General features: G+C 46.9%; 3 protein-coding genes across 3 annotated transcripts in view; 2 read left to right on the plus strand and 1 right to left on the minus strand.

Annotated features, from left to right (window-relative positions):
* Positions 1–9,565: 9,565 nt before the first annotated feature.
* On the minus strand, positions 9,566–10,773 carry XRCC4 (X-ray repair cross complementing 4). Its single transcript, XM_078683252.1, has one exon. It carries the CDS (start codon positions 10,634–10,636, stop codon positions 9,623–9,625), a length of 1,014 nt encoding a protein of 337 aa, XP_078539378.1. The 5' UTR covers positions 10,637–10,773; the 3' UTR covers positions 9,566–9,622.
* Positions 10,774–10,824: 51 nt separating this feature from the next.
* Positions 10,825–138,160, plus strand: HDDC3 (HD domain containing 3). The gene is made up of 4 exons (XM_078683254.1): positions 10,825–11,062; positions 67,400–67,455; positions 136,748–136,988; positions 137,522–138,160. The coding sequence occupies exons 1-4, from the start codon at positions 10,951–10,953 to the stop codon at positions 137,650–137,652; spliced, it is 540 nt and encodes a 179-aa protein (XP_078539380.1). The 5' UTR covers positions 10,825–10,950; the 3' UTR covers positions 137,653–138,160.
* Positions 138,161–236,793: 98,633 nt separating this feature from the next.
* VPS33B (VPS33B late endosome and lysosome associated) overlaps positions 236,794–288,358 on the plus strand; it is an 806,019-nt gene continuing 754,454 nt past the window's right edge. The window contains exons 1-2 of the mRNA XM_078683255.1: positions 236,794–236,938; positions 274,416–274,525. Of these exons, the coding sequence (XP_078539381.1) occupies positions 274,430–274,525 (96 nt within the window). The 5' untranslated portion in view covers positions 236,794–236,938; positions 274,416–274,429. The remainder of the gene's footprint in view (positions 236,939–274,415; positions 274,526–288,358) is intronic.

Here is a 288,358-nt window from a genome sequence, read left to right on the forward strand (position 1 = left end):
CGTGTCCGCTGTCGCACAGCAGGCCGGCGGGGGTAATAGTAGAAACGCTTCCAGAGTTCTGGGGTTGTACTCCTGGATCTCAGGTCCACTGGAGGTCCCCGCAGGTCAACAGCATCCCCACTCCCTCATAACGCTTGGCGTAGGACTCTCTTCTGCGAGTATAGGGGGCTGTGCCAGCTCCTGGGCATCGTCTTCAGGCGCCCTCCTCAGGCTATCAGTGGGCCACGTTTTCTCTCACGTAATGTCCTGGTAGGAAGGGCGGCCTCACCAATGGGCCCTCCGTCTTCACCGCTCCTCCCCCGTCCGCCGCAGCTCAGCGCCACATCATGGAGCTTATCGGCACGTAATCAGTGCTGCCAGGGGCCCAGGGGTGTCCCGCAATGCTCACAGCTGGTTTGCCAACGCCACTCGGCGAGCTCCTGGTCAGGCGGTCACGCTTCCGCCGCCGGCAGTAGTCCGAACCTCCTCCCGGTCGCGGTCGGGTCGCGCCGCCCCTCCCCCGCGCCTCCGCCTCTCACCCGGTCCTAGCCTCAGGCCCCCGGCATGGGGATCTTCGGGGTAGCAGGCGACGGTCTGTCCTAGCGGGGGTGGGTAACGCTCGACGCGGCAGGGCTACCTCGTATCTCGGGGTCCCGGTCTTGGGCTTTCCTTCGCCGCTGTCTTCTCTCGGCTTTTTACTCCGTCCAGGGGTCCCCGCGGGCCACCAAGGTCGTGGGAGGGCAAGCGGGTCTCCTGAAGTGTGCCGGAGGGGTAATGGTGTCTTCAAGGATCCCCTACAACAGGATAAATAGGAGCTCGGCCGTGGAGCTAAGACGCTAGGCGACCTCCGCCATCGGCGTCCAAGCCACGCCCCGATATTTATTCCAGTCATTGCTGATATTTATTCCAGTCATTGCTGATATTTATTCCAGTCATTGCTGATATTTATTCTAATGTATTGAATCCTGATATTTATCCAGTATATTTATTTATTAGAGTCCAACTATTTATTCCTGAGAAACCAGTACACAGCTAATCAAACCCATGTAAGAAATGTGAATGTGATTACCTAAGTGAACTTCCTTCAAACCCAGAGAACTTTTACATAAACGAAACGTATTTTTCTATAACAGTGGTGTGGTGTCCTTCTTTTTGTGTGGTGTGCAGGGAGTTATTATTGGGTCAGAGCCGGCTTAACACTACAGCCTTCACTTGCCTCGTCACTTGAGCCAAGCTACCCCCTTTGTGCTGGGCTTGCCCATCGCAGGTCCAACAATGCTCCTTATGGGTTCTTCACAAATAGTCACCAAAATAAAGTAATGATAACACTTAGGCATAAGTGTTCAATTCCAGTCTTTATTGGACCATCCACCAACCAGCTAGATTGGTAACCAACTGAATAAGAACCTCCATCCTAGAATGTGGAATGTCATCAGTAAGATGAAGCTCAACCAATGCACATATACAATAACAATAAGGTAAGTAATGACTGCAGTAAAGAAACTTGGTTAGGAACATGGAATAAAGGAATACTTACATGGAATGAAGAATACTTTGAATGCTAATTGTAAAATAGCAAACATTAGCTACCACACACTTTTGGCAATGGTACCAATGACTGTGTTTTTTTTTACCACTGCATTAAATGCACAAGTTGTATAATTTAAGGATGTTGAAAATTGCTATTAAAGGTTTTCATCCCTAACTCAGCCAATTACATTTTGCAAACAATTTTTAAAAATGATTGCCAGGATTTGAGTCAAGACTTGCACGTTAAAATGGCAGAGATTTAAAATCCTAGTTGCCAAGTTTTATAAACGATAATATCTCAAAAATAACTTAACTGATTTATACTAGCAACATTCCTTATGGGAGTTAAAATGGGAAAACCCTTTTTTTCCCCACCCCTCTCCCGTAACTTTTTTTTCCTGCACAAATATTTACAACATTTGCCCTACTCAAATTTAGCTGACTTTGACAATCTATTAACTCATTTACTGCAAATCGTTCCATGGGCTCAAAAGTTCTAGGCAAATCAAGAAATGCATTTTCAATGGAAACCCATTTGAGCCACAGGTTCATGATATAGCAATAAATTGGTTCACTTCAATTAATTGATATGTTATAACTACCCTGTTTCTTAGGGTTATTGAGTTGACCCCGTTGATTACTACATACACAGGTGGATGGTGGCACTGGCAATGTGGTATATAGTTATATGTGTGGTGCTGTTGTCTTATAAACATACATATATTTTACATTCATGGTACTGCCCTCTTTACTCTTAGCTTCACGTATATCTTTAACTAGATTTTGTGAAATAAAAGCAACAGAACAGGTGTAGGACAAATGCAGATGCGCAGGGTGTAATATTCTATGAATAATCCTTGTTGAGTATGGTGAGGGGCCGGGATTCACAAAAAGCGAAGGCTAGAAAAAACATACCATACTGCACTCAGCAGAGCTGCATGTATGGTTTACACCATGCTGTTATTTTCATTTGGTATTTATAAACAAAGGAGTTGACTATAACCAGAAAACAAGGAGCTTAATTTGGGCAGTGAGATAAAATCACTAATACTAGGTCTTGTGACTTAAGCCCTAGTTGGTTTCTCTTGTAAAGTGATTCTAGTATAGAATATGTGATTCATTAGAGTTCTCTGAAGACACTTAGACTCTATTGTGTTAATATCACGTTTGCACTGTATTAATGAATGTGTAAATCTTTGTTTATTAGTACACTTGTCCCAAATTGTGTCACATACTTTCAATGCACATTCACACATTACTATAGAACAAAGACCAATTTCCAGCTTATTACTACGGTACAGTTGAAGTCATGAGAAAAATACTATTTTCCGCCTCACAGATTGTATGCTGCAATTACTTTACAAAGGGAAACACTCTCCTAATGGTTATGAGGCATTTTCAACGTGATTTTACCTCAATGCACAAATGTATGCCTTTGTATCCTAGTTTTGGTAACATACTTTTTAAAAAAAAAAAATATACAAGTCGTCACATAAACCACATAGGCAGATGTGCAGGAGTTATATGCTATTAGTTAGTTTAGGGAGGGTAGTGGCATCATGATCCACAAGGCTGCCTCGCACGAGTCCGTGCCCCTCCCAACACTCAACAATGGTAATAAATAGCATATTACACTCTGCACATCTCTATATATACTATATATGAAATATGCGATTGGTACCGAGCTGTAAAAGTACCAAGCATTGTCAAAGCCAACAGGTCTCGCCTATGGGCAAGCTATTGGCTCATGGAGGAGGATGGTGAACAGAAGGGCTGTTGATTGGTGGAAAGCAGGACACCATATCGCTTTTTATTTTTTTCGGGGGGGGGGGGGGGGGAGAAGAAACTGGTGGAGAAATGAAATGGAGATGGGGAGGAGAAACAGATGGGGCAGGTGGGATGGATAAAAGGACGGAGGGTGGGACAGAAGCAAAATTGAGAGAGCGAGTAGGGTGACCAACCGTCCGTAAATTTCACGGACTGTCCGTCATTTTAGTATGATGTCTGTAAGGCGTCCGTAATTTGGGGATCTCAAATTACGGACGCCTTACAGACATCATACTAAAATCGAAATAGGAATATTCAGTAAGGAATGCTGTTTTCCATGCGAGAGGCCCCGTGAGTTTAAAAGATTTCACTCGGGCCTCTAGCTCTTCTTTTAATCTGTAGAGCAGGGGTACTCAAAGTACAGCCCGTGGGCCAGTAGAGGCCAGGCAAGCCTTCAGTGGCGGCCCGCGGAGCTTGAGACATCGCACCTGTGTGTGTGTTTTTTTTTACTTCAGTAAACACCTCTGTAGCAGCAGTGCGTCAGAGACACTGCTCTGTGGGGGCCTGGGCGATTCCAGCCACAGTCAAGAGTGGAGCTGCAGGGGCGCTAAGAGGTGAACAAAGCCTCATCAACAAACAAATGGTCGATTAAAGACGTGTGAAGTACTGGGGTGCCCGGGAGGCTGTGTCAGCCCAGGCTGTATTAATTGTCAGTGCTCCGCTGCGTAAATTTAAATCCGCCTTCGGCCTCTGTAGACGCTCTTTACCCTTTGTCACACTCTTGGAGATTCCTGCTTTTTCACTTCGACATTTTTTTCAGCCTTTCTTTTCCTCCTCCTTTCCCCTTTGTGTGTTTTCCCTCATTTGATTTTGGAACTGTCTGAAGAGGAAAAATAGGTGCCTGTCCCAAAAAACACTCCCGCTCCCCCCCCCCCGCCCACCCAGAAAGAAACTACATGCTCAAACTAAGCACTACTGCTGCCCTTGTTATTTTAGTTATTATGTCTGTAATGGAAACTGGTGCTGTATGTGCAGGGACACTGGAATTATGCGGCAGGGAAGAAACAAATTATACTTCTTGGTTTACGATCTTACGTGGCAAGAAAAGGCAAATCATGCGGTATAACGGAGCACATTTGGTGCTAGTGTTACTCATTATTTTGTCATTTTTACACATGAACAATATCGAGGAAAAGATTTCACCTCATAAGTCCCAAGGCTGACACACAGGGGAGAGGGGGGAGAGGGGGGAAAGGGGGAAGGGGGGAGGACAGCAGGAACTGAGAGCTGGGTGAGGTGGTAGGGCAGAGCAGGGAGTGAGAGCCCGGGTGAGGGAGGTGGGAGGGCAGAGCAGGGAGTGAGAGCCCGGGTGAGGGAGGTGGGAGGGCAGAGCAGGGAGTGAGAGCTGGGTGAGGTGGGAGGGCAGAGCAGGGAGTGAGAGCCCGGGTGAGGGAGGTGGGAGGGCAGAGCAGGGAGTGAGAGCCCGGGTGGGAGGGCAGAGTAGGGAGTGAGATCCCGGGTGAGGGAGGTGGGAGGGCAGAGCAGGGAGTGAGAGCCCGGGTGAGGGAGGTAGGGGGGCAGAGCAGGGAGTGAATGCCCAGGTGAGGGAGGTAGGAGGGCAGAGCAGGGAGTGAGAGCCCGGGTGAAGGAGGTGGGAGGGCAGAGCAGGGAGTGAGAGCCCGGGTGAGGGAGGTGGGAGGGCAGAGCAGGGAGTGAGAGCCCTGGTGAGGTGGGAGGGCAGAGCAGGGAGTGAGAGCCCTGGTGAGGTGGGAGGGCAGAGTAGGGAGTGAGATCCCGGGTGAGGGAGGTGGGAGGGCAGAGCAGGGAGTGAGAGCCCGGGTGAGGGAGGTGGGAGGGCAGAGCAGCAGGTAGTGAGAGCTGGGTGAGGTGGGAGGGCAGAGCAGGGAGTGAGAGCCCGGGTGAGGGAGGTGGGAGGGCAGAGCGGGGAGTGAGAGCCCGGGTGAGGGAGGTGGGAGGGCAAAGCAGGGAGTGAGAGCCCGGGTGAGGGAGGTGGGAGGGCAGAGCAGGGAGTGAGAGCCCGGGTGAGGGAGGTGGGAGGGCAGAGCAGGGAGTGAGAGCCCGGGTGAGGGAGGTGGGAGGGCAGAGCAGGGAGTGAGAGCCCTGGTGAGGTGGGAGGGCAAAGTAGGGAGTGAGATCCCGGGTGAGGGAGGTGGGAGGGCAGAGCAGGGAGTGAGAGCCGGGTGAGGGAGGTGGGAGGGCAGAGCAGGGAGTGAGAGCTGGGTGAGGTGGGAGGGCAGAGCAGGGAGTGAGAGCCCGGGTGAGGGAGGTGGGAGGGCAGAGCAGGGAGTGAGAACCTGGGTGAGGGAGGTGGGAGGGCAGAGCAGGGAGTGAGAGCCCGGGTGAGGGAGGTGGGAGGGCAGAGCAGGGAGTGAGAGCCCGGGTGAGGGAGGTGGGAGGGCAGAGCAGGGAGTGAGAGCCCGGGTGAGGGAGGTGGGAGGGCAGAGCAGGGAGTGAGAGTCCGGGTGAGGGAGGTGGGAGGGCAGAGCAGGGAGTGAGAGCCCGGGTGAGGTGGGAGGGCAGAGCAGGGAGTGAGAGCCCGGGTGAGGTAGGAGGGCAGAGCAGGGAGTGAGAGCCCGGGTGAGGGAGGTGGGAGGGCAGAGCAGGGAGTGAGAGCCCGGGTGAGGGAGGTGGGAGGGCAGAGCAGGGAGTGAGAGCCCTGGTGAGGTGGGAGGGCAGAGCAGGGAGTGAGAGCCCTGGTGAGGTGGGAGGGCAGAGTAGGGAGTGAGATCCCGGGTGAGGGAGGTGGGAGGGCAGAGCAGGGAGTGAGAGCCCGGGTGAGGGAGGTGGGAGGGCAGAGCAGGTAGTGAGAGCTGGGTGAGGTGGGAGGGCAGAGCAGGGAGTGAGAGCCCGGGTGAGGGAGGTGGGAGGGCAGAGCGGGGAGTGAGAGCCCGGGTGAGGGAGGTGGGAGGGCAAAGCAGGGAGTGAGAGCCCGGGTGAGGGAGGTGGGAGGGCAGAGCAGGGAGTGAGAGCCCGGGTGAGGGAGGTGGGAGGGCAGAGCAGGGAGTGAGAGACCGGGTGAGGGAGGTGGGAGGGCAGAGCAGGGAGTGAGAGCCCTGGTGAGGTGGGAGGGCAGAGTAGGGAGTGAGATCCCGGGTGAGGGAGGTGGGAGGGCAGAGCAGGGAGTGAGAGCCGGGTGAGGGAGGTGGGAGGGCAGAGCAGGGAGTGAGAGCTGGGTGAGGTGGGAGGGCAGAGCAGGGAGTGAGAGCCCGGGTGAGGGAGGTGGGAGGGCAGAGCAGGGAGTGAGAGCCCGGGTGAGGGAGGTGGGAGGGCAGAGCAGGGAGTGAGAGCCCGGGTGAGGGAGGTGGGAGGGCAGAGCAGGGAGTGAGAGCCCAGGTGAGGGAGGTGGGAGGGCAGAGCAGGGAGTGAGAGCCCGGGTGAGGGAGGTGGGAGGGCAGAGCAGGGAGTGAGAGTCCGGGTGAGGGAGGTGGGAGGGCAGAGCAGGGAGTGAGAGCCCGGGTGAGGTGGGAGGGCAGAGCAGGGAGTGAGAGCCCGGGTGAGGTGGGAGGGCAGAGCAGGGAGTGAGAGCCCGGGTGAGGGAGGTGGGAGGGCAGAGCAGGGAGTGAGAGCTGGGTGAGGTGGGAGGGCAGAGCAGGGAGTGAGAGCCCGGGTGAGGGAGGTAGGAGGGCAGAGCAGGGAGTGAAAGCCCGGGTGAGGGAGGTAGGAGGGCAGAGCAGGGAGTGAGAGCCCGGGTGAGGGAGGTAGGAGGGCAGAGCAGGGAGTGAAAGCCCGGGTGAGGGAGGTAGGAGGGCAGAGCAGGGAGTGAGAGCCCGGGTGAGGGAGGTGGGAGGGCAGAGCAGGGAGTGAGAGCCCGGGTGAGGGAGGTGGGAGGGCAGAGCAGGGAGTGAGAGCCCGGGTGAAGGAGGTGGGAGGGCAGCAGGGAGTTAGAGCCGGGTGAGGTGACTGAGGGCAGGAGTGAGAGACGGGTGAGGTGACAAGGGCAGCAGGGAGTGAGAGCCGGGTGAGGTGAGACAGATAGAGATAGAGACAGATAAAGACATATAGAGACAGATAGAGGCAGAGACAGGGACAGACAGAGCTAGATAGGGTCAAAGACAGGGACAGACAGACAGATAGAGGCAGAGACAGATAGAGGTAGAGACATACAGCGATAGAGACAGACAGAAAGAGAGACAGACAGAGGGAGAAAGGAGACAGATAGAGGGAGACAGACAAAGGGAGGGAGACAGACAGACAGACGGAGGGTGACAGATAGAGGGAGGGAGACAGACAGAGGGAGGGAGACAGACAGAGGGAGATAGGCGGAGGGAGGGAGACAGACAGAGGGAGGGAGGGAGATGGAAAGTGGGACACAGATAGAGGGAGACAGACGGAGGGAGACAGAGAGGGAAGGAAAGAGAGGGAGGGAGACAGAGAGAAAAGACAGAGAGAGACAGAGGGAGACAGAGAGAGAGGGAAGGAGGGAGCGAGAGAGAGAGATAGAAGGAGGGAGGGAGAGAGATGTGTGTGTATGCTGGTCTGTTGGCTCAGTGGATGAACGCGTCAGTTGCAGGGGCCTGTGTTCAACTTCATGGTCACAGTTTTTTTCTTTCTAGCCCCTTCCCCCTCCCCCACTGACCCCGCCTCCACATGTGCGGCCCTCGGCCACAAACCACACTGTAAATTTGGCCCCTGAGAGAAAGTTTGTGAGTACCCATGCTGTAGAGGCTGCCTGCAGCCGCCCCTCCCGGACCTTGCGCAGACTGTGGACTGGCCTATTGTCATTCTGAGACTGCAGCTGATTAGCACTTTAGAATGACAGTGGGCCCAATTGTAGTGACAGCATGTGGTGTGCCTTCTCCTGCATGGGACTAGTGCAAAGCATTCTGCTTTTGTCTTGGTGCCATGCTGGAGAAAATAAAAAATAAAATAACTAACAGCGTTTTCACTGTACATTTAAAAGACAGATTTCAACATACAAATAAAAAAAAATACTATTTATTAATGTTTATTGTTACTAGCACAAATCTTGATTGCAGAAAGGGCCCGATGTACTGAAAAACTGTGAAGTGCACGATTCGCTCAACCTTATATGAACTTATTTTGACTTGAATTTATTTTGGTTGTCTATTTACTTATATATTATTGAGCCACCTCCTCTGATATGTCTGTAAAACTTATGTTTTGTCCCAAATTTTTGTCCTGAATTTTGACCTTCTGTTCTGAATTTTTGTCCTAAATTTTGACCCTTTGTCCTGAATTTTTACACTAACCGTCCTGAATTTGCACCCATGCCAGTTGGTAACCCTAAGAGCGAGGTATAAAACCAAAATACAAGGATTGTGCGAGGGAGGGCTTTAAGCAAAACAGACGACGAGTGGGAGGGACACAACAAATAGTACCTGAATCACAGCACGAGCAGTGGATGGACAGAGGAAAGACGTCTGTCAAATGCTGCCCAATTAGAAGGCAGCAAAGAAAAGTGACAAGAAAACCAACGAATTGTAAGCAATGAACGGGCTTCAAGTCCATCACTCAATGCAAAAGACTTGTGTGGTATCTCCCACTCACCGTGCTCCCCCCCCTTTCACGGCGCTGCGCGTAGTGGGACATCCCGTGGTGACATCATTTAGAATGTAACCACACTCAAGGTTCCAAGGCGAGCGCCGCTGTGTGTGTTCAGGCTGTCACCTGGGCATAGTCAGAGCTGTGGCTGAGGTCGTGTTGTTCTTTATTCTTACGGACCAAATAAAGTCATGTTTCAACCCTTCTCCGTCTCAATCATCATTGGAGTACATGTCACAACTTGCAAGCGAGAACGCATGCTCAAGCAGGCAAGACCTAAAAAAGCAGAAAACTGGTTTGGTCTGACTCCTGGAAGGATCTTTCCATTTAACAATATACCACCTTTTCAATTTCAACACACAAATATTATGGCCAGGTGAATTGTGCTTTAGCCTGCCAAATTTTAACTTGCATCAGTATTGTATTTCTGCACGTTTACAGTACTTCAAGGAGCTCAGAGGGTCACCAATTCCATATACTGAAGCCATACGTATCAAAACTGATAGTGGTTTCATCAAAATCTTTCGCCGAAGACCATTTTGTCTGCTCTTTCTGCCTTGATTTCCAGACATTCCTCTGTCTCCTCTCCCTGACCTTATATATTCTTCACTCTATACTCCTTAATAGCAATGTTTATATCTGCTTCTTTCCCACTCCTACCCAAATTTCGCTATCTTGGTGTGCGTTCTTCTCATAATCTCAAAGCATTCATGAGGCTGAACGGCAGTATTCTGATTCCAGACAAAAAACTCCAAAAATAAATGTGTCTTGCTTTTTACTAATCACGATTCAATTTATTATCAAAATATACACAATCAACAAATTACATGTCATTGAACAGATCATCTGGATCTTCAGTGCTTTCCATTACCTCCAACGACCTTTTCCTTGAGGAGGGTTTTTTGACGGCTTTCTCTGGCGGAACTGGATTACTCCTTTGCTTCTGTTGAACCACCGTTTTTTGTGTCGCACATGAAGCTTCTTGGCCAAGATTTTTTTGGACCCGATGTCTCCGCTTTCTGGTTGGAGCAACATCCGGAACATCATCTGTGCTGCTGAGAAGTGAATGACGTCTTGACAAAGTATTCGGTGCCACAGTTTCTACTGTGGAGCGTGGAGTCTCGTTCTTGTTTTCCTCATCGGTGCTCATGTCATAGTCTTCGTTATTTCCTTTTGTGGGTAGAGGAGCTTCTGAAACATTCCTATCAAGCTTTTCTTGCGCATCTTTCAATTTATCCTGTAAGGTTCTGATCTTGGCCTTTTTCTCATTAAGAACCAGGGTGAACCTTGTGTAGATATCCTGCTCCAGTTCTTCTTTTGAACGTACCCATGCTTCCAATTGCCCTTGCATGTCGTTCCAGTCACTGAGGAGCCGGTTGTTTTCTCTTTGCAAGTGCTCATTTTGCTCGCGCAGGGCTGCAGAGTCATTGAGGCAGTAGCTGATCAAGTCAGTTACAAATCGAACTGGGTTAGGGACATTTCTTAATTTTAGTGATCCAAGTCTGAACACAACGTCTTTCAGGTTTTTATCATATGAAAAAATGTAGCAATCGTCTTCCACGTCATATTTAGAGAAATCAAAAACATACTTGCTAGTCTGTGCTGTTCCCTTAATCAGCGCTTTCTTCAGTTCGTCAACATACTTTTCCCGTTCCATTTCCATGTCGGCAGCATCTTTCGACACCTCCTCGTTAGACACTTTCCCAGACCATGCTGATAGGCCATCGCTGAGAATCACAGCGAATCCGAAGCCTATGTCTTTTTCCCATGAAATTTGCAAGAAATGCGGTTTGTCCGGTTGAGAAAGCACACAAATCTGTCTCACATTCTTCGCCATATCGGAGATTTTCAGTTACACTTGTTAGTGAGTCCAATTATTGAAGTAGTCCCCAGTCTACTGAAAAAGCTATAGCACAATTTCAGCAAGTCTCTTGTTAGCGTCCATGGTGTTTTATGAAATTCACTTCCGTGTTATAGGACAGGGAGATGCAGCGCATGCGCAAATAATCGCCCAGTCACCGTGAGCAGCCACTTGGATCAAAAGCGAAAGTAACACGCAACATTGGCAGCCATGATGACGCATTTTGTTGCTACATGGACGTTGCTCGGCTGTAAGCGCACTACATCTGCCAGGTCGTCTAAGAAGGAAGTATGATCTCGGATGTTGGATCGTTGTTAGAAGCAGTGGATTTCGCTGCCCGAAAACACAAACGCCAGCGCCGCAAGGATCCGGAGAAGACGCCCTATATTAATCACCCTATAGGTGAGCAAACGAACCCTGCTACTTGTTCGTACCACACCCTTTCTCAGTCTGTCTTCCATTTCGTGTTCATGTGACCTTGTGTTTTCTGGGGTACATTTACAGTTGGTACTACAAATGCAAACAAGCAGGATTGATTTCGTAACATGTAACCGGTTACCATAGCTGCCAAGGTTTCAGATTGTTGATGTGTGACATGTTCATAGTTACAGTGTACCTATGAGTGACATTCACGACTAAATGTGTGACACTTCGAGTGGCACTTTTTCACGACCAAAATCATGCACTGAAGTACATGGAAACAAACAAATATCAGGTATTGCAGCCATTTGAGCAAAGAGGAACTCTAACTCTGCAGCAGGCACTTTTAAACCTATTATGTTAAAATAATCAGCTCCCTCCACCCTAACCTCAGCACCAGGTGTTGCTGAACCACAAGTAACAAAGGGATCTCTGTGACAAAAGCAGCAACCCACTGAGCTATCCACATAGTAACCAGTGAAACTAGTCAAGGACATGGAAATGGAAAACCTTGCACGAGCAACTCCTCAGCGCGTCCCAGATGGCAAGATATAATGAAGGCAAACATGTGCCCCAACATTTGCTGTACCAGAAAAAAACCTTCTCGTATAATGCCCTTAGGTTACATAACTTAATCACCAGAAAAACCCAGAAGTTCGTCGCACACTGAAAAAACGAAAGGGTCCGTTCTGCTAACATTATGATGTGTCTACTAACCAATCCCGGATACATGGAATGGCGCAGAAATTATCAAAATTTTTAAAAAGGGGGACAGAAGCGATCCAGCTAACTATCGCCCCATAAGTTTTTTAGATATAACCCCAAAAATATATGCCAGGCATATATTAAACCGTATTAATACATGGTTGGAACAAGAATCAGTTTTAACAAAATATCAAGCGGGCTTCAGAGAAAAAACAGGAACCATGGATCAGGTATTAAGGCTATGCTGCTTGTACTGGAAATATGTCATCATTCGCAAAGGCCACTTGTATGTGGCATTTGTTGACCTACGAGCAGCATTTGACCTTATCCCCCGAGATCTACTATGGGAATCCTTGAAATGCCAGGGACTCCCAGGGGATTTGTTAAATTTGGTGAAAGGTCTGCACAAGGAGAATTACGCTAAGGTTAGGTGGGGCCCAAATGGGGAAATCTCACAATCCATCCCTATAAAAAGGGGAGTACGCCAGGGATGCGTGCTGGCTCCTACACTCTTCTCCCTTTTTGTTAATGACATCCCGTCCTATATGGAGAAGTGTGATAATGATTCACCTAGATTGGGGGGTGAACGGGTTCCCTCATTCCTTTTTGCGGACGACACCATCCTCATTTCACAAACACCGCGGGGTCTCCAGAATCTATTAGAAAGGTTCCAGTCATATTGCAATCTTAAGGGGTTAGAAATTAACATAAAAAAAACAAAATATATGGCACTGAGCCCGCAAAAAAGTTTTAGAAAAAACCTAATGCTAAATGGTCACAAATTAGATCATGAGCAGAATTTTACATATTTAGTTGTATTAATTGATTCAGTACTAGCATGGAGACCGCAGCTAGAAAAAACGAAAATAGTGTTCAAACAAAACTGCCTCCCAATTTTAAAAAGACATAATAAATGTCTGAATAAGGCAGTTACCCCAGCTTTAGAGATCTTTAGGTATAAGGTCCAATCAGCAGTACTATATGGAGCAGAATTATGGGGACCAGCATGTAGGAAAACCTTTGAAACTCTTGAGAACAAGTTTTTTAGGGGATTATTAAAAGTGCCCATTAACACCCCACTGATACCACTATTTTTGGATCTGAATATTAAACGTACTGACCAACATGCAATGCTGAGACCATTATTGCTGTGGGTCAGATTATGGACAACCCCCGAACTGAAGGAATATAAAAACGGGTTGAAAGAAGTCATGGATCTAGATAGTGGCAGCAAAATTTACTGGTTAAAGCATGTAAGATCCTGGCTAGTTAAACTAGGACTAGCCCATTTTTGGAGCGAGCCAGAATCGATGAGTGTGGGTTCAAGAAAAATTGTTAAAATGTCTTTTTGGTCCTATATAAGTTATGATTCAGCATACATAAAAATCCATGGCCCCTTAACTGAAATTTTTTTACTGGTTAAAGATGTGGCACACTTTGAGACATTTTTGGATGAGGTACAGCCGCCACTAGCTAAAACCTTGTATATAAAATACAGGTATGGAACATTGAGAACTAAAGCCCTTGAGAAAAGTTGGGTGAAGACAAACAGTGATCTCTGCACTCTATGCTCTAACAGCGCACGGGAAGATGTCTTACATATATTATTTTTCTGCCCCAGTTATGCGAAGTCAAGGAAAAAGTGGATAGTGCTGCTATGTCGCATTATTGGTTTGAATTCCTATAAGGAGGCTGGTAGAATCTTAAAAACAGACACCAATCAAGTAGTTGTGTTTGGCATCAGTAGATTTCTTCTTGCTGCTAATTTTATTAGATTAAAAATGGGTCTTCATTTCTAACTATATAAACTCATGAGGCCCTCTTAAAACTAATATTATCTTGATCATTATATATGCCATAATCAAAGGATGACCGAGTACCCAACTTTATGGTTGGGTATACCAAACATGTATTATTTTTTACCACTTCATTGTAATTTTTAATTATTATGCCATGGTGGTTACAAATTTAATTGTTCTTTTAGCTTGTAAATATGTTGATTACTTTTAATTCTATATTTATTCAAAATGTGTGATGACTTTTTTGGCCTTAATACCATGATTCAAATAAGATGATGTATACCGGGATGAATTGAACTGATAATGTAATGTAATTCTGAGCAGGCACCCCATATCCCACCTGTGTTTTTGATTATTACAAAATTGTATTTAATGAATTTTAATTGTATATCTTTTATGATGCAATTGCAACGAAATAAAGATTATTGAATTGAATTGTCTACTCTGGTGGACGCTTACGCTAGCTACACTACATGATTGCACACGCATGCCTGCCAACTATCACGCATCAGGTGTGACGCTCACGCATTTCAGTGTGGTGTTTCTCATCACCGCACTGAAATGCATTGTTCAAGTTCAAGTTCAGGCATTTGTATAGCGCACTACTCACCCGTGGGGTTTCAAGGCGCTTGGGGAAGGGGTTCATTATTTGTCGAATAGCCAGGTTTTAAGTTCTTTTCTGAAGGAGATGTGGTTTTGAGTAAGGCGGAGCTGAGTGGGGAGTGAGTTCCAGGTCTTGGCAGCAAGGAAGGAGAAGGATCTGCCACCCATGGTGGATTTTCGGATGCGCGGGACTGCAGCGAGGGCTAGATTGGATGATCTTAGTTGGCGGGTGGGTTTGTAGAAGGACAGACGGGTGTTGAGGCATTCGGGTCCTAGATTGTAGAGGGCCTTGTGTGCGTGGGTGAGAAGGCGGAATGTAATTCTTTTGTTGACGGGAAGCCAGTGGAGGTCTTTTAGGTGTCCGGTGATGTGATCTTGGCGGGGGATGTCTAATATGAGTCTCGCTGATGCGTTTTGGATGCGTTGGAGTTTTTTCTGTGATTTTGCTGTGATTCCGGCGTAAAGTGTGTTACCATAATCCAGTCGACTCGTGACTAGTGCGTGGGTGACAGTCTTTCTTGTCTCAAGGGGGATCCAGCGGAAGATTTTTTTGAGAGTGCGAAGTACGTTGAAGCAGGAGGATGAGACTGCTTTGACTTGTCTGGACATCGACAGAGAGGAGTCTAGGATGAAACCGAGGTTACGTGCATGGTCCGTGGGTGTGGGTGCTGCGCCCAGAGCGGAAGGCCACCAAGAGTTGTCCCATGCAGAGGGGGAGGATCCTATGATGAGCACCTCCGTTTTGTCTGAGTTGAGTTTTAGTCGGCTATGTTTCATCCATTCGGCTACTTCTTTCATGCCTGCGTGAAGATTGGTTTTGGCGGTGTTAGGGTCTTTAGTGAGGGAGAGGATTAACTGGGTGTCGTCGGCGTAAGAGATGATGTTGAGGTTGTGTTGACGCGCGATGGAGGCGAGTGGACTCATGTAAACGTTGAAGAGGGTGGGACTGAGTGAAGATCCTTGTGGTACGCCACAGATGACTTCAGTGGCCTCTGAGTTGAATGGGGGAAGTCGGACTCTTTGAGTTCTCCCAGCGAGGAATGAGATGATCCAGTCCAAGGCTTTTCCTTGAATGCCGATGTTGCTGAGGCGTTGTAAAAGGGTGCTGTGGCAGACTGTGTCGAAAGCGGCGGAGAGGTCGAGTAGAATGAGGGCTACAGTTTCTCCGTTGTCCAGAAGTGTTCGGATGTCGTCAGTCGCTGCAATGAGGGCGGTTTCGGTGCTGTGTTTGGCTCGAAATCCGGATTGAGATGGATCGAGGGAGTTGTTGGATTCAAGGAAGGCGGCGAGCTGGCAGTTGACGGCTTTCTCAATGACTTTGGCCGGGAATGGGAGGAGGGATATAGGTCGATAGTTTTTAAGTTCGGAGGGGTCTGCTGTGGGTTTCTTCAAGAGGGCGCTGAGTTCGGCGTGTTTCCAGCTTTCTGGAAAGGTGGCAGAGTTGAACGAGCAGTTGATGACATCACGGAGATGGGGTGCGATGATGGAGTCAGCTTTGTTGAAGATGTGGTGGGGGCAGGGGTCGGTTGGTGAGCCAGAGTGGATGAAGTTCATTAGGCGGATGGTGTCTTCAGTGGTGATTGGGTTCCAGGCGCTACGGTTGTTAATTGGCGGAGAAGGATCTGAGGGGGGTGGGGAGGGTTGATCATTGGGAGTATTCTCGAAGCTGTTGTGGATGTCGGCAATTTTGTTGTAGAAGAAGGAGGATAATGCATCGCAGAGGTCTTGGGAGGGAGTGATGTCGTTAGATGCTGCGGTGGGGTTGGTGAATTCTTTGATGATGTTAAAAAGTTCCTTGCTGTTGTGGGTGTTGTTGTTGAGACGATCCTTGAATGCTGATTTATTGGCGGAACGAATCAGTTGGTGGTGTTTGCGGGTGGCTTCCTTAAGGGTGGTCATGTTGTCGGTGGTTGGGTTTTTTCTCCATGTTTTCTCCAGGGTGCGGCACAGCTTCTTGGATTTTTTGAGGTCATCATTGAACCAGGGAGCCTTTTTGCTGGCTGATTTGATCTGGTGCTTTTTCAGGGGTGCTAATTCGTCAGCGCTGTGGGTGATCCATTGTTTGAGATTGGTGGCCGCTTGGTTTGGGTCCAAAGAGAGGGTGGGAGGATTTTGGTTGAGTGATGTGAGGAGTTGGTCGGAGGTGATTTTGTTCCAGTTTCTCCGAGGAATGGGTTGTGGGCGGTTGTGGGTCAGGGTGATTTTGTAGCTGAAGTGAACACAGCTGTGGTCCGTCCAGTGGAGAGTTGTGGTGCGATCGAAGGAGATGTGTTTGCTGGAGGTGAAGATAGGGTCGAGCGTGTGTCCGGCTACATGGGTGGGGGAGTCAACAAGTTGTTTAAGTCCGAGATTGGCCAGGTTGTCCAGGAGGGTGGTGGAGTTCCTGTCGTGTTTGTTTTCAAGGTGGTAGTTGAGGTCTCCTAAAAGAATGTAGTTCTCGGAGGCGAGGGTATGTGGGCTGACGAAGTCCGTGATGTCATCGCTGAATTGAGTGCGGGTGCCTGGGGGCCTGTAGATGAGGGTGCCTCTAAGTGTGGTCCTAGGGTCGGTGTGGATCTGAAAGTGTAGATGATCGGCGTTTGCAAGATTATCGTCGGAGCTGGTCGAGATTTTGATGGTGTTCCTGTGGATGATGACGATGCCTCCTCCTGTTTGATTGGTGCGGTCTTTTCGGATAATCTTGTAAGCGTCCGGTATGGCTATGGCGATGTCGGGTGCTGATGATGTGTTCATCCATGTTTCTGTAAGGAAGGCGATGTCCGGTGATGCAGTGTCGAGTAGGTCCCAGAGTTCAATTGCGTGTTTGTGGACCGAGCGGGTGTTAAGCAGGATGCACTTCAGGCGGTTGGAGTCGGAGCTGTGTATGGAGGAGGTGGATTTGGTGAGGGTCCTGAAGCAGTTGAACTTGCAGGAGAGGCAGGCGAATGGGCCGTGGGTATATCCTGGAGTGGCTACGCAGCATTGTGGTGTGCGTCCGGGGTTGAGGGCGAGGAGAGTGGCGGCATCATATGTGATTCTAGAGGGTTGGGTATTGCGGGGACCAGGGGGTCTGGCGCTGGGCGCGGTCCAGGCGCGGACGGGCGTAGACAGGCTTACCTTTGGCGCACCTTCGGCGCGCATTGGGGCGCGATCACTGCGCGTGAACGCTGCGCGTTGGAGCATCTGTCATAAATGGAAAGTGGAGGGGGCGGAGCGTGGGAGGGTCAGCTGGGAGGCGGGCGCTGGGAGGAGACACGGGCTCACGCAGGTAAACACAAGCCTAAAATGGCAGCCCGGTCCCTGAAACGAAACTGGGTCACAGCCGGAGTGGTGTACAATTTAAAACACTCTCCGCACAATTTTCTCTTCCCCCCAAACAATGCCAATAGTGCGCAGCTACTATAAACAAAACTAATGCAAGCAAATGAATCCAGGCGCCGAGTGTGCTATTAATTAAATAATTAGTTAAAATATCAGCAGAACGATACCGGGCGCTGAATGCGCTCTTTCAGGGCAGGCAGGCAGCAGCGCAATGTTCTTATCTGTGCAATTCAGCGTCTGAAGGGAGGCAGAGGGCGAGGGGAGCAACCGCTAAGGAAAGCGTCCACACGGTCACAAATGGTAGTGGGACGGGGCGCCGTAGCTGTACTCGTGGGTGGGAGGGTCAGCTGGGAGGCGAGCGCTGGGAGGAGACACGGGCTCACGCAGGTAAACACAAGCCTAAAATGGCAGCCCGGTCCCTGAAACGAAACTGGGTCACAGCCGGTGTGGTGTACAATTTAAAACACTCTCCGCACAATTTTCTCTTCCCCCCCCAAACAATGCCAATAGTGCGCAGCTACTATAAACAAAACTAATGCAGGCAAATGAATCCAGGCGCCGAGTGTGCTATTAATTAAATAATTAGTTAAAATATCAGCAGAACGATACCGGGCGCTGAATGAGCTCTTTCAGGGCAGGCAGGCAGCAGCGCGATGTTCTTATCTGTGCAATTCAGCGTCTGAAGGGAGGCAGAGGGCGAGGGGAGCGACCGCTAAGGAAAGCGTCCACACGGTGTCACGCATTTAATGCCACTCGCCAGCTGCGCCACCGGCTGCACATGTGCACCTGTGTGCCGGCTCCGCTCTGAGACAAGCTGCCAGCAGCTGCTTGCTGGGCTCAGTAAGTTCATAACTAGTTAAAGATGATCTGCTCTCAGCTGAGAGTGCATTGTAAAAAATCTGCCCAGCCAGGCTGCTGCATATTAATTCCTGAAGCACCGCGTGGTGACACACTGCTACAATGTTTCATTAAAATTTTTGCGGTTTCCCCGCGGTGCGGCTCTAGAGATCAGCCTGATTTCACGGGGCCCTGTCAGGTTGTGTGCTAGTACGCGACGGCAGCGCGGTGGACAGTCGTCACATCCTGTCTGTCTGAGCGGGGAGTTCAGTTTCTTGAGGGAGGGAGATGGCTGGTTGCTAAATTTGCCACGCAGCCCGCAAACCTTTAATGGCTCTCGCAGCTTCCTGCTGCAGCTCGCACCAGCCCAAGCCTGGCCGCAGTGTGTTGTCAGCTGCTGCACCCTGCCAAATTCAAGTCATGCTACAGTCGAGGGACACAAAGGAAGGAGTCAGTGAACCGCGTTGCACCAGCCGCCAGGACAGTCTGTCACTGGACAGTCCTGCTCAGGACTCACTGAACAGCCTGGACGGCTCGCATCTCAATTAGGGAACGTGAGTGATAAAAAAAATCAACGCTTGCATTAACTTTCATTTGTGATAACAGAACATTGAATGAGTAGTGCTGCACCACGTGTCGCCCGTTTTGTTTGCTAAATGTCAATTGAGGACTTTAAAAACTTCCTACCAGCTTCATGTGTAGTCATAGTATGCTACGTTCACAGTCGGAGTAGACAGCTGTTCAAGCGAGGAAAGAATAATCTACTCTGGACAATCCCCACGGAGACCTGGCAGAGAAGGCCAGGGGTCATAGCGAGAGCTGTTTGCACTGCTCTCGCCCCCCCCTACTACTGAAACCAGCTTGCCAGTCGGATTAACTCTGTAAGGCTCCCACAACAGCAACTACACGTTCCTCCTCCTCGTGTGCATAGCTGCCAAGGTTTCAGATTGCTATGTGTGACATTTTCATAATTTCAGTGTAATTATGAGTGACATTTCACCGACTATGAGTGACAATTCCTTGCGCGCAAAATCAAGCAATGAAAATGAGGGAATCATAAATATCAGAAATGACACCTATTTGAGCAATGAGATGGTCTTTAGGATAATGTGTTCAAGCACACGTAGTTAAGCTAAAAGGGTGTGGACCAGACAGGTGACCAAAAACTCTAAAAAGTGATAAAACAGGCAATTGACTTTCTCCATCTATGCATGAAGGATCTGGAAAAACATCCCTGTATCCATCAGAACTGCCTCAACACTGCTCTAACTGAGGACAGAATTGTAGATGCACCTTTTTAAAGATCAAGACAGCACAATGCAGTAATATTACGTCCTCTCCCATCGCTTGCTGACTGTACTCGTGCCTTTGACCCTGTCCAGCACTCCACTTGTCTTGGTTTGTGCTATTAAAATAGCACATACTTAGAATAATCTCCCTTCACAGACATAGAACTTCGAAGTACTCTACATGCACAGGTGCAAAAAAGCAAACATGTTGCTTAGTCATATATGGCAACTACTAACTAGAATATTATAAGCAGAGAAGCAATGTTAAATACAATAATCAAATAAAACAATATTTTTATTTAAAAAGTAGCACTACAGATCTGGATAACAATGTTGGAGTTATTTTAAAATAGTAATGTATTATCAATGCACGCTTAAAGAAATGAAAAAAGTTAAAGTGCTCTTGTACCTCAAGGAATGTGAGCCACTCTACAGGCGAGAATCAGACCGGCTGCAGTTACAGCCCTGCCTGTGGTTGTTTCTCTTATATTTTTCTATTTATTTGCTATCATTCTTGTACCCGAACTCGGTTCTAACAGTGCGCCTTTTCGGAAGCCCTCGCTGCCCATGCCCTTACTTAGCTCCAGCAGTTCCTAGAGGCCCTTGTTGCCTTAACCATGGCTCAGGTGTAAATGTCCGAAAATCCACCTATGCTCTGCAGACAGAACACGACTGATATGGTGAAAGGCTTCAGGCTTCCCCTGCGGTACTCTAGCCATCCTCCAGCAGAGATAACGCCTCTAATACAGGAGATGGGCTGACGACACAGAAACGGAGGCTTGGGTACGGGGGTGGGGGAAGAAGGAGGGAATACATGTTTTATTTATTTATGTGTATTTTTATATAGCACGCACATTTATATAATTTTTTAGTATGGTTATAAACAATCACAATGCTAGAATAAAAAAATTAACAAAAGAAGTAGGTTATAGAGAAGGACTGTCCATTAGTGAAACAATCGCTAAGTACAACAGTGAGCTAGTGATATATGTGAGCAGCACGCACCTGGTGATATGGAGCTGGTATCTTTCAATGCCACACGGCGAGTACGAGTGAGACCGAAATACAAGCAACAATTGTCAGAAACAACCGACTGATAAGGTAGTCAGTGTGCACACTTACTTGTGGCTTGGGGAACACTGCAGTGCTGTCACGAGCCAGCCAGCCGCAACGATGACTTCCACCTGCACCGTGAGCAGAGGCCACAGTCCAGGCAGCCTCGAGTCAAGGACTGGCGCAGGCCCTGCATTTTTATCATGGCCTTAGTTCTGTTGCACTCACTGCAGCGCTACGGCTCCAGTGCCTGTTGAGGCACCATCACTTTGGGGACGGACGGGTCGTGGGTGAAAGGGTCGTCAGATCACCGCAGTAATTCAGGGCACAAGTCAACGCGCGTTGAGAGCAGAAACTGACTGTGCAGACGCACTGCCCGCACGTGCTGCGCCCTATGTGTATCTGGGTGAATTAGCAACACTCTAACCTGCCTGAGCCCAGAGGGACCTGGGCCAACCCCAAGGCAGCTGCCAGTGCCGATTGCGCTGCCAGCTTTCTGTCACTGTGCTAGTAATTTAGCAGCGCTCTGGCTTGTTGACAGCCCAGGAGGCACTATAATAAATGCGTGACTTTCCATTTCAGAGCAGTGATGCGGACCACCACACCCACACTGAAATGCGTCAGTCTAACGCATGATGCGTGATATTTGGCAGGGCTGTATGCGTGATGTGCTATTCAAGTCCTGTTTTTTCCTCTTGAATTCTGGGGCTTGTAGTCATGTTTTATAATAGAATAAACTATACCTCAAGTCCCTGAATCCAAAGGAAAAACGTTGACTGGAGCAGCACGCCACATGGACCTGGTAAACTTGGCATGATCTGCAAGTCTGGTTTTTAGTTCTCACCAGAGACAGTAAGATATTTTGTTAGCTTGCGGGTGGCTTAGAGCCTTCCCATTTCTTACCACTGCTTGATCGTCACGCATTTCCTTGCTTCTCTTGTGTGTTGGCTTCACTTCCTCTTTGTATGTTTGCTTCATTTTGGCTCTCAGGGACCTTCCACGGTTCACGCACTTTTGTAGGTACTTTTTAAAAAACGTTGGAGCAACTTTGGTTGTGGCTCTTCATAAGAGTACATGTGTTTGCGGGTCTTCCCCCCCTCCTGTTCCACGTTTTTGCTTGCCACATCGTCGTTTCTTGCCCCGTTGTTTCTTGTACAGTTGTTGCTTGCCCTATTGTCAGACCGTCATTGTTTGCCCCGTTCTCACCATCTCCTGCAATGGTGCTCACACCATAACCCTTGCTCCCCACCTTCTTGCTTGCTCCACCTCTCGTATACATACCCTGCCTCCTCCAACTTTGTCAATTGCCCAGCCCCCACCTGCCAGAAAAAACATGGCTTAATAAAAATGGGCAAAGTCAAATGGTAGGGCTATTTGGATTTGTCAATGTTTTTGCCATGCTGCACTGCATTATGCATCCTGTGCCACATGGTTGAAAGTAAAAAAAACAAAAAAAGAAAGCAATATGACATAGGCAGTATTGACCACATGATAGCGCTTTTTTTCTCCCCTTTAATCCCTGCTGCTGTACAACATCAATCGATAAATCACGCGTTTGTTAAGCGCTCCTACTCACCCGTGAGGGTCTCGAGGCGCTCGGGGAGAGTGGTTTTTGCAGGTTCCTGTCCATCAAGGAGGGGGTCTGTCGAAGAGCCATTTTTTGAGGTTTCTTGTGATGATGGGGAGAGATGTCTGAGGTGGAGAGGGAGGGCCTTCCAGGCTCTGGCCGTGAGGAAGGAGAAGAAGAGGCCTCCTGATCTGGTCTTTCTGGTACGGGGGACCACGGCGTCGGAGAGATAGACTGATCGTAAAGTCCTTTGGGGTGCATGGAATTTGAGTCTGCTAAAAAGCCATTGAAAAAGCCAATAGCTTGGTCAGTGTTTGTTTCTTTGCATTCTGGCACGCATAATTCTGATATCCCATCACTCATTTAGAACGGCAAACATAAGAATTCTAACTAAAATCTAAAATCCTGGACTAGCAAAACTATGAACGCATGGAATATGGAAGGTCTTAAAAAATGTGCGCTCAAAGAAAACAAACTGTTCTGACTGCTAAAGAATACCTTTGTAAACTTCTATTCATGGCCACTGGAATTATGCGATTGTGCAGCCGCAGCGATTTACGGATAGTTATAGATTTGCTGCATTTGCCACACAATTGATTATCAGCCACATAATCTTGATATTTTAACAAAAAAATATTTTGTTTCTAACTCAAATGGATGAAAAGTTGCTAAAAATGCAGTGATGTTTTGCCACGCATTGGAACACACTTTTTGTTTAGGTATCGCATTACTGTGCTTTGGTTATACACAGCAGCTGGTTATGCCCTTTACATTGGTGCTCAATGAGTTAATTCTAGTCCCCGCCCGCTTTTGTATCGTGCAGGATGCACTAGCAGGGTATGACATGCTTTACAAAGCCAACACACTGAAGTAAATAGGCAAAACATATATTGTGTGTGTTTATAAAGTAAAAATACCAAAAGATAACCCTGTCATAGTGGGAAATTCCAAAATAACTACAATCCTCCGATACATAACACAACAGACACTGTCAGCGTCCCATGCCCACACTAATCCCATGGGCAAACCCTTTAGTGATATAAGTGCTGTATAGTAGTAGGCCTTGTGCTAAGAACAGATGACATTTTAGAAACGAGGTGTTGGCTGGTGAAGGAAATTCAAACAGGAACGAGGTAAGGTGTGGTGTGCAAAGAACCAGATTACCTTGCACCTGGAAAGAAGAGGAGAGGAGTTGGCCTAACAGCTAGGGCGGTCGACCTCCAATCTGGGGAACCGGGTTCAAGTCTCGGCAAGGACTCGCAACATCCTGTGATTCTGGGCAAATCACTTAATCTCCCTGTGCCTAACAAAAATGAATGCGTCCACATGTAACGCAACTGGTGCTCGTGTACAGCGCTCTGATACCCGATATCTTCGCGTAAAGTTCATGCTATATAAAACTCTGTTAAAAAAAAAAAGAACCTCCTTCATGGAGTTCCACTGAAGTTATACTGCTGGAGAACAACCACACGTTCCCGTCAGCCTTCATGAAGGGCCACCCCCACTCCTATAAATGCATTAGGAGACTCCCTAACATTTGTTGCGTGCTTTAATACCAAATGTTTTCACGAGTTGCTCACCCACTCCTTCGGATCCTCGGCATGCAGGGGTGAGTTTTAACAGCACAGAGGAGATGGCGGTGAAGAAACAGCAGGGAAAGACCTGTCAGCCCGATAATACCAGTGAAGTTACCGACCTAGGGGCACACACATGCATTGCTGTACCGTAAAGAAGAGAAAAATACAGGCTTCCATTTCTAATCACCATGTACTCTGAAAGACAAAAATAAATACAGTCCTAAAACAGAAGACAAGGAGTGAAAAACAAGCTGCAGAGCACTCGTAGCCCTCCCTTAAAGTTCCCGGGATGATGTCAGTTTTTAACGAGGTAAAAAAAAGCAGAATGCGGGATAAAACAAGCGAAAGGGGAAGTATTTAAAGAAAGAGGCACGTCCGCAGAGACGTAAGTGGTTGATGGGTTGGCATGCCTGTAATGAAGCTCAGGGTTTCACAATTCTATGTCAGGACAGGAGGCTCCGATTATGCTTTCTCATTTCTTTAATGAAATGCTCAGCAGCCAATAAAAGTAACCAAAAAACTACATTTCCCATGAACATTAGGGAATGACCATAGAGACTTCAGTATAAAAGGTCCCAACATTAGTCCTTCTTCCTCTTTCTTTGCTGCTCCGCAGCCAGTTAAGTGTTTTTCTGATGTTTCCTTATCTATGCATTGTAATTGTGGTGTTTTTGCTTACTTGTATGCTGTACATTTACTGCTGACTGTACGCTGTGTGTAGCGTCTTCCTAGAGCGCTTCGGCTTGCTCGTTGCCATTTGTTTCTTTGTTCCTCTGTTCCGCTCGTTCGGCGTTACTGGGAGCGTGTGGTCACCTCCCTTTAAACCGGGCGCTCCTTTGCGCCTTAGTTTTTTCCTCCGTGGAGCGGGAGCAGGGGTTGCCGGCTCCTGCGAGAGCGCGAGCGCTCTCGAGCCGGGTTTGTCCGTGCAGGCAGCCGTGTCGCGCATGCGCACTGGCTTTTGTTCCGGTTTTGTTTATCGGCCGGTTTGAGGAGAAGTCGCTTCTGCGTCAACGCCCACAGCCTGCTCGAACATTAACCCCGTCTTGACGCTGGAGCTCTATTAAGGCTTCGGTTGTTATCCTGAGCATAGGCTTTGCCTAGAGTGTGTTGCTTATTGTCAGCAAGCCTTACTCCCTCCACTTTTGAACTGTTTTGAGCCTGGTTTGTACCTGCTCTTTGGGCTTGCTGTGGGGTTTATTACACTCCCCCTGATTTGTGTCATTGGCACTCCATATTTTTTCCTGTCAGTCATCTTGTGGGATTTACTGGTACACTTTGTGTATCATGGCAGAGTACTATGGTGAGGATGATGTCTGTTATTATGATGAGGATGACTTCGGTTCTCTGGAACATGATTTAGTCGAAGAATTGGACAAAGGTGTCCAACAATCAGTTAATAGAGCGCTGGTGCGTGCCATTACTCCACTTAAGAGGCACTTGAATAAATATGCGCAGCAACAGGGTTGGTTACCGGCTGCGAAGAAGTCTGCAAAGTCTCCCGCCAATCCTCACAAGTCCGATTTCCAAAGGCTGGCGAAATCTTTGGCGACTGAGGCCTCCAGGTCATCTGCGCCTCACGGCACGGATGAGTCTGATCAGGTGCATGCCTCGGCATCGTCCGATCATGATGAGGCTCCTCCGCGGAAGCGAGTCCGCAAAGAACATTTTGTTGATGCTCCTGAGCGTCCCCCTGTTTTGAACTTTGAGCCTGCTGATATTCTTCACCCCCATTCTACCTCTTGGATGCCGTCTCCGGCTGTTGCAGCATATGTTCAGGCTCATATACGTCAACCCTTTGACTCTGCTGTTCGGGCTCGGCTCCGTTCGGAATGCCCGAGGCCTGATCTCGCTGACCATCTGGCGGACACGCCTGAGGTCGATCCTATGATGGTGACCTACTTGAAAAAGTACGCGAAGGACCCCAAGAAGGGCCTTGACAGATCTTGGCGATCTTGCCAAGATAAGTTACTTGATATGCTTGGTCCCTTGACCAAGATTCTAGATCTGGGTTTACAAGCCAAGGAGGCTTCGGCTCTTGTGGACCCGGATGAACTAATTGAATGGGCGCAGCGGGCTGTGTGCCAATTGGGTAATACCAATTGTGCCATATCTTGTGAGAGACGCCGTTCTATTCTCCTAAAATTGGACACTAAACTGGCGGAACTCTCCTCATCTGAATCTGGTCCGGAGGCGCAAGGCCTTCTGTTCGGTCAACCTTTCTTGAAGGAACTGACAAAATTTGTTTCCACCTTCAGTGGCATTGATAAGGCACAGGCTTCCTTAAGACGCGCTATGCGTCCGGTTTTTACAAAGGCCGGACGAAATTGTGGACGCTCGTTCGGCCGAGGTTCGCACCAACAGTCCACCAGAGGACAACACTCTCAACGTGGAGGAGGCCAGGACTCCGGTTACTCCACCAGATCGAATTTCTATCCCTCCCGCAAGGGTAGAGGGCATTATGGAAAAGGCCGTTCCGGGGGACTACAAGGCCATTATCAGGACTCCAATGCTTCAGGTGAGCCTAATTCATGCTTGCGAAGTGACTTTGGGGGGCAGGATACAGTTTTTTCTCGAAAACTGGCGCATGATCTCAAGCGATGCATGGGTGCTGGAAACGGTGCAAGGGTTCAAAATAGAGTTTTACCAGCCCCCACATCAGACCCATCCTCCCCCTCCTTTAAATTTTTCCCTTCACGATCAAGCTTGCCTCTCCGAGGAAATAGATGTTCTCCTCCGAAAGGGGGCGATTCTTCCAACCGTCCGTCATCCGACGGGGTTTGCCAGCTCAGTCTTTCTGGTCGAGAAGAAGGGAGGCGGATCTCGCCTGGTTCTCAACCTGAAAGGCTTCAACGGAGGGGTGGTATACCGGCACTTCAAGATGGAGGGCACCCATCTCTTGCGGGATCTCCTGCGCGAAGGGGACTGGATGGTCCGGCTGGATCTCAAAGACGCGTATCTGTCGGTCCCGATTTTTCTGCCCCATCGTCGGTTTCTCCAGTTTCAGTGGCAAGGAGTTTGGTACGAGTACCAAGTTCTCCCATTCGGTCTTTCGTCAGCACCTTGGTGCTTCACGAAGCTACTGAGACCGGTTGTAGAACATCTTCGGGCTCAGGGTGTCCGACTGATTATTTATTTGGACGACATTCTCCTTATGGCGGATTGTCCGCTCAGGCTTCTGACGCATCTGGAGTGGTCCATCGGTCTTTTGCAATCTCTCGGTTTTCTAATCAACATTCCGAAATCGGTTTTGACACCGACTCAATCCATAGATTTTCTGGGTTTCAAGATAGACTCACTTACTTGCCAGCTTCTCTTGCCCGGCCAAAAGATTCGTTACATCAAGAGGGAATTGACCTCTGTTATTTCCAGACAGACTGTGTCATTGAGGTCGTTGGCACGTGTAGTCGGTCTGTTGGCGTCTTCCATTCAGGCGATCTTTCCGGGGCCTCTACACTACAGAGCAATGCAGCGTCTAAAGATCCAGCATCTCCGGAAAGGCCTCAGGTACTCAGACCAGATTCCTCTGACGGAAGATGTGAGGTGGGAGATGCAGTGGTGGCTGGACCACATGGAGGCCTGGAATGGTCGAGCTCTCTTCGGTGTGTCACCGGAGCTAGTGATAGAATCCGATGCCAGTCGCTGGGGTTGGGGAGCCCGGTGCGGTCCTGTCTCGACGGGGGGTCGTTGGTCCCCCCAGGAGTTATCTCTCCACATAAACTGTCTGGAACTCCTGGCGGGTTCTTTTGCGATCAAATGCTTCTCTCCCCTTCAATCCAGTTGCTGCATTCTTCTCCGGATGGACAACGTGTCCGCAGTCCGCTATGTCAACAAACTGGGCGGGACTCGGTCCAAGGTGCTGGCGGAGATAGCCAAGGACTTTTGGCATTTTTGTCTGCAGCAGAGGATCACTGTTATTGCGGAGTATCTTCCGGGTCGCCACAATCAAATTGCGGATTGGCACTCCAGACATCTTCGGGATTTCAGCGACTGGAGGCTTCACCCACGAGTGTTCCGTTCCATTCTTCGGCGTTGGGGCCAGTATCACATAGACCTGTTTGCTTCTCGCCTGAACACGCAACTTCCGCTATTTTACAGTTGGAGACCGGATCCTCTGGCCCTAGCCACGGATGCCTTTCTTCAAGCTTGGCCGTCGACTCTGTGCTATGCGTTTCCCCCATTCATGATGATCCCCAGAGTTCTGGCTTGCGTCAAACGGTTTCGAGCGGATCTGATTCTGATTGTTCCGCTCTGGAGGGCTCAAGCGTGGTTCCCGGTTCTCCTGGAAATGTGTTGTGAGACTCCTCTCCTTCTTCCCCAGAAGTGGAATCTTTTGCTGGATCCTCTCGAAGATCCCCATCCCCTGATTCTGTCCGGCTCTCTGCAGCTGCTAGCGTGTCGGATCTCGGGGATCGCTGGACGATCCCAGGCATTTCTAGAGACGCTTCCAAATTCCTTAGTGAGGCATGGTCTCCCAATGCTCACAAGCGATACAGAGGTGCTTGGAAGCGGTGGTGTGATTGGTGTGTTCAACGGGAAGTTGATCCGGTTTCAGCTGATGTCTCTTTAATCCTCAACTTTTTGGCGTCCCTAGCCTCTTCAGGTCTGGCTTATAGGACAGTCAATAGTTTTCGTTCCGCAATTTCGGCTGGCCACATCCAGATTGATGGCAAGCCTGTTGGTGAACACCCCTTCGTTTCCAAATTGCTTAAGGGTATTCGTCTCTCGAAGCCGCCCACTCCTAAATATGTCTCTTTATGGGATGTTTCCATAGTCCTGCGGTTCTTGGAGGCTTGGCCTTCCAATCAGTTGTTGTCCCGTAAGCAGTTGTCTGCTAAGTTGACCATGTTGTTGTGCCTTGTCTCTTGTAAACGTGTGTCGGATGTCCGCGCATTAGATCTTGCGGGTCGCAGTTTCACGCCTGATGGTGTTACCTTTCATCTTTCTAGACGCACTAAGTCTAATACTACTTTGATTACGTATCCCTCTTTTCCCACTCATCCCAACCTTTGTGTTGTGCAGTGCCTTAAGGATTACAAGGTGAGTACTGCTTCTTTGCGTACCGATATGCAGGGTCAATTGTTAATTGCCTTACAGAAACCATTTCGCCCTGTCACTCCAGCTACTCTGGCACGCTGGGTGCGTTGGCTCATGTCTGAAGCGGGCATTGATGTTTCTGTGTTTGGGGCACATTCTGCACGTGGAGCGATGGCTTCTAAAGCCTTCTCTGTGGGTGTCACACTTTTTGACATTATGAAGGCCGCAGATTAGTCTTCTGATTCAGTTTTCAAAACATTTTATTACAAACCAATTGATAGTATTGCGTCTGTGGTGGTGGACAAGCTTTAAACAAGCATAATCGGAGCCTCCTGTCCTGACATAGAATTCAAAATTTGCAAACATACGTGACAAGAATTTTCAATTCTATTAAGGACAAGGAGGCGAGGATTATCCCACCCATTGTATTTGATTTGCATTGTTATATTCGGTAATCTGTTTGATGTTATTGCAAATCTATTGATCCTTGTTTCCCCCCCCCCGGATTGCTTTTGACTCTCTTGAAATTTTTGGATGTTACGGCTCTGTGTCTCTTTCAGGTTCAGACCCGAAATAGAGTTTGCCGACTTCCTCCTGAGTTTCATCTTTCTCCTGGTTCACGGACCCAGAGTTCTTCTACTGCCTGCTTCCAGATCCTTTGGATTTCTAAGGCGTGTTTGGAGTTGTTCTTGTTATTCTACATTGGATTGTATTTTGACCTTGAACTGTTTACCCAACAAAGAAAGAGGAAGAAGGACTAATGTTGGGACCGTTTATACTGTAGTCTCTATGGTCATTCCCTAATGTTCATGGGAAATGTAGTTTTTTGGTTACTTTTATTGGCTGCTGAGCATTTCATTAAAGAAATGAGAAAGCATAATCCTCGCCTCCTTGTCCTTAATAGAATTGAAAACTCTTGTCACGTATGTTTGCAAATTTTGAATTAGCCGCTCTAATTAACTTAGTTTCGAAACTAATATGAAAATCAAGAATCAGAACAAATGAATCCTGTTAAACACAATACAAGGATTTCCATAAATACACAGAGTTAATCGCATGTGCCACTCCGATGCTTCTTCATAGTGAACTGGTAAATTCAAAGCTCTTGTATGTGAACCAGTCTCGCACTTCACTGAACTGTCAACTAATAAAGTTTCTCTTAGTTCATGCACAAGCACTAAAAACTAACCCTGTGCCCTGCTCGCAAAAAGCAAAGGAGACAGCCAACTCAGAAACAGTCCGTACTCCCAAACATAACGCGGAATAACACCAGAACGTTGGAAGGTACACCGTACAGGGACTAGTTAATGCTCCAGAATTACTAAACTTTACACCATACTTGTTAATATGTTTTATTCTTTTAAGAAACAAAAAAGAAAAAAAGGGGGAAAATAATAACTTCTTTTAATCACAGCATCTGTTTTAGTAAATGTATTGTTATGGTTTTAATTAACTGAAACAATAAACCTTTGTGATTAATTGACAGTTTCACATTGTTTTACAGAGATTGTCAGCTGCCATTACTCACCACAAATAGATGCTGGAGTTCTGTGAGACTCTGCTCGTTATCATTTTGAAATCTGCTGACAATAAGCATGCCATGAATCAATGTGTTTAATTACGTGCCTAGAAACTTCAGGGTTTGCATATCTATTCTCCCTGAATTCAAATTAAAAAATCTGCTTGATACCATTATTTTAAAATAGAGGTATTTTTCAGGGGATGATGTAGTTGTCTGAAATATTTCACTTATCACTATTCAGGGGGGTCTCACTTTGCTGAGTTTAATAGTCCAAGACCTGCGCCATTATACTTCAGGGCTAGCTGGTAACACCGTCCATGCTCACTAATCACAGAGCGATAATAAACAAGAAACAAAAAACTCAGCAGAGGGCGTGGGGACCTTCAGCAGAAGTGAATGAGCCCAAGAAGGTTTGGAGAGTGGGGTCCAGCGGCACTGAGAGGACCTGAGCACAGCAGTCTGCCAGAGGGAGATATAAAAACAAAAACACAATTGGGGAAAGGGCATTGTAAATGTGACACACAGCATGATTTTCAGCCCTGTTTACAGAAGCAGCCTTGCAGTGAAGCTAAGCTAAGAGCAATAATGTTCTGCAACAGAAAAGAAAACCATCACTAAACACAAGTAGGAAACCAAGGTAAAAAGTCCCTACGCAACAGATAAACAGGACAAAGGGTAACGATACAGTAGTTAGTCCCTGCTGCTAGGAGGAACACAAGAGAAAAGGAGGGACAATTAGGCAGGTGTGACCACTAGCAAGCAAGGAGTTTTAAAGGACACTGCAACAAACCAGTCAAAAGCAGGGGTGTGGCTTTAAGCCCACAAGAGAAGTATACTAAAGTATACATGAGGTCGTACGCTTACGCTCGATCTAAAAATGACGAACTAATCAAGTAACACTGTTATGCAATGTGGCAATATTTGCTGCATACTTTGGCTTTTCTTGCCACAGAATTTACCCAACCCTGCCGCATAAGTTGGCCTCCTCATGCCGCATAATACCAGAGGCCCTGCTTATATTGTAACGAAGAATGCTATCAAGTGTGATCGCTTTTTAACTGGCTAACAAATACTTGGAGGCGGATAAGGAGACATATAGGTACTTATATGGTGTGACAATAAGACGGCACCACTCTCCAGGACCGCATTAATTATGAGAACGCAAAATTGAGGGAAATTCCCAAAAACAGAAGACCGAGACATGTGAGAGCCTCAGACCTCACTAGTGTGATTGGTGTGCATGCGTTGTCAAGCAGGTATACACACAGCAAGCTCTGACGAAGGCCCCAGACCTGAGCGTGCTCTAAGCGGGGTCCAAAACATGTTGGCAAAAACACAGTAGGTTTAGTTGAACAATTGCTTTCAACAAAAACTTTCTAACCATATCCCAGGTACCCGGTGAATAAAATAAATTGATGGGTATATCTGTAGATATTTTTAATAATATACTTTTCATCTGGATCCCTGCTTATCCAGTTTTGATTTATGTAAGAACTCGCATTTCATCTTTGAGTGAGTCCGCCCTAGTGATATTATCTTACCAGGGTGTGTGTATAGGCGCTGATGAAGAAGCGTGTCACGATTAAGTGAGTGAGACGTCAAATCCAATATCTTTGGATATCTAAGAGGTTCAATGAAAGGATCGATTCAGTCATCATCAATCAATCTATGGAAACATTCCAGTTTCTTTTTATGTGTGACTGAAACACATACCTAACAACACCACAACTTTCGAAAATCATTAGATCAGGTTATGTTCAGTCTATTCTATTAGGTGACTGAAACTGTAAATATGCTGGTTTATTCTCAGTTTGACCTGGTAATTATTGTTGCCTACCTATTAACTGCTTCTTATGTTCTGCAAAGTGTAGAGAAAATGCTAGAGTTTTCCTCTGTACCCTCCTTTGATAGAGTAGCCATGTTTTTAATAGTCTATATGAGACATTTGCATGTTGTAGTGTGTTTATATTTGACATTTGTACATTTCGTATGTGGCTCTTTATCTACAGATGATCAAAGCATTTATGTCCATGTTATACTGCTAAGACCAGCAATGAGCCTCTTTTCATACTATGCCTAGAAAGTGTCTTAGAACAGCATTGAGTCCCCAAAAGGCTTAAGTAGGCAGTCTTCAAAGTACTCCTCTTTCTAAAATCTCTCTTGGCAGCTTAAAAAAATATATATTTACTGAAAGATTCACTCATATGCAAAAAAGGTTAAAAATTAACCAAAAAGGAAATAACATAAGCATCACAACTTAGACATAGACTATACTCCAGAGTTTGGTAAACTGATCGATACAGAAATCTTCAAATATGACCTGTTGTATACTCCAATGATGGCACATGACATGTATATATGGCATCAATTAATAATATGCTCCCTTGCCCATATATAACAAACTTACGCATCAGTCCACGCTCCGAATGAGCAGTTCTGGTGCAGGCCCAAGCCCAAGGCCCATCAAATGGCCCATGATTGCCTACTAGTTTGCTTTGTTGGTCATGAAGAAGGGAGTAGTAATGTAAAGTACAGTGAATCCCTTTCCACTTCACAGTGGCACCATAAGCATATAGTTATGCCTGGTGATATTAATTGAGAACAGATGTTTTTGCAACTACAACAAGATGCTTTACATTTTGCTGTATAATGCCATGTTCCATCATATGCAGTCTCACAACCCGCCCATACCAAAATAACTCCCAATCCAGCAGTTAAATCAAGATGTTCCTGGTCTCGAGGCCCATGTCTATCTCTACTTCCTGGGGCACATATCTCATCCTGATAGCTATTCCATTTTCCCCATATTTTATTCCACTTATTAGGGCAACCTCTACTTTCATATCACTATCTCCGCCAGCATGCACCAGTCCACATCATGTTTCCAGTCTCTGAGCCAGGGCGCTAGTTCAGCTTTCCACATTCTTTTTTTAAACTCGTTTTATTAATGCGTGCTTAGTGTACAATACAGTTGAAAAGTGGTGAGGCATGGAGATTTCGGCCACACATTTTTAGTTGGAACAAATCAGCATTGCTCAAGTATATGGTTTTCTCAGCTAATCTACACCAATCCAGATTGGACCTCCATTCCGCTACTCGTGGAGGGGCGGCCACACCCCAACATTTTGCAATGTTTCGGTTTGCCACCACTGCCGTCATTTCGGTTCAATTGGGACCTCTCATCCCACCACCCTGGCCATGTCCCTCCCAGTCCTTTGCCAGTATTCCTGTATTATCGGACAATCCCACAATAAATGGTAGAAGGTCCCCTCTTGGCCACATTCCCTCTGGCACTGGTCTGCCTCCGCACGGCCCATCCGGTGCAGTACCGTTCTGGTATAATAGGTCCGATGTAAAATTTTCAGTTGGATCACTCTGAACCTGGATTGTATCACTACTTCCTTGGGCTTTGTATCACTCCTACCCAGTCATCATCGTCGTATTTTTCAAGGTCGCCCTTCCACATTGTCCTCAGTGGTCCTAGCAGATCTGGAGAGTTATTCATTATATTTTTAGGTCTTGCTGAGTCAGAGCGCATGCGCTGCTCGGAGAGACATTTAGTAGCGGCTTTGGGAAGTGCTCCCAAAGCGGCCACCAGCTTGCTAGAACGCGCAACAAGCACGCGCGCTGCTGCACATGCATCCCTTGCGTTGTATCCTTGTCATTCCCATTATGTGGGCTCGACTTGCTTCAGCGTTTTTTTCACGTTTTGTCCTTGTTCACTCTTCGTTGTTTGTCTTTGTCCCCTACCGCTTTCCACTTCCCTCTGTCTCCCATGTTGTGTTGTTTTCCAGTTGTGCTTCTCCTTTCGCCTATCCTTCCAGCTTTTTCCCTCGCCACTCTCCCGTTTTGTGGACTGTACATCACATGGTAGGCATTAAGTTTGTAAATTGCAGGCATTCAGATCCCGCACAATCTAAGTGGGTCAAGGGTATTTTTGCCTCTCTTCTCTCCCGTCTCTTTCTCGCCCATCACCTGCCCCCTTCATCCCCCCCTCTTATCGCTTATCCCCTTTTTGTTTGAGCCTGTTCCTTCTGCGGGCTTTTGTGCCAGGCAGCTCTTATCATATTGTCTTTTTCTCTGTGCCCTCACCTCTCCAGCCCCTCCCTGCTCACCGTGCTCCTTCTTCCAGCCCATGCCAAACTCATGCCGTTGATTTGTGATGTACCTAATGTCAAAATGTGGGACTTAATTTGTGTTTGTCCGAACTGTTATCGGATTGTTCCAACCCAGTTGGCCATCTTTCCACTGCTTTTCAGCTGAAACTCTTATTTATATAGCAGCTTTTCCAAGTGAAAATCATATTCACTTCTGAGTTTTTAGGAGTACACCGTAACACATTTAGTATGTTAATATGCTCAAAAACTGTACCACTGAGTCAGCATTTTTATAGAACCAACACTTGTTTCTTTTTTTATTCCTTGTGGTTCTTTTTAGTACTCTGTGCAGTGTCCAATCCTTTCAAAAGCTGTTCTTGGTGATCTCTCACAAAGGTTGAATTGCTCTTCTTTTGCTTTCCAGCCTCCCACACGTTTCCCCCTTACTTAAATGCCTGTATTGTTTTTGCAACTGGGAAATTTCATTTCAAGAATTTTATGACTTCCTCTTCCATCAAGTGGCAAAACATGAATCTCACTTTAATGAGCAAAGCCAGCGAATGCAGAAGCCCATAGAACGTTTATGCAAAGCTAGTGCGTAAGGTTTTTTCCTTTTTTCAAGTTACTAATACTTCCACAAATATCTTTTTCTTTTATGCCCAAAAAAAAATCTGTCTCTAATGCTGAATGCAGAGGACGAGCCTAGCGCACTTTTACCTGCGTAGTGTTTAAGGGCTACTGGTTTCAGCCCCTGTCTGATTTTATGGCTTAAATATTTTTATTAGTTTCTCAGACAAATGAGACAACAAAGAGCATGACCCCCAGCTCTCAAACGTATCTTAATACAGACAATAAGTGTCCTAGGTAGCTGTGATACTATACTGTAAACTCTGCTTAGAGCAGGTCTGGTAAAGCTGATGCATAAGGCGCTGCAAGAAGCAAACAACTAAAAAAAAACCCGGTCCCACCTCCACCCCACCCCTCGTCCACCAAAGGAATACAAAAAGGGGGGAAGAAGCTAAAAGAAAGAAAGAGGGAAGGAAAGTGCCAGGTGCCGCATGATTCATCTCGGTCTGCGAGACTCTCGAGTGGAATACGCCTGCGTCAATGGTGTATCCGCTAGACGCAAGAGTCGCAGATATCTGGGGCACTTCAATTCCCGGAATTCCGATGTGAGCAGTGCTAGGAAAGGACGCCATAGCTCAGGGAACTAAGAACTCCTTCCCGCTAGAGTGAGAGACATCTTCTCCATCCCCATCACCATCCAGAGTCTCTGTAGCCATTCGGAGTGTGGGGGCGGCTGGGGGGAGCGCCAGTGTGCTAGTATTTTCTGGGTAGCCGCTCCTAGTGCAATAGCAACCAGGCGCCCTTTCCGTGACTTAGCCAGGTACATGAGCGGGTTGGGTAGACCCAGAATGATATAGGCAGGGAAACGTGGAAGTTGCGTGTCCAGATGCGAGTCTACCTCGTCTAAAATGTGGGACCAGTACGATTGAATTTGGGTGCAACCCCAAAGAAGGTGTTCCAGTGTGCCCACTTCTCCACATTCTCTCCAACACAGGGCGCTCTGGCGGGGGTCAAACTGAAGGAGGCGCTCTGGGGTGTAGTACCAGTAGGTCACTACTTTAGTCAGTGTCTCGGTTAGGCCTGCGTGATACGCTGAGTGCCTAGCCCTGTAATAAATACTGTCCCATTCCTTGGGGGTGAGCGTGCGGCCTAAGTCCCTCTCCCAACGCACTCTCCCTGCATAATATGTATGTACAGTGGTGAGTAGTAGGTGCTTGTAAAGATCTGAGATGAGTTTCTTGTCTCCAGTGTGAGTGATAAGCCACTTCTCATAGTTGGTTAGGAATCGCTGGGCCCCTGGTCTGACCTGGGGCTGGAGAGCCCAGTGTCTGAGTTGTAGAGAGGACAACCTCTCCGTTTCCGGGATACCGTAGTCTGTCCGGAGACGCGTGAATGGGATAATTCCTTCTTGGTCAAATAATTGACCCGACGCTCTTCAAGGGGTATGGCACCAGTGTGTAAAGGCCTTGGCAATGGTACCCGGGTGGAACTCTCCATTATTAAATAGTGGAGTGAGCGGGGAGGGGAACGATGCCAGCCCATGGGTTATGGCAGTGCGATCCCAAGCTTCCATCATGGTGCCCGTGATGTAAGAGGCATAAAGATTAGGTGGTCTTTGTGCTCTGTTAAGGAAGGGGATACCCTGTAGGGGCGTGCCGGGGAATGCTTGATCCTGAAACAGCCAATGTTTCTCATATTCGAGACGGCTCCACTCCACTAAATAGCGGAGTTGGGAGGCGTAAAAGTAGAGCTTCAGGTCCGGGACCCCAACACCTCCTTCTTCCAGAGGCAGAATTGCTATGGCGTGCTTAAACCTGGGCTTGCGGCCCGTCCAGATGAATCGCGCCAAGTCGGATTGGATTTGTTGGATCCAGCCCATAGGGGGATGGAGAGGGAGCGTCTGGAAAAGATAAAGAATCTGTGGAAGTACGCTCATCTTGGTGGCTGCTATTCTGCCCAGCCAGGAGAGGGTATGGTGTTTCCAACTATCAAGCTCCTGGCGGATGTGGGTACGGAGCTTCCCATAGTTGGCAGCAGCGGTAGCAGGGATGGTGGCCCCCAGCTGCACGCCTAAATATGGAATGGTGGAAGCGGACCGTTGTATCGGGCGTTCGTCGCGAATGTGAGCTAGGGTGTCTGGAGCGAGCGATATGTCAAGGGAAGTGGATTTCTCCATGTTAATCTTGAACCCGGAGGCTCTTGCAAAGCTGTGTAGTTCGACGAAGAGCGCCCTCAGGGTCTGGATTGGGTTAGAGAGGGAAAGCAGGATATCGTCCGCATATAGGCTGGTAGTGTGGGTATCACCACCAAATTCAATCCCGGCAATGAGAGGGATGCTGTCGGATTTGCCGCGCCAGTGGCTCCATGTAGAGCATGAAAAGGAGGGGAGAGAGGGGACACCCCTGCCTTGTTCCACTGCTTATGGGGAATCAGGAGGATGTCTGGCCGTTCACATGGACCGTCGCCTCAGGTAAGCGGTAACACTTAAGTATTCGCGTGCCTAGTTTGTCCTCAAAGCCGAAGGATGACAGTACCCGCTCCAGGTTGGGCCAGTGCACCCTATCAAAGGCCTTCTCTGCGTCAAGAGCCAAGAGCATATACTCCCCTTGGGTGCGGGAGGCCTTCTCAATAAGGTGCAGGACCCTTTTAGTGTTATCGCTGGTCTGCCTCTGCGATATGAACCCTGCCTGATCCGGTTCAATAAGCTGGGGCATATAGGGCGTTAGAGCGTCGCTAATATGCTTGTGTAGAGCTTTATATCAATATTTAGTAGGGAGATGGGCCTATAGGCGCTACATAGCGTCTTGTCTTTTCCAGGCTTAGGGATTACAACTACGGAGGCCTCTAACATTTCACCGGGAATTGCCCCGGTTTGTGCAAAGGTATTAAAAATATCCCGCAACAGGGGGGCAATTTGACCAAACATTTTTTTATAAAAGGATGCTGAGTAGCCATCGGGTACCTGGGATTTACCGAGTTTGAGGCGGGAGATGGACCGCGATTACTTCCTCTGTCCCTATATCCCTGTCTAGATGTTCTGCCTGAGCCTGAGAAAGCGAGGGTATCTGCGCGGTCTCTAGATACTCAAGCCCATGAAGGGCGTCAAGAGAGTCGCTCAAATATGAATCCGTGTAGAAGTCACGAAAAATTTCCGCTATGTCTACGTCTTTCGATGTAAGCTCACCCCCTGCGTCTCTGATGGCCTTCACCCCTTGGCGTTGTCGCGCTTCCCGCAGTTTGTGAGGCAGGAGGCAGCCATATCTATTGCCCGCCGTGTAATAGGAATGGCGGAGACGAAGAGCCGAATATTCAGCCTTATCCTGGTCTGGTGCTGCCAGTTGGTTCCGTTCTATACAGAGCTGGCGCCAGGCCCGTGCGGCACCTGTGCGTTGATGCATTTGCTCTAGTTCTGTTACCCGCTGGGTCAGTTCGGCCCTTTTCTTGCTGCGTTCCACATTATTGGCCGCCGAAATGGCGATAAACTCCCCACGCAGAACCGCTTTAAGTGCAGTCCATTGCGTCGCCAAAGTCATGTCTGGATTCGCGTTGAGGGTCAAGAAATTTGTGATGGCTGTCTTGATTTGAGTGACTGTGGATGTGTGGTGTAGCAATGTGTCGCGCAGGCACCTGTGTCGCTGCGGCTGCCGGACATGAGGGAAGTGAAAGGTGGCCGCAACCGGGGAGTGGTCAGAGAGGGATGTCGTGAGGATCTCAGTGTCTATTGCGAGCGCCCGTAGGGGGTAGAGCTAAGGAGATAATCCAATCTGGCATATGTTTTATGTGCACCTGAGTAGTACGTGTAGGCCGGAGTACGAGGGTGAAAGTGGCGCCACATGTCTGAGATCCCAAGATCGTGAAGCCGATCCAGGTCAGTTTGGAAGAGAGCTCCGACTTGGGTTGTGCGCTGACAAGAGCGTTCCATGACGTTGTCGAAGACCATGTTTAAGTCTCCCCTCTAATAGGAAGTATCTTTCAGAATGAGCTGTCGCCTCAGTGAGTGCTGTATGAAGAAATCTCCCTTGACCTTCGTTGGGGGCATAAATAGAACCCATTATGAGGGGAGTCCCTGCTACCTGGAACCGGTACGTAAGCAGGCGGCCTTTAATCTCCGCCTCCTTCTGGAGGACATTACCTTGGAAAGAGCAGGAAACAAGTATACCAACCCCGGCTGATTTAGTGGAATTAGAATAAAACAGTTGCGTGGGGAATTCCCGGGACCTCAATCTGTGATGATCTGTAGGAACAAGGTGGGTCTCTTGTAAGAGGCAAATATCAGCCTGGGAGTGCTCCAGGCAGTGAAGGACCGCTCTGCGTTTAATCTGGTTGTTGAGGCCACGGACATTGAGGGTGAGAATTTTGAAGCGGTGTCGGGCCATGTGATATATATAGGGGAGACTGGCTAGGATAAGGTCTGAAGGGGCCTCTCAAGAGCTCCAGGCTACAGAGGGGAAGACAGGTTTCGGTAGCGCTGCAATCTGGAACCTGAAAGGGAATGGAAGATGGACGAGGGGAACTACACCCAAAAAGAAACCCAACAAAACCCACACCAAGGAACCCCACCCACCCCCCCACCCCGAAAACAACTTGAGCAACAACTGTATGTAAGAATGGTCCATCGTCCCAAGACGACTGGGGCATCATCCAGTTGGGGTCCATGGTGCGATCAATGGGAACGTAAGCTCACCCCAACCCCCACCCCGAACCAGCAAGGAAGCATTAGAATGGTTCAAAAGTAGCATAATAGGTCCAAGCCCATCACTGGTCCTCGGAGCCCTCCCCTGCGAGGGCCTCGGTAGCTGCCGCCAGCCCTTCTTGTTGGCTACGGGCAATCTCCGAGGCGAGCGGTCTTCTAGGGCACCGTTTTCTGCCCTGACGTTGCCATCCTGAAGCGGAGGTCCCGGCCCGTCAGTCTCCTCCTCCTCACTCAGTGGGGCCAACCCCAGCAGTCGGCATGCGTCCATTAAAGAGCGCAGTTGGTGGAGATTATTATTGTATCTGAAAATGAGGCGATAGGGATTCCCCCCCCAGGAATACGAGATCCCTTGTTGCCGCAAGTGGTCAGTCACTGGGCGGAACTGTCGTCGTCGCTGAAGGGTAATCAGTGCTAGGTCTTGATATAGGTCCGGGGAATGACCTTGAAATGAAATAGGGTGAAGGGTTCCTGCTTTAGAAAGAATAGGTTCTTTGGTCTTGATATCGTGAACGCACACTAGGATATCCGCTGGTGGGGCATTGGGACTGTGGGGCGGACACACTCTGTGTGCTGTGTCCAAGACGACGTCAGCCTCGTGGGAGTCACCGAGTATGTGCCGGAAGAGGCCAACTTTGAAGGCAAAGAGGTCCCTGGTGTCGTCTGTCGGCCTCACTCCCCGAACTCGAATGTTGTGTCTGCGGTAGCGATTTTCTAATTCCTCCAAATGCATTTGCAATGTCTACATTCTGGTCTTGCAACCGCAGGAATTCTTGTTGAAGTCTGTGACTGTGGAATCGCTCTTCTCTTCGAGTGACGCCACCCGCTTTCCTATCCCAACGCATATCTTTGATTTCTGTGGCGAATTCGGCTTTGACTGACTGGATATCCTCCCTGAGAGTGCGGAAGAGTGATTCAAGGAAGGCCTTCGTGATGGGTTCATCCCTGGCCGCCGCGGGGCGCTTCGCTGTCTCAGTTGCCGGCGCTACGGTAGCCATTACAGTATTGGGCTGTGGGTGACCAAAGATGTCTTTCTGGGGCTTCGGTTTGTTGGTCCTGGCTTTGGACATGCTCACTCAACCTCCCAGGCACCCAGAGGAGCAGTGGCTGAGGGTCGAGGGACTCCTGGGGGAGCTCCGGTCCTCCAGCCGGCGGCCGCCGTCTCGCTGGCAGCGTTAGTGCTGACATGGACAAATATATGTGGGCCCTGCCTATCACGGCAGCGCTGATGGCCGGGTCCAGCGAAAGGGCGAGTCCCAGAGCTGCTTGTGTTTGTGCTCTCCCGTCTCCGAGGGCCACCGGGAGAAGTCCAGGCCCACACGTGGAGGCATAAGCCAAACCCTCCACGTATATGAGCTGCAATCTAGAATGTTCCCGTGGAGCGCCCTGTGATTGGAGTGTAGGGGCCGCTTTCTGAGGGCGTCAGGTCTCCCCCAAAACAACCCCTCTGTCGAGCAATATGCCCAGCAAAGCTACGTGGTCAGGGGAGAGATAAGAGGCCAATTGTAAAGGAGTGCTGCTCCTGGCGGGTCAACCCGATCCCACCTCAACTCCCAGTTCCAGACACCAGCAGCAGCAGGGTCCAGCGGTCCTCTCCAACGTGACCGCAGACCAGCAAGGGTGCAATCCGGGTCCCTTCCCGCCCCCTCGGTCCACTACTGGCCCGGGACACAGGCACGACGCTAGGCCCCGTTGAGCACCCAGCTGGATGTCGCATTATCTCTCCTACACCCGCCCGCCGGCGGGTCCCTAGGCGCGATCCCAGGCGGGCCCCCAGCTGCTCTGATCTGGCGGGCGAGTGAACTAAACCCAGTCCGCTGTCTCTCGGCTGCAGGCCCACCTCACTCCCTAGGTCTCAGAAGGTCGTCCCCGCTGGCTCTGTTGCTCTGAAGCAGCCTCTCATAGGCCCAGGAGCAGGACATGGTCCGCTAATATTCCCCTCAGCAAGCGTGTGGCGTCAGGAGGGGCTGTGTTGGCTCATTGGACCAGCGCGGGGGGACCGTAACAACTGCAGGCCCACCCCCCCCGGGTGCCGCGGCCTCACCTGCTGCGCCGTCGTGTGGTGTTGTGTCAGGCGCATCGCCTACCGTGGGCCTGGGATCTGCGTGGCCCAGTCGGGTGCTGGAATCTGGGCCGCCGCAGCACTCGACCCGTGCCCCGAGGCGAGCCCGGCGGGGCCTCCGCAGCAGGGCACCCGGATGCTCTTCCGATGGTTCGTCTTCGCAGCGGTCCCGGAGGGCGGCGCAATGTCCCTTGGGGTCCGGTCCGCGATCGGCACGGGCGTCACCGCCGGGGCCGGATGCCTGTCTGGTGTCACAGAAATAAAAACACACAACACACACATACAAAGGCACACGGCACAAACGCATACACACCACAGGACATATACACACAGCAGACATTCCCATTATTTGTTCTTGGCTAGGAGTTGATTATTCCCATTTTCGTTCTCAATCTCTTGCCTGCTTCAGAGGCACTGGAGAACAGCCCTTGGCCTGATTATATGGGCCTCTTTCAATCGGAGGCAGTCTTCAGGAGCGAAAGATAATCCCTGTTAATGTTGACAAAGTTTTCATTTCTTGTCTTCCAATTAACTGCAATTATACAGTGCGCAAGAGCAGAAGAGCTGGGAAGAATGGCCTCGGAATGAGGAGCTGTGCCTCCCGTAGAGCCTTTATGCAGCGCACATTAGCCCTGATTTGTTTTTCTCTGACAATAAAGTGCGAGTTTCAGCACTTGGCCTCACACAACAAGGGACAGGCCAGCTGTAGTCTTTAACTCGGAGTTAAAAGCCATTCAAAGATCTTTTAGGTCGAGCCTAGACAGACCTGGAGTAAGCAGTATACTGGGGTGTAACCCTGCCTGCTGCTTGCCGTTGGCTAACTTCTCACTTGCTCTTCTTTCTTGGCTCTGTATTGGTTAGTGAAAGTTAGCTGCATGAGCCAATGGTTTGAGATATGAGGCGGTGGAGGGAACATTTAGGAATAAATGACTGGCGGGCTTCCTTTACCAGTGTATAGCTAACAACCCCCACCAACAGCCCCCCATCTTTATTGTGCTTTAAAAAGGTGGAACATTCCAAAACCTCAATATAGGAAACATACTGTAGGTTTATATATCTGTGAATGCCTGTAAGACTAGCTGGCATGGCATGATTGTTGTTTTCCAATAAAAGGTTGGTTCTACTACGCAGTAAGAAAACAAGCATTTGCTATGCAATAGGTCTCGCATTAGCTAGAGTTTGAGCTATTGGCATTGTAAATACCAATGCCTTTTATTTCTTTATTTTAAAATCCTGCAAGCGCTGCGTAAACATGCACTTTGTACTTGCAGTCGTTGCTTACGAGAAGCAACGTTCGCAGTAACTATGCCTCTTTTACTGCCAGCCTTCCTTTTCGTAAGCAAGGACTATAAGTACAAAGGGGGTATTTGTGCACCTCATACAGCTTACCTAAACACATAAATAAAAGGCATTCTCGTTTACAATGGCAATAGCTCAAACTCCTGCAAATGCGAGACCTATTGCATTGCAAATGCTTGTTTAGACCTGGCATTAGCCAAGACCTTTTGATTTTACTAAAACTATTACAGCTCGGGGCAATGGTTCAAGTTTGAGCTATTGGTATTGTAAATGACAATTTTTTTATTTATGTGTTGGTTTTGAAAATACCGAAATTAATAGCTTTGTCATTTACAATGCCAATAGTTTTAACTTTCGCAAATGTGACACCTATAGCATTTGTAATGCAATATGTGTTGTATTTACGTGACTTAGATGTATTGATATTACAAATAACATTGGCTTTTACATTTTTTTATAATTAATAAAGTTATTGTAATTTATAATGGCAACAGCCTAAACTTTTGTAAATAATTGTTGTGAAGATTATGTTAATTGTATTTTATTGTGACGAAAATCCATGCACAGAAGTGAAATATTAACATCTTTTTGTGACATTTGTAATAAAGCTTGAAACATTGAGAGAACATATTTGAACCAGTTGTTGTTGAATGGTTGCACAGGTTGATGTTGTGGTGGCGCTGAGTGATGTTGTGGTGGCAACGAGTGATGCTGTGGTGTTCAATGATTCTGTGGTGGTGCTGAGTGATGCTGTGGTGAAGCGATAGATAGAGTGAGTGCGATAGATAGAGGGAGGGCGATAGAGGGAGCGCGATAGATAGATAGAGGGAGGGCGATAGATAGAGGGAGGGCGATAGGTAGAGGGAGGGCGATAGAGAGATATATAGATAGAGTGAGGGCAAAAGATTGAGAGACATAGATAGAGTGGGGGCGATCGATAGAGTGTTTTTATGTTGCATTGAGTAGTGTAAGTATGAGGTGTGTATTTATATGGCACTGAATGGTATTATGTGGAGTGTATTTAAGTTGCATCGAGAAGATTGTAATTATGTGGCGTGTAATTATGTGGCACTGAGTGGTATTTGGAGTGTATGTTGCATTGAGTGCAGTGTAATTATGTAGCATATAATTATATGTCAATGAGTGGTATTGTTTGGAGTGTATGTTGCATTGAGTGCAGTGTAAAATGTTTAAAATAGGGACGTACACCTTGGATACAGTAAATACTTTTCCCTATCTGGGCCTTTTGTTTGATGGTGAAATTCAATTTAACCCACTGGTCGAGGAACACTGCACAAAGCTGGTCTCTTCAAACGGTGCAATATTAAGCTTTGCTCGATGGCTAGGGCGAATGTGCCCCGAACAAGTAATGACTCTATATGGCTCAATTAGTATGGCAAAGGCCCTGTACGGTGCTGAGGTGTGGGGCTTCAGGGACTCTAAACAACTACAATTAGAGGAAGATAAATTTCTCCGCAGAATCCTGAAAATCCCACACTCCACCTCTGCCGAAATTGCTCACACAGAACTCGGGATCCCGTATATTTAAGACCATGTCAAGATGAGGCCAATTATAGCATGGATCAGAATATGGACCAACCCAGAGGCAGCATTGAGCAGGGAAATTGTCACAGATTGTCTGCAAAGGGATAAGGGGTTACAAATTCCCTGGCTAAAATACGTTAAAAGCACTTTAGAGAATATAGACCAGCATCTCCTTTTTAGCGACCCTTCCTCAATTTCTATCAGCTGTATATCAAGGGTCAAAAAGTTGCTTATAGAAAAATTTGAAAGTGATAGACTTGGTTTTGGACCTTTAAAGAGATCAATAGCAGCTCACGGTCTATTCAATAACGGGGAGGGCATGGAACCCTATCTGTTCTTGATGTATAACCAGCATGATAGATTTTTAATGTGCCGTTTTAGGCTCAATCTGTTACCTAATATTTTAGCTTATCCCTCTGGATTTACTGTAACGATTGAGCAGAAGGGTGCCTGCGGCTGCGACAATAGGTCTCCGCAGGACACCCTTCATTTTGTACTTTTATGTTCATTTTACCGAAACCCTAGGCGTAGATTTTTTTTTTTTTTTAAACATATTTTATTGGCTTTTACATGTTACACACAGCATTCGACATTTCGGTTGAAATACAGGATACAGTTATATATTCTTTACTATGCACATTTCTGTTACATACAAGAGGCATACTGCAGTTGACCTCAGATCATAGCTATTGACCGTTCAACATATCAGATCATGGGTGTTTTTGAAAAACAGGCTTCAAAGGTGGGAGGGGAGGGACGTCTTCACATCATGTACATACGCTCTTTCCCCAGTATTCCAGATACTAGCTATATAGTGTCCACATCCCCCCCTTCGGTAAACACCCTCTGAGTCAGCGTATGTTAAGCTCTTCAGTGCATCCCTTTCACGGGCTACTTTCAAGATCAAAATGAATGAGGTGGTATGCACACCAAGTTTTTCACTATTTCTTCTTGATCGATGCTTCACAAACTTAACTTGTCGCGTGCTGAATGAGCTGTGCTATGCCCTGAATGCACCAATTAAATACAAACATATGGGGAGAGCCTCATCGACTCTCCACACCCAGACGCACTGCGAGGTGTGGAAAACGACTGGATCTGGTATCCACACCTCGCAGTGCGTCTGGGTGTGGAGAGTCGATGAGGCTCTCCCCATATGTTTGTACTTTCAAGATCAGACATTTCTTGTGGTGGGTCGCACAGCTGGCCCCTGTATTCGTTCCATTTCCCCCATATCCTAGTCCATTTTTTGGGGCATCCTCGATGCACATATACCGCCTTTTCAGCCAACATCGCTATGTCCATATCTTTCCCCCATTGTGTACATGTGGGTGTCACACCCGAGCCCCAGTTCCTGGCAATGTTCCGTTTCGCAAGGGCTAAACCCAAAGTTGCCCATGTCTGCATTCCTCGATTCATGTCAGTGGGCGACCAAATATTTAATAAACAACATCTAGGTTCTCTTAGTAGTTCAATTCCACTGGCTTCCGATATCTCGGAAAGTATTCGGCCCCAGTATGATTGGATCCTGGGACAGTCCCACACAATGTGAAAGAATGTGCCCGGGAGACCGCAGCCGCGCAGGCAGATAGGTTCCGGGATGCGGCCCAGCCGGTGTAGGAGTGTGCGGGAATAGTATATTCTATGTAATATTTTCAGTTGCACCAGCTTGAGTCGTGATGGGATGGAGGCCTCCCTGGCAGATGCTAGAGCGTAGAGCCATTCCTCATCCCCTATGTCCCCTAGTTCTATTTCCCATTTGCTCCGAAGGACAGCAGTGGAGTCGGGCATGTTATTGATAAGTTTGCGATATGTGAGGGAGATCGCCTTTTTGTCCAGGCATTCAGTAAGGAGCCTGTCCTCTAGGGGGGAGGATTCAGTCAGTTGTGTACCTGCCGGGTTAGTCGCTTGTAGTGCATGTTTTATTTGTGCATAGCGATAGCGTTCGGTGTCTGCCATTCCATATTTTTCTTGAAGGGCTGGGAATGAGATTATTTCACCTCCTTTCCATAAGTCCCCTATTTTGGATACACCAATTAGGTCCCATTGCCGAAAGCCCTTTGTGTTTGCCAGGGTACCCAGACGCCACGTGTCCCAAAGTGGCGTGGCGAGCGTGAGCACTCCCTCACATCCCAAGGCTCTCTGTGCTACGTGCCAGATTTTGATCGTGTGGGCTGTTGGGCCTGTAAAGGTGTGGCGTCGTTTGTTCGTGTATAGTGCCCGCAGGAGTTGGTCAGGCGGCAGCACAGTGCGGTCAAGTCGAAAGGCTGGGTCCAGTTGCGGGGCATGTAACCATTGGTTAACCACTATTAATTGCGCTGCCCAGTAATACAATTTAACACTAGGTAAGGCAATTCCGCCGTCATACCAGGACCTGATTAATTTAGAGTGTGCTATACGGGCCGGCTTCCCATCCCATAGGAGTGCCGAGATTTCTGTGTCTACGGATTTGAAATAGTTGAGAGGGACTGGGAAAGGTGTGTTTGCAATGCATAAAGAAATCTAGGGAGTGAAAGCATCTTAAATAATGCGGCCCTCCCCAGCAAAGTAAGCGGTAAAGAGCGCCAGTGTGTGACATCGGATTTTAGTCTTAGCAGGGGTTTCCTCAAGTTTTCTTCCATGAATAAGGACTCCTGTGGCGTGACATAGATTCCCAGGTATTTGAATCCCCTGGCGACCGTCTGTAGGGTGCAGTCAGGGGGCAGCTGTGGTGTGTGACCTCTTAAGCGATTTGGTCCAATTAATGGTGTAACCTGACACCGCACCGTAGGCTCTGAGGAGGTCCATCAAGGCCGCCAGGGACTGGGTGGGGGACATAAAATAGATCAATACATCGTCCGCGTAGAGGGAGATGCGATCTTCCCATCCGGTCCCCCATGTGATTCCTCTAATTACGGGGTCTACTCTCACCTGCACCGCCAGGGGCTCTAGAATAAGTGCGAAGAGAAGCGGGGATAGAGGGCATCCCTGCCTCGTTCCCCGTCCCAGTGTGAATGTGCGGGAGGTGTGGCCATTGGCTACCACCTGTGCCGTCGGCACGGTGTAGAGAAGTTTGACCCAACTGCAAAATTTAGGGCCAAAGCCCATTTTTCTGAGGACCGCGAATAAGAATGGCCACTCTACCAGGTCGAATGCCATTGTGGCGTCAAGAGAGAGGATGGCCGCGTCTTCCCGCAGCATGGGAACACGATGCAGGACTCCATTAATGCGCCGCAGATTAGGTGAGGTATTCCTACCAGGCATAAAGCCCGATTGGTCCGGGTGTATGAGGTCTGTGAGGTGGGGCTGCAGTCTCAGCGCCAGAATTTTTGCCAGAACTTTAGCATCCACATTCATAAGGGAGATCGGCCTATAAGAGGATGCCCGTTCAGGTGGTTTACCGGGTTTGTGTACCACGACTACTGTGGCCAGTCGTTGGTCAGCTGCGAACTCACCTCTCGACAGGCAGTCATTATACATCGGGAGCATGTAGGGAATTAATTGCCGTGCCAGTGTTTTGTAGAGTTCAACTGGTAGGCCGTTAGGCCCCATCGCTTTCCCAGTGTGCAGCGCAGCCAGCCTAGGCGTAGATTTTTGGTTGATATCCTCAGGAAGCAGAAATTTCGTCATGCAAGAGCTGCACTTCTTTTTTTACAGAGAGCTAGTGATATGCACACCTTATGCTCTATTGTAAGTTTTTTTTAAAGTAGCAGTAAGACTGAGAAATACAAGAAATTAACCAACTTTTGTACATAATAATTATTTCCCTCTATGAATTGTACCCTCTACTCCTTGTAGTTTTAATTTGTCAAAAGTTCAGAAAGGTAATTTAATGAAATTTTTATTGTATAATGTATTTTTATGATGGTTTTTAATCGTTGAAATAAAGATTTACTGAACTGAACTGAGTGCAGTGTAATTATGTAGCATATAATTATGTGGCACTGAGTGGTATTTGGAGTGTATGTTGTATTGAGTGCAGTGTAAATATGTGGCGTGTAATTATGTGGTACTGAGTGGTATTTGGAGTGTATGTTGTGTTGAGCGCAGTGTAAATATGTAGCATATAATTATGTGCCAATGAGTGGTATTGTGTGGAGTGTATGTTGTATTCAGTAGAGTGTAATTGTGTGGCGTGTAATTATGTAACACTGAGTGGTATTGTTTGGAGTGTATGTTGCATTGAGTGCAGTCTAATTATGTAGCATATAATTATGTGGCATGAGTGGTATTGTATGGAGTGTGTGTTGCATTCAGTAGAGTGTAATTATGTGGTGTGTAATTATGTGGCACTGAGCGGTATTTGTAGTGTATGTTGCATTGAGTGCAGTGTAATTATGTTGCATATAACTATGTGGCACTGAGTGGTATTTGGAGTGTATGTTGCATTGAGAGCTGTGTAGTTATGTGGCGTGTAATTATGTGGCAGTGAGTGGGATTTGGAGTGTATGTTGCATTGAGTGCAGTGTAGTTATGTGGCGTGTAACTATGTGGCACTGAGTGGTATTTGGAGTGTATGTTGCATTGAGTGCAGTGTAATTATGTTGCGTTTAATTATGTGGCACTGAGTGGTATTTGGAGTGTATGTTGCATTGAGTGCAGTGTAATTATGTAGCATATAATTATGTGGCACTGAGGGATATTGTGTGGAGTGTATGTTGTATTCAGTAGAGTTTAGTTGTGTGGCGTGTAATTATGTGGCACTGTGTGGTATTGTTTGGAGTGTATGTTGCATTGAGTGCAGTGTAATTATGTAGCATACAATTATGTGGCACTGAGTGGTATTGTGTGGAGTGTATGTTGTATTCAGTAGAGTGTAATTGTGTGGTGTGTAATTATGTGGTGTGTATGTTGCGTTGAGCGCAGTGTAATTATGTAGCATATAATTATGTGGCACTGAGGGGTATTGTGTGGAGTGTATGTTGTATTCAGTAGAGTGTACTTGTGTGGTGTGTAATTATGTGGCACTGTATGGTATTGTTTGGAGTGTATGTTGCATTGAGTGCAGTGTAATTATGTAGCATATAATTATGTGGCGCTGAGTGGTATTTGGAGTGTATGTTGCATTGAGTGCAGTGTAATTGTGTGGCGTGTAATAATGTGGCACTGAGTGGTATTGTGTGGAGTGTATGTTGTATTCAGTAGAGTGTAATTATGTGGTGTGTAATTATGTGGCACTGAGTGGTATTTGGAGTGTATGTTGCGTTGAGCGCAGTGTAATTATGTAGCATATCATTATGTGGCACTGAGTGGTATTGTGTGGAGTGTATGTTGTATTCAGTAGAGTTTAATTGTGTAGTGTGTAATTATGTGGCACTGTATGGTATTGTTTGGAGTGTATGTTGCATTGAGTGCAGTGTAATTATGTAGCATATAATTATGTGGCGCTGAGTGGTATTGTGTGGAGTGTGTGCTGCATTCAGTAGAGTAATAATGTGGCGTGTAATTATGTGGCACTGAGTGGTATTTGGAGTGTATGTTGCATTGAGTGCAGTGTAATTGTGTGGCGTGTAATTATGTGGCACTGAGTGGTATTTGGAGTGTATGTTGCATTGAGTGCAGTGTAATTGTGTGGTGTGTAATAATGTGGCACTGAGTGGTATTGTGTGGAGTGTATGTTTTATTCAGTAGAGTGTAATTATGTGGTGTGTAATTATGTGGCACTGAGTGGTATTTGGAGTGTATGTTGCGTTGAGCGCAGTGTAATTATGTAGCATATAATTATGTGGCACTGAGTGGTATTGTGTGGAGTGTGTGCTGCATTCAGTAGAGTAATAATGTGGCGTATAATTATGTGGCACTGAGTGGTATTTGGAGTGTATGTTGCATTGAGTGCAGTGTAATTATGTGGCGTGTAATTATGTGGCACTGAGTGGTATTTGGAGTGTATGTTACATTGAGTGCAGTGTAATTGTGTGGTGTGTAATAATGTGGCACTGAGTGGTATTGTGTGGAGTGTATGTTTTATTCAGTAGAGTGTAATTATGTGGTGTGTAATTATGTGGCACTGAGTGGTATTTGGAGTGTATGTTGCGTTGAGCGCAGTGTAATTATGTAGCATATAATTATGTGGCACTGAGTGGTATTGTGTGGAGTGTGCGTTGAATTCAGGAGAGTGTAAATATGTGGTGTGTATTTATGTGGCACTGAGTGGTATTTGGAGTGTATGTTGCATTGAGTGTGTGAGGGTGCAGAGTGTGTGAGGGTGCAGAGTGTGTGAGGGTGCAGAGTGTGAGGGTGCAGTGTGTGTGTGAGGGTGCAGTTTGTGTGAGGGTGCAGTGTGTGTGTGTGGGTGCAGAGTGTGTGTGGTGCAGCAATGGTAGTTGTACAAAGTAGGAAACCTTTGAAATTGCATAGGAAAAGCTCAGCGTGAATGTAAAATGTTTTTTAACGTAATGCGTGCGAGCCAGGAAGTCTGTGGCTGAGATGCAACCACTTTGTGAGGCTGCTATGTTTTGTTATGCTATGCTATGTTTTGTTTTGCTATCCTATGCTTTGTTTTGTTATGCTATGCTATGTTTAGTTTTGCTATCCTATGCTTTGTTTTGTTATGCTATGTTTTGTTGTGTTTTGTTATGCTATGCTATGTTTTGCTATGCTATGCTATGTTTTGTTATGCTATGCTATGTTTTGTTGTGTTTTGCTGTTTTGTTATGCTATGTTTTGTTATGCTATGCTATGCTTTGTTATGCTATGTTTTGTTATGTTATGCTATGGTTTGTTCTGCTATGTTTCGTTGTGTTTTGTTATGCTATGTTTTGTTATACTATGCTATGTTTTGTTTTGCTATGCTTTGTTATGTTATGCTATGTTTTGTTATGCTATGTTTTGTTGTGTTTTGTTATGCTATGCTATGTTTTGTTATGTTATGGTTTCTTTTGTTCTGCTATGTTTTGTTGTGTTTTGTTATGCTATGCTGTTTTGTTATACTATGCTATGTTTTCTTTAGCTATGCTTTGTTATGTTATGCTATGCTTTGTTTTGTTATGTTATGTTTTGTTATGCTATGTTTTGTTGTGTTTTGTTATGCTATGCTATGCGTTGTGTTTTGCTATGTTTTGTTTTGCTATGCTATGTTTTGTTTTGCTATCCTATGCTTTGTTTTGTTATGCTATGCTATGTTTTACTATCCTATGTTTTGTTTTGTTATGCTATGCTGTGTTTTGTTATGCTATGCTGTGTTTTGTTATGCTGTGTTTTGTTATGCAATGCTATGTTTTGGTGTGTTTTGCTATGCTATGCTTTGTTATGCTATGCTATGTTTTGTTATGCTATGCTATGTTTTTTTGTGTTTTATTATGCTATGCTTTGTTTTGCTAAGCTATGTTTTGTTATGCTATGCTTTGTTATGCTATGCTATGTTTTGTTATGCAATGCTATGTTTTGTTGTGTTTTATTATGCTATGCTTTGTTTTGCTATGTTTTATTATGCTATGCTTTCTTATGCTATGTTTTGTTATGCTTTGCTTTGTTTTGTTATGCTATGTTTGGTGATGCTTGCTATGTTTTGTTGTGTTTTGTTATACTATGCTATGTTTTGTCATGCTATGCTATGTTTTGTTATGCCATGTTTTGTTGTGCTATGCTATGTTTTGTTGTGCTATGCTATGTTTTGTTGTGCTATGCTATGTTTTGTTGTGTTTTGTTATGCTATGTTTTGTTGTGTTTTGTTATGCTATGCTATGTTTTGTTATGCTGTTTTGTTATGCTATTTTTTGTTTTTCTAGGCTATGTTTTGCTATCCTGGTGTGTGTGTGTGTGTGTGTGTGGTTGTGTGTGTGTGTGGTTGGTTGTGTGTGTGGTTGTGTGTGTGTGGGGTTGTGTGTGGGGGTTGTGTGTGTGTGGGATTGTGTGTGTTGTGTTGCGTGTTTGTGTGGGGGGGGCTGTGTGTGTGGGGTGGTTGTGTGTGTGGGGGGGTGAGGGGGCAGTGTGTGAGTGGTCTGTGTGTGAGTGGTCTGTGTGTGAGTGGGCAGTGTGTGAGTGGGTTGTGTGGGTGTGTGTGTGGGGGGGTTGTGTGTATGTGGGGTTGTGTGTGTGTGGGGTTGTGTGTGGGGGGTTTGCGTGTGTGCAGTTTTGTGTGCGTGTGGTTTGTGTGTGGGGGGTTGTGAGGGGGCAGTGTGTGGGTGTGTGTGTGTGTGGGTATGTGTGTGTGGCGTGTGTGTTTTGAGGAGGTTGTGTGTGTTGGGGGTTGTGTGTGTGTGTGGGGGGTTTTGCGTGTGTGTGTGGTTGTGTGTGTGTGTCCTGTTGAGTGTCACTCACAAGGCTGGGAAGCACCGCATATACTATTGATGTCACCTTTGACGCAGTTAGAGGTGTCTGGTGACATGTAAAGCGCTAGATGCAGTATCGCCATGCAATGTGACGCAATTGCAATAGGCTAACAGGGTGGCATGAACTGGATGTAAATATTTATTTACATAGTGCCTTACTATTCCTGTCGATGTGTTGACTTGTGCTGTAACGCACAGGTGGCTAAAAAAGCACCAAATATGCCTCTCGGGGGACTGAGATGCGAAGCGCTTGATGGAGGAGTGTCCCCTGGTGTGATTATGTTATATAGTTGTAAGACTGTGAGGCATGGGACGGCAATGCTGTGACACAAGGGCGAGAGCCTGTTGGGGCGGGGGCTGAGGCACAAGAATGAGAAGCTGCTTCTAATATGGCCGTTGCGGGAGGCTTAGGAACGAGAGGTGAGCTGTGACGCAGTTATCAATGCTGAGGGATGAGGTGCTGTAATGCCCCGTGATGGGGTGCCCTGGTAGGAAAAAACTGAGGGAGCTGGCAGCATTAAGTACACTGTTGGTCTTTTAACGTAATGCGTGCGAGCCAGGAAGTCTGTGGCTGAGATGCAACCACTTTGTGAGGCTCAGCAGGAGCAAGTGGGAGGTGGGAGTGGGAGAGGGGAGTGATATAGATCAAAGCGCTTCCTTGCTGTCAGTGGCCGCAGGCTGCCAAATGGCGAGAGCGCGCCCGTCACATGCACTGTGTCTGATCCGCTTTTTCGGAGCATTTCTGAAGTGCCCACATAAGCTCTCGCTTCGCGCTAGCGCATGCGCTAGCAGAGACGAGACCTAAAAACCATGTCAAAACAAGAATTGGCAAAGTTAAAAGCTGTTAGCCAATGAAGGTCTGTTGGCCTATCCAGTGCTTGTTTGTATATTGTTAGCAGTTTTTTTTCCTTCTTATATAAAAGCAAGACTACCAGTACAAGGATACAAAACAAAGAGACCATGCATTTCTTCCCTTCTTGAAGTATCATTGTTGTATTATGTTGAAACATACAGTTGCATGTCCCACGTGCATTTGTGGTTAAACGTTTTATGTACAAGATGTATGTAAGGAGTTCAGGCGAACCACGTGAAGTCTCTTCTCTATTTTTAGTATAGCATCATGCTTAAAGTCGTGGACAACAATATTCAAGAATTAACTTAATGGTGTGAAGCATACAGCCGTGCTGTGCTGGAAAGAACTGGGGCATGTCTCTCGTGGCTCATAAAGTGCAGTATTGTCTACCTGACAATAGAATTGCCTTATGACGTGTTACTTTATAACTTGGCTGGTTGTGAAGCTGATATGTGCATCTGGATCAATGTACTAGATTTCTGTCTTTGTGTTAGGTCATACCTGTAAAAAAAATTCTCACATGTTTGGATTGACAACTATTCATTTTATCGCGCTCCCTGACTCCTGCACTACATGCGTGCAGCGCTACCTGTGAATTTAAAACTTTTAGTCGCATCTGCGCTTCTGTGGCTTTTATTATAATTTGCTGTATTTCTACCTGTGTTCACTGCCCGCAGACTTGCATTTTAAATTGTGCCCCTTCACCGCTTGTAGAGCGGAGTCCCCTCGTGGCTCTCCTCCCATACCGGCGACGCTTGGCCGCCATCTTGGGGGTGTAGGCTCTCAGCGCGCCACTTCAAGCAGCGCTCTAGTCTCCGGTTGGAGTACAGGTGAGGCTGTATTTAAAGCTCACCTTAGTCGTGCAGCGGTGACGCCTGACTCGCGCCTGAGTCGAGCCAGAGTCTGCCCGTCTGCGCCCGTCAGCGTCCCGGAGGCGTACGAGGCGACGGGCAGGACTGGGCGATTTTATTTCATATGTAGCTTGTGTATGTGAGCATTATGCTTCACTACTCGGGTTTGGAATTGCGTTCTTGGCAACACATTAATGGCTCCTGCCGTACGGTGTTTCCTGCCCGCCACAAGGGCAAGCATTGCTGCCCTGAGTGTGGCTGGCGCCCGCATAAACATCTTGGCGGGGCTCCGCAGAAGGCGGAGATTAGCGCTAAACATCTGGGCCTGCTGCTCAACACTAGATCCCTGGGCCGGCATGCTCTGGACATATTTGATCTGCTGGAGTCAGAAAAACCCCTGTTTCTGATGCTCACCGAGACGTGGCTCGGCGAGGCGTCCAACCCAGATATCGCTACTGCTCTCCCACCCGAGTATAACATCTTCAGGCAGGACAGGCTGAAGGGGCGTGGAGGGGGGGTTGCACTAATAGTAAAGAAGTCAGCCACCTGTACCATCATCCCCTCGGACGCGATCAAGGATTGTGAATCCCTTGCCTTTGCCATTTCCCTTTCACCACACCAATCGATGAAGGGTCTCCTAGTCTATCGGCCGCCAGGGCCCTTGGGCTCTTTTTTTGAAGAGTTCCAGTCGGTGACTTCTTCTGTGTTACTCACGTCAGAGCATTGTATTGTCGCCGGGGACTTTAACGTCCACATGGACGTGGAAACGGATGCCGATGCAATTAAAATGCTGGAGGTCACAGCCCCTCTTGGACTGGTTCCCTATTATGTTGGACCGACCCATGAGAAGGGACATACCCTAGATTTGACCTTCTCTACGTCCCCTATAGAGATGCTGGCTCCTATCCAGGTGCTTTGGTCTGACCATAGGCTGGTGAAATTTTATTTCGCGGAAGTTAGGAAGCCTTCCGGTGCCCCCCGGCAGACTTCCGTGGGATTCAGGGCACTTCACCGGATTACTCCGGAACTGTTGGCACAGGCTTGTGCGGACCACCCCTGCGTGTTAACGGGGAACTTAGAGGAGGATGTGGAGCGATTGCAGGTCTGGCTCTCAGAGAGACTTAATGATCTTGCTCCTCTGAGACCGCTCCGCAAACCTGGAAAAGGTGCATCTGCCCCTTGGTTTACGGAAGCATTAGCGGCTTCACGGCGGCAATGCAAGGTAGCGGAAAGAGCATGGCGCGTGAAATACGACGCGACGGCGAAACTCGCCTACAGGTCTATGGCGAAAGCTTATCATCGGAACATCCTCGCGGAGAAGAAGGCCTATTTCGCGAGAAAAATTGAAGCAGCCTCCAATTCCTGTAAGGAGCTTTTCGCCATTGTGCGGGAGTTTACAACGTCTCGCGCAGCACCAACCCAGACCCCCCCTCCTGCGCCTTGGGTCAGGGCGATTGCGGACTTTTTCACCTCTAAGATCCAGCGGATCCAGGACTCCTTCCATGTGCTGGAGCCTGAGATGCCAGGTCGGGCGGAGAATGCCGCTGTTACCCGACCTAACGCGGGTGTGGCCCTGGCAGCTTTCCCTCCTCTCTCGCTGACTGCTTCGCTCGACCTGATGGCTGGGCTTAAATCAGGTTCCCCCCGGGACGCCTGCCCCGCAAAATTTTTGGCTAAAATGGCAGCTGTCATTAATCCACTCGTGAACCCCCTGTTGAACTGTTCTCTTGCACAGGGTGTGGTTCCCCAGTCCTGGAAGCAGGCAATGATCATTCCCCTGCTAAAAAAGCCTGGCCTGGATGCGGAGGTGTTGGCGAATTATAGACCTATCTCGCTTCTGCCGGCTTTTGCGAAGGTCATTGAAAAGCATGTCCATAAGGTGCTTGCCGATTACCTGGAGTCCCACGACCTACTGCACCCCACCCAGTCGGGTTTCCGCGCCAATCTTAGCACCGAAACAGCTCTCCTGGAAGTCTCGGAGGCGATAAAGGAGGTGCTGGATTCGGACGGGAGAGCGATGCTGGTGATGTTAGATCTGTCGGCGGCCTTTGACACCGTCCCTCATGAGGGTCTTCTTGCAAGACTCTCAGAGATTGGTCTCCAAGGGACGGTGCTCCAGTGGTTTCGATCATTCCTGGCAGGCCGTCGACAAACGGTCTGGGCTTCTGCTTGCTCCGCCGAGATGTCGCCATTGGGTGTCGGAGTTCCTCAGGGCTCTGTCCTGAGCCCAACTTTATTTAACATCTTCATGACCCCTCTGGCGGCACTGGCGGAGTCTTTCGGGGCCCAGATCGTTTCTTACGCCGATGACACCCAGCTCCTCTTCACCTGTGAGAGGGGTGCGGACTTCGATGGAGGTAGGATCCAGGGTTGCCTTGAGGCTGTGTTTCAATGGTTCCATCATAACAGCCTCAAGTGCAACTCGGATAAATCCGAGGTCCTCTTTTTCGGGTGCAGTGCGGATCCGGACTGGAAAGTGTGGTGGCCTGAGAACATGTTTCCACCAGCAAGTTCGTCCCAGGTAGCTAAAAACCTTGGGATTAAGATCGACAATGGCCTCACACTACGCTCACAGGTAATCGGTCTCACTGGCACCTGTTTTGGCCTACTCCGGATGCTACGCAAGTTCCTTCCCCTGCTATCGGAGGAACATAGGAAGATCACGGTGCAGGCGATTATAGGCTCGAGAATTGACTATTCCAACGTCCTTTATCTCGGCCTGCCAGAATACCTGCTCCAACGGTTACAGGTTGTCCAGAATTCGGCAGCACGTGCCATCTTTGGACTATCTCGCCGTGCTAGAGCCTCGGGCCTCCTGGAGGCTCTGCACTGGCTCCCTGTCCGGAAGCGGATAATTTTTAAGACTCTCACCATGGCACATAAAGCCTTGCACGCCTCCGGAGCAAAATACCTTCAGAAAAGGTTGACCTTTTACCTTCCTGCCAGGTCGCTTAGGTCTGAAGCCCTGTCCCTTGCGGCGGTTCCTCGTGTGAAGAGAGCTCGCATCGGTGGCCGCTCTTTTAAACTACTAGCGCCTCAGTTGTGGAATAAACTGCCTGTGTCCCTGCGCAGCATTCCTAATTTGTTGGCCTTTAGGAAAGGGCTCAAAACCTGGCTTTTTACCTCTTAGTTCTGGCCCCTATTAGGTTTTCTTTTTCTCTGGTTTCTCTTTTATTTACTTTCCCTGTTGTGTTATGTGATTAGTGTGCAATTCAAAGCGTCGGGACACTCCTTCGAGTAGCCGCACGCTATATAAAACCCCTGTATAACATAACATAACATAACATAAATGCTGGTCAATGAAATGCAGGTCTCTTTGTTTGGCCTCTCTGCTTGCCCCAAGTAGTGTCCTCTTGAAATTCTATATTTCTTGAGTAGTTAAAGGCCAGCTGTCTTTGACATGATTGTGACCTCTTATATTAGTTGTAATTTTATATGTCTAGATAGGGTGTCAAATCTGACTGGAAATGGAACTCTAAGTTGTAATTTCTCTATGATTTTAGTAATCTTAGCGTTTACTTACCTGTCTGACTTTCTGGTTAGAAGACAACTCACATTTATTTGCATGTGTTTATGCCCCTCTCTTACCTGTCTCTGAAAGGAGGGTAGGAGCAGTCACGGTTGTTCTTCATGCCACAAGCTTTTAGTTTCACTTTTAACATTTTAAGTATGGACTCAAAAATCTAAGCATGGAGGGTCCTGTTGAATATCAACCCAAGTCACACATGACATGGGCCTGCTTAGCAGGCTCGACTTTCATGCCAGGGATCTCTCCGAAAGAAGGGTAGAGCTGTAGCAGCTTGAGTGTCCGCATTGCCTTTCAATTGAAAGGCTGTCTTAGCTAAGAGAATTACTAGAGAATGGCCAGTTGGGCTGGTTAATGGTCAGTGAACTTTATATATATCAAAAAAGCTTGCACAGAGTATTGCGATGGTTCCGGATAATTCTTCCATTTTGCTGATAGATTAAGTGCCAGTACCACATACCTTGTGCCATCTGGGACTGTCAACTCACAGTCATGCAGGTATAGCCATTCTGCTGGACTCCGCTACATAGTGTTTAACAAACATTAGTCAGTAATTTTCAGACAGACCTATATCTTTACACCACTCTGTTATATCTTTTTTCCATATATAGTTGTTTCTAATACGTGATCACTGTTTACATAATGCATGGATTTCTTGAAACATGAACTCTTTTAGTGGTTAACTTTATAATAATTTAGAGAACAAGACACAAGTACAAAACTAGAACACTAACTTCATAAAGGATGACTGATATATCCTTATAATTTATAATATTCCAGCTCCTCTCTTCTTGTATTGCGCAAGAAGCTGAATACCTGGTTTTTCATTTAGGCAACCTACCATAGGCAGGGCTAAACACACCGCTCCTACACACAGTATCCTGACACCTGCTCAGTGTCAGGATACCGTCGATGGTGACAGTGTCCTTTACAAATAAACTTAATATGACAATATAACGTTATTAACATTATTTCGTAAGCTTGCCTACCACAGAGGAAAGTTTGTGTTTTTTATTTCTTTTTTTCATATCTGATGATGTTCGTAGACTGTTACGAATTGTTATACTGTAATGAAGATGAAGACTTAACTGAAGGGTTTTGGCACACTCTCTCCTCCGCCAACCTGGATAAGAAGATACAGTAGTTAACTGGGAGGAAGGACAAGCAAACAAGGAGAAGCTAGGAATGGAGGAAGAGTTCTGTTACTTGTCCCTCAGGATACAAATCCAGAGGAGTGTGAAGTGGACTGAGATGAGGGACATCATGAAGAAGATACTAAATTCAGTGACGCAAGCGAGGAAGAAGCAACACATTCCTGGAGAAGAGGATGTGAATGGGAAACCACCACACAGCCCTGTGAGAATGTCACGTAGGAAAGAGAGCCGTGTTCTACCACCGCTGTGAGCAAAGAGGGGAAAGCTTACCTAAGCCACTGTACCTCCAGAATCCTGACAGTGAAAGCCGCCGACAATCTATAGTGGAGGGGCGGTGTGGGTGGAGGGTGGGGTAAGGGGTTAGGGGAATATTAAAAAAAATAATATTAATTACCGGCCACTGCCAGCCACCTAGGTGCTCTTCTCCAGCTCTCCTTCGGTCAGTCCCTGGGCCACAGCACATGCTCCCCACCCAATCGAGACGCTACTTTCATGCTATACCTAGTGTGATTGAAGCGCCTGGATCGGCCTGTGCAGGCTTGTCTCACGCTCACTCAGGCACAGGGAGCCTCTGGCTTTTCTCCAACTCGGCTGTGCAACACAGCTGGGATGGAGAAATATAAGTGTGCATGTCTGTTTGGCCGGCCTAAGACAGCCACCCAATCTGACATGCGCACTTATAAGTGCTCACCACTCCCCCTGCCATGACCCGCTCCATGGCTCAGTCAGGCTGCTCAGGCAGTGATAAATAAAATTATAAGTAAATTGTTGTATTATTTTATTTTTCATCTGCTGGCAGTGGGGCAATGCTCCTCCGCTATTACAAATGGAATAGAGATGCTGCTGGCCCCTGCCATGCTCCTGGAGGAGCGTTGTATTCCAAGATGGGTGATTGTTTAAAAACTTGGAAGTGTGGATTGGTTAGGAGAACGAATCACCCACACACTTAAGCAACAGCAAGGAAGAGAGATGGAAATGAAGAGTCCTCAAATGTTAGCGAAAATGTAAATGCTGAATCCCAAGAAGAACATACAAAGCGAGGCTTCTTAAGTATACACTACTTTTCCTTTTCTTAAGTTTATCACCTTTCCATGTCAGTTTTAACAGCTTGTTTCTTTTTGTATCATTGAGATAAGCTATAAAACTATGGAACCCAACCAATAAAAGAAGCTAATTTTGATTTAAAGATTATGCAAAAGAAGGTTTTTGACCAAATCCCACTCAGGGGGAAGTAAACCTACCATAAGAGGCTGGGCTTTAATTTTTTAATGTCCTGACAGTAAGACAAGTGTCTATAGCAGAACAGAAAAAAAAAATTTCCCCCTCATACTTACCAATATTATTTGGCTCTTCTGAGACCTCCCCCGCTCCGCCATACCAGGCGGAAGAGAAAAACGGAACAGGAGCTCGTTAGAAGTAAACCCAATTAACTGTTGTCAAAGAACTGTATATCTACAAAGAAAATAATTATGTTTTGACACTAGGCGACTTTGTTTTCTGCACAACTTCCTCAATCACAAAACCTCTTTACAACATATACCTTCCCATCAGATAATAATAATTTGACAAGTATGTATCTTTTTCATTTCTAGTGCATTAATCACAAAGCAAGCCATCATAGCATTTTTTTCAGACAGTGAGATAATCGGTAATATCATTGCTGAAGTCATAAGGGTTGTCATGGTTGATGCCCCGTACAATGTCATCAGCGATGTTGTGATGTGAAGGGGTTGGTGCAAGTTGTGGTTCAGGCAGTGGTGTAAATGATCGTGCCAAATGATGTAGAGAATATTATTGCTTATGATGTTATCATTGATGTCATGTGTGATGTAATTTGTATGGGGAAAGTTTAAATTAGGGTTTGCCCTGCAACCCATAACAGACAAAGTCGGTCGTTTTATACACTGTAGCACGATCCATAACTCAGTTTTAATTTTGTTTTCAGTGAATTTCTATTTTATTTATTAGTTTTGAGTTTAAAATATGTATTTACAAAACCTGTCTGAGTTCTCATAGTATACATTGTAGAATCATTCATTGTTTACTCCTTTCACAGTATTTTCACCTTTCTGAGTGGCAGTGTGTGTCAGAGCTTGTACCTGTGATAGACACCCACTCCCTCACTGCGCCTTAGCCGCTACAGGAGTATATATATCCCTGAATGCATATCTGAGTTAGTGGCAGGATGAGTACATTTGTGCCTGCAGTGGGCACCAAGTGCTTCACTGTACCTTTGCCTCCAACAGCATGTTCATATCCCTGAGTTTGAAGTGAGTGCTAGTGTGCATAAACTTGTGCCTGCTTAGGATGCCCATTGCCTCACTGTAGCTTGGCCTCCAATGGAGTGCTCATTACCCCAAGTGTAGCACTGATTGTGTATCGAAGTGGGTGAAGGTGTGCGTAAACCTGCACCTACGTTGGATGCCCACTGCCTCACTGTAGCTTTGCCTCCATAGGCGTCTTCATATCCCTGAGTGTGAGTATGTATCTGAGTTTATAGTGGTGCACACAGATTTTTTGTTTGATAATCAACTTTGAGTATATAAAACAGAAAAAGAAATTCATTGGTTGCAGCTCATGAATCAACATATACAGCAGATCTGAATCAATAAGACATATAGGCAAGATCAGTCCATTCCAGTCAAGCAGCCCATCCTGCATTACAAAACCAGCGGAACATAAAACATTCGATACATCAAGAATCATGGCGGAATCATGTTGAACCATTTCCCCCATAATTTGTGGAATAATTCTGAAGAGCCTCGGGCTTCGAACAGGGCCTTCTCCTGGGTGCCGCCCCAATCAACCCCCCTCCTTCACCCCTTCACAGTGGGTGCTGCGGTATGCGACCAGTGCATCGCTATGTCTCTTTTGGCCACAGCCACCGCCGTCCCCAATAGGCGCTTGTCCATTCTGGAACCATCCAGGCCGTCAAAGACCCCCAGCAGCATTTGCAGTGGATCATGGGGAAACTCCCATCCCAGGGCGTGTGTGAGTTCCCGCTCCATCCCCTTCCAGAACCTCACTACCACCGGGCAAAGCCACACCATGTGGTAAAAATCAGCGGGGGTTGAGCCGCATTTCGGGCAGTCAGGGGAGGGTCGCAAGCGGGCATGGAAGAGTCGCTCTGGGGTGAGGTTGACCGCATGTAGGTAGTATATCTGCACCACGCGTAGCCTGGAGGACGTGGTCAGGGTTCTGGGCGCCATAAGGGCATCTCTCCAATCCGCCCCCTCCAGGGGACCCACCCAGTCCTCCCATCGAGCGCGTAATTTATCTAAAGACGCGGGGCTATTATTCACTAGGGAGCGATAGATGCGGGACACTCCTCCCCTGCCCAGGTTCTCCATCATCACCTGGGCCTCCAGTGGGCTGAACTCTGGAAGGGAGACCGGCGAGGGGAGATGTGCGTGAATAACATGGCACAGCTGCAGATATCAGAAGTGTTGGGCATGGGGAAGGGCATGGCGCTGCTGTAGGTCTGCAAAGGCACGGATATGGTCCCCCACCCAGACATCTCCGAGGACCGAGATGCCAATCAGATCCCAACGGCGGAATCCATTCAGGGACCAAACCAAGCCAGGTGCCATGCCAAAGTGCCATTTGACGAGTGAGTTTACAGTTCCACCCCACGTGGCGCAGGGCGGCACGCCAGGCCAGGAGGACCGTTCTAGTGATTGGCACTATGGTCTTTGGCACCGGGCTGCCGTATAGGAACGTTTGAATCTGTGGAAAGTTCGTAGCCTCAAGCTCTACACGGTATGCTGGGTCGGACCAGCCGCCCGCATACCAGTCGTGGATGACTATTAGTTTAGTGGCAAGGTAGTAGAGGTAGAGGTGGGTCACCTCTAAACCCCCATCAAAGGGAGGGATGCGGCTGTGCGCCAGGGATATACGTGGGCGTCCGCCTCCCCAGAGGAATCGGGACAGGGTCCCATCAAGTTCGCGGAACCAAGTGCGGGAGAGGGGGATGGAGATGTTTTGTAGAATGTAAAGGAAGCGGGGGAGGACCATCATTTTAAAAAGTGCGCTTCTCCCTAGGGGGTTGAGGGGAAGGGTTTGCCATTTTTTAAGATCAGCCTTCATCCGGACAACCAGGGGCGTTATATTCAACGCCCACTCGAGTTCCGGCAGGAGGGCCACCCATATCCCAAGATACTTAACCGAGTGGTGCCTGAGGGGAATAGTCGACTGCCAGTCATAGCACTCCCTGGAAGGATGCAGCGGGACCAATGTGGATTTGGCCGCATTGAGTCGGAGTCCGGAGACCCTTTCGAAGGCCGCGAGGATATGCAAGCACCTGGGGCCCGAACTCGCTGGGTCCGCCAGATATAGAAGTGCACACAGATTTGAATCTGTGTTGGTCTAAGTGTAAAATCACCAATCATATCTGAATCAAGACTTTTCATACAATTGTCGGGTTTTCTCCTGCATAAAATGGTGGCTCCTCCAGCTAATCACATTAAAAGAAATATTCAAATGTGATTGACAGAAGACTAAACAGCCAAGTTACACAAAAGTGTTAACACTTTTAAGCCCACCCTGCAACTTTAAAAAAATGCTTATAGCTTAGAAATGATAGAACTTATTCACACCGAAAGAAGCACTCTTCCTGGGTAAGGTTCTTTATTCATGCCATATTTTGGTGTAAATCCTTTTAGCCCTTTTTGCTATATTCAAAGGGTCAAAAGTTATTAACACATAGCATTTTTTTCCAATAGGGATTAGGGGTTTGTTATCCCACCCAAAAAATTAATAATAACTTATAATAAAAATATACCATCATCCATCTATACAGGAAGTGGGTCAGTAGTTCGAGGCCCTCCTCCACCTGCAGGCAACCGCCTGCGCCTCACCCCTGGTGGTCTAGTGGAAGAGCACCACTGCTCTGCTGGTGGACTGCCCCCTGTCTTATAGACAAAAATGAGCTAACCAGACATGGCCTATGCACGATTCTGTATGTTTATTTGCTCGCAGGTGAGGTATAACCTCACTGTTTTAGGTCTCCAGGCAAAAAACAGCACTATTGTTTCATTGGGAATTTTTATGGGGTCCTCACCCAGTCTCTGAAGTTGGGGGGTCACCAGGGACTTTAGTAGTATTCTTAGCATCAAGTTCTATGTATTTCATCCTCGCCACAGGAGAGGGGCAGTTTTGATTTGGTTGACAGCCTATTTGGTTTTTACTTGCTGAAAGTGGAAATCAAAACATAAATTCCTATTTTTACTTTGCTATTATTATTATAATACATATCCTATACTTGTGCCTATATTTCTACCCTTATGCATATTTAAATATTTAGCTTTCTCCCTTTTATTATGGACTTTTTTTGGTCGTTTTCTTTCTCATTCTTTTTCCAATGTGAATCCAAAAGCACTGCTATGAAGTTATGTTTAATATGTGGAAGCCAGGATCGTAACTTGGGTGTCCTGGTTTTGCAGCTAAAATTTTAGCAACCAGGCCACATCCTCTGCAAGGAGGGAGGAAGCTGCATATCACATGCCTATGACAGAGTATCTGTATGCACCAGCCAGAGACTGAATTGCCTCTACGTACATCTGATACCCAGCTCCCGACAGTGTGCCGTGTTACTTACTGATTTTAACCACCCTCATAAATCAGCTTTCAGGGAGATAAACAGAACGTTAGAGCTATGAGGCAGATTAACCTCTCTAGGAGGTGGGAAGCTGCATATCACATGCCTGTGACAGAGCATCTGTAGGCACCAGCCAGAGACTGAATTGCCTCTACGTACATCTGCTACCCAGCTCCAGACAGTGTGCCGTGTTACTTACTGATTTTAACCCTCATAAATCGGCTTTCAGGGAGGTAAACAGAACGTGAGCGCTATGAGGCAGATTAACCTCTATAGCCCAGCCCGGCGTTCTGCAAAAGCGTTTATTTTTGCATACACTCCGTAATAGGCATATCTATGTAATAAGATCCCAAGAGTCCGAATTTTTATCTGAACATTTTTGTCACATTAAAATGAAAGATATTAGGCCTTAGAGTCTTCACAATTTTTAATAAGCGTTGCGTGTCTCCTAGAAAGTTTTTCGAGACTATTAGATGAGAGACCCTGTGCAGTATTTCTCTTAAACTACCATATAACAAGCATTGGCATAGCCAATCGCACTCACTCTATCTATCGCCCTCACTCTATTTATCTATCTATCTATGTATGTATCTATCTATCTCCCTTACTCTATCTATCGCCCTCACTATCTATCTTTGGCCCTCAATCTATCTATCACCCTCACTCTATCTAGCTATCACCCTCACTCTATCTATCTATCGCCCTCCCTCTATCTATTTATCTATTGCCCTCACTCTATCTATCTATCGCCCTCACTCTATCTATCTATCTATCTATCTATCTATCTATCTCCTTCACTCTATCTATCTATCTATCTATCTATCTATCTATCTATCTATCTATCCATCTATCTATCACCCTCACTGTATTTATCGCCCTCCCTCTATCTATCTATCGTCCTCCCTCTATCTATCTATCGCACCACCACAGCATCACTCAGGGGCACCACAACATCACTATGCGCTACCACAGCATCACTGAACGCCACAGCATCACTCGTCACCACCACAACATCACTCAGCGCCACCACAGCATCAATCTGGGCAACCATTCAACAACAACTGGCTCAAATATGTTCTCTCAATGTTTCAAGCTTTATTACAAATGTCACAAAAAGATGTTACTATTTCACGGATTTTCGTCACAATAAAATACGCTGAACATAATCTTCACAAAAGTTATTTACAAAAGTTTAAGCTTTTGCCATTATAAATTACAATAACTTTTATTTAAGTATTAATTATTAAAAAAAATTAAAAGCCATTGTTATTTGTAATATCAATACATCTAAGTCACGTAAATACAACACATATTGCATTACAAATGCTATAGGTGTCACATTTGCGAAAGTTAAAACTATTGGCATTGTAAATGACCACGCTAATAATTTAGCTATTTTCAAAACCAACACATAAATAAAAAAATGGTCATTTACAATACCAATAGCTCAAACTTTCCTAATTCGGGACCTATTGCATTGCAAATGCTTGTTAAATCCTGATGCTTTTTGAAAATCCAGCTGTGTGCAGCCACTGAGCAATCAATCTTGTTCTACCTGAGGAAGTCGGAATCTGAAACGTTGGAATGAAAATATATTTTTGTTCTTTCATTTGTTTGAGTCACTTATTGTGTGTGTGTGTTATTATTGTAAAATATATTTGGGAGAATTTTTGCAGAAACAAAAGAAGTTTTGGAAAACCATAGTATCATATGGAACCAATGTGGAGACCGTGTGGATTGGGTATCTTTCGTAAGTTACTCAACCTATTGGTTTAGTGGCAATTTGTTGAAAATTACAGAGATGTAGTGTTTTTTTGGGTCATATGCTATAAAGATATGGATGTAGTTTCCTGCTCTATAAGGTAAGGGTGGGTAGTGTGCAAGTGCTGTCAATCATATTGGATTGTGGTCTGTTTGGTGACTGGGTGGAAAAGCGTTTTGTGTGATGAGGTTGAGGTCCAACCTGTGTAAGTGGTGGATGGCATATGTGTTGTATTATAGTATTATGACCATTTTCTGTGGAGTTGTGTCTTTCTAGTGTTTTACACTGACTCTTGTGTTGTAATATAGCTAGTGGTGAAATGTAATTCGCATCTAGGGGTCAGGGTGTGTGTGTGTGTATGTGTGTGAGAAAGAGGTATTTTACCGAGTGTCCTTAGGTCAGTGTGCAGACAGTGGCTGTTATGCAGGCTAAGCACAGCAGATGCAACCCCTCTTGGTGTATCATTCGTCCCACTGATATGTAATGTATAGCCCAATTTTGTGTACTAAACTGGTGATGCGTCCTCTGCTCATTTGCACTGTCATAAGCTACCTGTCCAATAAGTGGTCATTAGGTACCCCCACCACTATTGTATGTAAGTTAATTGGTTCTCCATACCCCTACTAACCCTGTGATAGAGTGCCAAAAAAGGTTCATTTTTATATTTGTTGGTGAATTCGGCTTGATTAAAGAAATATGGATATGTTGTGTTATGTGCTAATAGGGATCTGATGTATAAATATTTAAATACTTTCTAAGTTGTTTTGTATGCTGTCTTTTAGGTGTTGCTAGAATTTTAACTCACGAAGCTGGAATAACAGACATAGCAATTCTACAGGTACATTTTTATATTTTAGGTGTCTTTGGATGATACATAACATGCATTTATTTGAGCAATTAAGTTCAGTATGACTGGTCTCGGATCTCTAACCGCACATGTACCTTAGTGATTTGATTATTTTTGTATTGTCCATAACCAACCTAGATCTGTGACTGAAAGATGTTTGTTTAAGATTTCAAACTGCTTCTGGTTATTTAAGCCCTCATCAGCTCAATGACATTAAAAACCCAAATTGTAATGCCATTACATGTCTGCATCCATATTAAGAGCTTCTTAGTATCACATAGCATTATTGCCCACATTTAATTTGCTGTGATTGAGGCAGTTATCTATTTTGTAACGCACATCTGCCTTGAAGGTAAAGTCTAAATGGTTTCGGTTTTGATAACATCGAATGAAACTCACCATATAATTTAGGTAGCGACCACAGTGATATTCGCAGCAGAAGTAGTTGATGTATGCTACATCAAGCCTTTCTAGCCAGTTGATGTTCAGCATTCTTGATTCATTCAATACCCAATTGAGTTGTGCGATTTCAGCTTATTACTGAGGACTTGAGCAAAACAAAAGTTTCATGTGAAGAATGCAGAAAGTGGGGTGATTGATATTTCCAAAACCACAGAAATATTGACTGCTCATCTCTGGCAGTGTGAAGGCTAATCAGTTTAAATAACTTTATTTCAGCCACAGGGCAATACAAATAGGAATGCATAAAAATAAGTAAAACAGTACAATTCAGCATAATAAAAGTTAATAAATCATGTAAAGTGGACACCAGAATTGATTTAATTAAACAATAAAATATCAACTACCATGTACAAAGTACAAATAAAATACATAGCAGGCAATTAGTTATGCTGACATACAAAATATGAGAACTAGGATATCTCACAAAAGCAGGGGTGTGGAATTTATTAAAATATCTACTTGTCCATGGGGCAGTTTGCTTCATAAATCTACTTGTCCTGTAACAAAACCCACTTGTCCCTTTGGTGCCATGTAGTGCAGCGACAAATTATGTCAGCAATCTCTTTATATAAGAGCTCTGATATAGCATCTCTGATTATGCCAGGGCTCATACCATAGTAGTGTTTGAATACTTGCAATGCCCTTGTGTTGCCATGTTTCCACAGATCTACATACTGGGGCTGAAGGTAGTGGTAAGCAATAGTTCTAGGTTTAGAATGCCCTTTTGAGTCTGTGCAAACCTTCTCACTTGTATGTTTTAATGGTTTACAACAACTCTTCTCTAATCTTTTCCCATACTGAGAAATGTTGGAAATTTACTCCAGATAAAGGCAGACGTAAGCCTTCTTCCAGAGTTGGGAGATAGTAGTTGGATGGAAAGTAAATTTGCAAATACTCGCATGAGCAAATCTACACATGCATATCAGCTCATGCTAAAATGCAGTTCACAAATATTTTCTAGGAGTACTATTTTTTGTCCTACTTTTGTATATTGCTGGGAATTCACAAAAGCCGTATAGCTGCACTTAATGCAAGGACATATACCATGGGTGCACTTTTGAGACTTTCTTTAAAATTGGGCCCTAATATAGTTTGGCCATGACCTTTTACGTTCATTAAAATTCTGTCTCTCTCTCTGTATCAGCTGGCTTCACTGTGAGTGACAGCATTCCGCTCTTTCGCAAAGAGCATATCAGCGCACAAAGTAGTTTTGATCAGTGCCAGTAACTAGTGTGGCAGTGTGTGCTTTTTGACACCAAAAACAATTTTTGCTTTTTGCCAATTTTTGTTAGGGCCCAGCAGCTTCCACAACAATAACATTTCACAAAATCCATGGCAAAACAAGTCACACATTGACAAAACTAAAAAGCTGACTACCAATTTCAGACCTACTGATTTTGCCAATGCTTGTTTATTTTTCTTTCCCATAATCCTATTGAAAGTGGTTACACTGACTTCCATTATGTATGTTTTTGGGAAATACTAGCATGCACCAACACATGCTACTAAATGATGCTGCAAAGAAATGGTACCTGAAATTTTACAGTAGTTTAGCTAAATGTTTTTTTCTGCTTTCATTTTTTTGTCAACATTTTATTTTGAAAGCAAAGAATCATCAATCTTGCTTTCAAGCTTCAGCAAATATTTGCATCAGATCAGAGAGCATTCTGGGAGCATTAGATATAGCCTCAAATATTGATAAACTTTGAACATGTGTGTACACATTTTTATATTGGAACCATTGTCGGTAGTGCAGTCAGAGCTTACAACATTTATGTAGAGCGCTCACCCTAATAAAGGCTTTCAATTAATGAACCATAAATACAAGTTTGAACAGCATTCACATATGGACAAACATATTACAGTAACTGCAGGCAGTGTCCTTCCCTGATGCATAATGTGATACTGCACACTGGCATCCAAAGGATTTGTGCTGCAGGGGGCTGGGCCTACTTGTCCCAAGGACAAGATCCACATAAAAACTTGTTGTCCTTGACCCCAAACAATATGTCCCGGGCATCGGGCTATAGAAATTCCATATCCCTGGCACAAAAGCCAGAATAGTGTTAAGAAAGGGGGAGTACCTTTCTTCGAAGTACCCACAGGCACCCAATAGCTAGGCATAATTTAGACTACAGTCTGTTCTCAAAACGCGAAGGATGGCCGAGTGATTGCGCACGCCTAAAAGCCTACAGGTAGATGCTAGCCATGTTCTATGGGAACAGGCATAAGCTAGGCAAGGAAATAGAACATGCAAGACACTCAACTGTGAAATTACAGGCAGACAAACATCAGTGCCCTCAGTAGTCCAATTTGAGGTGAAGGCTCTCAGTGGGAGAACACCCACTCTGTAGCTTACTGTCAGTGGAGACAGTCACCTGATTCCAGTATGACTCATACTCACAAAGAGACATAAAATCAAGAAACTTGCTAGACAGTTTAGAGAAAGCAGCCTTCCTGGAGTTATTAGCCACTGTGTCTGCCCTGTAATGTTGCTTCAGTGGGTTCTTAGACTGGAAGCTGGTGGCAGCTGGATGTACCCACAGTTCAGACAGTCCAAGGGCATAAAGCAACTCTTTGATGTTCGTGAGCCAGGGGGCTTTAGAGAATTGGTCAGCTTCCATTGCATCCTGTAGGGTTTTAACATTTTGGGCAAGTTAATGGGTGTTCCATAGGCGCCTCCAATGTAAAAGTGGATGTAGCCTAGCTTTACCTGCAAAACCTCTGACTCCCATGTCCAGAAATAGCAAATACAAGGGGGTTCTGGGAAGGAGAAAGGCAAGGTTTTGCAGAAATTTATTTTCCTCTCTGGTTAACACCTCATTGTTGGATAACCCCCACACCTCCGAAAGGAGGTCAAGGGACCAGTCGCGGGCCGGAGTCACCACAGTTCCGGGAGTCGTCATCGGTCTTTGGGCTCGAAGTCCTCAGGTAAGAGGCACAAGAAGTCGAAGAGGCACCATCGCTCTTCTGACTCCCCCTGACGCTCGCGCGACGCGGCCGGGGGTTCGGGCGACACCGCCCGCGCGGCTCCGCCGGAGCCGCAGGTGTTGCGGCCTCCTTCATACCCGCCGGTCCCTGGGCAGAACGCGACGGTGGGGGAGATTGATGACTTCCTCGTGGCCATGAGGTTGCTCGCTCCTCCGTCGGGTTCCACGGCGCCTTCGGGCCAAGCGGTCCCGACTGGGTCCCCACGCGGGGGCCGGGTGCTTCGGCCCCGGCGTCGTCGGGTGCTTTGGCCCCGACGCCGTCGGCGACTTCGGTCCCTACGCCGCAGGGCCCCACTGGATCCGACTCCGGATCCGGGTCGCCGCATTTGACGCCGATGGGAGATTTTTACTTCTACGACCCGGCCCCATCCTTTGAGCCTGAGTACCAGGCGATGGGTGACGAGGGGGATTGGGAGGGGTCTGAGGACCCTCTGGCACGTGAGTGTCAGTCTTCTGCAGACTGGACAGGAGAGCTTGGGGAGGCCAGTGGTCTGGACACTTCGCCCAACACTGGTTTTGTCTCTCCTCCTAGTGTGGCTACGGAGGAGGGGGCTGCCTATAGCGTGGTGCTGATGAGGTTGGCCAAGGCCTTGGGCCTTAAGCTCCCCGTCGCGGCAGTGAGGACTAACCTCCTCACTGAGGTCCTTAAACCGCAGTCAAGCTCGGCCGAACCTCTGCTACCGTTTAATGAGGCCTTATCAGACGTTCTTCTGGGCACTTGGTCCAAGCCCGCTACAGGTCAGCCTGTGGATAGGAACGTGGCCAGGCGCCACCCCCGGGCGACCCTTGCTTTCTGTCTACCCACCCTACTCCCGAGAGCCTGGTCATCCAGGCCTCTAATTTCCAGACCGCATTCCCGTTGGCTCCCCCCCGAGCGGGAATCCAAGAGGTACGAGCAATACGGAAAGAAAGTATTCTCCTCCCTGAGTTTAGGATTACGGTCAGTCAACACCGCATGCCTCTTGAGCCGCTACACCCATTCTCTGTGGGATACGGTCGCGGACGTGCTGCCAGAATGCCCGGTGGAGGTCCTGGCTAAACTCGGCCAAGCCCTTGTGGAGGGTCGAGATGCGGCGCGTTATTCCATCCGCTGTGGGAACGACGGTGGCGATTCGTCGCCACGCCTGGTTGAGATCTGCCAACATCTCGGCTGATGTCCAAAACACACTTATGGACATGCCGTTCGATGGCCGTCGCCTGTTCGGCGACAAAGCAGACCATGCGCTCGAGCGCTTTAAGGACTCCAGGGCTACGGCCAAGTCCTTGGGCCTCTCGGCTTGCACCAGCAAACGGCTGCTTTTTGCCCCTTACGTGGCCAAGGAAGGGGCGCCCCCACACGTTCTGCCAGCCACGGGCCGCAAACTACCATTCAGCGCGGTGGCGGATGTGGAAACCGCCGTGGTGGCGGTCGGGGACAACGGCGAGGCCAGTCCACACCAGCCCCTGCAGCATCCGCCTCAAAACCTTCCTAGTCCGAGTTTTCAGGCCCTTGTGACGCCAGCGGGGAGCAGGGTCCGCCATCACCACCACCACTGGCGCACTGTCACATCGGACAGGTGGGTGCTGCAAATCGTCCGAAGGGGCTACTCCCTCCCCTTCGAGGTGTCCCCTCCAGCCATGCCACCTCAGTACCACCGCGTGTCGGGGGATCACTTGAAACTTCTGCAAGAGGAAGTTACGGCCCTCTTGGCCAAGGGGGCCATTGAGCGCGTTCCTGGGCCAGAAGTAGGGTGTGGTTGTTACTCCCACTACTTTCTGGTACCCAAGATGGGCAAAGGGGGCCTACGCCCTATCTTGGACCTACGGAACGTCAACGGCTTCCTCCGGAAGGAGAAGTTCAAGATGCTGACTTTGGCTCAGGTCTTAGCTGCCCTAGACCCAGGAAACTGGATGGTAGCGTTGGACTTGCAGAACGCCTATTTCCACATCCCCGTCCTGCCGACCCACCGGCGTTACCTGCGGTTCACGGTAGGCCACGTGCACTTTCAGTTTACCGTGCTCCCCTTCGGCCTTACCAGCGCCCCACAGGTGTTCACGAAAGTGATGGCTGTGGTCGCAGCTCATCTGCGCAGGTTGGGGGTTTCAGTCTTCCCCTACCTGGACGACTGGTTGTTGAAGGCGGTCTCGCCCCAGACAGTCGTCAGCCACCTCCAGACTACAGCCGACCTCCTGCACCTGCTGGGGTTCTCATCAATGTGCCGAAGTCACACCTGTGTCCCTCTCAGAAGCTCCTCTTCATCGGAGCGGTTCTTGACTCGGCGCAGTTTCGGGTTTATCCTCCCGAACAGCGGGTTCGGGATATTCAGGCTCTGATTCCGATCTTTCAGCCTTTATCCCGAGTCTCGGTCAGGTTGACGCTGCGGCTTCTGGGGCTGATGGCCTGGTGCATCCATCTGGTGCATCACGCTCGGTGGCAGATGCGGGCTCTGCAGTGGGACCTGAAGTGTCAGTGGGCTCAGCATCAGGGCAACTTGTCCGACCATGTCTTGATCTCGGAGGGCACTGCAAGACAGTTGCAGTGGTGGCTCACGGACCGCGATTGGGTCAGCGGCAGATCCCTCTCCCTACCCCAACCGGAGCACGTAGTTGTGACGGACGTGTCCCTCCAGGGCTGGGGGGCCACATGGGAGAGGCGGAGATCAGAGGCCTCTGGTCTCTGGCGGAGTGCCGGCTCCACATCAACCTTCTGGAGCTGCGGGCGATCCGGCTTGCACTGAAGGCATTCCTCCCTTCTGTCCGAGGGAGTGTAGTGCAGTTGTTCACGGACAACACCACCACCATGTGGTACTGCAACAAACAGGGCGGGTGGGGTTGTGGACCCTATGCCAGGAGGCTCTGCGCCTCTGGCAGTGGCTGGAACATCAGGGCGTGACCCTGGTGGTTCAACACCTGGCAGGTTCCCTGAACGCCAGGGCAGACGAACTCAGCAGTCGGTGCATGATGGATCACGAATGGCGTCTGAACTCGGACGTGGCGCAAGGCCTCTTTCTGCAGTGGGGAGAGCCTTGGTTAGATCTATTCGCCACAGAAGAGAACACGCAATGTCATCAGTTCTGCCCGTTGGAATTTCCAAGGCGGCACTCGCTCAGAGACGCTTTTCGTCGCGAGTGGAGTTGCGGTCTATTGTACGCCTTTCCGCCTATACCACTTCTGCCCAGAGTGCTGAAGAAGATCAGGTGCGACCGGGCCCAGGTTATCCTTGTGGCTCCGGCCTGGGCACGAAGATATTGGTATCCAGAGCTACTCAGAATGTCTGTCGATCACCCGATTCGTCTGCCTCTTCAGGAGGACCTTCTGTCGCAGCAGCAGGGGACGGTCCTCCACCCGAACCTGTCCAGTCTCCACCTCCATGTTTGGAGATTGAGCGGCGACAGTTGAGGCCATTTGACTTGCCTCCTGAAGTTTGTAATGTGATTCTGGCAGCCAGGCGTCCCTCCACAAAGTCGGTATACGCCTGCAGGTGGAACAGATTTGTGGCATGGTGCACAGCAAAGGCTGTGGGTCCACTCTCTGCCCCCCTTTCTGAGGTTCTCCTCTTCCTTCTTTCTCTTGCCCAGAAGGGCTCTGCTCTGGGCACTATCAAGGGCTACCTTTCTGCCTTTTCCACCTTCTTGAGGCTTCCTGATCAACCTTCTTTGTTCAAGTCACCGATTGTTAACAGATTCTTGAAGGACATCACTCATATGTTCCCCCCTGTTCCTTTCGTGATGCCCCAGTGGGACTTGAACCTGGTTCTAACTTACTTGATATGCGCTCCTTTTGAGCCGCTTCATAACTGTCCTCTCCGTCTTCTTACACTTAAGACTGCTTTCCTGGTTGCCATCACCTCTGCCAGGAGAGTGAGTGAGCTCCAGGGTCTTTCCTCTAAACCTCCTTTCCTTTCTGTCCATCCGGACAAGGTTGTGTTGCGGACAAGACCCTCTTTCCTGCCCAAGGTAGTCACAGCCTTCCACATCGGGCAGTCCATCACCTTGCCCACCTTCTTTCCGCCTCTGCATCCCTCGAAAGAGGAAGAGAGGCTCCACCGTCTGAACCCAAAACGTGCGCTCTCTTACTATCTGGATTGCACACGCCAGTTCCGGGTGGATGACCAACTCTTTGTTGGTTACGTGGGCGCTAAGAAGGGACGGGCGGTTCACAAACGGACCATCTCTCGGTGGATCGTGTTGTGCATCCAGGCGTGCTACTCTTTGGCTAAAAAGGAACCTCCTGTTGGGCTGAGGGCCCATTCCACTCGGGCCACGGCGACTACTACTGCCGTGGGCCGGGGAGTCCCCTTGCAGGACATATGTCAGGCAGCTACGTGGGCCTCGCTGCACACGTTCGCAAGACACTACTGCCTGGACAGCCAAGTCCGGAGGGATGGCTTCTTTGGCCGTTCCGTCCTCCAGGACTTTCTGGTGTGATTATTGGTTCGCAGACCCACCACCGGGGTTGGTATTCCTGGGGTATCTCTTCTAAGGTAAGGAATCTATCACTAACGTGTCTCTTTCAGATGCACAAGTTACTACTTGTGTAACGATATATCTGTCAGAGACATTAGTTAGTGATAGATTCCTTACCAACCCACCCATCCTCCCCGTTCTGCGAACTGATATCTAGGATTAAGGTCATCCCCTTTCAGGGCCCTAGTTTCATGGCAACAGTGTTGGTTTTTATCATGGCTCTGCGTTTCTGGCGCGGAAAAGCTGTGTATAAGAACTGATGTCAGCGCGCGGAGGCGGCGTCTAAATACTCCGACGACGTCATCACGGCGCCCACGACGCCGATGATGGACGCGGAGCCACGGACGACGCCTACCGATGCGCATGGGTACTGCTATGCAAAAAATTTCCGGATCCAGTCTGACGCCTGGGGATATTCTAAGGTAAGGAATCTATCACTAACTAATGTCTCTTACAGATATATTGTTACACAAGTAGTAACTTGTGCGTTTTGTTTCATAGTTTTGATCTCCAGACCACGAGTGAGACAAAACTCATCTAAACTAGTCTGGAGTTTCTGTAACCCGCTCGGGGTCTTGGAAATCAGCAACATGTCAGCGGCAATTAAGAAAATTGGGGTTTTGACTCTGGCCAGCATGGGAGCATTCTTTTCAACCTGAGATAAAATAGGAAAAATTGTCGTTGAGGTATGACGTAAAGAGTATGGTAGCTGGTACGCAGCCCTAGCGAACACCTCTGAGAAGGTAAATGTTATCGGTCAACTGGCCCTGCACCCACCCACCTAATGTGTGCAAAGTTGCCCTCATGGGGACGTATCACCAATGATAAGATTTTCAGGGGCATTTTCATGTCAATAAGAGCCTGCCAGAGGGTTGGACGTGGGACCAAATCCAAAGCGTATCTTAGATCGACAAAGGTAACTTAAAGGTTGCCCTTGCTGATAATGACAGTTAACCAGTAGATCATTAAAAAGCAGAAGGCCTGATCTATGGTGGAAACTTTTGACCGGAAGCCCGCTTGGAAGGGGCTAAGGATGTCTTTCTCTAGAATCCAATCCTGGAGTTTGGAATGCACACAGCGACAAAAGACTTTTTGAAGACAGTCAATTATACTAATAGTTCTATAATTGTATGGTTAAGACCTGCTTCTTTTTTCCGGATGGGTAGTATAGTAGCACCTTTCCAAGACTCAGGGATGAGAGCCCCTGCAGCAATAGCTTTAGCAATGGTTAAAATGTAGCAGGCTAAAAAAAGTCATCCAGGACGACATCAGGCCCTGCTGCCCTTCCCCTAGTAACGGCTCATAGAGATTGAACAACATCATCGATGGCAAAGGAGGGATAGAGCAAGATAGAGCCAGAGTGGTGACATTGGAGGCACTTAGCGGGGCATCAGAGTACAAATTAATAAAATAATAAACCCAGACAGAAGGAGCGATGTTATTTGTAGGTTCCGCGCAAACAAGGTGCCAGCACGGGAAACAAGTCTTCTGCATTGGGTGCTGGGTTTGTGGAAGGTGGTGTACCCACTCCAAATCCCTTAATGGACAGAAGCAGAAGGTGGCAGTCATAATGTGATATAGTCCTGAACTGACCAACAGTAAGTATTCTCAACCTCTGGGTCTTGATGAATGGCCAATACAGGGCCAAGAGATCCGTGACGAAGCTGTAATTGAGCCTTGCCAACACTTGGCAGATACAGCCTCCCATGGGCTGTTCACAAATTAATTTCAGACCTGTATGGGCAGATTGTGCCTTAGGAGCTGTATCACTACATGGGCCGGTGACACTAGTTGTAGTTGCTGCCATGCAGAAGCCGAAAACAACATGGGAAGATACAGCTGCACACAGGCCGACTCAATCTTGGGCATTTGTGGCAACAAACAGGCGATCACAACACGCAATCGCAGCCCTGATCAGGCCTTTGCAATTGCTTGTATGCTCTCTGATGCTTGGGTCGACATATAGTGCTCTCCAGCAGTTCTCTCTTCTGACTACTTAACAGACACAGGGAACCCATCCACTTTACTTCGCCCCAGACATTTTCTCCTCCTGCTGGGTGAGAAGGCTTCTACGCGCTTCAAGATAAGTGTACAGCTCTTTAGGTCGCTGCTCTATGGGAGGCTTCTTGTGAGCACTCCAAAATTCTTCGTGTGGGTCTGACTCCTCCTACACATTGAATTGGTCTTTGCATGTGTCTTTCAATAATGAAAGCATACAAATGGCCAAAGGCGGGTGCATGTCCCACCTCCTTTCCAATGTGTCACTCCCACGGCGTTTTGCTCTCTGGAGCGAGCAGCGGCGCGCAGGGTGGCAGCTGTGGATCAGGTTACTAATTAAACACAGCACGGTCGCTTTCACTTTAGCGGCCGCACTTGTTGTTTTGTGTGGGCTTGTTTCCTAATTACCTGTTGTTTTACTTTGCTCCCGCCCCCCTTCCTGCCGTGTTCACTATGCTCCCGCCCCCCCTTCCCGACGTGTTCACCATGCTCCCGCCCCCTCCTGTTGTCTGCATTTTCATTGCTCCTGCCCCCCTCCCGCTGTACTTTCAGTTGCAGTGTGCTACTTAGCGCCTGCTTCCCTTCCCGCCGTGTTCACTATGCTCCCGCCCCCTTCCCGCCGTGTTCACTATGCTCCCGCCCCCTTCCCGCCGTGTTGATCGTGCTCCCGCCTCCTCCCGTTGTCTGCATTTCCTTTGCTGTATCAGCCGTCACACACCGTGGCTCTGATTGCTATTTCTGCAGCGCTGCAGGCTTCAGACTGCTGTTAGATATCCGTCCTAGTTTGCTTCTAAGCGCTGTGCAGTTTATGAAATGTGTACCTAAGCACACTGTTTGTTTCGTAATTTCCTGTTGTTTTACTCTTCTCCTGCCCCCCTTCATGCCGTGTTCACTATGCTCCTGTCCCCCTTCTTGCCGTGTTCACCATGCTCCCGCCCCCTCCCATTGTCTGCGTTTCCTTTGCCCCCCCCCCTGCTGTACTTTCGGTTGCAGTTTTCTACTTTGCTCCTGCCCCCCCTCCCACCGTGTTCACCATGCTCCCGCCCCCTCCCATTGTCTGCGTTTCCTTTGCCCCCCCCCTGCTGTACTTTCGGTTGCAGTTTTCTACTTTGCTCCTGCCCCCCCTCCCACCGTGTTCACCATGCTCCCGCCCCCCTACCGTTGTCTGCATTTCCTTTACTCTATCAGCCGTCCCACACCGTGACTCTGATTGCTATTTCTGCAGAGCTGCAGGCATCAGAACTGAGCTGTGCGGACTGCTGTTAGATATCCGTCCTGGTTTGGTTCTAAGCGCTGTGGAGTTTATGACAGGTGTACCTAAGCACACTGTGCACAGGGCCCCGGGGGAGTGATTGCTGTAGCTTTTTGAGCTGGTCTTCAAAAAGCGCACCCGGAATGTATAATATTTAGTGAGTGGCTAGAGGGGGGATGGTAGGGGGGCACTTACCTTCCTGTACAGAAGGAAGATAGTTGACAAAGTAAGACCAGCACAGGGGCCTGCTGATAAATCCCCGGCCCCCTCCTCTACCTCCCAGCTGAACCGCCTGGTCAATGCTAGCTCCCTGGCAGGTGGTCTTGGCCATGGAAAATGTCCGGCCTGGAAGGAGCCCACCTGCAGCCACTCGAGGTGCGAACATCTGCATATGAATGGGTCGAGGAAATGGCTCCTGAGGGCCGGGTGTCAGAGTCCTGGGGGTGGAGGGACTGGGAAAGGATAACAATAACAGACCCCCTGCACCGAGCCTTTGACAGTAAAGCGCAATGCAATGGTCTTTAATTACATACCACAGTACAGGAAGAGGACCTGGGTATTGAGGGTGGAGGCTGATGGGGGGCATCTACAGGGGGCCCAAGGCCGAACGTTTCATCCCTGGGGCGGGGCTTTACTGGGCGGATTACATGGGCATGCATTTAGGTCACGAGCATCAAGAAGTATCTCCTGCAATAGGCTATTTGTGTGCAGTGGAAAAATAATAATAAACACTTAAGCGCTTAATACCAGTTTTGACGTTAAAGTGGTGCAAACAGGTGGAACTATTACCAAAGGTAAGGTGCTCGGTTTATCGACTGAGGGCTGAAGTGCTGAGTTAGCCTTAGTGAGATTCGAACTCCTGACCTGCTGGTCACAGCTTGTCAACCTCGCACTCATTCCTGACGAAAAATCTCGTGGTAACAAAGAAAGTTCTAATACAGTTAAAACACCACCTGCAACCAGCCATTAATGGAAACTCCAACCTCCTTGCACTGTCAATTGCATTCTGGGACTTGCCGATGGTTAAAATGCCATGACAGGCTGAAGGTGTCACACATGTGACACTGGATCACTAGGCGGTACACAGGTTTTGTTGCCTACCTTTTTAATTTGCACCTCATAATCTCGCCAATGTTTGTTCCGTTCCTTATTAAACAAGCAGCATACATGTTGGCAAATCTGTTTCATTCCCTTTTGCACAAGCTATGCATGGATCAGAATTTGTCTGTGTTAAAATGATATTACACACCAGAGTCGTTTTATAAGCAACGGTGTCATATGTTTATTGCATTACTTTCTCCATTTTGCCCTAATGGCCTGCAGCAAAGTCTGATTGCAAAAAAATCACCAATGTGCTATAGCACAAGATACAAAAGTGGTGCAGATAAGCCTGACAGTGCTTTAATCCATGGCGGCACAGCACCCAGGATAATGTGCTGCATGACTAACCACTTATAAGGTCCCAAAGGCGAGACATATTGGCTGTGCCAATGCTTGTTTAACATGAGATCCATTCCTCAAATGATGTACCTCACCACTAAGAGGCTGGCTGTCAAGCAGATACCAGCCCTGGTTGCCCAGCAGTCCTCCGAGTACTCTGCAGAGCACTTCTTTCTTTGGCCATAGAGAACTAGGAATGAGAACCAATGTGATCATTTAGTGTGGTTATTCTTTCAAATGTGCTTTCCAGGCTGGTCTCCAGACACACTTTGTGTTCAGAGAAGGTTCTAACAGTAAGGTAGTCTCCAACTTGGAACACCCACAATAGACAAACACAACAAGGAGCGAGGTTTCTGCACCTGGCTGTCATCAGCCCAACCTAAGGAGTAATCTGGGATAGACAATAGGAGCACTCCTCACTGAAACGTTTCCTCACCGCGTGTGTGGTTCTACTCTTCACTCCTGCCATTCACCAAACAGTGGTGTTCGGGATAACTAATCAGTAGCTAGGTTAGCTTCTCACTAACCAAAATGCCTCATCGGTAATATCTAAAGAAGACCTGTCCCCTCTCCCCTGACTTCGGGATATAGGTCTCCTACCTCCCGCATCTAGGTCTCCTACCTCTGGTTTCAGGAATGTGCCCAATACACTTCCACTGTCTGGGAAGACAACACTCACTTCCACCTTGTACAGAGCCTGGCTAATTGTATTGAAAATGAATTCTGCTAGCCGCCATTACTCTGTCTCGCTCAGAAAACCATTCATGTACCACGCACGGTTTCCCTATCAGTACGCCTAACCTATTTGGGATGTTCGTGCAGTGGACGGGGTAAACGCATAGACACAAAAATGTATATGAGTTTACCACAAGGCATCCACTCTGGTGTCACATATAAAAAAACACCGCTACTGCTCAATATGCTCAATCCATAGACAGTGGTTCACTGTCAGTTAATGATGATGCACCAGTCCAGGTCACAGGACAAGTCTGGGAACTATTCATGTCTGGGGCAAGCCTAGGTCTCTGCACAGACACTAGATTAGCATTTGCCCAGGCCAAAAGTCAGAAGTATTCTTTGAATTAGCTTTAAAATCATTATGTCTTTAACAGGTTCAGACAGAAGTCTTTGGTTCTTTTATTCAACACCCTTTTATTTGATTTGATGAGATTTTGAAGGTTATTATATACGTGTAGCAACCACAAGTGTGTTTTAGATGTTGCAGAGAGTTCCTTCACTCTTCTCAGGTTACTTGGGTCCGCTCCCTCTCTGGGCTGCAATTCTCCCAGTCTCTTTGTCATAGCTACGCAGACTCTCAGAAAAATAAAAGAGATCTTTACTACTGTTTCTATATCTCCTTTCTGTGCCCTTCACTAGTCACCACGTCAGTGCTTAAGTTTTAGTAATGTTTATTTCTTTTACGGCTACTCTGACATGCCTTGTATGTTTCCTGTTCTTCCCATCCAAATTAAAAGGAAAAAAAGGGGTTTCACCTCTAGTAGGAAAATAAAGGGGGTTCGCCGCTAGCGTAGCCAACCTGCAGAGAACCACTCTCTTTAGATTACTGGCATTCATTCAATAAGTAAACCAGCACTTACATGGTGCCATGGCCTGACCTCAGGCCGTAACCGTAGGTACTTATGCACCCCCTTCCTTAGGGCTGCTGAGTCTGTGCGTGGTTTCTCCGTCTTCTTCGATGGATACAACTTTTGGCCTCTGCTGACAGGCTTTCCTAGTTCCTTACTTCATCCTGTCAGGCCAACACCCCAGCTCGCATTTTCCTCTCCTGCACCACTCCTTGCCTCATCTATCCTCCTCAGCTGCTCAGGGCTTTCTTCCTTGCGCTGTCCGTGTCTTGGTGCACGCGTCCTCTGCAGTTGTTCGGTGTCTTCCTCTTTGTCTTCAAGCTCTTCATCCTTCCCTATTTAAAAAAAAATGTCTATTAAACAATTGCTCAGTGTACAATAACATACGTGATCAGCCGATATCGGGATAGGAATTGCAGATAAAAGGGCACTGTATATCCAGAACATCTGTTGGTAGTAGGTAGAAGCCTATGCCATCCATGTGTAGGATGATCAAAATATGATACAGGTTAAAGTATACCATAAATCCAATCTTTAGAGTGTCACTCACCCCTCTGTGGGAACCACGTATTATCCTCTGTATGTGCACCACTGTTACCAGACTTTCTTCTATTTCCTTGGGCAACCCAGATTCTGATATACCACCTTCTCCGTCCGCTAGAACCAATTTAAATCAGTTTTCCATTTTGTCACACTCAGTGGTCGACTCGCTCCTGTCTTTCTTTTTGCTACCCCGGCAGCTAACATTATCCATACTTTCTGATATTTAGGCCACACCTCCTATCCCATTATGTGTAGGAGAAGCCACCAAGCCTCTTTCGGCACATTGTGAGTCCTAACTCGAGTTATGACTTGCGTCACCCCTCCAGTATTGTTGGATTTTTGGGCACTCCCACACTATAGCGAAAAAAGAACCCACTATGCCACATTCTCTAGCGCACAGTGCCGTGTCACATCTCCCAAGGCGGTGTAGGAGCGATCTGAAGTAATATGATCTATGCAGTATCCTCAGTTGTATTAAGTGGAAGCAGGCACAAATCACAATTTCCCTGGGGCTTTGGAGTGCTTTCGCCCAATCATCGTCTCAGTCTCAAATCTCCCTCACATGCTTCCCTTACAGTCTTCAAGGTGTATGGGAAATGGTTTATTAGTTTTCTATAAGTCCCGGAGGCCGCTTTATTTGTCATAGGATCCAACAGTAGTCCAATACTCTAATGGAGTTGACCCTGGCAGTTGTTCTCCCTCCAATATATGTTGCCTCAGCGCATGCCCCAACTGTAAATATATGAACCTCTCTGATGCCTCCATCTTGTATTCCGTCTCTAGTTCCTCAAAGATAGCCAGACCCTGCCATCTCCATATCTCCCCCAAACAGATTGCAACCCCCATTTGTGAAATCCCTTCAAGTTTCCAACTTCCTGCAGGAGGTCACTGTCCATCAGCTTGCCATCCCATCCCATCCCAAGAATCTGTTGGCCTCCCGCCACACCCTTACTACTGTCTGAGTTTGGGCCGGCAGCATTACCTCCTGTCTCGTTCTATACAATAATATCGGATAGCCGCGGCTACCCATGGCCTGCAATCTTGTGACAAGTTCAAATGTCTGTACTGTCAAACAGTTAGGAGTCATGCTACCAAATTTGATACTGTCAGGTTCAGATGTCATATCTGGTAGTGTTGTCATGTCATCGCCTGGGTGATTCAGTTGCTTTGCATTACCTTAGTTAAATAATCACTGTTGGTATTGGTCCCAGGACCTCAATTACTACAAGTCCTGAGCAACTGGGCCAAGTCCTACTCCTTCAGCACTTGACTTTCAGTGGTAGCGTTGGTCAAGCACTCTAAGGCTTCTCAGGGAGAGGTAGTTGCAAGGTGAGCACAGGTTCAAGGCCCAAAATACATTCAGCAAACCCAATAAATGAATGTCCGGATAGACACTTGTTTTTATGACAAAGTAATATTGATAAGTGAACACAAAGTGAAATACAACACAGTCAAACAATATAAACAACCCTCCTAAGGCTGGCACTCTAGCGTTTTCCAGGCAGTGTCGTGGGTTACACATCCCTGTCTACTGGCAGTGGTTATTTCCTCTTTATGATGGGCAATTTTTAGAAGTCAAAGTGTTCCAGCACTGTATCGCTGTGAGACACAGCAAGTTTCCCCTGGGCTGTCTGACTTGGCGATCAGTCTTATCCAGTTTCACTGGTGTTGCAATATGGAATGGCCCAGGAGTGGTCATCCGCAGCGCTCCTCAGATGATGCAGTAAGTTTGTGGGATCCTTCTGTCAGGTCTGGGGCAGGAATTCGACTTCCATTGATTCGCTCGGGTTTCCAGGCACACAGGTCAGCAACTGCTGCTCTTTGTGGTCACACACTGTAAATGGTGACGGCCCTTCCTCATGATATATGGTGCCCTTGCTCTTTACGGCTGGCCCCTCACACATTCAGGGTCATCGACTTTTCTTAGCACAGGGGCAGATGGCCAAGTCGGTACAACAACTGTGGTATCTCCACTGCAGCCCCCTCTGTCATACGGGTTTGCCGACTTTTCTCAACAGGGTGGATGTCTCGATCGATGCAACTGCAGTGATACCTTCACAGTGGCCCCCTCTGGTATACAGGGCGATCGACTTCTCAGCACACGGGAGAAACGTCTGATAGATGCATTAACAGTTTTTTACACCTCTCTCCAGGGATCCACTTGCCATGATCCTCCACTAGACCTCACTCCCTCTGGGCACCTTCCTCCTCCACACAGGGTCCTCTCGGCAGGCAGGTAGGCACTGGGGGTCCTGGACAGGTGGTCTTGATTACACTGGGTGATATTCCATCACCCAGCTGAGAGACTGGCAGATCTTAATCCGCAGTCCTGGTCACACAAGGCAGAAGTCTTGCTGAGCTTTGTGACATGGAGACACAGCCATGGCAACTGTTTGCTGGTTGGCAGTTTGGGAGTCTTAAGCCCCCCCTTTTTAGAAACCATTTCCAGACCCAGATGTGTTCTAGTGTTTCATGCTTTTAAGTTTGTGTTGTGTGTGGTGCCTCCTTTGAAGTGCCCACCCCCTAGCTTGTCGTTTACCCTGGAAGCAGTTTATCGCAGCAGGAGCAACTCCAGTTCTCCTAGCCCCACAACATAAGTCATGAAAGTTTTTTGTGGGTCACATCTGAATGTCAGCTTTGCTGATATATGCTTAAGGGAAGATTACAAAGGCCCCTGCCGTGCCCTTTATGATTACCTTATCACCCCACCTCCTTTCTGAGATGTGCGCAGACCTGAGTGACCAATGTCCTTTCCAGAGACAAAGAGCCATTTTGAAGTGCACTGGAAAGCCTTGATTTCCCTTTCTCCAGTATGTTTACCACCCAGCTCTCAATCCTCAAATCTGTCTGAGGGGCTCCTCCATCTCCACATGCCTTTCCAAGGCACTGGGTTTCCAATAGGGAACCCACAAACCTCCGTGTATTGTACCACTCAAAGGAATACATATAACAGCTCACGTGCAAACACAGTGCTACATACTAATATGATGTAGGCAAAAGGTGAGCTAATCCCAAGCAGGGGAACTTCACATGAACAGGCCAGTAGGCCCCACTCCAGTGACATAGGTAAAAAAAAAGGACTGTTCGGCGGTGTGGTCTGGTTGGCCAAGATGGTGGATATCCCTCTGTGAGCTCTCTGCTCTCCTGATGAGACTCCACGCCCATCCTGCTGCTGGCGCTGACTAGCTGTCTCCCCCAGGGGGTGGTTCACTTTTACACCACCCCAGGGATCTGCAGATTCCTTCCTCTGTTTTTCCTGGCTGTGTCAGAACGACAGCTGACTCAATGCCGGGAGCACATCAGCCAGGGGTGATTTAGCCTTGGCCACACGCTGCATCCATGAGCAGCCCTTGGTCTCTACCTTCTTAGCCTCAGAGTGCGGTGGGACCCGGGGTGGGGTGGAGGGTGTGGGAGGGTTTAGGGTAACAGAGGTTGGGTTCCGTGTCGCTGCCCCCCGGCATACAGCTTCCGATGACCGGAGGATTGGATGGAAGGGTGGGCCGGGACCGACTTGTGGTAGTAACCTGCCAGGTCGCTGGTACCTGCTTGGCAGGAGGCGACCCGCTGGACGGCACTGAACCGCGAGCCACTAGCTGAGCACTACCAAATGCGGCGTGAACCCGTAGAGGGCAGGACCTCCATTCTACGGGCTTGGAGTGCTCCAATTCATGATGCGCTGTGCGGTGCTGGTCTAGAGACACCGAGGCCTCCAGCAGGCATCCCCCCAAAACCCCCCTCCACTCCCCCCCCCTGCATCATCCAGTTAAGGGGACCGGACTTGCCGCGGATGGCTCTTCCTGGCTTTTCCTCCCCCCACACCGCACATTCCAGACACCACTCTCATTGGGGCCAGACCTTGCTGTTGCAGGCACTGCGAAGTAAGCTGTGACCGATCTTCTCTCTCTAGGGGGCTGGGGACAATGGACCACCCTCCGGCTGGCCCAGCTGGACTGTACTCCGAAGGACACCACTTGTCGTTCGTTGAAGGGGTCTGACTGGTCATGCTGCCAGCGATGGGGCCTGCCACTGTGCAACGGGTATGGACTCTCCCCCCCTCCCTCCTTATCATTGGCACTCACCCCTCATTGAAGGCCCACATCTGTGCTTTGTTTGTCACCCCTACTTGTGTGCGGTATCCCTTCTAGGAGACGGTTCTGTGGATTTCGGTTTGGCTCCTTGTGACTGGGCCTCGCTCCAGATCCATCATGGGGTGGGGGCCCCCCATCCTGCTCAGGCGCAATCAAAAATCGACAAATTCACAGCCCGCCAGGCCCCTGCGGCCAAACATGACTCTGCTGAAGCCCCCCACCTCTTTGCAGGTGGGACAGCCCATGGCGTCAGACATTGTTCTTACCATCCAGGCATCCGTTCAGTTTTTGAGTCCATGATTGTGGAGCTTGGTATGGATGTCGCGCAACATCTCAGAGCACATTTCCGGCACCAAAGGCCATACATCAGAACTGGAGGACTCTGTGTCAACCTTGAAGTAGGAGGTGGCCCACGTGACCACCTAGTCCCTTGAGCCTGGAGATCCGTGCCGAAAACTGTGAAAATTAGACCAGGTGGAGCAACCTCCGGTTTGTAGGCTCCCCTGAAGGAGTTGAGTAAGCGGCTCCTGAGAGTTTCCTTGAGAATTGGATCATGTGGTGGATCCCAGAGGGGCACCTGTCCTTGTGCTTCGTGATGGAGTGCAGGCCCACAGGTCTTTGGCAATGTCCCCCACACCGCCACAGGGGCTCCCACGTCCAGTCATTGCAAAGATTTTTAACTTCAAAGATAGTAATGCTGGGCTCCGCTCGTCCCCCGACCTGGCCCCCACACTTTTCAGGCATCTCAGATCCTGTTTTTTCTTGATTATACACCTGGTGCAGCATCAGCTGGGTCTGGTGGCTCAGTGGACTAATGCGTCCATTGCAGGGCCTGTGTTCGACCTCATGGTCACAGGTTCAAATCCCGGCAGGTCCACTCAGCCTTTCATCCTTCTGAGGTCGAGAAAATGAGTACCATTGAGTTGGGTAACAATAAACATCTCTTATTTATCGCCAAGAGACCTCTGGGTGAACGTGCGCTTTACAAATACACATGTTATGTTATGTTTATGTTATTAGCATCAACTAGAATCTTTTGAGGCTGTCTAGCAGAGACTGTGAGCATCGAACTTGCAATACATGCTCCTTTTCCTGTCCTGCCTCTGTGTTATTCATGCTGACAGATCCTTCTTTTTCGACACTGGGAATGCGATGCGAAAAACCACTTGCTGTGCAGTAACTCGCCTCCTCCAGGGGCCCCCACAAGCTCTGTATCAGAGTTGGAAGGGCTCCTGCCTCTTCTACTGCAGATGCGCCCAGCCCCACAAAGAAGGTGCTGGGTGGGGCAACTGATATGGATGGGCCTTCCCCCCGGTGAACTTGGTGGTCTTACCTTCTGCGTTGCAGGGGGGAGCCGACAGGGCTTTGCCCTGAAGCGTTTTTTCATGACAGCCCTGGACTGTTATCCTTATTAATGAGTAATTTTCAGGATACGGGGGATGTGGGTTGTGTTGCTCCAAAAGTTAGTTCGCTTTTGTATTTGATTTCTAGGGCGTCGGATGCTTTTGGTGTGAAAGTGTGGGGTAGGGGAAAGAGCGGGTTGGCCGTTAGACCGTGTGCTTGGTTTTGTTTCAGGCAGACTGCGACCTGTGGTCCCTGTTCTCCGCGGGATGCTCTCTGAGGTAATACCCGGACCCTTGTACCCCATATGAAGCTGATGGCTCTTTAATTAATGACATGGAATGTCAACGGCCTATACGGCTGTATTAAGCGGAGAGGTGTCTTGGGATTGGCTAATTGTCATGCCCCTGATGTGCTCCTACTTCAAGAGACACACCTCCTAAGTACCCGATAGCCATTCCTGGACTGATAAGGATTTGAAAGGTTAGCAATGCGGGCCAAACAAGGGGCTCTGGTGGCATGGCTGTCCTGATTCATAAACGTCTTCCTATGGTTGTTACCCATAGTTTATCAGACCCACATGGCAGGTACATTGCCATTGAGAGGGTGATTAACAGGCAGTCTTGTAATTTCCTGAGTGTTTACATTCCTCCCCAGTTGCCCGGCCCTTTGTTGGTAGCAGTTCATTAGGTCCTGGCAGGCCTTCCCAGGGGGTTAGCATAGTGGGTGGGGATTTCAACATACCAGTGTCAGTCACTGCGGCTATTTCAAAGACTTGGACTACGAACCCACCCCGGCCTTGTACCTTGAGGACTGGACTGCCGGCTTTGGTCTTTCAATTGTCTGGCACAGCTGTACTCGAGCCTTCACTTACACCTCTGTAGCCCATAAGACTAGCTCCTGTATTGATTATGTCTTCATGCCCGCAACTGATTTGTTTCTCACTAAGGGCGGGGAGATCCTTCCTCTGGGTATTTCAGACCATGCCTCTTCAATCAATCAATCAATCATTATATAAAGTGCTGCAAATGACCCATGAGGGTCTCAAGGTGCTGGGGTTGCTAGTTGCTTTATGGTGATCTGTTCATTCGAACAGCCATGTCTTAAGTCCTTGCCTGAATTGCTGGAGAGATGGGATGGAAAGTTGAGCTTCTTGGAGCAAAATGTGAGCTCAGTTGCTTTGCCAGGGATACTTTGGGCCACCGTCAAGGCAGTTATGAGGGGGATTGCCCGCACAAACCTCCACAACCAAGATTGGAAGAAGGTATCACAGATTGAGAATCTGGTGGCGAGCATAACACCATAGCACCGACGGAGGCTCAGTCCGCTGCAGAGACTAGTGAACTGCATAGCTCGCACTGGCCTAACAGTGTTGAGTTGCTTCCCAGAGGAGGGTGAACGGTTGGAGATAAAAGTCGGGCAAGCTCCTGTACTGGCTCACTTCTCAAGGTCTGGTGGATAAGATGGTGCCTAGTATTTGGGTCCCTGAGTGGGGAATAGTAACTGAGAAACAGGAAATTGCGACTGTTCAGGATTATTACTGTGCATCGTCCCCGGGGCACCTCCCACGGCCACTGTGTCGGTACTCCTCACCTTTTATTGCGGATTTGCCACTGTGCTCTTTCACAGCGGCTGCCATCCCAGACCTGGATGAACCTTTGACCCTCGAAGAGGATGCTTTGGCCCTCTCTGCCAGGAATTTGGGCAAGACTACGGGCCTGATGGCTTCCTGGTAAAGTACTGAATATTGTACAGCCCTAAGGCCTCACCTGTTGGCAGTCTGTCATGATGCAGTAACCAAAGGCTGTTCATTGGCAAGGGTTCAATGAGGTGACTGTTGTGATCCTCCACAAGGCTGGTAAGTCCCCTGTTGACTGTGTGTCCTACCGTCCAATCTATGTCATCAACTCCAAGCTCAAAATCTTAGCAAAGTGCTGGCCAATCGCCTACTTCGGGTTCTCCCCACTTTGGTTCATCCCAATCAATGTGGGCTTATGCCTCGCCCTGGTACATGCCACTGTTTCCGCAGAGTGCAGGCGGGGGGCCTGCCGTCATCTACTGCCCGACACCAATGCTATTCCCCTCATGGACTTTGAAAACACTTTTGAGTCTCTTGGCTGGACTTTCTTTGAGATGTCTTGGCTCAAATGGGTATTGGGCCCCGCTTTATATCCTATGTTCAGACTTTATATGCTGGCCCCACGGCTAGGATTAGTGTGAATGGCTCCTTCTGACGGATGTTCCCGATTTAGAGGTGGACCAGGCAGGGCTGGCTTCCCTCCTCTTTGCCCTCGCAATTGAGCAGTTGGCGACTTGGGTCTGTTGTGATGCACAGTTTCGGGGGTACCAGTGGTGGCCGGGTGTTGAGAGTACAGCATTGTGCTTTATGCCAACAATGTATTGCTCTTCTGAACAATTCAGAGGCAACAGGCCCTACAATACTATGCATGTTTGACCTTTATGCCCAGGCTTCTGGCTTACTGGTTACCCACTCAAAGTTTCTGTTATTTCCGTTTATAGGCCCCTTGCAAGAGCATGACTGGTGGTTCCCATACCTCTCCAGCGGTTAAGCTTTCTTTACCTTGGCATTTACATTTCGCCTCACTCCAATCTGGCATGGTCTCTGAATCTGATAGCCCTGTTGGCCCACATGCATAAAGGTCTGAAGCAGTGGTCCTCTCTCCCCCTCAATATCCTGGGCAGGATTGCCTTGTTTAAAATGATGGTGCTGCCACAGTTCCTCTATGTTCTGCAAAATTTCCCCCATACCATCCCCGGATCCTGGTTTTGCTCGATACTGGCCTCGGTGGGGCCCTTCCTGTGGGCCCATCGGGTTCCACGTATTGCATTTGATAAATGTCTATGGTCCACTTTGTACCGCGGCTTGGCAGCAGCGAACCTCCACCCCTACTACTTGGCCTTGCAGCTTCTGGTCCTGAATGGCAAGCTGTTCGGAGGTCGAGAGGACCCGGCATACCTTGTGAAAACGTCAGTTATGTCATGTGATGTGATCGTAGACTGTACGGTTCGCCAATCCCTTGCTCGCTCTCAGATTTGACCAACTTGACTTTTGCGACCTGGTGTGTGGCCATGAAGCAGACCGAATTTAATAACAACAAGGGACCCCAAAATTAGTCAGCAGGGACCATGGGGAGCATACTTTTTAAACAACAACAGCGGTCCCAAACATTAAGGAATATCACATGAATAAAATATAGACAGGGTCAATCTATACTTTCAAGAAAGACATGTCCAGCCGGACAGGGGTCTTTCAGAGATTTTACTCAAGATTTATGTATTGAAATCACATAAAGATACCATCCAACAATCAACCAAAGTGGACCACAAGCCTGTGTCCAGTACTAACAGAGCAAGTACAAGAGGTGATGTAGACAGCAGAGAAGGGCTTTGTAAGGCGAAACAACGTTACTCTATAAACAGTACAATTGTACAGAGTATAACAGACATGCACTGGACATTTCAGTAGTAATCACAGTTAGGTTCACGTGCATAAAAGGTCGACGGCGTTTCGGACCCCTATAAAATATCAGGGACCATCATCAGGACAAATACAATGAAAAGCCTTAGGTTAATTAAGCCTCTAAATGCCTAAAGGGGGGAAAAAAAAGAAATATTCAAAACAAATACAGGAGCAGCTTAGGTATGATCTGTAACATAGTGACTTGAGTGTGACCAGTGAGCGACACAGTACCGGTCAAGTATGTCAAGTGAACATGAAGCAGACCAGCTGAATGGGTAGGGTTACGCTCCAGACCCTCCTCTTGGAAGCCGTCAAGTGGCTGGCTTGGAAGGGTTTGGGAGGTGGGACCTAATCGGAATTTCACATCTGGGTGATGTGTGCGGCAGGGTTCACACATGTGGTCCTTCTCAGACTTGCAGGCCGACTTCCAAACACACAATTCTAGCTTCCCGCAGCTCCGCCATGCCGTAGCAGTCCATTGGTCCTCCTTGGATTGGGTCCCGTTACTTCACTTCAAATCTTCTTGACTGTTTTTCACTATCTCTTCCACATTTGTTCAGCAAAACCCCGTCAACAATGAACAAGCACTGGCAAAGCCATTACATCTCCGCAATGCCCGAGCTATTGGCCTTGTCAATGGGAATGTCTTTTAGCCATGTTGTCTAGCAGCACATCTGCTGTTCAGCATGGCTGAAAGTCACAGAAAAGAGTGTTGTGATGCGGCCACGTGGACCACGTCATAGCACTTTTAGTTTCTTCGCTTTCAGTCATGTTGCACAGCAGCCCCGCTGCTGTATAATATGGCAAAAAAACATTTACAAGGCCAATAGATCTCGCATAGGAAAACTAATTGGCTGTGCCAATGCTTTAAAAAAAAGAGAAACAGTAGTTCGTCTCAGGCGACAGCACTGTCCCAGGCAGACCTAAAAATGGTGGAATAGATTTGGGTTCACACCTCTAAACCACATCAGACCCAACTCGGTTAAAAATTGGGAATACTTTTTTATCAATAAATACTTTAGCCAAACTTGCATGGTCAGTTACTTTTTAAAATGGCACATTAGAGCCAAACTTGCATGGAATTGAAATATGCCCATAGAAACCTGCAATGGTTAGGAATCTTCTTTGATAGGCATCAGCTTATTTCCATCCATCACTGTTTTGATGTCCCAGTAAATCTCCTTTACTGAGTAGGGTATGCCCAGAAAAGGGTGCTCAGCTTGTTTTATGTACCTTAATGATAATGTCACATGAGGTCAAAACATCCTATCAGTTAGTTGCTTGTGATCGCCTGCCGAGGAACCTAGGGCTAGGCTGGATTGGGTCAGGGGTGTAGCGGAAGGGGCAAGAATTATTTCCATATGGATGATCTCCTTCGGTAATGACAAAGACCAGCTCTAAATAAGTGGAATGGAATGCTACCAAGAGGAATTTCAAGCGCTTGGGAATAATTAGTTTGAACTGTTTTCACCAGCTTTTCTTTATTCTTTCCTGGTGGTAAACCTGAAATAAAACAACCTAGTCCGATTACGTAGGTTTGGGCTGTGTGTGAAAATCCTAAATCAACCAACAATTCCTGCATTAAAGAGAGGAGAACAATGGAGTCTATGTGCCCTTAATTGTGCTTGCAGTAAACAGGGAGAGATGAACCATGCAATCTTGTGGGGGTAATTGTGAGAAGATATAAATGACTTTTACCTTGAAGCACTTCAATATTTTCATAATTTTTCATTAAAAAGCATCAGCTGGATGTACTAGCATAATCTCAGGCGTCCTGCCTGTAATGATCAAAAGTTCATTAATAAAATGTATTCAGTCCAATGAGATCACCTTCCTTTTTGTGTGAAAAAACATTTATTTATTTGCAGCTCTTCTCTTGCTCCAGATGTCACCTATATCATTTCGGAGAACTGAATTGAGAAGTATAAAAAGTCACTTAAAAATGAAAAAAACATGAGTGACAGAGTGCAGTTGGACACGTAAGGTGCACGGACACGTAATTCGCTCCACGCGAATTTAAGAAAACAAATGTTCTTCTTGTCTCACAGCCAATATATATTCCATTTCCATCCAATCTGAATGAAGTAAGCCGCATTTAAGCAGTTACCTCCCCAGAGCATTCGTTTCTGGAGGGTGTAACTACAGAATGAGCCCTGGCAAGAGCTGCAGTCACTACGCTGCTGATTGGCTCGCACTTTACCAGTTGCACCTGCAGATTTCACCGACTTGATTTCCATCAACAGTCTGCCGTTCCCCCAGTGTGCTCCCCACAGGGGATGAGTTTGAAGTGATAGGCTTAGAGCATTTGGTGGGAGCTGGTGTCTCTAGGATTTCACTGGCTCGTGCGGTGACTAAAAGAGACAAACATGTTCATTTCTTTATCATAGACTCCCTAGGAGAGACTGCCAAATCATATTCATCCATGACAATAAATCACAGCAAAACTATGACATGACCTCACTAAAAACAGGCATTTGCAATGCAATCTGTCGCACATTTGTGAAAGTTTAAGCTCCTTTTGGATATTTGCATAGCACTATTGTCATTCGTATTACCTTGGGACGCCGGAGAACCAGAACATGGGAAATATGTTATGAGGGAGAGGAGACAAGAGTAAAATGATGGCTGCCAAAAAACTGCACATTAAACCATTCTGTTTCCCTGTAGGAAGCGGTGACTTGACTTGTGCCTTGCATTTCATCAATACTCTATAGAACTTTTTCAAAAATAACTCCGTTATATCGTGATTGAAACAGAAATAAAGCAAAGGTGAAAAGCAATACAGAAATTGCTATGAAAAATATCTCTTCAGTTAGTACAGTCGGAATTTTAAACAAAACAACCCATTATGTTTAGCAACACGTGAAATAAGTGAGACGCTGTGCTTATCACATTGCACATATCTGAAGTTAAATAAATACATGACAGCTATTCTGGCTTGAGTATTGTGTCGTGACTTTCTTGCACTGACTAGGAATATTTTGTGGTGAAAAAACACACATGAGCCATGAACCCACAAGATGTCAGATAGCAGAACTTAAACTTAAAATGTAGGATTCGTGACATACATCTATTGGATGCAAGATTTAGATTCTTTTCTAAAGAAAAAAATGAAAACTGTATCAATGATGCTCTTCTCAGGAATACATATAAACACTTAAATAAATCATCCTGCCAGCTGTAGAGCAAAAGCTCCAGCCACAAAAGAATTCAAATGCCTAAAAAAAGCAAGAAAAAAAAAAGCAGGGGAGGTGATGATTTCGGGCCCCCCGCCCAACCTAGGGTGAGGACCCAGAAGGCGATCTGAAAAATGCGAGAATGTCGTGCTGAACAGTTTGGTGGTGGTCCCATCGGTTGTATGACGATCCATCGGCTGCAACGTCCTCGCGGGCGTTCGCATCGCGGCCAATACATCGCAAATGCAATTACACCGCCCATTTTGGCATCTCACGTCGTTGCGACGCAAATGCGCTTGCCCGAGGCCACGCAGTGGCCATCAGGAGGGCAGGCACCTAGTCGCGTAGGGCTGACCCCGCCCCTTGTGGCCAGCCACTCCTCGCCGGGCAGGAAGCGCCCAGGAGGAGGCGGGCTGCTGACGCACGTCCGGGGCGGCTAGGCGGAGCCTCAGGGGGGTATTTGACCCCTGGGCACCATCTTGGAGCCCTCTTTGCTGCTCCGGACGTCGCGCTTCAACGTCGGGACACTCTAGTCTTCTGTATTCATCGTGAGTAGTTGCATAAGCAGAAACATAGCAGTTACAGTTGAATTTTGTGAACTGCGCTCCCGCAGGAGTCGACATCATTGGGTGTAGTTCTCTGATGCTTGTGTGAAGAGGGTAGTATGTCTCAAGTGACATGTGCTTGTCCCTTTGTTGATTAGGGTGGGATACTAGCAGGGGAGGCTCCCGCTTCACCTGGTCCCTTGCCTAGGGTATTACCTCATGTACCTGGGATAGTCTACACTATTGCCATAGAGGGATTTTACCGGTGGATATGATGATTAGGGGCGGAGTGTCATTGGTTGCTGAGGCTTCATGCAGGTCAGGTGCTTAAGGGGCACGTGGTTTCTGATCAGCTCCCCCTGGGTGTTGGTCGTAAGTCAATTTAAGACTAGCTAATTATTGGTTGCATGGCTTATGCTGCTTCCAGACCAAAAACCCATAAGTGCGGGGATGCCTGCAGTAATTTCCGTGATACCTTATCACTTCCCCCAATATATAGTCTACTCTGCCTGATCCCCCCCCTATTCCCCTGTGCTCTTGTGGATTGCAGCACATGCGTCACATGTGAGCACCCCTCCTGGTTGATGGTGTGGAGGACGGCATTGCGCAGTAGTTGTAACTTTCCTGGGCGTAGCCTTTTGTCAATTTCTGTGGGGTCTTTTCCTGGTGGTATGGCCTCTAGAACAGGGTTTGTTTCCCTAATCTGGGAAGGTTTAAGGTCCCGGGGGGGATCGGCAGATGAGTGGCTGAAGGGCCTTACATTCCTTCTGGCATGTATGGTTCATGTCAGGAGCTATGGTCTCCTTGAAGTGGATAGGGTCCCCGCTCCTGTCATTTGGTGATAGGCCCGGGGGGGGGGGGTCTGCAGATTTGTGACAGGGGGGACTGTCAGCCCTCTAGGCATGTAATGTTCATGTCAGGAGATATGGTCTCTGTGTGGTGGAAGGGTCCCCGCACCTGTCGTTTGGACCTGTTCCTTGGACTGACGAGAAGCTCCGCTGAGCTATGGTTGGAGGTCAGGGGTTATTTGTGTCGGATGGTGTTCATCCCACGCCTGTAGGCTCAGCCCTGGCCCTCCTCCATCTGTAGGAAGCACTTCTGAGCAAAGTTGCAGGTAAAGAGTAGTAGCAGTGGTGGGGGGGCCCGTGCGGCAGCGGGTACCACCGCACGGGCTGTGGCGGAGTTACTGGGCGATCCGGAAGAGGAGAGGTGCAAGAAAATGTACTTCAGCGGGCACATAGGGGTGCCAGAGTCTAACCTCAGAGCCTAACCTGTAACCTCATGGGAGGTGCAGGAATTCGTGACGGCGCCCCAGTAGTCCTTCGGGCGGTTGTGGGCCTGTGCAGCCGGGGGTTTGCCTAGTCACGCCCTGCAAGGGGTGTGTGTAGTATAATTCTAATAATTATAATAATTGTACAGCAGTTGGGTGGTTCGCCACTGTGCTGTTTGGCTCAACAGGCGGGCAGGTGGCGAGAATGCGGCCTGCCCTTGGATCGCCCGTAAGATAACCCACCATCATTACATATGTTGTATGTAATAAACCTGCAGCAAATTTTCCCAAACTTAACACTTGTGTCTGTGTGTTATTTGCGGGTTTGGGCATCGCGGGGGGGTTCTGTGGCCCTGAAGTGACTATGCGCTTGCCCGAGGCCACGCAGTGGCCATCAGGAGGGCAGGCTCCTAGTCGCGTAGGGCTGACCCCGCCCCTTGTGGCCAGCCACTCCTCGCCGGGCAGGAAGCGCCCAGGAGGAGGCGGGCTGCTGACGCACGTCCGGGGCGGCTAGGCGGAGCCTCAGGGGGGTATTTGACCCCTGGGCACCATCTTGGAGCCCTCTTTGCTGCTCCGGACGTCGCGCTTCAACGTCGGGACACTCTTTCCCCACCCTACCTCAAACCCAGAGTGTCGGCTTGAGGGGGGCTCCATGGGGAGTTTTAATGTGTTCTTTTTTCGTTGCAGGCGGAGTTACTGGGCGATCCGGAAGAGGAGAGGTGCAAGAAAATGTACTTCAGCGGGCACATAGGGGTGGCAGAGTCTAACCTCAGAGCCTAACCTGTAACCTCATGGGAGGTGCAGGAATTCGTGACGGCGCCCCAGTAGTCCTTCGGGCGGTTGTGGGCCTGTGCAGCCGGGGGTTTGCCTAGTCACGCCCTGCAAGGGGCGTGTGTAGTATAATTCTAATAATTATAATAATTGTACAGCAGTTGGGTGGTTCGCCACTGTGCTGTTTGGCTCAACAGGCGGGCAGGTGGCGAGAATGCGGCCTGCCCTTGGATCGCCCGTAAGATAACCCACCATCATTACATATGTTGTATGTAATAAACCTGCAGCAAATGTTCCCAAACTTAACACTTGTGTCTGTGTGTTATTTGCGGGTTTGGGCATCACGGGGGCGGGGGGGTTCTGTGGCCCTGAAGTGACTATGCGGCCACAGACTAGGATCGTGTGTCACATCGGCGACATGACAACGCGATGTTTCACACAGCCAATGGGTTGGTGGGGGGTATATATTGTATATATTGTGTTGCACACCGTGTCTGCACCCATTTGTGCCTGTGTAAAAGACCGCGTATTTACATCTAGATATTCCAATGAAAAGGCGCGTTTCACACTTTTCGAACGTTAAATGTCAAATATTCCACATAATAATTTGTACAAGGCGCTATTAACCGATGGGGTTTCTGGGCGCTGGTAAACAAAGGCATGGGACAGACACGTGCTCGTTGTCCAAGTCTCCGGTTCCAGTCTCTATTCATAACCTAAATATTTTATAATGTAAGAGATGTGTAAGACTCTATTAATAAACATGTTTATGGGCTGCTGTAAACACAACCTTCAGACACACAAATATAATCATAATAAAAAATAGATGAAGCCTTTGTCTGTTGTTTTCTGTATTTCCGCACATTTGCCGCTCCTCATTTTATGGACCACAACCTCTCCTTCTCTGAAACTAGTCACCTGCAAGTAATCTCCTCGGGGCTGTCTGTTCTGTCATCAAAGATTGGCATGAACTCACACACCTTTCACTAATGACCCCACCTTAATGCTCTTGATTTAACCCACCACATCATTCATTCATCCTCCTGTCCGTCTTCCACCAATCGAGCATCCTTCCATCTCCGCACCCTCCCGGCCTCTGGGCACAAGTATCCGTCCGATGCTTGGGTAACTAGAGCCTGGAAAACGTGGTTTTATAGCGCTTACGGAGATCGGTGTGCTTTATTACTGAATATTTAAATTGTAATTTCATCACAGAATCGAAGACTTGGACCCCTGTGCATCCATCCGATGCTTGTGCTACTAGAGCGAAGAAACATGTTTTTAGCGCTTCATGATGTGTCCTTATATCACTGAATATGTTCATTATAGCTTCCTACCAGAACCGGCGCGTTGGACCCCAGCTCCGTATCTGTGTTTAACGCCCGTGTGCACAAGAAGGCAGAAATATGAATGTTTTTCATAGCGCCTTGTATATGTGTATGAGAGCTGTATTTTTGTAGCGCCTCGTTATTTAAGTTATAATTCATTTCAGAACCGAAGCGCTGGAGCCCCTCCCGGCGAAATATGTTTGAAACTGATATGAGCAGAAATGTATTTCTATTTATGGGACATTCCAGGCGTTCTCCAGTACCAGGAAGAATCCATTAATTCCTGACTTCCTGATAATTAAAGGCGGCCAGCTGCACAGCTCCATCTGTGCACAGGCTGTGAGAGCGCATTGTGCCTCAGTGACAGACAGGCAGGATTGTTTGCTATGGGTGGCCTTCAAACCGGGAAAACATAACAATCACAGGATGATACAAAGAAGTAACACATTATGCGGACAATGAATCAATCCATACAGCCATCCATTCATTATACGGTGCGCCATCATGCACCCATTCATCCATCCGCCGCCATGCACCCATCCACACTTCCCCATCCATGCATCCATCCAGCCATCCACCCACCCAGCACCCATCCATGCATCCACCACCCACCCAGCACCCATCCATGCATCCATCCATACACCCATCCATGCATCCATCCATACAGCCATCCATACAGCCATCCATTCATTATACGGTCCGCCATCATGCACCCACCCATTCATCCATCCGCCGCCATGCACCCAACCACACTTCCCCATCCATGCATCCATCCATCCACCCACCCACCCAGCACCCATCCCTGCACCCATCCACCCATCCATTATAACATCCAGCATCAACCATCCTTCCACCCATTCTTAATTCATGCATTCATCCCCCCACGCCATTATAACATACATAAAAAGTGAAGGTAGCGCTGCACTTGTAAGTGTGACTCGATACCTGGTTGTCAGCACCAAAGTCGGCAGAGCTATCCGCCAGACCACATCCTCTCCGTGTCATCGATGCGTTATTTCTTAGATACATCAAATAATAACAACTTGCACCATTTTTTAAAGTTGCAGGCCGTTTTTAAAGTTGCATCATTATCATAACAATTTGCTTCGTTTGTTAAAGTTATTCGCCCGTTTGTGATCGGCCGTTTTTAAAGTTGCATCATTATCATAACAACTTGCATCATTTTTTTAACTTATTCGCCCGTTTGTGATCGCCCGTTTTTAAAGTTGCATCATTATCATAACAACTTGCATCATTTTTTAAACTTATTCGCCCGTTTGTGTTCTGTTTTTTTTGCCATGTAATCAACCGTTTTTAAAGTTGCATCATCATTATCAAGTTATTCACCCGTGTGTGTTCTGCTTTTTTTGCGATGTAATGGCATTCTAACATCGCATGCGTTGTCATTGCATGCGATCTTAATGCCATCGCGCCGTAGTAGCATGCGGAGTAATAGGCTGCGATATGAACGCCCATGCGATGTAAACGTCGCGGTACGATAGCGCCGCGATGTATTTACATCGATGTAATGGGTGTTTCCCAGTCCCATCATCTGAAGACCACCACACGCGCCGGTATGTTATGTGGTATGTTAGCGAAGCTTATAAAGCGCACTTCTACCCATGGGTGTCCTGGCGCTACACACTGACTCACTGTAAGCGGGGTGTCTAAACCGAGAATAACCAAGTCTTCAGCCCCTTTCTAAGGGAAAGGAGCTCTGAGGCCTTCCTCAGATGTACTAGCAGGCTGTTCCAGGACTTCGCTGCACCATAGGAGAAACTCTTGCCTCCCCAACTGGCCTTCTTTATTCGGGGAACGACTACTAACCCTCCAACAGTGGAACGCAGCTCTCTTCCCGGAATATACCATTCAAAGCACTTAGTCAGAAAATCCTGGCCAGTGCCACTCAGCGCCTTAAAAACCATGCACAGTGCCTTGAATTGTGCTTGTTTTATAACCGGTAGCCAATGCAGTTGTCAGAAAACATCTTGGGCAGAAGCAAACCTAGGTATCCCAATTAGCAGTCGTGCTGCTCCGTTTTGGACTGTCTGTAGTCTGACCAGATGTTTTTTTTTCAAGTTAAGGTACAGACTATTGCAGTAATTGAGGCGGGACAAGATGAGGGCTGAGACCGCTGTCCTGAAACCCTCTGCTGGAAGGAGAAATTTGATTTTTCTAAAAATCCTAAGGAGGTAGAAACAGGTAGATACCACTCCGCTGACCTGATCCCCAAAATCGAGTTTGTGATCCAGGATCACATCCAAGTTTTTGGCTTTGTCTACAGGAGCTGGGAGTTTCCCCATACCCTCCGGCCACATGTCAGGAGAGCAGATGTGTGAATTATTCCCAAATATAATGACCTTGGTCTTGCCTGCATTCAATTTCAGGCAATTAGAGGCCATCCAACCAGAGATACCGTTCAGACAGTCATGACATCTTATGGCCATCATGTCTTTAGTCCCTCGTTGAATGGACAACACAATTTGTGTGTTGTCTGCATATGATGTTAATTGCAGCTCGAAGGACCTTATCAATGCCTCCAACGGGCTGACATAGACATTAAAGAGCGTTGGGTTCAAGGAGGAACCTTGCGGCACCCCACATGGGAGGGTAAATGGCTTGGATTTGTCCTGCCCCATCTCAACTGTTTGGACTCTGTCTGTCAAGAAAGATTTCAGGAGGTGCCAAGCCCTCCCTTCCACCCCTGCCTTCGATCATATGGGTAATATGATTTTTTTAAATAAAATGCCCTGCAAAGCATTATGGGGCGAGTCTCCATAGTGCAGTGAATTTCATAGCAGCGGCTCTCCCGCTGTCCTGGGGAGAGCAGTGAAGAGGTTGTTCTTTGTTTTTTTCCCTATTTTGCTACGGCTTCACGCCTCAGTTTGATTTTTCTCTGGGGTGTTTCAACAATATTAAAGCAAAAAAGGATCGCAGATTAAGTGATTATCCCAGAATCACAGAATGTTGATCCGCCGTGGCAATTCAAACCTAGTTCCCATGGTCCAAGGTCAGCAACGATAGCTGTTATGCCTCTTCCATTTCCATATGAAACGTAATAAACCCAAATCCTGGGAAATGTAATGAAAAGAGCAGGAGCAGTTTAAAAAGAGATGCGATCCATTGGGGAACATTACCATTAACGCTGCTGGGAAAGGCGGCACTTTTCAAAATGATGGCACTCCCTCGGTTTTTATACGCACTGGAAAATACACCATTTCTAGTGCCACCAAAATACTTCAAAACTATAGCGGCTCAGGTTAATAATCTGCTGTGGGGCAAAAAACCAGCACCGATAGCGCAGGCCAAGTTAGTTAGAGTGTGGTATGACGGAGGGATAGCACTTCCAAATATACAACTATACTATTGGGCAGCTCAGTTGAAAGTCATTAACCAATGGATACATGCCCCTCAGACGGACCCTGCATTCAAAGCAGACAGATTTAGGTCGGGAACAGACGGGATGATGTCAGCCCTTTATAACAAGAAGCAGGCCCCATCGCTAATAGGACCCACAAAAATACAATCACCATATGGCATTCAGCGCATACTAAATTGGGCTGGCAAGGGGTCATAACCCAGCTTACTCCTCTTTGGGATGCGCAGCGACTGGAAAGACTTAGGAAGTGTAAGGGGTTCGCACAATGGGACGTAATTGGCATATCCACAGTGGGCGATATGTGGAGCAAAGGGGGAGTAATCACATTTGAACGGCTTAAGCAACAGTATGAAATGGCACCCTCCGAAATCTTTCGATATATGCAGATAAAGCACGCACTGCAAGCAGTCTTGACTCTGGGTGCTGAGGTCCCAGAAGCTTCACCCCTAGAAGATAGATTATTGAGAGATTACATGTTTAAACAGGCTACCTTCCTCACCTACCGAAAACTAGTCAATAATTTGCCTGATCCCACGGTGGCGCTCAGGGAAAAGTGGTCCTGTGATGTAGGGGAACTTGACGACACCAACTGGCAGGAGGCACTGGCTTCCCCGCGGGAGGTGGGTATACCCTCAAGACTTAGGCTAATGCAGCTCAAAATAATACATAGGTCCTACTACACTAGGCTCACCCTCCACAGGATAGGTACAGCATCACCCCCCGTATTTCCTCAGGTGGTGTGGGGAGGAGTGTACGTTTTATCATACCATGTGGCAGTGCCCCAAAATCAGGGAATACTGGATAAAGGTGATGAGAACCATATCACAAGCAGAGGAGGTATCATTAGTACCAGAACCCAAAAGATGCTTACTGAATGTTTGGGAACCGAATGACCTTACCCATACAGCACAGATTGGGCCACGCTGGGAATAATGGTCGCAAAACTTAACATCGCTCAGGGGTCTGCAGAGTGGCCGACACTAGCTGCATGGTGTAAAGACATGGACGTAGCTATGATGGCGTAGAAAACAGTGTTTGTTAATCGTGGTTGTCCTCGAAAATGAAACAAGATTTGGGGAGCTTGGAATAAATTTAGGGGTTATATCTGTGAGCCACCGGGGGAGCGGACGGAGGAGGGCACTGATGAAGACAATGGGGAAGGGTCTTGAGATTGCTATTAGTGATAGTATAAATTGCTGTGTTGTTGTGAGTACCAGTACGCCGATGTTAAGGACATGTTCGCCGACGATATGCAATGTATATGTGTACAATTGGAATGCTATATGCCTTGATTACAATGAATATAATAAAAAGATTTTCTTTTAAAGAAAAGAGCAGAAGCAAAGAAAGAGCCTGCCAAGCTGTATATGTTGCCATGGCGTTTCCTTGGGTTTGTCCATCGGTGCGTGCTGCTGCAATGAATCATGTCATGTTGCATTAGTCAAGCCGTGGGAAAGAGTACAACAGTTCATAATTGATGCCACTTTACATAGAATGTTCATGGAGCTTCATTTGCTTGGGTTTCTGCACAGGAGGGGAGCCAACATTTTTAGCAGCCACATTGAGTTGTATGGGCCACGCAGAGAGCAAAAAACACAACCACATCAGTATTGAATATCGGTTTATCGAAGCACACATGTCCTATCATATCATTGACAACATGCTGTATAGTGTCTGCGTCATTATTGAATTGTTTTGCTTTGTGTAAATTTCCATAATAAAATTTCAATATGTATGCACAGCGTCCCAGAAAATGTTTTAAATGAGTCCACTCTTGACAATATGAGCAGTCCCGCACACTCTGAAAGTGAAAGAAGGAGTGCAAAAATAATATGGGGTGGCACATGAGTGAGGCACAGCTGCATATGGAGTAGTGGTCGTGAATGTAAACAAATAGGCTAAACAAAGCAGACTGAGTGAAGCATTGCGGGACCTCATTTGGCCACATTTGGTAATGCACACCACAACATGGCTGGGGAAAGGATATGGCTCAGCAGTGAGAGCTGCGGGCTGGCAAGCTGGGGATCCGTGTTAGTGTCTGCTGTCGGCTCAACATTGAGTGCATGGATAAGTACACTATATAAATAAAAGCGACTAATTTATAATTACAAAAGAGTTCAAAGCAGTGATCTTGGGGGCGGGCAAGCAGTGTTGTGTCGTGCAAGGGGGTGGGGGTAGGGAGTGTAAATTAACCAAACAAACAAAACAGCAGTGGCTTCAGAGCAGTGGTGTGGGCCTGCGAGCAGTGTTGTTGGAGGGGTTAGGGTAAGGTACATGGCAAGCAAATGAAAAGACCGAAGTTTCATTGCAAGAGTAAGCAGAGCAGTTAATGAGCAAAGAGGCAGGCCAACTAAAAAAAGAGTTCTCTCTAAGTATAAATAACCTGAACAGTAAGAACACATGGGAGGATACAAAATTTCAAAAGGTGGGACTACTAAGTGTATTCACCAATGAAAACCCAACATTCCTAAAGGACAGCAATAGGAACCAATGAAAAAGATGGGCTTTTTTTCAAGCTCATAGCCTAGATACAGCATGTCTCAAAGAGACAGTGCATGTGCTGCCTAGGTGAGACCTAAAAAGGACATGGTGTTAAAGTCAGAGTTGCAGACTTTGGAACTGTAGACTTAGGTTTCAGTCCCGGCATCGCCTTAACAACCTATGATCTTGGGACATTACATAATCTCCCCGTGCTTAATAGATGAATGTGATCTTGTGTCCCGTAACTGTTGCTCACGTAAACCACTCCAATATCCTTTGGCCGACCTAGTTTGCGATATACATAGAAAAAACAAGCACACAGGTGAGACAGTAGTTGAGTGGAGTTTGGGCAGAAGCACTCTGTGCTTGAGAGCCACATGGGAAAGGATTGAGTGGGGTTGAGGGGCACTTAGAGAATCATACATGGAAGACAGCTGGCTGTATAAAGCTCTCATGGGGTGCTTGAAGAAAAGGAAAGAGTGGCCGAAAAGCAAGCATTCTTGGAAGAACTGAGAGAGGCAATTAGAAAGGTGGTAAAAAGGATATGCTCCTCTTAAAGGGACAAAGGCATGCTATGCTCAGGGGCTAAAACAAACAAGAACAGCGAACCGAAAAAGCAAGCAACTGTGATTGACAAAACAGAAACCCAACGGTAAGCAATGGGCAGCATGTATTCGTAGATCAGCTTAGAGCATGTCCCCGATATGTCTTTGCCACCAGACCCAAAAAAGATGGACAAAGGTAGCCAGAGACGTGCTGGAAGAGGTGATTTCTTTGGGGATTTTTTAAATAACATTTTTATTGGCATTTGGGTATTCAAACAAGGTCTTTAACATATGTATTTGGCATGCAAGACATTTCCAGTTAGTCATTAAATTTTCTGCATTCCTCAAAACAAGGTGGTAACATCGGTTGATTCTCTGATCACACATCTATGTATCACTTTCCTATACACACAGTTTGCTGGGCTATATAACATAGTCTAGTGTTGTTTTATGATCAGGGAGGGAGGCCTAAGCTTTGATATGCGATATGCGACACTTATGGGTCCAATCTATCAGGTGAGAGGATGTCTCAGTGCTTATTACTAGATGGCTCACAGCGTGATTTAAAAAGGGCATACCGCAAAAGGAGAATAAAGCTATCATAATAATAAAGAAAAAAGGAAGTAACAATAAACCAAGTAACTATAACTGTGCAGTGTGGTGAGTCAGTGTAAGCTATCTTCGGTGATAATTATTGAGGGAGGGGAGTCTTGGCTCAGCGACAGGCCAACAGTTTTGGACCTATTCGTCTGTTCTGTCAAGTGTAGGTATGCTAGGGGGAAGAGGTCATTTTCCGTGTCATTCTTTCTCCTAACCTAAGGATTGGTATGACTCGTGTTATCTGAGTTTGAGCTAGTATCAGCGTCTTCCTCTGTATGATGGTGTCCATCAGGGTGTTCCCAATTTTCTAGAACCTCTCTCTGGGGGGACACCATGGGATGTCATCTCAGTCCTCGAGCATCCTCCCTAGCCAAAGCCCATTCCTCCGCTCTTGCCCAATGTGTCACAGCTCTTTTCAGTCTGCTATAGCTGGCCTTGTTGTTGATTTCCATGCTAATGCTATTCCCCTTTGGCTAGGATTAAAGCCTGATCTACAAATAGGGAGCCTACCTTCCGTTTGGGTGGTCTAGGGAATAGTCCTAATATACAGGTCTCCATTGTAAGTTTGAGCATACGCCCTACTGTTGTCCCCCTTCGCTCTAAAAATTCACCCCAGAATCTGTTTACTATCGTACAGCGCCATACCATGTGAGTGAAATCAGCATTGTTGTAGGTGCATCTTTGACAGTTGTGTGTTTCCCAAGTGTAAGCCAAATCCTTTGTGGTGTCATGTACGTTCTGGTGTGTAATTAAACTGTATGTTTGAATCTAGTTTTTTGGGAGACCTTTTTATGATACGCCAGTATCTTTTTCCATTCCCCCGTCTGTCAATTCCCTGTTCAGGGCGGTCATCCATTTGTCTTGTAACTTTTGAAGTGGGGTGTGGGACAGCTGTTGCCGTGCAATATTGAACCATTTCACTTGGTGACACGCCCCGCCCAGCATAAGTATGGATTGTATCTGTCCATGTTCTCGGTCTCCTCCCGGCCACGTTTCCACAGTTTACGGAATGTGCATATCAGGGCTTCGTACAAAAGGAATTTCCCCAGTTACACTCCAGTGCTGTCAACCAAGTCTCCCATCGGGACCAGCACTGATTGGTGGTAGCAATCCCCTACAGTCCCCAACCGCACCGCAGTCCAGTGAGACATTTTGTTCAGAAGTGAATATCCACCTAGGGACGCCGTGCAGTAGGGCAGGTGCATATAGGGGGGTCTTCACCCGTGTGAACACACTGCGTCTCCAGCATTATAATGCTGAGGTTTGAAACCGTGACTGGTGCGGAATCACCACAGCCGGGTCTAGCGCTTTAGCTAATAGCAAAGCTGTATGGTCCCCTGTATCGGTCAAATCAGTGCCCTCGGGGCCCACGCCCTCTATCCATTGTTCCAGCCACTGTAGTTGAGAGGCCAAATAGTAGGGCTTGAAGTTCGGCACTCCCAGTCCCTCTTCCTCGACAGGGCTCTGTTGTGTTAACAAGGACACTCCCTGGCGGGTTTTATCCCATATGAGATCTCTAAGTAAGGTATCTAGTTGTCTAAACCAGCTAGGACGCAAGCATGGTAGTATAACCATCTTTGATAGGGAGATTCTCGCCATCATCGGGAGATGCAAAGAGCACCAAAAAGGTACACAAGTTTTAAGGAACTGCAGTGTGCGTCTGAGTTTTCCTTCCCTCATATCCTCCAGGGAGTGAAATATATGGATCCTCAAGTACTTAAAGGTGTGGAGCGCCCAATTAAGATCTATAGGCAGGTCTGCTGGGCAGGTAGCATCCGGCATCAGCGGGAACAGCGAGGTCTTACTTTTATTGACATGTAGTCCGGAAATCCACTTGTATCTATCCAAGATACCGAGTGCCGAAGTGGCACCACCTCCGGCATCCTCCAGGTATATCAGGAAATCCTCCGCATATAGTGAGATAATATTTGTGTGGCTGCAAACTGTTACCCCCAGCCCAACACCTCCCTGGTGGAATAGACCCACCAGGGGTTCTGTCGCTAAAGGGAACAGGAGTAGCGACAAGAGGCATCCCTGTCGGGTACCCTGGAAGATATGGTATTGCGGGGAGACTACCCTTCCCACCCTTACCCTGGAGTTAGGTCGTTCATAGAGTAGCTGAATACATTTTACCCACTCCTCACCAAGACCCAGGTGTCGCATGGTATCAAATAGGAAGTCCCATCTAATAATATCCAATACTTTTTCTTGGTCTGTTGCCAGGAGTGTTGCGTTGGGGAGTAGCTGCGTAGTAGGGTGGTATAATATATGATAAAGATGACGTAAATGATGCGAGGTGCTTCTCGTCGGAATAAAGCTATTCTGGTATGGGTGGACCAGTGTGGACATGTGCGGGAGCAGACGTTGGGCTAGCAATTTACTAAGGATTTTAAAATCCATATTGAGCATGGAGAGAGGTTGATAATCCCAGACCTGTGGACCTTCTAATTTGGTTTTAGGGAGGGGAACTACCATGCGTCCCTAGCAGATTCAGGGAGATGCCCCAGTCACAGTGATTCTGCATAGACAGATTTCAGGCGGGGGACTAGTCTAAGGGCATACGCAGAGTAAAATTCTGCTGGTAGCCCATCTGGGCCCAGAGTTTTGCCCATGTCCTCACTTGTATTTCGTGAGGGTTAATGGGATCACTCAGGCCTTCCATGTCTTGTTGGTCCAGCCGTTTGGAGGAACCAGACATAGGAAAGTTTTCTGCTCGTCGTGCGGCACGTATGGTGTTGCATAGTACTCACGGAAGAGGGCATTGATGACCTCTGGATCATAAACAGAGTGACCTGTTTCGGTTCGAATGTGAGTGATCAGGGAGCCTCTGATTTCTGGTTTGATCAGCCAAGCTAAAACCGATTTCAGTTCACCGTCTTCTTCTTGCACTCTTGCAAGATAGTCCTTATAGTGATAGCATCTTAATATCTCGAGAGCTAATTGGTGCAGCTTTTGTGCGTCTTTCAGGCATTGATATTGTGTCTCGTCCTGCCCTTGTGTATTATCCAAGCCTTGCAGTTGATCTTCTAGCTGTCTGGCTTCTAGGTGCAGTTGGCGCTGTGCTCCCACTGATTGTTCCAAACAGAACCCTCTTATCAGCACTTCAAAGGCTTCCCACTCTGTCAGTGTTGTAGTCGCTGTTCGTGTGTTAATATCAAAATATGCGTCTATGGATGATCACAAAGTTTCTGTAAAGCATATGCCTTCTAGCATATTTTTGTCAAGGCGCCACAGCCAGACCAGGGGGCGTCTTTCCTCCGGTTGCATAGTCAGTAGTAAGGGGCTATGGTCCCTCCGGTTGCATAGTCAGTAGTAAGGGGCAATGGTCTGACAGAGTGCGTCCAAGGTATTCTGCATGTGTAATCACTTGCACAAGCTCGGGAGTTCAGAGGATCTTGTCTATTTGTGTGTGTAATTGGTGTAAAGTGGAGAAATTGGAATAGTCTTTATCGTCGAAATGTGGTGTCCTCCATATGTCATCAGACCTCAATGGGCAATCCTGTCCCGAAACCCCACTGCTGTGTGGTACGCCAGAGCTCCCGGCAAGGGAGGGTGCAAGTGATCCAGGTGAACGTCTATTACGCAGTTATAATCCCCACCAATAAGCATGTTATCGGCTGCCATCAGAGCCATTTGAGGAGAGGGGCTGTGTAAGGAGGTCATCTGATGCTGATTAGGGCACATATACTACCCAACAGGATTTCACATCCAAGTAATCTCCCTTTCAGGATCATATTCCTGCCATTCTCGTCCGTCAATGTATGTATTGGCTCAAAAGGTATGCCTGCTCGAACCCAAATTAGTGCGTGTGACGGGGAGGACCCGGACTCGGGCCCTCCCGGCTTACCTTTACCTGTCTCACCTCTTTTTGTGCAGCACACAGATACCTGGCAAACGGCTGAGGACACGGTACATCCCCTTCTGGACACGGAGGAGCCGTGTTTCTTTAACTGGGCGGAACTTGACCCTGGCCCTGCCCACCTGCTGGAGGTAAAAGAACGCCCTAACCAGAGTCAGGTGTGTTTTTCACCCGGAGGAGTCGGAGAGTGGCGGAGCGAGAGAGGAGCGGAGTGGAGCAGGACGGAGGACGAAGAAACGGAGATCCGGAGATCGCAGTCGAGGAAGAGACGGGAAAGCAGAGGAGGAGGTCGGGAGAGGAGACGTACGGAGAACATCAGCCGGAGGAGTCGGGAGAAGAGAGGAAGAGGACGGGAGCAGAGACGCGCCCAGAGCATCGGAAAGCAGAGGCGGGAGAGGCACAGCGGAGGACGGGAGCCGGAGCTAGGAGGAGAGAGACCAGCGACTACAACGACAAGCCGGGAGGCCAACGGGAAGGCGCTTCGCCCAGCCACACTTCACATGAAGTGTGGCTAGAACAGGTACGGTCACTGTTCACGGGTTGGGCGGGCCGTAAGTGGGGAAAACCCCCCCCTTGACACCAGCCAAGACCTTAGGTGTAACACAACCCCCCCCCTCACTTCACCGACACCTCATTCTGGGAGAGCACGTGTGGTCCCTCACTCCCCACCCCGAATACGCTCTTAGACAATTGCGTGATTTTGGTTTCTTTCTCTTTTGGGCGGCGTCCCTGCCGAGAGTGGAGACACGGCGGACTCAAGGCCTACAACACCCAGAAGGCAACGGGAGTTCCGAAAACAGGAAGCGACGAAACAAGCAGCTGAGGACGCCGACAACCCCCTCCCGTTTTACAGAGTACCTGTACAAAAGAGGAGACAATACAAAATAATAAAACCCTCGTTACCAAGAACCCCCGTGTCAGTCAGTTTGTTCGAGAGCCCGGCCAAAAGCTCACAGTGCGCCTCTGGCATAAGCAGAATAGTATATTGGGTATATCTTCCCTCTCCAGCTCCTACGTAGCTTTTCTATCTCACCACCGATGAGATGTGTATCCTGCAGTAAAGCAATCAGTCTCCCCTCCCCCCTTCTTCGCAAATATCAGTGTATGTTATGCTGCTTGGTCGCAGTCCCCATCCCACTAATATTCCAGGATATGAATGTTAATGTATGGTATGTAGGTGCCATTTGTAAGAATGCCAACTCTGGACACTCTTCTCAACCCTCCCCCGATCCTCACTAATTTTATAAAATTTTGTTTTGCCACACCTGCAACGGGGTAAGCCCCAACAACAATAAAAACATAGTCCCAACAGCACTGAACTCACTCTCCCGAGAGCAGCTCGGCAGCAGCCAGCCGCCCCAAACTGTAAATAATATACATAATATACCATTTTCCACGGAAGGGCACAACCAATCACAGGTGTGGGCCTCTGCTTAGGGGTGACTGCTTGCCAGCTCATCCTAGCAGCTGTAGTCGTCCATGCTGACTCAAGGGGAAAAGATGCTCAGCCTATGTGGCTCTTTGTGACTGCAATGGGGCACATATTGCCCCATACATAGGGGTCACAAAGTCAAAGATCATCTGCTTCCCTGGGGGTTATGACCGGCAACCGGAAGCTGTCTGTGTGGGATGAATCTGAATCTAATCCTTCAGTCGCCCTCCCAGAGGGTGAGCCATGTTCAGGCGGAGACTCCCTGGGGTGCATGATATTTGCCACGACCTGTAGGGTCGCTTCTCTATCTTTGTCTGTTTGTGATGATTCGGGCATATGATCGTTTTTCTTTTGAGTCTCTTACGAGTCTTCCTTTTGGGAAGAGGGTTTTGGCTCCCATTGGGGCAGGTCAGACTTGTGAAGGGCTCTCCTGACTTCCCATCCTCTCTCAGGGTCTTCACAGAAGTGGGACGTCTCGTCGAACATCTTGCGAAGTTTGGCCTGGAACATAAGGGAAGGCCTTCTATATCTCCAAGAAGGAGGCTCTTCTTCGCTGCACCTCCAGAATGTAATCCGGAAAGATGGACACCCTGCTGGTTTTAATCATGAAGGGTGCATCTGAGCCTGCCTTCTTTAGCAGGGAATCCCTATCACCCCCATGGGGGCCACTTCCTTGCGATACCATGATTCCAGGAATCACAGCATGCCGGTGCCCTTTATTCCCTCCGGCAGGCCGACTATGCATATTTTATTCCAGCAATTACGCCCTTCCGGCTTCTCTACCCTACGTTCTAATACATGCACTCGGTCTGAAAGCTCTTCCACTGTTTTGCTCAGTGTACATTGCTCTGGTTGCAGCTATGCAATGGAGGTCTCTGTAGCTCTCACTCTTTCCACTAATTTCTGATCCTCCGCCCGCAGCAGTCCCAGGCAGACAGAGACTGTGCTGATGTCCTGGTGGAGAGTGGACTTTGTATCCGTTATTGCCTCCAGGATTTTGGCCAACTGCTGCTGGATTGGATCTAATTTTGATTGGGGCCCAGTTTGCTGGGTAGTCCTCTCCCCATCATGGTCTGCCATTAGGTAGGTCATTCTCTCCCTGGGTTTACCCATTGGTGCTCCCACCAGCCTCCCAGGTGACTTGGATCCTGTCTGTGGCCTGCGTGTGAGCAAATAGGTATGGCAGCTATGTTGCTCCTCAGAGGCTCCCTAGACTCTCAAGTCTCCACTTGGGCCCTATCTTGACCAATGTCCTCTTTGCTAGCATCAAGGGATCAGTCCGCTCGGGGGCTGGGGGGGGGAAAATCTCCTCTGTCCCCGCCCCATAGAAGGGGGGATGTGTTAATGTTTCCCCACAGCCATTCAGCGATACTATCCCCAAGGCGGGTCACCCAGGCTGCAACAAGGGGGCCCCATTTAAAGAAATGGGTAGACCCTGTGTCCCTCAGAACCTGGGTATGTATGATATATAAAGAATTCACGCCCGCTTTTAACATCAAGCACCAGAGGCTTGTATTTTAAGTAGTATGCCCGCCTTTAACATCACACATACGCATGTGTTGACTGAAATTATGGAACCTAGTCGTCATACTTGTACACAGGCCCATTAGCATGTGGGGTTTTCCAATATCGAGCATGTGCTGACTCGCTTAATCAGGGGATGACTGCATACCCTCCATGACTTTATAACCACAGGCCCATTAGCATGTTGTTTTCAATATCGAGCATGTGCTGACTAGTATAGTAAGGGGTGCGCACACGTTTGTTTTAATCAGTGCTAAAGTGCCACTTTTAATTCTTTATTTCTAGACCACGACCGCCGGGTGTGCGTCTGCATATGCTGATTTCGTCTAGATCCTACTATACTCATTCCTTAGGATCTCTCAATTTATTGAGGTGAGCGCATAAGTGTAGATTGCACTCATACCATTATTATGATTTTGGACACACCTGAACTCATGTATTCTGATTGCTTGACAGGCTGTCAACAATTATCCTTGTCCTGATGAAGATCCGCCCTTGACGCATATTAAGCTGCGCTAATCCATAGGGTCGAAACGTCGACGTTGCAGTCCTGCTAGTCTACGCAGTTACACAGGCCACAACACAAAGTAATCCCTGTGCCGTGTATTCATGCTTTGAGAACATCAGACAACATCATATTACTACTGTCGCTCTTACATGTTGTCTATTTGTATAATATATGTATAGCACCATTTTCACGTATTATCACAAAGTCACTTGTTGCACTCTACGCACTGTATCATTTCGTATTACTTTATTGACAGCCATGTTCAGTAATTTATATACAATACAAAATGTCTCTTTTGACAAAAAAATAAGTGTCTTGGTGGTGTGTTCTGACAGTACAGTTTGGTTCTCCAGTAGAGACGTTGAACGCTTCTTGACATAGTTCCTCCACTAAAATTGAATGTTGTGGGTATAGTGATTTCACTTGTACAAATCAATTGACACCTTTGCAACAAGGGGGCAAGCAAGCCAATTCCGAATCGTGGACAAATTCTTCCGCTCTTTTCTATCCCAACCTCTTTCTCATCAGTTCAGGTATTGCCCCAAATTGAGATGTGTCCGAAAGGGCTCGACCGGGATATAGGAGGGAGCCCGATGTTACCAGTAGGGAACAATAATGTCAACAGGGGGGGCCCGCGCAGTCTCGCCTCAACGGCCTCAATGAGGGCCTCCTCTTGTCTTAGGGTAGACAGATGCCCCTGTTCCCGGTGAGGCACTCACCTTTCAGGCCTGTGGCCCACCGATATTCAGCATAGCTGCTGCATGATCAACACAGGCCCTCCAACCATTGCCATCCAAGCCCTGCCTGAGGTCTGGGCTGCCGCAGCACAATCAGAGGAGCCCCTTCCTCTTGAAGAGCTCCGAGCTCAACCACCGTCACGTACCACACTCCCAGGTTGCGCGCCGCAGCTCTGGCTCCTCAGGCTGGTAGGTGACGATGAGCGCTGCAGACCTCTACCATCTGCTTGGTCCAGCAAGGGGGTCTCAATGTGAGTCCTCGGTCCCTGCATCCGTACATCAGCGCAGTTATCTTTTGGGCCCGGGCCCGCCGCGATCTGGCATAGGCACTGCATGGTCACCCTAGCCCACCAACAGCCGCACTTCCAGGCCCTGGTCGCTACCGCACAGTCGAAGGAGCCCCTTCTCCCGGAGAGCTCCGAGCATCACAGCTATCCAGCGCCACTCTCCCAGGCCGACCGCCCGAAGCGATGGGGTCTCAAGGAAAAAATATTCAGGTCATGATATCCTTACATTGGAGCCGTCATCTTGGCTCCGAGCTCGCTGCACAGTCGTCTCTCTCACTCTCCATATATCATGTGCCACCGGGATCACGATTCCGCTCAGCAGGCACACAAGGTTCCCCCTCAATTTAGGACCATCCACTTCGAGTCATTCCTCACAGATCAAGCTGCATTATATCAGGATTACCTCAGGTCGACTTGGTGTATCATCTGCATGCATCCTCCATAGCCGGCGTGCAAGCCACTTCCCCCTGGAAGGGGTGATTGATGCTCAAAAGACTACTGGGTATTGGAATTAGGCTCCCAGCCCTAAATAACCTTTCGAAATTGAAGGTGAGATGCCATACAAATAGCTACATTAGCAACATAAAACATTCACAAAACTGGTTGAATTATTCATTAGGAAACATACATATTTAGGGACTTATATCTCACGTATGGTCATGCATATTCTAGATGAATCATTACTAGAAGAAAGACATTGGACACCAAAATTCCTAAGGCACTTTCTCCAATATACTTTCTATAGCGCTAGCCGGACCCAGAGGTATCGGAGCGCTTTACAACATTTGTTCATAACAGTTTAGTACACCAAGAGGGTCCAGGTAAATAGTGAGTCCCAGGAGGTTCCTTAATCCGTAAGCGTCTGGTAGTAGTCGATGCCGAGTTGAGAGTTTGGTGTTCAGAATAGGAGGGGGAAGTGATGCCAGGAGTGACTTTAACATAGTTGCAGGGTCTTCTGTCTTGTGGTCGGAAATTAAAGCAGATCCGATGTCACTTTGTGAGGACTCAATTGAGGAAGAGCCCTTTGAGCTGGCTCTTGAAAGCTTTGTAGGAAGGGTTCGTCCTAATATGTATGGGGATGGCATTCCAGATTTTGGGAGCATTTCCGGTGAAGGACCTAGATAGGGTCTTTTGTTTGCAGGTTTTCGGAGGGATGAGTAGCAGAGAGTTGGTGCTTCTGAGGTTTCTTGTCTGTCCCGCTTTTTTGAGTTTGGCTGCTAGATAGGTGGGTTTGCCAGTGTGTAGAGCTTTGTGTGTGAGGCAGGCAGTTCTGAAATTGGCCCGCAATTCTACTGGGAGCCACTTAAGTTCTGTTAGCGCGGGAGTGATGTGTTCGTATTTATTCACTTCTGACACCATTCTGGCTGCTGCATTTAGTGTTGTTCTGAGCGGAGCCAGGTGAAGTTTAGCCGTGCCTGTGAGGGTGGCGATCACGTATTCTAATCTGGATAGGGCAAGGGACTGCGTGGCTTGCTTAAGGTCTGTTGGTGGGATGAAGGGTTTGATTTTGCTCAGTAGCTTTAGGTTGAAGAAGGCACCTCTTGCGGTGTTCTTGATGTGTTTGATCATATCCAAGTTGGGGTCTAGAGTGATACCCAATGACTTCACTGAGTCTGCTGGGATGAGAGTACAGTCGAGAGCATCAATAGCGGGGTCTTTCCCTTGCTGGCTATGAGAAGGATTTCCGCTTTGTCTTAATTTAGTTTCAGATGGTTAAGAGACAACCACTCTTGAACCTCTCTTAGGGTGATGTTTAGTCTTTGCAGGTCTGCTAGGGAGGAGGTTTCTAGGTAGATCTGGGTGTCGTCGGCATAGAGGTGGAAGGGAATGTTAGCTTTTTTGAGGATGATGGTGAGTGGCTCCATGTAGATGTTGCACAATGCGGGTGATAGAACTGAGCCTTGGGGAACACCTCTGATTATAGGGTGTAGCTCGGACGTGGAGTTTCCTATTTTTATTCTTGGTGAGCGGTTTTGTAGGAAGGACGTGAACCATTGTGAAACCACCCCTTTTGCTCCTACCCTGTCTTGGAGAGTGTGAATGAGTAGTTTGTGGTCGACCGTGTCAAAGGCCGATGAAAGGTCAAGGAGTATGAGTAGACAGCAGCGGTTCTTGTCCAGTGATTTGTGCACATCATCTATGACATTTAAGATGGCAGTCTCTGTGCTACATCCTTTTCTGAAGCCTGATTGGTGTGGGTCGAGGAGGTTGTTGATGTCCGTGTGGTGGGTGAGTTGACTGAGAACACATTTTTCTAGTTATTTTGCTAGGAATGGAAGATTGGAGACAGGCCTGTATATGTTGAGATCGTTAGGGTCAGCACCAGCCTATTTTATTAATAGTGTTACCTGGCCTATTTTGAGGCAGTCAGGTATGATTCCTGTTTCCAGGGAACTGTTTATAATCTCAGTCCAGATGGGGACTGAGGAGTGTTTGAGTTGTTTTGCCAGTTGAGCGGGGAGGGGGTCTTAAAGGTGCGATGAGGGTTTGGATCCGGTGGTTAGTTCAATAATTTGCGTTTCAGTGGTGGGTGTAAAGGTTAACCAGTTATTGGTTGGTTGGCTAGGTGGGTTTGCATCTTCTTTGCTGAGTAGCGGGCCTGTCTTTGATGGAGGCGAGTGGTCCATCGGTGTGAGCTCAATCTTTAGAATTTTTTTGCTGAAGAAATTGGCAAATTTGTTGCATAGGTCTTTGAAGGCCGGAATTGCAGCAGGTGTTGGTTTGGATGTTTGTTGTCTGATAATGTTGAAGAGTTCTTTGGGGCGGTTTTTCGCATTATTCAGTGAGTCGCAAAAGAAGGAGGATTTTTCGTGCGCGATGTGCTTATTATACATCCTACGTATCTTTTTGAGTAGTTCGAGGTGGGTTGTCGAGGGGTTGTTGTGCCAGAGTCTTTCAGCTGCTCTTAGTTGTCTTCTTTCCAGGTTTAGTTCAGTGTTGAACCACGATCTCGATGGTAGGGTCTTGCTCTTTTTTTGTTTCATAGGTGCTATTTTGTCCAACATGTCAGTCAGGGCCTCATTATATTGCGAGGTGAGTTCTACTGTGGACATTACACCTTCATTGGGGGGAAGAGTGTGCTCAGTCTTCCTTCTAGTTCTTCCAAGGGGATCTGTCTCAGGTTTCTTGTCCAGTGGAAGTGATCATTCACGCTAGGAATTCGATGTGTTTTTTGATTGATGTGGAAGAGGATGAGACGATGGTCTGACCAGTCGACAGGGAGGGTGCGAACGATGGTGATTGCATCTTCCTGGGCTATGATGGCAGCTAGGATTGAGCCTTTGTCGTGGGTTTGTTCAGTGCAGTGTTGGATCAAGTTGTTGTGAAGGAGATCGTTTAATGTTTGTATTTGAGGGCTGTTGGTCTCATTCCAGTGAAGGTTTAAGTCTCCTAGTATTAGGTTGATCTCGTTTGAGAGTGAGCAGTGTGAGATCAGGTCAGCCAGCTGTTCACCAAATATGGTATTGTTTCCTGGTGGTCGATAGATGAGGTGACAGTGAAGCATTTTGTTATCAGACATTTTGATGGTGGCTGAAAGGTATTCCGGTTTCTGTTGTAGAGATGTTCTTTTTATGTATGATTGCAGTCCCTCCACCTCTTTGGTTGTTCCTGTCCTTGTTGAGGATAGAGAATCCCGGGAGTACGAGCATATCGAAGATAGGTGTGGAGGATTCATTCAACCATGTTTCAGTGATGAACATGATGTCTATGTCATGTGTTAGGATGGTTTCTGTCAGTTCTGTTGCGTGCTTGTTCGCAGATCTGCAGTTTATGAGCATGCAGTTGGCCACCTTCTTGTTGTTTGGTTCTTCAATTGGGGGGGCCCTAGGAATATTTGTGAGGTGTGCTGGAGGTCAGGCTATTTTTGTGGTTGTGATTTCTCTCCCAAATCCGGTGATTACTGGGATCACAGAACTTGGGGTGGTGGTTGGCACTGCTTTATAGGATTTGGCAAGATTCCTCGCCTCTTGCATGGACATTGCAGCGATCGTTCTCTTGGGTCTATGTGGATGGTTACTGAGGGGGGTTATCTTCCATCTCAGTCTTGTATTTTTGAGGTGATATCTATGTTTGTTGATGGAGCCAGGGAGTGAGAGGGGTGGGCCCTGAGTAGAGGGGATGTTTCGTTTGGATAAGATTGTGTTAATATTTTGCGTAGCTATTCCTAGTTGGAATTTTAGTCGAGCCAATCTTTGGGTTATGCTCAAGGAGGGAGGGGTGGGGGGGTTTGGACTCTGTGTGTCCCGTGTCCGACCATTGTTGATTGGAGGGTGTTTTGTTGTGATTGGTGATGATAGCGAATCTGTGAGGTTGTTCTTCCCTATGTTTGTGGTCTTATTATGGTTTATGATGGTAATCAAAGGTATCGGGGGGTTTGCTGGGTTTAGAGTAGGCTAGGAGTTCGGGGTAGTTAACAGCGGGTTGGTTTCTTTGGTTACTGGATGGGGGGGAGGGGAGAGGGGGGTACTGGAAGGGGGTTGAGGCGTATTGTCTAGTGTGGGTCTAGAGATGGGTGTGCCCAAGCGGGATGAATATTGCGGGCTCAGGAAGGCGTTGAGGGAGATAGTGGAACTGAGGGGCGGTATATTGGCGGGTGTGTTGAGTGGGTGGATGGGTTGGAAGGTTTTCTCCGTGTGTGTGGCAAGAGGCTTGGGTTTCTTTTGTGTTGGGCTGGGATGGATGGGTGAGGGCAAGGCGTAGCGTGGGGAAGAATGAGTCGAAGGCCTCCAGGTTGTCTTTGTTAGCTTGGATCAGGATTGTGTCATTGCTGTATATGGTCACAAAGGAGTTTTCGCAGCGAGTGCGGTGGTTGGGTATTAGTAACGTTAGTTTACAGCTTACAGGGGTGGTTGTAGTTTTATATATGTGGAGGTGGGATCTGAGGATGGAGTTCCAGCCCCTAGGATTCTGGGTGTGGAAAATGAGATCCATTTCCTGTAATCCTTTTGTGGCCCAGTGGTATAAGTCCGCAATTAGGCATTCTTGGTGTTGTCTTAAACAGCCTTTGTTTAAAATTTCTTTTCGCTTTGGGTCAGAGGTTTTCCGGCATTATTTATTTGCATGCTCGCCCCTAGTGGGCGTGTGCTAAGAGCAGTCTTACTTAATGCATGATGGACACTGAAGTTCCCAATGCAAGCGTGATGGAGAAGGAGTTTCTGTCATGGGGTTTTAAGCCATGTGCGGAGTTGGTTTGGGGGAGAGTCAGGCTGACCTGTGGTCCCTTTATTCTGTTCTGTGGGTGCATTGTAGACCACTGGGGGGCTAGAAGATAGGGAACGGAGGAGCCATCTGTGTTGGAGGATTGATTTTGTGCGATCAATCCAATCTTACTGCCTGATTTGTCATTCTCGGATTGAGGAGCTAAGTCAATTAGTGCTTTTCATTGCCATGTGCTGGTTTTGTACTGCAGTCAATTTTAAGTTAAGGCCAATGCCTATTTGGCATGGTTTATTATCTTCTGTTTTGTTGTAAGGCGGGAGCTCCGGAGTGATTTGTCCCGACTGGGCTCCATTTTTGGTCAGGCTTTTGGACTGTTCAGCTTGTGCTGAAGTGTGGAGGTTACCCTTCGGTTTTTTTTGTGATTGAGCTCTCTTAGATTAACCTGCCAAGTGACTGCAATGTAATAGGTCTCGCATTAACAAGAGATTTAGCTATTGGTAAGGCAATTGCTTAAACTCTTGCAAATACGTGACCTATTGCATTGCTAATATTCGTTTTTTACTGGCGCCCATGCAGTGCTTTCACATTCAGGAATGCCGCGGCCCCTTTCTTTAGACAAGCCGCGTCTAAAGAAAGGGGCGTGTCTGACATTAAAGGAAAACCGCGGCATGGGGGCTTTGACAAAAAAAAGCATCTGTTTGTTAAGTTGACAAACAGATGTTTTTTTGGGGTAAAAGCGTCCTGGTCGCACTTTCACTTTAATGTCCGCTGCGTACCTTTCTTTAGACGCTGTTTGTGTATAGAAAGGGGCGCGGCCTTTATGAATGTTAAAGCGCCACATGAGCGCTAGTAAACTAAATAAATAAGTAAGCGCAGCCGCTAAATGCAAACTGGGCTGCTAAAATAAATAAATGGGCGCAGCCGCTATAGTTAAAGCGGGCCGCCATGAGTAAAAATTGAAAATAAAAGTGGGCAGCGTGCTTCGAGGTAGTGGCTAGAATAGGGAAAGAGCATTAAATAAAATAGTACTCACCGACTTATGAAGCAGACCATGTGACAACACCAGTAAAGGTCCAGTCATTATGGGAGGTAACAAATGCAGACAAGGCGGTACCAAGGAGGGACTAACAAGCCTAATAATGACTCGTAAGCTAGTGTTTATGAAGGACAATGACACAAACCAATAAAAAATATGGGCGGAGAGTGGGTGGGGCTTCGAAGCCATACTCCACTCCATTCACTGCCCAGGCTTGACCTAAAAAGACTTTAACCTTGAAGTATCCGTGGGAGGCCAGTGTAGCCACCATGGAAGAGGGAACACCGAGGGAGGGATGTCCGAGTGAATTCGGGGTTCCATTTATCTGCCTAAAGGCTATATATAGCTATATATACATATATTTTTCTCTCTCTTAACAAAGTGCCCAAAGCAACGAGAGGGCACTCGACTGTGCTCTGCCATCCAGCATCATAATGCAGCCTCCCTGTTTTCTCCAACTTGTTTATCCTGCTGACGCGTTTCGAGGCCATGAGCCTCTTCTTCTTGGGCTGTTGCAGAAATCACACTGAGGCTCGCATTTTAACCATTTCCGGCATTATTTATTTGCATGCTCGCCCCTAGTGGGCGTGTGCTAAGAGCAGTCTTCCTTAATGCATGATGGACACTGAAGTTCCCAATGCGAGCGTTGATATGCACTTTCAGTAGGTTCAGTGTGCATTTCCTTTTAAAAGCACTTTTTAATCCTATAGTACATGTCGGAACAGTACTGCAGGCTCAATTTGCATATAGAGCACAGTGCTTCCTCAGTCTCGAGCAGTTCGAAAACAAAGCCTCTATCAGCAGGAATTAACACTTTTTTCCCAGCTGACGATGGTGCCTTCCCCACGGCAGGGCTGCAGTGCGCAAGTATTTTTCTCAACAAAGTGCCCAAAGCAACGAGAGGGCACTCAACTGTGCTCTGCCATCCAGCATCATAATGCAGCCTGCCTGTTTGCTCTAACTTGTTTATCCGGCTGACGCGTTTCGAGGCCATGAGCCTCTTCTTCTTGGGCTGTTGCAGAAATCACACTGAGGCTCGCATTTTAACCATTTCCGGCATTATTTATTTGCATGCTCGCCCCTAGTAGGCGTGTGCTAAGAGCAGTCTTCCTTAATGCATGATGGACACTGAAGTTCCCAATGCGAGCGTTGATATGCACTTTCAGTAAGTTCAGTGTGCATTTCCTTTTAAAAGCACTTTTTAATCCTATAGTAGGTGTTGGAACAGTACTGCAGGTTCAATTTGCATATAGCAAAAAACACAGTTGATGGACAGAATGTAGAACAATGTCATACATTCACCCCAGTACAAGGATCTGGGCCTAAATCCATCGTTTTTTTGCACTCCACACCACCCTGGGTTAGACACTGGCTATATGCAAATCAGCTCTGACCCTGTGCCTCATGGGAATAGTCCAGTCCGAACTACCAAGCCATGTCTTTCCCAGACCGGAATCAAGCATCCAAGGACCGGTTTCTGGCTATCAGCCTTCATCTGCCTGGATAGCATGACTCCACTGGTGTGGAGAGCCTGGGACTCACGTCTGAGCATCCCCAGCCCACTCGGGGTGAATTTGCAAAAAACACAGTTGATGGACAATTTGCATATAGAGCACAGTGCTTCCACAGTCTCTAGCAGTTCGAAAACCAAGCCTCTATCAGCTGGAATTAACACTTCTTTGCCAGCGGACGATGGGGCCTTCCCCACGGCAGGGCTGACGTGCGCAAGTATTTTTCTCAACAAAGTGCCCAAAGCAACAAGAGGGCACTCTTATTTGCATGCTCGCCCCTACTTGCGCACGGCAGCCCTGCTGTGGGGAGGGCACCATTGTCAGCTGGGAAAGAAGTGTTAATTCCAGCTGATAGAGGCTTTGTTTCCGCACTGCTCAAGACTGTGGAAGCACTGTGCTCTATGGTTTCTTTCAGTGAATTTCAAAGGTTTTTTAAATGCTGGTTTCTAACTAAGAGGTAGGACATGTGAAGAAAGAAGTAAAAACGCGTAGAAAGAAGCAAAAGAAATGCAGAAAGAAGCAACAGAAGTCCTCAAAGACGAAGAAAAGTCCAGGAAGAAGGAAAACGTGCAGAAAGAACAAACGGAGGAGCAGAAAGTGGCCTTGTTGCTAAATCATCCTGTACCCTCAAATTTTTCAGATAGGTACTGGTGGTAAATGACTCTGACTAACCAGTCCTAGAGCCAGTGCTTTGCTTAAAGACACTTAGAATACAGTGAAAACACCTACATGCACTAGGGAACACTATGTGTTGGGGTACCCCAGTGATTACCATGGCCTCCTCTGTAAGCCCCTAGTACATAATAAGCAGGGGGATTAAAACTACCTCTTAAAACGTGCCACAGGGCGCGTTTGCACACTGGTGAAGGGAGGGGGGGCCTGAGGTGACATGTGTGCAAACACATCCTGAGGCCGTTTTAATTTGGGGGATAATGTGAATCCTGAGTGTCCCTTGGGTCCAACTAGCCGACCAGGTATCTCCAGTTAGCGCCACAGATCTGCGTTGCAGAAAGGTGTAAAAAGGGGCATGGCCTGGACAACCTATCTGCAACGCAGCGCAGTAGCGCTTACTGTAGGCCCCTGGTGGACTACTTGGCCCCCAGGGGCCCTCCGGATTGAAGGGGAATTAGATCCCCAACTTAGAATGCGCCACAAGGCGTGTTTGCACACGTCACCTCAGGCTCCATCCCCTCCCTTCACCACTGTGGAAACGCACCCTGTGGCCGTTTTAAGTTGAGAGATTAAGTCCCCTTCAATCCATGAGTACTTGGGTACTGACTGAATGATTAGAGTACCGCAAGGAGAGTGCCTGGGTGAATTTATAAGTGTTTGGGTTTTGGTGCAGTGAATGGATTAGTACATGGTGCTGAATGGGTCACTGGAGGAGTGCAAGGGGAGTGACAGGGTGTTTGCTGGAGTGTATGGATACTGACTGGAGTATTGAAGGTGTGAAAGACAAGTGTGTAGGTGGTTAGAGGACTGCATGCATAGTGGATAGGCGTTTGAAGCAGTCCATATGCTAAGGCCTGCCTCCGTGCATGAGTACTTGGGTAGTGACTGAATGATTAGAGTACTGCAAGGAGAGTGCCTGGGTGAATTTATAAGTGTTTGGGTTTTGGTCTAGTTTTTACAATTTTTTCAGATGGGTACTGGTGGTAACTGACTCTGAGTAACCAGTCCTAGAGCCAGTGCTATGCTAAAAGACACTTAGAATACTGTATACACTAGGGACCACTATGCGTTGGAGTACCCCTGAGATTAGAATGACCTCCTCTGTGAACCACTAGTACATAATAGGGCAGGGGGATTAAAACTACCTCTTGCACACTGGTGAAGGGAGGGGGGGGCTGAGCTGACGTGTGCAAACACGCCCTGTGGCCGTTTTAATTTTGGGGGATAAAGTCCCCTTGAATCCTGAGAGTCCCTAGGGTCCAAGTAGCCCACTAGGTACCGCCAGTAAGCGCCACAGCGCTGCATTGCAGAGAGGTTTTAAAAAGGGCACGGCCTGGACCACCTCTGTGCAACGCAGCACAGTGGCGCTTACTGGAAGCACCTGGTGGACTAGTTGGCCCTCAGGGTCCCTCAGGATTGAAGGGGAATTATTTCCCCATCTTAAAACCCACCACAAGGCGCACGTCACCTCAGGCCCCATCCCCTCCCTTCACCACTGTGTAAACGCGCCCTGTGTCCATTTTAATTTGGGAGATTAAGTCCCCTTGAATCCTGAGTGTCCCTAGGGTCCAAGTAGCCCACTAGGTACCTCCAGTAAGCGCCACAGAGCTGCGTTGCAGAGAGGTGTAAAAAGGGGCACGGCCTGGGCCACCTCTCTGAAACACAGCGCAGTGGCGCTTACTGGAAGCACCTGATGGGCTAGTTAACCCCCAGGAGCCCTCAAGATTGAAGGGGAATTAATTCCCCAACTTAAAACACGCCACAAAACACGCCACAGGGCATGTTTGCACACGTCCCCTCAGGCCCCGTCCCCTCCCTTCACCACTGTGTAAACGCGCCCTGTAGCCGTTTTAAGTTGGGAGATTTAGTCCCCTTGAATCCTAAGGGTCCCCAGGGTCAAACTAGCCCACTAGGTACCTCCAGTAAGCGCCACAGAGCTGCGTTGCAGAGAGGAGTAAAACGGGGCGTGGTCTTTGAACATCGATCTGCAACGCAGCTCCCTGGTGCATACTGGAGATACCTTCGTGGGCTAGTTGGCCCTCAGGGACCCTCAGTATTGAAGAGGAAATAATTCCCCAACTTACAACTCGCCAGGGGGCGCGTTTGCACAATGGTGAAGGAATGTGGCGGGGCCTGAGGTGACATGTGTGCAAACACGCCCTGTGGCGCATTTTAAGTTGGGGAATTAATTCCATTTCAATAATGAGGGTCCCTGGGGCCAACTAGCCCACCAGGTACCTCCAGTATGCGCCAGGGAGCTGCGTTGCAGAGAGGTTTCAGAGGCCACGCCACTTTTTACAACACTCTGCAACGCAGCTGCCCGCCAAAGTTATTGGGAATAGAATGATGCGGATTTCCTATGGGAAATAGGTCCTAACTATAACTACCTACTGGCGACCGCCAGTAGGTAATATATATATATATATATATATATATATATATATATATATATATATATGTATATATATATATATATATATAATCTCCACACCAAATGACGCGGCACTCAAAGAGAGTATAATTTGGACAGTTTTATTCAGGAAAGCTCAACCAACGCGTTTCAGCTTCCACGGCTTTGCTCACGGTTAGTGAGTACTTTCTTGTTGCACTATTTTATACACCCACATGGTCTCAATGTGGCATTGTGGGTAATGTAGTGCACATGTTAAAAAGTAATTTTACAAATATACATGAAAGGAAAAAATAATTTTGTAACACAAGAAAACATTAATTAGGCTCTGTTGTTGATATAGTATCAGACAATTAATTATGTAGTATACAATTTTGATTGTATCATCGTTTAGTCCGTTATATCAAATTTCAAGGCATGCAAGATTAGAAATAATTTTCAGCAAATTGTAGAGGAAAAAGTGAAAAAGAAGGGAGAGGAAAAAGAGGGAAGAGGAAAAAGGAGAAAGGAAGAAGATGAGATGAGGTGGGGTGGTATAAGAAGACGAAAAATAAACAATTCCCATTACTGTTTCTCTTAATCTAAGAGTCTGAGCCTATTCCTTAGAAAGGCATTATATCCTATGAGTATGGTGATTACATTACTCAAAATCTAGTCACGATTAGTATCGTTAAAGTGATAATGCTCAGAACGGAAAAAAGGGGGAGGGGAAAAGAGGGAAAAGAAAGAAAAAAAAGAAAGAAACAGATAGTTTCAGTTGCATTAATTCAGTTAATTACCAGATCACGTAATTTGTAATTACTATACAGGTATTAGGACAGGAGCCTGATGTTATAATGGGTCTTCATTTTCATTAGATTGCAGGGTTACATGTCCCCTATTCGAGATGTACAGAAAGTTCTTCATCAAAGTTCATCCCTTTCGGCATCTTGGTCTTAAGTCTGATAATATACAGAGACTCTAGTTGGCGCAGTTCTCTTTTACGCTTTCCATCTCGTTCGTTTGGCAAGATGGTGTCGATCCCATAGTAATTCATGGCCCGCCAATCTCCATTTTGACACAGGATCATGTGCTTAGCAGTAGCATATGCAGTATCTCTGTTTTTTACAGCCCGGATGTGTTCCAGAATGCGTTTCTTCAGCGGACGAATGGTACTGCCGATGTATTTTTGGCCGCATCTACACTCTATGACGTAAACCACATATTGTGTAGTGCATGTTATCCTTTGATTCAGTGTCATTATGTTAACATTTGGTTCAATAATCTATTTCATATTTTTACCAATTTTGCATGCCTTGCAAGAATTGCATTTGGTAAAGCCATTCCGTTGTTCCTCAAGCCAAATCACTGGTTCTTTCTTCTTAAAGTGGCTGCTTACAAGTATATCTTTCAATGATCTTGTTTTTCTATACGTTACTGTCGGCTTGGGGCCAATCAGTTCTCCTATATCAGGGTCTTTTGCGATTAGGTGCCAATGTTTTCGAATTTTGCTCATGATTGTGCCACTTTCTTTACTGTAGGTTGTTATGAATCTGGGTATTGTTTTATCACCTGGTTTATCCAATTTAATTTTTGGAATCAGGGTCTCAGCCCTTGTTACACAGTCTATTTTCTTTATGTTTTTCATCAGAATGTGATCTTGATATCCTCTTTGTTTGAATCTATGTATAGTTTCTTGCATCTTATTTTCAGCGTCCTCTGGTTGTGAACAGTTTTGCTTCATCCGCATTAGTTCTCCATAAGTAATACTGTTTAAAAAGGGTTTTGGGTGAAAGCTAGTTCCATGCAGGACACTGTTCGTGGATGTTTTCTTTCTGTAGAGTGTTGAGTGTATTTCGTCATTTTTATGTGTGTCTAGGAAAGGGAGTTCGGTTCGGCTCATTTCACACGTGAAGGAGAGTCCAAGTTGATTGTTGTTGAGTTTAGTGTAGTATTCTTGAAATTGTATCTCACTTCCGTTCCATATTAGAAACAAGTCGTCGATGAAACGGACCCATAGGACAATTCTCTCCAGATCCTCTTGATTTTCCACATCCCAGGCCACAGTTTTCTCCCACCACCCCATGGTTTAGTTCACAGAAAAAGAGATGTGCATAGCTGTTCCACATAGCTGCATAAACAACTCTTTGTTAAAATAAAAGATGTTATTGGTCAGGCACATCTCAATCATGATCAGTAGCATCTGTGTGTGTTTCATTTCAGATACTTTTCTTTGTTTCAGAAAATATTGGCAGTCTCTCAGGATTATTTCATGTCGTATTGAGTGTGAGAAGTTGGCCTGGTATATGATGTTCACTGTTCTAGTGAGCACCTTGCACCAGTCCAAACAACCCTTATGGTGATGGTTGTAAAGTCAACCTTGTAGACCAGCTATCCTAGTGGTAGCATGGACAAAGCAGTCTTAGGCTAAACTCAAGAGGGCATGTGAAGCCAGCTGTTTTACCATATGCAATCCCTTTAATACAAAGTGAAAGGACACCACACAGGTTGTATATCAAAATATATATGTATCTATTTCTAACACAATCCTCTGAACTCTTTATGAGGTCAGAGGCACCAGCACAATACAAGATACTTAATTAAAATACAATAAGTTGCACAAAATACAGTAATGCCCTAGGGGCACTTCGAACCATTTACTAAAATAGTGGTATAAGAACCACGTCACGAACAAAGGAAAGGCCTAAGGCCTGGAGAATCGCTGGGGCTACACTGTACTACCAATGGTAGAGAGCAGGAGGCCCACGGGATGCGCGTGCAGTCTCTTTACACGCACGCAAGTTACCATTAAGTTAGAATTGTAACGAAAGAAATGGAAACTAGTTCTTTTAGGACACTTCCGGATGGACTAGGGAAAAGCTACTGGAAACTAGGACACTAGGATAGTCAATACCCACAGGAGTACCGAAATACTCACGTTACCTCACCCACAGGAAGCGGGTGCATAGGTGTCAAAGTGTGTCTGGTTTCGTCGCTGATTCCTATGGAGCCTTGGAGAAAGGTGCTGCAGGCGACCAGGAGAGAAGTGTCCGGGTGGATCCAAGGGCGGATCGAGGATGAAGAGTACCTGAAAGCAGAGGGGACAGAGTCTGGGTCACTAGCCAGTGACCAGGATGGAACCAGGAAGGAACCAGGCGATGTCGCGAAGCAATCAGGTGATGTCGTGAAGCTTGTCTCTGCAGCCACGTGGACCAGGAGGTGTCGACGACGACCAGGAGCTGGATACGGACTGTCCCACGAAGGCTCTCGCTGTCGGCGGTGTCGGCTTCCGGATTGGAGTCAACAAGCCTTGGCAAAGGCAACCCACGCAGAAAAGGAAGATGGCTTCTTAATCAGACCAGCAAGGTCTGATGGGCTGCTCCTTTTCAGGGGAGCAAGGGCCAGTCTGGAGGAACCAGAGCAGCATTGGAAATTCAAAGATTCGTCGTCATAGAGGCCACTAGCCACCGGGCAAGTGACCGGACAGACGCGTCAAGCAGGAAAATGCAGAAGGGCCCCACGCAGAACTCGTGGAGTGTGGAGGGCTGATCTTCGGTGCAGTTGGTGCTCGGGGCTGGGGCTTCTCAATCCCCAATGCACAACTTCGAGGGTGCCTCAGAAGTTGCACGGAAAGCAATTCGCTGGCTTAACAAGAAGGCCGGTCCCACGTCTTGCGTCGCCTCCACTGGTCTCCTTTTTGCTGTGGCTGTGGATCGGGCTGAAGGAAGTCTGGAAGTCCGGGTCTTGCCGGGCTCTGTGCTCGGGCTCCGGCAGGAGCGTCGACAAAGCAAACAGTTGATCGCTTGATGGTGCCTGCTTGTGCAGGGTGGTCACTCCTTGACCACAAGGGAGATTCTTCAGTCTTCTACGGCGAGTAGGATGTCGAAGGTCCAGAGTTTTGTATCAGAGTTTCAGTCAGGATAAATCTAAAGTCTTGGGACTCAGCTCCTACCTATATACCAAATTTAGGGGCTGGATTACCTGCTAGGTCCCTCCTATGGGTGGGACCCAGAAAGGGGGTGGTTACACCCCTTTCCCTTTGTCCAGTTTCGCGCCAGAGCTGGGGCTGGACTATGCATGGGACACCTTTGTGCCCCAGGCAGTGTCTCATTTTATTCAGCCCTCCCTGCCCCAATACACTATGGCCTTTCAGGGGTGGTGCTAGCAGAAGTAGTGGAAGTAACATGTCTTCTCCTTCTAGAAGACATGTTAGCTAGTGGAAGTAACATGTCTTCTCCTTCTAGAAGGGTGGAATGCTACTCCCGTCGCCAGAACTGGCAAGGGGGTAGTATTCCAAAGCGTATGACACCTTACACGACCTGTTTTGATAAAGCCAAGCCAGAGTTCGCATTTAACCGCGAGGTTCATAATGCACTTAAGAGTATATGGTATGGCAATATCCTAGAACAGCTATAAGTACATGGTTCCGAAAGCTGCAGACAGGCTCAGATCATGCTAGAGCAACATCTCACATAAAACCAACCAAGCACTCTGCCTTCAGGATTGTTAAGGCCTGCCATATGAGTGACTTATAGGTGTACATGTGTCTAGATATAAGGTTAGACATAGGTATACTATATCTAAGCAAGGGGTGATTACACGACCTTGCCCCAGCTGAGTGATCAGCCAGTTGTGTCGGTTTGGATGGCCAGCCAGGGGTGGCAAAAGATATGCTGCAGCCCCTGGTAGGCCTTGGGTGCACCTATGCCCTGGGTACCTATAGTACACTGTACAGGGACTCACACGAGTGACCCAAATCCAAATTGGTGATGTACATAAAGCACATGGTGTGAAATTTAGAGAGAGAACAGCAGGGCTGTGGGTCTGATTAGCAGGCCCACAGCCACATTAAGTCGAAAACCAGTGAAGCAAAAAGCAAAAAATGGGGTGACCATAGGAAAGCAGACCCTACTCTCCTACATAGAGGTATAAAGCGAGATTGCGTCTATGGTCACCATTAGATATTGTTTATTCCACATGATGCCGTCCAGGATCCGCAAGAAGTCTCCAGTGTCTCTAATATAGGAGCTCATGCTCTTAGCTATTGAGGCAAGAAATTGGTCAACGTATTCCGATACGTTCTCATATAATGAGTTACACGAAGAGACAATGGGTCTACCCGGAGGGTGGAATAGCGTTTTGTGTATTTTAGGTAGAAAATAAATTGTTGGGATAACCGGGAAGTCATTGATAAGAAATTTCATTTCTTCATCGTTTATCAGATTATCATTGTGCCATCTAGTTAGTTTACTTTGTGGGTCCAATACAAACTTATTTATTGGATTAATGGTCAGTCTGCCATAGTTGGTAGTATCATTTAATTGTCTGTAAGCTTCAGTGAGGTAGTCCTGGGTATCCATTATTGCAGTGTTGCCACCTTTATCCTCAGGTTTAATTATCAACCTACTGTTTTATTTTAAGTTCTTGATAGCTTCCCTTTCGTTTTTTACTCAGGTTTTCCCATGTCTGCTATTTGGTAGTTACTACACTATAGAGCTGCCCCATATTTACTAATTATTGCAAATGCATCTTGAATAAAGTAAATTATGTACAGGGCGTTACCTTAACATTGGAACCACCCATGATATACTAGCAACAAGTGAGGGACACCAAGTTAAAACCAGTTATCCGAAACTATGTATGTATTTATTGGTATTTTAATAGTACAAACCTAGCTCAAGTAGCGGAGCTCTGTACATTACTTGTCAGTAATGTCAGACAATCTACAAAATAGTGTACATTAAATGGGCTTCATGCAAATATAATTCATACATTATTTTTCAAATTTTTAGGCACAGTGAGATTTTGTGATTTCCCACGAATCCCATAATGTTGTATCAAGTGGCAGGGGCAAATTCGAAGCCCCAAATTCTAATGTCAGCATCTCCAGCAGCTAAGCACATCTCCTCTGATTTTAATCTCATAGTGGTAAAATTGCATATAGTAAAATGCTGGGCTAGACCATTGCCACCAATAATTACAGAATAGAACTGGAAGCTGAATTAGAGTTTGAAGAAGAAAGGATAGTATATCTAGACAGGGGCTACTGCAGCAAGATATGGCACAGCCATAGGTTTGCCTATGCAAGAGCTTTTGGCTTTGCGAATGTGTTTAGCCATGTTGTACATCAGCATGGCTGCTGTTCAGCATTGTAAAAGGTAAGTGGCATAGAAGAGAGTGGTTTGAAGTGCCGTAGAGTGAAATGGCGGAGATTGGAGCAGAGTGTGATAGAGTGAAGTGGCATACAGTATTGTATATTGGAGTGGTATAGAGTGGAGTCGCGTAAAGTGGTGTACTGTGGAGTGCGTAGAGTAGAGGGAATGGTGTAGATTGCATTGGCATAGAGTGTTGCAGAGTATGACGGAGTAGAGTGCAGCAGCATAGAATTTGAGGCATACAATGCGGCATCATAGAATGCAGTAGCATAGATTAGAGTGTTGCATAGTAGAATGTTGTGGTGCAGAGCAGAGTGCCGTAGAGTACAGCGGCATGGAGTGCTGCAATGCAGATTTGAGCAGGTGCTGCTATCTGCCATCAATAAGCTTGAGAAAAATAAAAGCTACACCCACCAAAATATGAGCCAAAAACAACGGGCTTCAATAAAATCTTTAAAAGATTACCCTTCTATTGTAATAAAACAGGCTGATAAGGGTGGGGCAGTAGTGATCTGGCCCCACCAGATGTATCTAGCAGAAGGTGAAAAACAAGTTAGAAACACTACTTGGTACCGTGCACTTCCTAAGGACCCAGTCAAGCAAATTCAAGGACAGATTGCCCATGTTTTAGAACTTGGAAAAGAGGGTGGATATTTAGGCACCAAGGAATATGATTATCTTTTTAAGAAATTCCCAAGGACTCCTGTCCTATATCTTCTACCGAAGATACATAAGAATTTGCAAGAGCCGCCAGGCCGCCCGATTGTCTCGGGATGTGACTCGTGCCTGGAACCAATCGCTCAATATGTGGATTTTTTCCTAAAGCCTTTTCTCAGTCAAGTAAGGTCCTACCTTCGAGATACAACAGACTTCCTGCTCAAAGTGGAAGGAACTGAATTTGATGCCCAGTCACAAATAATGGCCACCATGGACGTTACTTCCCTCTATACACAAATCCCACAAGAGGAAGCACTAGAGGTCATGTAAATATACCTGGATAAGAGAGAAAGACCCCATAGGGTCCCTACCTCTTTCATTCTAGAATTAGCTGGTATAGCACTCAAGAAGAACTACTTCACCTTTAATGGTGAGTATTTTATGCAAGTGAAGGGGACTGCCATGGGCTGTCCTTATGCCCCAGAGATGGCAGTCCTCTTCATGGCACAATATGAGGAGAAATTTGTGGAGATGAACAATCCCTTCAAACATTGCATCTTACAGTGGTACCGCTATATTGATGACGTCTGGCTCCTGTGGCAGGGGAGACAGACTGAATTACTGGCATTTCACGGTTGGCTCAACACGAGACACAGAGACATCCAATTTTCCATTGAATACAGTACTAGTCGCATGACATTCCTAGACGTTGAGCTGATTTGCGATCAAGGACATCTAAAAACATCTCTATACAAAAAGCCAACAGATAGGAACAAGATTCTACACCATAGGAGTGCACATCCGAGAAATTTAAAAGCTAACCTGCCCTATGGGCAACTGCTCAGGATCAGGAGGAATTGCTCCGACGTGCACGACTATGAGAAACATGCCCCTAACTTTTGCTCGGATATGCAACAAAGAGGCTACCCCAAAAAGCTTTTAAAACATTCATTCAAAAGAGCCAGGTACACGCCCCGCGAGTGCCTTCTTCAACTCAAAAAACGCACACCACTTGAGAAACTCGTCTGTGTCACGACGTTTTGTCCAGACACACACAAACTAAGACAGGCAGTGTTAAAGACTGGAACCTTTTGGAGGGCCTCGACAACCCTTTTCCCAAACCAATTTTCGCTTATAAAAAGAATCAGAGCATTGGGCAACAATTGATTAGGGCTGATATTGCAGTACCTAAGCCAAAAAGTGACTTGCTGTCACAATGGCATTTGAAACCTATCGAGGGCCACCACAAGTGTGGTAACTGTGTCGCATGCCCAAATACCATAGAAGGCAAGGAATTTAGCCATTTAGGAGTGAAATGGACACACACTGATTTTTCTAATTGCAGGATCAAAAATGTGGTCTATGCAATACTGTGCCCCTGCAGCCAGATATATGTTGGCAAAACCTGCCAGCAGATTAACCACAGAATCAGCCAGCACCGATCCCGGATTAAAAAGAGAGTAACATCAGCTCCCATGGTTGAGCATTTCTTGGAAAAGGGACACGACGAGCATGACTTCAAGTGGTCTGTCTTATTTACAGTGCATTCCACTAACCGATGCCTTGACGTTGAACGCATTCTGCTTCAAAAGGAGGCTTATTTAATCCTCAAATTTAATAGCACACAAACCGGGCTTAATAACCTCTCAGAGGTAGCCCGCCTGTAAGTAAATGTATTGGTTTCTGGAGTGACTTTGCGGTTAGGGTGACATGCCTGGTGTGGCCAGTGGGCCCTGTTCCTCGAATTCTATAAATCAGTAATATTCCCTGAGGGGCGCCTTCGCTCGTGGGTGATGGCACTATTTTTAGTGGGTCCTCGCACCTCCTCATTCTAAAATCCACATCTAACAAAGAGATGTAGAGAGCGTGTTACTAGAGCAATCTTCCCACATAAACATGCCTCTACAAACTATGACACACACAAAAAGCCCGTTTGCAGAAACTCGGGCACTCGTTTCCATTTCCCCCGCTCATCTGCAAAACTACACAGTCCATAATGCACCTGGGCCTTATTTGAATAAATTAACCTCAGACATCTGACGGCCATCTCGATTGAAGATCGCAGTGCATCCAGTATCAGAGGACGCGATATTAGAGAAGATAACGCCCGAGGCAAAAGGGGCCCGTTCTATCTAGCCATTAATCTTTCCGTAGTGTAATATAGCGTTCTTTTATCCGACAGGAATCCGAGCGCTGAAAACACTTCCAATTCATGAAGAACGAGGCCAGCGAAAAGGTAGGCTTTAGCATTCCCCTTCAAGTGCTCTACACAATAAATGAGCACTAGATACAGTTTCCTAATACGCTTCAAACATGTCTCCCACAGACACAGTATAGATGACAATACCTTTCCAGTCATCACGTCGGTAGGCGGCACGAGAAATAAAAGCAAAGAAGGTAGGCGAAAGCGGCCCCCTCTTTTCCCCTTTTTTCAGATAGATTTACAAATGATGTTTCAGCTAATCCAACCCCACATTTTTTAGATCTGATTGCCTTGCCACACATAACGATTGATTCCCACGGCGCCCCTGAGATTCATAACAAGACCTACAAGACCCACAAGCCTTCTCCTTTGCCATAAGAGCTTGGTATATAAAACAAAATTTACCCACTTTTTAAAAAAAAAACAGTAGTCCGTTGCAACTGTAGTATGGTAGCTAGCAGTAAACAAATCGTTTTTTTCTTTGAATCTTTCAGACACAAAGAATAAAAGCTCTGATGAGAATCCAGGGATGCTAGTCCTGGATTTGACACGCGTCGGCACAGTTGGTGGAATAGAGTGTCATGTATAAAGAAGACTAGGACTAGTCAGTCCAGATATTATTGATTTTGAGCCATTTATTTGACTATATTCCCCAGCTATTGGATCTTTCTCATTCATTGATTTGATATTAATTTGTTGTTTTTTTGCTTTTTTGTTATGTAACCATTTTCTTGTAACATGTCTGATGTTGGTATATTAATTTGACAATTTTTGTTTCTGTGTGTGAAAACTATGTACAGCTATGTAAATATTTGACTGTACAGTATGTCCCACTTCTGCCATTTGTTGTGTAACAAAACTTTAAAAAGTACAAAAATAACTGGCACTGAAAAAGTTGCCGGGTTAGGATATAATAAATATTTTTCTGTCCCAGAAAGAAATTTTCCTTGTTTAAGTAAGTGTGGTTTTGGCAATTGTGTGTTGCAGATTAGAGGACGGTAGCATAGAGTGCAGTGGCATAGGTGCAGTCTAGAGTGGCATAGTGGTGCAGAGTGGAATATAGTGATGTGGAGTGCAGTGGCATAAATGGCATGCTTCAGAGTGCAGTGGAGTGGAGTGATGCAGAGTCAAGTGGTGTAGAGTGCAGAGTAGATTGGAGGTGGAGTTCATTGGCATAGAGTGCAGTGTTGCAGAGTAGAGTGTCATAGAGTGCAGTGGTATAGTGTGGAGTACAGTGCTTTTGTGTAGAGTGCAGTGGTTTAGGGTAGATTGGTGTAGAGTACAGTGGTGTAGCATACAGTGGAGGAGAGTAGAGTTCAGTGGCATAGAGTAGAGTGCAGTTGCGCATAGTAGAGTGCAGTGCCCTACAGTGAAGTGGGGTGGTGTAGAGTTGTGTGGACTGGTGCAAAGTACATTGCCATAGAGTGTTGCAGAGTATAGTGGCGTACAATGCAGCTTCGTAGACTTAGATTGATGCATAGTAGAGTGCATACAGTGCAGTGGTATAGAGTACAGTGGCGTAGAGTGCAGTGTTGTAGAGTGGTGCTGAGTAGAGTGGCATAGTGCGAGTGGTGCAGAGTAGAGTATAGTGGTGTAGAGTGGAGTGGCGTAGTATGGAGTGCTGCAGAGTGCAGCGGCTTAGAGTGCAGTAGTGCAGAGTAGAGTTCAGTGGCAGAGAGTGCATTGTTGCAGACCAGAGTGCCGTAGAGTCCAGTTATGTAGAGTGGCATGGAATGGAGTTGCATAGAGAGCAGTGGTGTAGACTACAGTGGTGAAGAGTAGAGTGAAGAGGCATAGGGTGCATTGGTGTAGAGTGCATTGGTTTAGAGTAGAGTGGCATAGAGTGCAGTGGCATAGAGTAGATTGTTTCAGAGTAGAGTGAAGTGGCGTAAAGTGGATAGGTACAGGGTAGAGTACAGTTGGCATAGAGGGGCATAGTGTAATGGCGTAAAGTGATGTAGAGTGCAGAGTAGAGAGGCGTACAGTGGATTGGCAGAGTGCAGTGGCGTAGTGGTACAGAGTAAAGTGCGTTGGAGTAGAGTGTATTGGCATAGAGGGCAGTGGTGTAGATTGCAGTGTTGCAGAGTGGCATAGACTGGAGTGGTCTGTACAAGATTGGTTAAGAGTGCATTGGCATAGAGTAGAGTGTCGCAGAGTAGAGTAAAGAGGTGTAGAGTGGAGTAGAATGCAGCGGTGTGGTATATAGTAGAGTTGTGCAGAGTAGAATGCACTGGCATGTAGTGGTGTAAAGTAGAGTGGAGTAGGCATGGTGTGGTAGCACACTTCTATTATAGACAACCCATTTTCAATTGAAATGACCATTATATTTGCACAGACATACAGTTTTACTACTAAAACTATAAAGCGCACAATTGATAATGTGTGGAAATGGCATCACCAGGTGTATTGATTTGTTCTGATCATATTAAAGTATTTGTTTCCAAAACACTTCGGAATTAACAATAAATCTGCTTCATTTGTGTTTTGTTAATTCTGATATATTCTTAAACACTTTAACAGTTCATTTAAATATTGTGTGCTAGAAAAAACTCGGTCCTAACCCCGGTATCCAGCAAGATTGTCACATAAATGCTCTCACTTTAAAGTCAGAGAAAGAAAGTAAACATCAAGCGCCCTCAGAAGACAGCGCCTGACATTTGACCTTTGAATTCACAGCAAATGTGACAGAATAAGAACAAGATTTACAGGCCTGTTAACAGAAAGGATCACTCGTGGGAGAATACAAGGAGAGGTAGTGTGAAAAGGTTGTGCTGCTAGGAATCGACGAACTGAACCTGTACAGCCTAACACAAATAAAGCCAGCAAATAGAAAGGCAAAAAAGTGAATTACAAAGCACGAAGCCAGTGGTAAGCAAAGGTCGGAATACATTCCCAGGGAAGGTGTCTGAATGTCCCCAAGATGTCTTTAGCAAACTAGACAGCCTCGCTGTCTGTTAGGCTTCGACCTAAAAAGGGGGAGTATCACAGATTAAACTAAATCAATGCAGGAAATGGGTCAAAGACAAATAGTGGGGTCCACAGTTAGGACAAAGCAGAGAGTAAACCGTGTGGATACCGATAGAGTTCTAATCAGTATACGTATTATGTTAGTAATTGAAAAGAACGAAATTTGTTTAAAATAAAGAGACGGTTTTCAGGCAGTTGGGTTGGTTGTGTGTCGAAGGCGCCATATACATTGATAGTCACTGCTGCTTGATGAGTTTTTGATGAACTCTATGTTGATCTATATGAATTATTGAATCACAATAAAATATAGTTAAAAAAGAACTTTTGCAAACTGTTATAGGTAAATGTACTTACCTAGGTATTGTTTACTGCTGAACGTGTGTTTGTCTTCGCTGTGATTCTATGACATATCAAAGTGTTCCTTTCTCCAGTCAATCCGTGTACTTGTTTTATCTTGACACTCAGGCAGCTCTCCTCCATGACACCGTGGAAGACACAGACACGGAGCTTTCGGAAATTGAAGAAGTCTTTGGAACGGAAGTTAGAGCAATGGTTGAAGAGGTGACGGACAACAAAGCATTATCTAAGGAAGAAAGAAAACAGTTACAGATTGAGCACGCAGCCCACAACAGCTATGGCGCCAAGCTTGTAAAACTGGCAGACAAGCTCTACAACCTACGCGATCTCAACTGCAGCATGCCAGAAGGTGCCTAATGAGGGCAGTGGGGCGAAGCTTGGCAGTGAGAGAGCGGGCAGGCATGGGAATATTCGGGGACGCTTTGAGGGAGGTAAGAGTGGGTGGTCATAGTCATATTAACGAACTGGGAAATTCAGACACTAAAGCTACCCTCGTGGTCTGCTGGAATTAATGAATTTAAGGTTAATGTTCTAGACGGGCAGCCCTCAGCAACGTACTCATTAAAATATAATGCCCGTGTGGCTGAATTTGTGTGGGCTGTTGAATTCTTATAGATCACGACACGTTGTGATTGTTAAAGCATATGCTTTATTGTATGTTTGTTATATTAAAACGTGCTGTATGTGTTCAGGTTTAGCCTCATAGGAGTGTGCCCTACGAATGCAAATATAGTGCATCAGCATCTCGAAATGTCTGTCGTGACTAGATAACATTGCGTTGGGTGGGCTGGATCTGCGAACATTCATTTGTTTTTTTTATTGTAGTGATGCGTTTCTGTGCAGATCGTGATGTTATCACTGATAATGTTTCTTCTTCCGTAGGATGGACAGAGCAGCGCGTGCAGGAATATTTCATTTGGGCTTCAAGAGTAGTGAATGAAATGAGAGGCACGAACTCCACGTTGGAAGCAAGTCTTGATAAGTTGTTCTGTGAACGTGGAATAGAAATTTAAGTTTCAAAAAAATTGATTTGACCGTTTTCCTGTTTTGAAAGAACATTAAAGGGGACCTAGTCGACCTGTAGAATTAATTAAATGAATACACCCCAGTGTCTGTGTGCCTTGGGTCTCTCAGATAAGTCAAATAATCCTCTACAGCTGCACAAAGTTCCCTTATGGCAAGGAGTAATAATTTCATTGAGAGTTAAGTAGAACAATGAATAGGAGCTGTTAGCTCAACAAAGGACTTAGTACATCTTTGTAAGTTGTGAAAAAACTTAAAATATGCGAGGTATAGAAGTGAAATGCCACCTATATTTATAAACAAGTATTAGTCGCAAATAGCTTTGACATGTATTCCCATCTGTGCTACAGTGCAAAACTTACCTCATATGTTGCTGCATTTCATGTGTATTTTAGAGCACTCTTGTACATTGCTTTGTAATTAGCTTATAACGAATTGTTGCATGGATTGTCGGAATCAATTTGAGTGTAATTTATAAAATAAAAAGAAGAAAAAGAATATTCCGTGCATTTTTATTTTAAAACTTGAGTACCCAAGTTACCATCTACCAAAAGCATGTATAATTCACAATGTATTTTCATTCATATAACATTCAATATAAGGTTATTCTGTAATTTGAGTAAAACGAATTGTTATGTAAGAAAAGAAAATGCAAGGATAAGTAAATGTGATATTCAGACACATATTAGGTTGATGGACTTACTCTTGAATTCCCAATATCACAACTGCTAAATTATAACATTTGACAGAAAAAATGTGCAATTAATTTACTGGTGAGATTTGTACACACACAGCGTAATACTGCATCAGTATGAATGGAGAGCCGGATACAACATGGAATTTAGAATAATTAATATCTGAACATGTGAAGACTCAAAGTATTAGGAAGAACTCTGTTTTTACTCTGTTCAGGTTTCGGTGGAGAACTTTTGTCCAGAACTGCATCTTATTTAGAGAGGGTCTTCAAATCCTTAGCAGGGAATATTAACATAAAGTTGCATGCCATCTGTGTATAAATGATAGTTCATGTTTCATTGACCAATGGTATGGGCTAAGGGCTCCATGTAGGGATAGAGTCAGTGATAAAATAGAGCCATGTGGGATACCTTGATGCAGGTCTGATGGCTCAGCAAAAATGAGAGCCAGGGGAGACACCTTGATGCAGGTCTGATGGCTCAGCAAAAATGAGAGCCAGGGGAGACACCTTGATGCAGGTCTGATGGCTCAGCAAAAATGAGAGCCTGCGGGGACACCTTGATGCAGGCCTGATGGCTCAGCAAAATGAGAGCCAGGGGGGCACCTTGTTGCAGGCCTGATTGCTCAGCAAAATGAGAGCCAGGGGGACACCTTGATGCAGGTCCGATGGCTCAGCAAAATGAGAGCCTGGGGGACACCTTGATGCAGGCCTGATGGCTCAGCAAAATGAGAGCCAGGGGTACACCTTGATGCAGGTCTGATGGCTCAGCAAAAATGAGAAGCGGTGGGGACACCTTGATACAGGTCTGATGTCTCAGCAAAAATGAGAGCCAGGGGGACACCTTGATGTAGGTCTGATGGTTCAGCATAAATGAGAGGTGGTGGGGACACCTTGATGCAGGTCCGATGGTTCAGCATAAATGAGAGGTGGTGGGGACACCTTGATGCAGGTCTGATGGGTCAGCAAAAATGAGAGGCGGTGGGAACACCTTGATGCAGGTCTGATCAGTCAGCAAAAATGAGAGGAGGTGGGGATACCTTGATGCAGGTCTGATCAGTCAGCAAAAATGAGAGGAGGTGGGGATACCTTGATGCAGGTCTGATGGGTCAGCAGAAATGTTGTTCAGCTTGAATAGTTGGTTTTGGTTTTCCAGTATGATGTGACCCAGCTGAGAGGACTTCTACCGATGTCCAATATTTCTTCTAGGATCTCCATGAGTGAGTCATGACTCACTATGTAGAAGTCTAAAAGTACAAGCAGACAGGAATCCCCTGATTCCAGGAGCAACAATTAAGGAATGGGTGAAAAGCCTGAATACCAGAGAGAAAAGGCTTGGCTTCTGAGGCAGTAAAGGTTCACCAAGTCGTCCATAGAGCTGCATTGCCCACAGACTGTGGGTACCTGGAGCCTCGGTTTTGTGTTAGCTTCAGTGCCACCAAAGAGTTCGACTGCAGCAGTCCCCAACAGTGGAAGTACCGTTGAAGTAGTTATTAATTTATCTTCCATTTATTTGTTGGAAATGTCCAGCTGAGCAGGCCAACACAGGCATTGTCGACTCCTGATAGATGCTTCAGTTGGAGAAAACTGATGACGTATGGCCCATTACCGTATTGTTGAGCTACGTTGCATTGGTGGGTAAATACAGGCTTCCCTGTTTTTGACTGTAATACATAGAGGCTGTGCTGTCTGTGTTGTTTCTCCGAATGAGCACTATTTACTTGTGAGTCTGTGTAAAATGTTCTTTGCGACAATTGTACTGCCATAAATTACAGGAGACTGAGGAGCAGTCTTTGTTGCCGACAAAATCACTGGCCTTGGATTTGAGTTTGGAGATGCCCCAAATATGGTCCCTACCCTGTAAGACAAGCATCTGTGGTAATGGTCACTTGTGGCTGCGGTTTAAGGAATGACCTAAACTCAGCCAAAACTGAGGTGCTGCAATTTGGAAATAATCCCCGAATCTGGACCCCTGACTGGTGGCCGGAGGACCTGGGATCTTGCCCAGTTCTATCACGGAAAGCTAAGAATCTGGGAGTTCTGGTTGATAACAAACTCTCCATGGGGGACGAAGTCAATCAGGTATCCTCAGCATGCTTTGTGACAACAGCCTGATCACACACTCCTGTAATAGTTGCATGTGCAAGGAAGCATTCTGGACTGTTGAATGCAAGATGCTGTCATTCCCAGCAGTTTCCTGATTTTACTCGCTGTCGGAGGATGTAATGTCTAAGGGGAGAGCAGCCTCTGAAATGCTATTATACTCCTCGCAGGTAGGATGTGCCTATTACTATGTGTTTACTATGACTACGAAGAAAGCTTTTTTTGTTTGTGAAGCTTAATTTGTGGATGAGAGACAACTTGTGAGCAAGTCTTTGCTGTTATCTACTTCTCTTTAATAGTCAGTCATCTAAATGTGGAAAGACCTATTGCTTTTTAGCGAAGGCGTACTGTATCCATCTTCAGACATTTTGTAAACGCTAGAGGGGCTGATGTGACCCAAAGCAGGCTTCTCCAATGAGTAGCTTGGGAGCTACTGGTGTTAATTGGGAAACCCCTGCTTTGTTGAGTGGATTTTCAAGGCTACCATGGTCTTGGCTGTTTCTGTGTTTTCCTTCCTGCCAAACCTCTGTTTCCAATTTGCTATAATCTTGAGGAAGATGCTTGACCAGCAGTTTAATTTCCTCCACATGACATCTGTCTTACATTGACAGTAGCCCCACTAAGTTTAATATATGTCTCTGAGTGATGGCACCTACAGCTACTCATGACCAGTGGCATAAAGGATTTTACTTTCCTTGTCAGGCAGGCCAGTTTCTCCTGTCCCTTTTGCAAAAGCCCTCTTCCTCACTCTATGAAACACCAGGAAATTCAGAGGATCATGCCGCACTGTGAATATAGGTTCTTCATGTGCCATCTTGTATTTCTTTTCAACTGTGGGCATTACTGCCTTGTTTTTTAAATTGGGTCCTTTAAGTTTTCATTTGAACCCTTCAACATGCTTTTTTACATCGGTAAAAAATGAGCTGATCTACCTGATTTTTAGAGGGTTTGTAATAGAAAGTCCTCCATTCCTCCACAACATGAAGCTTTACCTTATGGTGGTCACAGGGGCTTTGAATGCTGAATGGTACACAGTAGTATCATCCCAGAGAGATGGGTTAACCAAATAGTGCTGTAAAGACAGATCATGTTTTGGGTCCATCTGATAATCGTGGCATGGGAATTTGCTCTTCATAATGGAGCAGCAAATTTATAGAGGCCTGATCTTATGAATGTTCTGGTGGTAGAGCTTATACACAGTGCTATTGTGGAGGCACTGTTAGCTCGCTAGGTTTACCTCTTTTATGGTTTGGATATGTCTTGAGCTCTTCCTCGAACATGAGCTGCGTTTTCTTGGGGGAGAGACGGTCAGTGGGTGTTGACTGTGCCAAAGGTGGTCTAGCCAGAATATGACCTACAATAGGTTCTGTATGTAACGCTCTCTGCCTTAAATCAGGCTTTTGTTTCGGATTTTCTGGTGTTGTGTCATTCGATACAATACTGATGTGGAAGGTTACTATAAAGTTGAACTCTGATCCGAGGATGGGTATGTTGTTTCTTGAGACTGAACCAGGGTGTCTCAGCGTTGAGGGTCAACTCCAACTTCCCTAGCCTTTCTCAGTGCTGAACTTGGTTTTTCGGAGTCAAATAGTCTCAGGTGCTTTGGGCAGTGCCGAATGCTGAAGACTTTTGGTGGGCAACATGGCTGCTTCAAGGCTGTTCCATGGCCTGGAGCCGAATTCGATCCCTAGATGGACGATCTTCTATGTGCATTTCGTGTAAAGCACAAGGTGCTGTCAATGTCTTTTGTGTGGGTTTCTTTAGGGGTCCTGGAGACTAATGTTCTCAATAGTTTAAGTCCTTTGAGGATATAAAATCTGGACTCTGCTCTTTATAGGTCTGCGGAGTGCGAGAGACACCCACATTTTGGCATCTGAATGCATTTCCTCGATCTGTAAACAGGCTGCAGAGGTAGATGACTCAGAAGAACCTTGGTACTTTATTCTATAATGTGCCCACCACTTATATTTTCAGTGCAAATAGTTTTCAAACAACGGAAGGTGTGGAAGGCGAGACAGTTCAATTTCACTTGGTCCCTGGGTAGAAAGGTTTACAGACCCTATGTTGGTCTGATTGAGGGAATTTACTATTGCATTTTGGACAAAATTTAAAAGTGAGTGTTCTCCAGACACCCTCTCCACCCAACCCTTATGAGCCAATTTCAATCTACTGGACTCCGTTTTTCCTTCTTACTATCATACATTGATCACTGGACAAGTGGTGCTTAGAATTCGGTTCTTCAATCCCAAAATGTAGCCTTAGTTGGACAACTGTCTTGGAGTTCTGCAAAGTACGTCTGTACTCAATGAGGAAAAAACTATTTAATGTGGAGTTTTTTGCCCTGGTGCATTATGGGTTTCAGGGAGGGATCATGATTCACCTTGAAACTAAAACCTTTACTTCAAACAAAAACAACTTGCAATGACCATGCTAAACACTATTTGTCAGGAGTGTGCAAAGCATGTGATGTACAGCAAACATTTAACATTTGAAGAAGTGATTTCAGAAGAACATCAACTGAAGTCGAACTGTGGAACAGTTGCTGTAGAAATAGCAACCAGGCATATTAACACTGATTCAGAGTAGCAGGAAGAGCCAGGTGAACACCATGAAGGTGAGGAACTAGAGGATGCATAAAGCAAGTACCAGGCTGAGTCAGAGGAAGAGACTTTGGATACATATCATGTTAAAGCATCTCCTCCAGCTAAAACATGCTAATAATACTATGCAGTATTTCAAAGGAAATCTTTCTTTGGAAAAGGAATGGGAGTATTATTTGACTGAAGCACTGTAATGTACAGAGAATAACCAAACAGTACCTTCGAGGTTTGCTCTCAAATAAATAACATACATCTTCAGAGGCCTTGTAAAGATGAGGGTTGTGGCACCGTTTAGAGAAAATAAAAGTGGCACAGACCCTCTTTATAATCAGGGTGTTGTACAACCCGAGGCTCAGTGGTTGTGCATATGGAGAGAAAAGAGACTCTTTGGGGGAGCTAGTGAAGGTTGCCGCCTCACAAGAAAGGTAAATATGATGCAGCTTTTTAAAAGAACAGCTAAAGTAGTAGCTAGGAAATGACATGTTGCTAACTCAAGTGCTTTGCTTAGCAGGAATAAAAGACACCAATGAGAGGAGATGGAAGATATTCTCTGGTATATTTCTGCACCACTTAGGAAAAAGGTTTAGGAAATCATACAAAAGCGGGAAAATATTCAATAAAGGCAGTCATTGCTCTTTGTATACTACAGATACCTCCTGCAGACAGATCAGTACAACAATATTGTTGAAATGTCATGCCTGGCAATGGATTCTGGGATTCAGATCACAGGTCCATTATTCTGATAGGCTTACCATTCAGTGGGGAGCAGCTTTTTGTTTCAAATTTGACAAAATGCTTGAAAAGATGAAGGACACTGAGACAGCAAAAACGATTCGAGTTTCTCAGCAACCATATCCATACAACAATAAACCACCTATATGTTGGCAAAGAAATGCATAAAGACAAATCTGTCAGTTACATCAGAATAACGGACAACAGGAACATATTCATCAGTTTAGCCAGACTGTACTTACTGGGCAATTTTCATGGAAACTCTGCGACCAAGAAGTAGAGAACTTCAAGAAAGCAGAGACTCTGCAAAATAACTGTGAATTCATTTGGTTCTCAGCAATCAAATAACACCAGTCCTGGGATGAGTTCGGGTATTCACAGAGAGAGGGTGGGAAATAATTTCTGATCCTCAAGTCTTACTCATTATGCTGTATGTCTATTGAATAGAAGTAGACTCACCTGCCTAAAAAGGACAGAACAAATATAATTCATGAAAAAGGAAGCACCCTAATAAAAGATGAGGCATTAATAGAAGTACCAATGTTTCACCAGAAGCGAGTGGTGTAATCCATATTCTTCCTCATCTCAAACAATGATGGCATGTTCTGGCCGATCACAGATTCAAGACTGCTGAATAAGTGTTATGTGTCATACAGGTACCCCGATTATAGGCTCAGGTAGTAACCAAAACTTTCACCTATATTTCTGAAATCAGTTCAGACACCAATCCTGCACTGTATGCTGTCTCAACGCGCAGATCCTATGTAGGTTTATAGGAACTACACAACAGAAGTAATTCCTCTGCTAAATCGAGGCCATTTCTGTAAAGAGGCTTCTTGACTGCAGATTCCTTACCTTAGACTATCTCCCAGGCATCGGACTGGCTCCAGAAAATCTTGAGCAATATCTTAGAGTGCCAGTAGGTGGCGCCTACAGCTCTGCACCAATGTTATCGGCACCAACTGTGACGTACATGGTGCCTATATAGCTGCACCATAGCTCGCTGACATCAGTTTCTTTCCACTCCAACAGTTGCAGATCGGGAAAGCTACCTCGGTCACTTTTTGACCAACTTTTGCACAGTAATTTTTACAACATTTTTTCCTGTGTGCTAGGGCAGCATCCCTTCAGAAACCTGCAGGTTTTAAACATTTCGGGGAATGTCACAGACAGATGTCTGTGACTGATCCACACTTGGTCGGCCTTTGGTGCTTGGGCTCGAGCCATAACTTCAAGTCCTGCTCGGACTGCTAGTCAATGCACCCAAAAGTGATTCAGGAGAGGTCACTGCAGCTTCTTGCTGCACAGCAATGCAAGACCCTTTGTTGTTCTAGCTCTACTGGAAGGTCTCAGTCCAACTACTAGAGCCGTCCCACAACTGTTCATCTTGCAAGTCAAAGCTTTTGTCAGGTAAGTCCAAAATGAAAAAGAAGTTGAAGTGCTAGTCGACTTCACTGCACCCTTCCAAGCCCCCAAAATGTGCACTGGGCCGTCTCTGTGCCTCTAGGCCCTGCTCTGGCACACATCCTGCAGTAACTGAAATACAGAAGTGTGCAGTTCCTTAGAAAATAATCTAGTACTAGTAGAAAGTGAGTAGTAGAATGTCAGGTCAGTGGGGGGGCGTGGCTTGAGCGCCGATGGAGCAGGCGGCGTGAGCGGATAGCCCCGTGCTCGATCCCTAATTAATCCTGCAAACAGGGGTCTTTTCGTGACTCATAGCGTCGATATCTGGATCGGAACACCTGGTGTTCACCCGGTGCCCGAAACTGCCTCGAGAAGGGGCCCAGGGAGCGAGTTAACCCTCGCGGACTCGGACCGGGCGAGAGACGACGGAGCCACCAAAATGGCGGCGGCCGCAAAGTGACGGCGCTCTGTGGAGCCGGCCTGCCAGCTGCGATGCGGACCTGGTCGGCTGGAGCACGTCAGGAGTGGAGCTGCGGTGACGGCGTGCTTGGGTTCGAACGACCCGGAGAAGGACGACTGGAGGGGACTCACGGACGGTTGCCGGTGCAAACCCATCGGAAACCTCAAAATGGCGGCTGCCTATTGTGACGGCGAGAGGAGGCGGTGTACTTAGCTCCGGGAGGGGTGAGGAGCTGAAGCGCTCGCACGACAGCACCAGTGCTTAGCGCCCTGAAGCGGCCAACGAGGTGGGCCTCGGGGCTCCCAGTGGGTGCAGCTCGGTGGCGGCCGAGACCCTGGCTGGCACGGGTCCTTTGCAGAAGAGCTGGAGGCCGCCGCAGAGGGGGGCGATCGGACAGGGACCGCTTAAGGCGCACTATCCGGGGAACTGCAGCAGGGCAGGAGCTGAGGCGACACAGGGTCTGTCCCCCCATAGATGCGCCGCGCGATCGGCTGGCAGCTGGTGAGTGGCTGGGATAATTGACGCCCTCGAACCGGCGCTTCCAGGGAAAGGCGCGGAGGGGGACGCCGGAGGCCTGCTGCCTTATAGGGTTCCGCATTGGCAGACACCTGGAAGTGGGGCACGGGACCACGGCGTGCCTGGCTCCATATCACCGGTGAGACCGCAGCCTTGCTGGCGCGACACGTGGCTTGACTTGAAGACATTTTCCTGGTCTCGGACGAAAAGCCTCGCGCTGCCTGAACATACAGGGACAGCGGTGGAAGGTGATTTCGGGCGGCTCTGTGGGAGGAGTGACAGCCAAGATGAAACCGAGAGTTGCAGATGGGGACGGTGCGGCGCAGAGTACTGCTTCGGAGAGTGGAGAGCTGGTGGAGGGCACGGAAACTGAAAGGAGGCTGAACAAACGCCTGGATCAGATCCTGGAGGCCATCACGACAACCAAAGACTCCCTGCATAACGACATTGCGCAGGTCGCGACGGGGTTGGGCCTCCTGAAAGCTAATCACTCGAAGCTGGTGGACAGGGTGAAAGACACTGAATTGGTGGTGCAGGACTTGAAACCAGCGGTAGTGACTGTTGAACGGAAGCTGGAAGATGCGCTGCAGCGGCTAACGACGCTGGAGAGAAGGGCGGAGGACCCCGAAAGTAGGAATCTGCGCAACAATGTGAGGGTGGTCGGCCTGCCAGAGAAAATTGAGGGGACGGATATGATCTCTTACCTGGAGAACTGGTTTAGGTCACAGGTGGCCCCGGAAGGACTATCCTCCTTCTTTACTCTTGAGAGGGCACATAGAGTCCCGGCCGCACCACCACTGCTTGGGCGCCCACCTAGACCTGTGGTGGCTCGTGTCCTCCACTATAAAGACAGAGACCTATTGATTCACAATGCACGCTCCATGGGACCTTTTAAGGTGGAGAACAGCTCGGTCACTATATTCCCGGACTATACACAGGATATTCAACGTCGTAGGGCCTCGTACCTAGCGGTGAAAAAGGAACTCAAAACTGAGGGGATTCAATACTCACTGCTGTTTCCGGCAAGGCTGCAAATCATCCTGGATGGTACGACGCAGTTCTTTTCATCACCTGAGGATGCCTGGTCTTGGCTTGAGTCCTACAGGGCGGGCACTGATCGAAGGGGCAAGAATGCCGATGGTCGGCCCAAGCAAGTGAGGGTGCGCCAATCGCAACGCATCCGCAAGAGACATAGAACCCAACAGGCCTTACTGCTGACTCAAATGGCGGCGGAGAAACAGGGAGTGCTAGCAGCGACGGCAGCAATCACTGGATCGCAGACGGACGACCAGACTGGAAGGTCAGCATCGGAAGACGACAAAGGACAATCAGGGACTGAGTTATCGGATGTGGACAGTACCGTGGGGCCGGAGGTGACTCCCCGCACAGCGGACGATTTGTGATCTGCTTGACCTTCGCTTTCACAGTGGAGTGCCGCCTGGGGCCGACTACCGGAGGAGCAGGAATATGTGGTAACATTTTGATTGCTGTAGATATCATGAGTCACTGGGCGGGATCATGGAGCGAGGGGCGGAGGCGGGAGCTGCCGCCTGTCGGTGCATCACCACGTTCCTATTGCCCTTAAGGCAACCTGCAGTGACTACTGCAGGGTAGATTTGTTTATATGGTTACTGAGGTTTGGATGGGGACTGATGCGCGACTATTGGTTCCTGTTCTGGGGAAGTGGGCGTTGGGTGTTTTCAGGGGTGTTGGGGGGGTGGGTCAATATGCTGCTGGTGTGGGCTGGAGAGTTGTGAAGGAAGTGGTGCTGGGGGAGGTTGACAATGGGGACTTTGCCTGACCTGAAGTGCATCACCTGGAACGTGCGTGGACTGCATACTATGTCCAGGCGCTGCAAAGTACATGCGTATTTGGTGAGACGTGGGATACAGATTGCATTGTTACAGGAGACCAATCTTACCAAATTGGAATGTGCAGCACTGCAAAGACGCTGGAGGGGGCAAGTCTTTGCTACGGCATATTCAGCTCATGCGAGGGGGGTGCTGATCTGGGTAAGGGCTGGAACTCCATTTCAGGTCACGAGTCAGATGATTGATCCGGAGGGTAAATATGTGGGAGTAATGGGGAGACTATATGGCAGAGAGGTGGCACTTTGCAGCATTTACGCTCCGAATGTGGACCAACCCCGATTCTTTGACACCGTCTCGGGTGTACTGGCACATTATTTAGCGGGGCCATTAATACTAGGAGGCGATTTTAATTCCATCACAGATACTATCTTAGACAGGTCACACCCACCACTGGCAGAGTCCTTAGTACGTAGGGTGGCACAGCGGAGACGGGAATGGCAGACTGAGTGGGGGCTGATGGATGTGTGGCGTGGGCAACACCCTGATGAAAGGGACTACTCCTTCTTCTCCGCGCTCCACGAACTGCATGTCCGGATCGACACGATCCTCTGTGACCCTACCACTGCTAACATGGCGTCGCACACTGAATACCTAGCTAGGACCATCTCTGATCATAATCCCCAGCTACTCTCTCTCCATTGGTAGCGGGCAAGAACGGCGGTTCCCAATTGGCGATTGAACCCAGACACGCTAGAAGATCAGGTATTTAGGGCTGAGGTCCAAGAGGGAGTGGAGACGTACTTTGCAGCTAACGAGGGGTCAGCTTCTTCGAGAGGGCTTGAGTGGGACGCGTTTAAGGTGGTAGTGAGGGGCCTGTGTATTGGTAAACGCTGCGGGGTCAGGAGAGTGGTATTAGAGGAGGTCATGAAGGCAGAGGAAGAGCTGAGGAAGATAGAACAACGTAGACCTGAACAGGGAGGGTTGCAGGCGCAGCTATTGGAAGCTAAGGAGTTAGTGGCGGCGGAGACTGAAAGGTTGCGCTGCTATGATTATAAATAGTACACGGCGAGGGTCCATGAAGAGGGTGACAAGGTGGGTACGCTGCTGGCGAGGCTAGCGAACCCGGATCCTAGGGGGTGCTCGATCCTAAGCCTGAAGACGGAATCAGGGGACACGGTTTATTCCCAGATGGCGATCCTCTCGTGCTTTACGGAGTATTATGAGACCCTGTACCGGAGTCGATTGGTGGCGGGGAATGCGGACATAGAGGATCACTTGGCGGGGATTCGGTTTCCGCAGCTAGAGGACGAGGACGCTAAGGCCCTGGGTGCCGCGATCACGCTGGCTGAGGTTAGGGGAGCAATTAAAAAGATGGCGAGGAAGAAAACACCTGGAGTTGATGGCTTCCCGGTAGAATTTTATGCTGAATACGTTGATACCTTGGCTCCCCGGTTGTTGGTAGTTTATAATGAAGCACTGCAACGAGGCTGCCTACCCAGTTCTATGTGGGAGGCTCTGGTGGTGCCCTTGTTGAAGCCGGGGAGAGACAGTACGGATGTGACTTCATACAGGCCGCTGTCTATGTTGAAGGTGGATTATAAAATCTTGAGCCGTATCCTGGCCACCAGATTGCTACCGTATATGACGACATTGATTCACGAAGACCAGGCTGGTTTTATCCCCACCCGGAACACTTTGGTTAATATCCGCCGCTTGGTACGTGTCTTGGGGAGTGAATTAGAACCGGATGACTGGCCAGCAGTACTGTCAATTGATGTAGAAAAGGCATTTGATAGCTTGGAATGGGCCTACCAGGATAAAGTACTAGAGAGGTTTGGCATGGGAACCGGGTTCCGGCGCTGGACGAGAGTGTTATACTCCTCGGCCACCACCAGGGTACGACTGGGCTCCGTAATATCAACTGCGTACCCGGTACAACGGGGTACACGACAGGGGTGTTCCCTATCGCCTCTGTTGTTCGCGTTGGCGATTGAACCATTGGCGATTCGCGCTAGGACGGGGGCGGTTTATAAGGAAATCATCTGTCGAGGTGAGCACCACTTTATCTCGCTATATGCGGATGATCTCTTGCTGTTCCTGGAGGATACGGCTGGAGCATTGAGGAAGGCGGTGGCAATTCTTGATACGTTTGGAGCTCTGTCGGGTCTCGGAGTAAACTGGCGTAAGACTTGTGTTTTCCCACTGAGGGCGGACACGCCCCAGCCGCCGCTACCTGTGGATGTGGTCTGGGAAGGTTCTTGCTTTACCTACCTGGGAGTGAGGATCTATCATAGGGCTGAAGACTTATTGGAGGGCAACATTGGACGCTGCATTAGAGCCCTGAGGGGCTCGGTGGCGTTTTGGGCCACACTCCCGTTGTCGGTGGTTGGTAGAGTGGCGTTACTTAAGATGGTGGCCTTGCCGCGCCTCCTGTATTATTTCAGGACGTTGCCACTGTGGATCCCACCTCGATTCTTTAAGGACCTACGGACCCTTACTATCGAGTTCCTATGGGGGAGCGGTAGGAGAAGGGTGGCGTTGGACACACTGCGTCGGCCAAAAGCGGAAGGGGGAATGGCGGTGCCGGATTTCAAATTGTATTATTTGGCGGCGCAGCTGCAGATCCTTACGCAACATGTAGCTAGGGAATTTACGGGCCCTGACCTGCGCCGAGGGACGGGGACACAGAGACATGTATTGTCCTATATTATACTGCAACAACACCTTGATGTAGGAGACTTGATACTCGAAGAAAAAACGTTGCGGCTGTGCTGGAATAGGAGTCAAAAACGAGCAGGCGTGGTGCATCCGTATGCCCCAGAAATACCTCTGGGCATGCTGACGGCCTTACCACATGGAGGGGACTGGTCCCCCCTTCAGGAATGGGAAGAGATGGGGCTCCACATGGTGGGTGACCTATACGCCGACGGTGAGTTACTTCCCTTCCATGCGGTGCGGGACCTATTTGGAATTCCGGCTGGGAGTTTCCTGTTATATATGGCTGTGACTGCGGCCATAAAGAAACATTGGAAGGTGGGGCAATCGGAACCTGCGACCACGATGGCGTGCCAATATGTGGTGATGTCGGCAGGGACATTTAAAGCGATTACGTGCTTACATTCCCGAATGCTTCATGAAAACCTGACGCCCCTTAGGACGTTGAAACTGAAATGGGAGGAGAGTGTGGGGAAGCCTATACCAGATGCAACTTGGGGTCAAATCCTGAGGAGGGCGTGGAAGCGATGCAGGAATGCCCGTTTCCAACAAGTACACTACTTTGTAATACATAGGGCCTACTTAACACCAGGCAAGATACAAAGGCATTTCCATGCGCAGGGGGCGGCGTGCCCTAGGTGCTTCTTCCCAGGGGCGGAGCTAGACCACATGATGTGGGATTGCCCAAAGCTGGGCCTGTATTTGACGGAAGTGGGCGAGATATTGCAGGGAGTAACGGATAGACAGATGATTTTCGATAAAGCAGCCTGTCTACTACTTTGGTTCCCACACACAAAGAAAACGAAGACCACCAGTAAATTCATGGACCTGGGACTTATTCTGGCCCAGAGAGAGATCACCTGGCACTGGAAGTCGCCGGAAGGCCCGTCCAGTAGGCGCTGGGCAGCGGAACTAGAAAATTGGGCGAGAAGTGAAAGTATGGTCCGGTTTCGACAGGCGACCAGCACAGCTGATGAAAAGGGCCTGGAGGCGGCACGGGCGTGGGAGGGTCTAGTACTTGCACTGCATGAGTACCACGCACAGGAGAGAGGCCAGGTAGATTGAGACTAATTGATGATTCCAGGTGACGCACAATTGTGTGACTGTTGTTCCATCAGCTCCTGAGTAACAGGATTTCATCCTGAATTCGGCTCACACCGGCGAGACACTAGAGGGTGGGTAGGGGGTGAGGGGATGGAGGGCCTCTGCCGAATGAGTGAGGATGATTGTTGAGAGTGGTTAGAAAGGTGGTGGCAGGATGTAGGGCCCGTTGGGTGAGTCCCATTAGATGAGGCAAAGGACATTGAACTGATTCACTACTCTTTATTGAGGCCGGGGGGGACATGTTAATGGTTGGGGTTGGGTAGGTGAAGAAAAGCAGATCTTTTACGCAAGCCTGAATGTAATGATGTCAAGTGCATATTGCTGCTGTTGTCCTCTCGCCTGGTTTCTGTGCGGATTCCTAGTTGTCGCCGCCCTGCCTCCGGGATGTGGGCTGATTGGCTGTGTGTACTTTTGTTCAGGACTGAGAACCGGCGATAAGCTGATACAGGCGGAATTGTCATTCTGATTGTATACTTTTGAGTCTGCAATAAAAATTGTTTAAAAAAAATAAAATAAAAATAGAATGTCAGGTCAGTGGAATATGCTCCAATAGGAGCTAGTGCCCTCACACACCCTGAAAGGTGTCATGCTTCATCATCTGAGCATGCTCCTTGTCGGGCCGGCGCTGCAGTGCCCGACAGGCACCTGCAAAGGGGTTCTTTTGCCCGAGATCTTTTATAGTTTGCCATTGGATGAAGTGTCGGTATGTGGGGTGTGAGGTCTGTGTAGTGTGGGGTAGTAAAAGTGACTTAAAGTAGGTGTGGTGATGCTAGGTTTAAATAAACATATAGTGGCGCTCGTATGGGATACAATGGTCCTAAGGAGCAGTCTATACATTTTGAGGTTAACATGTTTCTTGCCTATCATAACCCATTAAGGTCTGTTGGCAATTCGTCAGGACCAGAAGAAAGCAACCTACACTACTGTGTAACTGATTCGTTTAAATTTTGGGGGGAATTCTCGTGATCAGTCACAATGTGTAAAACAAAGCATGATGCTACCTTATTAATCGGACTGAACTGAAAGACACAAACTGACAAACAATAAATGTAATTTTTTTTAAACATATCACTATTCTTGCAGAAAATTGGGCTACATTCAGTAATGCAAATTGACTAAATTTCTTTTTGTGCCCCGCTTTGGTAGTTCACTGTAACAATTTATCAAAGTGAAGGGTCTACTCCCTTCCTTGCACTGTAGACTATGACACACTTCCTACACTACTGATTACACAGCTGATTGTGGGGTAACTGAAAGTGCCTTGTAGCCTAGGATTAACTCGGGCAGTGGGGAGTGGTTCTTGTCCTTCGTTCATTGGTTGTGCAGCCTACAGACAATATGTATGAGGTGTACTCCTGCAAAAGAGTGCAGAGATCCTAACTTTTTATTCAGAGGCTGTCTGTTCCAAGAAGAAATCTGGCAGCAACGCCCCAGTGTTCTGCGTGAATGATACTATTCCTGTTGAGTAGATCCTGCTCCAAGGGAGTCTGATTTAGACCCCACAACAGACTAAAATCTGTGATGAAGATCCTACAGAGTACCTACTTTCTGCTGTACATATGCATATACAATTGGTATATCTGATTATGTTATTAGAGGTGGCGTCCCACTGATGAAGCATATTTAAAGACACTAATAAAATGGTGTTACACTGATCATAACGTCCAAAAGTATCATCAGTCTTGATAATAAATTAAAACATAACACCAAAACATCAGTCACAGGCGCAGAAGCTAGGGTTACTATTTATCATGGAGAAATGCAGAGCAAGTGTAAACATTCTGGGAAAAGGGTCAAATTTACCGAAAAAAGTTATGGACAAAAGTTCTAGCAAGTATTCGCTCCAAGCTAAAGTCTACAGCAGACATAACTGATAGATAAAGGATCGAGTGGTCACAGGATCCTACCTTCTAAGTGTCAATGATACCAGTAGCATCGCTTTATTTCTGACAGAGGACTGTGAGCTGGTTGAAATGTTTTTGTAGAGAGGAAGGGCAACCGAAGGTTGGGTATTGAGTGTCAGTATAAACTCACAGAAGTAGTGCTTACATTACTTAAAACACTCTACCAGAGACCTCACATATTAAAGACAAATGGATTGTGTAGAAGCAAAGAAGCAGATTAGTTCCCTTGTAAGTCACCATCTACATTGAGCTGTGCGCAGTGATAGGTGAGTCTTTGAAACGCAATGGGCGTTTTTACCCAAATACGTTAATACATTTCTTAGCATTGATTGACTTTTTGAATTTTTCGATTCTCTCATTAGCTTAACCACTACATCCATTGTAGTATTGAACACACTTCCTGATTAACTGCTGCAAGGACCACTGCTGTATTTTAAGCCTTCATTTTAGTTTATTAGTAGCCCCTTTTCATAATCTGATGTCAGCTTATTATCAGCCTTCTTTATAGACTCACATCTGCACAATATGGCACAGCTCTCTATTGTTCTATCCCTATCTTTAATAACTATTTGGTTGCCTGTCGGTTGATTTGATACCACATCTTCCATCCACAGTTTGAACACAGCACTTACAGTTTGGAGGGATTGACAGGTTCTGGCCACGTTTGCAGCGTCACAGCCACACATTTTCATATTGTTCCATTTAGGTACACATATAACCCAATCTCTTTTCTACTTGGAGTATATGGAGTCTGAATTAATTAGGGGTCTATCTACTTATCCCTTTGCAATGCAATCGTATGGATGGGCTTAAGTATTTTCATACACAAGAGACCTAAAGGCCCACTGCTTCCCAACTTCTTGTTTCAAAATCATCGACCAGGAATCAAATGCATAACTATTCTATGGGTGGTTCCCTAATATGAGTTGTCGTGTAGTTCCTATAGTACCCATGCAGGACCTGTGCGTTTGGATAACATCAACTGTGGATTGGAGGCAGACTGGTTCCGAGCACCCCCACCGAGAAATGTTAGCCTGTTTGCATTAGCTAGCTCACAGTGCCACTAGTGGCTCCTCTTATCGTGGAGAGAATATTTTCTGGCAACCTTAGAACATGAAACCCTGATCCCTCAGGATCTTGGAAACAATGTACTACTTTTCGCTCAGTTACTCGTGCTCATTTAGTTTGTCTCAAGAGATACACAGAACAAACAGTCTGGGCGTTTCAATAACCATTAGACAGTAGCAGAGATATATGATTATCAGTGCAGTGAAAATAAAAGGATTGTACTGTTCTACCATCTTGCAATAAGCATTAATAAATACATGAATATAAAATGCATGATAAAAGTGTGCGTACTCCTACGATGCCTATCTAGATGTACCTATGTGTACCTAGCATATGAGTAGGTGTGAAGCCAAGAATACCTCTAGGATTTAGTCGAACCTCATTACCTGACGTGTGAGAATGTAGGAGCCCTTTTTGGTCTCGATTTGGACACTCCAAGAGGGATGTTTAGACCATTGTCAGCTGGAGCGTCTCTATGCAGGTGCCTCAGTGTCTCTGGTCAGTGTTTCAGTATGATGTTACCCGGGCCTATATTAGGGTACTTATATGAAACGTAATAGAGTGGATTATCATAAATGTGTTAAGTGACTTTTGTGATTCATGTTTAAGTTCTGTGTCACTTGTACATGATGAATGTATGATTCTTGCTAGTTTTGTACCCCAGACAATCTATTTGCATTTTCGGTTATTGTCATTATGATGCTTTTTATCTGAATGCTCTCTTACTAGTTCGCCTTTTGGTTTCCTTCAATTTATGTTTTTTATCCTGGAGTACACTATAGAGTTATCCTATTCGTCTTTTTATTTGAATGATATCTTACTAGTATGCATTTTTGTTTTGTTCTTTTTATGTTTTGTCTTCTGGATTAGGATTATCGTATATGTCTTTTTGTACAGACATACGAATGACACATACATGAATGTGTAATAATTGCTGTAAAGGAACCTTTTGTTGGCCATATACCTCAGTTTATGATATAGTTGTAGGCAAGATGCAGGGGCCAACATTCATGTTCTAACAACAGTTTCAGTTTATTACCACTATAGCTGTAACTAAAACCTATAATCTGTAACTTTAATCTGTAAAATAATAACTGAAAACTGTGCAGACTCTCAACCCATGTAGTCTAGGGGTGAAATCAGGTGCCAACGGTTCCTGGGTTACCACATATGAAGATCACCTCTTAAACAGTCTTAAAGGGGTGTGAAGTGAGATGTTAGTAGTTGGTGACCCTACCAAAACTCTAGGGAGGATGAAATCGGGTTTTTACAGCAGATGATGCCACAAGGATCATTCAGTGGAAATCATTCTATGTTGGTGGATGACAAAGTTTTTCTGGGTGCGAAGCATCAAACTCTACGCAGCCCCTTAGTGATATGCGAAGGATTTGGCTCACTATATGTGTGAATAAAAATTCAAGGTAGGAGACAATCTCCTAAAAGAAAGCAAGTTGCTGATTTCGTTTATTCAAGTGAATACCAGTGAGGCTCACTTTCAAATTCCGTTTTAATTAATAGAACCTCTTTCAATTAATTAATTACAAATGGTACTGGGAAAGTGGTTCCTGAGTCTTAGTATAAGTGGACTCTGGGCCTTATTTATGAAGCACTCGTGCCGCCGGTGCATCACTTTTAAAATGGGAAAAAGTGACGTACCGGCGGTGCAAAGCCTTCATAAATAAGTCCCTCAATGAATTGCATTGCCAGGGATGCAACTTCGAGTTATTTTTAAGTGAGTTTTTGTTAGAACTTGAAGACTTCAAAAATTTTGTTTCCAAGGGATACCTAATATAATTCAGCATATCACTTTCATATTAACTAGAACCTGAAGATCGGCATTAATAAGATCTTCACCTCTATCTCTTGTTTCCAATAAGAGAATACCCTCTCAGTTGATGCATCACATCCTGGCAAGACTATAATGGGGGCTTCGGGCAGCAACTTTAGAAAAGCAAGTATCCACTTCGGTGCACATGGTGAACCAGTACCTGCGATTACTCAGAATTCTGAACCCAGAATACTCATTTGAGGGATATGTGAGTTGCAGATGACGGAAAAGGTTTACAGCACCTGCGGCTTTGTAGAACTATTAAAAAGTAATACTCTCTTTTACACAGCAGTGTTAAATAATGGGTCTAAAAAACACACAAAGTCACCTACCAAGTGCCTGCTTTATTAATTCCTTTAAAGAATGTCCTTTAAAGTTTTGTTTTAAAAACCTCCTCACGTACACTACTTGCGTCAGGGAATTCATGTAGAAATCTGCTAAGGCCCAGTGGTTCCATAATTAGCACCATGCATGCCTGACAAGCCTCTCTAAATTCCTAGGCTGTCAGTTCCTCATTTCCAATTCCAGGAGACGGTGCATTAACAAAGATTTGGTAACTCTCTTGAATAGGAATAAGGAAGAGATTTTGTGTTTCCTTTTCAGTAATTATGGAACCACTGGGCCTTAGCAGATTTCCACATTAATTCCCTGACGCAAGTAGTGTATGTGAGAAGGATTCCCCACTACACGTTATAAGAGACATCGCTCCGTTTCTCTGTCATTTCGGAGCCTTAGAAGCCCATCAACATTTAAATCCTCCATCCAGTAAAGGGTGGACTCTGGTGCCCCCTGCTTAGTCCTGAGGAAGACCCCGGCGTAAGGACCCAAACAGCCTACGTACCTTTTGGGGTCGAAACGTTGACTACATCACTGCCCAATGCCAGTTTGATCAACAGTGCTTTCTTCACTGTGATAGTGTATTGCAAACAATGGCCTTTTACATGTCTCCATGATTATTGTATAGCCGAGTGAAGCTGGCTCTAATTGTAATGTATTTGATGTCACTACATTTCTCTTTCACTCCCCCAATCCTCACAAAGCGCACCCTACTATTTCCCCTTTCTTTCCCACACTTCATGGGGCACTTGATATAATACCCTGTCCTAGATTTATTCTGATGCTCAATATGATTAAATAATTTTGAACGCTTTATTGTGTTGTGTAATTTGAATTAATGCTGGCTGGCAATTAATTACGTGTTTTTTTTAATTGTAAGAATGGGCCCACTCCTTTTCTGTAAAGTTTATTAGGCTGATATACTGGAAATGGGCCATTTACAGCCTTGGGTATTTGGTCTAATATTGGCTATGCATTCTTCCGGGCATTCAAGAGTCACCCTTCTATAGAGATAGAAACCCACTTTGTGTGACTCACCCTACTAGAATGTCTGCCTTCCGTGGTATCTGAAGAACAGTGTCTATATATGTAGTTAAGCAGTTTAGCATAGCTGCAGAGTGAGCCATGTACCCGGCAGTCTCAGATGGCACTAACTCAGTAAAGAAATTATTTAAGTCTTGAACTTTGGGGCATATTCACAAGCCCCTATCACCACCATAATGTCACTTTTTAAGACATACAATAGGGGCTTTGCCTTATTCACTAGGCACCCTTAAGCAACTTAACATGGCTTAACGCTGCCTTGTGAATAAGGCTGCCTTTCACTCTATTATTAGTGTGAAAGGTGTGGGCAATGGATGTTGCCTTGGGCGTTCCACCGCAACACCCATTGATTTTTACAAGGGCAGCAGAAATATGGGGCATCTCCAAAATAAAGACTACGGAAAACCTGGTCCTTAACAGGTGCAATGAGGAGAAATTATTAATTTCTCCTCATTTGTGCTGGTTCTATGTGTGCTGCATTGTGCAGCACACATACGAACAGCAAAAAACCATTGATTGTTTATGTGCAGGAAGGTGACCCTTCCTGCACAAAAACAATTAATAAAAAATTACATTTTGTAAATTATATGGGTTGCAGCATTAAGCAGCACACATAGAAGTTTCAAAATGCAATTTCAGATTGTTTATGTGACACCTACCTGCACATAAACAACCTTCCCCTACAACCCAGGCACCCTTGCACTATGGGGCAAGGCTGTCTGCGTTGGCGCTAGGCAGCTAAACTTAACGCCAATGCAGGGGGAAACGCAGGGCTGCACTGTATCCTTGTGAATACGGGGCAGCCATGCATTTTAGAAGTGGCGGAGAGCGGCGTTAAGCCAAGGTGGCTAATGCTACGTCCCACCCCTTCTTAGTAAATATGCCCCTTAGTTCCGAAATCCTCACTGCTGACAGACTGCTGACTCCAGCTATGTTTCCGGGCGCTGACTGCAGCAGGAATTAGGCGCAGACACAAACTGAGGTGATTGACTAGATCTGTGTCATAGACGCTGTGTGAATTCCTTAGAGGCCTCATATGACATTATCCTGTCAGTTGCATTGCTTGACCTTCATCGGTCTCAGAGAGAGGACAGCTGCTCAGCACAAACAAATCAGCTGGAACGGGGAGAAACACATGCCATAGCAGGCTGCATTCCAGTGCTTAGTTTCCCTTGTAAGCAGCTGATGATTAAGCCAGTTTTAACCTGCTGCTTCTACAATTAGGCTGCAGCTCGTGTAGCAGGCGAGAGGAATTTCACAAAATATCTTCTTATACAAGAGATTGGGTGGTCCAAAAATCTACTTGCCCTATGTATTAAATCCATTTGACCCATTTGATACCATGCAATGGAGTTAAAATGATGTCAGTGTTCCCATTATAACAGAGCTAAAATAATACTGTCTCTGAATAGACTAGGATTCACATTTACGTGGTTTGGAATCTAGGAAAACTCTGATTATGCTGGACTCTGAACATATCTGGGTTTTATTTACATAAAATCTTTAAATATATACACGCTATCGTTATAAATTGGCTCTATTTAGGGCAACTTTTTGATTACTTTGGGGGCAGGGCCGGAATGGCCGTAGCGGGCACCGGGCATTTTCCAGGTGGGCCATAAGGGTGGGGGTGGTTTTCAAGCGGTAGGTGCTGGCTTTGCAGAAGTGCTGCAATATCAGCCCACTGTAATAAAAGAAGCAGGAGTGCTAAAGCAGCTGGCAGCAAAGTTAAAGCGGCAGCCAGCAATGCTTCTCACTGTAGCATATAGTAATTATAGCAGAGTTCAGGATATACCATTGTTCCAATTCTGCTGTTGCTCTCTTTCAACTACGATTTCTGAAGAAGTGTCTTGTGAATTGCTTAGGCAAGTTTACTTTTAAGCATTCACTCAATTTCACAAAATGCTACTGTAAACAACACCAGATTATATTTGTAGTCCAGTGCTTAGGTTGGTAATTGAAGATCAGCGAGACCCGTCACATTCTGACCACCTGCCCTTGGCCAGAATCACTTTATCTCTCTGTGCCTCCGTTTACTTTGTTTGCCAAAAAAGGGAATAGAAGGGACAATGGGAGAAGATTTGAGTCTCGGTAATGGCTTGACATTTTGTGATTCTGGACACATCGCTCAATCTATCCATGCCTGTGTCCTTGGGTAATGTAACTGGTATCCACGTAAAGCACTTTAACACCTTTAGATACCGTTTGCGCTATATAAAACTGCATGAAAAGGTATTTGTTTCAGACTAGAAGTGTGACACTTTCCAGAGATGTAGGTGGGTATGTCATAGACGTGACAGCCTTGGTGTGGTATTTCCCTAAACTTGCTATTAGGTCTCTGTGCATTTTACCACTGCTAACCAGTATTAAAGTGATTGTGCTCTCTCTTTTACATTTGGAAATAATGGCTTACACCCAATTGGCACATTTCATTCACTTTAAGTTCCTAGTAAAGTGGTATTACATGTACCCAGGGTCAGTAAATTAAATGCTACTGGTGGGCCTTCAGCACTTATAATAGATATGGGTCCCTTGCTCACTTTGCCACTGGATTCAAGTTAGCCTGTCTGATAAGGGATGGTACCCTGAAACCGGTCCCAGGATGCTTGTTTTCGGTCCAGGGAAGACCTGGCTTGGCAGTTCGGGCTGGACTGTTCCCATGAGGAACATGGTCAAGACTGATTTGCATATGGCTGGGTCTGAACTGGGGCGGTGAAGTGAGCTAAAGAACGAAGATGGAGTCAACCCAGATCTGTAACTGGGGGTGAGTGTCTGAAAAGTTTCAGCGCTCCGTCCATCATCTCCGTGTGTTTGCTTTGTTCACACTAAGTTGGCAGAATATGCCCAGATGTTGGTCCCTTGCTCACCTTTCCACTGGATTCAAGCTAGCCTGACTGATGAGGGGTGATATCCTGTAACCGGTCCCAGGATGCTTGTTTCCAGTCCAGGGTAGACCAGGCTTGGCAGTTGGGCCGTACTGTTATCATGAGGAATAGGGTCAAGACTGATTTGAATATGGCTGGATCTGAACTAGGGTGGTAAAATGAGCTCAGAATGATGATGGTTTCAATCCAGCTCTTTAACTGGTGGTGAGTGTCTGAAACGTTTCAGCGCTCGGTCCATCATCTCCTTGTGTTTGTTTGTTTGCCCAAAGTTGGTAGGGTATGCCCAGACATGGGTCCCTTGCTCACTTTGCCACTGGATTCAAGCCAGCCTGGCTGATGAGTGGTGTTACCATGAAACCGGTCCCAGATTGCTTGTTTCCGGTCCAGGGAAGACCTGGCCTGGCAGTTTGGGCTGTACTGTTCCCATTAGGAAGAGGGTCAAGTCTGATTTGAATATGGCTGGGTCTGAACTGGGGAGGCAAAATGAGCTAAAGAATGATGATGGATTTAATCGAGATCTTTGACTGGAGGTGAGTGTCTGAAACATTTCAGTGCACTGTCCATCATCTCCTTGTGTTTGTTTGTTCGCCCTTAGTTGGTAGGGTATGCCCAGACGTGGGTCCCTTGCTCTCTTTGCCACTGGATTCAAGCTAGCCTGTCTGATAAGGGGTGGTACCCTGAAACCGGTCCCAGGATGCTTGTTTTCGGTCCAGGGAAGACCTGGTTTGGCAGTTCGGGCTGGACTGTTCCCATGAGGAACAGTGCAATAACACAAAGGAGCCAAGAGGGAAAAGAAAGGTACACAAGGAATCACCCTCCACTCAAGTCAGTCAATTCACAAAAAGATCCCTGTACCAAGGATAATGGATAGCATACGTCTATTCAACATGAGTGTACACAACTCTGGATATATTACTATAATTGTTGGACCCGGCCTCGTGGCGTGGTTTGCGCCTGTCCCGCCACACCCTGCGAGCGTAGGCCGGCACCCTGGGCCCCCTGCGCCGCATCCCCGTAAGAGTAGCCTGCACCCTGAAGCCTGGTCGTCTCACCCCCGATAAGCCCGAGCCCCCCGTAACCCATGACCAGGCCCGCCTGTCCCCGTCCCACTCCCGGCTCCGAGCGTCTAACCTTGCATGCCCCACAAGGCCCGGCAGCCATTTTCCCTTCCCGAGATCCCTGTCTCCCTGGGCCTAGCGTGACCCCGGCCCCAGCGAAACCCAGACTCCAAAGGCGCGCCAGTCCCGGCTGGGGAGTAAAGGGCTCCCCGAGTGTGATAAGCCAGGCAGTTTCGATCGCACCTTGGCCTCCCTGAGTGCTGGCTCCAGACCTACTGGGCGTCTGGGAATTCCCGGACCCATTTCTCAAAGGATCAAAGAGCCAACCGCCGGACCTCTCCAACGACCAGCCCCCAGGGCTTGAGACCTCCGCCTGCGAGGGTCCGGACATCAAAGAGCCCCTGGATTATATCTGGGCTGGCCCGACAACTAGCAGGCAGTTGTATCTTGGACCGCCTGCTGATCTGATCGTGGCTGACCCTAAGAAGAACTCTTCTGTAACCATCGGAGCCGTGCTGACGCTGTCGCGGCTCAAGCTGAACTGTAACCATCGGAGCCCTGCTGACGCTGTCGCGGCTCAAGCTGAACTGTAACCATCGGAGCCCTGCTGACGCTGTCGCGGCTCAAGCTGAACTGTAACCATCGGAGCCCTGCTGACGCTGTCGCGGCTCAAGCTGAACTGTAACCATCGGAGCCCTGCTGACGCTGTCGCGGCTCAAACTGAACTATAACCACCGGAGCCCTGCTGACGCTGTCGCGGCTCAAGCTGAACTGTAACCATCGGAGCCCTGCTGACGCTGTCGCGGCTCGACCTCTCTAAGACCACCGGAGCCCTGCTGACACTGTCGCGGCTCCCCCCGAACTTCTCCAGATCGAGCCCTGCTGACCTCGTCGCGGCTCGAGGAGTACTCTGGTCCGGCCGGACCATCGAGACCCCCATCACGACCGAGCCGACTCGACGTGAGTGAAGCAGCCAGTACGACCACCATCTTCCGTATCCCCCGGCTCGAGGATTGAGAGCTGTGCGCTGGATACGCCTCGTACCGATCCCGAGACTAAAAGACTGTCCCGCTCCCCCCCTTTCCGAAACCCTCCAAAACCTTGTGGTCCTTCGATCACTGTGTACCTAAGAGTGCTTCCTCCTTTTATCACTTATATAAAGAACTTGTACTAAAATCCAACGGCGTGGTGTCTGTTCGTAGGTGTGGTGTGAGCTCCGTGTGTACGATCCTAGGCTCGAAGTCCTCCCCGGTGAGGACCTCACAATAAGACTCGGCAAGATCTGTAGGAGAGGTGGGTCTTGGGGTGACCGGGTGAGCATAACCTGGCCCTCGGAGATTGCCCCTTCTAACATTGGTGTCAGCGTCGCGATAAGAACCTACGTCTAGGGATCGTACAGTACTGACACACTACCCGAACAAAGAAAAACAACCATGAGCATCACGGAAGACGAGACTACCTTCCGGGTGGAGCTCCTGAAGGACTATACGCACCGGCAAATGAAGCAATTCTGCAAAGATCTCCACATCCCGACAACGGGATTAAACAGCAAAGAAGACTTTCATCAAGCCCTGACCGCCTGGGTGGAGGCCGGAGCACGGCCTCCAGCACCGACAGAAGCCGATGGAGAGGGAGCACCCCTGACCGAAACCCATGCCCCAGAGCAAGAAAGAGCAGAGTCCCTGACGCGGACTCACAGCATGGAGAGAGGTCTGTCTCGAGAGGAGATGACCGACCGAGAACGCAACCGAAACCACGAGCTGGAACTAGCCCGTCTGAAAATGGAAGGAGAACTCAAACTGGCCGAGAAAAAGCTAGCCATCGAGCAGCTGCGGCTGCAAGGAGAACTGGAGGAGAAGAAACTCCAGAGAGAACACGAAGGGAAAAGACTCCAGCTGGAGCACGAGCGCAGCATGAAGGAGATTGAACTAAAGGCCCGGACCGAAGATAACAGAACATCGGCAACCCGAGAGTCCGTTCCCCCGGTGGAACCCAAGGTCCATATTCCCAAGGATGTGGTCAAAGAATATTATAAGAACGATGATATCCAGCAATGGTTCAAGGCCTACGAGGTCGCCATGACCTCTCACCGAGTTCCGCAGAAAGATTGGGGAGCCGGGCTGTGGGGTCGATTCTTGAGTGAAGGGAGAGACACCCTACTCGACCTACCGTCTGCCGAACAGACCTCCTACAGCCACATGAAAGAAGCCCTCCTCACAAGGTACGGTCTCACCCCTGAAATGTACCGCCAACGCTTCAGAGAATGCAAGAAGATCCCCGGCACCACCTGGGTAGAATATGTCAACTTCTACAGTCGGGCCCTGGAAGGGTGGATCAAGAGCAGCAAGGTGTCCACCTTCGAGGGGCTCATTGACCTTATTGCCTACGAACATTTGTCTCTGAACTGCTTTGTGGAACTCCGACAGCACCTCCTGGACAGCAAGATGGCTGACCCCCGGAAGCTGGCCGTCGAGGCCGATCGCTGGGTGAGCACCAGAGTACCCCGGGGGCCCGGGGGAGACTCTGGCCGAAACGTACAAGGACCATCCCGCCCGAGGGGAGGGGGGGGTCAGAATAGACAGAGGGGATCCCAGATAGGGTCCCCACGCAGTCCCCCCAGAAACCAGCCCAGCACCTCACCTCCCACAGCGCGCGCAGGGTTCCCCCCAGCCAAGCCAGGGCCCCGAGTCAGCCAAGCCTGCTTCCATTTCCAGCAACCAGGGCACTATGCCAATGACCCCCGCTGCCCTTTATCTAAGAAGCCTGCCGCTGCAGGGCCCCCAGTGCGCCACATCACCTCAGTAGCCCTAGAAGAAGAGGGAGAAGAGGAGTTCGAGGGAGCTGACCCCGCAGCTATGATGTTAGTCTCCCTGGGTGATAGGGAGATGGTCCCAGGAGCCCCCCTACCCGACAACACCGAGAAATACTGACAGCAGGTGACTGTCAATGGCCACCACATAGGGGCGCTCCGGGACACCAGGGCCAATATCACCGCAGTCAAATGCCACCTAGTCACCGAAGCCCAGATTGTTCCCTACATCTCCTGCAGGGTGATCGCAGCTGATAACTCCGTCCGCACCTGCCGGATAGCTCAAGTCCCGTTCGAATGGGGGGCGTCTCCAGAGAGTTACGAGTGGCGGTCCGCTCAGACATGCCCGTGGACTGCCTGCTCGGCAACGACCTAGAGAGCTCCCCATGGCAGCGGGTTGAGAAAAGGACCCACCTGGAGATGGTGGGCCTGCCCGAATGGGCCTGTGTGAACACCCGGTCGATGACCGCCCGAGGGGCAGCACCGGCTACCCCCAAGGACCCCGAGGTCCCTGAATCCTCTGAGACCCCTGAGCTGTTCCCTGGGGAGGGCTTCCCCCCCGACGCAGGTCCCCTCGGTCCTGGCGTCGAACCGACCCGAGCTAGGACGACCTTCCTGAGCTGGCCCAGTGGCGCCAGGAAGGAGGACCGTCCCGAGAAGAATTCTGCCTAGAACAGACCTCCTGTCCGTCCTTGGTCGGGCCGCGGCAGCAGGCCGCCGCCCAGGCCGCCGGTGACCAGTCCGGCTCCCACTTTGTCTATTGGGAAAACGGCCTCTTGTACAGCGAACAAAAGTCTGCCGAGCTAGGGTCAGCCCGAGTGCTGGTGGTACCCCTACGCTTCCGTGGCTTCCTCCTGAACCTGGCCCATGATGTGCCCCTGGCGGGACACTTGGGTCAAGACAAAACGTATCACCGCCTAGTCACACACTTCTACTGGCCGGGCATGCGCGCCGATGTGGAGGCCCACTGCAAGTCCTGCCCCACGTGTCAGTCTAGTGGAAAGAGCGGCGGGAGGCGCAAGGCCCCCCTCCAACCCTTCCCCGTGGTCAGTACCCCCTTTGAGAGGGTGGGAATCGACATCGTGGGCCCCCTCGACCCCCGGACCTCCTTAGGTCACCGCTTTATACTTGTCTTGGTGGACCATGCCACCCGCTACCCCAAAGCCATCCCCCTCCGAACGGTGACGGCCCCCGTGGTGGGGCGGGCCCTCATGGGGATCTTCTCTCGGTGGGATTCCCCCGAGAAGTCGTCAGCGACCGAGGGACCAACTTCATCTCGAAATACATGAAGTCCCTCTGGCAACAATGTGGGGTGACGTACAAATTCACCACCCCATATCACCCCCAGGGTAACGGTCTGGTGGAACGATTCAACCGGACCCTCAAGGGAATGATCATGGGTCTCGAAGAGCACCTAAGGCGTAAGTGGGACGTCCTCCTTCCTTGTCTCCTCTTCGCATACCGCGAAGTCCCCCAGAAGTCCCTGGGGTTCAGCCCCTTCGAGCTCCTCTACGGGCACTCCGTCAGGGGACCCCTCAGCCTGGTCAAGGAAGGTTGGGAGACGGCGGCCCTAGAGCCCCCTCCGGATGTGTTTCGATACATCCTGGCCCTCCGGAACCAGACTAATAAGTTCCGAGAACTGGCCGAGGCCAACCTCGAGGCCAGTCAGGAAGAGATGAAACGGTGGTACGACCAGAATGCCACTCTGGTCGAGTTTCAACCCGGACAGCAGGTCTGGGTGATGGCCCCCGTGGAGCCCCGCGCCCTGCAAGACAAGTGGACAGGGCCCTTGAAGGTGGTAGAGCGCAAGAGTCAGGTGACCTACCTCATCGATGTAGAGTCCCCCAGGAACCCCTTGCGGGTCCTTCACGTGAACCGCCTCAAGCCCCACTTCGCCCGGTCCGAGTTGAGCTTGCTCCTCGCCACGGACGACGGGGAAGAAGAAGAAACGGAGCCTCTCCCCGATCTCCTGTGCACCAGAGAGAAAGACGGCTCCGTAGAGGGAGTGAGTCTCTCCTCCTCCCTCTCTCCCGAGCAGCGCGAGGACTGTCGCCAGTTACTGGGACAGTTCTCGGACCTCTTCTCCCTCACCCCCAATGTCACCAGCTGGTGCGTCCACGACGTGGACACCGGGGACAGTCCCCCGGTACGGCACAGAGCCTACCGCGTCCCCGACCGGGTCCGGGCCTGCATCAAGGCCGAGGTATCAAAGATGCTAGCTCTCAGGGTGGTCGAAGCCTCTGACAGCCCATGGACTAGCCCCGTGGTCCTAGTTCCGAAGGCAGCCGCCCCCGGTGCTGTTCCCGAGCTGAGGTTCTGCGTCGACTACCGCGGGCTCAACGCAGTCACCAGAACCGACGCTCATCCCATCCCCCGAGCAGACGAACTTAATGATCGCCTCGGGGCTGCTCGCTTCCTCAGTACCTTTGACCTGACCAGCGGATACTGGCAGATCGCCCTCACCGAAGGGGCCCGAGAGAGGTCCGCCTTTTCCACCCCGGATGGTCACTACCATTTCCGAGTGATGCCCTTCGGAATGAAGAACGCCCCCGCCACCTTCCAGAGGCTGGTGAACCAGGTACTGGCTGGGTTGGAAGGGTTCAGCGCTGCATATCTGGACGATATCGCAGTCTACAGTTCCCACTGTCCCGAGCACCTCCAGCACCTCTGGGCGGTGCTGACCGCCCTGAGAAGGGCTGGTCTCACCATTAAGGGAAGCAAGTGCCAGATCGGACAAGGGTCCGTAATCTACCTCGGGCACCAGGTCGGAAGCGGCCTCGTAGCCCCCCTCCAGCCCAAGATCGATGCAATCGTGGCCTGGGAGGCCCCCATGACCCAGACGGAAGTGCGGGCGTTCCTAGGACTCACGGGGTACTACCGGGGATTTATCAAAGGGTACGGCAGCATCGTGACCCCCCTCACGGAGTTAACCTCCAAAAACCAGCCGAAGAAAGTCAGCTGGACCCCCACCTGCCAAGAGGCGTTCGAAACCTTGAAAGATGCCATGTGTACGGCCCCAGTCCTACAAGCCCCCAACTACTCCCGAGAGTTTGTAGTCCAGACGGACGCGTCCGAGCATGGCATTGGAGCAGTTCTGTCCCAGGTGAACGAGAACGGCCTGGATCAGCCAGTGGCGTTCATTAGCCGGAGGCTACTCCCTCGAGAACAGAGGTGGAGCACCATCGAGCGGGAAGCCTTCGCGGTGGTTTGGGCCCTGAAGAAGCTGAGGCCCTACCTGTTCGGTACTCACTTCCGTGTTCAAACCGACCACCGACCTCTCCGGTGGCTAATGCAGATGAGAGGGGAGAATCCCAAATTGCTGCGCTGGTCCATCTCCCTCCAGGGGATGGACTTTACTGTTGAGCACCGGCCTGGTGTTGACCACGCCAACGCAGACGGCCTGTCCTGATTCTTCCGCCTCAGCGAAGAGAACCCCCAAGAGGATGGGTAGTTCTCCCCGCCTTCAGCTGGGGGGGACGCGTGTTGGACCCGGCCTCGTGGCGTGGTTCGCGCCTGTCCCGCCACACCCTGCAAGCGTAGGCCGGCACCCTGGGCCCCCTGCGCCGCATCCCCGTAAGAGTAGCCTGCACCCTGAAGCCTGGTCGTCTCACCCCCGATAAGCCCGAGCCCCCCGTAACCCACGACCAGGCCCGCCTGTCCCCGTCCCGCTCCCGGCTCCGAGCGTCTAACCTTGCATGCCCCACAAGGCCGGGCAGCCATTTTCCCTTCCCGAGATCCCTGTCTCCCTGGGCCTAGCGTGACCCCGGCCCCAGCGAAACCCAGACTCCAAAGGCGCGCCAGTCCCGGCTGGGGGGTAAAGGCCTCCCCGAGTGTGATAAGCCAGGCAGTTTCGATCGCACCTTGGCCTCCCTGAGTGCTGGCTCCAGACCTACTGGGCGTCTGGGAATTCCCGGACCCATTTCTCAAAGGATCAAAGAGCCAACCGCCGGACCTCGCCAACGACCAGCCCCCAGGGCTTGAGACCTCCGCCTGCGAGGGTCCGGACATCAAAGAGCCCCTGGATTATATCTGGGCCGGCCCGACAACTAGCAGGCAGTTGTATCTTGGACCTGAAGCCTGCTGATCTGATCGCGGCTGACCCTAAGAAGAACTCTTCTGTAACCATCGGAGCCCTGCTGACGCTGTCGCGGCTCAAGCTGAACTGTAACCATCGGAGCCCTGCTGACGCTGTCGCGGCTCAAGCTGAACTGTAACCATCGGAGCCCTGCTGATGCTGTCGCGGCTCAAACTGAACTATAACCACCGGAGCCCTGCTGACGCTGTCGCGGCTCAAGCTGAACTGTAACCATCGGAGCCCTGCTGACGCTGTCGCGGTTCGACCTCTCTAAGACCACCGGAGCCCTGCTGACGCTGTCGCGGCTCCCCCCGAACTTCTCCAGATCGAGCCCTGCTGACCTCGTCGCGGCTCGAGGAGTACTCTGGTCCGGCCGGACCATTGAGACCCCCATCACGACCGAGCCGACTCGACGTGAGTGAAGCAGCCAGTACGACCACCATCTTCCGTATCCCCCGGCTCGAGGATTGAGAGCTGTGCGCTGGATACGCCTCGTACCGATCCCGAGACTAAAAGACTGTCCCGCTCCCCCCTTTCCGAAACCCTCCAAAACCTTGTGGTCCTTCGATCACTGTGTACCTAAGAGTGCTTCCTCCTTTTATCACTTATATAAAGAACTTATTACTAAAATCCAACGGCGTGGTGTCTGTTCGTAGGTGTGGTGTGAGCTCCGTGTGTACGATCCTAGGCTCGAAGTCCTCCCCGGTGAGGACCTCACAATAAGACTCGGCAAGATCTGTAGGAGAGGTGGGTCTTGGGGTGACCGGGTGAGCATAACCTGGCCCTCGGAGATTGCCCCTTCTAACAATAATATTCCAGAAATACCCCCTTTCTCTTCACGGTGAGGTGTGTGTTCTCTAATGTCTTGCTGTCCACAACAAACAAGTGTTTGTATCCAAAAACCTGGAGTTTCAGGGTAGCATTCAACTCAAAATGTCCAATGATGTCTGCCCTCAATTAGACAGTACATCCACCCACAATTGAACAAATGAAAAAATGTGTGGTGGAAAGGAAGGCACCTCACGGGCGAACAACCCTCGGGGAACTTGGCAGATGTTACCAATTCTATGCCCCTTTCTCATCATTGGTTGCCCTTCCAATTCCGAAAGAAATTAGTGTAAAACAAAGGAAATGTACAACACAAAACAGAAAGGTGCGTGCAAAGAAGTGCTAGACAGAAAGCTACAACAATAGCTCACTAGTGTGACCAACATACAAGAGTGATATAAAATCATCAGACACACTCATTATATAACTTTATTATTCGTACTAGTGTGTGCTGGTGAATTAAAACGGCTGGTAGCTTAATATTGCATACCACTACCTGACACCGACATGTTTCACTGCCCCAATACTTTTGGCAGATTCATCAGGGTATTAACACTCGGTCACCGCACCAATTTTGGACATCTTTATAGGACACTGTTGAGTTGAAAAACACACCCATTAAAAACCACACCTGGAACCAATCTGGATATCTTATTCTCTAGAATGTTAATATCAGTATAGGGGTCATTACCCTGAATCAGCCCTGTCCTCTCATACCGGCTGATCAGGCCAAAGTCCACCCTTTTGTCGATTGAAGCATCAATCTGGAAGTAAAAAGGACTGTGCTTAGAACCATCAAATATATACGCCATCGGTGTACTGAGTGAAAAATTACACCAAGGCATATTCATTCAATTATATATAGATTGGATCACAGTCTATCCTGGTATAAACCTTATCTCACACTTCTAGATAGCAATAGATGGCAGACAGGATGCCGACCCCGTGTGCATGAGCCCGATTCCACCCCGTGGAGGGCAGTACTACCTAGAGACTGCATCTCCGGTTCGCTCCCCAACTCGATACTATTTCCGCATGTTACCTCCATGTCTCATCGTCTTTACTGGGCATGTCTTACTTAAACCGCTCCCACATCTCCTCACCGTACACATAAGGAACCAGGACCTCGTATCATCCCAGGAACGCCGCGTCCTCCCCGCCGGTGTTATTTAACTAAGTGTTGATTGCAGCAGGACCGGAGATGTTCGGTCACGTGGAGTGCCGGGCATGCTCAGAAGGGCTTACTCGTGTGTAGGAATAACGGGCGCCATCTTGGAGTTGAGTAAAAAGACGTTTTTAAGGTCGTTCATTTCAGTGGAGGTGCCTGCAAAACTGCGATATCAGTTCTGGTGTTATGTAAACATCCAGACTAAGACACATTACCGCTGCCATTTCATGCTGATTACATAGCTAGCATGGATTTTTAACAATGGTTTACACATCACAATGTACACAACTGCCCGACCCACAAGCTATTATCTATATTACCACAGCTAATATCAGACCGAGATTATCAGGAATTGATTTCTTATCTCTGTGGGAAGAATACATTCAAAACTTAGTAGATTCAGATGTGTAGTGACATTATATGTGGTACTGCTAGTTAGACCTGGGCTAGATGTAACCAAGTTGTTTACATCAGGGTCAGATGATTATTATAGCCATCCCACAAAAACTCTGTAGCTCATTGTGAACAGTAAAGGCACCTGTGCTAACGGAATGTGTATTACTTATCTGGGAACCTCTGTCCATTTAAATACCGGAGGGGGTTTATTTAACTCTGTTCCACTCGATGATCTCATTCAAGCCCTGTGTGTCACTGCGTTCTCTGTAAATCCATCTCGCTTCCTTGTTCAATAACACTGCCTCCATATTTTGTGGATTACCCTTCACTGTTTCAAGCACAGTCCAAGTAAAACCATGTTTTTCTTTGTGACAGTGCTGAACAAGTTTAGTAGTAAGTTTACCTGACTTGATGGTACTTAGGTGTTCCTGAATGCGCACTTTAATTTTTCTTGTGGTCAGTCCAATATACTGGAGGCCACAACAGCACAGTAGTCCGTAAACCACATTAGCGGTGTTACAATTGCTAAGGTGGTTTAGGAACCATACCTTTCCTGTTGTCAATATCACACTGTTACTTTTCTTCGTTAGTGGGCAAACCGAGCACATGCCGCACGGATAGTGCCCATTAGGTACAGTCGTGGGGTCATTTCTCTGGGGCAAGGGATCACGGGTGTGGACAAGCCTGTCCTTTAAATTGCCTGACCTTTTAAAGGCAAATCTCGGTGGTGGCATGGAGAAATCTTTATTGGATAGTAAATTCCAATGTTTTCTGATGGACTGTCTGATTTTCGTTGCCATGGGGTCAAATGTGATCACTATGGGAAGACAGTCTTTTCTTTCTTTATTAGTATGTTCAAGCAAGACACTCTGTGGTGTGTTGAGTGCCCTCTTTCTCGCATTCTTGCCCACCTTGCGGGGATAACTGTGTTGTTCAAGTTTCTTGGTCAAGTCGGCCGACTGTTCCAAGAACACACTTGTGGTTGAACAATTCCTCCGGTACCTTAGAAATTGACCCACCGGAAGATTGTCACGGAGGGCTCTGGGGTGATATGACTCGTACATCAGGAGCGAATTTCTGTTGGTGAGTTTCTGGTGGACCCGAGTACTCAGGCCCCCTTCCACGCATGACTCGATTTCAAGGTCCAGATATACAGCAGTGGTGTGGCTGTATGACCAGGTAAATTTCAAACTCTGATCTTGTGAGTTCAGCCAGGTCAAAAACTCCAATAGAGATTCCCCAGAGCCTGACCAGATGCAGAGCACATCGTCTATATATCTCTTCCAGAGGCTGATATGCCGCCGGAAGGGGTTGGTATCAGGATAGACGATGTGCTCCTCAAAACGGCCCACATATATACATGCCAGGCTGGGGGCCATTGTGGCCCCCATTGATGTTCCAGAGGTTTGCAGGTAGAGTTGGTCCTTGTATCCAAAATAATTTCGGGTAAGCGCCAATTCAACACATTCCATGACAAATGATTGAGGAGCATCATAGAACCATTCGAGATCCCCCAGTGGGCGCGCTGCTGCCACCAGCGTCGCGTCCTGGGGAATACTCGTGTACAAGGACTCGATATCGATCGTCACGAGGAACTGGGTACAAGGATTATACGGGATACTCTCCAGGATGTTAAGCACATCAGTGGTGTCCTTAATAAAGGAGTGTTGATTCACCACTGATTCGCGGAGAAAGTAGTCCACGTATTGGGAGAGGGGCTCTAGCACAGATTGTATACCCGACACTATGGGTCTGCCCGGCGGAGGGCGGGTTGGTTTGTGGATCTTTGGTAAAATATAGAATGCTGGAGTCCTGGGGGTGTTATTCACAAGGAACTCCGCTTCTTTGACTGAAATCCATTTGTTAGTCTTAGCTTTATTAACCATTTCACGAATGGTTTGCAACAAGTCCTCAACCGGATCCTTTTTGAGGGGTTTGTAGTTGGTACGCACATTCAACAAACGATGTATCTCTGTGTCATAATCCTGCGTGTTAAGAACCACCACCGCTCCCCTTTATCCGATGACTTAATGGTCAACGAGGTGTTCTTTTCGAGTCCTCTTACTGCCTCCCAATCCTCTCTAGTCATGTTGGTATAGTTAGAACGTTCCTGGGATTTCTCTAAACTCTCGATATCATGGAGGACTTTCTCCTCAAACACTGTAACTTCAGGGCCAACTGCAGAGGACAAAGGACAAAACGTTCAGGGGTTTTCTCAAGTTTGTGCCTCGAAACTGATCAGTGTCTTTTTCTTTTTCTTTTTGTGCGAAGAATTTCTTAAGCTTGATTTTGCGCATTGTCTCATGGAATTCTGTATGACACCTGAATGAATCATGTTTAGGCGTCGGGGACAAATCCCAATCCCTTATTGAGAACTCTTTCCTCACTAGATGTTAGAATGTGATCAGACAGGTTCACTACGATACTCTCATTTAGTTGTCGGTGCGCCCCTGACTGCGGGTCACCCTGGGTGAGAAGGTTTGCCATGAGGAACAGTGTCAAGACTGATTTGTATATGGCTGGGTCTGAACTGGGGTGGCGAAGTGAGCTAAAGAATGATGATGGATTCAACCCTGATCTATGACTGGGGGTGAGTGTCTGAAAAGTTTTAGCGCTCTGTCCATCATCTCCTTGTGTTTGCTTTCTTCACTCTAAGTTGGTAGCGTTTGCCCAGAGGTGGATCCCTGGCTCACCTTTCCACTGGATTCAAGCTAGCCTGACTGATGAGGGGTGTTACCCTGTAACCGGTCCCAGAATGCTTGTTTCCAGCTCAGGGATGACTTGGCAGTTCGGGCTATTCTGTTCCCATGAGGAATAGGGTCAAGACTGATTTGAATATGGCTAGGTCTGAACTGGGGAGGCAAAATGAGCTAAAGAATGATGATGTATTCAATCGAGATCTTTGGCTGGAGGTGAGTGTCTGAAGAGTTTCAGTGTTCCGTCCATCATGATGGATTCAACCCAGATCTGTGACTGAGGGTGAGTGTCTGAAAAGTTTCAGTGCTCCGTCCATCATCTCCTTGTGTTTGCTTTGTTCGCCTTAAGTTGGCAGGGTATACTCAGACATGGGTCCCTTGCTCTCTTTGCCACTGGATTCAAGCTAGCCTGGCTGATGAGGGGTGTTACCCTGAAACAGGTCCCAGGATGGTTTTTTTCCAGTCCAGGGAAGAACTGGCTTGGCAGTTCAGGCTGGACTGTTCCCATGAGGACCAGGGTCATGACTAATTTGCATATGGCTAGGTCTGAACTGGGGTGGCGAAGTAAGTTAAGGAACGATGATGGATTCAATCCAGATCGGTGACTGGAGTTGAGTGTCTAAAAAGTTTCAGCGCTTCGTCCATCATCTCCTTGAGGTTACTTTTAGAAAGTTACTGTTTTCCTGAAATAAACCTTCTGATGCCTTCTAGTAGTTTCCTGCTGCCAGAGCATGCCCCCCCATCAGAAATGCACATTGAGCCCAGATAGTGAACAACAGGTCCTTAGTGTAGCTAGGAGAGGGCCGTCATCCTGCCAAGATGGGAGGGGTGGAGCTGTTCCTGACCAACTTACATTTCAAAACGCTTCCTCCAGCACACTCACAAAGGAACGTGACACATGCCTTTTGTGATTTTTTATGAAGTATAGAGATGCACTCCCTTTTCCAAATAACCACTATCTTTTAACTGAATTTTTTCTGGATTGATCAACTTTATCTGGCGTGCTGCAGGAGTGACACGTTTGTCCTTGACCGTGTCTCTAAATGAACCTCCCTACCTCGAGACCTTGGGTCCGGACCCCTACGCACAATCTCAATGGGGATTTACCACCCAAAATTTTTTTTACAACTGTATTAAAGAACACTATTTACATCAAATTTTGAACATTTATTTCCGACACCATAAATGTTTTTTTCCCAATAACTGGATATAAGCAAATCATGAAACAAACTTATCAAACAAATACAATTCTGAATTGCGTATACATATGTCAAGTTTTCAAATTAACATTTCATCTGTGATTTCTTGAAGATGCTCTATGCATTTCGGGTCACACCGGACCCTTCATCAGGAGCAAGTGCCATCTACAAAAAAACAATGTAACACAGCAATGAGCAGTGTGTACCAACTGGAATTTACAATATGTCAAGACTTATTTCTAAGAGCAATGCTTGTTTGCAATGTAATCACCATAACCATGTAGTGCATTGTAGTGCCCTTCACCTCAGTGTTTCAAATGATAATAACCAAGGTCCAAACTTACATAATCCATCCTGCTCAATACGAGTGTATCTAGAAAAATGACTGAAAAAAAGAACCAACAAAATATGAACCTACAACCTCATTTCTAAGAGATTAAAAATGTACTACAAAACTAAGGCAAACCTAGCCTTCAGAACTTACCGAAGGACTTCTTGCACAGTGCTGAATTCCGCATCCACCTTCAAAAAGTACTCTCGCTTCTTCAATTCCCAAAACGGAGCCTCATTCGGAAACCCTGTAGATTTAAATACCACAAAAACCGACATCAAACTTCCACCCAATGCAGCGCTCATGAAGACGCACAATCTGACATACTTGCTCTGAACAGAGCTTACCGGGACTTCCTCGTGCTTCCTACCAATTCCGCCTCGGTGACCTCCTCTGGATACAACTCTATGGTTACTGACTGAGTGTCGGTGCTGATGACCGGTCTCGGTCAACAACACTGACAACAGACTACTATGCTGAGTCGGCGGCCGCCATATTTGAACGGTAAAAACTGTCAATATTCCGATTATGCTCGCGAGCTAAACAACTGGTTTTACCTAATAAACAATGCACATGAAAACTCCTGCGAGTAAAAACTGAACCTCAATTAGAAACCTACCTAATGACTCTGGCGCAAGGAGAACTCTCCCCCAATAAAACGAGAGTAGTAAAGACTGGGAAATGTCAAAGTCAAACTTAAAAAGCTTTATTCCTCCTCATTGTTGAACACAACCAACAAAACCACTGAAATCACCACCGTGTGACAATCACCTAATTGATGTTACTGAAACATATGTGGGTGAAATGTATGCATTCTGTGATACATTGCACTGTGTTTACAATATTTACATGGGTACTGCATCAACATTATACAGAACAGAGAGCGAAATTACAAAAAACATGATAAATCAAACTTGTCATTTAAACCTTTTGGTTCTTGGGTACCCAATTTTTTTATCCAAAATGCTTCTCTCTGGAGGAGGGATCTGGTGTGATCCACACCTTCAGGGAGAACTACCTTTTCTAGCACTGAAAACTTTAGTTGGGAGATACTATGCCTTTCCTGAATCCAGTGAGAAGCCAAATTACTCTTGAGGTTTTGATTCCTTATGGTGCTCTTGTGCTCTGAAATGCGCACTTTTAGTTTCCTTTCTGTTTTACCTACGTAAATTTTTCCGCAGGGGCATTTTATGTAATTGATCAGGTTCATGGAGTTGCAATCTGTATTGTGATGTAATGTGATTTCTTTACCTGATTGTGGGTGATGCAATTTGTTTCCAGTAATCACGTTACTACAATGAACACAATTGGCACATTTTTTCATTCCTCTGTTAGTTGTTGTTTCCTTCCTATGTGTAGGAAATTTTAAAATTTCTTTGATGTTCTTCGACCTAGTGTAAGCAAACAAAGGTTTAACTCAAAATAAACCTTGGAAATCTAATTCGTTTTCCAAAAGAACCCAATGTCGATTGATTATGTTCTTGATTTTTTGAGTGCTTGTGCTGAATTTGGAAACAAATACATGTCTTTCTTTTCTGACCTTTGGTTTCTGAATTAACAAATTTTTTCGTTCCATGGCATGTATTCTTTTGTTCGCCTCCTCAATTATATTTGTAGGGTATCCCCTCTCCTGATATTTTTGCACCTGTATTTTTAATTGTGCTTCCAGATCTGTTTTATCTGAACATATCCGTTTTAATCTCATGAATTGAGAAAAAGGGAGATTTTTCTTCAAGCTCGGTGGGTGAAAGCTTTGGTATTTAAGTGCATTGTTTACATCGGTGTCTTTTCCATGCAGGGATGTGCTGATTTGTTGATTTTCAATTTTGATTGAGACATCTAAGAAAGATATTTGAGAATCACTGATGTCATAAGTAAATTGAATGTTGTCATCATATGTGTTCAACTGTAAGAGTTTTTTCTCCAATCTTTGTCTATCGCCTGTCCAAATGATGAATATATCATCAATGAACCTGCAAAACAGTTTGGTGCTGGTACTCCATTCCTGATCATTGAAGATGTTATCTGATTCAAATTTCGCCATATAGGTGTTGGCGTACGCCGGAGCCCCGGCAAAACCCATAGACGTGCCTTTCTGTTGAAGGAAAAATTGATTATTCCAAACAAAATAACTATGAAATAAACAAAAATGTAAAATTTCAAGTATGAAAATTTTGTCTGCCTTGATGTCACCTTGTTGGAGTAGTGCCCACTCTACCGCTTCAATGCCCTTGGGATGGGGAATTGAGGTGTAAAGTGACTTAACGTCTGCTGTACATAACAACATGTTTTCTGTGTGAGATACTTCTCCAATTTTGTTTAAGAAGTCAGTGGTGTCTTTGACGTAAGAACGCCAATTTTGTACAAATGGTTGAAGAAAAGTGTCTATGTATTGGCCTAATGGTTCAAAGATGGTTCCACATCCTGTGACGATGGGTCTCATTGGAGAATTTTGTAGATCTTTGTGAATTTTGGGTAGCATGTATAGCTTAGGTTGCCTTGGTAAATCTATTGTCAAGAATTGTCGCGTAGAACTAGAAATTGCTCCTTCTTCAAATGCCTTCTCCCAAATGATATTTAATGTAACCTTCAGGTCTTTTATGGGATCCTCATTTAAGGAAAGATATGTTGATTCGTCATGCACATGTTCATTGACCTTTTCCATGTAATAAGAGGCCTCCATAACTACAATGGCTCCACCTTTGTCCGCCTTTTGAATCACCAGTTGCTCATCTTGTTGAAGCATCAACAAAGTCCGTTTATCATGGTACAACATGTTCTTCGTCTTGGTTTTGTGGAGGTTTAGTTGGTGAAAATCATGTAAAACTGTTTTCTCAAATGCATCAAGAACTTTATGAGATACTGGAGCTTGAAATTTTGATTTTGGCTTGAATTCCATATAATCTGATTCTGGTTTTGGATTTTGTTCAATTACAACATTATTGAAAAAATGTTTCAAACGTAGTACTCTCATAAACTGTGATAAAAAATCTTTTGACTTGAAGTAATATCCAAGTCAAAAGATGTTTTATCACAGGCCACGGATTCAAGTCAAACGCCCAGTTCATCCAAAAGACAAGAAGGACAAGAAGAAGCATCCGTAAGCAGTCGACTGAGAAGCAACAAACCAACTTAGTTGTTAATATTTCAAAAAAAATACTCACCAGTCAACAAATAAAGATTCTCAACAAAGGTTTGAGCTTCGTGCCGACATACGACACGAATATTTTGGAAACAGAGGTATCTTTTTACAAGTTTATGAGAGTACTACGTTTGAAGCATTTTTTCAATAATGTTGTAATTGAACAAAATCCAAAACCAGAATCAGATTATATGGAATTCAAGCCAAAATCAAAATTTCAAGCTCCAGTATCTCATAAAGTTCTTGATGCATTTGAGAAAACAGTTTTACATGATTTTCACCAACTAAACCTCCACAAAACCAAGACGAAGAACATGTCGTACCATGATAAACGGACTTTGTTGATGCTTCAACAAGATGAGCAACTGGTGATTCAAAAGGCGGACAAAGGTGGAGCCATTGTAGTTATGGAGGCCTCTTATTACATGGAAAAGGTCAATGAACATGTGCATGACGAATCAACATATCTTTCCTTAAATGAGGATCCCATAAAAGACCTGAAGGTTACATTAAATATCATTTTGGAGAAGGCATTTGAAGAAGGAGCAATTTCTAGTTCTACACGACAATTCTTGACAATAGATTTACCAAGGCAACCTAAGCTATACATGCTACCCAAAATTCACAAAGATCTACAAAATCCTCCAATGAGACCCATCGTCACAGGATGTGGAACCATCTTTGAACCATTAGGCCAATACATAGACACTTTTCTTCAACCATTTGTACAAAATTGGCGTTCTTACGTCAAAGACACCACTGACTTCTTAAACAAAATTGGAGAAGTATCTCACACAGAAAACATGTTATTATGTACAGCAGACGTTAAGTCACTTTACACCTCAATTCCCCATCCCAAGGGCATTGAAGCGGTAGAGTGGGCACTACTCCAACAAGGTGACATCAAGGCAGACAAAATGTTCATACTTGAAATTTTACATTTTTGTTTATTTCATAGTTATTTTGTTTGGAATAATCAATTTTTCCTTCAACAGAAAGGCACGTCTATGGGTTTTGCCGGGGCTCCGGCGTACGCCAACACCTATATGGCGAAATTTGAATCAGATAACATCTTCAATGATCAGGAATGGAGTACCAGCACCAAACTGTTTTGCAAGTTCATTGATGATATATTCATCATTTGGACAGGCGACAGACAAAGATTGGAGAATAAACTCTTACAGTTGAACACATATGATGACAACATTCAATTTACTTATGACATCAGTGATTCTCAAATATCTTTCTTAGATGTCTCAATCAAAATTGAAAATCAACAAATCAGCACATCCCTGCATAGAAAAGACACCGATGTAAACAATGCACTTAAATACCAAAGCTTTCACCCACCGAGCTTGAAGAAAAATCTCCCTTTTTCTCAATTCATGAGATTAAAACGGATATGTTCAGATAAAACAGATCTGGAAGCACAATTAAAAATACAGGTGCAAAAATATCAGGAGAGGGGATACCCTACAAATATAATTGAGGAGGCGAACAAAAGAATACATGCCATGGAACGAAAAAATTTGTTCATTCAGAAACCAAAGGTCAGAAAGAAAGACATGTATTTGTTTCCAAATTCAGCACAAGCAATCAAAAAATCAAGAACATAATCAATCGACATTGGGTTCTTTTGGAAAACGAATTCTCATTCTCATTTAAATCTTTATTTCGGCATGAATACCATAAAAGAACAATTACATAGATACAATAAAACATTTCTTTTAAAATACACAACTTGCTGTATAAATTCATTCGATTTTCATGTCGATTCTAAAATAAAGACCAAAAAGTTAAAACATTCATAATAACCATTCAATCTAGTAGAAACAGTTATGGACAACAGGAATACAATTTCATCAATTATCCCTCTGTTATTAGTAAGCAGTAGTTTTGGCATATCGGCTTTTTACAATTTATAGCCCATTTTTCTTCTTTGGAAAAAAATACTATGCAAGAATCTGCTGACACTAAATACAATAGGTTGGCTAGTGTTAGACAAAAGAATCCTTAAAGCCTGGGAACATGATCTTACACCTAATGTTAAGCATATAGGTTTAATCCATCTTTTTCTAGCCTGAGCATATGCTGTGCAGAAGAAGAGGATATGAGACTCATTTTCTATTTGATTACACACATGGTACATAATTCATCTTCTACACGGTTTGTCGAGTTTACACTGCCAGACCAATGAACCAATGTTGAACCGATTTGGAGATTACCATATCTGAATTTCAAGAATAAGGTCTTTGCTAAAGGTGGTTCTATTTCATCCAAAAAGGTCTCAAAGAATGGGTCATCTTTAAAGGTAAGAAACCTTGTTACAAGTGACCCACTAGATGAAGCGTTTTTGGTCATATCCATAATGTATGACCAAAAGCACTCTTTTACCATAGTTTTTGAATGAGGTGGAAGTAAATCTGGATGTTCCCAGTAATGCGTCAGACCTATTAAGGTAAGCCAGAATTTAACATGTTTAAACCAGGATATCACCTTGAAGCTATCAAGCTCCATGATTTCTATGAGCCCATCTCTATATGCTTGCAGCTCGGGTACACGCCACAGCCTGATCCATAACAGTAAAGGACGCAGAATAATATGATGGTCCGTTCTACGAAAGTTTAAATCAAGCTGAAGTGGGACCAGAGGAGTACTTCTAGGGACTCTGACCAAACTTCTCAAAAAGTTATTATCCAAGACCCTGGAAGTATCTTTAGACCCTGGGCCCCAGATTTCTGAACCGTATAGCACTGCAGGTTGAACCTTAAATTTGAAAAGTTCAATTGCAGGGGACACGGCCTTACTGGTACTTTGGCCTTGCTCTCTAAGAATGGGTTTTGTGTTCTGACTAAACATCATCTTACATTTTTCCAATTGGGCTTTCCATGTAAAATTGGAGTCCAATGTTACCCCCAGATAACCAAAATACGGAACTGATTCCAATCTTAATCAGTTTAAAGTTAAACAGCCCTTGTCAATTTTGGTTGGGTTTAGGACCATACACTTTGTCTTTTTCCCATTTATCTCCAATCCTTTCTTGTTACAGTAATCGTTAAAAGAATTTAAGAGAGCTTGGAGACCTTTTTTTGTCTGGGAAATCAAAATGGTATCGTCCGCAAACAATAGGGAAGTAACTTTTTCGCCATTCAACTTGGGAGAGTCGTTTTTGCATCCCTCCAAATATAGAGGAATGTCATTCACAAATAGCGAAAACAAAGTGGGGGCCAATACACACCCCTGTCGGACACCACGTTCGATAGGGATTTTGGGGGTTAGTTCACCTTTTGGACCCCATCGTACTCTCGCAAAGTTACCTCTATGGAGCTCTTTTATTTGCGCTATCAGGGTGGGTGGCATCCCTACTAAACTCAATGTTTCCCACAGTAAATTACGTGGGACTAAATCGAACGCCGCCCTTAAGTCGACAAACGCGACATGTAGTTGGCCCTTTTTAATCTTAATGTATTTCCAATAGAGGCAACAAAAGCGAAAGATTTGGTCAATAGTACTAACTTTGGGTCTAAATCCCGCTTGGTATCTAGACAAAATTGCCTTTTCGTCCAGCCAATCATTAACACGAAATAGGATATGTTTTGTGTAGATTTTTTGTAATATATCCATTAGGCTTATTGGACGATAATTTGAGGGGTCCATCCTATCACCTTTCTTATAAATTAGAACAATTTCAGCCCCCTTCCAGCTCTCCGGGAAGTCTAGATTCCGGGATAACTCGTTACACAGATGGTTAATATAGGGAACCCATATTTTTAGTTCGTGTTTATACAAGTCTCCCGGAATCTTGTCTAGCCCAGGGGCTTTACCAGACTTGAGCTGCGTTATTGCCATTTCTGTTTCTCCTAAAGTAAAATCCAAGGTATCCCTCGGGATGGCATAGCCTGGAGTTCTATCTGTAATGGGTTCCTCATATTCCTTATAAAGGTTAGAAAAATGATTTACCCAGGTCTGTTCGTCTAAATAGACGTCCTTGACCACTCTACCTTGGTGGTTCCCATTCGCTATCAACCTCCAGAAGGTTATGTTATCACGTGTTTTTGCTGCGTGCAGCAAATCTGCCCATTTTGCTTCCTCCCATGCCATTTTACATGTCTTTTGGATCAATTTATAATTATTCCTAGCTGACATAATATCTGGTTGTGCCTTTGATTTAATCGCAGTTAAAAGTGCCCTCTTGGACTCCCTGCAGTCTTTGTTGTACCAGGGTTTGCTATGGGGCAAATTATGTGTCTTCTGCTGCCCTTTCCTCGGCATCTTGGTGACTAAGAGCTTTAAGGCATCAAAAATTTTTTGATGTAACTTCATAAAGTGACTGTCGTTGTCCTCCTTTGGGGTGTCATTTAAGTATGCCCCAAAGATGCTAGCAAAGAGCTTATAAATTTCTGATATAATTTCCCCGTTGCCCAATATTAGTGGCCATTTAAGAGAACGTCTATTATCACTAATAAGAATCTCATTTTGGTCACCGTTAATTGCTTCTCCGATTGAAAAGGGAACTATGTCTCCAAATAGGGAATCCTCAATCTGAAGGACTAGGGGGAAATGTTCACTTTCAAATCTTTCTGTTACCTCCATGTCAAGAAGGAATTCCCATGACGACACCGAGGCAATAATATAATCAATGTTGCTTTTGTATTTCCCTCTATAAAAGGTAGGCTTCTTCACAATGTCCGATGGTAGCCGTCCATTACATGCCCTGGTGCAGTATTCTGCACATAGTTTCGTCATTTGGAGGGCCAGGGGCGAACATTTAACTGGTTTGATATTATCTAAAACAGCGATCCCATTTGCCTCGTCTTCTTCTAAGAAGATGTCACTAAACCCCACAATGGGCTCAAAATTGCAATTAAAATCACCTGCCATGATAACATAATTCTCTCTAGTATCCAAGTTACCCAATAGAAAATCTAAGTGGGTTAGTAAAGGAGATTCTCTTGTGATGGGTGTTGGTCTGTTGTAAACATTCACTAAGTAAAGTTTTTTCCCTTTACAAACAGTGATTTTCAAAATCAGTATGTCAGAGGAGTTGGTGTCCATTACTTCTATGTCCACTCTTAGGTTAACTTTTACCCAGATCAACAACCCTCCCGAGGGTCTTCCACTCCTAGAGGGAATCGCACTAATGCCATAAGATTTGTATCCTAGCCGATGTATAATTTCAACTGACCAGGTCTCTTGCAACATACAAAAATCAAAGGTGTCAATGAAGCTTGCCCATTCCGGGTCCCTTAAATTTTTTGATACCCCAGCTATATTCCAGGAAACCAGTTTTATGTGCTGACATGCTTCCGACATTTTTTGCATAAGTACATTTCCCACCTCCCCAGGCACTATAGTGTGGCATTCTGGGCTAGTTGCATCGGATTCTAGAGACACCGAATCATTTTGGAGTATAGCGCTTTCCCTCAGTATTGGACTATCCCCAGTTATTGGTACCAACACAGGCAATAGACTTACATTCCCCAAAAGTTTAGTTTCACTAATATTAACACCAGCTCTTTGTAAACAAAGTTCACTTCCAACTCCCCCCCCCCCCCCAACAAATTGCCATTCTCCAACTCATTTCCATCAAGCCCCTTAGACATTTGGCATCAGTCACAGTCGTCTAGGCCGCTGAAGATGTCAAATCTATTAAAAGTTTCTAAAGGGGTAAAGGGCTTCAGATGGTCCATTCTTCTATTGTTGGGGTTGGTTTGCCTATATGGGACACAATTCCAACCAAAAACATCAGGTACTGGTACGGAGTTTGGGGGGTAAAAGGGCTCCATAGGATTGGGTCTAATAAGTGGTTGCATCATTTGATGTGTATTACCAGCCCTCTGCATAGCTGGTGGATAGGAACAGGGTATAGTTTGGGATGTTATATGCGCGGCTGGTTGTTGCTGAAAGGGAAAAACCACAGACCTAGGATAAAAATATGTCAACGGTCTGGGTATTATGCAGCTACTTGTAATGCCTGAGGGCCAATTTAATACAAATTGAACTGCATTAGGGTCCCTAAAGTTTACAACCACCACATCGCCCTCAATATTTTTTGGTCTGCTTCCCAACCATTGGGGGCGTCGGACATGGACAATTTCACCATTTATATGGGGTGCTATTGGCCTGTATAAACGTAGCCAATGCATGATCTTGTTTTTTAATTGTACAAAACCCTCCCGCTTACTAGTTTGTAACACCGGGACCCCTGTTAAGACTACCACAAAGGGCACTGCCTCTGGTGGTAATTCTGGGTTTGGGACCGGTTTGGGCCTTCCCCATCTAGGTTTTTGTCCCCTCACCTCCGTCGATTGGCTTTCGTTTGGAATGTTAACTATGTCGTTGGATGGTTTAGTTATAACAGCAAGTGGCGTAGAAGCCGTTTTGATTTGTGGATTTTTTGGGGGTAGGATTGGTTGAGCAGTTATTATAGTGTTACCTTTAGGCGCCGAAATAGAAGGATTCATCAACAGTGTAGAATTAGCTGGTGGAGCTAGAGCGGCTGGGCTAGGCTTGGTCACGCTAGATGTTTTATGCGTTACTGGGTTCATTATTTTTAGATTCGCTTCGCCCTTATTTCCCAGTGCACGCTCAAGTGAGCTTAGTCTTAATTCTACTTCAATCAACCTCTCCAGGATCGATGCAGAATAGGTGTTAATTAAGCTTTCTATGGAGTCTAAAGAGGCAGAATCGCGAACTGTAGGGGGCGCTTTGGACATCACAGAAACTTCTGCAATATCTTCCATGTCTATGGACATAACAGGCGGTGGCGCGGATGGCGGGGATACAATGGTAATAGGCCCTTCGGTAGCAACTGAAATAATATTAGTACTAGATACAAAAGTCTTCATCTTTTTTCCAAAGTCTGAATGACTTATTTTTGGTTGTGGTGGAACCCCCCCTTTTCGCCTTCTTTTGCATGGAGGTGGCCCATGTACCCTTAGGGCTAACATAGATTTCTTTACTCTACTGCACACTATTTTTGATGGTATAGGAGTGGGAGATTTTAAAACAATAGGAGTGCTCGTATGTATAATAACATCAGAACCAATCATGTCCAGTTGAGGAGAGTTAGTTATACAGGGAGTAATAACAGCTGGTTCCACAGGTTGGCTATCAGTTATGTGAAGGATGACATCAGCTAGCTGGGAACTTACACTAGTGTTCAGGGGAGGTAAGGATAATGGCGACAAGCGCCGGTTTTTTAAACTTTCCACAGAGCGGCGGCGATCAGCACGACGCGCTTCCAAAACAGTTTCTAGTGGGATGTCTGGAGAAGGTTTGGTAAAATAGTCATCAAGGGTTTTATTTAACAGCACTCCCTGCTTCTCAGACATGATGGGTAAGAGTAAACAACCACAAATGGTGGGTTACAAGGGCGCGAAGGCACAAAGATGTAATAACAAAGAATCACGATAATAAATACCAGGGAATAATGTCCAGTCCGGTCTCAGTGGTTCTCGGAGGGTCTCAGAGGGTCCGCCCTTAGTCCGGGCTTTGTCCCGGGATATGTCCCGCACACGCGTCCCGCTTACGCACAGCTGCTCTTCCAATTAAACAGGATGTCTGTCAAAGGGGAGGGATTACGGGAAGAGGCGGCAGATGTGCCTGTTGGTACTCGCACTGCCTGGTGGGCCTCGCAGTCCCGTACACTGCAGACTCCTTTCCACAGCGTCTCCTCTCGGCAGTCGGCTTCCCCGCAGCACAGTCCGTGGGCAGGACACACTAAGACAAGGGGCAGCTTCACACAGCAAAAGTCACTTTCTCCAGAAGCCTGGCGAGCGGAACCCGCTAAGCGGGGGCCGCGAGGCGTTATCAAGGTGAGCCAGAGGGGAGGGGTCACGGGAAGAGGCGGCAGGTGTGCCTGTTGGTACTCGCACTGCCTGGTGGGCCTCGCAGTCCCGTACACTGCAGACTCCTTTCCACAGCGTCTCCTCTCGGCAGTCGGCTTCCCCGCAGCACAGTCCGTGGGCAGGACACACTAAGACAAGGGGCAGCTTCACACAGCAAAAGTCACTTTCTCCAGAAGCCTGGCGAGCGGCACCCGCGAAGCGGGGGCCGCGAGGCGTTATCAAGGTGAGCCAGAGGGGAGGGGTCACGGGAAGAGGCGGCAGGTGTGCCTGTTGGTACTCGCACTGCCTGGTGGGCCTCGCAGTCCCGTACACTGCAGACTCCTTTCCACAGCGTCTCCTCTCGGCAGTCGGCTTCCCCGCAGTACAGTCCGTGGGCAGGACACACTAAGACAAGGGGCAGCTTCACACAGCAAAAGTCACTTTCTCCAGAAGCCTGGCGAGCGGCTCCCGCGAAGCGGGGGCCGCGAGGCGTTATCAAGGTGAGCCAGAGGGGAGGGGTCACGGGAAGAGGCGGCAGGTGTGCCTGTTGGTACTCGCACTGCCTGGTGGGCCTCGCAGTCCCGTACACTGCAGACTCCTTTCCACAGCGTCTCCTCTCGGCAGTCGGCTTCCCCGCAGCACAGTCCGTGGGCAGGACACACTAAGACAAGGGGCAGCTTCACACAGCAAAAGTCACTTTCTCCAGAAGCCTGGTGAGCGGCCCCCGCAAAGCGGGGGCCGCGAGGCGTTATCAAGGTGAGCCAGAGGGGAGGGGTCACGGGAAGAGGCGGCAGGTGTGCCTGTTGGTACTCGCACTGCCTGGTGGGCCTCGCAGTCCCGTACACTGCAGACTCCTTTCCACAGCGTCTCCTCTCGGCAGTCGGCTTCCCCGCAGTACAGTCCGTGGGCAGGACACACTAAGACAAGGGGCAGCTTCACACAGCAAAAGTCACTTTCTCCAGAAGCCTGGCGAGCGGTCCCGCGAAGCGGGGGCCGCGAGGCGTTATCAAGGTGAGCCAGAGGGGAGGGGTCACGGGAAGAGGCGGCAGGTGTGCCTGTTGGTACTCGCACTGCCTGGTGGGCCTCGCAGTCCCGTACACTGCAGACTCCTTTCCACAGCGTCTCCTCTCGGCAGTCGGCTTCCCCGCAGCACAGTCCGTGGGCAGGACACACTAAGACAAGGGGCAGCTTCACACAGCAAAAGTCACTTTCTCCAGAAGCCTGGCGAGCGGCTTAGATTTCCAAGGTTTATTTCGAGTTAAACCTTTGTTTGCTTACAATAGGTCGAAGAACATCAAAGAAATTTTAAAATTTCCTACACATAGGAAGGAAACAACAACTAACAGAGGAATGAAAAAATTTGCCAATTGTGTTCATTGTAGTAACGTGATTACTGGAAACAAATTGCATCACCCACAATCAGGTAAAGAAATCACATTACATCACAATACAGATTGCAACTCCATGAACCTGATCTATTACATAAAATGCCCCTGCGGAAAAATTTACGTAGGTAAAACAGAAAGGAAACTAAAAGTGCGCATTTCAGAGCACAAGAGCACCATAAGGAATCAAAACCTCAAGAGTAATTTGGCTTCTCACTGGATTCAGGAAAGGCATAGTATCTCCCAACTAAAGTTTTCAGTGCTAGAAAAGGTAGTTCTCCCTGAAGGTGTGGATCACACCAGATCCCTCCTCCAGAGAGAAGCATTTTGGATAAAAAAATTGGGTACCCAAGAACCAAAAGGTTTAAATGACAAGTTTGATTTATCATGTTTTTCTGTAATTTCGCTCTCTGTTCTGTATAATGTTGTATAATGTTGATGCAGTACCCATGTAAATATTGTAAACACAGTGCAATGTATCACAGAATGCATAAATTTCACCCACATATGTTTCAGTAACATCAATTAGGTGATTGTCACACGGTGGTGATTTCAGTGGTTTTGTTGGTTGTGTTCAACAATGAGGAGGAATAAAGCTTTTTAAGTTTGACTTTGACATTTCCCAGTCTTTACTACTCTCGTTTTATTGGGGGAGAGTTCTCCTTGCGCCAGAGTCATTAGGTAGGTTTCTAATTGAGGTTCAGTTTTTACTCGCAGGAGTTTTCATGTGCATTGTTTATTAGGTAAAACCAGTTGTTTAGCTCGCGAGCATAATCGGAATATTGACAGTTTTTACCGTTCAAATATGGCGGCCGCCGACTCAGCATAGTAGTCTGTTGTCAGTGTTGTTGACCGAGACCGGTCATCAGCACCGACACTCAGTCAGTAACCATAGAGTTGTATCCAGAGGAGGTCACCGAGGCGGAATTGGTAGGAAGCACGAGGAAGTCCCGGTAAGCTCTGTTCAGAGCAAGTATGTCAGATTGTGCGTCTTCATGAGCGCTGCATTGGGTGGAAGTTTGATGTCGGTTTTTGTGGTATTTAAATCTACAGAGTTTCCGAATGAGGCTCCGTTTTGGGAATTGAAGAAGCGAGAGTACTTTTTGAAGGTGGATGCGGTATTCAGTACTGTGCAAGAAGTCCTTCGGTAAGTTCTGAAGGCTAGGTTTGCCTTAGTTTTGTAGTAAATTTTGAATCTCTTAGAAATGAGGTTGTAGGTTCATATTTTGTTGGTTCTTTTTTTCAGTCATTTTTCTAGATACACTCGTATTGAGCAGGATGGATTATGTAAGTTTGGACCTTGGTTATTATCATTTGAAACACTGAGGTGAAGGGCACTACAATGCACTACATGGTTATGGTGATTACATTGCAAACAAGCATTGCTTTTAGAAATAAGTCTTGACATATTGTAAATTCCAGTTGGTACACACTGCTCATTGCTGTGTTACATTGTTTTTTTTTAGATGGCACTTGCTCCTGATGAAGGGTCCGGTGTGACCCGAAATGCATAGAGCATCTTCAAGAAATCGCAGATGAAATGTTAATTTGAAAACTTGACATATGTATACGCAATTCAGAATTGTATTTGTTTGATAAGTTTGTTTCATGATTTGCTTATATCCAGTTATTGGGAAAAAAACATTTATGGTGTCGGAAATAAATGTTCAAAATTTGATGTAAATAGTGTTCTTTAATACAGTTGTAGTTGTAAAAAAAATTTTGGGTGGTAAATCCCCATTGAGATTGTGCGTAGGGGTCGGGACCCAAGGTCTCGAGGTAGGTACATGCCTTTTGTGAACCTAGACCTCTTCGCGCCTACGTAGGGGAAACAAGAGGAAGGATCTTTCCGGAAAGAGATGTGACGGTGGAATAAACGTTTCCTTCACTGCAAAGGTTGGTACCAGGTATAAATATTGGACCTCCTACGCCACTCGTCAGTACACTTCTGGACCTGTGGACATTGCCGAAGAAGGACTGCCTTGTTCCCCAGAGGATTGCCCTGCTCCTTGAGGCCTGCCCTGTTCTTCACCAGACTGTCCTGATGCTTCTAGAGGATTGCCCTGCTGCTTGGGGCCTGTCTTATTCCCCAGAGGACTGCCCTACTGCTTATGGTCTCCCTTTTTCTTCAGAGGACTGCTTTGTTGCCTCAAACCTGCTCTGCTCCCTGACAAGAAGACTGTACCTGCTCCCTACATCCCAGGCTAACATTAGTGACCACCTGTACTGTAATATAGGGACAAAACACACTCCAGAGCCCTCCCTGCAACTTGCCCCTCCTAAACCTGCAACAAGACCTGCAACTGGAACTGCTAGCCTTTGCTAGAGGGAGTTCCTGACTCCCAAGACGTGCCTTCCCAGGTACTGGACCCTTAGCAGGCAAATTGCTGAGCTTCTCCTGTGGAAACCTGAAGTTTCGAACTCTGCATGCTGGGCTTTGTAAAGGTAACTTCTTCAGCAGGACTAACATGGTCCCTATATCCGGCCTGCACTAGATTGCAGTCAGCCTGAACTTGTGACTTTGTTCTGGGCTAGTGTGCCCAGGCACTCACAGGAAGTGCCGCAGAGCAGCAACGCAAGCCCTTTAGCTGCGCCACGCTGCGGCACTTCCGAAGTACAGGAATACAACATATTTACAAGAATGTCGCATTCCTGTGCTCTCTCCTGCGCTGGCGCACAAACTGCAGCCATGCGCCGGCACCATTGCACCATGGTGCAAGGATGCCTGCGTCATAGGGAGATTGTTTTTGTGCAGGAGGGAGTGCCTTCCTGCACAAAAACAGTCACTACAGGCATTGTCCTCTTTCAATGCGTGCTGTAGAATGCAGCACGCTTTGAAAAAGGAAATAGCGAGGAGAAATGAAAACATTTCTCCTCGTTGCGCCTCGCTATGCCTCCCCTGGGGAGGCGTAGCAGTGACATGCATTTCCAGATTTACGATTGATCGTAAATCTGGAAATGTGTCTCGTTCCATGGGTGTTGCGAGGGAACACCCACAGCAACAGCCATGGAACGCCCCTTCCACGCAAAGTGCTGCGTGTGAAGGCGCCATATTTACAACGAGAGGCAAAGTCACGCAGGGTGCCTTTTTCTCTCCTTGTAAATATGGAGAAGTGAAATGCTCCTCCAGTATGTCATTGATAACGCGGCGACCTAAGCTGCGGCGGTGTGTTGTTGTGGACTGTATGTTTTAAAGTGTATATTGCTGCTGATTCACTAGCGCTTTCTGAAACATTTTAAAACTTAAATTGCTGATTTTACTAGCATGCCCTAAAAAGCATTTTTAACAACTGTTATTTGTACTTTGCACCTACCTGTATTTCTTTGCCCTCGTGACCCCGTTCCGCCCCGGCTTGGTGCCGTTTGTGCGGAGGGTCAGGTCGAGGAGCGGCACTTCCTGCCTTGTGGCACCACTTCCGCCCTGCTCGAAACCTTGCAGGTTAGCGCTCTAGCGCTGCCGAGCCTGCAGACTATTTAGACCTCGCCTTCAGTCCCAGCCTCATTGATAACGCGGCGACCTAAGCTGCGGCGGTGTGTTGTTGTGGACTGTATGTTTTAAAGTGTATATTGCTGCTGATTCACTAGCGCTTTCTGAAACATTTTAAAACTTAAATTGCTGATTTTACTAGCATGCCCTAAAAAGCATTTTTAACAACTGTTATTTGTACTTTGCACCTACCTGTATTTCTTTGCCCTCGTGACCCCGTTCCGCCCCGGCTTGGTGCCGTTTGTGCGGAGGGTCAGGTCGAGGAGCGGCACTTCCTGCCTTGTGGCACCACTTCCGCCCTGCTCGAAACCTTGCAGGTTAGCGCTCTAGCGCTGCCGAGCCTGCAGACTATTTAGACCTCGCCTTCAGTCCCAGCCTCATTGATAACGCGGCGACCTAAGCTGCGGCGGTGTGTTGTTGTGGACTGTATGTTTTAAAGTGTATATTGCTGCTGATTCACTAGCGCTTTCTGAAACATTTTAAAACTTAAATTGCTGATTTTACTAGCATGCCCTAAAAAGCATTTTTAACAACTGTTATTTGTACTTTGCACCTACCTGTATTTCTTTGCCCTCGTGACCCCGTTCCGCCCCGGCTTGGTGCCGTTTGTGCGGAGGGTCAGGTCGAGGAGCGGCACTTCCTGCCTTGTGGCACCACTTCCGCCCTGCTCGAAACCTTGCAGGTTAGCGCTCTAGCGCTGCCGAGCCTGCAGACTATTTAGACCTCGCCTTCAGTCCCAGCCTCATTGATAACGCGGCGACCTAAGCTGCGGCGGTGTGTTGTTGTGGACTGTATGTTTTAAAGTGTATATTGCTGCTGATTCACTAGCGCTTTCTGAAACATTTTAAAACTTAAATTGCTGATTTTACTAGCATGCCCTAAAAAGCATTTTTAACAACTGTTATTTGTACTTTGCACCTACCTGTATTTCTTTGCCCTCGTGACCCCGTTCCGCCCCGGCTTGGTGCCGTTTGTGCGGAGGGTCAGGTCGAGGAGCGGCACTTCCTGCCTTGTGGCACCACTTCCGCCCTGCTCGAAACCTTGCAGGTTAGCGCTCTAGCACTCCCTCACCCCTACTATTTAATGGCAGTATGGAGGAAGCGCAGCGGACGAGCGCAGCGGGAGCGCCGACTTTGCGCCGAAGTCGCGCACAAGTCAAGCCCGTCTGCGCCCGTCCGCGGCCGACCAGGCCCAGGGCCCTGTCGTAATGGCCATTTTTATTCCTACTCCTCCGCCGATCTCCTGAGCCTTAATGTACCAGGACCTATTCCCGCTCGTGCACTCAAAGCGGCTTTGTCGTGCGGTATTCTAGTTCCATCAGACTTTCTGGCACTGCCTCCTGCCCATGACCCCCCCCTTCTGTTCCATTAGTCTCTACTTCCTTATTGATTTATAACCTTAACACCCGCTCTCTTATTCGCCACCAGCTAGAGGTGTTCCAATTACTGATCCAAAGTTCTATTGACATCCTTCTCTTAGCAGAAACCTGGATCACTCAAGATTCAGCCCCTGATATCCTCGCTGCTGTTCCCCCGGGATACTATATTTTGTATACTAACCGGCCTGCTGGGAGGATGGGTGGCGGAGTGGCGGCTATTATCCGCTCCGAACATGTCTTTTCTGAGATCACGGCCATCCCCATCCCTAAAACTGAATACCTGGTGCTAAAATTCACCTCTCCTAAATCGTCCTTTGTTTGTGTCCTTGTATATAGACCCCCTGATTCTATGCCTCTCTTTCCTCAACTCTTCAGTGATGCAATCGCTCAATTTGCTATTAACCACGCCAATATTATGGTAATTGGTGATTTCAATTACTGGCCATCCGATGCTCATGAAAGTCAATCGTCGGTAGAATTCACAGACCTTTTAAAGGGTATGAATCTCACTCAACACATTCACTCCCCCACCCACCTGAGAGGACATATTCTTGACCAAGTTTGGACATCAAATCTTGATATTTCACCTCCCTCAGTTGTCCCTTGTCCTTGGTCTGATCACTATTTCATCTCTTTTCACTTACATCTGCACACTCCGTGTCCCCCCCCCCGCATTACAAATATCATGGCTCGTAATTGGAAAAGGGCCAACCTTCCTGACTTTTACGACTCACTGGCCTCTACTGTACCTTCGGCGTCGACCGTATTAGAGAATCAGGCTAATAACCTTGAGGAATGGCTGCGTCAGGCTAGTGACAAAGCTGCCCCTTTTAAGGAAATTAAAACTAAGCGCCCCCACGACGCACAACGTTGGTTTTCTGACCAACTTAAAGCGGAGAAACTCACACTGCGGCAAAGTGAACGCTGCTGGCGCCGCCATTATGATCCCCAGCTTAAACTGGCCTACATTGAGTCTTTGAAATCTTATAAACGCTCAATTTTGGCAGCCAAGACGGCATATTTCTCACAAAAAATTCTGAACTCCAACAATAAAACAAAAGATATTTTTTCAATTGTAAATGAGCTTTCCCTGCTAGATAGAGTCACCCCTCAGCCCCAGCCGACCCAAACCCTCTGTGACTCACTCAACTCTTTCTTTACAGAAAAAATAACTACAATAAAAAATAATATTCCGTCGCCGGCATCTCCCACTTCTCCTCCTCTGCCCCCTACAAATACTACTATCCTGACAGAGTTCCCTCCTATATCGCCAGAAGAGTTCATCACTCTCCTTTATAAGGTCAGTTCGGGATCCCCCAATGATTGCTGCCCCCCGCAGGTCCTGAAAGAAGCCTTTCTTGCTTGCCCTGGCCCCCCTTTAGCGTTACTTAATAACTCCCTTGCTATCGGGGTGGTCCCATCTTCTTTCAAGCAAGCTGCAGTTCTACCTATATTAAAGAAACCCAATGCTGACCCCACAACCCTCAGTAATTACAGACCGATCTCCCTTCTGCCATATCTAGGAAAGATCCTGGAGACCTACGTCACCCGATGTCTGAGCTCTTTTATAGAGAAATCATCTTTCTTAGACCCCCAACAAGCGGGTTTCAGACCCCTCCATTCCACCGAGGCGGTCATAGTAGCCGTCATGGACACCCTTAGGAAAGGAGCAGACAAAAACATCTCGCAAGCCCTTGTCCTATTAGATCTTTCGGCGGCTTTCGACACGGTCGATCACGCTATCTTGATCGACCGTGTCCAAAACGCCGGTATTCAGGGAGTGGCCCTTGACTGGCTTAGATCTTTCCTTTACCAGCGTTCACAGTCGGTCCATCTCTCCACCTTCGCCGCCCCTTACACTTCCCTTCCCTGCGGTGTTCCTCAGGGCTTAGCACTATCTCCTCTCCTTTTTAATTTATATCTCCAGCCACTTTTAGCCTCCCTCCGCAACTCCCCTGTCACAATCTATAATTATGCGGACGATCTTCAGTTAATTTTTCCCATAGATTCCCTCCCCTCCTCCAGACAAATTTTCAGACCATCATGCTGTCCATCGCGGAGTGGATGCACCACAGCCACTTAAAGCTGAACCCTACCAAAACTGAGCTCGTTCTGGTAGGTGGTCCCAATCATCCTTGGAATTCCACCTTTTGGCCAACATCCCTGGGGCTTGCACCCTCTCCCGTGAGCTCAGTCAAAAGCTTGGGGGTGATTATTTCTGAGGACCTATCCATGAGACCGCATATTAACGAGGTCACTTCTGCCTGTTTCTTCCACCTCAGGCGGATCCGCAAGATCAGCAAGTATCTTAGCAAAGAAGCCCTGACCCAAGTGGTTATGTTATGTTATGTTATGTTATGTTATGTTATGCACTTTTGTATTGCGCACAGCTGCCCCAGCTAAGGGGCGTCCTGGCGCATGGCAGGCAAAGTGCAACAGTTAGCAGAAACACAACACAGATAAAAGAATTTATTTAAAAAGGAAGGTTTTCAGGGCTTTGCGGAAGGCCAGGAGGTCATCCAATAGCCGCAAGTCCACTGGGAGAGAGTTCCAAAGTTCAGCCGCCCTAACCCGAAAGGAGCGACCACCAACCCGACACAGCCTGTAACGGGGGACCACAGCGAGCGCTTGGCTTCCCGATCTCAGAGCGCGGGAAGGAACATACCACGACAGGAGATCAGCAAGAATTGGCGGACCTACTCCCCTCAAGATCTTAAACGCCAAGCACAACACCTTAAACTGGATGCGTGCTTTAATTGGGAGCCAATGCAAAGATCTCAAGACTCCCGAGACAGAACTCGTTCGAGGTAAGCCAACAATGGCTCTCGCCGCAGCGTTCTGCACGCGTTGGAGGCGGGTGGTCTCAGCCACATTGGTCCCTGCCAAAAGCGAGCTGGCATAGTCCAGGCGAGATAATACCGTGGCCTGGACTATCAGCTGCCTGGTACCACGGTCAAAGAACTTAAGAATGGGCCTCAGCGACCGCAAGATACCAAAACAGCAGGCCGCGATTTTCTTCGAATGGCCCTCATAACTAAGAGCAGGGTCCATCCAAACTCCCAGATTCCTAAGTTCAGTGACCGGGAGAGGGACCGAGCCTTGCGCTCATCACCTCCAGGCTCGATTATGCGAATATTCTATACGCAGGAATTCCCGCATATCATCTCCAACGACTGCAGCTGGTGCAGAATCAGGCCGCCCGCCTGATTTTCCACCAGCCTAAACATCAGCACGTTACCCCTCTCCTCCGCAGTCTGCATTGGCTTCCTGTATCCAAACGCTGCACGTTTAAATTGGCATGTACTACCTTCAAGGCCCTGTCGGATGCAGCTCCCGCCTTTATTACTTCGGCCCTGTCCCGTCATGTTCCGACCAGAACTCTTCGCTCAGCCTCATCAAACCTTCTCGAGATCCCTAGATTCAAAAGGAAAAAGCATGGCGGCCTGAGCTTCTCTTTTCTGGCCCCCTCCACTTGGAATTCCCTTCCACTTTCACTTCGTCTTTGCTCAAAGTACGATTGTTTCCGTAGACTTTTAAAAACCCTGCTGTTCCAAGCCTTATATGACTAAACCTTCTGCCTATGGTCCTCGCTACCTGTCAATGAGCGCCAAGAAACCGATGGTGATAGTGCGCGTTATAAATATTTTTAATAATAATATGTCACAATAACAGTAAATCTACCCCTTAGTGTTTGCTGCTTCCTGGCGCTATTTTTACTCAAACCTTTAAAGTTGCATATCTCCTGTTCTACGAATTGATTTTTTGTCATTTTGTCTCATTTTATTTATTACATTTACTCCACTTTTTAAAACTAGTTTCTTGTATTGTGTTTTCACTTTATTACTGTTTGTGTGCTGCAGGAATACTTTACACTTTTCTTCCAAGTTAAACGTGACTGCTGTTGTTCCAAGTTACCAGAGCGTTAAGGTTAATTTAGTGACTTTTGTGGTTCACCCTAACAAAAGAGCACAAGTCGAGGGTATACGTGGGTAGAAGATGTCTACCCACTCTTTTCACTCGGTGGATGCAGTAGTGGCTTAAGAGTTAGAAATTATGAAATGCCTTTTGGCTCCTGAGGGACTCTGTAGAACTGTGATGTAAGTGTCAGTGTGGAATGCATTGAAGGCTGGTTTAGAATGTTGGGTTTGCAGTTACACACAGGGGAATAAAGATGTTTAAAACTAAGCTCTGTGTCTGGCATAGTCATTGGCGGGTACCCTGGCTGGGGAAGATGCGACAGACGCCATCTCCCCAGCCAAGAAGTTGGGCCCACAGTAATATGCTGAACTCAATCCGGTGTCATTTTCAGACACTGAGACACGTTCAGCAGCGCCTGCACATTAGCTGCTTTTAATCCGAGCCGCAATGTGCAGGTGAGGGGTGTTTGTTATTTTAAATTCCAGCTGATCCCAAAACAAAGGCTGAAGTTAAGGGGCCATCAGGTCTCCTTTTGATTCAGTATCCTGGCTGGGAGCTATCTGGAACCTCACACCTAGCTGCAAATGCAATGGAGGGGAAATGAAGGTACACAGCTTGTTATTACTTCACAGGTAGTTAAGAGAGGCATGCTTTTGACTGTTTTCAGTCCCTGTATATAAGACATATGCATGAGCTCTAAGATTGTCAGATGTGTTGGTTGGCCAGTCCCTGTATTTATACAACTCACAATATAAATATAACAATTTGGTCTTATTTTTTTTTTTTTTGCATTGTTTTTTTTTGGGAAAACTTTTTATTGAATATAAAGAACAAGAAAACAAAGAAACAAACGAAAGCAAGGCAGTCCAGTACAAGCGTGTCATCATGTGGGTTTGCGGGGGGGGTACAAACGTAAAGCTAACAGTATCGCATTCAAAATATACTGTGGGATGGGGGGGAAGAGAAGGAGAACATAAACAATCAATATATCTATACTGCTGCGGAGGAAACATCAGGTTGGGAGGAAGACAGGTCGGTATCAAATTCCGAAAGGGGGGGGTACATATATCTCCACGGTACACGTTCCATTGAGTCCAAATTTTCTCCCACTTGCCAGGTCTGCCCCGGGAGACATACACAGTCTTTTCACGAAACATGGACCAGTCCATGTTCTGTTGCCATGCCAGAATCGTAGGAGGCCTCTGAGCGCCCCAAAGCTGGGCAATGTCACGCTTGGCTATCATGTTACCCAGTGTCACCCATCGAAGCTGCGCTTGGGTACAATCATTCGGTTCCCAAACATTCAACAAGCATCTCCGCGCTTCAGGCTTCAACCACACACCTGTAACCTCACTCATTACATCATGCACGCGATTCCAATAGCGCAGCACAGCAGGGCATTCCCAAATGATATGTAGGAACGTGGCCACCATACCGCAACCACGTCTGCACAATCCATCCGCCGAGAATCCCATGCGCACCAGACGCGGACCAGTCACATATACCCTATGAAGAATTTTGAGCTGGACAAATCAAAGGCGTGCCGGGATAGCTACCTCCTTAGGAGAAGAGAGCGCAGCCTGCCAGTCCTCATCATCCAGCTCCAGACCATCACTAGTCCACAACTCCGGAAGGCTATCCAATAGATCAATCCTGGTATTGATTAACTTTTTATAAATGAGGGAGATCGTGCTATCAGGGACATGCCCATCCAGTATCCGATCCTCAAGCGGGGACGCTTCCGGAACATCCGAGCCCAGGGGGAAAAACAGACAGGACCGCGTGTCGGACCTGCGCATATCTAAAGGATTCCCTATCATTCAGTCCATAGTCAACTTTCATTTCATCAAACGACTTGATCCTACCCTTGATCCATACATCATCAACCTTGCTGATCCCAATCATGTCCCACCGATCGAACCCCTTCGACCGCCAGAGGGAGCCAAGTTTATCCGAGGCATAAAGCGGCGTGGCACGGGTCAACTTATCAGCCCAGCCTGTAGCAGCCGTGGCCCGATGCCACACCTGCACAACTGTGTTAGTGGGCCCCGTAAGTGACCCGACGGTCGACTTCGCATACAGAGCCCTGTTGTAGTCACCACCGGGCAACAACCATTTATCCATCGCAAAGGCCGGATTTGGCGAAGGAGTGTAGGTGCCATGGTTGATGGCCCCCAGCTGAGAAGCCCAGTAATAGCGACGGATGTCAGGGAGAGCGATGCCGCCATCGTACCACGGGAGTGTAAGCTTCGAAAGGGCAATGCGAGAACGGCCCCCCCATAGCAACTGCCTCTGGAGGCCTTCAATCTCCCGAAAATAGCTAGCCGGTACAACATCGAGCGTATTTTGAAGCGCATAGAGAAATCGGGGGAGCGACATCCTCTTAAACAACGCAGCTCGTCCCAGAGGAGAGAGAGGAAGCCTACTCCACGTTCCAACATCCGCACGGAGGCGCTGTAGGGGGGGCAGCAAATTGCGTTTATACCGAAACGCGGGGTCCAAGGTACTAAAGATCCCCAGATACCTAAAACCCTCCAGCGCCACCGAGATGGGACAGCCACGTGGCAGAAGTGGAGTGTCACCGGAAAGAACATAAATACAGGATTTTGACCAATTGATAACTAGACCGGAATTTTTATGAAAGGAAGTCAAAACATCAAAAAGGACGATTAACGACTTACGAGGTGACGTAAGGTACAAAAGTATATCGTCTGCGTACAAGGATATCCGATCCTCAAAGTCCGGGGACCATCTAATTCCCTTCAAGGACGGTTCCCACCTCAACCAAGCCGCCAGTGGTTCCAGAGCTAGGGAAAACAAGAGCGGGGACAGAGGACAACCTTGGCGTGTTCCCCTACCTAGAGCAAAGGGGGTCGAGGCCCGCCCATTCACCACCACCCTGGCTAAGGGGTCAGCATAGAGTAATTGCACCCAGCGAATAAAGGCGGGCCCAAAACCGAATTTACTGAGGACCGCCCAGAGATAAGGCCACTCGATCGTGTCAAACGCCATGGTGGCATCCAAGGACGCCAAGATGGCCGGCTCCCGCAGAGTCCCCGCTCTCGCGAGGACTCCATGCAGTCGCCGAAGGTTAAGTGCCGTGTTTCGGTGTGGTATAAATCCGGACTGGTCCGGGTGAACCAGATCGCCTATAACAGACACCAAACGATTAGCAAGGACTTTGGCCAGGATCTTAGGTTCAGCATTGATCAGGGAGATAGGTCTAAAGGATTCACAACGGTCACGTGGCTTACCCTCCTTATGGATAACTACTATGGAGGCCAGTCTCTGGTCAGGAGGAAGAAACCCCTCCTCCAGTGACTCCAAGAACATCGCTCGGAGATACGGCGCCAATACATCCGGACAGAGCTTATAAAGCTCAATGGGGAGTCCATTCGGGCCCGAGGCCCGCCCCGAGCGAATCGAGCGAATAGCGGTCGCAATTTCATCCGCTGTGGGCGGAGCTTCCAACAGATCCCTCTCTTGATCAGACAGACATGGGAGCGAGATATGCCGCAGAAGCAAGTGGGAGTCCCGTTCCGGCCGATCGGACACCGGGGAGTACACCACCCGAAAATAGTCAGCAAAGCGCGTCACGATTCCAGCTGGGTCAGTGACATCCACACCATTTTCATCCACTACAACAGGAACTACCCGACTCGCACATTCTCTCCTATCCAACCAAGCCAGCAATTTCCCAGCCTTATCCCCCACATCATACAGCCGCCCCTGCCGTTCACGACCCATCTCTTTCGCAGCATCGGTCACCAGCGCTCTATATTCAAGCTGTTTCAGGTCTAGGAGGTGCAGCTTCTCAGGGGAGACCCCAGAATCCAACTCCCCTTCAAGGGCGGAAATTTCAGACTCAAGACGGACAACCTCCTCCCGCCTACATCTCTTAACATGGCCAATCGATGAGAGGGCCTGGCCTCGAATTACAGTTTTATACGCTTCCCATAGAGAAACAGAAGAGGTCACTGAACCAACGTTGTCAGCAAAGTAGTGATTGATCGCTGCAAGGAGTTCCTTCCTGGTCTTGGGGTCTCGGAGGTACCACGGGTTAATCGGGGCGAGACGACCTTCCGAACCCAGATGTGCGTTCACAACCAACCACAACGGGGAATGATCCGAGATACCCCTGGCTAGGTGTTTAACCTCCCCTACAAGGGAAGCCTGAGAGGAGGGCATCAGTACATAATCAAGACTCGAAAGGCTACCGTGGGCCCCAGAGTGGAAGGTATACTGGCGCTGCCCAGGATGATGTAAACGCCAGCAATCAGCCAGCCCCAACGCCTCCATGAAGTCCCCCAGCCAGGCTTGAGATTGTGCGATAACACGGGGAGGGTAACGGTCAAATATCCCAGACACTACCGAATTGAAATCCCCCCCTACCACCAGCAAACCTTCGGGGACACCCAGAACCACTCTTCCCAGATCGGCATAAGTCGTAGTTTGGAGGCCCGGCGGTATATAGACCGAAAACAAAGTGATCACCTTCCCCTCCCAGCGCCCAACAATGGCGGCGTATCGCCCTCTATCATCAAGTACAATATCGTCTACAGCGAGAGGGAGGGAGGTCCGAACCATAATACCCACCCCCCTGGAGCCAGAAGTGAAACCTGAGTGTGCAATGAGACGATAGCCACGCCTATTCAGTGCATGGCACGTGTTGCCGAGCTGATGCGTCTCCTGAAGCAAAACCACATCCGGAGACAAGCGTCGCAGCAACTGCAAAACCACCCCCCTCTTAATTCTATCACCCAACCCATTGACGTTCCAACACAGTATACGTAGTCCCCTATCCCCCATCCCACAGGCCACCCCAAGGTCCCCCCCACCCCCAACGCAACACGTAAATACAGAAGATCATCAGTACAGTGCCTTGAAGAAAACAAAGAAACAAAAATCGAAACCCTTCAACCCCCCAAAACACCATCATACCCCCCACCCCGCACCCCTGCGTAAGACTCAAGAGCCACCCCAACTTGCAGTGTGCCTGTCGCCCTAATATACAACTAATCTACGAAAAGAACCCCAGAGGAGGAAGATTCACCCGACCCCCGCCCACACCCCGTTCTGACAACACAGTAGCAAACAATAGGTGCGTAGCATCAAACCACTGCCGAAAGTCAACATGTCGGTCCGGGAGCCGATTTCGCTCCTCATTCCTGCTCCACCGGGCCGCCCTCCGCACCACCGGAGTGATCAGGACGGTCAAATTGTTCTCGAGGGGGCAGTGAGTCCAGCCAGTCACTGGCTGCTCCAGGATGATCAAAGAAAAATGTTCTATCATTGTAGACCACACGCAGGCGAGCCGGGAAAAGCATGGCATATTTCATGTCTCTGTCCCGCAGTCTCCTCTTCACCCCCTGAAATCCAAGGCGCTGCTTCTGGACCTGCTGGGTGAAGTCCGGGTAGAAGTTAACCGCAGCATTCTCATAAGCCGTAGGGCCCGACGTGCGGGAAGCCTGTAGGATCACGTCTCTGTCACGAAAATTAAAGATCCGTGCAATGATGGGGCGCGGGGAAGCTCCAAGCTTAGGCGGGCCACCCGGGATATGGTGGGCCCGTTCTACCGCAAAAAACTTGCTAAGGCCTTTGGGCGCTAAGTGATTCAGGACAAGGTCCTCCACTAGTAGATCCACCGATGACGATTCCGTCGTCTCCGGTACCCCGACCAGTCGGACGTTGTTCCGTCGAGCACGGCCTTCAAAATCATCCATGCGTCGAGAGAGGTAGTCACGGGCGGACCTCAGGTTACCAACTTCAGTCTGTAATTCGGAGACGTCGGTAATAAGGCTAGATGTCTTCAGATCTAGGGATTTGACCTTCTCGTTAGTCTTCGCAAGGTCCGCCCTGATCAGGGTGACATCTATGGCAACTGTGTCCAACTTATGGGTCAGGGCCTCGTATTGCTGTCCTAGCGTGGCCTTCATCCCATTAATGGCGCCCATGACATCTTTCAACGACAGATCTCCATCCAACAGGGAGTCGTCCCCAAGGTTGGCAGGGGGTTTGAGCGGTCCACCTGGAGAGCCCTTAGTGAGGGTGTATCGATCCATGACGTTGGACTGCACAGAGCCTCCTCGAGCTGCCGGTCTGGTCTTGCGTCTTTCTCCCTCGGGCTTGGTGGCCATTTTGGGCCGTGCGCCCCGAAGGGTACTCTGAGACCTAGTAAAAATGGCTACACTCGAAGCGCCCTCAGCAAGTCGGAGAATCGGTAAAGGCCAACCACCAGTCAAAAAGCAGTGAAAACCAGGATCGCCATGCACCTGAGGGCCATGTGAGAGGATCAAATCAGCTAGGCGACCAAGGCAGAGTCCATAAGGTGGAGGCACCGGAACCGAAACCGAAAGTCGGAGACCGGGCAGGGGAGAGGCACACGTGCCGTTGTTATTCAATTACAACCCGGCTGGCAGGGAAAGCAAGCCCGGGGCAGTACCATGGAGCGGGCCAAAAATGGTCAAAAGTCCATATTTCCGGCTCCCGGGAGCCTAGACGAAATGCGGAAATGAGGAAATGATCAGCAGGGTCACGACCACAAAAGCCCGTCGTCCAAATCAGGATAAGGTGCAGGATAACCGGTGGAGGTGGCGAGGGTCCGGGAGCTCTGAGCTCACGCGACCATCTTGGGTGCGCGCTAAGCTCCTCCTTGTGTCTTATTTTTTTTAGTACTACTCATCTGTGAAGAAGTGTGGCTCAATGGTTAGAGCGGCAGACCATGTTGCAGAGGTCTGGCCCGGGATCAGGGTTCAATTCCTGCCTTGGCGGGTCTTGGGCTCAATTTCCCCGTACCTGATCATTCTCGCCTCGTGCCTATTTTAGTCATGGGTCCCACTCTGTAAGTCTGGGCAATAGCTTGCTTAATCTCCACAACGGCCCCAACAGCGCTGGGATGCCTGGCTTCACCTTGGGGGTGCCCAGGAGTGGACATTTAACAGGGAAAAGCCAGGAAGGGTTCCACAGCGGTATGAGTACAGCGCCAGGACGCCCCGTTGCTGGGGCAGCAGTGAGCTTTACAAGTACAAATTCATTTCATTTAATTTCATTTCATCTCAAACCAGGGTTTGGGAGTGCTTAATATCTCATATACACATTGTACATTGACAATAAATCTTGCTTGTAAATCTGTGAACAGGATGTGTTACATAAGACAGTGAGGGTTGCAAGATGTAGGAATCACATGTCCTTCATAGCTCACTATGGTATATTAGGATTACAATTTATGAACTGCAAGTAAGAAAAGGATTTCTGTGTTAAAAGCAATAACTCACTTACCCATCTACATAAAATACAAATCTGTCATCTGCATATCACATGATGTGCTTCGCAGGAGACATATTTACCTTCTATTCTACTTTGATTTAAAACAGGAACTAGACATAAAACAACTCTCTCCAGCAAGTGCAATAACTTCCAGAGTAAATGTAAATGTAAATGTTAAGGTATTTATATAGCGCAAATCACCCAGCGGTTTCTAAGCGCTTGCTTAGGGAACCCGTCCTGGTATTCCCCTGTGAGATAACCCCGGCAGGGTATCCGCAAGGTGAAAGCCAGGCATCCCGCCGCGAGGGGCCGTTGTGGAGATTAAGCAAGCTATTGCCCAGAGTCGCAGAGTGTGAACCCGTGAATCGAGTAGGCACCGGAGCGAGAATTGTCGAGTCCATGGACATTTTAGGACTCAAGACCCCGCCGAGCCAGGAATTGAACCCTGGTCCCGGGCTGACCTCTGCTTCCAGGTCTGCCTCCTCTAACCAGTGAGCCACACTTCTCCACTATCTTACCAGTATTATTATTCCCTGAGATTTAATGGGCCCACTAAGATCTATGCAGCAAGTGCTTTAACGCCATAAGATATATTCAAAATGCAGACTTTGTAATCAATTAACCAGAACAGATTTACTACGATGTTTCTACTTGTTGCCAATTTCTTTGTGGCAGAGTTAAAAAAAAAAATGTGTAAGATGAAGCACAGATTTTGCGTCAGGGTTATTGTTATGCTGAACCTTTACTCCTGAAATAGCGTCCAAAGGATATTTGGGGACCCCTGAATGCATAACTTTTAGCACAAGGGACAGATATGGATAAAGTCCAGGAGGTGGAGGAGAACGAAGCAGGGGCGGAGGTAGAGATGGTGGAACGCCTTCTGGTCCCTCCGGAAGTGGTTGCAGCTCTGGAGTCCTGAAGGCTGAAAGGGATGAATGGGTGTAGGCTATGGGTTGGTTGTGCCAAGAGCGGGCTATTAGCATATGAATGAGATAGTAACCATATGTACTCAAGATCTGTTTGTGCGGATTTATCAACCAAAAGACATTATGGATTCTGATTTCTAGAATTGTGTGCTGCTATACCCTATACTTCACTATTCTTCTGTGACTGTAGGGCTGGGAATGTATCTGTTTTAGGGATTGGGCAGGGGGGAGGGGGTTGTTTGTATTTCTTGAGATCTAGCTGGGTAAGGATCAGATTAAGTGGAAACCGAAAAGATGTATCTGGTTGTGTCAGAATCCATTAACACTGTAACGTGAAAGCAAACAATAAAGGTTTTTGAAACAAAAACAAAAAATATTTTGCGTCAGGGTTGCGTCACTTTTTTGGCACAACTCTGACGCAAAACCTAATTTGTTAAATATTGTAATGTTCTCTATGAACTCATGATTGACCTGCTAAACATGATGCGTGAGGTCTTAAGATTTGATGCCACTTCCTGTGATGCCACCTGCGATGTCACGCACTGTAATGTTACCCTCCAAGATGTCACATGCATACTGTCTAACTTGGTTAGTTCCTCCCCATTTCTGTTTTTTATTACTTGGGGCCTGCTTCACGGGGATTCAGTTGTTGATGGTAGCAGAAAACGCCTTTTATTATAGGGGTGCATTGTGATCACACGAATAGTTCACATCCATTATTTTTGCGTTGTATTTCTAGCCAGATTTTTCTTTTCTGGGATTCTTGAACTGCCAGATATTTCTTTCCAACTAGTCTTGAGTCTTCACCACCTCTTCATTTAAAACCTCCAACTCCTTCTCGCTAAATGTATGCTTCCTCTTCCTCTCTGCAGGCTCCTTTCTCTTCTCCTGTGTGTTCATCCTGGTATTTTGTGTCTGCCTGGTAACTCCTATGAAGCTCCTGGGTGTGCACTCCTGCTCTCTGCCTCTCCCACAGCCTCAGGCACAGTGAAACAGCATGGGTGGGGCCACTTCCTGTGTGTGATGTCATCAGGGTGCACCTGAATGGCAGATTCGCTAATTTGCGATTTTTTGAAATTGCGATTTCGCAATTTCAGAATTGGTAATACTGATTCGGGATGGAGTTTGCGATTATTACCGAAACGCTAAATATTTGCGATTTTTTATCTACTTAGCGGTTTGCGAATTTTTAATAGCGATTTGGGAAAAATCGCTATTAAGAACTCGCAAATATCTTTTTACCTACATCTGCCCCTGTATCCTTGGTCATCATAACATGAGGCGTTAGAATTTGAGATGTAATAACATGAAACGTGATGTATTCTAAGCCATTTGAATATAACATGGAGCAATTACTGTAGAAGACAAATGTAAACATTAACATGAAGAATTCATGTATCTAATGGGCTTATGGACGTGTTATTTTAGATGTAGGTAGCAATAATAATTGAATGTGTTTATTTCCTATGCAAATTCGTAAAGCTCATTTTCTTATGTTAGCTTAAATCGTAGGCCTCAAATGCTTTTCTCCTTGAAAGCTCTCGTTTTGGAATTAACAGTTGAATTTCATGTGCTCTGTGGATTTGGTTTTTTCTCATGTTTTGTGTTGCAGGTAGAAGCATCCTTGTTTGCTAGAATAATGTCTTTGTGTTCTTAGTCAGGAGATGAGAGAAGGGGATACATCATGAGCCTAAGTCAATAAGAGAAATGTTGTGTTTCACACCAGAGAAGGCCTGGGAATGAAGGTCAGCAATGTTGCAGTTCAGGAGAATAGCTGTCCAGTGGAAACCTACCTATGGGATCATGTGCAGAACAGATGGCGTGACTCTTCGCAAGCCCTCTTGGGAAAGTTACCTGTATTAGTGTGATGCAAGGAGGGAAAGAGCCCCACTTCTTCCTTCTCTGTCTTAGGAGAAACATCCTCTTAGAATGAGATCTGTAGCTTCATGCTACCTGACCCATTGACGTGGAGAGACTTCTTAGGAAGACTCCACGTGCTGACACCTTTTACTCCACTCCATTGAGAACGCGAAAGTTGGGATGTCATGTTAGCGTTAGTGTAGGAGTAGATTAATGCTTTATTTTCATCAACCCACGATGCAGGGGAATTTGGACTCATGCTCTTTGATCCTTTGCATTCTATTTCTTGAATTAATTGTTCTGTTTATTATGCACAGATTACGCTGGGTGCGCAGATTTTGCTTTATGCTGATGTATTTTTACAATCTCATCTTGAGATATCGTTATGTTCAGTTATTTCTTGCTTTGTAATAAATTCACTGACCATACCAAATTGTCTGTGGTTACTATGGGTCTAACGAGTCACCTGTTCAATTGATTTGGAGAATGATGGTGAATGTTTTCCCCTCCGCGCTTTCATGCTGCTAAAAAGAAACATCAAACGGTAGGTTTAGAACTGATCTAGAACTCATGGGTCTGGTCCTTTCAGTTGGTAGCCGTGTAGGATGGATTGCACATCAAGCGAGGGAGGAATACATAATTTGTCTACAAAAGAGGAGACCTAGAACCCCAGAGCCCCAAAATAGAGCCCAATGATCAAGAATGGAGAGCAACGGAATTTGGTGGAGACTGGCACAGCATGATGGTGTGGTGAGATCAGTGGCGAACGGAGGAGTCAGTATCAACAGGGTGTATGGCGTGTGTTAGATTGCAGGAATTAATTGGTTGTGTGATATCTGGCGGAGTTGGTATGAGAGTCAATTGAATGTGGTTTTGGGCCAGACGTGGTCAAAGGATTGAGATTTGAGTTTCTGGTCCCGAAGTGGCCTAAGACCCTGGGATATATTAAATGGTGTAAAAGACAGAAATTTATTGTGACTGTCTGACTGAGGAATTGAGGAGTTCTCGTGAGATGTAATTTACAGTTCCAACTAAGACAGGGAACTTTGTGTGAGTGGGACGTATGAGAATCATTTAGCAAGTCTTATGTGCAGATGTGAACTATACTGATTTAGGTGACCAGCTCAGGTCGAGGGTTGCCATGTGTGAATGTTCTTGGATGACTGAATTCTATTGATTCTTTCAGAAAGGCAGACAATTACCGAGTTTAGGATGATTGTGGGAGTGACGATGTACCAAGAAATTGTGAAGGAGGAGGAACTGCTGAGGGGAGTTAGGGTAACGTCAGAGTGTGCCACGCTGCGATAGATCAGTTGTTGTAACGCTGCGCTGGGATTGGCTGGTAGTCATTGGGAAGCTGGGGTTGAAAAAAATTGCTGATTGTTACAATTTTATCAACTTGTAATTTAACTATGTGATGTTTTAGGGTATTGCAGGATAAGGTGATCAAGGGGTTGTTACTCGAGTGGGCAAAGAAGCGCCACCCGAGGATACTCCAGTCCACTATATGGTGACGAAAGTAGGGCTCTATATTATAATTTGGCTTCAAAACTGACACAAAATAACTGAAAAAGAGGGTAAATATTCATTTTCCTCATTTTGGCTCATTTCGGTTGGATGTATTACATTATTTGAGGGGAGTGATCTTTGCGCTGCGACCTTTACCTAAACCAGCACAGTTTGAGGCATTAGATGCATGGATACAAGCAGAACATGCCAAGAAAAAGGAGATATATCAAAGGAAGATGCGGAAAGCTATGAGGGCATGTCGCAAAGCGCAGTGGGATGCACAACTTGAGAGATGGAGAGTGGATATGATCGAAGGAGAAAGGTTATACCCAATGCTGGTAAGGGAATGAGAATCTCAGAACGAGAATAGAACGGACAATGGAAGTGATAGGGATGACAGCTTGTTGGATAGGCTGCTATCTGAGCGTCCTCCACACTATAATCTACATTCAGAAGAGGGAAGGTGAGATTTGGCGGATTTAGGGAATGTGGAATGCATACCAGCATCGCACATGGGTCCTAGTAAAGGAATGGTGGGAAGGATATCAGCAGGAGGAGCAGGAATGTCCACTGTAGGAGGGATAGAACAGAATGGGGTCAGTTCAGTTTCATGGTTACCAGAAGCTCTTACAGTACCAGTCACCATTGGTCCTGTTGTCTTTGTGTACGACCCACATTCAAGGGGTAACCTTAATCAGTGACAGATCATTGAGATAGAAGGAACTGGATTGGGAGGGTCAGCGAACATGAGTGGAAATCATCCATCCTTGGTACCTATGTAATCAAGTACCCCTTTACCAGCCACTGCCGATCCTTCGGGAATACGTATTGTAGGAAGCTGGGTTGCTGTTGCAGTAACCCCCCACACTTTTTGCCAGACTACTGATACACTTTGACTTGATGTGCCCTTGGTCCCTGCCCATCAGGTTCCCAGGGCCTGTGTTCTTTCACAAAAACTGTACCTTGTACCCTCAATTGGCACTGCTCTGGCCACATGTAAGCCACTTGTAAAAAGTACCATGGGTACCAAGAGCACTGTGGCCAGGGAAGGCCTTTAATGGCTGCAGCACTTATTGAGCCACCCTTAGAGGCCCTGTACCTTTACACACACTGCCATTGCAGGTTGTGTGTTTTGGTGCAGAACAAAGTGAAGAGTCGACATGGCACACAACCCTGTGTGCCATGCCTACAACCTACTGCCGTGGCATAGGTCAGCATCCCCTCTAGCTAGGTGCACTATACTAGTGGTGAGGGTACTGGTGCATGAGCCCTGTACCAATACAGTGTCAAAGCCAATTGTTAGACATTGTAAGTGCAGTACTGACACTAATAGTATATGATGCTGGGAGTTTGTCATTACGAACTCCACAGCACCATAATGGCTTTACTGAAAACTGGGAAGTTTGGCATCAAACCTCTCAGCACATTAAACCCATTCTAATGCCAGTGTGGGATGTAATGAAAAATGCACTAAGAGAGCATCTTAGAGATGATCCCTGATTAAACGATTAGCCTCTGGGGGGTTCCCTGACTGGTACACACCTGCCTGCCATCATGAGACATGTTTCTGGACCCCTGGGGTGGGCCCAGAAACAAAGTCTTTCCTGGGCAGAGGTGTTCAAGCCTCCCCCAAGCCAGGAAGAGACATCTGTGGCAGGGGAGCTTCAAAGGCCTTGCAGCCTTTGTAATGCGACCCTCATCCTCTCCTGGTATCTGGAGCAGGGCCCCTTCCTGTCCTCCCTCCTTTTCGGCGGGAAGACATACAAGAAAAATTAGCCAGCCCAGAAGGTGCGCCCACCTCTGCCGACCCCATCCCTCAGGTGGAGGAGGCGAGATGAAGCCCACTCTTCAGAGCCCACCATCTTGCAGATGGCAGGCACTCCCCAATCAGGATTAGGGATTGTGCTCGCCACCCCACGTGGGGTGAGGTCACTAAAGGTGTAGCCAACCGAAGGTCAGAAGCACATTGGCTACTATCCTCGAGACCCCTAAAATGCCCTCTAAATACAGTATTTAGGGGGCAGCCCTGAACCAAGAAGACATATTCCCACAACCTATTAAGAAGAAGAATGAAAGAAGCTGCCCCGTAGAGGAGACTGCAGAGAACAACTGAACTAGCCGCAGCTCTTCTGGCCCGTCTGCAGTATCCAGAGATCCTGAGCAAAAAGTCGCCTTGTCCTGCAGCAAGTGACCTCCAGAACCTGGGAGGGCTGACTTCCTTCAACAAAGACCAGCTCTCGTGTGAACAGCAGCTCTGTTCAAAAGAAACTCCCAAGACAGACTCTGAGCCTGCTGAGGACAAAGAAACCCGACGCCTGGAACCACAACTGCACCCGTCAATTATGGCCCGAGTTTGAGTGGCCCACGGGTCCCAGTACTCCTGAGTCCAAGTCCACCGTGGGTTGACCGCTCCAGGGCTCCCCGATGTTGCCTGCAGCCTCTGCACAGAGACCTGCCCCGAACCCGAGTAGCCCGGTAAGGCGAAATCTGACCTTAAAAAAAACCCCTGCATCCAGTCGCCTTGCGCCCTGGAGAAAAGCACCTGAGGTGCACCTATGTACCTGGGCCCTCCAACTTACCTGCCCAGCTGTTGGTTCCTCCTGGAAGTGTTCCTGGACCGATCCTGCAGCTAAAAACAAAAACCGAAAAGCCTCATTGAAAACAACAGGGCACCAGATGCCAAGACAGCACCCTGCATCCAGCCGCCGCTGTAGGTGCACTTTTTGTGCACAAACCGGATCCCCCTTTGCCCTGAGCCTAACACCAGGAGCTTTGCTCCCACAACCTTGTAGACTGCTCGTGAGCTGCCACCAACCGGGGGCCCCCTATCCCCCATTGGATAACACTGGGCCTCAGCACTCTGCACCCGGCTGCCCTCGCGCCGCCAAGGATGTTTTGAGAGTGAATCCTTTACCCTGGGGAGCCCTGGTTCTAACCCCAGAATACCAACTCCCGCAACAAAGTATTTACCTGTTAACTGATAACTTCATTGTCATCCATAGGAATACATTGACTGTAAAATGTTGTAAGTGTGGTGTTGATTTGTATGAAAACCTGAAAAACTGCAACTCTACAAAAACTAATTTACTTACCCTTTCTCTAGGAAATGTCCCAGTGTGATATCTAGGCATATCACACTGAGAGGAAAAAATAACTTAAAAAGTCATCTGAAAAGTAACTGAAAAGTAACCTGAAAAGTAATTTTAACATATTGACCTACCTGTATTTCAATCAACTGCATTTGAACTTGCATTCAATTGTCAAACACTGCATAAGATTTTGAAAAGCATTTATTCCACTTACCTATGCCAGGCTTGTTAGGTCTAGACATAAAATAACTTACTAATATTTTTATACAAAACAAATTGGTCAGAGTTCAGTCTTTGAGTGTTTGCAATCATTTGCTTATTGAGTATGTACAACAAATGCTTAACACTACCCTCTGATAAAGCATTACTGCTCGCCCACACTACCACAAATAGAAAGTAATGTCCTACCTACTTTTACCTCTACCTACCTTTGGGGTTCCACTGGACTCTGTGCACACTATACCTCATTTTGGTGTAGTATATACGGAGCCAGCTTCCTACACATATTGGTTCTAGTACTATACAATCCATACCCATGGCAGGCACAAACTCAGACTTAAGGATGTGGGAAACACCAGTGAGAGGACCAATGGGTGCAGGGTCATAAACAGGTACAAGTCATGGAAATGCTGGGAACCAACATGTTCTAGATGTTTCAGACTTAAAGACTTGGTTGAGGGATCACAACCATAGCAAAGAAGGTTGGATTAGCACATCAAGTCAGGGAATGATCAAGGCTGCAGTGAAGGTAAAGCTATTGGATGTTTTTGAGGTTGAAGGCTGAGGTAGACAAGATCATCAGTGGGAATCTACCTCTGGAAAAAATAGAAGCCTATGAGCCAAATGATCTGTTGTTTATAGCAAAGGATGTTACTCGCAAGGTGAGACGAGCACATGAGAAATTGTCGGAACAAACTCAGAGATACGAAATAGATTTGTCTTAAACAAAAATGTTACAGGGAAATCATAGGCTTAATTACAGTCAACAGGAGATGGAGGAAAAGAGAGTGACAGTATTGAAAACACACATCTGTGAGTTGATTATGGGTATACAGGCTTGGAGTATGCTGGATAAGTGGGAAGAAAGGTGGTCTGAGAAGAAGAGTGTTAGGAAAGTGACAGGGGAAACACACCTCCAGGAGGGGAACACTGAGAGTTGAGACATATCCACTATGGGAGCTGTCTAGCAGAAGGTATTGTAGTGTAGTTCCTATATTCCCAATAGGCTCTGCGCATTGGAATAATATAAACAGCAGTGTAGATGTAGGACTGAGGTCGACTAGGTCTCTACTGACTATATTAGACTTAATTAGTTTTGCCAGCTAGCTCAGAGGTCACTAGCAACTTTCTCGAATGTTCAAGAAGGAGTTAACTTTCCTGATTAGACAAGAAGGGATTCGTTTCTGACAACCATAAAACATGACAACTTTGCTCCCTCAGAATAAGAGTGTATCTCTAGAGTCGTGTGAAAACAATGGGCCGCTATTTTACTCAGTCAATCGTGCATACTTAGTTTCACCAGAGTGCAGAGAAAAGAGAGACGGGCGTTTTCAATAAAAGGTGTTATTTATTGAGCAGTCTTCTTTCTCATGCAAGAGAAATGAATTGCCACAATTGCAATACTTATAGTAAAATAAAGTGCGTACAGTAAAAGGAGTATTATGAAATAATACTGTAAAAGCATTGATATGGTTTCTTAGCCATATGATACTTTAAAATGGATAAAATATATACATACATATATACATTAACTAACGTACTCAACTGGTGCTTCTAAATACGCCTACCCCGGTGTACCTGACCTAAGCCTAATACGTGGGAATGAGTAAGTAAGTAGCAGTTTAAGTTAAGTTGGTTTTTGCCAAGAATCTGAGTCAAGAATTCTCTTTAAGGGTTTAGTCAGCTCCGTACCTGGGTAATAGAAAGCAGGAGGTCTGGTATCTCTCTCTCAGGACTCGATAGCCCAGCAACCCGCAAGGGCGGCTGAGAACACCGGAGCTGGATTTCTCGGCAGGAGAAAAGACAGCGTCTCTCTCAGTGCGTCAAAAGGGAGGGGCGGCGTCCATAGGCTCTCGCATCAGCTGGGCGCTCGGGTAAGTAGATAGCCGCTCTGCTCCAAACCACCGTGTGTTTGCTTAAGGCAACATTGGTATATTTATACCTGAAAGGTGCTGGGTTTGACGTAAGGTTGGACATAAGACGTCAATAAAGATGTCACTAAGAACTGGCCGTTCTTACAGTGCTCACAGGAGTTCTAGGACAAATCAAAACAAAAGCCATGGGGAATTCCCAGGTTACTGGAGGTTTGGTTTGTTTAGAAAACTCGTTGTACTCTCTATGAGCCTGGGGAAGTAGTCTTGCTTAATTTGGACTGCATGGGCTACGACTAAATATGGATATGATTCTTATGCCTTTATAAGGATATTATTTATTATAACCACATAAGGGCATAAATCAGGAATATCGAATTAGGGTCCTAGATAGGATTACAACACCCTTTCCACGATCTAATGTCCCTCATTACTTAAAACTAAGCAATAGTAAACATATAATGGTGCATGTGTTTTCCAACCCACCCCAAAATACATAATTCGCATTTGAAATGGTATATGGTAAATACACGAACATGAGTATTGCTACTGTATGCTTTTCAAGCAGTGGTAGCATTCAGTTAAAAAATGCATATATATATATATCAGCTGAATGATTTGCGAAAATTACATGTGAAATGGCTCTTAATACAGAAAAGAAGGTCAAGACCATTCCATCACATAATAATACAAAATGCTGTACATGTGCTAGAGGCTGAGGTAAAATATTGTCTCTAGAGTTCCTAAAATAGAAGCTCTGTTCTCTAAGAATAGTTCTACTTTAAGCAGAGTACATGTACCTGAAAAAAGGTAAATATTTTGGAAGGGAATAAAAAAAGAAAATTCGCTTTCAGGGGAAAAAATAGTTCCAAATGTTTTCAGTAGCTTTTGTTTATCAAAGCTGAAGGCCGAATTCAGAGTTCAGGGAACGCTGTGTGCTCGTTTGTTTTAGAAAGTTATTTTTTCTGTTCAGGGGAGAACATCATTTCAGACAGACTCGCAAAAAATTGGTCTACAGCATCAGGTGAAAGTTCGACCAAGTTTGACAATGCTGCAACAGTGCAGTCGTGAGAATGATTGCTATCATCGATGTCAGGATCAGCAATGCTCACTGAAGGTTGTACCTGGGTGATGCTGCTCTCATTTCGTACTCCACTGCCACATACTCGTAGTGGTGAAGTCTCACCGAATGCCGTCATCAGAATGGGTAGCCGCTGGGGACAACACAATGCATGAGTCGTTACCGGACCTAGCAAAGTATCTGTATCCATTGGTATTGCTGCTGGTAGTGTAAGACAGATGTCCAACACGCATTCTTCTCCGCATAGCATACATTGAAGCACAGGTAAGATGCAATTTTGCCAGATAGGTCTGAATGAAAGAAACCAGGTCATATTCAGATCTCGTAGCCGGGCTAATCGGAGGACTTTAGTTATGCGGTCCCGGTAGCGTACTGCTAGGATCGTTTCTTCCATCGTTGCTGCGACTTGGCTTGCCATATCTGAGCAGAAGAATCAAAAATAAAATTCCTGCTACGAGTCCCAAAAGTAGAGGTAGGCCACCAAAGACAGAATGGACAAAATTGGGGAAGATGCCCAGAACTGTTTCAAAGGGTGCTAACAGTCCCGAAAAAATGGTCTTAAATACATGTGTGATGCCACTGGCATCTGACATATTTAGGATTTGGCTTAGTATTTCTACGAAATGCACGGGGCAATTTGTTGATAAAAGGCTATGTATCTCTGCCGTTGTCCTTGCAACTTGCAGATCATACGTTTCTCTGGACGAGGTCAAAGGCACAGTCGTCTGTAAAAGAATAGACTTCATTCTGCTTAAAGTATCAATTCGAATAGAAGAGATATTCAAACGAGGCCATATTGCCGCCTCCATATCTGGATTGCTGTTTGGATACAATACTTGCATACAGCAAGTGACCGTGGAAGTAACGCTTACGAGATAGGCTTTCCCTGGAACCATGCCACACCAGCTGTGGTCCACTATTAGAATATAGCTCCCGTTAGAAAGCCGTCTAAAGAATGATTCTATCTGTGTTGCAGGAGTGCCGTGCAGGTGACATGAAAGGTTATTCGAAGACCCTTCGCAGGCTCCATGCAAGTTAACACCTTGACACATAAGTGTACCGCTTAGTGATCTTTTACAATTTTTACCACTAAGAAATACATTCTTTTTCTTTTCACTGTAACATGTGTGTGTATAAGGTAAATTCCATGTTGACTTGATGTACCCTTTACCCAACCTTTCATACTGGCCCGCTGGTATATACTCTTGGCAATATTTAAATTGGAAAGTTGTTATCGGAATTGTGATTATTCCGTGTATTATCCATTCAATGACAGGTCTTTCTGACATTGTCAATGGTAATCTCTCAAGTTTTTCAATGCTCAGAATCGTATAGTCTGCTCCTTTTTGTGCCAAACTGATTTGTTTATCAGTAAGGTTAAAGATAGAGAATAATGACGTTGTGTTGATTAAACGCCATGGCACGTAGCCTGAACGCAGATTTTGCAACGTCCAGCCAAGCTGTACAATAGAACGTAATTGGGACTGACCATGTTGTAACATTTGTAAGTCCTGCTCTATTATATCAATAGCAGATGATACAATACTGTTCAGTGAATATATTCTGGAGGACAGAGTCGTTAACCCATTGTCCACAACAGAAAGTGATTTTTCCAAATGCATACGATCAATTTCTCGTATTTTTTCTGCTGTTTCAATTTGCATTACTTTCCAAGCTTCGTTGTACGCAGCGTATATACCGGCCGCTATGAAACGTTTTTGACGCTGTTTGCGTGGTCCCAATATGAAATCACGCAAGTCAGCACCGTCTTTAAGTAAAGTCAAGTGTTGCTTAATTTCAGCCAGTGTGGATTTCTGTAGCCATTCGAGGCATAATTTCCCTACACTGTATGTTGTAACTATCCCTGGATGTTGTCTCTGGGAGTATCTTGGGTCTGGCCTGGTCATTTTGAACCCCTGTATTTTGTTCAGGAATCTATCTTGACAGTTATTTGTGTCTGTGGGCCAGATCAACCATTTTTTCCAATCAGGATGTGTTCTGTTTTGGTTTAAAATATGGGATACGTCTATCTCCATATCAGTAGTGCTATTACTATCAGGTATGGGCTTTGGAATAGACGGTTTGTTTAAGTCCTTAATTTTGGCTATGCCAAGACAGGTAGTCTGTTGAATGGTGTCATTCAAGAATATTAATTGTTCTGGGATCATGCAGGCTCTAAATAATGCTTCTAGACCTTGGACCTGCCATTCTTTTGTACCCTAGATGTTTTTTGTTTCAATGTTGTTTTTCCAGAATTAAAAACCAAATGTAATAATTTTTTCATAAAATGTTTCAGAATAGATCAATTTAGTATTTGTCAGCATTGTTTTCATTCTTGTCTTATTTAACATTTTAAAATAAAACGTTCTGCATCACTTGTGTTAAACCCTGAGAAGTATGGGAATTTCTCATAGAATGTGTTTGAGCTGCTTTTAGGCGGAGTTGCACAATGTTCCCATTGGTTGTAATTAAAAACATTTCTAGGCTGTGCAGATTTATGCAAATAGTGATGGCCAAAGTGATTATAACAGTACAATTCTTCATAATTTCATGAACCCTGTAAGTAATCGTGTTCTGTAAATTTTGCTGACATTACTAAATCTGAGATCATATTATTTATATTTTTAAAGTCCCAATCATCAGAGAAAGTACTTGGTTTTACAAAGTCACTTAATGAAACCTTAAACTGGTGTAGATATTTCAAGAGCTCAATCGGGCCAAAAATGTCAAAATCAGTTCTGTCCCATGCTACCCTGCCGGGTATTTGATTGGCTGTGACGTTCATTGATGATAGTTCTCTTTTCTCGATGTGAGATGACTTGTGAGGTTTAAGGACCAAGTTGATGTTCTGACTTGCTGTGTCCATTGTACTGTATTTTCCTTCAATGAATTTTCCCAAACAAAGAACCATGATGAGCCAAAGCAGGAGGAAAAGTACACCTAACACAATCCAAAATTCAATCCATGGAGAAATCAGATAGGTTTCTTTGAGTTGATGAAAGAGCTCTGTTACTTTGAGTTGATGAAAGAGTTCTGTTACTTTATCTTTGAAAGTTTTTGTTGTTGGCGTTTCTTCAGGCTCGCTTGGATCTTCAGAAAAGTCATCGAAATTGATGAAGTAGCCAGATGCAGTTCTGTCAATTGTTGGAATTGCTTCCGAATTTTCATTTGCTTTTGGATTTTTCTTTGTTTCACTAGCATAGTCTGAGGCTACATCGTTGTAGACTGGTGTTTCTTGACGAACTGTTGCAATTTGGGTGTCAAGAGGCACAAGTTCCATGGGGGTCCATGGCATTGTTGCATAGTCCTTTTTTATTCACTGCTGTTTTATCGAATGTGATTATTCTCTCAGTTTGAACCTCTTGTATTGTAGCAAATTTTGGTACTCTGCTATTTCTTTCGAGTCCACTGGGCCTACTACTTATTATTGGCCACATGATTGTGGTTTTACCAGGTCGATCGATACAACTCGGTTCTCCTTTTTACCAGCAAGGGGCGGTAGTACAACTGATTTTTTATCTTGTTCCGCTGATAGCTAAGACAGGTACTGCTTTTCTGTAAGAAGGCCCAAATTCCTTCTTTACCGCGATCTTCTCGCTGACCAGATCCCCAATCTTTGGAATCCAGACAGGTCTTGCTGGGATAGGTGGTTTTTCTTCAGTGGCTGTTGGCTGTTGCTTTAACTTTATGTTGCTCAGGTTTCGTCTTGTTGCATTTAAGTCCTGTAAAACAGCCAAACGGTCTTTGATATCAAAGCATTTTTCTTCTACCAATGAAGTCTGACTATCAAGGTCCTGAATATGCATTCTAGTACCGAACAATAGTTCGTACGGACTGAGACCTTTTAGAGAATTTCTTGGCAGATTATTAAGACTACGTTGGACACTTGTTAAATGTTGGACCCACCCAGCACCTGAACCTAATACCCTTGCCGTTATAGATTGCTTTATGTCCCGGTTTTTTCTTTCCACTACCGCATTTCCCTCAGGATGGAAGAGACAAGAGTACCGCAATGCAATGCCCATGCTGGCCATGGCCTCCTTGTAAGACCTAGAGCTAAACGCAGGACCCTGGTCAGAATGTAGCATGCCAATTGCGTATGTGCCGATAAAGACTCGCAAATATTTTATAACAGTTCTGGCGTCAGCCGAGCGCTGGTGTCTACATTTTAAGTGAATCTAGTCTTAAACATAAATTGGACGCATTTTTGCGTATAGATAGCCTTATGCTTTCTAAAAGAAGGGTCCTGGCATTACTCCGGTCGGTTCGCTACTGCGATCTCTGTTGCAGTTTGGACAATCCTTTGCAAATTTGTAAAATTGCAGGCTCATCCCCGGCCACCAGTATTCTGATTGTAATTCTTTCAGAGATTCCTTGATCTCTCGATGCCTTAGACCCAATCCCATATGTGCACCTGCTATTAAAAAGACTCTCCTGTTCGTGTTTGGAATTACTCTATCCCCCACTCCAGGGATTCGAGCAAAAGGAACGGAGTTTGCATCAATTATGTATGTATAATTGAGTGGATAGTTCACAGGTAATGCTGCACAGTCGCCTTGCAAAGACGTTTTTACCGCCAGCATTGTTTCCCCATCTATGTATTTTTCTGAACGCATTTTTGTGGCTACGGAAGCCGGTAGAGCTGCTTCCGCTGTGGCTCTTCGAGCCAATGAATTCCCTGCAACGTGAACGCCATCACGTTGATGACTCAGTGTATGTATCACGTGAGTCTTTTGTAGTTCTTTCTGCAAAAGAACTACCTGTTCCCAAAGCTTTTTATGCTTTATTGTGGCACCTGTGTCATCTTTGTAATCATTTTGAACCCAGTTCTGCAAGTCATTATTGTAAGATTTGACGCAGTAATGCGAATCACACACTATTAGTGTGGGGAATTCGCGATCGGCATTTTCAAGCGCCATCTTTAAAGATCTTATTTCAGCTCGCTGAGTTGAACAGTTTCTGAGTGATTCAGTTTTTGTAATTAACGGTCTGAATTTACCCAAGCGCCAGCGACCTTTAACAATCGCGCACGCTGCGTTGTAGGATTTTTTCTCTACATCGTAGTGTTGTGTAAATCTATCCATGTAGATTACACATGTGTATTGTTTGAGAGGCAGAATTTCGATTGGCAGAGGATATTCTTCTTCGTATTCTAGATTTTCTAGTTTTTTCATTTTCGGGTCAAGATAGTATTTCATGTCTTCTGCAGCAAGAGAATTTTCCCATTGTATCCATTTTGGATCTAATGCCACGGTAGTTAAATTGCGTGGACTTGTTAATGCCTCAAGGGCTGATTCTGCTGTTAAAACAGTTATCCTTCTGCCTTGGGCTTGGGCTCTTTATTTTGCTACAAGCAGTTTGAACCGCTGTTAGAATTATTTCAGTAGAACTGAATTTCATTTCAGCTTGTGTGTACAAGTGTGATTTGTAAGCTATTGGTACCGTTTCTCCCTCATTAGAGGTCAGGTACGTGAATCCGCATCTTCCTGGGATGACTCGGATTATAAGGTTGCGTGTGTTTTCGCGAGTTTGCAATTTTGTTTTAGCTAACATGTCTGTTTGCAATGATCTTAAAATTTCAGTGTGTTTCTGAGTCCAATTTATTGGTTTAAAATCAGGTTTTATTAATTCATAGAGTGGTTTAACCCTCTCTGCATAATTTAGAATGTATGTTCTTCCGAAATTCAGGAAACCTAGTATTGATTGTAAGTTCTTCAGCGTTTTAGGTGCTTGGAGTACAGCACACTTCTCTAAGAAGTTGTCTGCTAGGCTTTTGCCTTCACTTGATAATTCATATCCTAAAAATAGGACAGTTAGATGGGCAATTCTTGACTTTTTAAAGTTGAATTTGTAACCCTCAGCTGCGAAACCAAGTATTATGGTGTTCACTCTTTTCAAGTGAGTATCCAGGTCATCATCTGTTAGATAGATGTCGTCGACATAAGATAATGCTTCATCATCATATATTTGTAGTAACTCTGTTACTCTTGCTGAGAATAATCCTGGGCTATTCTTGAATCCCTGTGGGAGTCGACAGAAGTTTTTTTGTGACCCCATTATTGAGAACGCGGTCAAATACCTGCTCTCAGGTGCAATGTTTTGACAAAAGAATCCATTAGAGATGTCTAATGTCATTTTGTATTTTTTGCGCACGATGTTATTCATTAGTGCTGCACTGTGTGAGTTTTGTACTGCAAATGTTTTGCAACATGAGTTAAGGTGTCTGTAGTCCAATACTGGACGATATGAATCGTCTGGCTTGGAGACAGGAAACAAAGGATTGTTCATTTGTGAGGTGCATGTTTCAATCACCCCCTGCTATTCAAGTTGATCTAAGATCTCCCTGACTTGCTTTTTAGCTTCTTGTTTAATTGGGTACTGCCTTTGTGCAGTGGGTTGATATTTTAACTGGATTTTGTGAGGAGGAGAGTCCTCATCCCATCCTACATGATTTTTATATAATGCAGGAGCTTGGCCCACTGCCCATTTGTATATTTTTTATGAATTGGAATATGATTTGAGAAGGCAGGCATAATCATTTCTTCGCCATGAGGGCACTCCCTGACAAACTCTGGTGGCCAGTCTTTCTCAGCTAAAAGGATGTCATAGCCTTTCAAAAGGTTATCCCAAAAGAGACCCCTTACTTTCCTAGTCTTATCTCCCTCTATACGTAATGTTATTTCGTATATTTTATGAGGTTTGCTAACTTTGGTATCTGCAGTTTCCACTTGAATGTATTCATTCGTGTATAATCACAGGAGGGAGGTAGAAAGACTGATCCATTCAGTTTCCTAAATTTATATACTAATCAAGTGGGGAAGGATCACTTGTCCTGCACAACCTTTGGTATGCAGGAGGAATGTGGGGTGTCCCAGATAAAAGACCCTCATGCACGTGATGGGTATGGTGGTAAAATTAGCGGTATATCTTGGTTCTCCGCTTCTTTAATCACGTGTGTGCATAATCATTAGGTCAGTGAAGTTATGCAGCCTCCACCCGGAGGTTCTTACCCAAGGTTGGTACAGTAGTGAGCCAGTGATGGGGGGAGGGGGGGGGGAGGGGGGAAGATAGTCTAAAAAGTCCCGAAAAGTCAGATAATGGTTTTATTGGTACTGTATTTGGGACCAGTAAGCTCCATGATAGTGCATTCTAAAGAACTGGTTATGAGTAATTGATGCACTTGGAGTATGACAAGTTATTTAAAAAAAGAAAAAAAAAAAAGGGAGGCGGGGGTTGTTGGACTAAAAATTGGTCGACATGTTTCTGCCTAAACAGCCTTAGCTAGGACTTACAGGCATTCATCAGGACCTACAAGTGAAAAAATGTACAAATAGCAGTGCTCTGAAATTGTGATAAGAAATAGGAATGCATTAAACCTGTTTCTCTGTTATTGAGGTCGCAGTGTACCTGTGGAAAATAAGAATAGGGGAGGTTGCGTATCGACAAACAAGGGGCGGGGTACAATGGGACACATATAGAGCAGAAATCTGCTACAACCGTCTATTACAATGATAGACACATTCACAACTGAAAAAATGGCAATACTTTATAGAACAGCCAGTGTATGGCAATGTCGACTCATTCATCTCCAAACCAAACTCCTGTGAGGGACCATGTCATGCTTGTAGATGGAAACGCATGCGTATGTCAGTCATTATTCCATACAGATTACGGGTGTTCCTCAGATACTATAGATACCGGTGAGCATGCGTGCAGTCCACACTACTCGTTTTTCAAAGTGCCTATAGTTATGTGGTATAATCTTAAATCATGTGCGTTCAGTCATACGTGAGCTCTGAATTGACCTTCGATTCTTGGCAAACACAGTTACCTCACGCGCTTTGTCTACGTGCTCCAATCAGGTGGGGGAGCTGGGAGCAGACTAAGGGAAAGAAATATCAAATTAAGGGTTTGTTTAAGTCTAGATATACTTGCGGTTTTTGTATCTTAGGCTTATCGTGGCTTGCACCTCTTGCGTCTTGCACCGTCAGCTTCGTTGCGCGTTCTGCTCTCCCTGACCCGGAAACAGTAGGCTGAGTAACCGGGTCGGGATGAAGAAACGTCGCTCTGGGCGTAGTTAACGCTGATTGGCCACTCGAAGGGTTACCATGGTGACCTTGACAACAAGCGTAACTATTGGTCTCCGTAAGGATGTTTTGATTAGTGTTAGCATACACAACGAAAAGCGGGGTTCTTTTTTCGCAATAAAGCTCGTTTTTTGCATAGAATGCTGCATTCTAAGAGAGAATGTGGTTCTAGTGGAGCCCATTGTTTCATTAGAGGCTCATACAGTATCTCATTCTTGTCTCTGGAAGGCAGGTTATGGAGTATGTTGTATTTACCTGATGGATGTTTGAACACTCAATTAGCTTCGTGTGAGACTGAGCCATGAAATATTATCGTTCAATCCGTCATTGTGGGTACTGAGTCTATGTACCCATCTCTGTTCTTTTTCATAGAGAATCTTTTCTGCATTTCTGTCCTTTGTGTGTAGGGTCTCGAGAATGACCCACTGTAGATCTTCGGGGGTGTGGCCCTTCTCTAGATAATGATTTGCCATTTTGGTGGTGCTCTTTTTACACTTCACATTGCTTCGGTGTTCACATATTCTCTGTTTAATTTTTCTGCAGGTCATTCTGATATAGCGGAGATGGCAAGGGCATGTGATCATATAGACCACATGACTCGTGTTACAGTTTGTGTGACTCCTCAAGTACCATTTGAAATCAGGTCGTAGTTGTAACTCTTTAGTAGCTTGTGTCAGATTACAAACTGAACATGACCCGCATGGATAATGTCCTGTTACCTGCGGATTCCCCCAAGGGTTCGTCATGTTTCTCGATTTCTTCGGGGCAGGTCTCGTGTGGACCAAAATGTCCTTCAAATTCCTGCTTCGTTTATTGGCGAATCTTGGTTTTGGCCACGTCAAATCACCTGATATCAGGATTCTCCAGTTTTTATTGATCAATTTCTTGATATCATTCGTCATTGGACTGTACGTTGTTACACAAGTCAATATTCCTTCAGCAGGTTCTTTATGAATAGTTTCAAGGAGGGATTCTCTATTCTGGTTTCTTGCCCGTTTTTTGCATTTGTTTATCGTTTTCCTTGGGTAGTCCCGGGCTTCCAATTTATCACAGAGATCGTTAGCTTGTACCTTATACTCGCCAGAGTTGCTGCAATTGCGCCGCAACCTGAGAAACTGACTGTATGGTAAGTTTTCTCGCAGGGAGCGGGGATGGAAGCTGTTGTATGAGAGTAGGCTATTCTTGGCAGTTGGTTTAAAGAAAGTTCGGGTTTGAAGTGTGTTAGCCTCAGCATAGATGGTCACATCTAAGAAGTCGATACTTTTGTTGTCCGCAGAGTAAGTGAAATGAAGACATTCATCTCTCTCATTCATCCAGGTGTGGAATTGTAATAGATCGCTATGATCTCCTTGCCAAATTACGAAGACATCATCAATATATCGTTTCCAGAACAATATATGATGAAAAAATGGATTGGTCTCTTCATTCAGGATGTGCTGGTCCTCATATGTGCTAACATAGAGTCCAGCCACGCTCGTGGCAAATGTACTGCCCATCGAGGTCCCGTGGCATTGTAGGTACAGGGTGTCTCTGTATTGGAAGAAGTTTTCCATCAGGGCCATCCTACAGCACTCTAGTACGAAGTGCCTGGGAGTTTTGTAGGTCCATGCAACGTTGAAGAGTATATCCTCAAGAGTATCCATTGTTTTGCCCTGTGGAAGGCTAGTATAAAGGCTTTCCACGTCGAAACCAACTAAGAGCATCGTGGTTGGTGAGTACTCTATGTCTTTGAGTCGATTCAGAAGATCTCTGGTGTCTTTTAGATACGTAGGGGTCCTTTGGACCAATGGTCTGAGATACTGATCAGCAAATTCAGAGAGGGGCTCCAATATCGAGCCAATTCCTGAGACGATTGGTCATCCAGGCGGTGGTGTTCGTCCTTTGTGTGTCTTAGGGAGTGAGTAGAAGTAGGGGATTCTCGGTGTGGTGGTTCTTAGGTATTCTCCTTCTTTTTTGGAGATCCAATTGTTGGTTTCCCCTTCTTCAATCATCATAGCTACAGTTCTTTGTAATCTAGGGGTTGGGTCTGTTGTCAATATTTTGTAAAATTTGTCATTCGACAGGAGATCCATACATTGTTGATGGTACCCTTCTGCTGTTAGGAGAACCACCCCTCCGCCTTTGTCGGCGGGTTTTATGACTATATTTCGATCTTCTTCTAGGGTGTTTAGAGCTTGTTCTTCAAGTCTGGTCATATTATGGAAGGATTTTCGAGAAGACTTCGCTAGGTCATCAACTCCTTTGAAAAGAGCTTGCTCAAAAGTTTGAATTTCAATGGGAACCTGGGAGTTTTAGTCCAACAACCCCCCCTCCCTTTTTTTAAATAACTTGTCATACTCCAAGTGCATCAATTACTCATAACCAGTTCTTTAGAATGCACTATCATGGAGCTTACTGGTCCCAAATACAGTACCAATAAAACCATTATCTGACTTTTCGGGACTTTTTAGACTATCTTCCCCCCTCCCCCCCCTCCCCCCATCACTGGCTCACTACTGTACCAACCTTGGGTAAGAACCTCCGGGTGGAGGCTGCATAACTTCACTGACCTAATGATTATGCACACACGTGATTAAAGAAGCGGAGAACCAAGATATACCGCTAATTTTACCACCATACCCATCACGTGCATGAGGGTCTTTTATCTGGGACACCCCACATTCCTCCTGCATACCAAAGGTTGTGCAGGACAAGTGATCCTTCCCCACTTGATTAGTATATGTATTCATTCGTGTCCACTGTCTCCAGAAGATTCATCAGGATCTTGCGAGCTATGGTCACTTCTGCTGCGCTGTCTAGCATTGTCTGGGTCCACTCTCCGCTTTTTCAGTTGTGTCCTCAGTATCCTCGGCATGTTTAATTATTTTAATACTGGCTACCTTCTTTCTTGGAAATTGTAATTTTTTACTTTGATGAGCAGGTTCTTTGTCTTTGGACTTGACGTGCTCTTCCTTGTGTTCTGACCGTCCTCTTCTTTCCGATTTCTGTGAGGAAGTCTGAAAAGATCGAGAGGGACGTGTATCAATATCTTGATATCTGTCAGGTTTTCTTAATTTATCCCTATCTCTAAGGTTGTATCTTTTCTCAGAGGGCTCCCTCTGGGGAGACTTGTGTCCTTGGTCCGGAGATCTTTCTCTCCGTTGAGGAGACCTTCCTCTGGACTGGAATCGTTTTTCTTTGGGAGTGGATTGTTTATTACCATCCCAACTCTTTTTCGGAGTATTTAGATTATTTTTAAGAAATGTTTTTTCAGGATTTTCAGTTAGTTGGGGTTTTATTGGTTTCCCACCCAAACTATCTCTTCCTAGTTCTTCATAGGATTTTTCTATGATTCTGGCAAGTTCAAAAGGTTGTTCTGCTATATCTGTTTCTTTCAATTTCTGGCGGATCGCCACAGATACTGCTTCTCCTTTTATGTTGGCTAATAATATAGCCGAGACCCGTTTGAAGTCTTTCAGTAATTTCATACCCAGAGTTAAAGCAGGTTCTGGACCGTATTCATTTTGAATCTGTCTTAGCACAGCTGGTATTACCGCCATAGACGGAACACCATGTGTTTTTGTGTAAATGGAAGCAAAGACTGTGCCCCAAGTGTCACAGTCCTCCACATGTGGTGCGATCCCCATTGGAAGACAGATAGTCAGAATCCTGTGTTTCTCAGTAGGTGTAGTATCAGGAAATACTGCCTCTATTTGAGTGATTTTCTGTGCTAACCAGAATGGAATTTGTTCCCGTTTTGCGGGTGTTTTACCAAGACATGATTGTATGTTCTGTGGTGTTATTTTGTTTGTGTTCCCCTGATGAGGGGTCAGCTGTGGAATGTTAATTGCTGGTTTGACTGTTGAAGTCCGCATTACATATTGGACCAATTGTCTATGTATTTTAATTAGTATTTTTAGCTGAGGTAAAAGTTCCTGGTCTGACATTTTATCAATGTCTGGGTGAGGTGTGTAGCTGGCTAGAACCGGCCACGTTGCTCCTGGTCTACCTAGTGGACCGAGCCTGGTGATGTGATTTTTATGTTTTAGGGCGCCTTTAAAGCAGAGCAGGTTCTCTTGGTAATATAATGGGATTTCAACCTCCTCGAAAGGAGTGTATTCATCCGGAGGTACCTCTATTTTGTAATAGTGGAAGTCGTGTGTCACAGCATTTGCTGCTGGAAAATGTATCCATGAATAGAATACCTCTGTCTGCCGATATTCATGGGCCTCTACCACGAATATGACTGTACCACCTCGTGATGTCAGTCCATTTTCTAAAAGTTTAATAGTTATAGTTCTTCTTATATTTGCCGGAATGTATATAGCATTCGGGTCATTCTGTTGGATAGTTGTGTCATCCAACAACAGTTGAGACGCTGTAGCATCTCTTTCTTCGTCTCCGTCAGGCATTTTACTGACAGAAAGTTTTTTTGTTGTAGATCAAGTTTCAAGGAAAACAAAGATTAGGTGCACAATATTTTGGAACACTGTATCCTTCAACGTTGACTAAACCAAAAACTATACATAGGAATCTCTTCCTACTAAGTTCCGGTGGATTTTAACCTTTTACCCACTCCAGACGTCTTTTGGAGTATTTACGAGAAAAAAGGGTTCTGTGTGAAAAAGCACGACTGAGTTACTCTAGTGTCTTGCGTTAGATTATCGCCTTACCAAACGTTGGGCGCCATGTAGTGTAGTTCCTATATTCCCAATAGGCTCTGCGCATTGGAATAATATAAACAGCAGTGTAGACGTAAGACTGAGGTCGACTAGGTCTCTACTGACTATATTAGACTTAATTAGTTTTGCCAGCTAGCTCAGAGGTCACTAGAAACTTTCTCGAATGTTCAAGAAGGAGTTAACTTTCCTGATTAGACAAGAAGGGATTCGTTTCTGACAACCATAAAACATGACAACTTTGCTCCCTCAGAATAAGAGTGTATCTCTAGAGTCGTGTGAAAACAATAGACCGCTATTTTACTCAGTCAATCGTGCATACTTAGTTTCACCAGAGTGCAGAGAAAAGAGAGACGGGCGTTTTCAATAAAAGGTGTTATTTATTGAGCAGTCTTCCTTCTCATGCAAGAGAAATGAATTGCCACAATTGCAATACTTATAGTAAAATAAAGTGCGTACAGTAAAAGGAGTATTATGAAATAATACTGTAAAAGCATTGATATGGTTTCTTAGCCATATGATACTTTAAAATGGATAAAATATATACATACATACATATATACATTGACTAACGTACTCAACTGGTGCTTCTAAATACGCCTATCCCGGTGTACCTGACCTAAGCCTAATACGTGGGAAGGAGTAAGTAAGTAGCAGTTTAAGTTAAGTTGGGTTTTGCCAAGAATCTGAGTCAAGAATTCTCTTTAAGGGTTTAGTCAGCTCCGTACCTGGGTAATCGAAAGCAGTAGGTCTGGTATCTCTCTCTCAGGACTCGATATCCCAGCAACCCGCAAGGGTGGCTGAAAACACCGGAGCTGGATTTTCTCGGCTGGAGAAAAAGACAGCGTCTTTCTCAGTGCGTCAAAAGGGAGGGGCGTCGTCCGTGGGCTCTCGCATCAGCTGGGCTCTCGGGCAAGTAGATAGCCGCTCTGCTCCAAACCACCGTGTGTTTGCTTAAGGCAACGTTGGTATATTTATACCTGAAAGGTGCCGGGTTTGACGTAAGGTTGGACATAAGACGTCAATAAAGATGTCACTAAGAACTGGCCGTTCTTACAGTGCTCCCAGGAGTTCTAGGACAAATCAAAACAAAAGCCATGGGGAATTCCCAGGTTGCTGGAGGTTTGGTTTGTTTAGAGAACTCGTTATACTCTCTAGGAGCCTGGGGAAGTAGTCTTGCTTAATTTGGACTGCATGGGCTACGACTAAATATGGATATGATTCTTATGCCTTTATAAGGATATTATTTATTATAACCACATAAGGGCATAAATCAGGAATATCGAATTAGGGTCCTAGATAGGATTACAACAGTATGTGCATGTCCTTTGGAGTAGAAGTGAAGGCTACATTTACAGAGGATTTTTTTAGGTTGAGTGAAAAACCTGCTGAGTGGGATAAGCAAGTTGATCGCTTTGTCAAAATCTCGAAAGTGTTTTGGATCGACATGAATACACTGTTTGAAATTTTTGTTCCTAGTGATCTATGGTCTGCATGTAAAATCGCTGTTGAATGGCCTGATACCGAGCCAGAGAGAGATCCGGTAACTCATTGTCCTTCACCTTTGGTTATGAAAAAGTACAATCAGGTGATCACATGGTTGCAGTCCAAAATAGCCCCACAAGAAATCAATTGGGTTAAGATAGATCGAATGACCCAGGAACCCAAAGAGTCAGTACATGCCTACTATGAGAGGCGCCTGCAAGCCTTAAAACAATACAGTGGATTAGACCCGCTTGATCCAAAAGACATGGGTCAGTTTGTCTCAAAATTTGTGACAGGGTTGAGACCGGAAATCACCCTTCATAGAAGCGCTAGATGGACTGGATCAGGACCCGTCCCAGTGACAGTGCCTGAGGGGGGGAGGAAGACTGTCATTCTTGGAGCGGTCTTAGAGGTAGACCAGGAATGGCCATATGTTGAGGCACACGTAGATGGACATCCCATCACATTCCTGATTAATATTGGTGCTACCCATTCTACTGTCAGATCTACAGTGGTCCCAATCCTACTGCTCTTAGGAAAATCAATCCAATTTGTAGGAGTTGCCAACAAGAGAATGACAAATCCATTGAAGGAAGGGTTGCCAGTGAAAAACAGAACTTTCCAGAATCATCATCAGTTTGTAGTGTGTGATATAAGTCCAGTCTGTTTATTGGGCTGTGACCTCTTGTGCACGCTGAATTGCACCATCTTTTGCTTACCGAAGGGAATCGAGTTGCAGACTAACGATGATGACGTTGCCTTTAAACTTATAAATTTGCATCATTGTGTGGACATGTTTCCTTTACTGACAGTAGAAGACATGCCCTTGGATTTGAGAGACACTGTCTATCCAGCGGTATGAGACTTCAGTGGGGAGTAAATCGGAATGATTTGAGGAGTTGAGCCAGTCCGCATACAGATGAAGCCCAATGCAGAATGTCCAAGAATGCCTCAATACAACCTGGTTTCTGAAACGTTTGCAGGGATTACACCTGTGATTGAGTGCATGATTGCGCAGGGAATACTGAAGATCATAGGAAGCCTGTGCAATTCGCCCATTACGGGATTGCAGAAACCAAGCGTAAAGTACTGCATAGTTTAGGACCTTAAAAAAATTAATAATACTGTGGTTCCATGTGGCCCTGTGGTACCGAATCCACCCGTAACCCTATTCCAGATTCAGTGCCAAGCTGTCTGCTTCACAGTAATTGACCTTTGTCAGACATTTTTCTCCATTCCACTACATGAGGAATGCCAACTTTTTATTTGCCGTCCGTCTGGAGAACCATGTCTTAATGTGGCGCCGTATCCCTCAAGAGTATACTGAAAGTCTATCCATCTTTACCCAAGTCCTGAAGAAGAACCTTGAGAGCTTAAGTCTGCCCCGAAACTCAGGGTTAGTCCAATATATTGATGACCTCCTCATTGCATCTGAAACAGGGGAGGTTTGTAGGGACGATACTATCACCTTACTAAACCATCTGGCTGACAAAGGTGATAAGGCGTCTCTGAGCAAACTTCAGTACCTTCTCACTTAAGTTCAGTATTTGGGTCAATGAATTGAGAAAGACAAGAGGAAGGTGTCACCAGATCGAGTAGAGGCGATCAGGAAAATGAATCCCCCTACTGCTCAGAATGTTTTTGGGAATGGTTGGCTACTGCCGACAATGGATCCCGAATTTCTCCTTGATGGCAATATCTTTGCAGATGCTGACACACAGGGATGTGAGTAATTCGGTACCCTGGGACAATGACTACTTACTTGCCTTCCTGGACCCGAGAGTGCCTTTGTCGCGCTCCAGCTTTGGGAATGACTGATTACAACAAAGCGTTTTCACTGTTTTGTCACGAAAAGGAGGGTTGTGCTCTTTCTGTAATCACCCAGACCCATGGAGGTGCCCCTAGACCAGTGGCCAATTTCTGAGCTACACTAGATCTTGAAGCTTCAGAGTTGCCCGGATGTCTCAAATCTGTTGCTGCAAACGATGCCAGTATTGAACGATGTGAAAGCATTGTCTTGAGCTCAAATGTCCGCAGACCCGATAATTCTCGGCACGGTGCCTACTCTAATCATGGGGTCCCACGCTGCAACTCTGGGCAATAGCTTGCTTAGTCTCCACACCGGCCCTAATCGCTAAGGATGCCTGGCTTCACCAGGGGGTTGCCCAGGAGTTGGGCGCCTTACAGGAACAGGCCAGGACGGGTTCCTCAGCGGTTTATTCAGCGCGGGGACACACTGGTAAGTGTAACCATGCGCTTTATAAGCTTCAGAATTACAATTACAATTATGATGGGTCATCCACTTAAAGTATACATACCACACTAAGTGGAGCTCCTGATGACGAGGACCAAAACACAGTATTTGATGAATAACAGGCTGACAAGATATGAGCAAGTGTTGCTTTTCGCAGAGAATGTAACCTTGAAGTGCTGTACTGTGTTAAATCCAGCTACCTTGTTGCCTGTTCCAAATGCTGAAGATTGTGAAGACCATGACTGTCTGGATGTTACTGAGCTGTGTACCAAACCAAAACCTGACATGGTCGATGAACTATGGCCAGATTATGACAAAATCTTTTTTGTTGACAGTTCATGCCTAAGAGACAATGAAGGTAATTTGATGAGCAGCGTTTGCTGTCTGTACCATCTTGGGAGTGGTGGCAACTGCTTGTCTGAAGTGAGTCATCTGAAACAGAACAGAGTGAGTCGGAGCAAACCTCAGAAACAGTAAGGAGATCAAGGACAGCAAAAGTGCTGTGTCAGAGATACTTTTCTCCTGAGTGGACTTACCTAGCTACCAATGTCTGGGAGAACAAGGTCCGGGACATCGATCTTGATTGTTGAGATCCTGCTGAGAGTTCCTGGAACAGAGGCTAATGCAATTTTGTCATTGTCTGTACCTTATCCACCAAGGTTGAGTGACTTACGGACTCTGATTCTGAAAGACATTGAATTTCCAAGCTTTGGAAATCAACGACGGCCACAGGAGATTGCAGAATTCAGAGCAGAACTGTTACAACGAGTTATTGACAAGATTGGCTCTGATCTCATAGGGAATGTAAATTGAACTTTTGAATTGTAAATAAAAAGTTGCTTGAAGGAAGATAACCTAGGCCCGGGTGGAAGAAGAATAAAAATTGGGGTATTTTCCTTAGAAGAAGAAAGAGAGCTAAGGAAGTCTTCTAAGCTGAGTAAATAATGCGCCAGAGACTGTTATAAGGTTTTTTTAAGACCCAAAAAGAAGTTGCTCAAAGACTTTCGTTGTAGAAAAATAAGAAGCGGAGAAAAGTGAATTTGTGTTGATCCTCTTACAGCTACGATCCAAGCCACTTTTGAAATTGGAGTCTGGAGATTTGAGCCGTATACATCACTAAAGTGGCAGCTGGTCAGAGCGCGATGAAGCAATAGGTCAGTAGATGTTTCTAGAAATTGTAACGCATCATTAAAGGTGGATAGAGCACAGTATAACAATGCTTCTAAAAAGTGCCCCTTCCTCAGAGAGGAGCCTGATGACAACGTGTAATTCAAATGTAATATGTTCAGTTCATCAAAAGGCACATGCTCTGGGGTTCATTCATAGCAACGGTCTTGCCCCAGCATGCAGGTAGGTCAGGGCTATAGAAAACTTGTGAGGCGAGTATCACCAGTTGTCATGCATTTCGCTTCTGACCTCCGTTCCTAATGAAATACGAGTGACAGACAATGAACAGCATCATAGAGCCGCCATCTGCTCGTCTTCACGTTTGATTTTTTTTACTAAGTTTTTATTTACTGGGCAGAGCAAACCATGACATTTTACAATTCAAGATGCCTAAAATGAACTGGAGGCTTTCAGCAAATATTACAATAGTCATTAGCGTCACACATTATCGCTTTGATTCTTTAATTTGGCGATATCATGCAGCCTGTTAGCCGCTTTGCTTGTTTTTGTCTAACCCCAGCACTGAGGGCGCGCATATTTCCTGAAAGTGCTCTATCTGTACTGGCACACTCCACAACAATGACAAGTGAACAGGTTGAGGCTAATGAACTGTGACGACAAGTGTCTGGAGGAAGCAAGGAGCAAAAAACAGTGCATTTAAACCGTCTCAACCAAACACCTCGGGCGACAATGTTTTTGAGGAGACGAGACAGTAAACAATTTTATAATAAAAATTAAGACGACTCACAGCAGTAAATGACCGGTAGTTTTCACAACTTAGACGTGTGTCTAACAATGAGCCTCATTTCAATGTTGTGGGGCTGTGGGGCGTAAAACTGCTTGTGAAGCACACAGTGGACACCTTGCGTGGCAGGGGTGGAAATCAAAGCATGCTGAAAACATTATGGGCACCTTTGATTTAGGAACGCTTTAAAAAGGGGTTCACTGAGGACCCAAGCACTCCAGTGACGTCATGCAGCCAGTAGGATCTGACTCAGTCTGCGTATTATTTTTTTATCAACATTTCTCATGACGGCAGAAGCCTTTCTGTTACTAACAGCTGAGGATACACTTTTCCATGCAGTTAGGGGTGAGGAGGCTAGGACTTAAGTATAGCGGCAGTTGTTTTTCACACAATACCGCTGCGAACTTGAGAGAATCTGGTCCCTTGAAAAGAGCGGGACAGCCTCCTACCCCCTCTTTTAAGGCCATGACGCCGGCCCACCACTTGAGCAGGCAGCTCACTTAACCTACCACTGGTCCGCAGAACAGAACAAGCAACACTTATTTGGAATGAGGAGTCCTACTTTTTTGCTTTATTCCAAAGTTGCTGAGTCCGTAAATAAAATTCCATCTCCCCTGTGATCCCGCCGTGTGTGTGTGGAGGGAAGGGGGGACAAGCATATATATCTCAGCGGCGGCCGGCATGCTCGAGGGAGGGAGGGGGTTTGTGGGTGGGGAATAATAAAACAATTAAAAAAAACTACCTGAGTGCTGGGGTACCGCTTCCGCTCCTGGCAGCGGGGTACGCGTGTTCTTGCTGCAGGAAGCAGCCAGCAGGCAGCTTCCACGCCCTATGCAAGCCAATCACAACGCTGGTAGGCGCAGCAGGAGGGCGCCCCAGCCGGGAAATTTTCTCTGCATAGAGAAAAAGGGAGAGTGGGCGGTCCTGCTGGAGGGCAGGGGGGGAGTGGCTTACCCACTGTTGTGGGTACTGACTGTTTGGTCGGCTCCAGGGCCCACCAAACAGTCTGTACCTACAACAGTGGGCAAGCCATTCCCCCCTGCCCTCGAGCAGGTCCGTCCACCCGCCCGCCCCCAATCAGGCACAGAGGCACTTCTGCTTTCTCGCAATGCGAGAAGGAAGAAACATAAATGGTCGTTTTTACCGTTTATGTTTCTTCCTTCTCGCACCGTGAGAAAGCAGTGAGGCGGCGCCCCTACGCCCCAATGGGAGAGCCGCTACTGCATTACTATAATGTAAGTGCACTTATTTTAGGAGTAATCATAGTTAAGCTGTAGTCATTGTTGAATCAATTTTTAAGTGCACACAAAGCTGAGAAACAGGGAGTGAAGGTACATGGGACGTCCACACCTACCACTGCTGCCTCCAAATAGGGTACATTAGGATCTGATAAAAGATTAATAGAACAAACTGGTCGCTTGTTGCATGTAAATTTGTCCAAAGGTGATTGCACGTTGAATGCTTATGCTAAGTTGTTGTAAGAGTATGAGGAAATCTCTAAAGTTATTGCGGGACTCCCGGGTGACAAAGACCCTGGTTCAGAAGGGCTCACCCCTGCATTTTATAAAGAGTATGTGCTCCTCCTCATCCCCCATTTGGCTGAAATGTATAATGAATCTCTCGTACTGGGCAGGTTTCCTCCATCTCTTCGTGAGGCCATGTTCACCCTTCTCTTGAAACTGGACAAATTTCCAGAGAGCTGCGACTCATACTGCCCTTTATCGCTAATTAATACCGACAACAAAATGTATGCCAGATTGCTGGCCAACCGCCTCCTCCCGCTCATGCCTTTATTTGGCTCGCCCTGACCAGTCGGGATTCATTCCGGGCTGCGCCACCTCGCATAATCTGCCCACTATCTTCTCAGTCATTCACCAGATTAACCCCACCCTGCCTGCTGTGGCCGCCCTCTTGGACGCCAATAAGTCTTTCGACACTCTAGGGTGGACTTTTATCTCCTTCCGGGCTGGGCTTTAGTATGAACTTTGTGCGAAAGATTCGACAACTATATACACTCCCGACGACATCTTTTACTCCACTCCATAGAGAATGCGAAATTATGGATGCCATGTTAGCATTAGTGTAGCGATAGATTAATGCTTTAGTTTCATCAAACATCGATGCAGGGGAATTTTGACTCATGCTCTTTGATCCTTTGCATTATATTTCGAGAATTAAATGTTCTGTTTATGCTGCATAGATTATGCTGGGTGCACAGATTTGGCTTTATGTGGATTCCTATGTATTTTTACACTCTCATCTTAAGGTGTCATTATGTTCAGTTATTTCTGCCTTTGTAATAAATTTCCCAACCTTACGACATTGTCTGTGGTTACTAAGGGGCATATGTATGAAACAAATTTTTTGTCCCAAACGCTGCGAATTGTAAAAAAGCAGCGTTTGTGACTAAAAATGAGCAAAACACGATGTATGAGCAAAATCGCATTGCAATGTTAAGGAATCGCAAAATTTGCAATTCCTAAATTTTGCGTAAGCATTTAATGAATCGCAAATTGCGATTCCTTAAATGCTATGCAACAAGCACCCAAGTTGTGCGATTTCTCCTTAAGAAATCTCAAATTACCACCAACTTGAAGTTGGTGGTAATTTGCGATTTCTTTCAAAAATGCACTTTTTGGCATTTTTCAAGGTGCCATGTGGCATGTATGTGCGCCACATGGCACATACATGCCCTTAGGGCATGTATGTGCGCCATATGTGCACACATGTTCATTTCAGGGGTTCATCAGGGTGTCCTTATGACACCCTTGCAATTATTCTCAATTTGCGATTCTCAAATTGCGAATCGCAAATTGAGAATGACTTCCCAATCATACCTATGGGCCTCCTGGCCCGTAGGAAAGAATAGGAAGGTATTCCTTAATTGCGATTTAGCAATTTGCTAATCGCAATTAAGGAATACTAAGAAATCGCAAAAAAATTGCAGTTCTCAAATTGCGATTCTCAAAAATTCGCTATTTACGAATCGCACAAACGGATTTTCATACATATGCCCCTAAGCGTGTTAAGAGTCACCTGTGAAACTGATTTGGAGAATGATGTCGAACTTTTTCCCCTCCATGCTTTCATGCTGCTAAAAATAACCATCGGACGGGGAGTCTAGAGCCAGTCTTGAATATGGGTCTGGCCCTTTCAGAGAAGTTTGTTATGCTTTTTGCAGTTTTTAAATTACCTAAACTCGACCCGAAGATATTGCATCTCTGTACATGAGCACCAGGTACATTACACAAGGCAAACATTAATGTTTAGTAGGCATGGGGGGCATGGGGAGATGAAGTGACTTGCCCAGAATGACAAGATTTTGAGGAGGCGCCGAGACACCAGCCTGTTTAGTCCAAGTCGGCAGCTCTAGGTCACATCCTCTCCCTCAATCAAAAACCCAACTTCTTACACAGTATGAGTGACGAATGAAAAATCCAGTGCTATTATTAAATATGCTTTAGAGAGGTGCCACCCCATAGCCTATCGGACACGCCTCGTATGTCAGTTATAGACTCGGGCCCCAGAATCACGGTGCAAATCTACAGGTAGATCAGCATGAGTCTTTCGGGCAGCTCTTTGCCGCGGACAGGCCGTCAGTCGTGAATAGACCCTTGTGTATTTTCACCCAGCTGCCGTGATGATCCATTGAAGGTTCTACGTTGCCAAACCAAGCAGAGCTGCTTTCAGTAACCCCGGCGCGACTCCGCCACCTCCCCACGCCTCTCACTCATCCTATCCGGACTCATGGATCGCAGCAGCCTGGTTTACCAGTGCCGTGACTGACTGTCACCGCCGGGCTCAACATTTACTACCTGAACTCGCTCAGTATTGGTCATTAACCTGCTAAATCCTTGCCTCTCCAAACTGCAAGGCATCGAAGATCAGATGACAGCTTGGACAGTGTTTACATACCTCTGAGTCACGTGCAGATCCTGCAGCCAGTGAGCACTTTGTAATTCCGTACAGAGCTCTAGGATTGGCTAAAGTGCTGGTAATGCTACAATCGTAGATTACTTTACATATGACGACTCTCTGAATATGTTCTGTAGAGGGATTGGATAGCATGCGGACCCGGAAGTAACGAAATTGCAAACAAATGTCGATCCCATAAGATCAATAACGGACACCGCATATTGGGCTGAAGTCACCGATGGTATGTGTAATCAGCGAAAATATAGTCACTTTAACTTAAACTTAAAGCACACAAATATGTAATGTGCGCACGTTTCTGTATAGTGGATGACCTATTTTAATACATTTCCCCCTACAACAAATTCCGTGGTAAATGTATTGAAGGCCTATTACATTGCTAGGAGATAAAAAAAAGACATTGCAAAATATTTTAAATTTTTTTATTTTGGTTTGGAGAGTGGTCCAGGACGTTAAAAAACCAATAACCAGACAACAGTTAGGCTTACGTTAAGAGGTGAGACATAGCTGGCAAATTTTCAGTTTGCTCATGTGGGACATTTCCATTTTTTGGGTGTATTTATGAGTGACATTTTAAAGTCTTAATGACGCTTTAGCCTGAATAGAACAAAACAATTATATCCATGAAATAATACAGAAATCGGAAATTATCTTCAATGTGCAATACATAGCTGCTAAGTTTCCCATGTGTGACGTGTAACCTGTTGTGTCATGCGTGGCTCCAGCTCACAGAGGGCACACACGAGGCAGATAGATAGATAGTTTATTTGCATAGTTATCAAAAACCATTGCAATACGATAAAACAGCATATACGATCGTTAATAAATATAATGTTAATAAAAAGACATTTACACATTCATATATATGTCTTATAAACTATGGCGACTGAGAAGTAGCTCCTCGTAAAAGTTCTGTTTTTGCATTAGCACATGTTAGAGGGAGCAATGTTCTCAGTTCCAGCCTGCTTCTTCCCATCACGCCTGATGCCATGGCTGAAGCAAAGTGCTCTTAGTGCAAAAAGTGCTTATTAAAGTGCTGATCACATCAAATATTTTAACCCTGTATACTTTACTTGTTGTAAGTGGCGTTTATCAGGGCTAATGTGATAATTGGAATCTGCCCCTTCCAAGTGCGGTCTGTATAGTAAATACAATGAAATTGTTCCAAAGAGACTGTCCTTGGTCAGGTTCCCATCCTTTGTACTGCCATTTTTTCCCTGCCAGTCTCAGGAACTTCACTAGACAGCAATTCGGCTGTCGGTCGTCAGGTGCAAAGCAGGCCAGCACTGCTTGTCTCTGAGTGTGTATCCCTCGTTGGTTGAAGTTGTGTTTTAGTAATTGTAATTGTTTCCGTTCTTCCAGCAGGTCTTTACATGTACATAGAAGGTGCGGTAGGCCTATGCGGCTCTTCCTGTGCTGAGCCGCATAGGCGGCAGGTAGAACCTGCTTTTCCTTTAGCCAGTGTGGCAGATTCTGTATGCAGGGTAGAAGGCCAAGTCGGTGCTTCAGGAACTTAATTTTGGTGGCTTTGGTGTACCCCCGGTCAAAATAGTTCTGAGCAGCTGGAGCTGTGTAGGTGTTCAAAGTCATCCATCCGTGAGCCCTTTTTAAAAGAGAATCCTTATACTCAATCCACGAGAGGTACTTGACCTTTTTCCAAACCAGTTAAATGTGATGTTGTTTGTAGGAGTGTCCCAGAGCTTGTTTAGCCTCATGTTAGTCAGGCTGCTTTTGAGATGTTTAGAAGCTGGTGAGGCGGCTTGTAGTTGTAATTCTTTCCACAGGTATTGATTGAGAGTTCCTGGTGCGGATTTTCGAGCTTTGTCCCAGGTGGTTCACTCTTGAAACGACTGTCTGACTTTCTTATTTGCCGTTGGCACACTAGATCACCCTGCTTCAAATCAGATGCTGTGACATGATGCTGTGCGACGGCGTACTGTTTCACCTTCGACTTTGCCTCTGGATCTCTTTCAGAAATGTTGCTGTGTTCAGGTGACGCTTTTGAGGTAACCTTGTTCTGCTTGTTTGCCCTAGCAACAGTTCTGCTGGGCATATTCTCATGGAACTGTGTAGGGTGTTTCAGTAGTCTCACAGTATTTGGCACAGTGCTTGATCCACTGAGATCTGCGCCAGTGTGGCTTGTTGGACGGTCTTTTTAATTTTTTCCCATAAACCTTTCTACTGTGCCGTTTGCTTGTGGGTACAAAGGTGTTATTTTCCTATGATGTATTACCAGGTTTGTCATGAACTTGCGAAATTTCTCTCCTAAAAATGATGATCCATTGTCTGTTTTCAGTGTCTGCATGGTGCCCCATTCTGCAAATATGTCATCTAGTATTTGTAAGGTGGCCGTTGATGACACTTGTTGTACTATGGGGAACCGGGAGTATTAGTTGATGACTACTAGCAGGTAGCCTCCTGAGTCCATCTGCCCATCGAAGTCAGCAGCCATTGTCATCCACACTGCCCCGTGGAAGTCAGACATGGGTAGTTGTTTTGGCTTTGCTGGTCTTTCCATTATCTGGCATAAGTGACAGTTCATGATCATGTCTTCCACCAAACGATCAAGTCCGGGGAACCATACCTTTTCCATTAGCATTTTTTGGGTGCCACTATGCCCCTGTAAGATTCATGTGCTAGGCTTACGGTCTGCTGCCATAGTGTTTTTGGTATCGCTATCCTTGTCCCTTAAAGTAGAATTCCTTGTTCTGTTTCCAACAGCTCCTCTTGTATTTGTTTCAATGCCATCATTTCTTCTTTTCTTACTCTTTCACTTATTGGACTGCTGTTGTTTTCATGTCTCCACCTCTGTTGCTATGTTGCGCTTTTGATTGCTTGTAGCGTGGCACCGTCCATGTTAGATTTGGGGGTCTCTAGTTGGCAGAGGTAGGTACCTTTGACAAATAGGGACCATTCCGCCTAGTCGTGGTAAGGGGGTACACTCCTAAAATAACCCCTGCTCACCTCCTTGGTAGCTTGGAACGAGCAGACAGTCTTATCTCAGAGGCAGTGTGTAAAGCATTTGTGAACACATACAGTAACCCCGTGACAACACTGCAGATGGACACCACACAACTTGTAGTATAAAATATAAGTATTTTTTATATAGACTTAACACAAGACCACAAACAACAAAAAACCACAATACTGTACTTAAAATGGTAGAATTAGTTCAGTTCTCTTTATATCTTAAAATACGACACTTTGAGTTCAATGTACCTTTGGATGCGTAACGCTATACAATGAAAGTGTTGCAGGGAAGGTGATGCGTCGGTCCCTTACACGCAGGGACTGGGATCCGTTGGTTTCTTACTGCTCTTCCGTGGTGATGCGTCTCGCAACGCCGTGATGCGATGAAGATCCTGTGCGATGAAAACAAAGATGGGGTCTACTCCTTCATGCAATACGATGCGTGCACGACCGACGGCCGTGCGGCGATTCAACGATTCTTCTGAGCCTCAACAGGCCCTGCGACACGCTTCTCCGGTGATTCGAAACGCTTCTGCGATGCCATGCGACAGCTACAGCGGCGTCATTCTTGTTCAGTGATGCGACGCAGCAGTGACACTCTTCTCCGGTGATGTGAGGCGATTCTGCAATGCGAAGCGACAGCTACAGCAGCATCATCCTTGTTCAGTGATGCAGCGGCTGCGGCAGCGACACGCTTCTTCCTCGTGAGTCGCGCTTCCAGCTTCTTGCGACACGCAGTCCCTCAGAAAGCCAGACACAACTGCAGGCACTTCCAAAGAACTGTTTTGCCAAACTATGAAAAGCACCGCCAACAAATTTTCAATCTCCACCATGTGTGGTTAGTAAAGTGTAGGAGCAGTAAATGTTTCAAATCAAAAGACGCTGTATCCGTAAATGCAAAAAAGTTCAAGATTCCTTTAATGATCCAATTGAAATGCCAGCCAACGCGTTTCGTTCCGTCAGGCGGAACTTCTTCAGGGCTGTAAATCAGAGAATAAAACATACAAAAGACCCCAGTGAATTACTTCAAATTAACATAAATACACTCGTGAAACATTATACAAAAACATAAAAAATAAACATAACATATACCAACGACAATACCCAATTTAAAAACATCCTGTTCACATAAAAGTTGCAGCATATATCAACACATTGTTTTCTCCCTTTCTTTGGGTACTAATGTTCCACGATTGAATACATTGACATTATTATTGTACACACTCACATTGTCCAGAGACAATTAGCGAAAAGCGAAAGTGGAGAAAAATATACATACATATCCATTCTTTAGGTCACATATTAAAAATTAGTTATTAAAACACTAATCGACAAGAGTTTCTGCATTTGATTAGCGGAAACAGCGTCATTCTTATTCCGATTGTCCAAGTCTAAACATAGACCTGCAAACACAACTCTGCACCACATGTTAGCATATCTAGACCAGCTTCCAAAGAACTCTTGGGGAGCTGGTGGTTGAAGTCTGTTGTCCCTGAGACTTCAGCAGGAGGCAAGCTCTTTCTCAAGCCCTTGGAGATCATTCACAAGTTGCAGAAAGTACACACAAAGTTCCTCTCTCATCTCTTTGGCAGTTAGGCAACCACGGCAGGCCAATCCCCCAAGCAGCACTTCAGCTTAGGGATAGTCTCTCCTCACTGTCTCTGGCTCCTCTCCTGAGCAAAGGTTTCTTCTTGTTTCCCAAAAGTGATCTAAAGTTCTGGGTTTCTCTTTGTTCTCTGAAGGCAGAGAGGCCTTTGCCTAGTCCAAACCAGTTCTGGTCAGTTCTGGAGCACTTTGTTGACAAGACTCCTTCTTTCCTTTCACGATGTAGGGCAGGGACATCAGACGCACCACAGGTGGTGGAGGGAAGGCACAGCCCTATTCATGTCCCAGATGCAACTCCTACCACCCATCTACATGCAGATCTCTCTATTCAGCCCTGTGCTGACTCACCCTGCCTCCTGGAATCCCCCAGCCACTCAAACTCCAGACAAGCAATACACAACCTAGCAGAGGCAGGCTTGGATGGTTAGACAAGAAAATACCTACTTTCTAAAAGTGGTATTTTCAAAAAAAGAATGTTAAAACCAACTTCACTATAAGATGTATTTTATAATTCTGAGTTCAGGCATACTAAACTCGAATTTCTAAGTGGTTCCCTGAGTCAGTTAGGATTATAAAATGTAATAATCAAACTGCCCATTCTGGCCTATGGGGAACAGGTAGCCTTGCAATAGTGAAAAACGAAAATGGCTGTAATTCTCTATTAGGACATGCCACACACATCAGGGCGTGTCCTACCTTTCACCTACAATGCACCCTGCCCTTGGGCCTACCATAGGGGTTACTGATATGAAGAAAGGGAAGGTTTAGGGACTGGCAAGTGGGTGCACTTGCCCAGTCAGCATGGCAGTACCAGACTGCACACAGGCTCTGCAATGGCAAGCCTTAGACACACTTTTACTGTCTGCTTCTGTGGGTGGCAAAACCAGTGCTGCAGGCCCACCAGCAGCATTTGATTTACAAGCCCTGGGCACACTCAGTGTACTGTACTAGGGTCTGACAAGTAAACCTAACCAGCCAATCATGGAGTCACTAATCCATACATCAATTTACAATAGGGAGCGCATATGCACTTTGGCACTGATCAGCAGTGGTAAAGTGCCTAGAGTCATAATACCTAAAAAACAGGTCAGACAAAAGTTCAGGGATGACCCTGCAAAAAGGGCCAAATCCAACAATCCATTATTTCTTTCACCAGTCCATCAATTGTAATTAGGGAGGGTGTGTTTTGTCGCAGCACAAAGTTGAGGTACTCCTCCGCCATGGACGTGGTCTCTGGTGCATGTGCTTGGGGAAGCTGTGACATGTAATCTGCAGGGATGTGCTGTTTTTCTGGCTTGTGCGCTATTTTGAAGTCTTAGTCCCTGAGGCGTATTCCCCATTTTTCAATGCCCTGTAGAATTTTTACGTTAGGGTTTCCACATATAGTCACTAGTGGTTGGTGGTCTGTCACAATGGTGAATGGCTTCCTGTAGATCAGAGGTCTTCAATCTGTGGAGCGCGACCCCAAGGGGGGCCCTGTAGTCCTAAGAAGGGGGGTCGCACATTCAAAAACATTTGCTTTTGTTTTGGAAAAAGACGGACGACTAATTTAGATCATTATCAGATGAAGTTTTATCAACTGAGTCTCTAGTACTGGAAAAGCCTGCATTCAAGAGTACCTGCTTGCCTAAATGAAATGCAAATGTGGCTATTAGTTTATCAGCAAGTGTAAAGGGTGCTTGGGAGCTGGTTCTGGGCGAAAGACCTAAAAAAACATACAGAATATTTTTGGCTTATTTATGAGACGCGTGCATCGCCAGAGGAACCATCTCAACCATACGTATGAGATGGTGCAAAGTCACCCTGCATTGCTTTGCATGGCCTCATAGATATGGAGTAAGACATAGCAGTACAGCATTGCGTTGCCTTACTCTGCGTCAAAGAGGTGTTCCAGGGGCTTTGCATGTGGTTCCCACGCAACGCTTATGGATTTTGCTACTGCCCCATATTTACAAAATAAAGTAAACCTGGGGCCGCTCCAAAAACAGTAGCAGAGGTGTAACGGGGAGAAATTCTTTCATTTCACATCATTCTTTCCTCTTTCTATGTGTGCTGAATTCTGCAGCTCAAATAGATAGAGGAAAACACCTCTTGGGATTGTTTTTGTGAAGGAAGGTACCCCTTCCTGTACAAAACAATCCTGCCCATGTTGGTGCTACGCAGCGATTTGTGCGCCAACGCAAGGAAAAGGACAGGAATGCACCGTATTTCATAAATATGGTGCATTCCATACCTTTCACATTGGCATAGGGCAGCACAGCAAGAAGACTTACATCTCTGCCTTACGCCTGTTTCTCATAAATGAGACACCTTGTATTTAGCTACACCTTTGACTACACCCCCATGCTCACTGACCTTTGGTTTGCTAACCACTGTTTAATATTAATACCCCACCGTAAAAATTATTTGCTGTGGGAATTTGGGGTGGTTATGATTGTTGATAGTTGTCCATGGTGAGGAGTACCAGGTTCTAGAAAGTTTTATCAGAAGGGGTTCCTTACGCCTAAAAAATTTGACAAGGGGGTCTCGGCATCAAAACATTTGAAGACCTCTGCTGTAGATGGATATGTGGCTGTCTTCACATGCCCACACTACTGCGAGGCTCTCTTTCTCTGGTTGCAAGTCTGCCCTTTCTATATCTGACAGGCTCCTACTTGCATATGCAACAATCTGTCTGGGAGAGTCTCTTCCTGGCATGTGTTGTGCATGAAAGGCTCCTAGTCTCATCAGGCTGATGTTGACAGTGAGCTCAGTACATAGGGAGGTGTTGAATTTGGCGAGGTGGTCCACTGATGTGACTGCATGCCAGAAGTCTTCAAACGCCCGATCGCGCTCAGTGGTCGAGAGGAATGACTGGCCCTGTTTTGTTAGTTCACAAAGTGAAGTGCTCACTGTGGGAAAATCCTTAATGCAGCGAGCACAGTAGCTGCCCAACGCAAGGAATAACCTCACCTTTGCTACGTCTGCTCAGAGCCTGATTTTGCGCAGCGTTTCAACTTTGCTGGCATCAGGTGACGACAGGTAGGATCACATGATGACGCGTGTGCACGGTGTGTCCTGCAAAAAAACGGAGCCAGGGCCCACCCTGATCCGTCTGCAGAGGAAGTGACCTCAGGAGCCAACCCCGGTAGCACAGCAGGGAGTGCACAGAAGGGAAGAGGAGCAATCGGCAAGACGCGGTAAGCTCCACCATGCCTCTTTTCAAAGATGGTCATCAGCCCAGCACGCTCATTACATGATAACCCTATCGCGACTTTCCTCTAGCAAGCGGTTTGTACCGCAGCTGCCCGCCGACCCTCTAAAGGAGCGCCAAGTCTCCCGCTACGATTCCAATTGTAAACTGAAATCTCGCAAGACCTTGGCGGCCATTTTAAGGTTAAGTGCAGCAGCCAATAGAAATTCAGGAAGGCCCAGCGGCCATTTTGGCGTCAGGCAAACTGAAAAAAGGCCCTGTCTCAATCCTACGAGACCTCAGGAGCCATTTTAAAGTCAGACGAAGCAGCCAGTTTGCACAAAGGAAGCCCCAGCAAGCACAGTGATTTTCAAGCATTAAGGCAACCTATAAAAAAAAAACACCAAAAAATGTAATTGAAGCACCAAAAGCAACTTACCAACAAAAAAGTCAAGTGCCACCAACAAATTAATAACGTGGAAGAGATCCTTGCATCTAAACGAAATGACAGAGGAAAGAAACGAAAGCACAACTACAAGCTTAATTTTCTGACAACACTACGTTTTGACCTCTCTGACTCTCAGAAGAAAGGGCTCGCCGGAAGAGGTGGATTAGACGGTTTGAACGCTACATGCACGCCACATGCAAAAACAACACAGATGAACATAATAGGGCTCTATTTTTAAACTTCGTTAGTGATGAGGTTGAAGGTCCGCTTGTAACATTTCAGTAGGAGGCAACCACAACTTACAAAGGGCTAATAAAGTGTCTCACTGACCGTTTCTACCCACAGAGGAATGTAGACTTCGAACGTTACACATTTAACACAGCATGCCAACAAGCAGAGGAATCCCTTGACGATTTCACAACCAAGTTACACAAACTTGTCACATATTGCGAATTTGATAAGTTTAACAGTGAGGCGGCAATGTGGCTGTGCATCATCGAGGGTTGTCAGTCTGTTGGATTTCGCACAAGAATACTAAAGAAACCATACTTCATAGACAAAATACTAATAATGGCACGCACAGAGGCCAGAGGTACGTCACATGCCATGCAGATGGAAAATGGGACAGCGCAGACGGTGGAGCAAGCTAATGGCATGGCTGGTAACAGCAGCAAACATGACTAAACATCACCAGGGAAGCCGAAACATGACAAGACATGCTATCACTGCATACTAGAATTCCCGCATGTTCGTGCCTGACCTGCCATTGGACACAAGTGTCAGAAATGCAACTGAGAAAACCACTTTGCAAGTGTCTGCATGGACATACAAATCAATACAGAGTGAGAGCAACCTGCCAAAACATGGACAACGTCAAGCAGATACGCACTTCACATGGAAACACAAAACCACAGCCTGTCAGCTGACTGATGGCACAAATGCACGTGGGATCATGAAACGGCTATACCTAATTTCGAATGTCCCAACACAAGCTTGCACACCCGAACAGATCCAGCTCATGGACAAACAACAAATAAAGAAGGCAGCGATGGTAGACGTTGAGTTTGGAAGTCACACAACGCAATTTGTACTAGACAGTGGTGCCACATGCAACAACATGTCCATATCAGAGTATGCGAAGATGAAACTCAAGCTTCAGTTGTCACCGTCCACTGTTGATGTCTTCAAATGGGATGCGATGAAATCGGTGGTGAGCATAGGGAAGTTTGTAGAGATACTAACATAAAAGGAAATGTCTGCAAAAGAAGAAGTACATGTCCTATGCGGAGACAAACCAGCGCCATGTCTACTAAGCAATGTCACTACTCAGGTAATGGGCCTCCTAGCCATGACATATCAGATATCGGAGCATCACAGCATTCTGAGAAAACACCCTGCAATACTAAAAGGGCTAAGGAAGCTGAAAGACACGCAAATAACACTACACAGCAAGGTGGCAGTCAAGCCAGTGGCTCAACATCACTGAAGAGTGCCCGTACACTTACAACCACAAGTGGAAGAAGAATTAAAGAGCCCTAAGACACAAGATATCATAGGTCCAGCGGATGGACCGACTCTAAGGGTATCTCAGATAGTGGCAGTACCGAAGAAAAACACAACAAAAATACGCATCTGTATCGACGTGCGCATACCAAACACAGCAAATGAAAGACAAAAGGCACCCAGGCCCTCAATTGAATGGCACGATCAGCTGCCTCATTGAGCCTGCATATTTTCAAAACTAGATCTGTTCAAAAGTTACCATCAACCGGAGCTTGATCCTCCAATCACGCTACATCACAATGTTCTCCACCCACCTGGGTCCCTTTCGCTACAAGCGACTACGTTTCAGAATATCATCATCAGCGGAAATTTTTCAGGAGGCGATGAGGCGGTGATCAGGCCCGTAAAAACAGCCTAAACTATAGCAACAACATCTTAGTACTCGGTCCCTCAAATGAGGAGCACGACAAGGCACTACGAAAAGTCTGCAGCCAGCTAGACTCTGAATGAAGACAAATGCAAGCTGGGGAAGGGAGAACTAGTGTTCTTTGGCCACATCTCGCAGAAAGGAGAGGCTGCCAGGCATGTCATAGGATTTCCACTTCTCTGTCAAGCCCTGTGCATGTGTAAAACCTGCGTACAAACACACCTATAATAGTTTGGTCGTAAGGCTACCAGGTCCTCTACAACACATAAGGTACAAGAGCAAAGTCAGAGTATCACTTGATTATCTATTGTCACTCACTAACTGACCTCGCCTTCGCAGGAATCCACACATAACGACACCCTGATGTCACAAGCTCTATCAACAGGCCATACCACACTAACAGGGGCGCCACGTCAGGCAGGCAGCTTAAACATATTAGAGAATTGTGTTATGATTTGATGCTCCTTGAGATTCAATTAAAGAATAGAATCTCAGAGGGGTGATAAGTCAATTGCTGGAGTGTTCCCTCCTGGGTCGAGTGTACTTACCTGCTTTTGAATAAAGTACTGGCTTACCTTACAGGTGGCAGCCCATCATTATTTCACTGGTGACGATCTTACGGAACCCCCTGTCACCCAGGAGGAGAACTGCTGTGGAAGGCAGCGTTGACTCTCAATGATTTACTGTGTTTCTGAAGTGGTGCAACGAAGAAGATTGCCCAAACTGTCATTTGTTGAAGATTTTGGTGTTTGGAGCTGCTCGTAGATGCAAGCGCACAGGAGAAGCACAAGGCAGTGCAAGTGGTAGAAGTAGTCGCGCCTCAGGGGAGTGTGCTTACGTGCAGTACAAGCATCAGCGCACAGAATCATGCCAAGAGAGAGCATACGGATGCACAGAGCCAGTGGAGGCTGCGGTTCGAACGTTAGAATACAGCACTGTCCTGTACGAGCCAATGAGTGTGCAGCAGGAGCACGATGGGCTGCATGTATGTTCTTCTGTTCTTCTTGTGAAGGGTTACGTTTCTGTTGCCTTGCAACATCCATTTCTAATGAACAGTGACTATAATTACAATGGTCCCTGCTCATAGATAAACAGAAACTAGCACAATAGAGGGGTTTGTCAGTTCCCACTATGTTTCTACATTCCCCTGGTGAACCAGTAGTACTGTGAGAAGACTGGAGGGAAAGTTTTGAAGCCTGTGTACAAGCTATAATGGGTGACATATTAACAGCAGCAAGAAAGTTAGCCTTGCTCAAACATTGCTGAAGGGAGGAGAGTATTGGAACATCTTCCACTTGTCCCTGAGGAAGAAAATGATGAAGATGAGGAAATGGATGAATATGATGCTGCCCTACAGCAATTGACTGTGAATTTTGACAATAAGAAAAATAAGGTGGTGGAAAGATTCGCAATTTTTTTTTTTTTTTTTTTTAAAGTTTTTATTGTTTTATACAGCATAAAGGCAATAGTAACAGTGCACAAAGAATCATATAATGCAATTAGACGGTATACATTTGAATATCGCAGCGTAATGTAGTTAAGTGTGTTCCACTTTTCCTGTAGTTTCTCCCATGTCGGTAACATTCCCATCCCACCTATCAACCTGCCCTCATTCTTCATCCGTGCTCTCTTCCTCCGATTCCATTAAAGGGTCACAAATATCTCCCCTATATGCATTCCAGGCTGCCCATATTTTTGTCCATTTTCTGGGGCTCTTTCGACTAGCATATACTGTTCGTTCCGTGACCATTATCACATCCATATCCCTGCACCAAGTCGCTAGAGCGGGTGTATCAACTGCCCCCCATTTCTGCGCAATATTACGTTTCGCTGCCATGATACCCAGCGTAACCCATATTTGACCGTATTTCGTAAGGTCGTTTGGCTCCCATATATTGAGCAAGCACCTGCGTGGGCCAGGGAGGAGCGACACCCCTTTCGCCTGTGATATTGTACGCATCACTTGTCGCAGTATTCCATTATTGCTGCGCATTCCCATATTGTGTGAAGGAATGATCCTTCTTCTCCACACCCTCTAAGGCAATATGGATGTTGTGCTCTGTGTATTTTATGCAACATGGTCCTAGTGTAGTACACTCGGTGCAGAATCTTAAGTTGTACCAACCGGAACCTTGCACAGATTCCGACCTCCCTAGGAGACGCCAGGGCTTCTTGCCATTCTGAATCATCCATATCCCCCACGTCTACCACCCACTTACCCCGCAGAGCTATCGTTGGTTCTGGCATGTTGTTAATTAGCTTTCTGTATGTAAAGGATGTGGCACGTTTTTGCATGTAGTCAGTGAGCAGTCGGTCCTCCAACGGGGCTGATTCTGGGACTGTTGTGTCTGGCAGTATCGCTGCCAGCAGTGCGTGCCTAATCTGAGTGTACCTGTATGCCTCGGTTGGGCCCAAGCCATATTTTTCCTGAAGTTGGGTGAATGGTATCACTGTTCCCCCCCTCCCATAGGTCGCCTACTGTGGAGATGCCTATGTTATCCCACCGGTCAAATCCCTTGCTGTGTCTCAACTGTCCTAATTTTTTGGTGTCCCAGAGTGGGGTGAGTCTAGTATTAACCCCTCCCCATCCTAGTTTGGCTTGTGCTGTGTGCCAAAATGTAACCGTGTGCTTAGTAGGGCCTTCCAGTTTCTGTGCCAGTCCTTTGTTGTAAAGCGCTGCTAGCATGCTGTTTGTGCCCAGTTGATCTCTGTCCGCTCTGTATGCCGGATCGTCTTGTGTAGCGTGGATCCACTGGTTGATGACCTTCAGGTGTGCAGCCCAGTAGTATAACTGTATGTCAGGGAGTGCTATCCCACCCTCATACCAACTCTTGTGCAGTTTTGCTCGTGCGATACGTGCAGGGCCGTGGCCCCAGAGTAATGTGGATACTTGAGCATTTACTTGTTTAAAATATCGGGGTGGAACGAGAAATGGTGTGTTATCAAGGGCATAAAGAAATCGCGGCAGGGCCATCATTTTGTACAGTGCCGCTTTACCCAATAGTGTAAGGGGCAGGGATGCCCAGTGAATCACGTCTCTATTCAACCTTTCTAGGGGTGGCGCCAGGTTTTTGGTGAGAAAGTCTATAGGGTCTTTCGTAATGTGTATGCCTAAGAATTTAAAGGAATCATTCGTTATTACGAGCGGACAATCGGACGGCAGACACGGCAACTCTCCCTGCAATACATATAGGACTGATTTAGACCAGTTTATTAGGTACCCTGTCATCCTCCCAAAGGTATTGCATATGTGGAGGAGCTCTGGTATGGAGCGTTCTGGGTCTGTTAAGTACACCAATATGTCATCAGCATAGAGGGAGATACGCTCCTCCCAGCCGTTTCGCCACTGTATTCCCCTCAGCAAGGGGGTCCCTCTGATCAAAACTGCCAGGGGTTCTAAGACCAGCGCGAATAGGAGTGGTGACAAGGGGCAACCCTGACGCGTCCCCCTTGCCAATGGTATCTCAACCGACGTGTGACCATTAGCTAGTACCCGAGCCAAGGGCTTCGTGTACAGTAGCCGTATCCACGCGCAGAATTTGGGACCAAACCCCAGACGCGGGAGGATCACAAAGAGATATTTCCATTCTACCATATCGAAGGCCATCTTCGCGTCTAGTGACAGTATCATCGCCGGGCCTGACAGTGACGAAGCCTTCGCTAGCACTCCATGGAGACGCCGAAGATTTAGTGCTGTGTTCCTATTGGGCATAAAGCCCGATTGGTCTGTGTGTATTAAATGAGGTAGGTGCGTTATCAACCTGGTGGCAACAATTTAGCTAGAATCTTTGCTTCTGCATTCAGTAGGGATATAGGGCGGTAGGAGGTACATTCAGACGGGGGTTTGCCCGGTTTGGGGATCGCTACAATTGTCGCTAGTCGTTGGTCTGGCGGCAGTTCGCCTTTTTCCAGGCTTTCTGTATACATCGCCAGCAGAGGCGGGCTCACGGTTTCTGCCATCCGCTTGTACCATTCAATCAGGATGCCGTTGGGTCCCAATGCTTTTCCGGAATGAATCGATCTGATTGCTAATTGCAATTTCTCGACCGTAAAGCTCGCCTCCAATTCTTGGGAAGCCTCCTGTGTCAGTGTTGGCATCTCTATATTCCTTACGAACTCTGTCACCACTTCCTCCGTTATCCCGGATGTTGGTGTGTAAACTTCTCGAAAATGTTGTGCCAGTGTAGTTACTATTCTCTCCGGGTCTGTCGAGAGATGTCCCCCTGTTTGCCTAATCTCTCGTATTCCTCTGTTGCTTGTCTCTCGCTTGTCTAACGACGCCAGTAGTCTGCCCGCTTTGTCTCCTATGTCATATATTTTGTGTCTAGTTGATGCTATGTGAGCTTCCGTCTTTTCCTGTAGGTGTGTTTGTGTTGTTGCTGTCTAAAATGCAAGGTATGTGCCGGTCTGGTGTGGGGTCTGTTGCGTGGGCTGTGTCAGCCGTTTGTAGTGCTATTTCCAACTCTAAGAGTTATTTCTCCTTATCTCGCTTATGTCCCGCGATAGAAGCTATCGCTTGTCCCCTTAAGCCTGTCTTATACGCTTCCCACACAATTGAGGGTGAAGAGACCGATCCCGCATTTTCTGCAAAATAATGCTTCGTGGTTGCCCGCAAGTCTCTCTTTATCTGGGGAGCATGGAGGTACCCTGGGTGTATAGGGTATATTCGCCGGCGGGATTTCTTTTGATAGGTGAATACCAATAGTATCGGAGAATGATCAGATATTCCCCTGGGCTTGATATTCACTTCTACAACATTCTGCAAGCCCGAATTTAACATCATAAAATAGTCGATCCTTGACAGACTATTATGCACCGCTGAGTGAAACGTGTATTGATGTGCCGTGGGGTGTGAGTGCCTCCACACGTCTGTCAGGCCTATGGCTTCTGTGAATCCCTGGAAGCGAGAAGTGCTAGTCGGCGGTGTTCGGGGCGGATATCTAGCCTTGGAGGTGTCCTTTGTTGCATTAAAGTCCCCTCCCACAATAAGATCACCTTCAGGCAGGGGCAGGAGGAAATCGCTTAAGGCCGGAAGTGCCACTGCGTGTAGTGCCGGGGGATGTATACTGAGACTACATTAAGGAGTTTACCTTCCCACTGGCCCTGCAGTGCTGCAAACCGCCCCTGATCATCTATTTTAGTCTGGAGCACTATAAAGGGAGAGTTCTTTTTCACTAGGATGCCCGTCCCCCTAGATCCTGAGGAGAATTCCGAGTGCACCACCATCTTATAACCCCATCTATCCAGTGTTTTGAATGCCTTCCCTGTGAGGTGTGTCTCTTGTAGTAGGGCTAGAGTGGGGCCGTGACGCTTCAGGGCCTGCAGTACTTGTCCCCTCTTTATCTTATCACCCAGTCCGCGGACATTCCACGTGACTAGTTTTAGAGGTGTTACCTAGGCTAGGTTGTGGGCTCCATCAGGTTGTGGACCTCTTGTCATGAGGATTGTGTGTGTATGTCTGGGATTGCCGTCTATTCACTATTTTCGAGGGTCTTCTCACCTTTCGATTCTCTGTCTTACCACCAATGCCCTTGTAAACTAGAACCAAACGAGACCATGTCTCAACATCCCCATCCCTGACCCCTCCCCCGCCCTCCCTGCCTTCCTGCTTAACGGACTTGGAACTGCCCGCCACCCCAACTCAGCAGAGTGCTTATTCCCCAACCCAACCATAGTACTTGTTTGACTGGGGTAAAGAGTCCAAGGAAGCGCCAGTCCCTTTTTTTTTCTTCCTCCCAGGCTCGTCTCAGTCCAGTATCCAAAAGCGACAAGACCGAGGTTTTGTTGTCAGGGGGCGTTGTCTCGGAATTCTTCCGATTAGCGGGGTCATTCCCGATCGGCCATTCCTGCTTCTGATCGCGGTGAGTGGTTCGAGTTTGTACGTTGTGTGTTCCGGCTGCCCGGGTCTTCTTCGTCTTCGTGACGGTGGTGGATTCTGCGTCCAGTACGTTGCTTCCCCACTGTACGCCATCCTGCAAGCCAGTCATAAGCCGCCTCAGGTGTCTCGAAGAACCACATTTTGTCCTCTGCTACCACCCTGAGTCTTGCAGGGAACAGCTTGGAGTAAGGCAATTCTTGCGCTCGTAGAGCTTTTTTCACCTCCATAAAACTTCGTCTGCACCGGGAGACTGCCACTGTGTAATCCGGGAAGAAGGCCACTGTCGAGTTATGGATTCGGATTGGTGGGGAAACTCTTGCCGTTTGTGGGATGGCATCCCTATCGCGGAAATTGAAGAGTCTGGCGAGTACTGGTCTAGGGGGAGCTCCTGGTTTGGGCTTACCTCCCGGAACCCTGTGGGCTCTCTCCACTGAGAAAAAACTGGATAAGCCCTTTGGCTGCAGTCTTGTCTTCACCAGCTCTTCCACGTATAGATCCATCGCCTGGGTTCCTTCAGTTTCTGGAATCCCAAGGATACGTACGTTGTTTCGGCGTGAGCGCCCTTCCTGGTCGTCAGCTTCTCCACTAGCTGCTTGTTATCCGCCTCCAAACGGGACAGCGCTGCTTGTAGTTCTGTGGTATCCGCCACCAGAGATTTAGTGACGATTTCCACCTCTTTGACTCTGTCTGTCATTTTCTGGGAATCTGCCCGGAGCAGATTGACATCCGTTGATATTGAGCCCACTGTGGTTTGGACGACGGAGAGGGCTGCCATAATGTCCTCCAATGTGACCTTCTTACCCCCATTTCCCTCCGATCCCTTGCCCGATAAGCTGCGTCCCTCAGGGAGTGGTGAGGGTCCTTTGTCGTAGGCGAATTTATCAAGCTTGGCCTGTGTACTCTCATTCCGGGGGCCCCTACTCGACATGGCTCTTTCTGGATGTGGCTACTCGTTACGTTTGTTCTGCGCCTCTTTGTCTCCTATATTCCGCTAATCGTTGGTCTGGAAGCCAGGCACCGGATTTTGCACAGTGATGGACGAGTGGATAGACGTGCTGTTGTACCGCAGGGGTCTAACTTCGTGCGAGGTCTCTGTCGCTAGTTCGCCTTATTGTCTTTCATTAATTCGCCCAGTCTTTGGGAGTGAGGCTTGGGTCCCTGTCTTGTGACGCCTCTGTTACTGTCTGCATTCAGCGTGGATTAGGAGTAGACTACCGCAGCACCCAAGGGGTATTCAGGGTCTCTGCCACCTTCAGTACCGGCTCCCCACAATCCTGTGTCTGCAATGTGTGTGCCACCACCTCTCTTCGGCAGATTAGGAGTCCAGCCAGTCACCACACGACCTCCTGGCTATTGCTCACCCCGCAGACTTCCTCGCACATTTGCCGCCACTTGCGCCACGTCTTGTGTCGCCACGACCAGTCATCCGCTGAGCAGTAGGCCTTATATGGGATTCGGTCCCATAAGTGACGGTCTGAAAGTAGGATGCGGCACTGCGGCCTGGTGCCTGTGTGTGGCCACTCTCACTATTCCAGCATTTGCCTGCGTCACTTGCCTGAGCCACTTGCTCCTCAGTGCTCCTTCTGGTTCGTACAGGCGAGATTGGGGGTCTCGGTGTGCAGCGCTCTGAAGCTGTCCGCGCTTAATGCGGATGGATGGTGGGGGAGGGGTATCCGGTCGCGTCTCAGGAGGACCCAATGTTCGCACCGCAATTAATGTCCATACTCCCAGAGTCCGGCGCGTGCAAGGTGCAGTGCCCCCACCGCCGTCTGCCTGCGTCCCAGCGTCGTTCGCTGCCTCCCGGGCTCCCGGCCGTTAAGGGTTCCGTAGTCTGCTCCGTGTTTGCCGGCTCTTCCACCGCACCCCGGGCGTCTCCGTGTGCTCTGCGGTCCCTGGGGTATATCAATTACAGCGCTCTCTGTGCCCGGTACTGTGTGCGGCGCCCCTCCTGTGATCTGTTCCTCCTTTACTCCGCCCGCCTCTCGTCCTAATCCTCAGCCACCAATTAATCGAGGCCCCGGTCTCTGTTGCTGTCTAGGCCGTCATCGGACTTACTCAAACGCCATTGCTCCCCGATGTCGGATTTTCTTCGGCGGTGGACCGATCGGTGCCGCTCGGTCCCGGACCTAGACGTGAGCCCCTGGAGATTCTTAGGGTGACGGATTATTGAAAAGGGCTACACCGTCCCTGGAACTCCTTAGCTAAGCAGCCATCTTGCTCGGCTGCTAGCCACGCCCCAAGATTTGCAATTTTGAAAAGGGGTGAAATGCCTGGAGAGTCAATAGAGAGTTATGTGGCAAGTTTAAGGTCCTTGGCAGCTACGTGCAGAAATCTTTGGTCGAGATGCTGAGGGATCAGTTTGTATTGAGGGTCAATAACAGAAAAGTACAAGAGAAATTATTAAATACAGAAGACTTAACTATGCTCAAGTCGGTGGAGATTGTAAAACAAGCTGAGAACACTGATGAAGGCTTGGAGGAGTTGGCTGTGAGGGAGAAAACTGAAGTTGTCCAAAACGGATTCCAAACAGCAGTGTGAGACCAGATTAACAGAACCTGTAGTTCTTCTAAAGGGGTTTTCAAAGCTGCACGGGCATGTTTTTAAATGTGGATTGAGGGGCCATCAGGCTACTGGTGAGACTTGTCCTGCCTTGGGCCAAGTGTGCTGTGGGTGTTAAACAAAGGGACATTTTGCCCAGGTATGTCGAGGCAAGGTTGGAGAAGACAAGATATGTATAAAATCCTCTGTAAGTACAGTAGGGATTGCTGAAGAGGAGAAAGTTATGAGCCATTAGGTCATATTACAAATCAAACAAGTTAGATGTGTAAATGATGACGACCCACATTTTATAATCAAAGTTGTTGGTGAATGTGTAAAGGTGATGGCAGATTCTGGTGCGAGATACACACTTCTTGTGGAGGAATATTTTACCAGGTTTCCAAACGATGTTGAACAAACCCATCGATTTGGTGGGCTATATAAAAGCTCATTTAGCGTTTTAAGGAGTGGAGATTCCTTCCAAAGTTTACTTTTCTAAAGAGGGTTCATGTTTATTTGGTTGACCTCAGCAGTGAGACTTGTGCATCAAAGTTAATCACAACCACCCTATTAAAGTATCAGGGAGCCCACCCTGAAGCGGTTGTGGAGAAGGGGTCACAAGTGAATTTTTGTGAAGAATTTCCCAGAGTGTTTAGTGATAAGGTGGGTGTGTCAAAGGGATTCATGCACAAGATCGTTCTGAAGGAAGGTGCTGTTCCTGTAAACCTTGTGTAGTTCCCTTGGTTATGAGCGTGCCTTTGTGTCAAAAATTGAAATAAATGTGTGATGAAGGCATTATTGAGCAGATAGAAGAATCTGAGTGGTTGGCTGCTGTGGTGTTGGTCATGAAGAGCAATGGGGATCTGCATCTGTGTGTGGATTTGAGGGACCTCAATGTAACTATTGGGGATGACAGGTACCCAATATTAGTGAAATGTTAACCACTATAAAGGGAGCCACAGCGCTCACCACGTTGGATTTGTCCTTAGCATACCACCTAATAACATTAAACCAGAGTCGCGACCTTTGACATCTTTTATTGCCACTGATGGTGCTTATAAGTACAAGCAGAGGGAGGGGCTCCATGGCACTTATTTCCAAGACGACATTTTGGTGTTTGGTAAGGATATGGAGGAGCATGTTAAATCTGTGAGAGCAGTCCTATTGGTTTGACTGTAAAGAAGCATAAATGCAATATGGGAGTGAATGTTGTAGAATATTTGGGAGACTGGATTGATGAGAGAGGCAATTCTTGACAAATTGAATTGGTTGCAGCCATGGGGAAGGTCACTTCACCAGAAAACAATGACCAGCTGTGGTCTTTTCTAGGTTTAGGCAATTACTATTCTATGTTCTTCCCCATGTTTGCAGACAAGACAAAATGCATGCATAAACTTTTGTTGAAGGGGAAAGGTTTTGCTTGGGACAGCGAGTGTGAATAGGAGTTTTGCTTGTTGAAAAAGCGTATTGCAGCTGCACCTTCACTCAAACGTTTTGATACTGGGGACACAACCACTATCAATACTAGTGCCAGTAGTGTTGGCCTGGGTGCGGTGATGTTGCTTAATCAAAACTGCATTGAGGTTACAATTGCTTTTGCCTCCAGACCTATAGGAGCTGTGGAGAAAACTGTTCCATGATAGAAAAGGAAGCAGTGGCCTGTTAGTGGGGAGTGAATTGGTTTAGGAAGCATGTGTGGGGAACAGAGTTCAAAATCAGGACTGATGGCCAGGACTTGACCGATATGTTGAACATAGCATTACAAAATGTGTGCCTTGTGCTTGGAGCGATAAGTCACAGAAATTGGTGAAATACTCTCTGATAATCTCTGCCAAGTCTGATGGTGAGTTTGGAATAAAATTGCAGTTGATTTTACGGTACTGTTGTATGTTTTGGAAATTTGTCCTAAGTTTGCCATTGTCATGGTGGATTAATATTCTCGCTGGGCTGAAGCTAAGTTCACTGACTGTATCACTTTGTATGTACTGGAAGAGTTTTTCAGTGAGTTATGTGACAGAGAGGGAGTGGCAGAGTTTATTTTCACAGACAGTGGTGTACAGCTTGTATCAGAGATTTGCTGGCGAGATATGGCATCGAACATGTGCGGTCTTCAGTGTATTACAAACTAAGCAATGGTTTACTTGAGAGGTGGAATAAGAACACTCAAAGAGTGATACAGTTGGCTCTTTGATATGGTATTGACTGCAGAAAGGCTGTGCATAAGTTGCTGTCAGTGGCGGTTCCTCCTTGAGGGCCGAGGAGCATCATCCCGTCTGCTGTGAGCAAAGAATCTGCAGTAAACAAATGGTAATGGTCATTACCATTTAAGTGTACCTGTTTACGTGACATATAGTATGAGGCAGGACCATTCCGACTTTCTGAGAGATGCCTAATGCATAAAGTGCGCATGCCGGGTTGGCAGGCCGTCTTGCGTTTGCCAGCCAGACATGCGCACTTCAGATGCAGCAATCTGCGAGTAGTATAACAGAATGCAGAAACAGGCTCCTAGTGTGAAAAGGAGCGTTGCCTTTGCTTTTTCCTACCAACCACAGTGCTACTCTCATGTTGGTATGCATGAGAGTAGCTCCAGGATTGGTTAAGTATATTGGCTTAAGGTCCTTCCTCACTTCACTGACTTCACATTCCCATCATGGTGGGTTCAAGGAACAGTCGTCGGGAGAGTGTAGTTTTTACAGGGGCCGGTCTTGCTACACATAAAGTGTTTAATTTATTTTAATCCTATCCAGTGAGCGCCTGGAGGGGTATCTGTGTCCCTCTACCTGCTAGATAACCCCAACCTGCTGCTGGAGTGGCCCATGGGCGCTTGAAACTGTTGTTGGACTGAGTGAAACTGAGCGGCGCTGCGGGGACCATTGTTGCGGGCCAGTCCCGGGTGCGAGAAAAGGAGCGGTGAGGCAGCTGGCTCGCATATACTAGAAAACGGCGCAGCCCTGCGGACGGACTGGGAACCAGGTGAGTCAACCCGCCTGCCACCGCAGGGCTCAGCGACTTAGATGGGCAGCACCACCCGCGCAAGTCTTGGTAGGCCGGCCTGTCGAGTCACTATGGCCCTAGTTGCCCACACGACACAGTGCCGCCCAGTACAGGGGCTGAAGACACCAACACACCAACCGAACGGTGTTCTGGAAAAGCAAAGCAGTAAATACTCTTGTAATTTGTTGTTATTTTCATGGTATGTATGCTCTAGCCAGCCGTGAGCCCCGAGACCTGCTGCTGATTCATTCACCACGTTCAGATGTCACGAGCCACCACTGGTTCCTGTGGTCATATCGTTCTACCCCTCGTGGAGTTACAGGTAAATCTGTTTGAGATGATGAGAGGCCACAAACCAAGGGCGTTGTTGTCCAATGGTATAGAGAGAAAAGTAAATATTGAGGAAGAAAGTGCACACGGTGTAAATTGCTGTATTGGTGATTGGGTTTGGGTCTTGAAGGGGCGCAGAGAAAATGAATGTGAGACAAAATTTTCTGGACATTTTGTTGTGAAGGAGATAAACAAGTATACGTTATTGCTTAGTGACGGTAATGTGTGGAATAGGGGAAAGATTGTATAGGTCCTTGTTTGAAGAAGGTTGAGAAAGGGAGTGTGCAAAGTGATCTCGTTGGTGAGGAAGTCTAACGGAGAGTGCTCAGAGACCAAAGAGAGATTAGGATGCCTTAATGATTTGGTGATTATAAGTTATATTTTTGTTGGCTTTTTTTTAATTATTTTTTTATGCTTTACTTTGTTTTATTTTTCTCTGTTGTGTTTTTTTTGGTTTGTTATGGGAATGCTCATGATCATTTTGCCCAAATTAAATTATTACGTTTTTGTTGGTTAAAAGGGATGTGTGTTATGATTTTAGGCTCCTTGAGTATTCATTCTAGAATAGAATCTCAGAGGAGCATTATGCCAGTTGCTGGAGTGTTCCCTCCCTTACTGGTGGCAGACCATCATTATTTCACATAAGTACTTGTAAAGATTTTCCCAGGGCCCAAAAAATGTGGTTGGTGATGTCACTGAGGGCTAACTTGATACCAGCCAGGATGACAGTCAGGGGTTTGGGGGAGGGTGTTCGTGGTAAGATGGGTGTAGGGAAAGCAAAGCATATTCATCTAGTGGCTAAATTTCACAGTGTGAAACCAGAAAACCTGGGATTAATCCTGGCTTCACCACTTAACCAAATTATGTGATCCTAGGCAATTGTTTTCTTTTATGTTCCCTCCTTTTTCTTTATCGTCACATATAAGAAGATATCAACATATATGACTTCAGGATTTTCGCTGTACAAAACCTTCTCCTGTGTTCGATTTAATAAACTATAATGTTCTTATATAATAGGAATCCAGGCCACCCAAAGAGTGCACATAACAACTGACTTGCCTCTTGGTTCACTATTGACATTTTTGGCATTGCAGGGGTGAGGGTTGGGGGGGGGGGGAGAAGGAGTGTTTCTGAATTCATTTTTGAAAACTATCACTTTACGAAACATACTTCTCAATGCAGTGTGCACCTGGTGTACTAAGGTGAAACAGTTCTGCATGATGAAATACATTTTTTGAATTTTGGAGCAATTTTTCATAATTTTACACTTTGCTGCAAGATGTCTTTGAAAATCAATGTTCCTAAAGTTAAGTGGTGCCGAAAACCCTACTTACTTTCTTTAACTCCAATTACCCTTTAAATCAATGCTTGTCTGCTTACATCTCCTTGATGTTTGCACTGAGTCGAGTAAAAAGCGACCCAGTGTTGCTGTTGAGGAGGGGGACGCATGTGAAAAGGCCTGGCGGGCTTCATGCGGCCCCCAGGTCGTACTTTGAGAATCACTGTACTAGAGCATACAGGGCTCATAGAAAACATTCCTCCCAAACAACAAACTATCAAAACAAAAAACCAATCACAGGCCATTTACTCCACCACATAGTCCTGATATTTCGAGGAGGCTCGAGGATGGTGTTAGAAAGTAAAGGTCATCAATAATCACAAAGCTCAGAAAGTAGATTCCTTAAGTGAAGTTTATTCCATCTTCACAAGTTCCAGGTTTAACGTACAATGACCACCCAACCGTAAACCCCGTTAACCTCACATCAAACCTCCATCAAAACATAACAAGAAATTACAGAGCGTGACAGTCACGAGCGGCAAAGGAAGAACACACTTGTAACACGCTACATACATACAACAGATGGGCCCGAAGTTAGCTATTGAGGAAGCTCCTCATCACAAATACTCTCAAACAAGACAACTGTTGCTACAGACTGTTCCACTTGCGGAAAGGAGTGTGCAGACTGTTTTCTGGCAGGCTTACTGGGACTGTAGGGTCTCTCAGTCATGCTGAACACGGTCCCTTATTGAATGTGGCCCCTTGTCACCACCTGAGGGCTCAAGGGACAACGTAAATTTCTTGAACAGCGACACATTTCACGTCACTTTATCCTGATTTCAACAGGCTATAATCAAGGTGCCTCTTGCTTCCACCATTGTTCAAGGCCGCAACTCGTAAAAATGTCAGAATTCACTCCGAGGATTGTGGTCACGGACAATAACCCAGTCTCCTTCACTTATATTGGAGGTCCTTGCTGTTATGTTGACATCATCTTTCCAGAACATTCTTTTCTTTCTCTCCTGGGCCCCCATACTCTCCTCCTGCTCTTACCTCCATTAAGATGTAATCAGCTGGTGTCTAGAACGCCAGCTGATCCTAGAGTCAGTTGAAGGAAGTTTGTTGGGGAGTTGACACGTTGTGTTTTACTGCGGTGTCCTCCTTATCTGATGTGCTGTTACAACATCTGATAATAAAGCCTACATCTTGGAACGTGTGTACTAGTTTTTACAATTATGGCGATGATCACAGTACACCAGTGGACCAGCGCGTACTGATGCCTCAAATCGTTTCCTGCCCATGCTTCGCCTTTGAAGTTTGAAAGGAAATTTTCGATCGAGAGAGGGTCCGGAACACATACTGGCCAGAGGCTGTCAAGTTGCGTTGGTGTGAGCACCTTCGTTCTCTCTGTATCCTGCCTCCCACCGACTGCTTCGGTGATCCCTCCCTGGCTTTGAGGATTCCTCTGAGGTGCACTTCCTGCACTCTGGTCTTCACAGCACCTGTGGATGTCACATGAGATGGGGACTCCTGGCACTTTTCTTGTGCAGACTTCCAGTTCTTTGGGGAGCTGTTGCAGGTATCCAGGTGACATCATTGGAGCACACATGCTGCGTTCCAGCTTGCATAGCGCATACTTGCTGCCATCTTTGTGGAAGGAGTTTCTATTCTTAGAAGTCCTGTCACGCTTATTAGTTCTGACGGGCCGACTTCGAAGTATTAGTGTGCGCACTTCCATACGTTTCGTCAAGCGTGCATCCATTCGGCACAAGACGATTGAGGCATTCTCATTGTTGTGCTGCCTCTTATCCACGGGCCAAAATTCTCCACAAATTAAACCTCCAAGGGTAACTTTGCTTTGTTTGTGCATCTGCGGTGCTACAGTTAAACCTACATTTTTCTTACTAAGCTACCTTCTGCATCCACACTTTTCATATGTTTTCGAGAGCATTCACCATACTTTTAATACTTGTTGTGTTCACATTTTATCAATCCATGGCATTCAGGATTTATTAGGCAGGAATACTAATTGTTACTTCCCAACTTACCTAAAGCCACTGCAGTTTGTGCATCTCTGTTGTCAACCCAATCATCTTCATCATGGCATCAGGTAATGTTTATAATTTAACTCCATCACAAGCATTCTTGCCAGCTGCAGGTGAGCCAGCATTAAATTGGGCCGTATGGCGTCAATTTTTTACTAATTACATATCCATATTTGATGATGAAGATGAAGACTTAACCCCTGAAATGGAAAAGAAAATTCTATTGTATTGCTTAGGGCAGGGCGGCCTTAAAGTATATAATCGTATTAATAAAAACGTCCGCGCTGGTGGGCAAGGAGATGTGTACACTAATGCGTTGGAGGATTTAGACAGTTACTACAAACCTACAGTGTGCGTTGGCGGTGGATAGGTTTAAATTCTTTGACCGGAAACAAGGTAAGGAGGAAACCATAGAGGATTATGTGGCAGTTTTTTGTCAAAGAAATTTTTATTGATTTTTCACAACAAAGATTCAAGGCACAGTTCGCCACGTAGCCCTCGCAGGGGCAGTCCGAAATTCAAAGCGTTATATTTACATCACAAACAGATGGGAAGGTCGGAGCTTCCCATGATCATAGTGTGCTTAAGGTTGATACGCAACCCATTCGTAAAGTGCAGCATCTAGAGAGATGAGGTACAGTCAAAATATCAATAAGGAGGAATAGCTGCAGGGAGCAGTGACACCCCCGTAAATATTTACGCTAAGTTTTCTCTCCATGCTCTCCAGACCGACCCATTGTCAGCATGCGCACTGAACAGTTATTGTCCCGCAAGAGCTCAACACGTATTGCAAGTGGGTATATACCAAGAATCAAACGTTAAACCCCCCCCCACGTGCCCTTCCTCCCCTCCCCCTCCCCCCCCCCAAACTCCCATGCCCTCCCCCCTCCCCGGCGGTGAAGTTGCTGTACATTCGAGTTTCAACCGTATGGTTCCCTCAGAGTTGGAACAGATGAAGGGCCCTGAGAGTAGGAGGGCAGACCGCCGACAGCAGTCCCTTCGAGAGGAATGAGACCAAGGGGCCCCAGCGGAATTCGAAGTTCTTAAAGTCTTCTCGGGATATGTCAGACATGCGTTCTAAGCTTAGCAGCTGCAACAGGCGGGAATGCCAAAGGGACATCGCCGGCGCCTCCTTCTTCTTCCATGCAGCCGCTAAAGTTAGTTTGGCGGCTCCCAAACATAGCCACAAAATTCTCTTATCGGCCCTAGTTTGGTGTTCTAGCAAAGGGTCTCTAATGCCAAGTAGGGCCTCTGCCATTGAAGTCGGGACGGGGTATCCCAGGACCGTCTTCACCTGTGCCAGGATCTCCTCCCAGAATGGCCTAATGGAGGGGCAGTCCCACCAGATGTGTTGGAAGTCTCCCAGAAGGCAGCACCCTCTCCAACATCTATCTGACGTACCTGGAAAGATTCTAGCTAATTTGGATCGGTACAAGTACCAATCCATCATTACTTTCAAATGGGCTTCTCGTAAACTTGTGGACTGATTGAACTTAAAGATATCCGTCCACAGGTGGGTCCACTCCTCCCCCGAGAAGTCTCGCTGGGTCATCCCCTCCCACCAGGACATATATCGTGGACGGGGGGTAATTCCCGTGGAGAGCAAGAGTTTATACAGGGCCGAAATAGCCCCCTTCATGGACTTAGTTTTAATGAGGAGCGATTCAAACTCAGTGAGAGGTCTGGTGGCACCCTCCCTAATTCGCGAGTCGAGAGCCCAATGCAGTAGTTGTGCGTGGTGGTATCGCTCGTGGTCCCCTATCCCATAGTTCCTCTGGCAGTTTTCAAATGTAAGGGGGTCATGGTTGTGAAATAAGTGAGTCAATGCGAGACATCCCCCTTCCCTCCAAGCGTCAAACGGCCCCTCCCGGAGCGCCGGGGGGAATGAAGAGGTGAAGTGGATAGGTGTGAAAGGCGAAGGGAAAGACGTCCACCCCTCCCTCACTGCCACAGAGTCCCATACTTTAAGGGTAGTGCGTGTCGGGGTGCTGATGTACGCATTTGGGGGTCTGTCCCGCTTGTCACGCCAAATCAAGTCCCAGATCGTCCTACCCGCTACACTGCGGTCCATTTGAAGCCAATGTTTCTCTGATTCCTTTTGCGACCACTCGACCAGAATGCGCAGTGGGGCCGCCTTATAATAGAGTCTGAGATCAGGGAGTCCTGCTCCCCCCTTCCTCTGAGGTCAAAGGAGCATGAAAAAGGAGAAACGCGCCCGCCCCCCCTGCCAAACAAACTTCAGGAGCAGTGTTTTCATGCGTTTGAAAAATTCCTCGTCTAGATCTATGGGGAGCGCCTGAAATAGGTATAGCAATTTGGGGAGGAGTGTCATCTTTATAGCATGAATGCGTCCTAACCAGGAGAGAAAGAGCGGCTTCCACCTCGCCAGGTCTGCTTGAATGCGGGAGAGGATTGGTGGAAAGTTGGCAGCATATAGTTGTTCAACCTTAGGTGTCAGCTGCACCCTTAGATATTGTATGGAAGAGGGCGCCCATTCGAACGGCATGAGCGTTCGGAGCAGTAAGGTGTCTGTATGCGAGAGGGTAAGATTAAGTATATAGGACTTATCTAGATTAACCTTGAAACCAGCCGCTTTTTCGAAGGAGCTAAGCACTGTCTGTAGGTGTGGGAGCGAGCCCATCGGGTTAGATAAGGAGAGGAGGACGTCATTCGCGAAGAGGGAAATTTTGTGGGATTCCCCTGTGAAGGGGAGGACCTCAATCTCCTGGTGTTCTATACTGAGGGCGAAAAGCAAAGGGGACAAGGGGCACCCCTGCCTGGTCCCTCTGGTTTGGCTAAAGGAGGTAGATTGCACGCCGTTGATAGAGACTTTGGATTTGGGGTGCCTATAATTGGCCTGGAGCATTGTTATGAATTGGGGAGAGAAGCCGAATTTCGTGAGTGTGGCCCAGAGGAAGCGCCAATCCATGTGGTCGAATGCCTTTTCAGCATCAAGGCCAACTAGGACCGCAGGAATCTTAAATTTGTTGGCTTTTTCGATTAAGTGGATGATGCGCCGGGTGTTGTCATGTGTTTGACGTCCCTTAATGAAGCCCGACTGGTCGGGATGAATAATAAGCGGCATGAGTTCATTCAGTCGTGTGGCCAGAATAGAAGAGTACAGCTTTGCGTCGATGTTTAGAAGGGCAATGGGCCTGTAAGAGGTGCATCGGGTGGTGTCCTTGCCCGGCTTGGGGATCACTGAGATCATCGCCTCAGCCATGGAGTCTGAGGTGTCACCATCCGAAGCCATCCGATTAAAGAGCCGTACCAGGTGCAGACTAATATCGGCCGCAAAGGTCTTATAAAAGACCGCGGTATACCCATCGGTGCCAGGCGCCTTATGGGGTTTCAAAGCCTTGATAGCTGATTGTACTTCTTCAAGGGTGATTGGTGCGGTGAGGGCCTCATTCCATTCTGTTGAGACCTGTGGGACAGTCAAGCCCCTCAGGAAGGTGTTCTGATGGTCAGTGTCAAGTGTGTCGGCCGAGTACAGGGAACTGTAGAAAGACCCAAAAAGATCCGCCTTGTCCTCGTCTCTATGGAGTATGGTCCCCGACGTGTCCTGAATACCTCCTATGTACTCTCTTTCTCTTTTGTCCCTCAGTTGTCTTGCCAGATGTCTCCCTATCTTATTACCCTGTGTGTAGGACAGGTTGCGTAGTTTGAGGAGGGTGAACTCCGCCCTGTTATTATAGATGGCCCTCAGTTTACCTCTAAGTGCCGTGAGTGTGCGAAGGGTCTGTCTAGTGGGTGCAAGCTTGTGAGTCTGTTCGGCAGTTGTTAGTTCCCGCTCCAAGTCTTCCCTTTCCTTTGCTCGCTGTCTGTTCAGGGCTGAGTTGAGCGCTATGCATTTGCCTCGGAGAACTGCTTTGAAGGTGTCCCAGGTGTTATACTCAGAGGTCTCTTCTGGGTTGTTAAGGGTGAAGAAGTCTTTGATAGTCTCCCTCAACTGCGCAGTAGAATCCCTAGCCCTCGTCAAGGCCTCGGGGAAGTACAAGCGGGCAGGTTTCGGGGCATTACCAAGCCATGTAAGGCATACTGTATACAGCCCATGATCAGACACTGAAATGGGGAGTATCCTAGCGTCCTGAAGATTACCCTGTAGGGATTGGCTGAGAAAGATGTAATTCAGCCGTGAATAAGACTGGTGCACGTGTGAAAAGAAGGAGTAGTCTCGGGTAAGTGGGTGTAAGACTCGCCATGTGTCTAAAAGTCCCATGTCTCCAATGTGTGTCTGTACGGAGACGGGGAAAATACCCATGTCAGAACGGTGTGTATGCGTGCTGTCCAGTGTTGGGTGCCAGACTAGGTTAAAATCCCCCAGAAGGAATAAAGGGCCCTCTGCGAAATCAATCACTCTTCCCAGGAGCGAGAGCAAGAAGTTCTTTTGGCCAGTATTAGGGGCATAAACCGCTACAAAAGTGGACATTCTACCCCTCAAACGGCCTTTGAGCATTAGCCATCTCCCCTCTTTGTCGCCCTGAATGCCCATCGGCTGGAACTGAGCGGCCGAGCTGAAGAGAAGAGCCACCCCCTTTTGTTTAGTGGATGCTGAGGCTTTATATATAAGGGGATATTTCTTAGGTTTAAGACGTGGTCTTCAGTTGTCAGCAAATGTGTTTCTTGTAAAGCGACGATATCTAAGTGTTGGTCCAGAATGTATTTCCAGACCTTTTGGCGTTTCTGCGGGGAGTTGAGTCCCTTGACATTCCAGGTCCCTAAAGTAAGCGGCATTCTAAGTCAGTCAGGTAGTTCCCTCTATAGAAGCCATCCTCTGCCTCGTCCTCCCCTGTGGAGCACGCCCGCCCCCCAGCCCCCTTCTGCGAGAGAGGACGAAGTCTCCCGTTCGTGCTGACTAGGCCATCCCTGCCCCCCTCCGTGTCGGAGTCCCCCTGCCGGCGTCCCCCAATCATAGACCATGACCTGACATTCGAAGGATCCACGGTGAGGAGTTGTACAGTATTATTACCACCCATCCCCCAACCCAAAACACCCCAACAAATCAATGTAAAAAACATTCCAAACTTGAAACCCAGTGGTTGAATTCAGTCCCAGGTCTATGTGAAGTCTGTCCAGACCTGTAGTATATGAGTACTTGTATGGGAAATGTGGCAGTGGCTGCTCGACGGCTCGAGACCCCCCGCCCCGTCCCGGCGGGGGGTCATACTTATCTGATTATGACCATCACTCAAGCTCTCAGGACTCGGCGCCAGTGTCTTTGGAAACCACCTGAATCGCTGCTGCCTTTTCTTGTGCCATTGTCTCTGAATTTGGCTTGAGACTTTTCCTAGAGGGGCGTCTGCACCTCACCTTCTGCCAGCCGTCGCCTGTCGTCCGAGGGGACCGGAGCAGGGTCCCTGAAGATCGCTCCCCCTCTTCATCATCTGGTCGGTCCTCCTCATGGGGGATGCCCAGCAGGGAACAGGTATCCCGTAAGGAGCGCAGTTGGTAGAGTGATCCGTTCCATCTGAAGATTAGCCGGAAAGGGTGTCCCCAAGAGTACGGGACCCCCTCATTGCGGAGGAAGGTGGTGGCTATTTTGAAAGATCTCCGTTTCTGCAAAGTGATTGCCGAAAGGTCCTGAAATAGTTCCACCTTATGGCCCTGAAATTGAAGAGGCTGTTTGAGACGTGCCGCCTTCAGAATGCGTTCCTTGAGAGGGTAGTCGGGCAGAAAAGCCAGAATGTCAGGGGGGGACCCTGAGTACGGCGAGTTGGACCCACCCGGTGGGCTCTATCAATACGGATCACAAAGTCCTCACTCTCGTCCAGTAATGTTCGGAACAGCGTTTGTAGGTAGCCTGCTATATCGTCGCCTTCTGCTTTGGACGGCACATGTCGGACCCGGATGTTGTTTCGCCTTGATCGATTTTCGAGGTCTTCGGTGTGGGACTGGAGATCTGTTTGTTGCTCGTGAAGCCGAATGATTTCTTGTCTCAGGTGCTCCATTTCTTCGCTTCTGGCTTGTCCCGAGAGTTCATTCGTGGCTACACGCTCCCCAAGTTCGTCGACATCTCGGCAAAGTTCTTTATAGTCCCCTGCCATTTCTTGCCTGAGGGTTTGGATATCCTCCTTGAGCGAGGCGAAAAGGGTCTCCATGAATGCTTTTGTCGCCGGAGCCTCTCCCTCCTCACGATCCTTCCCTTTAGAGGGGGGGCGCCTGAGCAGGTTTGTCCGGGCTCTTGTCAGCCTTAGAGGACCCTTTGGCTAACAGTTCTGTTATGGTGCGACCCCCTTTGCGGCTGGAGGTAGCCATCTTTTCCACCCCAGTCGGGCCTGTCGCCTCACTGTGCTACCTCTCAATAGGGGTCGCGTGCTTCTTGATTTAGTGTCCCGGCGTTACTGGCCCGTGGCTCCCTGAGGTGGCCCGCTCTGTCGTGGCCTCGTGGGTGCGACTCCCTCCCACGTCTCCAGGTCCCTGTCCGGCCCGGGGTCCTCGCCTCCCCGTCCTCCGGGTCTCGACCGACCTCTTGTTACGCTGGCGGGACGCCAACCTTCTCCAAGTCGGTCCCTGGATACGATATATCTTCCTGAGGCCTCCGTTGTCACGGCCCCTGCATCTCGGTCCCCTTCTTATGTACTGCGGCTCCAAACACTCCGGTCCTCACCGCCGCCCAAGTCCTGACTGTGTGATTGGCGCTCTCGGCGCTAGGGCCCCTCGTGCAGCCGCAGCCGGGGGCTCGATTAGTGCCCTCCGATCTTGTGTGCCGTTTCTAGGCCTATATTCCTCGCTCACTCATAGAAGGGGCTCGCCCACCCCTGCTTGTAGCTCGATGGCGGAAGGCCTCTTGGTGACATTGCAGGGACGCGGTCGTGGCCTCCAGGGTCCCCGCGTCTCCCTCAGGCTCCCCGGGTGTTGTGGGCTCGAGCGGTCACCTCCCAGGGCGGTGTCCTCTAATTTGCTGCCACCGCCCTCACCTGTGCGTGCAGATCGAGGCCGACGCGCCTCCGCCGGTTAGGCCCAAGCCGGGGCCTCGCTTGATCCCGCTCGCCGACTCCGCAGGCGCCCTCCTTCACGGGCCGCCCGTCCGGGATCTGTGGACCGAGCCCGGCATGCGCCGCCCCCGGACCTCTGTACCAATCGGGAGGGGGGCCCTCGGCGCGACCACGCAGTTTAGTCGCTGCGGCGTGGGGCTCGTAGTCTCCCTGTACTGCGGCAGCCGGATCGTTGCTTTTTGCGCCTAATGGGGGCCCGGTCGGCTCCTCCGCTCTGCGGTTCACTCCTCCCCGCCCCCAGACCTTGTCGGGGCCCCCAATCGCTCAGCGGGTGTCCCTTGTGCCTTAGCTACCGTCACCGGGCCCGACCACGGGGTGGTCCGCTATTTAGGCTCGGCTCGGGGAACGGGGACGGGGAGCCTCCGAAGAACACGTCTACCTAAGCCGCCATCTTAGCCACGCCCCTATGTGGCAGTTTTTAAGACTTTGGCACTAACGTGTCACTTTGGTGAGCTGCACGATGAACTCGTAAGAGATCAGATTATTATGCACGCAGCTAATCCCTCCATTCAGGACTCTCTATGGACAAAGGGTGGAAAACCCCTATAGGATGTTATTGACATTGTAAAAAGAGCTGAGTTGACGGGAGACATGCCAAAGCAGTGCTGTTTGAAAACTAAATGAAGCATTAAGAACCGGCAGTGGTGGCCAAAATATGCAGTGTGAAGTCACGTCCTCAGACTACATTTCACAATAGGAACAAGGATATGTTTGAGACAGAGCAGCAAAACAGTAGTAAAGGTTATTTACAAAGGAAGTGCTAAAGGTGTGGTAGCATGAAACATTTGGCCAATGACGAGAGGTGCCCAGCTCGCTCACAGAAGTGCGCTAAATGTGGCATTTTAGGACACTTCTAGAAGGTTTGTCAAAGAAAACCAGGCAATAGTATTAAGTTGGCTGAGCAAGCGGAAGAATAGAATTCCGAATCGTCTGAGGACTTTGACATTAACATGTGTGTACTTAATGTGGATGATGCTCAAGTGCTTGACATAGATACAGGTGATAAGGCAAAAAGAAAGAAACCAATGTGTGATCTAACTATTGGGGGTGTCAACATTGCTATCAAGGCCAATTCGAGATCCCCATACACAGTTGTTGATAAGGAGGTGTGGGATGGTAAATGAATTAAATGAAATGAAATGTCAATTTATTGAGCGCGATTGCTGCCCTGGGGCGTCCAAGCGCTAGCGGCCAGTTATGAAATTGCTTAAGAGAGGGGAAACGCTGAGGAGTTAATGTGGGGCATTGAACAGAAAGGTCTTCAGCTGTTTCCGAAAGGAGGAAAGGTTGGGGTTGGACCTGAGTTGAAACGGAAGTGAGTTCCATAGCCTGGCGGCGTTGTGAGTGAACATCCTGCCGCCAGCTCTTGCCCTTTTTATTCTGGGGATTATAGCCATACATGCCTGGCTAGAACGAAGATTTCTGCTAGGTTGATACTGTTTTATTAGGTCCTGGAGAATAGTCGGTCCTGTGTCCCAGAAAGCTTGGTGGGATATACACATCGCCTTGAAGGCAATTCTTTGTCGTACTGGAAGCCAGTGCAGACTGCTCAGTCCAGGTTTGGCTGACAGTCTGCGCGGCAACTGGAGCAATGTGCGAGCCGCACAGTTTTGCACAATCTGAAGCTTGCGCAGTGTATATTCCGGGGCACCGAGATAGAGGACATTGTTAAAGTCCAGACGGGACTGAATCAAACCCTGAATGGCCACCTGCTTAGCCTCCACAGGCAGAAGAGGGAGAACTTTCTTCAACATCCTAAGGAGACCAAAGCAGGTAGCCGAGAGTTTTGTAGCCTGGGTGTTGAAAGATAAGGTTTTGTCCAACCAAACCCCGAGGCTCTTTATGTTGTCCTTGGGTGTTGGAGGGGCACCAAGACATGGGGGCCACAAGGAGTTGAAGAAAGTGGCGTTTGTGGGACCCAAGAGCATCAGCTCTGTTTAGTCCCCATTAAGCTTAAGGGAAGAAGAAGTCATCCATCCCTTTACCTGCTCTAGGCATTTTGCCAGCCCACCTGAGGATGGTAAACCCGGCTCCTGCGCCAGAGAGACCACTAGCTGAGTGTCATCCGCGTAGGAAATTATCTTAATGCCAACGGACGGACAACCTCAGCCAGTGGTCTCATGTAGACGTTAAAAAGTGCAGGGCTTAAAAAATATTTGAGCCATAGCCATGCTCCGCCAACTATTCCAACATTCGAAAGACGGCTCAGCAAGATGTCATGGCTGACCGTGTCGAATGCCTCGCTTAGGTCAAGGAGGATCACTGTCACTGATCCCCCTTGATCCAGGATCTTTCTGGTTTCCTCGGTGACTACCAGCAGAGCGGTCTCTGTCCCATGTCTGGGTCTAAAGCCCGTCTGGGTGGCATCTAACAGCTGGTTATTCTCGAGGAAGTGCACCAGGTGGGTATTGATGTGCCTCTCGAGAATTTTGCTCACCCAGGGGAGCAGAGAGATCGGACGGTAGCTACTGAAGTCACCGGGGTCCAGATTGTTTTTTTTTAGCAGAGCACGCACCATGGCCCGCTTCCAGGCAGGAGGAACGGTGCAGGAGGTGATGGAGGCGTTCAGGAGGTTCAAGATAGTCGGTAGGATGACCTGAGGTGCCAACATCATGACTTCTGGGGGTGCTGGATCACATGGAGACCCAGATTTTACCTTGCGGGCTATAGAGTCTAAAGATTCAGGGTCTAATAGTGGAAAGTGATCTAAAGTAATCAGGGATTGAGATGGAATATCCCCCAAATTTGTCTGACCCTGAGCTGTGGGCACTGGTGCTGTAGATGGAAAAGAAGAATAGATTTGATTAACTTTCTGGTGGAAGAATTTTGCCAAGTCATTGCAGTGGGCCAAATGCGTGCTAGGAGAGGGAAGTTTAGTCAAATTCTTCACAATTTGAAAGATTTCCCTGGGCTTGGACTGAAATTTGTTCATATTTTAGGATAGGAGCTAGCCCAACCTGATATTTCTTTGAAAACATTCACAGGCGAACCTATTGAAATGGTGGGATTCAGGAAGTTGAAATTTGTTTTTGAACGTAGGGAAACTAGGAGCAAATTATATGTTTCCTTTATAGGTCCCTCTGTGTTGGGTTGGAAAGCTCAAGGCAGGTTGGGCATTACCCTCAATCCTAACAGCCCGAACCAGTTTTATTAATGCAACCAGAGGAGGAATTGGGTTGAGCTAAGGTGTTCAATTATAGCATTGGGAAGTTGAAGTGTTTCCAACACAGAATCCAACTCAAACCAATTCCAAACCTTGTATTCACAAAGTGAGAAACATTCCTTTCGCATTAAAAGAGGAAATAAGGGTACAACTGGTAGCTTTACACAAGGATGGGGTCCAAGAACCACTGGGTTGCACGATTGGTCGTAGCTAGGAAAGCTAATAGAATGTTGAGGCTGTGCATCAACTTGCGCAACCTAAATCAAAGCATCCTGGTGGACCAGACCTTTTGGTGATGGGTAGAAGTAAAGATGATGACGACCGGAATTCGTTTAAAGTTTTAAGCCCATTGCAAGCTAACGGTATCACTGCTGATTACAGAAAGTGTAAATTTGCTATAAAACAGGCGACATTTTTGGGTCATGAAATCACACAAGAAGGCATTAAACCAAAAAAGAATTGTTGATGGCCATAAGGGATGCTCCTGTGCCTAAAAACAAAGATGAAGTGCTAGCATTCTTGGGGCTGGAGAAACTCTATTCCAAATTTGTGAAGGATTTCTCTTCCAAAACATACGATATCAGCCAACAGTTAAAACTTGAGAATACGTTTGAATGGACACCAAACTGTCATAACGCTTTTGTTTCTCTGAAGGATGACATTTGTAATACTCCTCCTTTACAAGGTTTTGACGCCAATTTAGCAAGTATTTTCACTACTAATGCTAGTGGGAGGGGCATAGGTGCTGTCCCCACCCAAAAGACCAAATTTGGTACCTAGGATACCATTGCTTTTCCTTCACCCTCCTCAGCGCGGACACACTAGCTAGTGTAACCAGGCGCTTTACAAGCTTTATAAATAAATAAATAATAAATCCTACAGAAGAAAAATATTTTGTAATAAAGAGCGAGGCTCTTGCATGTGTGCAGGGACTGGAGCATTTCTGCTACTTTGTTTGGAGTAAGAATGTGTTACTACGTAGTGATCATAAACCACTCACAGATCCCTTATTTTGCGATTGCATTGAAGGAATCGCAAATTTTGCGATTCCTTAAATGCAATGTAAGAAGCATTAAAAAAATACAAATTAGCCTTAAGGAATCACAAATTACCACCAACTTCAAGTTGGTGGTAATTTCCGAATTCCTTGAAAAATTAACTTTTTTGCATTTTTTAAAGTGCACTGTGAAGCACATACATGCCCGTTGGGCATGTATGTGCACCACATGTTCACCCATGCAAATTTCAGGGGTGCAACAGGGTGTCCTTTGGACACCCCTGCACCCTTGAAATTATTCTCAATTTGCGATTCTCAAATTGCAAACTGAGAATAACTTCCCATTCATTCCTATGGGCCTCCTGGCCCATAGAAATGAATGGGAAAGTATTCCTTAATTGTGATTCGCAATTTGCTAATCGCAATTAAGGAGTTTTAAGAAATCGTAAGAAAAATCTGATTTTCTACATACATACCAATTTGCGAATCTCAAATAGCGATTTCTTAAAAATCGCTATTTGAGATTCGCAAATGGGTACCTTCATACATATGGCCCTTCACTCATAGGGGTCGCTATTTACCGTGAAATCAAACTTCATGGTAAATAGCAAAAACTGTGAAAAATGCACTAAAGTGCATCTTTCAAAGTTGTATGTTACACACACATACATGTCCTTGGGACATGTGTGTGCGCAATACCAGTGTCCAGGTCAATTTAAGGGGTGCAACAGGGTGTCCTTTGGACACCCGTCGCCCTTGAAATCGCATTCTCAAATTGCGATTAGCTAATTGCTAATCGCAAATTGAGAATTCCTCCCCATTCATTCCTATGGGCCTCTTGGCGAATTAATGAGATGTCATTCCTTATTTGCGAATCGCACTCTGCGAGTCGCGGATAAGGAATATTTAGGAATTGCTAATATTTTAGCAAATCCTACATGCATCTGATTTTGTGAGTCCCTAAATGTGAATCCTTAAACTTCGCAATTAAGGACTCGCAAAATCGAACGTTGATGCATCTAGCAGTTAGACATAAATTGTCCTTCTGAAGTCATGAACCACAAAACTTAATATATGGAAGTACCCTGTAAAGTTCCTGAGAACCATAAATATATATTTATTAAAACGAATAAGTTTGAGTTTCCCTTTGTTGGGACAAGTCTTGATATTTTGGAAATAAAATGTTGAATATATATGATAAAGAAAAAAGTGTATAGGAAATAAAAATCTTAATTGAAATGGTGTGTCCGTTTAAGTATACAAGTCAGTAGCGTTGTATTGGATTATCCCTATAAAATAAAATTTTCTCTGTATTCTGAGTCATGTTATGTGTTCATTTGTATGTCTTTTTAGATCAGCACCCTGATATGGAGACTCTCAACAGGCGAGATGCTCCTGAACTGCCCGACTTTGCCACTCTGAAAAGGATAGCTCGAGATCAGCTAATCTATCTATTGGAACAGGTCAGAGCACTATGTACATCATTAGCCGGGGGTATATAAACAGCATTCATTGTACCATCCGAAACAGCTGATATGTATATAATGAAAATGAAGATGAACACATTGAAATTACTTTGCATAGGAAAAAAATTATTTGAGCAGCATCTTCTTTGATTGTGTGCTGTACTACTGACCCAACTTTCCTGGTTTAAGGTTGTAGAATGAAGGTGCACGCAATAACCATTTCTCTTCAGTGGTGTTAGCATAGCCTTGTAGAAGTCAAAGGCTGTTACTTAGAGCTAAATGTACCTTTTTTTGTGTGCAGCTGTCCGACTTGTTCGGGCACACGGCTTACAAGCCTGTTTTGTTCTATTTATTGCTACTATGTGTTTTGCTGTTATTATTTTACTCCACCAGTAATGTTGTACAATTGCAGCTGTGCTCTGCAAAGCTGTATGTATTTTGTATACCGTAACTACTTCAAAATTGTATCTGCAATCACCCCACAATGTCCTTGTATAGCTCGTCACATAATGTCACCACTTATCTATTTTTACCCCAAATGTATCTTACGTATTTCGGCTTATGCTATTTCATACCTTGTTTACCTCATCACTTTCTGTAACTATGTTTCTGCATTTACTTAAAATGTATCTCAAGTACATGCTGCTAACTCTGTGAAGCACTTTGATGCCCTCGGGTCAAGTTTACGCTATATAAACCTCACTAAATAAATAAAATAAAATAAATAAGCAAGGGCCACTGAGCCCCAGCTGCGGTGGTTGAGGACCTCTGCTGCAGGTGCCCGTCCTGCTATGGCTCTGTAAACTGGGACCAGCACAACACTTTCTGAACTTGTCTGCACTTGTCTCATAGGGAAGTAAGGATGAGCAGTCACAGGCTTCTCCTTGAGGTAGTTTGGTAGTTTGATATCACAGCAATACTGAATCCTTCATAGTCCAGTTTCCCTAAGCTACATTCTAGCAGCGAGGGACACTACCCCCCTTCTTCCCCATAATTATTCTCTTTCTCATTATAGTCAAAATCCCAGGATTACTTTACAACAGCCCTCTGCTGGTTCAATCAAAGGTTACGTTCAGTTGCAGATTACTTAAAAATAATCACTGTTTCAAGGAGCAATTCAGTTCAATATTATTATTATTATTATTTTTTTTTTAAACCTTTATTAGTAAGAAAAGGAATACAGTTACAGGCCTACAACCACCAGGGCCGGCCAGTCATATGCAATAACAGTAACGCAACAAGACACAGCTCATCAGCCGACAACCGAAGGTCCGGCAGCGATAAAGCATGATATTATCCAAAGTTCGTGGCAATAAGAGGATATTTAAAAGGTTTCACATTTTATACAAAATAAACAGCAAAAACTTAACCATAGAAGAGTCGAGGCGGTACCTTGCACTGTAATGACTGTTCCATACGGCATGGGGAGAAGGCGAACAATGAGCAGTGTTAGGAAGAAGGAGAGATCCTGGGAGAAGGGGGGACAGAGAGCAAAAAAACATAACGTGCATTGCGGGAAATTGGGAAACCGAAACGTACAGTCAAGGAGATCGAGGAGTGTCGGGAGCTTCAGTAAGAGGGGGAGCGCATATCTCTCCTCGGTACGAATTCCATTGACCCCATACCCTACCCCATTTCTTGGGCCTACCACGGGAAACATATACAATTTTTTCTCTAAACATGCACCAGTCCATGTTTTCTTCCCAGGTGAGAACTGATGGTGCCCTCTGAGATCCCCACAATTGAGCGATGTCCCTTTTCGCAACCATGTTGCCCAGCGTGACCCATTGAGTCTGAGCAACAGTGCAGTCACTCGGCTCCCAGATGTTCAATAAAAAACAGCGTCTGGCCTCAGGCAATAACTCAACGCCCGTCACCTCACCCATCACCGCATGCACTCGAGTCCAAAAAATCACTACCTCTGGACATTCCCATATGATGTGGAGGAAGGTAGCAAGCATACCACAGCCACGCCTACACAGCCCGTCCGCAGAATAACCCATATGCATCAATCGTGGACCCGTGACATAGACTCAGTGCAGAATCTTCAGCTGTACCAGTCGGAGACGCGCCGGAATCGCGACCTCTTTAGGAGAGGATATCGCAGCCTGCCAGTCTTCATCGTCCAGCTCCAGTTCATCGCCAGTCCAAGCACATCGAAGCTGAACAAGAAGGTCCGAACGATCATTGATGAGTTTTTTTATAGATAAGAGAGATAGTGCTGTCAGGAACGTATCCGTCCAGCACCCTGTCCTCCAGGGGAGAAGACTCCGGGATCGTAGATCCGGCTGGGAAAACCGATTCAAGTGTGTGACGGACCTGAAGATAGCGGAAATATTCCTTATCATTCAAGTTATATTCCTGTTTCAAGTCATCAAAGGTCTTAACTCTATTTTTGGCCCAGAGGTCGCCCACTTTACTAATGCCAATAAGGTCCCATCTATCGAAACCATTCGATGTCCATAGTTAACCCAACCTCTCTGCGGCATATAGGGGGGTCGCTCTAGTCAGCCTATCCGTCCACCCCGTAGCCGTAGTCGCACTACCCCACACTCGCACCGCCACTCCAGTGGGACCCGTCAGGTTCTTCCTGGCGGCTCTAGAATAGAGCGCTCTGTTATAATCGCCCCCGGGCAGTTGCCACCTATCCATCTCAAATGCGGGATTCGGAACTGGACCGTACATGGCATGGTTAACAGCGCTCAACTGAGATGCCCAGTAGTATCTTTTAATATCAGGCAATGCTATACCACCGTCGTACCAGGGCAAAGTCAACTTTGCCAACGCAATGCGGGCCGCCCGCCCCTCACTAGTCTCCTCTGGAGGCCCTCAATTTCACGAAAATAACTGGCCGGCACCAGATCGAGTGTGTTTTGGACGGCATACAGAAAACGGGGAAGAGACATCATCTTGAACAGGGCCGCTCTTCCCAAGGGGGACAAAGGCAAACTACACCACGCCGCAACGTCCGACCGGAGCCGGGCAAGCGGGGGTAATAAATTCCGCTCATAGCGCATCACGGGGTCTAATGAAATATAGATCCCCAAGTATTAAAAGCCACCTCTAGAAACAGGTATCGGGCAAGCGCGGGGCAGAGAGGGTGAGTCTCCAGTGAGTGGGAAAATACAAGACTTGGCCCAGTTTCTTCCGAAGGAACTCAAAACGTCGAAGAGGACTCCTAATGACTTACGGGGGGAGGTCAGGTACAGTAATATGTCGTTGGCATATAGTGATATGCGATCCTCGAAGTCCGGGGACCATCGAATACCCTTGAGTGAGGGCTCCCAGCGGAGCCACGCAGCAAGAGGTTCAAGGGCAAGCGCAAATAGAAGCGGCAACAAAGGGCACCCCTGCCTCGTGCCGCGTCCGAGAACAAAGGGTTCCGAGGCCCTGCCGTTGACCACCACCTGAGCCAGCGGCTGCTCATACAGAAGCATGACCCACTCAATGAACTTCGGGCCAAAACCAAATTTAGCAAGAGCAGCCCACAGATATGGCCACTCAACCGTGTCGAAGGCCATCGAGGCATCAAGGGAAACCAGGATGGCCGGCTCATTGAGAGACCCCGCCCTCGCCAGGACACCGTGAAGACGGCGAAGATTGAGCGCGGTATTTCGATGGGGAATAAAACCAGACTGGTCCGGGTGTATCAAATCACTAATCACCGTGATCAACCGGTTTGCCAAAAGCTTCGCCAGGATCTTGGGTTCCGCATTCAAGAGCGATATCGGCCGATACGATGAACAGTGTTCGCGGGGTTTGCCATCTTTATGGATGACCGCAATGGATGCCAGTCTTTGATCCCGGGGAAGGGACCAAGGTCTCGCGATGCCGAGAACATCCGACAAAGATACGGCGCCATTTTGTCAGGGCGTAGCTTGTACAGTTCGACTGGTATACCGTTCGGACCAGAGGCCTTCCCTGGTCAGTGCCAGACTGGCAACCGAAACAGGCCCTGGCAAACAGCTCGGCTGACCCCCCTGGAGGGGGGGAGGGCCGAGCTTGTTCCTAGGCCCGATTTCGGCTGATTTGGTTATCTGGGGCTGATATTGCAGGCCCCCGGTTACAAAAATGGCCCACTGGGCGCAAAACCGGCCCCTTTCCTAGTGGCCCACCAGGGAAACACCCGCTGCCCGCTTTGGCCAGTACGGCCCTGTCCCTGGTGTATAGGCAGATATAATTTTGTGAGTGCCACTCTATCTACATCTGGACTTATTCCATATTAGTTCAAGGAGCATGCATTTAATTGATTGGAAGAAGGAAGGCGGTAGATATAACTGTGTATTGGTAAAGTAATAGAGGAGTCCCTGGAGAACCACCATCTTAATAAATGATACTCTGCCTACCATAGAGAGGGGGAGTGTCTTCAGAATGTCATTTGCGCTGATAGGGAGGTGATAGCCCTATTCAGGTTGCCATCTAATAAATACTGATCTTCGTGGTATACCCTGATGCCCAGATAACAGAACATGGTTGGCTGCCAGTTTACTGGTCTATCATTGACCTGAAGCTCTGGGTTTGGGGTAAGAGTTGTAAATGGAAAGTGGCATGATTTCCCTCAATTAACCCGCAGCCTCGACAGACATGCAAATAAAGTAAGTGTATTGGATAAAATGTCTGGTATGCATCGGAAATCCCATATGTAAAGTAGCAGATCATCTGCACATAGGGAGATTACATGTATATCTCCTTCCAGAGGATACCCCAGTCACTGCAGAAGACCTCACCGCTATAGCCAGCGGTTCAATGGCCAGTGCGAAGAGGAGGGGAGAAAGGGGAGCAGCCTTGTCTGGTGGTCCTTCCCACCGCCTTTGGTTGTGATATCAATTTACCAGATCTGACACTCACGGTTGTATAATAGGTTGACCAGCATAATAAAACTGGTGCATAAGCCGTATTGGGGCAGAACATTAAAGAGAAAAGACCACTCAATCGTATCAAGTGCCTTCTCAAGATCAAGAGCCATGCATCCAGTTGGGCCAACCCTGACGAGCATAGCGCATGATACGGAACAGCATGCTCAGATTAAAGGAGGTAGATCGATGTGGAACAAAACCATTCTGGTCGGTGTGTATCAGGTTAGGCGCAAAGGCAGCCAAGTGCCCTGCGAGTATGCTAGCCAATATTTTGTAATCCATGTTGAGTAGCGCCAATGGGCTGCTTCGCGCATAGAGTCCGGCAAGTATGACAGCTGTGTCTCCTCATTAAATACCTACTACAGCACAAGAGCTAAGATGTCCTGATAGGCCTTATAAAACTCGGGTAGTAGACCATACGATCCTGGTACTTTCCCCGAAGCCAGGAATCTTATTGGTCCTTGTATTTCAATGGGCGTGATGGGAGTGTCTAATTCCAGGCGCTGCTCTGGGGACAACGTCCTAATTGAGAGCCCATCTAGGAAGCTATTTTGCTCTAGTTCAGAGGCCTCCATGGTTGTTTGATACAGTGAGGTGAAATGCAATACTAGCTCTTCATGTTGGGTATATCTCATTACTGCAGTCGACGACCTCAACGCCGTGATGGGTCTAAGTGACTGTGTTTGCCTTATCATCCAGGCAAGAAGGGTGCCTGATGGGTCTGCTATTGCTAGTGTTTTGGCTGAATGCTCTGCATAGTTCAGGTACCTCAGTCTTTCAATCAGTTCTGCATATGTTGACCTCGCCTTGAGAGCCTTGGGGAGTGTGTGGGATCCATCGACACCTGTGTCTCTAGTGACAACAATTTACTCTCCACCCCTTAGAGCTCCGTCTCCACTTGCCTCCACATCCCACATCCGAGTCCCAAACATCCCCCTCCCCATCGCCTTAAAAGCATCCCACTCTATCAAGACCGATGAAGCCGTGCCTGTGTTGTGGGCAAAATAGTCCTCAGTGATCGTGTGCATAGAGTCTTGAAAGTAAAGGTCCTCTAGTATAGTAGGCTGTAAGCTCCATGTCGGAATCAGGGGATTTTCCATTTCCCAAGAGAGCGAGATAAAGTGTGGATTATGATCAGAATGCGTGCGCCCTCAGTATTAAGTCTGTTGCACGTATGATAGTAAATTAAGGGTGTACAGAATCCTATCTAGGCAGACGTAAAGGGAGTAGAATGAAAATACACGAGTATCGGGGTTGCGGAGTCTCCACACATCTGTTAGTCCCCAGCTTCTCGCCCAAGTCCCCTATAGCAAGGCCCCCGTGGAGGCATAGCAAGGCCCCCGTGGAGGCCACTGAGTCACGCAGTGGTGGGAATGGACGATCCAGAGTTGTCCAATACGCTATTAAAATCCCCCCCCCCCCTATTACCCATGGTATGTCGCACCTCTTGGAGAGCACAGGTGACAAGTGAGTGGCAAAAGGGCTCTTGGTCTGAATTAGGCGCATATTTAGTGCCCAGCAAAAGGCATCTCCCATGTAGTTTACCTTTAAGAAATAAATATCTTCCCTCATTGTCCATGACTACCTCCCTACAAGGAGTGTGGTGTCCGGACGGACCCAGATCAGTGCTCTGCGGGCAAAGGCTGAGTAGTTTGTTGCAAAGACCTGTCCCCACCACCTGCGCCGCAATGTGTTTGTTTCTAAATGTGTAAGATACGTCTCTTGGAGGAGGGCAATCTGTGTGTTATGTCTCTTGAGGTAGGCATATGCTACGTATCTTCGAGATGGAGTACGTAGCCCTCAGACTTTCCAGGTCATTATGTGCTGTGTTGCCATGTAAAGGTTGCATTCAGTTGCCTAGATCGGGAGTGGTGGAATGAGTGCCAGCAACTCTACTTGAAGGTGATGTCCAGGGTTAGTTTACAGGAAGTGTGATAGCGCCAGGTAGGGCTTAATACAAAACCTAACGCCAACATGGCTGTCTTAGAATGCCAAAAGAGCGGGTCTCTCAACCGCAAGGGACTGCCCAAACTAAATATCGTGAAAGAATGGAACAAAGGATCCCCTCATTTGTGTGGGATCAGGAGCACGTAGCTTAAGAGCATCCACGTGTAGCATAATCACCCTATAGCTAGGAGAATCAGCGCCCTTCGGGTTGCCCATGTTGTTTGTATGTGTGGAAAGTCCCTGAGCGTGCTTTCTTCCAAAGGGGAGGTCAGTTTCTTTTCCCATCTCTCTGACTCCCCCTCCAACCGCCCCCATCCCCTCTAGACCCCCTAAACCAGGCACCAGCATTCTAGTGTTATATAAGGCAGCCCTGTATATCACAGAGGAAAGCATACAGTTATATAAAGGCTACAGCTTCCATTAGATAATTTCCTTTGTCTGTGTTGTGACCTCTGACAGAGTCAGCGTTAATGTCAGAGGGGCCAGCAATCGATGAACCTTCATCATCAGTAGACAGGGGCTGACACCACTTCCCTGACAGAGTCTTCATTCAAATCCGATATCCGCTCTGCTTCCTGTACAGCCTGTTGGGGCTCCATGATGATTTGTTCCAGGTTCGGTACTGTGATCAATTTTGGTGCATGTGTTTTCCTCTGTTGTCTGCATCTTTCTGGGTATTTCATCGAGTCTACTTGTATGTGCCCTCTGCCAGTAGGTCTGGGACCTGAGCACTCTCCTGACGTTTCCAGCCAGTCCCAGGTATCCTGCAGTGTGTTGAAAAACCTTGTTTTGTTGTCAGTTACTATACGTAGTTTCATGGGAAAGAGCAGTGAGTATTGGATATCAAGCTGCCGGACCTGTTGTTTTCTAGCTAAAAAGGAGCTGTGTTGATGCTGCACTCCAACAGTGTAATCAGGAAAGAACATTACTTTGGCATTCTCCACTCTGTTCTCCTATAACTTACTGGCCTCCCGTAGTATGGAATCTCTGTCCTGACAATGGAGTGTCTTAAACAGAAAAGGGTGAGGGTTAGATCCTGAGGCTGGTTTCCTGAGTGGAACGCAATGTTCTCTTTCAATCGAGAAGAAGGGTGACAAAGATGTTTCTGGTAAGATCTCCTGTAACCATACCTCAGTGAATCTCACCGCACCCTGACCTTCCGCACCTTCTGGCAGCCCAACCAGGCGAACTTTATTACGTCTAGAGCATCCTTCCGCATCATCCACCATGCCCTCTAAGTAGCGAAGTCTGTTTTTATATACCCTCATCTGCTTCTCCATGAGGTCTGTGCTTATTTGTAATACTGATAAGATTTGTTCAACAGTGGTGAGGCGTTCTGACATTTTCTTATGGTCAGCATGGAGAAGATTAAGATCCGCTGCTACATTGTCAATGTTAAATTCCATAGAGATTCGAGATCTCTATATGGCTTGGAGTACCAAGTCAAATCTGTCTCCCTGTTGTAAGGTCTGTTGAATCTGAGACTCTTGCTGGTTAACCTCCATCACTGAAGAGGATCTGGAAGAGGCTTTGGGGCATGTCCCTTTAGTACGCCCCATTTGGTAGTTTTGGAGATGATGATCATTGTTTCAGTAAAGTCTGCGTAAGAGTACAGCCTTCGCCTCCTCACCAAACTATGACCAGTTCACTGCAATTGGGCACAAGAGAGGGGAGTGTGTCGTGGAAGTGGGGCCAATGGGCGCTGCACCGTGTTAACTATGTCGCGAAGTGACTGTCTCGGGTAGCCCAAATGATGAGTCACTTTTAGTACTTCGGCTTGATGAGAAGTGTGTCAGCCATTAGAAGTTGTGTCATGAGTAGCTTTCTCCTCCCTCTCGACACCCCTCCGTATGAATTGCATCAGGGGAGCAAGGACAGGAGGAGTTCTCCTTTGTACTTTATTGCCAAGCGTTCAGGTCGCTGTGGAACTCCGTAATTATTGCCAGCCTCCACTTCCTGTCTTTCCCTACTAGTGTGCTGGCCAAGTAAATCAGGCACAAGGAAGTCAAGGCTGGGTGCTCCATGCTCCTTCTCAGCACCAGGAGCCTACGTGCGTGCCTGCTGCTTTCCAGGCCTTTCTAATCTATGGCCCTCCAAAGATTTCCAGTCAAGTGTCCAGTCCAGTGTCCATCTAGACAAGTCCCCCACTTTACCCCCACGGCTAGGGTATCCATCAACGGGGGGCTGATGGTGCCGATTAACATCAAGCGGGGAACCCGTCAAGGTTGCCCCTGCTCCCCACTGCTCTTCGCCATCTATATCGACCCTTTTATCAAAAAACTAGAAATCAATCAGGCCATACCATCTATGAGTAGATTCGGCATAGAAACCAAAATTATGGCCTATGCCGACGATCTTGCTTTGGTTACACCGGATCCGAAGAATGCCATCCCAGTAATTGAATCGGAGGCCAATTTATTTGGTTGTTTATCAGGGTATAAACTAAATAAGGGAAAAACTCAAATAATAACCAATAGCAAGGTCAGCTGGGACGACGAAAGGATAGTTGTCAAAGCCAATTATTTGGGCATTAACAGCTAAGCCAATACTGACCTTATAGTAAATCATAACGTCAACCCTCTTATTGCTGATTCAAGCAAAGCCCTGAATCGATTTAATAACTTACATATTTCCATCGTTGGGTGATGTAATCTGCTAAAAATTATTTTTTTCCCAAAATTATTATATCTGTTTAGGGTGATACCCTTACAATTTAACAAGCTGACTCTCCCAAAGGTTGAAAGGCTGTTTTCTCAATTTGTATGGGCATACTCTCAGCCCAGAAGGGCATTCAAATTTCTGTCTCTACCTTGGGACAAAGGGGGGTGGGCCCTTCCCAATTTAAAACTTTATTATTGGGCCACAGTGCTGCAAACGTGCCCCATACTATTACAAGATCTCCCCTCCTTGCCGGCTGTAGGTTTGCGCTCACCTTTTGAACTTTTGCTAGGACCCGATGCCAAAGGATGCTTGTGGCGGCACCTAGAACTGGGTTACTACAAAAGGGTGAAATTTAAATCTCTCTTGCGGGCATTTAAAGTCTTCTCAGCCGTACATAAATTTCTCGGAATAGGTAGACTACATTTTTATAGTCCTATTAGAAATAACACTAACCTCCTGGATAATTTTAGCTCATTCTATTTCCAAAATTGGTTAGATAAAGGTGTATCTAAATTAGGAGACTTCTGCTCAGCCGGTAAGATCTTGGCGTTTGTAGATCTTCAGCTATCATTCAATCTAGACAAGAGGGATTCTCTGAAGTATGTTGCTGTGAATTCTTTCTTCACACGAAAAACTCGGGCCGTCGGGTTTCACTAAATGCAACCTGATAGAGAAGCTTTGTGGGGATTCAACACCACTTATCGGAGTTATTTAAAATATATTGAACATCTTGATGCCTAATGATCTGCTTTTAGCATCTTCCAAGTGGCAATAGAAATTGGACATCACGGGTAATACTTTTCTACTTGCACTCGAATCCGCACAAAGCGATCTGCTATCCTCTAACCTTCAGGCACAGTTCTACAAGACTTGTTTTTTTTATACTATACTCTTAGTAAGATTGCAAAATGGGGCTCAGGCAAAGGAACATACTGCCCTCGTTTCTCCAAGTTCAAAGCTGATTCTATCCACATGTTTGCCACATGCATCAAATTAGAACCTTTATTAAACAAAACTCAACATATTTTGGGTCAGGTGCTATCTTGTAATGTGGTGCTAGCCTCCTCTACGATAATGCTGGGTATAGCTGACTCGGTTGATCGACGAAAAGGAGGAGCACTGATTTTCATCTCTATGGCCGTCCTTAGGCTTTGCATTGCTTCTTCCTGGCTGGATCCCGACCCTCCAGCTTTTGCACACTGGTTAGCTCGCCTTTACTCAATTCACACATTAGAGAAGGCAATATATGCGAAAAAGGGACTTAGAGCTAAAAAAACGGGGACTAGTAACCTGAGGGCCACTTTCTTAGTGGCTAACCCATCAAGGCTAATAGTGGGATAACTCACTGAATAAGCTATCGTTCTTTGTATAATTGTATACTCCAAGTTTCTTTTTACCATGGATTTGTTGCACGGGTCACTTTATTGAATGCTGCTAAGTTTGTGAAAATGAGTTTTTCTTTCTTTCTTAAAGCTAATGCTGCTGGTGAAAATTACCTTTGTTTAAAAAAAAAAAAAAGGAACGTTTTTTTCTAACCTTTTTGATCTTGATGCATTGCTATACGGAATACCTGTGTTTATTTAGGATCACATTACTGTTTTGCATTCCCTGAAACGGCTTCTTTATGCATATTCTTTATGTGGGTGGGGGAGGGAGTTGCCGCTACTCTTTGATTGATTATTCTGTTTTTTATTGGATGTTTTGTATTCGTTTGTTTTTACTGCAAATTGGAAAATTAAAAAATATATATAAAAAAAAGACGAGTCCCCCACTGTATGCGGCAGCGGGCACCGGTCCCAGCACGGCTCCCCCGGGCATGTACCTTTTGCTTGCGCCACGTCCATCCGGCTTAGTTCATGTGCGGCCGCTCACCGCAGGGCTCAGTAGGCCTAGCGCAGCCCGATCTCGATAACGCCTCAGGAACTCTGCTATGTGGCGGGGGCGTCTGGGAGGGCAAGACAGGGAGTCATCGGTGGCAGGTTAGGTATCTCCTGATTACTCTAGCGGCTTGTGCTTGCTGAGTACACCTGACCCACGATTAAGGTCTAAGGTGCGGGTGTGCATCGCAGTCCTGATCCCGGTCGCCGATGTCGTCCGGCACACACTCTGGGGTCATATGGTACAGCTTGGGTCGTTATGCGGCTGGCCCAAGGCTTGTATAAATTCCAGAGCAGTGCAAATGCACGTCCACCATCTTGCTCCGACAAGCCAATCTCCGTCTTGACTCATCTTTCACAGTGAAGTAATTGCAGAAGCTTCGCTCAGGACAAGGTTCACAGGACAGTCTCGGGGATGCTGGCCTGGGCAGTAGCTACAGTTGCAATATCCTGGCGACGCTCTTCATGGTAGTGTCAGCCTTCAGGCCGATCAAGATTCTCCTCTTCGGTCGCAACCTGGTTTATTTCTTCTTCCTCCTCTATGGCTGCACCACGAGTCTCTAAGCCTGGGGCACACTTTCTGAGATACATAATCAGACACACTTTTTAGGATCTTAGTACACCTCACCCCTGAACTGCTCAGAGAGACGATGTGATCCTTTACAGGATGGGTCACTTCTCAATCGATTTCCTAGGTCATCAGCCTTGTCTGGGACTCGCCATGCCTGGGAAACATCATTTACCACGAAGGCATTACCACTACTAACATTTACCACGTGACACTTACCACGCAGGGTGCCTTCCACGCAGGGTGCCTTCCACGACGTCTTTACCACGGGCTGGGGGGGAGATGTGGTATTCCTTCGAGTCGTTCTGCGTGGGCTTGGGGGGCAGAGGGGGGCTGGGGGGGGTCTCCCCCCCCAAAAATAACAAGCGGGGGCAGAGGGGGGCTGGGGGGGGTCTCCCCCCCAAAAAATAACAAGCAGTTTACTTTAAAAAAAAAAACGAACATAATTTTAATAGAAAAAGGAAAGAGCCTCCCCCAAAGACGTGCCGTGTACGTCAAAAAAACAGTCCTTTTTTTATTTTGGTATACGTGTTTTGACGCTTGTTTCAATGGAGGATGGAAGTAAGGGCTCGTAGAGAAAGACGTGCAGGTAAGACGTTTCTAGGCGTAGTAAAATCCTACGTTGTAAATACCAGCGTGGTAAAGCCACTTGCGATGTAAAATTCGCGTGGTAAAGCCATGCGTGGTAATTGAAATCGTGGTATAATCATATATTCGCCATGCCTAGAACTTCCCTACCCTCTTTTTGCAGGCAGGTAGACCCTCACCTTCTCCTGCAGACATTGTTGACTTCCAGTGATGTCCCCTGGCGATGTGTAGTCATTTAGACCCATTTCTTTGTTGCACAGCAACTCTTCGAGTACTCTGTTTAGTGCTCACTTGCTTGGTCAAAAAGAATTTGGCGCTGGAACTTAGTGGTTTGGCTCACTGATGCCCTATGGTGCCTCTCCATTTTCCATTTTGCCCCGCCTTTTCGGATGATATTTTGAGTGCCTGATTCGAGCGCTCCAGGGGTCAGGTACATCGATCCATTAATAGGAAGATAGTACACAGCTACACCTGTAAACCTCCCCAATTCTTAATATCCATACACTCCACTCACCCATGCCAAACCCAAGCTCTGAATGTCCAACGGTATCTTGCTATCCGATCTGACCACAGTGAAATTCATCGTTCTCTCCCACAGACTCTGGGACAATTTTGAACTTAATCTTCTGGATGACCTCAAGGAGCAGGGTTTGACTGCTCTATGGTCACCTGTTACATCTCTCACCCTTGACACCTCTCTTCTCACATATAAGCAAACTTGCCTGATTAGCCAACTTTCACCTTCTCTGCCCAAAAAAAAAACCACAACAAAAAAAATTCTCTCTCCCGCCCATCTAAAAACGGCAGCACATGTCTGGACTTTGGAGAGTATTTGCCAGCCCTCATTCCAAAATCTCCTTTGGCTGTTATCACAGCCTTTATTCATTTAACACGAGGAAGCAAAAGTCGCACAATTGATGTACGGAATGCAGTCAAGAGATCTGGGTTAAATACATCATTCTTTTGCTCACCATACCACCCAGTTTAGACCTAGCCATATGGAAATCAGTCTTGGCCCTGTGCCTCATGGAAACAGTCCAACCCGAACTTCAAAGCCAGGTTCTCCATCGACCGGAAACAAGCATCCTAGGACTGGTTTCAGGGTTTCACCTATCATCAGCCAGGATAGCTTGAATCCAGTGGCACAGTGAGCCGGGACCCACGTCTGGGCATACCTGGCGCACTTAGGGCGAGGAAGCAAAAGCCACACAATTGATGGGCGGAATGCAGAACAAATCAAAACATTGACCCCCAGTCAAGAGATCTGGGTTAAATCCATCATTATTTTGCTCACCATGCCACCCCAGTTTAGACCTGGCCATATGCAAATCAG

The sequence above is a fragment of the Lissotriton helveticus genome, chromosome 3_1 (genome assembly GCF_964261635.1).
Source record: "Lissotriton helveticus chromosome 3_1, aLisHel1.1, whole genome shotgun sequence".
In the NCBI taxonomy this organism is placed as follows: Eukaryota; Metazoa; Chordata; class Amphibia; order Caudata; family Salamandridae; genus Lissotriton; species Lissotriton helveticus.

Excerpts from the sequence above, each read along its gene's own strand:
- HDDC3 (XM_078683254.1), top strand. The coding sequence starts at position 10,951 with ATGATCTCGGATGTTGGATCGTTGTTAGAAGCAGTGGATTTCGCTGCC. Across the intron at positions 11,063-67,399 it reads CTATATTAATCACCCTATAG|GTGTTGCTAGAATTTTAACT; the intron begins GTGAGCAAACGA and ends GCTGTCTTTTAG. Across the intron at positions 67,456-136,747 it reads CAGACATAGCAATTCTACAG|GCAGCTCTCCTCCATGACAC; the intron begins GTACATTTTTAT and ends CTTGACACTCAG.
- XRCC4 (XM_078683252.1), bottom strand. The coding sequence starts at position 10,636 with ATGGCGAAGAATGTGAGACAGATTTGTGTGCTTTCTCAACCGGACAAA.